The 288,358-nt window shown below is 38.9% G+C and overlaps 3 protein-coding genes across 3 annotated transcripts; 1 reads left to right on the forward strand and 2 right to left on the reverse strand.

The window, feature by feature from the left end:
* Nucleotides 1-1,210: 1,210 nt before the first annotated feature.
* On the forward strand, nucleotides 1,211-73,300 carry LOC108712315 (pro-interleukin-16-like). Its single transcript, XM_041588272.1, has 20 exons — nucleotides 1,211-1,528; nucleotides 15,967-16,046; nucleotides 18,101-18,488; nucleotides 25,265-25,361; nucleotides 27,811-27,953; nucleotides 29,999-30,106; nucleotides 32,949-33,063; nucleotides 34,360-34,433; nucleotides 35,013-35,229; nucleotides 36,895-37,012; nucleotides 41,152-41,284; nucleotides 42,565-42,652; nucleotides 43,875-44,332; nucleotides 52,971-53,097; nucleotides 55,603-56,626; nucleotides 58,652-58,835; nucleotides 62,407-62,508; nucleotides 64,431-64,677; nucleotides 72,056-72,187; nucleotides 72,849-73,300. The coding sequence occupies exons 3-20, from the start codon at nucleotides 18,147-18,149 to the stop codon at nucleotides 73,022-73,024; spliced, it is 3,885 nt and encodes a 1,294-aa protein (XP_041444206.1). The 5' UTR covers nucleotides 1,211-1,528; nucleotides 15,967-16,046; nucleotides 18,101-18,146; the 3' UTR covers nucleotides 73,025-73,300.
* A 2,822-nt stretch (nucleotides 73,301-76,122) lies between these two features.
* Nucleotides 76,123-83,921, reverse strand: stard5.S (StAR related lipid transfer domain containing 5 S homeolog; the record flags this gene model as incomplete). The annotated part of the gene is given in 6 exon segments (NM_001096296.1): nucleotides 76,123-76,492; nucleotides 77,580-77,673; nucleotides 78,475-78,592; nucleotides 79,973-80,105; nucleotides 81,668-81,717; nucleotides 83,765-83,921. Coding segments are annotated over 6 exon segments (633 nt in total). The 5' UTR covers nucleotides 83,855-83,921.
* Nucleotides 83,922-97,220: 13,299 nt separating this feature from the next.
* tmc3.S (transmembrane channel like 3 S homeolog) lies at nucleotides 97,221-141,312 on the reverse strand. Its single transcript, XM_041587757.1, has 22 exons — nucleotides 141,039-141,312; nucleotides 139,807-139,953; nucleotides 138,750-138,825; nucleotides 134,509-134,590; nucleotides 133,649-133,755; nucleotides 131,091-131,189; nucleotides 128,548-128,690; nucleotides 127,914-128,061; nucleotides 126,848-126,891; nucleotides 125,538-125,685; nucleotides 124,128-124,237; nucleotides 123,044-123,116; nucleotides 121,721-121,945; nucleotides 115,854-116,033; nucleotides 114,941-115,008; nucleotides 113,527-113,655; nucleotides 111,670-111,780; nucleotides 103,322-103,447; nucleotides 101,912-101,990; nucleotides 101,785-101,827; nucleotides 100,483-100,834; nucleotides 97,221-98,349 (listed from the first exon to the last, which is right to left on the reverse strand). The coding sequence occupies exons 1-22, from the start codon at nucleotides 141,140-141,142 to the stop codon at nucleotides 97,506-97,508; spliced, it is 3,438 nt and encodes a 1,145-aa protein (XP_041443691.1). The 5' UTR covers nucleotides 141,143-141,312; the 3' UTR covers nucleotides 97,221-97,505.
* Nucleotides 141,313-288,358: the final 147,046 nt, after the last annotated feature.

Here is a 288,358-nt window from a genome sequence, read left to right on the forward strand (position 1 = left end):
GGATCTCTTTTCTGCAAACTCATTATCCAGAAAGCTCTGAATTGCGGCAAGGCCATCTCCCATAGGGGGGAAATTTAATGATTGGCAAATGTTCGGCTCAGAAGTGTCTGCCACACTTCACGCAACTTAGTCAAATGTTTATTCACAGCGTATAGCTTAGTCATCAATGCAAAGTTACGTTACTGTCTCTGACAGTTTCACCAGCGAAAATTCATCAGTGTGAGCATTTCTAAGCGAACTTTCACTAATGCTACTCTTTTCCTTGCAAAACGCCAACAAACAGTTAGCTCAATTTAATACCACTTTAAAATATGAAAAAACACCAGCGTTTTGTCTTTTTTGAGGACTTTTTGGCATACAGGATATGATGTCATTGACATAAGATTGTGGAGGATGTAACTTCATCTTATCAGTTCGCCAGGTATAACTCTGGCGAAAAGGGTAACCTAGTGGAAAATTCACAATTTGATGAATTTGCGGAGTAATGATTATACACCTGGGCGAAAAGGGGTAAAATTTCATCAACACTGAGCACTTTTGCTATGGAATTGTCCTCTATGCTTGAGGACAGATGTCCCTGTGGATTGTCTTTTTGGCAAATTTTTGCTAGTGACAGCCGCTTCGCTCTTTAGTAAATCTGCCCCATTGAGTTCATTTTAAGCAAATAACTATTTTTATAAAAATAATAACTCTTTTTTTCTGTAATAATAAAGAAGTACCTTGTACTGCATCTATTGAATCTATATTGGTGGCAAAACAATCCTATTGGGTTAACCTGATTAACCTGATTAATGTTTAAGATGTGGAGATCCAGATTACAGAAAAAACTTATCCAGAAAACCCCAGGTCCTAAATAATAGATCCCATGTACTGACACAATCTTAACCTTACCATACTCACTATCACACAGTTACAGCCTTTCCCCCCAATAAACATATAACTGTGGGGTGCTAACATTTTTACTTCCATACAATGACTGCTCTGTGGGGCCCAGCAGGGGGGCTCACTCCTGTCTGCAACTCCCTAAAAAGCAGAACTTCCCATACAGGTTATAGCAAGTCAAGGCAATGGTCACTTGAAGGGTTAAAGTCACATTTTCCTATCCAAGAAGACTGCAGCAGCTTTCTGTTCTTTGTGACACCCAGTCGGGGAAAAAGTCAAGAGGAAAGTCTGACGTTTTCCATTTCTTCTCTGTGCTACAGGAGAAAAGGTTAGGACCAGAGCAGTTCCATTCAGAGCAATAACATCTCTTTTATGCACATCTGTCTAACTGGGCGGTATTTAAAAATGCAGAGACTTTGGTAATTATGATTTACTGGCAGACAGCTCAGTCATTGCAGTGCACAAGGAGAGAAAAGAGCCTCCCCAGAAAGCATTGATGTCAAGTTCTTCCCAGCAGCGGAGGGGAATACACATAGGATTTTCATGGCAGGCTGCAAGGAACATGGACGGCCACTCCAGATTTAATCGGGGAAATAACACTGGGCGAATAAATCTGTAGAAAAGATATTCAATGTGCTTGGCAATGGTGAGTATGTTTTTCTTCCCTCTTCTCTGTCATTGCTCAAGAAAAAGTTTGGTGACTTATAAAGCAGAATGCCTTCCAGATGTTTTTCATTTCCAGTAGCTCTCGTTTGTCCTGGGTTATTTTTAATTAAGGGCAAGCAAAGAAAGAACGTATTATTTTGTGTGCTCCAAATGTTTAGGGGCCAGGAAAATAATGTTCTGCGGTCCTTTTCTTCTCCAAAGCAGAATAGTAGAAACATAAAACTGGCCGAAAGCATTTTACAAATCAATTCCATTTCACAGGCTGGCCTTTTTTTTTCAATAGTTTGGAAAGGCAAGGGCTGTCTGCTGCTCCTGAGAGTTGTAGTTCGACAACATCTGGGAAAACAGTGCTTGGGCATCACTTGTTCCTGGCTATTATGTTTGTGAATAATGAAAAACTGAGAGACCCAGTATTCTATTACTTGCTAGATATGGCACTGATTAAGACAATATATTCTATGTAATACTACATCCCCTGGGATATACAGTAAGACCTGTGGCCCACCAGCTGCTGTGAATCTGTCAACAGTTAAGTTAGTAATTTAATGCGGATCAATCTCTTGATATTTTTGTTGGGAATTATTAAGATGCCAACTGATCAATACTGAAATAATGAAATGAATAGGTTTGTATGAATATTCGGCACAATTCGTAACTGTTCTGGACTGAACAGATACATTGGCTTATCTTTTTTGCTTGTGAATAGTGATGGGCGAATTTATTCGGCAGGCGCGAATTCGTGGCAAATTTGCGCGTTTCGCCGCCAGCGAATAAATTCGCGAAACGCCCGCGAAAATTTGCGTCAAAAATTCGCCAGCGTCAAAAATTATTTTTTTCAAAAAAACGGACGCCGGCGTCGAAAAAACGGCGTCCGTTTGGTTTCTTCCTGGCACGCTGGTGTCCCCCCCATATCACATGGTTTGGCTGATGACACTGACCCTATATAGGGAACATAGACTGAATGTTGCACTGGGGCAGGGACTGATGTGAACAATCTCTATAAAGTACAGTGTAGCGTGTCAGTACTATATAAATAAAGTGTCATAATAATTACATCTGAAGGGCATCTGAAAGGTATAAATATTGCACATTATTGGTAAGCACAGATGAGTGCCCTTAAATCAATGCATAGTGCACAGTGTTCATAGACTTATAAAATCATAATAAATATTTTTTACTATTTCTCAGAGTAGTCAGATCCTTTTACTGGGACTCCCTCTCTGTAAAGATGTTCATAACTCTACTTATAAGGATTTTGCCTTGTCCTAGAGCCTTGTCCTTGCCAATTGTATATTTCTCTGACCCAAAATGCCCTTATACTCCTCCGTAAACCATCCTAGCAACACTGCATTATATTTTTATTACTTTAAAACTCTTTAATTTTTTGACGTTACTGTTCCTTTAAGGGGCAGAAAACATGTGCCCAGGACCTATTGCCATTTAAAGCACAGATTAGTGGGGCTCACTCCCATATTGTGCAGCCTATGAATCACTGTGAACATGAAAGTGTTGGAAATATTGTCCCAGTCATCAGTATCTAGCCTGGGTATGTCCTGTACCCATTTACTATGGCATATTGCATAAAGGTTTCCCCTTTGACAATAGTGCAGTCAGGGCATGTTGGACCTGGAGGTACTGGTAAAACTGTGTGTTGGGGTAGTTGGAATTCTTCTAATAGCTCAGCAGATTAATAGATTGGGCATTGTAGGCGTTGCCTATACTTGTAGATCTGGGATTTTCTGCAAGTGAGCCATAGAATAGTGTTGAGTTAAATGTTCTTGGTAGCAGATCTGCCCAGAGACAGAACTTTTTTCCAGGCCAGGATACCAACTTGGAAGGTAGAGAGTGGCCACTTGTTCTGGGTTCTATGCCTTAAAGGGAGAAGGTCAAGGATTCAAAAGAACCAGCCAGCAGTGCAGTTATGCTTGCGGCCACCCCACTACATGTGTGATTGGGGAGATTTGGAAATATACATTATTTAAGCTATTTAGGCTATTGGGCTGAGGTTTTATTTCAGCCAGGGCACTATCTGAAAGCCTGTATGTAAATATAAAGATAACATTTCCCCCAGTGCATAGTGGTCTGGGGTACCCATGGCCCACCATTCAGCCACTGAAGGCCTAACAGCCACCACCGATCTCTTGTACTTACTTAAAGATGGATGTGTGTTTCAATGGAATGCATGGCAGCAGGGTGGGGAGTGGTGGTGGCTGCTGGCTTGCGGCTGTTTTACCGATCTCGTTATCAGAACCTAGCACAGTGATGGGTACACTCGGTTGCACAGGTTAACCCTACGGTCTCCGGGGTTCACCAACGCCCTTTTGGGGCCCCCGGCTTTCTGCTACGGAAAACCAACAAGGAAGTGCGGAGTTTAGAAATAAGTCAGTGAACGAGGTACCGGCAAGGATTTAGAAAAGACGTTGTCCAACAGGTGAAGAATCAAGGGCTGCTGGCAGGATTCATAAACGAGAGTCAGGCAGGAGTCAAAAACCAGATAATAAGAATAGAAAATATGCTTGAGCTGGAACAGTAACCTGAAGCCTAGCTTAGGTACTAACAAAATGGTAAAACAAGCTTTGGACGAATTGGCGCCAAAAGTTTCAAACAGGCGCTGAGTGATGATGTCACAACACTCAGCATCACAACGCCAGCGTCAAACACCAGCATCCGTACCCTAACCCGGAAGTGCGCACGGAAGCAGGCAAGGAGGTGCGACAGGAGGTAATTGAAGATCTCCCGGCACGTCTTACAGCGGCCAAGTGGAAGAACCCAACAGGTTCGGGGCCCACCAGAATGGGCCAGTCCAACCCTGCCCTAATGTGTGTTAATGTTATAGGTACCTTAACCTGGAAGCTCCTTTGGGGCAGGGACTGATGTGGATGATGTATATTCTCTATAAAGTGCTTTGGAATATGTTGGCACAATATAAAGAGTAATAGTAATGATAATGGCAGAAGAGGAAGCATATCACATACCGCATTGTGATTAGCTTTAGGATAATTGTCCTCTCTACTTATGACAGAAGAACATATGTTAAAGGGTAAATAAAACCTACTTGTTCATATCTCCTCTGAGTTAGGACTAGATTGTACTGCACTAAATGTACATATTTCATGTTATCTCCAGATTTTTCCATAGAGTAATGTAATGTCACATATGGTACTTTCACCACTGTGAGTTTCCCACTGATATCATCCAATTCCAAACAATGGAAATCACTGTATGGAATGCATTACATAAAAGAAGACAAGAATCACACACACTGCAATTTATACAACGTTAAGGTTAGGGCCAGGCGCGCCAAAATCAGCTTGCTGAAATCTGCAGTCGCATTGCAGATGGATGGAACGCGAGACTTTACATTTCACGTGGAAATACGCCAAACGCGTTTGTGCTGGAGCTGACGCAAGGCTTCTCGACACGAAACAAGGAGATGATATTGCTTGTGACGAGAGGCTGAAATTGGCCTACAGACTTCAGCAGGCTGATTTCGACCCTGTCTGACCCTAGCCTTAGCCCATCTATTTCTAATTAGGGATCCGAAACAAAGTAGACTTTGATCCCCCATATGTTTTGAACTTAAAGGATAATGTCACAAAATAATGTCATGGAAATAATATACATCTAAATGTAATCAGTTAACATTTTTGTTGAAATTCTGAAATAATCAAATTACACTTCACCCTCCCCCCTCTCAGCAAACATTCTCTCCTCATGCAGCTTAGTGTCAGAGTCAGTTGTTGTGAAAGACAGTTAGCCCTAATACATAATCTAGCCAAAGTGGGCACACACCAATGTATTTGACCCAACGGTCAATGAAAATCTGACACCAACTTCCGCATGTAGACTGACAGATGCTGAGAGGGTGGGATAATGAAGAGTAAAGATTATTTCTGACACAGTACAGAATATTTTTAATTGATTATATTTAAAATGTTTAATATTTACATGAGACGAAGCTTATGTTAAATCCTTATAAATGGAAATGTGTGTGCGTATTCTGGGCATCCACATGCTGTTAGCAAACTTGCCAGGACATCAGTGGAACATTGGCATGATATTGTATATACAGAAAACCCTTTCTGTTCTGCTATGACAGCATGTGGATATTAGTATTGCAAACATTGGTTTAAAATGTTCATATTGTACTGTATACTGTCTTGTTAGTTGTGAAACTTATATGCGCACCCCACTTATTATTAAAAGAAGCCTGGATTTGTCTTACAGGAGACTCTTGGGGGCACATTTGTTAACATTGATGCTAAACTGTACAAATGCAGTTGCTAATATCAACCAGGCAGGAAATCTGTCCACTATGTTTAAAATGAAAAATCTGATTGGCTGCTATAAGCAATTCCTCTAGTACAATTTAGCGGCTATGTTAGTAAACAAGCCCCATTGTCCCAGACTCCGGTTGATCTTACTAAAAAGCAACTAATGTGTAAAGCAAGGGGCCTATTTATTAAACTTTAAATTATTCAAGTTGTAAAAGGGAAAAAGTCACATTTTTAGAGGGGAAAAAAAACGCTCCAATTTTTTTAATATTATTATGCTCTGAAGCTGCTAAAAATCGAAATCTTAAAATACTCCAGCTAAAACCTGTCGAAATCATGTAGAAGGCAATTGCATAAGGTGCCGTCAGGATTCGCATTAGATTTGATAAATTTGAGTTGTCGGGGCATCAATTTGAAGAAGTTGCCCAGAATTGACGTCTCAGACTTTATCTTGCACAGATTTTTTCAAGACATTTTAATAATAAATTAAGGGGATTCGGTTTTGGGAGTTTGGTCAAATTTTTTTTTTGTAGATTATAGTGAGAAAAAGTCAAGTTTTAGTAAATACCCCCATAGTGTATCTACTACATTTCCTGCTAAGCCCCTGCCCTTTCTAGTGATCTTCTAGCAGGCACAGACTGACCTCCGTGGTACAATATAATGGTGCTCTGTACAGAATGAAGCTGTAATGGACTTGAGTTAGGCATACTTTGCTAGCATGATGAGCACCCCAACTCTGGATTCCAGAAGAAATTACTATAATGGTTATTAGAAAGTCATGATTAGGAAACCTCTGCCATTTCCCAAAGTAAGTGATGTAGTTTCTAATTACACAGTTCCCTAGTAAACAAAACCACATAAACTGTCCCTGTATGACCACAGTGCAGAAATTGGTTGGGTAGACTTGTTTACATCCTACTTTAGCTGCAATGTGAGTCATACTGGCATTCCCTAAACCATACAGTAAATCCATGCTTAGGTTGTTATGTTACAAAGGAGTGCTTGAGCATATATATATCAAAAGACTTGTAGGACTAAAAAAAAATAAAAAAAAGAATCATGCATTTGAATTAAGATCCTTATTATTTCTATTATTTCTGTCCAACTCATTTTATTGTGACACATGCTTATCTGCTCTAAAGTTTAGCAACAACGTTAATCTGTTGTATGCCCTAACTTTACCTTTTTGTCTCATGTGCATGGTTTTTAATGTTAAACCATAAATATGCATTACTTGAAAGCCCTATAAATGAAGCAGGCTACTTTTCAGGTTATCTGAATTACTGGACAAAAAGCCTCAAGCCACAAGCTGCACTTACATATTGTGAGTGTGTAAGTAGATGGTAAACTTACATTGGAAAATGCCTTATTGAGTGGGGGGAGTCTGTGGGTGGTCCAACCTCTTGGCACTTCTGGGCTACTTATTGTCCCCTATGTTGTCGGACTTTGGTATTAACAGACGAGATTTTCTGTCTGAATGACCCAATGTGTTGATGTGAAAACTGCTCAACAGTCTATGGGGCAGATTCACTAAAGGGCGAAGTGGCTAACACTAGCAACTTTTCACCAGCGTTGCCAACCGCAGGGACATAGCCAATTCAGGAGTCAATTCGCTAGCGAAAGAGACGGTCGCTAGCATTCATTCGCACTCGATCGCCAGGTGACTTTTCGCTCTGGTGAACGATTGTTACTCTGCAAATTCACTAAAGTGCGGATTTTACTGAACGTTACCGCCACAGACCAGGCAAAGTGCTAAAAAGAAGCTAGATCTTCCTGAATCTATCCTGTGTGCCGAAAATGCATTAAAGTTCCAAAAACGGTGGCGACTTTCCTTTTCTGAAATGGAATTGCCTGCGAAGCTGATGCTGGCGAAACTTAGCCCGTGAATCTGCCCCTATGAGTGTATAATGGGCAGGCATCTCAGCCCAAACCATCCATTAACATTTGGTGTTACAAGTCTGTAACAGATCCTATTGCATATAATGTTGTATCTTATATAGGAAGGGTAGCTGACAACAAATTTCTTTCTTGAACCATTTCAAAAAATGGGAAATGGCATGTGTGGAATATTTCCCTTTAAGAGCTGCAAGTAGTGCCGGATGAGAATCTGTATACAACCTCTGTTCCTGTTTATTCTTAGACATCAGACGTAGTGAAATTGTTAATTTAAACGAAATAAACAATGTACAAAAGAGAACGTTTATGTGACAGTTATGAAGTGCCGTATTGACCAGACCTGCCCTTCCCACTGCACTTCACCACTCTTAAAGCTGACATTCAGCTTCCTACAGTTTGTGGTCTAAAACTCGTACTTTGGATGCCTACGCCCTTTAATAAAGATCTCTCTTTGTTTATCATGGGATTGTGTGGTGTGCTACCATATGACAGCTAGCAGGGCTTATTGAAAGAGCATAATATTGCTAGACATGTTTTATTGGGGGTTTTCTCTGTCTGGAGTCTGTTCAGAAATACGTTTAACATCTCAGATTTATTAGGAATATGAATATGAAGAATGCAAAGTGTTGCATAAATGAGTTCTAAAGCTAACTGCCGCCTCTGCATCTGTGAAAGTGCAAAATATAGTCTGTCTGTATCTAGTTCTTTATATAATGGGGAGACTGATATAGGGCTGAGACTGTATCTGGCACAATGGTATGGATCACTAGTTTGCCGACTGTTATGCTTTAGGTAGACTTCATTGTATGTTCTATTTGTTCTCATTGTACGTTCCTTAAAGGGTCACTATTCACCAAAAAAAAATCTGCTGCTTTGTGCATAATAATGTAGAGCAATACCTTTGCCTACAATAAGATTGCCAACAACCTTATAAAATCTTGGTGTTAAGACTGGAAATTAATTTAGGGGTGTCTCCTGTTGTCTACCCTAGTGACATCACACGGCATCACACTAGGCACTAGGCCACGCCTTCTTCGGCCAGTTTTCTGTAACACAATGGAGTTCATTTACAAAGAGCAAGGCTGGGTGCAAAGTATAAAAATGGGCGCTATCCACTAGGTTATTTTGCCCTGCACTTAGAAGGAGCCATAGGGCTCTGAGCTCCACAACAGAGACTTGTGTTTACCCCAGGAATAAAGCACTGGCTGCATTTGTCAGGACTATATTCATGGGGGGGGGGGGTGACACATTACCCTTGGGTGTCATTCAAAATGTATCATTGCATAATAGTGCTAGTCCAGCAGACTTCTGCACTGGAATCCATTTTTCAAAAGAGCAAACATTTTTTTAATATTGCATTTTGAAATCTGACATGGGGTTAGACATGTCAGTTTCCCAGATGCCCTCAGGCATGTGACTTGTGCTCTGATAAGCTTCAGTCACTCTTCACTGCTGCACCACAAGTTGGAGTGATATCACAGCACTCAATAGTAAAAATCAATGTCACACTCCTTCAGTTACATTGAGTAGCAGAAATAATAGCCTGTCAGGAAGCAGTTCCAGTATTCCCAGGTAGACAGCACCACACATCCAGTCAGGTTCCTTAAAAAGCCTTTATTAGAAAAATGGCTTTAGCAAGACAGAAATACAGCGACGTTTCAGGCCGACATCAGCCTTTCCTCAAGCTACAAAATGCATGAAGTGAACACATTTATATACCATCTCTATGCAGTGCCCTCTACTGGCTACTTAGTTGCTACAAAAACAGCTGAACTTCCTCAAGCTAATGAACACATACAATGTTGCAAAAAATACATCAGGGTTAAGATACTTCTTGAGCAAATCTTCCTGCTCCATCCGTGCAAATATTGAGAGTCTCACAGTAATCTCCGTGACACCACCCTGTAGATTAAAACCAATAAAAAACAATTTGCTATAAAAACATTATTGAAAAATTTTTTGCAGTTCATACTCCCTATTCAATCCCCCAGGTGTAAGAGTGCCCAATAATCGTATCCACATTGCCTCTTTTTTAAGTAGTTATTTTATGTCTATCACCCCGGCGATGTAATTTGGGGACCCCATCTACTACTTGGTATTTCAATTGATGAATACCATGCCCCTCTCCTACAAAGTGACAGGCTACTGCTTGTTCCATTTTTTTCGTTCTGATAGCAGACTTGTGCTCACATATGCGTTCCCTGACCATGCGAGTGGTCTGCCCTACATACTGTAATCCGCATGGGCACTTTATCACGTATATTACAAATGAAGAAGAACAAGTAAAGAAACCTTTAATTTTAATTGGGGAACCTTTATGGGTGTGATAAATAAATTCCCCTTTTTGACAGTTGTTGTGTTTCTTTTGGGGTCCCTATGTCTGATCTCACTAAGGCGGACCCAACAGTTTTTGTTTTTTTGTAGGCCATCATGGGTAAGGACTGAAATTCTCGTATAGTAGGTATGCCATCTCTAAGCAACCCCCAGTGTTTGCGGATAATTTTTGTTATGTGCGAACTCAATGGATTGTATTTAGAAACAAATGTTAACCGTCCCCCCTCTCTAGACCGCCCTGATACCTGGGTCTGTTCGATATTTTGCCTCTCCACTAGGGAACATTGTTCCCTCAATAGTGACAAAGGGTACCCTCTATCCTTAAATTTAGTAGTCATTTCCTCCATTCTTCCTTGAAGGGCATCTTGGTCAGATACGATACGTTTAACACGGGTATATTGAGATTTAGGTAAAGATCGCTTCACATGGGGTGGATGGAAAGATCCATAATGTAGTAAAGTATTTTTGTCCGTGGGTTTCACGTAAAGATCTGACCATAGTGTCCCCTCCCTTAGATGTATCATGGTGTCTAGAAAAGGAATGCACTCTGGGCTAGCATTCATGGTGAATTTAATATGGGGTCATGCACAATTGATCTCTCCATAAAATTTGTCAAGGGTCTCATGTGGCCCCGTCCATAAAGCGAAAATATCGTCTATAAAGCGTACCCATTTCCAACAGAATTTTTTGAATAATTCATTAGGGTAAACAACATGTTCTTCAAAATTGTTCATGTAAATATTCGCATAGGACGGGGCCACATTCGACCCCATGGCGGTCCCCCTTATTTGTAAAAATAAATCATCCTGAAACAGGAAATAATTGTTCCGGAGAACCATTTGTAAACAATGGAGTATGAAGTTTTTTTGTGCTCCATCTAGGGACTGGTCTCTGGTCAATTCGATGCGGACAGCCTCAACCCCCCCATCATGTGGGATGGAGGTGTAGAGGCTCTCCACATCAAAAGTAACCAGCCAAGTACCATCCGGTACTGTGCCCAAACATGCAAGTTTGCTCAAAAAGTCTCCTGTATCTTTCAAATAGGATTTGTGTTGCCCCACATAAACATTAATCAACCGGTCTACAAATCTAGACAAAGGTGATAGTACTGAATCAGTGCAGGACACGATGGGCCGACCTGGGGGAGACTCCAATCTCTTGTGTATCTTGGGTAACACATAAAAGATGGGAGTCACAGGATTTTTGTTCTGTAAGAATGCAGCTAACTGTACATCAATAGTTTTTAATTCAAGTGCATCATGTACCAAATCCTGAATCTTATGTTGAATATTAAACAGCGGATCACTATCCAACCGTTGATAGGTGTTAGTGTCGGTTACTTGACGCATAATTTCTGCGATATAAGTAGATTTGTCCATTAACACAATGGCTCCCCCCTTATCCGCTGGTTTAATAATTAAGCTATCATTTTGTTTCAATTCCTGCAAAGCTTTGTATTCAACAGAGTTCAAATTATAAGGAGTAAGATGGAAATCCCCCTGCCTGTATTTAGTTTCCAAAGTTGCAACATCGCGGGTCACATTAGATATAAAAGTATCAATAAAAACATTATCAACCACAGGGATATATTGGCTACTCAGTTTTAACCCCAAGTCCTTGCTCGTGAATGTGTTAATAGCGCCACAACCCGAATCCCCAACAGTATCCGAGAACTGAACTCTCAGTTTAATGTTCCTGAACAGTCTGTATAGCTCCAAGTCTAATTCAAAAAAATCTGGGCGGGTAACTAAGCCAAAAGATAAACCTTTAGTCAATACCTTCTCTTGGTCGTCCGTCAATGCGATACTGGAAATGTTTACCACCGTTTGGGCCTGCGGCGTGGACGATGTACCTGCTTCTGTTTGCCTGCGGTGCTTCCTTCCAGCGCGCCGCCGTTTTCTAGAGTTGCGCCCATTAGGGATGTCGCGGACTGTTCGCCCGCGAACTATTTCGCGTGAACATCGGGTGTTCGCGTCCACCGAATGTTCGCGAACGTCGCGCGACGTTCGCCAATTTGAGTTCGCCTTAGCTGGCGCTTATTTTTGCCCTCTCATCCCAGACCAGCAGATACATGGCAGCCAATCAGGAAGCTCTCCCTCCTGGACCACCCCCACACCCCCTGGACCACTCCCCTTCCATATATAAACTGAAGCCCTGCAGCGTTTTTTCATTCTGCCTGTGTGTGCTTGGAAGAGCTAGTGTAGGGAGAGAGCTGTTAGTGATTTGAGGGACAGTTGATAGTAACTTTGCTGGCTAGTAATCTACTTGATACTGCTCTGTATTGTAGGGACAGAACTCTGCAGGGATTTGAGGGACATTTTAGGTTAGGTAGCTTTGCTGGCTAGTAATCTACCTTCTACTGCAGTGCTCTGTATGTAGCTGCTGTGGGCACTGCTGCTGATCTCTCATCTGCTGACTGCTGCCTGTAACCCAATAGTCCTTGTAAGGACTGCTTTTATTTTCTTTTTTGTTTTTTTACTTTGCTACTATAAGAGCCCAGTGCTATTAGTCTAGCTGTGTTGGGGAGTGGGACTGGTGTGCTGCTCCTAGTAGTTCAGCACCAACCAGAGTAATTTTTTTTTTTTAATATACATATACATATTTTTTTATTTTACTTATCTTACTATTCTTTAACATGTCCAGTGCTGTTTGCTGTTCTTCATAGTAGTGCACCAATAGTAGTGCACTTGCAGGCATTATTTGCCCAGTGTGTTCTTCAAACAACTGCCAGCTAGCTGTGTGAGCTTGTTCACATTCTGTCTAAATATCAATAATAATACCGTCTCCAGAAACACCACCTGAGTGACGTTTTTCAAGCAGCAATAATATATTCCGTATCCACTGCTGTAGTGTATACGTTGATCTTGCAGGCATTGTTTCAATTTGTTTGCCCAGTGTGTTCTTCATTTTCAAACAACTGCCAGCTAGCTGTGTGAGCTTGTTCACATTCTGTCTAAATATCAATAATAATACCGTCTCCAGAAACACCACCTGAGTGACGTTTTTCAAGCAGCAATAATATATTCCGTATCCACTACTGTATACGTTGCCCTTGCAGGCATTGTTTGCCCAGTCTTTAACCAAGTGCCACCTAGCTGTGTGAGGTTTTTCACATTCCGTGTCCAGAAACATCACCTGAGTGACGTAGTGTGATTTCTGCCCTTTACAGCACAAAACGCAGCGCTGTGTCAACAATGTATTTTTCAGAAACATTTTTGCCCTTGATCCCCCTCTGGCATGCCACTGTCCAGGTCGTTGCACCCTTTAAACAACTTTAAAATCATTTTTCTGGCCAGAAATGTCTTTTCTAGCTTTTAAAATTCGCCTTCCCATTGAAGTCTATGGGGTTCGCGACGTTCGCGAACCGTTCGCATTTTTGTCCGGAAGTTCGCGAACATGTTCACGAACATTTTTTCCGACATTCGCTACATCCCTAGCGCCCATCACTTGCGACCCACCTAAAAAAGAGGAAGAGGTGGTGGAAGCAGATGTAGACCTGGATCGGTCATGTCGATCCTCCCTGTCGAAGCGTGTCATGCGGGATAATCTTTTAGAGGGAGACAGCACCTCCGTGTTGTTTGCCCATCGGTAAACTCTCCCACTCGCATAATCAGCGGCATCCCGCTGAAACTTGCTGCGCTTGCGAGCCTCAACTTCGATACGGAACTTGTCCAGATGGTCCGTCAATTTGCTAGTTCCCTCTGCAACAGCCTCTGCAGGAAAAGAGTTCCGGATCAATTCTGTCTCAGTCTCAACCGCACGCTCCATCTCGGGTAGCTCTTTCTGAATCTGCTCCATGGTGGCAAGTATTAAGTCATTAGAGCACTTGTTTACAATCGCCTCCCATTTTTGACAAAATTCTTTGTCTTGTGCAAACAGGGTGGGATATAAACGAACCCTCAATCCCCGTGGGATACGCTGCATTTTTATATACTCAGCAAGGGTTCTCAAATGTAAATCATATGACACTTACGTTACGAGTCTTACGTTTCAGGCGTTCAAGTTCTCTGAACTGTTGTTTACAATCTTTAGTGTTGAGGAAATCACTTTGTCCACTTACGGCATCAGTAATACGTATTCTGTCTGTCTCAGTATAAGCAAAAGACATCTCAAATCCAACTGGTGCCCGACTCACGTGGAAAACTTGTACAAGATAGCAGAAGTCAGCACTCAGCAATGGAAACTTTTGTAGTTGGGGTGCACGTCTCAGGTAGCCACTTCCACCTTAATATTCAGTATTCCCAGGTAGACAGCACCACACATCCAGTCAGGTTCCTTAAAAAGCCTTTATTAGAAAAATGGCTTTAGCAAGACAGAAATACAGCGACGTTTCAGGCCGACATCAGCCTTTCCTCAAGCTACAAAATGCATGAAGTGAACACATTTATATACCATCTCTATGCAGTGCCCTCTACTGGCTACTTAGTTGCTACAAAAACAGCTGAACTTCCTCAAGCTAATGAACACATACAATGTTGCAAAAAATACATCAGGGTTGCAGGGAAGCAGTTCCATCCTAAAGTTCTGGCTCTTTCTGAAAGCACATGACCAGGCCAAATGACCTGAGATGGCTGCCTACACACCAATATTACAACTAAAAAAATACATTTTTGGTTCAGGGATTAAATTTTACATAATAGAGTGAATTATCTGCAGCGTAAACAGTATAATTTAGAAATAAAAACTACACCTTTGAATTCATGACAAAATCCTTTTAAGAAATATAGACTGTGTGCTACTAATGAATGAATGTTTCTTTCTTATGTTATAGAGACGAATTTCACCAACACCAATACTTTGTTGCTTTCATCAGTATCTTTATACATTATACCATCTGAGACGTTTCCAAATCTCTCTGCTTCCGCCTAAGGAAAGCTTATTGCAATAAGTCTTTAATCACTCATTCTTTGCCCTGGTGTTGATTTAACCAATATTGTATTCATTTCATAAATGTCCTGAAAAATGTGACAAGGTAACAGTATACTCCAAGGGAGACCAGATGCACACAATATATGGTGAAGCAAAGTCTGTGACCAATTAGTGTCATAATTTATTGAGAGAGATGGAACAGTATCCCGGCAGAAATACAAAACATGAATGGACATTTGTTTGTATGATGTCAGAATGTGAATTAAATGCAATTACAGAGCAAAGAGGGCCCTGATACATTTATACCAGCCATTGAAGTTCTAAAAGCATTTATAAACAAGTAAGATGTTCTGCTCTGCTGCAGAGTCTGGGACATTAAAGACCAAGGGGCAGATTTACTAAAGGGCAACGTGACTAACGTTAGCGAAAATTAACCAGCGTGACGTCATTTCGTTACTTCGCCGATTTACTAACGGCCACTGGCGTAACTTCGCTAGCGAAGGAGATAGACTCTAGCGGTAATACTCCTAGAAAATAAATATAATAATATGTAACTCACAGCGAATTTGTTTAAAAATAACAGTAATTTACCAAAAAGTGGAACATAGTTCAGGTGCATAAAACCAAGGCTGGCATAAATCAAGATTGTCAAAAATCGGGACTGTCAAAATAGGGACTGTCCCACAGAAAACGTGACAGTTGGGAGATGTGTACTGTATCTATTACAACAAATAAGTGTTCATTTAAAATGGTAGCCTAACTTATCTTCAGACTGGTGTATTTTGCAGAGCAAATTCTCTTTAGCCTTTAGCCAATGCTTTGAAGCCCCCCTGGGGCCCCAGTGATGCATTGCTTTAAGGTTGTAACACACCATATAACACCATTCATGTTCATTGCCAAAATAAAAGTACACGACCAGATTTGATTGTGTTTTTAAGGCCGAATAACCGATCACCATGTTAAGATCATTAATTGCATTAATGTGCTGTGCAGTCAATGAATGGCCACAGAAATGACATTATGTTTATAATTTCCTTGTGGATAGGGTATGAAGCTGAGATGGACAAAATGCAGCCAGAGCTTTGACACCAATACCTGTGCAGCAGCACAACACTACCCCAAAAGGTGAGTGCACCAAGCAGGGGGAAAATACTATATATACACAATAAGCATGTTACTGCATGTGGGGCACATTTTATATCAGGGTCATACAGTGGGGAGGAAAATACTTTAGAACAGGACAGATGTTTTTGATTGTGTTTATTGTTGATACTTTTATGCCTGATGCTTACAATGACCAGATAATTAGCAGTGACTAAAAAGACATGTAATTAACCAGTGTAAAGTTACAGAATAGAAATGTGCCTTTAGGAGCCTGTTTTACTCTGCTTATCCACATGCTAATGCTACTCGCCTTGTAAAACAGTTAATAGTTTCCAGCATTCCAGCAGAAAAAAATCCTGATTCATCAAATATCAGAGTCTGCCATTATTAGTAATGGAAATGCAGATTGGGAAGAATAAATTATACATTTGGGTTGTTTACTATAGAAAGGAATTTTGTTTTTGTAAAATGAGAGTAAATAAGCTTAGAGACAATAGTAGGGCAAGCTTTAAAGTATATATGACTGTTTGTCTCCAAGGACTGTACTGTGGCATCACTTGCGCCCGCAGTGATGTCACAGTAGTTGCTGTAAGCCCTGCCAGTGCTAAAAATAACCAAATCATGAAGATGGACAGCACTCTGGATAAAAACACAGGTTTATTGCTACAAACTGCTGATGGTTACCCCTGATGTGTTTTGGGAATCACTCCCTTATTCATAGGCTTCTGCAGTGCTTAGAATTAGCAGACATCTGGGTTATAGAGTTCTTTACAAAGCACCGACTCAATGCATTTTGCTGGCTCAGTTTGTATGCATTTTGCTGGCTTGCCAATATTCTACAGGAATCCAAATGGTCCCTAAACATTCACCAACCAGAGCTTGTCTCCACCAAATAGCTACTCCATCACAATATCCTATATGGTGCCTTTCTATGGGAATCCCAAAGGTCCTTAAAACAAAATGTTTTGTGCAGAGTTAAATCCTATTTATAAATAGTGTTAGAAAAGCATATTGCAATTTATTTACCAATTCCAATATGCCAATTTATTATATGGGCGCACTCAAGTGAGCAATTATACAGGTACTTTTTTTTAGAAATGACTTGTGTTTTAAATGTTTTTTTAATAAATCTGCTGCCTAGTGATAGAAAATGCTATAAAATCTATAAATCTATAATGCTATAAAATCTATAGATCAAACTTTGTAAAATTCAGGTAGCAACCCACCATTGAATGCTTTTTCTTGAAATGCAATTACTTTGCAATCAGTGCAGCCCAGTAACTTGAATTTATTAGAAGTGTCCCAAATTTTCTCACTGTACCATAGATGAAAAAGATAGAAATTGTGACCCCTGCTGGTCAAGCTGTCCAAAACGTGGGCACTTTATTGATTTGAGCATGTAATAACCTTTCATACAGGGGTTTCTGTATCACTAAGCAAGGCAAAATAATTGATAGGAAAACTATACCCCCAGAATGAGTACTTAAAGGGGAACTATCATGAAAATTTAAGGACTACCAAATGGCACATACTACATTTACAGGGTTTTACATATGAACTGTTTTATGCAGTATATAGTATATAGACCTAAATTGTTTGAGGGAATAGATTTCCTTTAAATAAAAAATACAAAGTGTGTTCTCGGAAAGACTTTTAAAAGTGAAATTTATCTGTAAGATTGTTATGAGCCAAAGCAATGAGGGGTCAGAGGTATAAAAGTCTCTGCTATAAGGTGTTTCTATGTGTGCATGTGCTGTTTGAGCTAAATGAGCACATGAAATCTACCACAATGAATAACAAAATTCTGTTTTTCTTTGGTTTAAATGTGCTGTACAGCTGTCATTGAACAGACAGTGGGCATGAAACCGGAAAACAACCATTTTGGAAAACTTGGGGAATTAGTGCTGCTCTGTCTCAGGGCTCTGGTTGCAATTAGGTAAACGGAAACTCTGTAGGCCTCGTCTGGGCTTTAGTCATGAGATAACATGTGCTCTCCCAGGCTATGACACTCAGGCATGCTGAAAGCAGCAGGCACAACAAGCGACTCATTCTAACCCTCTTTATTACACTTCCAGCAACTGTACTACCCAGCTGAAAACATAAGAGCAAAAAAAATCAGACATGCTGAACAAGTATGACTATGAGAGAGGAAGCATTTTTATCTCATCGCTGAAGATGCACAGGCAGAACAGCACAGGCAAAAAAAACAAGAAAATCAAAAACTTTCGCTCCCTGTCAAAATCTCTGATTCTCTGCAATGCCAAAAATAGTGATGATGGGTCAAGCCTGGAAGAAAAATACACAGAGATCACAGACACGCCGCATTCCATTGTACGGGATTCTGACTCACTGACAACTGATACGTTCCAAATTGCCAGCATGATCCCTGACCCCATGATCAGAAAAATCATTGTATCTAAAGCCACATCAGCTGATCCAACGCCAAGCAAACCCTCTCTGATGGTAGGTAACACTTTTACATTGGCGCTTGCTTTGGCAGGGCACACAAATACGCTACTTGGAGAAATAGAATAAACATTGTCAGATATAACACAAGAAGGAGATTTTTAGAATGCCTTTTATTTCCTTGTAAAGATCTGTTGGAAATGACAAAGTGATGGCTTCCATGAGAGTCAAGACTAGACAATTTCAGTTATTGTTATGGCCCTTTTGTGTCCTGTCTCGTCGTGTGCACCAGTGATTCTGTCCCCTAAAAAGTTGTACACAAACACCAGTGTTATCAGGGCTTGCCATAGCTGTAAAAATGTGTACAGGGAGTCCTCGAGTTACAAACACCCGACTTACATACAACTCACACTTACATACCGAGGCTATTAAAGTAACATACTGTGGTTTGCATTAATAAACCCCAATCACCTCTGTGAGTGTGTGTCTACTGCGGGGTAGAGAAAGGTAAAAATACATATACACAGAAAGGTAATAATAAATACTATGTTTCTATGTTACGACATACATCTGTCTAAGTTGCATTTAATAAGTAAATGTTTATGTTTCAGCTTACATAAAAATCTAACTTATAGACACTATCCCGTACGAAACCCGGAGACTGCCTGTACTGCAAAGCAGGCAGCTGCTGGGGATAAAAACCAAACATAGAGTTAGGTATCCTGACTGATGCACAGTTTCTGATTCTGTACAGGTATATACATTCAAAACATATTATCCTCCAGATGGTTTTGGATTGCAAACGGTTTTGCTGTGGTATCTTGTAGTTGCAATGCAGGAGCAAGGATTGATTTAAGCCAGTTAGGAACCTTGACAAAACAAGTTCCCACACATTATCTTTATTGACAATAACATTATATGCCCTCAAATTCAATAATGTTACAGTTTTTGACATATAGACAAAAAGTTTCAATCTCATGACATTATATGGTGTCTTATATATAATATAATTATTGTAAGAGCTTTTGTATATATTTAGCTCTACATAGAATGATATGGTCCAGCAATTGTGTCCATATGTGCCTCTCTAAGGTGTTTGGACAGACCATGTTGCTGTCCCATTGGATAACAGTCAACCTTTCTGGTTTTGACAAAATGAGTAGGCAAAGAATGGTTACACCGTCCTACCACTTCTCTTTAGAACCTCACATCACCTTTGGAGTAGTTTAGCCATCCTTATGTGATTGCAGCCAGCACATACTTTCCTCATTTGGTGTATATTCTAAGGGAATTGGCCTGCCCTCAGAGAAAGGTTTGCTACCACTGAACCTGTTGAAAGGCAGAACGGTCTTCATTTACTGTATATTTAAAGTGATACTGACACAGTCCTATGAAAATTAATAGAAATGAGTCATGATTACTAGCAATGAATGGCAACAAGTTTCTTATTCTACAAAAGTGCCACCAAGGGACCCCCAGCCCAAGGGAATTTACAGTCAAATTTCAGATAGAGATTGAGATTAGTGATGTGCAGGGCAGGTGAGCGTGCAGAGTTGCCAGGTTGGCTGGTTTCCTGCCAAATCGGGCTACTAATTTAAAGTCCAGGATTTAGCACGTTTGCTACTTGTGTGTGCCATCCTATTTTTTCAGTGTATCTGACTTGTGTAGAAGTTGGAAGTTATCAGATTTGGGGCTCTGTATTCTTGCATTTTCTGTTGACTTTCCTCGATTTCAGACAATTTTGGGGCAAAAATCTGCTGGCCACCAAAATGTCTAGAGGTTAAATTGTTTTACCAATATTTATTGAAATTGTATATGTATTCAGGCCTCATGGGACCCCTATACCTCCTGAGCCCCCCTCTGGAGTTATGTCCCTGGTGAAGGGGGCTAATCTTTTTTTCCCATTTTTCTTCACCGAAAAATGTACAAATCAGTGAAAATTGCAAAAGGAGTATTTTCATATATATATATTTATTTTTTCACTGCACATGTTGTGCTATTTTGGGCTACTTTTGAATTGCCTCTTGGCTCATTTTGGGCTGGTTTTGTAGCTGACTTTGGCTGGTCTTGAAAATTAGACCTGCAACACCGGCTGCGACCCACAAATGGTGTTTTGAGGTCAGCCTGAACCTGCCCAACCCTTACTCAACAGCAGTTGTCAACCCCCCACACCACTTGGCAGGTTTAAATTGTGGTCCCAGGGCTGAAACCTGTTAAGCTTGATGGTATCCAGCTGCAGCACTCCGCCCAAGCCTTCCCCTGTCTTACTGAACCAACTTTTGTGTTTATTTTTGCTGCACGTGTGTTACACTTGACAGTACAATGAGAGGGGCACTTTGCTTTGGGAGCGGGGGATTGCTGCTCAATATCAATATGATAAAATAGACAATAACACCAATGAAAAATCATAGAAAAAATGAATGAAATTTAAATAAAACATAGTGCCTATATTACCCTAACCCTATATAAAGCTTTACATTCTTTATTTATTGGTTATCTCCATATACACTGTCCATGTGAAAGTAAAGTACTGTAGACAGTAAAAGTGCTTTATCAATATAATATTTGGAAAGTTATATGGGGACCATTGGTGGGATGCTGGATGCAGAGAGTAAAGAGCAGATGTAGATAGTATGAGCACATTGCTAGTTTTGCTGAATTAAGCACAGGAAGTGCCACGCTGGACTTCTTTTCAAAGGCTAACATATGCCGGTATATTTATTTGCATTGGAAGTGATCGTTGCATGACTATTTATTATGAACCTTGTGCTGAAGCTTTGCCCATGAACTTGTGGAACCATATGCAGCCGACACCTGTGTGCTGACGCAGTGGATGCAGAGCTTGGAAAGAACTAAAAATCATTTCTGAACTGCCTGCCCCAAGGCCTCATTGTTTTGCTCTATTTAGAGAAATTCAGATAAGCAAACTTTCTGCTTAGTTATGTTCAATTAGATCAGGTTTGTTTATTCAGCATAAAATAGAACAGTTTGCATCCCTGGAAGTTATTCATCATAAAGAGTGACTATAATCCCAATGCCTTTTTTTTCCGTTTTCTGCACTGGGCTATCATGGTCATTTTGTTATTTAGTAGTGGGAATTGCCCCCAATGTCAATAGCAATTCCCTAGATCCGTCCCATACAGATGACTTGCACTCATGGCTCAGACCACTGTGGCTCATCAATGTTACATTATCAATCATCTGCCCAATGAGTGGACTGAGCGGGTCTCTGCATTTGACATTTACTTGAATAAGAAGCAGTACCAGGGGTTTTGTTTCCCCCAGTGGAGCTACTAAACAATTGTGTTGGCAATCCATTTGCTGCCAGGTTTCTACACTGGTTCACTGGCAGGTTTATTGAGAGTTACTTATTAAAGCTTATTAAAACGGTTAAAAATGATAACCGTTGCTATTACCCAGAGTCCCACACACCCCCTGGGCCCCGCCACAGCCGCAAAGTCCCCTCTTCCTCTTTGAACCCCAGCCCCCCGGCTAAGTTTCTGTTCTTGCAGTCACGTCGGGTGCCAGTAGGGAGGTTGGAATCAGTGGTGGCATGCAGTGAGTAGGTCTGACCCTGCTATTACCCGACTCACTTTTTTATCAAGCAATGATTTATTCAGCATTATGTATGGTTCACTATTCCTCTTAATGCTATATTTATGTTTCATTTACCTAGATGTCTGAGACAGACAAATGTAGATTGTCTCTAGCAGACAGAGAGGTGATATCACATTTCCTCCGGTGCTTTCATTCTACAGACTGTCTGCTTCATATTTGTGCTTTATTACTCTTACCTTTCATGGAAGGGCTATTTCAAGTTAGTCGCCCAGATTTTCACTAGTTTTACTGCCTTTGGGAACAGGGTCTTGCAGGTATGGAAGATTAAGATGAAAGTTTGTTCCTATCTGCTAAGTAATGCCAAATTTTTCAAAAAGTTTGCCCAAAAGTATCAGTTTAAAAACATATATCGCCTTAACAGACATCACCAAAAAAGTTTGGATTTCTTGATGCTTTATTCAGTTGATGTACTTGTAATAATCCCCCTTATCTTCAGTCTATTAATCCTCAGGCAATACATCTATATGCTATTGTGGGACAAGAGCCCATAAGGGTGCTGTAGTGCAGGTAGTGCAGGTAGTGCAGGTGCAGCACAGCACCCTCTATATTACTCCAGTGGTAAAGTCACAGACAAATACACTACAGGTGCCACTACCCCAGTGGCATAACTAGATATTACTGGGCCCCACAGCAAATTATTTTTCAGGCCCCCAAAATGTTTAGAGGTTGACTTGTTTCTCCAATATTTATTGAAATTGTATATGAATTAGGGCCTCGTGGGGCCCCTATACCTCCAGGGCCCCCCTGCAGCCGCAGGGTCTGCTTCCTCTATAGTTACGCCCCTGCACTACCCTAAGAGCATGATGCCATGGAGGATCTGATGGCTGTATATGTATTAATATAGAGATAGATGGATAGACAGTGTGACACTTAGACCTCACTGTCCTCAGGCCACCTTTCCACAGCCTTTTAGGTTAAACAAAGCAGTCACAGAAGTTGTTCTCTTAAAGGCAAACATCTGCTGTTTATTCTGTTACACACAATCACATAGAAAACAAAGAAATTAAAAACAAGGGAAAAAACCCTTGCAGCAGAGCACTGGCTAAATATAGTTGGCAGACTAACTACAGTTGGGTGGCTTTGCCAATTGTAACTTGACAACAAAAAACAAAGTTATTACAATCACTAATAATCAGTACCTTCCCTGTTGTACTGCAGTGCAGCTCCTCTCTATTTCTCTCTCTGAAGTGAGACAGCCCCTCCTAAAAGCTGGCAGGTACTTCAGTTACAGCAATTACCTTCCATCACTAATACGTAATAAAGTGCTGGACCTGTAATTAATAATTCCATGTTTCTGGCTGTTATATTATATAACACTCTGTGAGCAATATATTGCTTATCTACAACTAACTCAGATGCTTTGTTGCAATAGATAGATGCTAGATATATAGATAGATAGATAGATAGATAGATAGATAGATACTAGATAGATAGATAGATAGATAGATAGATAGATAGATAGATGATAGATAGATAGATAGATAGTTAGATAGATACTAGATATATAGATAGATAGATAGATAGATAGATAGATAGATACTAGATAGATAGATAGATAGATAGATAGATAGATAGATAGATACTAGATAGATAGATAGATAGATAGATAGATAGATAGATAGATAGATAGATACTAGATAGATGATATATATTTAGTTGTAGATAGATAGATAGATAGATAGATAGATAGATAGATAGATAGATAGATAGATAGATAGATAGATAGATAGATAGACAGTGATAGATAGATAGATAGATAGATAGATAGATAGATAGATAGATAGATAGATTGATAGATAGACAGTGAAAGATAGATAGATGATAGATAGATATAACCCAATAGTGTATTAGGTTCTGAATTCTGACTCTGGAACATGCAGAGAGTGACACTGCAGTAATAATTAAAGATATAAATGAATACAGCCTGCAGCATTCTTATCTCTGCTTTCTCTGCTGGTGGGAAAACCACCACTTGTAACATAAGCCTTAAAGGAGAACTATATTCTAAAATTAAATATGGCTATAAATGCCATATTTTATATATGAACTTATTGCACCAGCCTAAATATTCAGCATCTCTATAGGAATGATGATTCAAGCCTTCAAAGCTGTTTTTCATCTTGGATTTAGTTAGGAGTGTCAGTGACATGCTCAGTGGGCTCTGAGCAGCTGTTGAGAAGCTAAGCTTAAGGGTCGTCACAAATTATCAAGCAGAAGATAAGTTTTGCCTGTCATATAAACTGATGCCACAAGGCTTACTATTCAATTCTGATGTTAATTGTGCTGGTTTCTGTGCTGCCATGTACCAATAAATTATTTACTAATCAGCCTTATATTATGACATTTATATTGATATATATTCTGTATATTTTGAGTCTGTCCCTAAGCTCAGTAAGTGACAGCAGCACAGAGAATGTGCAGTGAATCAGCAGAAAAAAAGATGGGGAGCTACTGGGGCATTTTTGGAGAGACTGCTAAAGGGCTGTGGTTGCCTTGGGCTGGTACAGAAGCCTCAAACATAATGTACAACATTTCTAGCTACTTCTTTAATTAAGCTTTAGTTCTCCTTAAGGGCAGTTATCGACAGGGAGATTTGATGGCGACGATAAAAATGCACGACTTCGGGCAACAAATCTTCTGAAAATGCCTCTCTTTTGGAAATAAATAAAAAGGTCTTAATGTGACATAATGGGAGTCTGAGGCAGGAGACTGGAGTTATTTCACTTTAAACCCTAGCCCCGCTACCTTTAAATATGCTTTAAAAATTCAGCAGACCTATATAAAATGTACCAGAAAATGTGTGCAGTAAATGAAGACAGCATTTATTATTTGTTAGTTATCCAGATTCATTATTTCTTCGCTATTAATTTCTCAAACCAAACCCCCCCCCCCCATGATTACAGTATATCAGTAATGCTTTGGAGTTAAAGCCACGCAGAATAAATGTTTTGCAGCGCTCAAATGCGGTTCTTAGAGCCTGCCAAGTCTTCACCACATTTGGCACACAGCACCTCTTGCAAAAATCTCTTTGGGATTTTTTTAATAAAAATGATCTAGACTGATTAACTTCAAAATACAGTATAAAGGTACAATCTTAGCCCTTGCACCTCCGCTTACACAAAGTAAATTTTTTAGGCTGTTATTGACATTCAATGGCTTAAATCAGATATGAAACTGAACAAAAATGCAAAAGTTTATTGTCGTTTGTTTTACAGGAGCCAAATTATTTTCTCGAATTTAAAACAGAACTTGATAACCCTTGTCCTCTGAAAATGAAGGCTAGATGTACCAGGACAAGAAGCAATTCGACAAGTATGTACACCTTCTGTGTGAGGAGCTCAGATAGTTTTTAAAATGTTTGGAAATGTCAGACAGCAAGTAATCACTTAATTGTTTGGTACTGTGCAGGAGAGAAGGAAGAGAGAAGGGTGCATACGTACTGTACCTACTCTTGGTGCAACATCTATTGTATTGTGTTTCCTGTAGAATGTTCTTGGATGAGGCACTTTGGGCATCTGAGCTGCATAATGCCTAAAAACTCCAGAACATGAGACTTTGGGGCACATTTACTTAGGGTCAAAGTGAATTCTAAGTGAATTTTCGAATTCAAAACCTTTGAATTCCGAAGTAATTTTTGGGTACTTTGACCATCGAATAGGCCAAAATTCGATTTGAATTGAAAAAACTTTGAATATTTGACCATTTGAAAATCGAAGTACTGTCTCTTTAAAAAACTTCGACTTTGACCTTAAACCGGCTGAATTGCTATGTTAGCCTATGGGGACCTCCTAGGACCTATAACCAGTATTTGGCTAAGTTTTTAGAAGTCGAAGTATTTTTTAGAAAATAGTTGGATCGATCGGTTAAATAGTTCGATTTTGAACGATTTGAATTTCGATCGAAAACAGCTAAATTCACTCAAAAAAAACCTTAGACTATCGAATTTCTGCAATTCAATGGTCGAATTGCAAAGTTTTACCACTTCGAAATTCAAACCTTAGTAAATGTGCCCCTTATAGTTTTGCTGTTTAAATGAGCCGTTAATCTCATCTTTGACATCTTCTCCCTTTATTTGCTCCTGAAGGCGTGAACCTGAGATAGTATTGTTAATATTAGGAACATTATGAGTTGCCATTGACCAGACTGTCTACAACCTTTACTGATATGCAGACAAAAACAAAAAGTGTATGATCTAGGACACAATATGCTGTTATGCTGTATGGATTTTAATATGGACAATTAGAGGTGAATTTTTATGCAAATCATTTTTTGTTCTCTTATGTTTGCATGTTTATACTGGCCTGTGGGGAGTCAGGCATACACATGTAGCAAAGGAACAAGTTGGTCAGTATTGTACTTACTTCCTCTATTGTATTTGGCCTTTTTAAAAACAAAAATGTTGCAGTGCAGTCTAAATCTGACAAAACATTGGGAACTGCCTTGACCACTCTTGGCTGGAAGCTGTATAGGCCTGAGCAATATCTGATTACGGCTCAGTGATATCATCATCATCATTTATTTATATAGCGCCGACAAGATTGAGAAAACTTTATAATCCTGTTAGGTATGGATCACAACAGACCCTGCACCTGGTTCTTTCCTGCTTTATTAATATGGGTATCCATTGTGATTGGTCAGTGGGTCAAATATTCATAGATGACCCATCTCAGTTTTTGAGACTGGCATTGATACAGACTATGTTTCGTCTCTGGAATGGAGCTAGACTTGTCTCGAATGGTATGAATTAGAATATGTAGAAGCTGAGGCCTTAAAGGGATACTGTCATTGTAAAAAAAAAATTATCAAAATGAATCAGTTAATAGTGCTGCTCCAGCAGAATTCTGCACTGAAATCCATTTCTCAAAAGAGCAAACAGATTTTTTTATATTCAATTTTGAAATCTGACATGGGGCTAGACATATTGTCAATTTCCCAGCTGCCCAAGTCATGTGACTTGTGCTCTGATAAACTTCAATCACTCTTTACTGCTGTACTGCAAGTTGGAGTGATATGAGCCCCTTCCTCCCTCCCCCAGCAGCCAAACAACAGAACAATGGGAAGGTAACCAGATAGCAGCTCCCTAAAACAAGATAACAGCTGCCTGGTAGATCTAAGAATAACACTCAATAGTAAAAACCCATGTCCCACTGAGACACATTCAGTTACATTGAGAAGGGAAAAACAGCAGCCTGCCAGAAAGCATTTCTCTCCTAAAGTGCAGGCACAAGTCACATGACCAGGGGCAGCTGGGAAATTGACAAAATGTCTAGCCCCATGTCAGATTTCAAAATTGAATATAAAAAAATCTGTTTGCTCTTTTGAGAAATGGATTTCAGTGCAGAATTCTGCTGGATCAGCACTATTAACTGATGTGTTTTGAAAAAAACATGTTTTCCAATGACAGGATCTCTTTAAATACTAACTCTTACACTAGGAGGTACTGGAAATTAAAGACTTAAGGGGTAATGGTTTTACTCAGTTACTTAGTTTTACCTAGTTAGAAACCAATAGAGAACAATTAGAAGGTAGAATTATTGGTCACAACATCTGATTGGTTGCTATGGGTTACTAGATGTGGGCAAACATAACACTTTTTATGACATTATCCCCCTTTTTTTAACAATAATCATGACTATTTTTGAACTTCTTGATTATTGCCTATAATAATGCCTATGTCATGTTCTTATAAATCAAAATAATTCCATTACTTGTTTTCCATTCTTAACGTTACACACAATTTCTAATGAATTACTTGTTCTAGGTGTCAATCCTTACTGGATTGGTGAAATTGATCCTCCGCTTACCAAGAGACCAACAAACTGCCGAGAGATACAATCAGCAAACCTCTACAGTAACCGGAAATCAATGTCTCAACAGCTAGACTGTTTATCAGGTGGAGTGCAGGTATGATTTAAACCCATATTCACTAATGTATAAACAGACAGGGTGTAGAATTGATCATGTTTACCTTCATTAAAGGTTGAAGCCCTTATTTATAAAAATCCGAGTGAAAATCCGTATTGTATCAATTTTCTCTGTTTTTTTCCTGAATCAATTGATTTTTTTTTAGCTTTTTCCCGAAAATCCCAAATTTTTGGATTTTTGCCCCAAAATAGTCTGATTTTCTAGCTAATTTCAGCGCAGACTACAGAAACTTCCAAATAGGATAGGGACCTCAACGATTGAATTAAATACAACCTCGGTAGATCTAAGATGCCAGATTTTCAGATTCTGACTTTTTCCATCCTCAGGTTTTTTTTCCATTAAGAATTCGGATTTTATAGAAAAAAAAAGCTCGAGTTTTTAGCATTTGGACTTTAATAATAACTAAGAGTCAGCATAGTGTATTCAGATAAGGGAGTGGGTTAATGTAAAGTGAAATGTAAAAGTGTACTTAGTTTGAACTAAAACACAAATTAGAGAAGAGAGTAGTGGGGATCCCCAACATACTGCACTCTAGCTATTCAAATACTGCATTATTACCAAGCATTGCTATTAAAGGGGAACTATCACAAAAATGAATATTTAATATAAGTTTCAGCATAATGAAGTAAGAAACATTCTAAATACAATCAATTAGAAATTCTGTACCGTTTCTGAAAAACATTCTTAACTATCTCGCAGCATCTGTTTCTCTTCATTCTCGCTTCATGCAGGAGTTGGGTGTCAGATAGACATTTAGATCTGATATATCTTAACTTATTAGAGCTGACGCAATTAAAATCACCAGAAATCCTGTCTCTCTACATGTAGGATTTGTGCAAAAGGCAGTTATTTTGTTAGATTTTGTTTGTACTGGAATCAGTTATTTGAATGAGCTCTAAGGAACCCCACCTAAATATCCTATTTATTGGATCTGACTGTCAATGATTATCCACCCAACTGCTTGTTGCATGAAGACAGAATGAAGAGAGACAGATGCTGAGAGAGGAATAGTGAAGATAAACTTGACTATTTCAGAAACAATGCAGAATATTTAATTGATTGTATTTTGTTACTTAGTTTCTTATTTCAGTATAATGAAGCTTATATTAAATTTTCATTTTCGCGATAGTTCCCCTTCAGTTTTTCAATGCCAGTTGTAAGCACAGCCAAATGACATGCAGCTTGAAGATCTGACAATAAAGTGATCGTGAAGTAATATTAGTTGAGTTAAAGAGATACTGACAGCAGAGAATAAACTTTTTTTATATCTATCATAACATTGTCTTTGAATGCTATTTAGAATTTTGCCATAAAAGTAATTGTGTGATGCTTTTACATTACCTTTCTTACCCCAATGTTCCTCTATGAGGGGGGCTACCATATTTGTGCAGCAGTAGTCTGTTAGCATTAGTAACTCTAACTGACAAGTTGAGATAGGACAGTCACGTTGACAAAACAGTCAGATTTAAGGTGGCCATAGACGCAAATATCCTATCGTACGAATCAAGGATTCGTACCATTTTCGGACCGTGTGTGGAGAGTCCCGACATTTTTCGTCCAGCGGAGATCGGTCGTTTGGTTGATCGGAAAGCTTTGATTTTGTCCCGACCGATCCCGCCGGAGCCCATTGCGCTCTCATTGTAATCTGATCATTCGGCCATAGGGCCGAACGTTCAGATTACCCCCGATATAGCCATGCCCGTTAGTGGCAAATCGGGGAAAGATCGGCTCGTTTGGCGATGTCGCTAAACGAGTGGATCTTTTCGTCTATGGCCACCTTTAGGAACTTCAAGGGACAATTACTTATAAAAGCAGAACTATCAGTGAAAAACGATCAACATGACCTATAGGTAACTTTTCATGTAGATTAATATTTTGAAAATACAATTTTTAGTGTTAATATCACTTTAAGTATGTGATTATAGCTTTTATTGTAACAATGTCCACATTTATTGCCATTATAACTATAGTACATAATGCCTTTGTGACCTGATGCATTCAGCCATGCCAATGTTATCTTGTAGAGCGTTTCCCAACCATCACGATCTCTGAGTACAGCACAACTAATAAACACAAGAAGCCTTCAAGCATCTATGATTTCCAACATTATCTTAATGAAAGGACAGGGAAAGGTAAATCTATTTTAACATTACACTTTATCATTTATGAAATGACCAGCATTGTCAACAGCATCATTATTGAGTTTGTTTTGAACAGTCAGTGACTAATTATTACTAAAAAAAGGGCAAACAAAGGCTGCTTCTTACTTCAGCATTTGTAAGTGTAAAGGGAATTCTAGCATCTGGGGCTGAGGGACATCTCTAATGATGTTAAAGAAGGTTTTTGTAATGTGCTGCGTGCAGAAGAAGGGAACATCTAATCACTCATTCAGAAAATGTGGCTTCTACACGGAAAAAACTGCAAAGCTCTCACTAGTGAAATGTGATCATGTGCCTTTTGGCTCAGAGGCAATTTTTTAACCCTTCAGTCAATTTTACTTGACATATAACTGAGTTGTAATGTTGGTAGTTGTTAAACTATACAAGACAAATGTAGAAATTCACCCCCATACCTGGCCTGAGAGCTGAGCTACAGAGAAACGAAATCATCTCTGGAACCTACTGAAAGCAGCAGGCTATTTTGGACCATGTCCATATTAAATAAGCTTTGGTCGTGTTTAGATAATCCAGAGTTCCTGGCATCCAGCATGTTTTGTCTTTTATACCGCTGCACATTAACACTGTTTAAACAATGTACCTCTCTTAAGGCGGAAACCTGATAAACGCTTGCCCGATCTTAATAGAGCACTTCTCATGGGCAGCTAAGTGAAGCTTCAGACAAGTGGCATTAATAAAGTGGAGCTAGTAATAGAAAGTGCAGTACAGCAGTCAAAGCAGCCATATTTTGACTTGTCCAAATTTACAATGAGTGCACACAGGGGTGTGTATTTAATGATAAGCATGATAACCTTTGCTTCTGTCATTTGTTCAATTGAGAAAATCAAGTAATTCAAGCGATCTCCAGAAACTGTAAATGTTTCCCTACTATAATGTGTTCCCCTTATTACAGAGGAAATTTACATGAGTAACTATTTGGTAAAAATATGATCAATTGCTTTGTTCGTATAATTAACTCATTTCTACCCTACCTTAGCTGCAGCTTGTAGGCTGCCTGACTGGTACTCTTCCAAGCAAGCATGTGCCATCGGTCAACTAGTGCCCTTACTGTTTCATATACTGACAACATTTTTCTGTTTCACACCTGGAGATTCCATGGGTATATTCACACTTGCTCAAGTAGCTATGATTGGCCACTGCAACAAATTGTGAAGAATTGTCATGGAGCATTGTCGTGATTACTTCCTATAATAAATAATGATTTATTATTAGGATCAATCACGATAAAGCTCAGCAACAAGGCTGTTAGCACAACAGAGTGGTTATAATGTGGATGGAATATCACCAATAAAAACGATCCTATTGCAAATTCGAAAATAGAGTTACTTGTGTACTTCAGTAAAAGGTGTCAGAGACAAAGCAGGAAAGGTGTCTTATGTAGCTAAATTCAAACTGAAAATTTAGGTTGGAATAAGACCAACCAAACAGTCAGTGCCTTTCTACTAGTGTTTAACATTTGTACACATAGGGGCAGATTTACTAAGCGCAAGTGAAGGATTCGAATGAAAAAGATTTCAAATTTCGAAGTATTTTTTGGGGTACTTTGACCATCAAATGGGTCAAATTCGATCGAATCGAATGATTCGAAAGATTCGAAGTAAAAATCGTTTGACTATTCGACCATTCGATAGTCGAAGTACTGTCTCTTTAAAAAATACTTCACCACTTTAAACCTACAGAGGTTCAATGTTAGCCTATGGGGACCTTCCACAGCCCTTTTCTAAGTTTTTTTGATCGAATAATAATAATTCGATCGATCAATTAAAATAGTTTGAATCGTTAAATTCAAAGAACGATTTTTATTAGATCGTTCGAAGGATTATTCTTTGAGGATCGAATTCGAGGGTTTATTAACCCTCGAAATTCGACCCTTGATAAATCTGCCCCATAGATTTGAAACTTCAGCCTTCAGAACATTTTTTACTTAATGACCACAACATTTCACTTGCCAAACAGAATTTATTTAATGAACAACAGCATACTATTATACCCAATTCATGATTATTGAACCATTTCATGTACTATATTTAGTACTGGCCAATTCATAACAAAGCCTCTAGAAACATTCAATCTGCAAATTCATATATTTATACTATATTGCAACCGTCATAGATTTAAAAAGTGATTTTTTTTAATTAGTCTGTTTAAAGGGAACTTATTTCTCATGATTAGTTATCATCAAATGTGTCTCTATATTGTTGTTCCTGACACATGTTATTCCAGTTGAACAGGAACTTTTACAGTCAGGGATCCACTAAAGTCCCTTCATTTGAATCTATTTTATCACTCCAAAGAGTTCAACATTTAAATGGCCAGAATCTGAGCTCCTAAAGGACAGGGAAGCTGTATAATGTATTGTAGAGATTATGTCAGCAGGTCATGGTACAGATATTATTTCTGTATTCCATGTTTCACATAAGAAACCTTTAATACAACACCAAGCATTTGTGCTCTCTTCTCTCTTTCCTGCTTCCATTTTGTTATATTTTTTGGCTTTATTATTTAGGCTTGAGGGGAAATCTGCTGACTGGGAAGTTGGCTTGTCAGAATCATTTTGAATGAATGTGGGTGCTTTGATTTGTCCAGTCATAACAGGAGGAAGTGATTTAGGGAGACAAAATAATTAAAGTGAGCAAATGAAGTCACAACAGAAGTCACACAATCAATGCAAGTTACAGACTAATTACTAGCTGCTAAGAAACAAAAGATTTTACAAATTAACTGCAAACAGTGTAGCTATGTTTTTAAACATTATAATTTGGTTGTGGTAAAAATGTTGTCATTGCTCTCTTCTTAGGGTTTGGGATTCAGTATTGTTGGAGGAAAGGACAGTATTTATGGGCCAGTTGGCATCTATGTGAAGACAATTTTTCCAGAAGGAACAGCGGCTGCTGATGGGAGATTACAAGAAGGTAATTGTTTCTCAAGAGCATATTTCTACTGGTGCGAACTGGATCATCTTCTCCAAAGTCTGGGGCCCGGGGGCCTGCTGTGGGCGTCTATAACTTGTATTTCTGTCAATATATGTAACTTCAGCCAAACTGCTTATTATGGCTCTATATAAGCAGTCACTGATATGGCTTAAGGTAAGCTAATTTTCAACAGAGAATCTGTGCAATGGAACGACGGCCAGAATGCATTTATTGCACAGTGTTGTAGAATATGCTGGTGCTTTATACATATGTGCTGTTAATAATATTCATAATAATATTATGAATGCAACAGAGCAAGGTTAAGCAGACATGTTCCATTGTTTTGAACACTGCTAAATGGACCTTTTTGTCTCCAACACCTCAGCACTTTTGTTATAAGGGTTCAGCCACAGAATAACAGTGAGAGCACTATCCTCCCAGGCACTACTAAAGACATTATGAAGTATAAATGCTTAATGTCTTGTTGTAGGTGAAACACATAGTTTTGTTTTTGGACTTGGTGCATAACAAGTTAAGGGGGTTATTTATTAAAGTCTGAATGCTAAAAACTTGAAAAATTCTGAATTTTTTTTTTCAAGATTTATTATACCCCAAATTATCAGAATCTGAAAATTCTCTATCTCAGACCTGCTGAGGTTGTATATAAGTCAATGGGAGAGGTCCCTATCCTATTTGGAAGTTTCTGTGGTCTGCGCTGGAATTAGCCTAAAAATCAGACAATTTTGAGCAAAAAAACATAAAATTCTGGCTTTTTGGGGAAAAAAAATCAGAAAAAATTGTACAATATTACTTAAGTTTTTCCCTGATCCGATAAATTTTAGCTTTTTTAATAATATGTAAGGTCAAATCGTGGATTCTAGTTTGGTCGGACCTTTTTAAAATAAAATATCAGAAATATTTTGACTGGTTCTAGTTAACTAGCTGGAGTCCAGTGGCTAAACTGACTGGTTATTAGCCAATACAAACACAATAAGAAGAAAATTGACACAGCCTGAATGGATTTTCCAATAAACCAGAATCTCCAGAATTTTGTGCATATTGTGTTCATAGGTATTTCAGTGCAAAATAGTAATCTTATAAAAATCTTCTGACACAAATATAGTTCGTTGCTATGCCATGAATGTGTGCAATGGAAGCCTCAGTGTATCAATGAGCTGCTGGGAGATAACCTATTTGCTTGTAGTGCAGCATTGAACTCTAAATGATGGTTTGGTTTAACATAATGATTCTGCTAATGAGTTTAATAATATTTAATTTGTAAATGTTTTATTACAGGGGATGAAATTCTGGAACTCAATGGCGAGTCTATGTATGGGCTAACACATAACGATGCTCTGCAAAAGTTTAAGGTATGTGGTGTGGCTGTATTTGTGCCATCAGCCATTTATTTTTCTGGGAAAAATCTCTAAGATGCTTAGCAGTTATAATATAACATTTTGAGAGTACTGGGCAACACTCATGTGGCATCTGACATCACTGACACTTTCTATTTGCTCATTTGCACATAAACAGCAGGACCACTGTAAATTGTGCAGCCATTCTTTGAATGAATACTAAGGAGAACACATTTGCCCTACTTTGTGCTCTTGCACTTCTGCCCAGAGTCTTTGCAAATTACCTCTTTAGTTTTGTTCAGTTTTACAGTGATCCCAGTGGATTAAAATGTAAAGTCTGCCACTAAAGGGAAATGCTTCAGTCAAAAATGATAGCAGACAAAAGGTCTGATGATGGCTTCAGTTTTGGTGGGCCCTGGGCAAATGCCCTTTTGTCCATTTAATAAAATGGCTCTAATGGCAGCATTAAGTGGGAAGCATGTGCATTCCAGCATGTCATTTCAGCACAACTGCACTTCTGGCTTCTTGCTTTACCTTGGTGCTGAAAATATACTTTATAACTGTATCAATATCTACTATTCCTCTTTTTGTCAGCAAGTGAAGAAAGGGGTGCTCACTCTGACAGTTCGCACAGGACTTGGTGCGCTAGAAGAAAAGGCTGGCTACTTTGCCTCCCAGATGTTTCGTTCCAAAAGCTCCAGTTGCTGTGTAGCCAGAGAGCACAGCCCACTACAGTCGGAAAGCCACGCATTCTTATTAAGCTCCCACAACCCCAATGACAGAGTGCTGATGGAAGTGGCAATGCATAAAGGTACTGGCTATAATTTAGGGTTGTGTCTGTGTTCCTTTCAACACCAAAGTGTTACCTGTTGCAAGAGAATATACAAATTTTTTATACTGGCTTTTATGCTGAAGCTCAGCACTGCACTGCACAAATACAATTAGCACTACAAAACTGCATTGAAAACATGAACATTTTCCATTCCTACTAATATGGGGATCCTAGAGATTATAGCTGAGCTGCAGAACTTAATGATACCTTTTTATGTTGCCTCCAAAGAATAAATTGTCATCTCTAATACAATATATGATGTTAGAAACATAAAACATATCATTCTGCTACACAATAATGGACCAGGGGCCATTGACAAGAGGCAATTGGCCCTTCAAAATGGAAGACAATGCTAAACTCAAAGTCTGAAAAACATTAAATGCTAATATTTAATCTTGTTGAATATTCTTCCGGGGTCAAGTGAAGTAGTCACAGATCCCCTTACCCTACATTTACTTCATTCGGCGAAGGCTCTGATCCCATTAAAATGGAAATCTACTATTCTGCCAAAGAGTCGTTAAACAAAGTAGAAGAAATTAGAAGTCTATAAACGTTAACTAATATTATACATATTAGAAGTATCAACTATTGGAATATTTGGCATCCCTGGAAAGAATATTTAGACAATACCTTGACTATACGGAATATGAATAATAACATGGGTTTTTCTTTTCTTTCTTATATTTAAAAGTAATACATTTACGTATATCTATTACCATCAACTTATAGTATAGAGTCAATGTACAGTAAGCTTGCGATTGTGATTTAGTTGTTACAATCTGTAATTGTCCTTGACGATAATCTGTATGGAACACTTGGAAAATGTTTGTGTCTTCTTCTTCCCCTCCCTCCCTCCCTCCCCCTATCCTTTTTCTTTTGTACCCCAATCCCTATTTGTATTAAAAACTTAAACAAAGATATTACAAAAAAACAAAACATTATATGCTAATAATATCAATGAGTTGATGCTGTCATTCAGGTCTGCGGGTCATGTGTGCAGACATCTGAGGCCCATTCTATCCTAGCTGAATGACTAAAATAGGGTCATAGTGCACAAGGTTGGCAAGACACAAACAATCAGCCTCTGATTAACCTAGTGCGAGATAGACAAATACAATATGTTGTGCACTTTTTGTACCTATGCCAGTTAGCCTAATTGTACAATTCAATGGAAGATATGGAATACTCCAAGTCTTAACCAAAGTTGTCTTTTTAGACACACACTTAAACACTTGACACCAATTGGATTCCCTCTGCTAATGTTTTCCTCTCTCTGTTACTTTTCCTCTTTACACATAACTGAACTTCTGTTCCCACTTCCTCCTCCTTTTTCCCAATCTGTAACAACTTTATTCACAAATATTTTTACTAACATTAACAGTAATCCTCAACAGGCCCTTATGTCATTATCTTTGTGGCCCCAAATTATGTTTAGAATGGAAAGAGAGCAGTGCTAGTATGGTTACCTATGTAATAAGCACATACAGTATGTACATTCATGAATGCATCGATTTTACAAGCTTTTTATGACTGATCAATAACAACCAGGTGTGCCACTATATACATCAAATAGTCCTAATGGTTACAACAAACTGGTGTCCTTGTGACTTCCTTCCTTCCTAAACATCTAGCCTTTTCTTTTAGAGTCGGGCGTTGGCTTGGGGATAGGACTGTGCAGTATTCCAAACTGTGGGGGAATTTCCACCATATTCATTCATTCACTCTCTCCTGGCTCTGTGGCGCATATGGATGGAAGACTCAGGTATTACTTGCATGTGTGGAACTATATGTAGATCTGTGGAGAAGATCATCATCATCATCATTTATTTATATAGCGCTGTCAAGATACGCAGTGCTTTACTGCAGTTATAGCAAACAGGGAATAAATGGTGGATAACAAACAAGGATTACAGAGTACAATAGGGTTAGAAGGACCTAGAGATTAGAGTTTACAAACTAAAAGGTTAGGGTACAATTGAGACATTAGGATTATATAAACACTTTGTCATTTTTGATACAGCAATGATTAATTAAGGTACATCGAATAAGCCTCTTTAAACAGATGGGTCTTTAAGGAGCGCTTGAAAGTTTGGAAAGAAGGAGAAAGTCTGGCAGCTTGTGGCAGAGAGTTCCAGAGAAAAGCAGAAGCCCGAGAGAAGTCTTGTAGACGAGAATGGGCAGAAGTGATCAGAGGAGAAGTGAGGCGAAGATCAGAAGCAGAGCGTAGGTTTTGTGAAGGAGTGTATTTGGAGATATGGGGAGGGGTTTCATTATTAAGGGCCTTGAATGTGAGTGTAAGTAATTTGAATTTGATTCTAGAAGAGATTGGGAGCCAGTGAAGGGACATGCATATGGGAGCAGCTGATGTTGAGCGGCGAGATAGATGAATGAGTCTAGCGGCCGCGTTTAGAACAGATTGGAGTTGTGAAAGGTGACTTGTTGGAATACCTGTGAGGAGTAAGTTGCAGTAATCAAGGCGGGAGATGATGAGAGACTAAATCAGTGTTTTAGTTGATTCTGAAGTGAGATAGGGTCGTATTTGAGCAATGTTGCGCAGTTGAATACGGCAAGATTTTGCAAGTGTTTGAATGTGTGGTGAAAAAGACAGATGAGAGTCTAAGATAACTCCTAGGCAACGTGCCTGTGTGGTGGAATGAAAGGTGGTGTTGTTTACGGTGAGTGATATCTGAGGGACAGGGGAAGATCTTGGAGGAATATAATGAGTTCTGTTTTAGAAAGGTTCAGTTTCAGGTGGCGTCCAGGAGGAGACAGCAGAGAGACAGTCTGTGACTTGGGAAAGGACAGAATTAGAAAGATCAGGAGTAGACAAGTAGAGTTGGGTGTCATCAGCATAAAGGTGATACTGAAGTCCAAATGACTGAATACGTTTTCCTAGTGAAGTTGTATAGAGCGAGAACAGCAGGGGGCCAAGAACAGAGCCTTGAGGAACTCCAACAGAGAGTGGGAAAGTAGTAGAAGTAGAGTTAGAGAAGGAAACTTTAAAGGAACGGTCAGACAGATAAGATGTAAACCATGAAAGAGCAGTGTCCCGAATGCCAGCTGAGTGTAGAATGTCAAGGAGGAGTGTGTGGTCAACTGTGTCAAAGGCTGCAGAGAGATCTAGAAGGATTAGAATGGAATAATGACCTTTAGACTTTGCCAATAGAAGATCATTGGTTACTTTGGTGAGTGCAGTTTCAGTCGAGTGTGATGGGCTGAAGCCAGATTGCAAGGGGTCGAGGAGGGAGTTGTGAGTGAGATGCTGGATCAGGCGTTTGTAAACAAGCCTTTCTAGTAATTTGGAGGCGAATGGAAGAAGGGAGACCTGTCGATAGTTAGTGGGAGAGCTGGGATCAAGGGAAGGTTTTTTGAGGATAGGAGTGATTAGTGCTTGTTTGTATAATGATGGAAAGGTACCAGTAGAGAGTGAAAGATTAAATAGGTGGGTAAGTGCAGGAGAGAGTATATCAGAGATTGGGTGGAGAAGGCGAGAGGGTATGGGGTCAAGGGAGCAGGTGGTGGGTTTTGAGCAGGCTAGAAGTTTGCTAACTTCATCTAGAGTTGCAGGGGTGAAGGAGTGCAAAGTAGATGTGAGTGGACTGCACGTTGGTCTGAGATTGTTGTCGGACGGTATGCTCAGCCTAATGAGATCGATTTTTTCATTAAAGAAATGAGCAAGGTCTTGGGCGGTAACATTAATAGGAGGAGGGGGTGGAGGGGGGCATAGGTGTGAGTTAAATGTGGCAAACAGCTGCTGTGGTTTGGAGGACATAGTAGATATTAAATAAGAGAAGTATTGTTCTTTGGCTAATGATAGAGCTCGGTTATAGCAGGAGAGCATGAATTTGAAGTGGATGAAGTCAGTTTGTGACTTTCTCCACCGTCGCTCAGCTGATCTACTACATCTTCTGAGGTACCGAGTTACACTAGTGTGCCAAGGTTGGGGTTTAGCTGGCCGGCTGTGACGGGTGGTAGAAGGTGCAAGGGAGTCAAGTGCTGTTGAAAGGGCATCGTTGTAGAGTGAAGCTGCCACATTGGGACAGGAGAGAGTATTAATATGAGATATGGATTGTGCTGATACTGTTGATAATTGTTGTGGTTCAAAGGCATTAAGGTTTCTGTATGTGTGGGTAGAGAGAGATGGTTGTGAAGGTGCAGATGAAAGCAGTATCTGAAAGGAGAGTAGATGATGGTCAGACAGAGGGTAGGGAGAGTTAATTAAGTTGGATGGGCAGAATGAGTGGCAGAATATAAGGTCAAGAGCATGACCCTCGATGTGGGTAGGTGAGTCGGTCCACTGAGAGAGACCAAATGAAGCTGTTAGAGAGAGAAGTTTAGAGGTGGCAGCAGAAGCAGAGTTGTCAATGGGGATGTTGAAGTCCCCTTAAATGAGAGCAGGTGTCTCACTGGAGAGAAAGTATGGAAGCCAGGCAGCAAAGTGATCCAAGAAGGTGGAGTAGGGACCAGGGGGGCGATATATGACAGCAACACGCAGAGAGATTGGAGAAAACAAACGTATGCTGTGGAAAAATACAGAATAATGTAATTTTTACTTTCTGTTTGTGAGTTTGCAACGTTGATAAATATAGGAATGTAGCAGAGTATCCGAGATGGAGAAGAAAGTCATTAAATATGATCATACCATTAAACGAGGGTGAATTAAATGATATTCAATTCGTACATTGCATTGAATTGGTGTCTGGGTTTGGTGGAATGGAGGTGGGGGGGCATGTAGTCGCACCCTCTCCCACTCCTTAATTTGGGATTACACTCAAGGTAGGGAGTGCTGGTGGGCACAGGATACAATGGAGCCCTGTATCAACTGATCAACTGATCAAATAAGGTAAATTTCCACTTAATATAGACGAATAACTGATTTCAATGAACCAGTGAAATAAGAAGATACTCCTAAAAACCTCGTACTGCAAACAAACATCTTTGTTTTCCTCACTTATTTTAGGTTCCTATTTTGCCTGATATTATTTCAGGACTGGTTTTCGCTTTGACTCAATGTTTTCCTTCCTGAATTTCCTTGCCTAATAAGCAAATAGAATTTGTTGATTTTTTACAACAATACAGAACTTGCTGGGTAAACTAGCAAAGGATGATGGTCTGCCCAAGACTTGTGTAAGAAATAGGCTTTTCCTGAGACACAGTGGAAATACTTGCAATTGCATTCTCGATCCCTCGATATTCGACTGCCGAATGTAAATCCTTCGACTTCGAATATCAAAGTCGAAGGATTTACCGCAAATAGTTTGATCGAACGATTGAACAAAAAATCGAAGATTAAATACTCCGAATCGTTCTATTCGAAGGATTTTAATCCATCGATCGAACAATTTTTCTTCGACCAAAAATACATTAGAAAGCCTATGGGGACCTTCCCCATAGGCTAACATTGCACTTTGGTAGGTTTTAGTTGGCGAAGTAGGGGGTCAAAGTTTTTTTTAAAGAGACAGTACTTCGACTATCGAATGGTCGAATAGTCAAATGATTACGAAGTCGAAGTCGTAGTCGAAGGTCGAATAAGCCAATTCGATGGTCGAATTAGCCAAAAAAAACATTCGAAATTCGAAGTTTTTTTAATTCTATTCCTTCAACTTTCTGAACCTGATGTTAATAGCAGCAAAATAGGGTTGATAACTCCCAAAATATTTACACCAACTCTAACTTGCTATAAGTTACACTCAAAATTTCAATAGGGAATTTTGTTACTCCAAATTCACAAAGTAGCATCCTGGAATGACAGCTTAACTCCAAAGTTTACAAAACTGCAATATCACAAAGTAGAGTGAATCTGAGTTCTTTTAAGTGCAGTTTAATTCCAATAATATTTCTTACTCCAACTTCTGAGCCAAGCTTATCTCCAGTTATTAACTCTTATCTTTCCTTCCCTAGGGCTGGTGATGAGATTGTGGAGATAAATGAGAGTGTTGTCAGTAATAAATCTCTAAATGAGGTGTACGCACTTTTAAGCCACTGCCCATCTGGTCCTGTCACTATCCTTATTAGCCGACATCCAGATCCACAGGTAACTTTGCCATTGTGTCATATTAGATAGGCAGAAGTTTATTATGCAGCGAAATATTCGACATAGTTTCTGAAATAATCAAGTTTATGTTCACTATCCCTCTCTTTCTTCATGCAGCAGTTAGGTGTCAGATTGACAGTTAGATCCAATATATCTTATAGGGGGACTCCTTTTGCCTAGAAGATGTATTAGAGCTCACTCAACTAACTGATTCCAATACAAACAAAATCTAATAAAATAACTGCCATTTGCACAAATCTTGCATGCAGAGAGACATGGGGCAGATTCACTAAAGGGTGAAGTGGCTAATGCTAGTGACTTTTCACCAGCGTTGCCACCCGTAGGGACATCGCCAATTCATAAACACCAATTGTGGTTAGCGTTCATTCACACTCTATCGCTCTAGTGAACGATCGTTACACCACAAATTCACTAAAGTGAGGATTTTACTGAACCATACCTCTTTCACGAGAGTTGACTATGCCACCTCAGACCAGGTGAAGTGCTTATAAGAAGCTAGATCTTCCTCAATCTTCTGTCACTTACATCTGTCACTTACATCATATCCTGAGTGCCAAAAATGCATTAAAGTTCAAAAAACACTGGAGACTGTTCCTTTTTTTAAGCAGGATTGGCTGCAAAAGTCCTAACTTACTTTTTTGGGTAACTGGTTTTCTCCAGACATTTCATAACATATGGAAAATTCATTTTACAGTGGGCTCATGTGTAGGGCCTTATATTAACTCTTTTTTCTTTATTAAGTTTCCCTGCAAATGTGAAATAAAAAGTGGTAACTTCAAGCAAGCATGTTCTAGGCAAAAGGGGCCCAACTCCTGCATGAAGACAGAATGAAGAGAAACAAACAGATGCTGAGAGAGGAATAGTGAAGATAAACTTGATGATGCACAAATCGATGCAGAATATTTAATTAATTGTATTTAGAAAGTTTCTTATTTCACTATGCTGAAGCTTATATCACATTTTCATTTTCACAAAAGTAACCCTTTAAGAGAAGGGAACAGTGAGATGTTAGTAAGACTAAAGGTAGGACAAGATATGAGTGTTCTGATCTTCTTAATTAAGCTTAATTAAGTCAGAACCCCCCTTGATTCCCCATACCAATGTAGTTCAAGGTTTTCTTTGCTCTGTTTGAAACCAAATTTCTTTTTTCATGTTTTATAATTGTGGATTCACAACCTAATAATGAATTGGCTGAGTTTGTTCTATAGAAACTTTATCTTCTCAGATTAATGTTTTATATTTTCTTGCACATGTTCCAGATCTCTGAAAAACAGTTGAAGAATGCTATTTCACAGGCTGTGGAAAATAGCAGATGTGAAAAAGATCCCCACTCGTGGAGCTATGAAGGTATGAAGATAAAAACATCCATAGCTATGTTAGCTCTCAGCATTTAAGAAACAGTAGTAAGATATTGGGCACAACTGCGGTAAGCAAGTAGCAAGGTTGCCCAGATCTTGCCTTGCACCCAGAGAATGCTTGAACACTGCCTAACTGATGCTACCCAGCAACTTGGTAGGGAAAGCACCAAATTATACATATCACTTGAGATTAATAAGGGACACACAAAAGGCTTCAGTGTCAACCACTAGAAACCCATTTGCTTTCTGCAGCACCCGAAGCTCCAATTCCTGAGCATGATGGTAACCCCATTGTTCCATGAAACATTTTATCATTTTACATAACGTTCTGGCGTAATAAATAGTTAAAAAGGCAAAATCCTGTAAAGGAACTTTTTTCTTCATCTGGATACTGGGCCAAACACAGACAATGACCCCACTGATTCATCCAAAAACCATGCAGTTGTTTTGATCAGTCCAAGCTTCACTGTAAAATGATCAAGGCTCAGCTCCACTGAACACTAATTAATATACGCCCCCTGATAGGCCTAATTCTTAGCTTTATTTGGTAGGGTCTTGAGCTCAAGTGAACTTTATGTTGCCTTCAGAGTTCGACTGGGGGCCCAGTGCCCACCGGGGCTGCTGTCTCAGGGCCCACCACAACTCCCCTTGGACCCCCACCCCAACTGCAAAGCTCCCTCTGCCCCCCCATGCTACCTTCTTCTTTTCACGGATTTGCCAAGTGGCAGGAAGGGAGGTCGGAAACTATGCTGCCGCGGCAACAACTTTATGAAGGAGAAGGTTTGGGCCGGGGCATACCAGTTTTTTTTCCAGTATCCCGTCTACCCAGTCTAACCTTCGTTGCCTTGAACTTTTAGAAAGGTACAACAGAAAGCCTCACCCCAATAGCTGGTCTGCTGGAGTTTTTTTGCAAAAAGCTAAACTCAATGATCATATTTATTTAGCCTCATTTAAAGTTTAACTATGTACAGTATCCAGAGGCTACAATTCATAGTGATAACCCCCTGATGTTTTTTTTTTTTAACTAAAATGCAAAGGAACAGGGATCATTAGAATGCAGGAAACACCTACACTCATCTGGGCTTGGGTGGGAATAAAAGTGAATGTCCCGGACAAATACATTTTAAGAAAATGTATATTTAGTCATACTGAACCACATTGTTCATTCCAGAGGTTGGCAAATAATGGTCTTAATTATATTTTCATTGCAGGTGAGAGAAGGTTCTTTTCTTGCTTCCATGGCAAATACCAATGTGAAAGCTGCATAGGGAGACATGCTTCTTATCTGTATAACAGTCGTAGAGGGCAGAAGAAAATGGTCCGCTCCAGCAGTGAAGGAAGCTATAGCCCTGTGTCCCTAGGACCCAACATGAACTCCTACCAGTCACACACTGTGGCAAGTAGGGTGCATAGCGTTAATGTCCCTCTTGGAACAGAGCCGGCTGTACTGCATTATTCTACTCCAGTTTCCAGGGTGGAAAACCATTCTCCTGATCACCCCGAAGGACTAAGCGGGTCTCAGTCATCCTACAAAAAATCCAATGGTCATTCTGGAGAGATCCTTGTGAAAAAATTAACAACAAAACCAATTCCACCACCTAGAAAGTATTATAAAGAAGACCTAAAGGAGGATATAAATCACTGTGAAGAGAAAGGACAATCTGTGGATGTAAGGATTGTGTTATTCTATATACAGCAGCTAATAGTTTCCATTACACTATCAATAAGGGCACAGGAAGTGATGTCATTAGAGGAGGACATGGAAGACTGCCATAACTGAGCAACATCAAGGCTGTGAACAGAAATCATGATACAGCTGACAATAACTTCACTCTAAACTGTAAAATAGATGTAGTCAACAACTCAATCTAATCTTTGCCTTTTTGCGGTCCTTTTGCCCCTGCTAAAGTAGCAAGTTGGCAGTTCCCATCATGAAGTTCTGCAAAGTGCTGACAGACATAGGGAAGTTGTTTCACTTCTGCTGCCAAATATCTAGCTGTGCCCTCCATATGTTAGTTCTGTAACAGTATTTCCTAACTAACACACACACTGCATCATTTTAATTCCAGGTGAGGTCTAGTTGTAAGCAGCATATGTTCAAGGAACATGAAGTATCAACAGTATAGTGTATACATATTTGCAATTAATACAGCCAGAAGAGTAGGGCATACAACTTCAGTTATTAAATGTCATTCTTATGAATTGCCATTTTTAAGAACATGGGCATTTTTAATATAGATCAGGGGTAGGCTTCGGGCAAATGATATGTAATGATATGTAATATTGATGATAATTAATATGACCATGCTAGAATGGCCATACCAAGCACATGTACTGAAGAAAGATGCCATAATGCCTAGCATTCCTGAAAATCAATTTGGTCGCCCACCGACAAATCTCCTCTTCTTCGGACGACTAATCTCCCCGAAAAGCCTTCCCGCTGGCTAGAATGTAAATCGCCAGCAGGATGGCACTCGGAGCACTTTGTTTTCCGAAGTCGCTGGAAATTGCCTCACAAGGAAACTTTGGGTCACTTTGGAAAACGAACCGCTCAGAGTGTGGGAAGGATTTTCAAGGAGATTATGTAACGATCGCCGCCCGGAGCAGGCCCAGGAGCTCCGGGCGGCGCGTCCATCTTCGCCGGCGTCGCTCCCAAAATGGCGGCGCCCATGGCCGCCACGTGGGTAGCGGCGCCGGGCGATGACGTCAGCGCGCCGACGTCGGCGCAAGTGCGTCAATGACGTCAGAATGGCGCCAAATTTGAAAATAAAAACTCCAACTAGACGCCAGAATGGCGCCCAAGAATAGGATTACTTTCCTGAAGCATATCCTGGGTTTCCTGTGTGCCTTATTGCCTAATATTGTTCCTGCCTTGTATCCTGACCCTTTGCCTGGACTTTGGACTTTGATTGTATTCTGCCTGCCTGTGAACTCTTGCCTGATCCTGACTATTCTCCGTTTAACCCTTTGGATACCGCGACCTTGTTCCCTCAAGAGGGCTTCCTCCTTGATCCAGACAACCTCCCTGGAGGGAGCTCCCGGCTCCCTGACATTATTCTTGGGCCCTGGATCCTTCTGAGGAAGCCACACCTCATGTCGGACGAGCGCTCCGCGGACTGGCATCCCGCATGGAGGACTACGAAAACCAGCAGGTTCGCATTGGGCAAGCACTCGATGTCCTGCTGGCTCAAGTGCCTTCTGCGTCCTCCACTGCTCCACCTACTGGGGATCCCCCCATGGCGGCAGCCCCCACGAACACAAGCTACCCGACAGGTGAGCCTCGCATTCCACCTCCCCCTCGTTTCAGTGGGGACCCACAAGCCTGCAGGGGATTTGCCACGCAATGCCAAATTCAATTTGAGTTCCAACCCACACAGTTTCCAAGCGAGCGTTCCAAGGTGGGGTATGTGATGTCTCGATTGGAAGGCAAGCCACTGGAGTGGGCAACGTCTCTTTGGGAGAAGAATTCCCCGCTGACTTTTGATGTTAAAGACTTTCTCCAAGCTTTTCGTATAGTCTTTGATGCTCCAGGTCGGGTTACGAACGCCCCTGCCCGTCTCTTGCAGCTCCGGCAAGGAAGCCGCAGTGTCAATGAGTATGCTATAGACTTCCGAACACTGATGGCGGAGACTTCCTGGTGTGATGACGCTTACAAGGCTGTATACTACCAAGGCCTATCCATTCGCATCAAAGATGATCTCGTCTCCAGAGAGACTCCTGACACCCTGGAAGGGTTGATTGCTCTATCCATTAAGGTGGACACTCGTCTCAGAGAGCACCAGGTGGAGAGAGAGCGCAGTAGACGATTTTCTCCCATGTTGGCCCCTCGCTTTCAAAGGCCGATTCTGCAAACACCCGCTGTTCCTGTGACCCATGTGTCGATGTCTCCCTTGGAGGAACCCATGCAAGTAGGAAAGACTCGCCTCTCCGAGCAGGAAAGACTCCGAAGACGTATGGCAGGTCTCTGTTTATACTGTGGTGGGCATTCCCATTTTGCCAACGCCTGTCCTGCCAAAGCCAAGAGTTTTGTACCCCGAGGTATGTCTCAGGTTTCTTATGTAGGGGGCATCACTCGAGGTTCTCTGGAGAAGTATCAAGAAAATTCACGCAGGCTTCTCCTTCCTTTGCAGATTCACCTGGCAAGTAAGTCTATCTTCGAAAGGGCCTTCCTCGACTCCGGAGCGGATGGCAATTTCATGGATGCCTTTTTTGCCGAACGCATGAAGATTCCTCTGCTTCCATTGTCTTCTCCCCTGCGAATTACTGCCATAGATGACAAACCCCTGGAGTTTGAATTCGTCACAAAGTTCACGGCGGAACTATCTGTACAAGTTGGGGCGCTGCATCAAGAAAAACTTTCATTCTTCATCATCCCCTGTCCTTCTACTCCAGTGATATTGGGTCTTCCATGGTTACGTCTGCATAACCCCACCATAGACTGGTCCACTGGGCAGATCTCTCGTTGGAGTTTATTTTGCCTGCAACATTGCCTTCCGCCAAAACCCCTCGAGAAGGTGAATGTCTCCTCTGCGGAATTAAAGACTTTGCCCTCCACTTACAAGGGATTTTCCGATGTGTTTTGTAAAAAGTCTGCAGAGTTCCTTCCCCCACATCGCTCCTACGACTGTCCGGTTGAACTCCTGCCTGGAGCTATGCCCCCCAGAGGGCGCACCTACCCTCTCTCTCCTGCAGAGACTACCGCTATGAAGGAGTACATCCAAGAAAATCTCCAGCGGGGGTTTATCCGCCCTTCTACCTCTCCTGCAGGGGCTGGGTTCTTCTTCGTGGAGAAGAAGGACGGAGGCCTTCGGCCTTGTATAGACTATCGGGGTCTGAATAAGATCACCGTGAAAAACAGATACCCTCTGCCCCTGATTGCCGAGCTCTTTGACCAGCTGAAAGGGGCCAAGATTTTCTCCAAGTTGGATCTCCGGGGGGCCTACAACCTCATTCGCATCCGGGAGGGTGACGAATGGAAGACGGCATTCAACACTCGGGATGGGCACTATGAATATCTCGTTATGCCCTTCGGCCTATGCAATGCCCCTGCCGTCTTCCAGGAGTTTGTGAATGATGTGTTCCGAGATCTCCTAGGAAGGTTCGTAGTCGTATACTTGGACGACATCCTGATCTTTTCCAAGGACCTTGAAAGTCATCGCTCCCAGGTGAAGGAGGTACTCTCTCGTCTGAGGAAGAACTCTCTCTTCGCCAAGTTGGAGAAGTGTGTTTTCGAGGTATCCAAGATCCCCTTCCTAGGATACATTATCTCTCCAGAGGGATTTGAGATGGACCCCGTGAAAGTGTCGGCCATCCAGGAGTGGCCTCTCCCACTGAGTACCAAAGCAATCCAGAGATTCATCGGATTTGCTAATTATTATCGACAGTTCATCCGGGGGTTCTCTTCCCGCATTGCACCTATCCTGGCCCTCATCCGAAAAGGGGGTAAACCCAGCCTGTGGCCTCCATCTGCTATAGAAGCCTTTCAGTCCTTGAAAGAGGCCTTCACGTCCGCTCCTGTTCTTCGACATCCCAATCCTGCACTACCCTTCTGCATCGAAGTTGATGCTTCTGAAGTCGGAGCCGGAGCTATCCTGTCTCAGAGACATTCCTCTGATGGAAAATTGCACCCCTGTGCGTTTTTCTCCAAGAAGTTCTCATCCGCAGAGCAGAACTATGACGTCGGGAATCGAGAACTCTTGGCAGTCAAGCTTGCCCTTGAAGAATGGCGTCACCTCCTGGAGGGTTCTGAAATTCCTGTCCAGATTTTCACTGATCACAAGAATCTGGAGTTCATACAGTCCCTCAAGAGGCTAAATCCCAGACAAGCCAGGTGGGCCCTTTTCTTTTCCCGATTTAACTTTGTTTTGACTTATCGCCCAGGTTCCAAAAATCTGAAGGCCGACGCCTTGTCTCGTAGCTTCACTCCAGTGGACCGTGACCCTGAGAGACAGGAACCAATCATTCCACCAGTCAAGATCATTGCCTCTCTGTATCCCCAATTTGCCGACCAGATTCTGGCTGGGCAGTCCTCGGCTCCTCAAGATACTCCGATTGGCATGGCCTTCGTCCCTCCAGAACTTCGCCTGGCCATCCTGCAACAAACCCACTGCTCCAGGCAAGCTGGACATCCTGGTTCGGCTAAGACCCTTGAACTCTTGAGGCGTCTAGTCTGGTGGCCTGATATCCGCAAGGATGTAAAGGACTTTGTGGCTGCTTGTAATGTCTGCGCCACTTCTAAGCCTAGCCATTCCCGCCCCAGTGGGTTGTTACAGCCTTTGCCGGTACCCTCTCGTCCATGGACGCACCTCTCTATGGACTTTATTGTCGAACTTCCTCCCTCCGGTGGGAATACTGTGATCTGGGTTGTTATTGATCGCTTCTCCAAAATGGCCCATTTCATCCCTCTGAAGAAGTTGCCCTCTGCGGTGGAGTTGTCCCAGCTTTTTATCCAGTACATCTTCCGCCTGCATGGTTTCCCGGTGGAGATCGTCTCCGATAGAGGCACCCAGTTTACTGCCAAGTTCTGGCGTTCCTTATGCAAAGACCTGGGAATTGTTCTTCAGTTTTCATCTGCATACCACCCGCAAACGAATGGGGCAGCTGAACGTGTCAACCAAGCCCTGGAGCAGTTCCTGAGGAACCACGTATCCCTCTGCCAGGATGACTGGTCTGATCTCCTCCCATGGGCGGAATTCGCTCATAATAATGCTTGTCATTCCTCTACAGGAAGGTCTCCGTTCATGTCGGTGTATGGTCAGCATCCTCAAGCTTTTCCCCAAGACTTTGTGCTATCTGACGTCCCGGCTGCTGACGACTCCGCAGCCCATATGTCTGCTATTTGGGCTGCGACCAAGTTGAACCTAGAGAAGAGTGCTCTTGTTCATAAGACTTTCGCGGATCGTCGTCGAAGATCCTCTCCTCTCTACAAGGTGGGTGATAATGTCTGGCTCTCTTCCAGGAATATCCGGTTGAAGATACCATCTCCCAAGTTGGGTCCAAAATTCGTGGGACCATTTCCCATCTTGGAGATAATCAACCCTGTGGCTGTCAGACTCCAGCTTCCACCAGAGATGAGAATCCCCAACGTGTTCCACGTGTCTCTGGTGAAACCCGCCATCACCAACCGGTTCTCTGGCGGTCAGTCTCCTCCTCCTGCCATCTCAGTGGAGGGTCAACTCGAGTACGAGGTGGAGAAAATCCTAGACTCCAGAATCTCCAGAGGGTCCCTTCAGTACCTCATTCAGTGGAAGGGCTTTGGCCCTGAAGAATGCTCCTGGGAAGGACACCGTGATGTTCACGCTCCTCGTCTGGTGAGGGAGTTCCATTCCAAGTTTCCCCAGAAGCCAAGTCCTGGTGGTCCAGAGGCCCCCCGTGAGGGGGGGGGTACTGTAACGATCGCCGCCCGGAGCAGGCCCAGGAGCTCCGGGCGGCGCGTCCATCTTCGCCGGCGTCGCTCCCAAAATGGCGGCGCCCATGGCCGCCACGTGGGTAGCGGCGCCGGGCGATGACGTCAGCGCGCCGACGTCGGCGCAAGTGCGTCAATGACGTCAGAATGGCGCCAAATTTGAAAATAAAAACTCCAACTAGACGCCAGAATGGCGCCCAAGAATAGGATTACTTTCCTGAAGCATATCCTGGGTTTCCTGTGTGCCTTATTGCCTAATATTGTTCCTGCCTTGTATCCTGACCCTTTGCCTGGACTTTGGACTTTGATTGTATTCTGCCTGCCTGTGAACTCTTGCCTGATCCTGACTATTCTCCGTTTAACCCTTTGGATACCGCGACCTTGTTCCCTCAAGAGGGCTTCCTCCTTGATCCAGACAACCTCCCTGGAGGGAGCTCCCGGCTCCCTGACAGATTAGTTGCCCGAAGAAGAGAAGATTTGTCGCTGGGCGACTAATCTCCCCGGAATCATAGCGTGTCACCACCCTTATACACAGATGGTTCCAAATTTTTTCCCTTTCTCTGGATCAACTTACAACGCAAATATAAAAACCACAAACAGAATTCTATAGTTTATACCATAGGCCACACTGGGTGAGAAATAATGCCCCATTGTTTTAAATGACAAAGATATTACAAATAATTTGTTTCTTAATTGTATTAAGTCATAAAGCCATAGGTGACGGAACTCTATCCGGCTTCTTATATCTTAAATTTTGAAATTGGAAGTACATTATATTGTATAATATACAATCTTCAGTCATGTGACTATTTATTTTACAAGCTTTTTCATGGCTCTTGCATATTATACATAAATCAATTACTAACACAACAATGTTTTTCCCAATGGTAGTGGTTGTCCAAGCCCCATACCTTTACCTTCCAGGCCCTGGCCTATCCCTTCAGGCAAAATATTTGTGCACCCAATGAACATGTTATGTTGCACAGAAGACCCTAGAGAGTAAACTATTCATGCATTGGGGGAGATCATACTTTTTTCCCCTGAACCGATTTTAAAATTGAGCTTTGGCATTATAGAGGTCTCACAAGTAATCTGCAGAAAGGCATTAGGGTCATTTACTTGCCTGTCCAAATGTAACCATGTCTGTTGCATGCTTACTTTATGGCTTACATAATTTTCACTAAAAGGAATATTTCATGTCTTTGCCTGCAGATTTGTAATAATTTTAATAATTTATACCAAATCATTTATTATAAAAATGTTAACATCACATGGGAACACATAAATAAAGCAAAGAAAAATACCAGAACCCTACTATATTTATATTGCTCATTCTGTAAGCGAATACAGATGATGAAATTTACAAAAAAAAAAATTGAATCATTGTTTTCCTAGCTGAACGGCTATAAAACTCATGCTCTAAAATGAGAAAGCTATAGAGCAAGCAGGGAATTATGCAGCAGTTTGAAACAATGTGCTGTTTGGCTGAACTCTATATTAACCAGAGCTGTCAGAATGGGGGCTAAGCAAGAAAGCAGCACATTAGTCTTCTTTAATCACAATGATTTCTTTTAGAAAAAAACATATTTGTAGAAACTGAAGAAATTCAGGATGTGGTTAAATAGAGGAAGTATGAGTTTGCCTTCATATCATCAGTATAAAAAAAAACCACACCATCCACTTTGTTATAACATGACAACCTAAACGTTTATTAACTATTTACAACCTGTGTCCCTCCAGCTGCTGGCAGCTACAGTACATATTACAGTAGTGACAGGACAGAGTTGAACCTTCATGGTTTAGACAAAGTATCTTCTTATTTGTCACATTAATAAACTTCAAGTTCTAAGCAAGTAAACAGTTCATCCATGAATATCCTGCCGCTGGGTAGACTAAAGGAATTCATATACAATACTTATATGATAAAATACATAGAATTTTATTCTAAAAGTTAACACACACAAATATAATTGTGTATTGTAGTATTTACTGGTCACTTGTTTCAAATCAAACATCTGTATGGCTGCTCGGGTTACTAGACTTGGTTCAAGTGAAAAGGGGGTCGGTGAGACCAAGTGCAATCTTTCTGAGATATGTGGCATAGGTTTCAGGTTTTCTTACTTAACACCGCTCTTCATCTAAAGCGCACAAGTTCCCATTTGATAGCTTGACCATTTGCAGCCACCGTGCTTAGTAGCCTATGGATGGGGCTTGTTGCCTGATATCTGGTGAATGATCGGCCAGATATCAGAAAGGTTTAAAAATTCCCTTGGATGAAAACTACAACTTGCCTTATAAATCTGCATGGCCCTCTATTTTAACTGACCATTGAATGATGGGAAGATTCACATTCATCCAGGTCATGGTATATTTATAGAAATAAGTAAAATCAACTGGACTTGATGTGTTTTTTTTTTCCTTGAAGACGTTTCACCAGTCATCCAACTGACTTTCTCAATTCAGAAAAACTTGTAAATCTTCCTTCGAGAATATATATCCTTTTGGAATGTTGCTATAATCAGCATAATCTGTTTATCATAATCCTGAATTGAGAAAGCCAGTTGGATGACTGGTGAAACGTCTTCAAGGAAAAAAACACAGCAAGTCCAGTTGATTTGACTTGTTTCTATAGATATAATGATGGGCTAAATTATCAGATAAGCCCAATTTGACCCAATAACCAAAGCTAGGCAGAGATCAGTTTGGTGAATTCTACAAACAAGTGGATTTTTTTCATGTACACCCAGCTTTATTGGTGCCTTCAGCTTGGAATCTATTGATAATTTGAATTTGAAAAGGATACAGTATAGTGTGAGAATGCTTGGGCAAACATTACAGTATCCTCAGAGTTTTGTGGGTTTTATAATGTTGCAGTCTTTGACATATATGCATTGTTTCACAGGAAACAGGAAACTTACAGCTAAAGGGAAACCAGCAAATGACAAGCAAGAGCATATTAGACACATCCTCATCAACCAGCGGGTGCTCATACACAAGTGCTGCTGAGCCAGATAAGCACCCCGACACAGGTATGTATTTGAGAGTCCCTTGTGCAAGTTGTCCAGACCTGACCACTGGTTTTAGGATAGAAAAGAGGGGGAAATGATCTCCCCAATTGATCCCCAAAATTGGAGGAAAATGAAGAAGTAAAAAGAAATAATGAAATGTTATATTGTTTCATTATTTGTTATTTGCTAAATCATGGATGTGCAACCTGCACATTTCCAGCTTTTGTTGAACCTGCAAAGGCTGGGAGCTGCCATAATGTATGTTCTGTTAAACCATTGTGCTCTAGAGAGCTCTACAGAGGTTGCAGGGTTTTAAACAAATTGCACAGGTTACATTCAACTGATTGTACACTAACTCTACACTCCTGGCAGGACTGGAGAAGATGGTCTCCCCCTACTAAGGTGTGAGAAAATGCTATAAAACAGGGATACATGCATTATGACACCTCCCACATAAAACATATAAAGAGAAGGAAGGTTCTGCTTTGCAAACACGAGTCATATGCATATTATTTGCTACCTATTTAATGGAGATCAAATGTATGAATACATTTTACATGTCAACTGCTTGTAGATGTTTTTGTGCCAAATGGATTCATGTAGTAATTTAATAGAAAAATGTAAAAGCCTCAATTAGTATTGTAACTGTACCAGTTCATGCTTTTCAGAAGTGATGATTTTCTTTTTCAACTTTGCATTTCTTCCCAAAACTTTTTATATATAAAAAAAAAAACTCAGACAATTATTATGGGGGTTCGCAAGGTGTGTAGGAAAGATTTCCTTTCTGCTTTCAATGGCATTGCTACAGAGATATACTAGGCCACTATTCCCATGACCACATATAATTCAAAGGGCAAGGAACAGTATAAGGGGCACAATTTCCCCATATATATATCCCATATGCAGGTTCTGGGGGATATGGGTACACAGGGCAGGGTGAGATTGAAAACTTGTAAGGATTAGAAATATGAGTTTTTGATGGTCTGAAGGAGGGCATGCCCGTGGGCATTTGATACTATGCGATAATAAAATTACCAAGTTTTTAAAGGGAGTGCTGGTCTGAAAATAATTGATACATACACAATTACCGTGCACCCCGCTATTAACAGCAGCCTTGGAGTGCGGATACTCATTGGGATATATATATATATATATATATATATATATATATATATATACACAAACTACTGGATAGGTGCACTAAGAAAACAATGGAAATGCCTAGGTGCTGGAACATAAATCAAAATCAATAGAGCAAAGAAATCAGCACTCATAGGTCTTTTGTGAAGAAAAAAATGGGTTTATTCAACGTTTCGGCTCTTAGACTCAAGCCCTTCCTGATGACGGCTCGAGTCTAAGAGCCGAAACATTGAAAAAACCCATTTTTTTCTTCACAAAAGACCTATGAGTGCAGATTTCTTTGCTCTATCTATATATATATATATATATATATATATATATATATATATATATATATATATATATAGATGAATGAAGAAGCTCGCACTCTCAGGACTTATCACATCAAAAAAAGTGTTTATTCAAAAACAAAACGACTAACGTTTCGGCTCGCACTCAAGCCTTTGATGTGATAAGTCCTGAGAGTGCGAGCTTCTTCATATATATATATATATATATATATATATATATATATATATATATATATATATATATATATGAGTCCATGTGGGCAGCACTCTGCTCTTTGTGTTTCAACTCGGGTGCAAGGTAAGGAAATCAGATATGAAGACAAATGACCAGCAACACCGAGGTATTTCATGAATACCTCGGTGTTGCTGTTCATTTGTCTTCCTATATATATATATATATATATATATATATATATATATATATATATATATACAGTATTTTCCTTTATTAAGGTTTCCTGGGCTTGTGTAGTGTAATGTATTTGCTGCAACATATACGTCCATTCAACTTTAACTTCCCGCCGTATGCAAATTAGGCAACGCTAGCGCAACTTCAGTTGGCTTGGCGCAGTAACGCTACCGCAACTTCACCAGCGTTCGTCACCCTGGACGCAACTTCTTATTTTAGTGAATTAGCTTTGTTCTGGTGAATCTACGCCTGGCGAATTTTCGGAGATTAGTAAATTTGCCTCAAAGTGGGAAGGAGGTTCCTGCCCCATAGATCTTACAGTCTGAGTGGATGGGAGGCTAACATACAGGCGATGAAAAAGTGCACAAGGTAAGGCACAGTCAGCAGGCACAGGATTAGGCTAATGTTCTAGTGCTCCAAAAGGCAGACTCTTCGTTTTTCTTGAAGAGATTGAGATAAGGTTCCTTACGGAGGAATTCAGGGATGGAAATCACAACAGGGGACTGCCTATAAAGTGCTTAAAATATGGCATTGATGTTTGGAGGAGATTACAGAGCTTATTACAGCAGAATATTTTTATCTAAGCACAGCTATTGATTCAAAAGTTAATAGCCGTATCCAGATCCCCAGGTAGATTAGGTAGACAGATGTAATTAAAATAAATTTATTGTTCTTTGTTTTCCCTAGGAAATCCTGTATCAAACCGCCGACCGCTACTTAGGAGGCAGGCACCTGTTGACTACAGCTTTGACACAACAAGTGAAGATCCGTGGGTCAGAATCTCTGATTGCATCAAAAATTTGTTTAGTCCCCTCATAAACGAAGGCCAGAACTTAATGGATCTAGAAAGTAGCATTAGTACGGCGGGTGGCAATACAGAGAAACTCAGAAGAGATTCTGCATGTGAGGACTCTCAAATGTGCAGTCCTCAAGAAATGAGTAACTACAAAAAGGGTCCACCAGTTGCTCCCAAGCCAACCTGGTTCCGGCAAAGTCTGAAGGGGTATAAGAATGTAGATAAACAGCCAACTGATAGCACATCTATGGATAAATACAAAGAGATTCATAACAATGTTAAACCACAAACTTCAAGTCGAACATCATCAATTAAGCAAAAGATAAATTCCTTTGAGACATTCAGCACACCTCCACCAGTTGGAAAAATAAGTGACAGGGGGAATGTTACATCTTCAGCACCGAATGACAAGCCCTTTAACAAACAAGAAGTAGAAAGTGTGACAGTCTGTTTGAACAATGTGACCGTGAGCCCAGCTGAAATTCCTGAAGCTATACAGCCCCATTTGGCTATTCCAAAGTCTCCTGAAAAAAAAGAACCAGAGCTGTCTCAGTCACCACCAAAATCCTGTTTCCAGGGCATGCGAAGGAGCAGCAGTACTAGTAATGAACCTCAGTTTCTGTCTTCTGAGTTCAGTGAACTCATACCATGCAAGACTCTGAGCCAGAGATCTAGGAGCTTCCCGTTGGGTGCCACTACACCTTCTGATGTTCTGAAGACAAATGAAAACAATAGTAAGATCTATTCCATCAGCAACCAGGTCTCCTCTGCTTTAATGAAGTCATTGCTGTGCTTCCCTCAGTCTCCACAGCTACAAGTCACAAATCCCTGGCAGAGTGAATCTTACCTTGTAGATGAGGTCCCATCCAGCCCTAAGACTGAAAGCCACCATTTAGACACTGGATTTTCTGTAAAGTAAGTAATTGTGTAACCTATTCTGGAATGCAAATAATCAAATACATAAGCACTTTCCATATTTTGAAGAGCATTATAACAAAAAAAGGCACACGTGCATTCCACTGAACTACATACAGTCTTTATCAAAGAGAAGACAGATCCAGGAAGTCATGTCACACCTGAAATGCACACACACTAAAATAACTAACACTCTTTATATAATCCCTAACAAATAGCTTAACTGGCTTCAGCGTGCTGCACATGCACTGCCATCCTCTGCAGTGATGTCTTGTCCATATTAGATTCATAGAACGGAGCAACGAGGAGGCCAGTTGTTAAAAATCTTTACCATACAAGACTCCGAGCTTCTGATGAAATGGCAGGGAGCCACGAAACGCATCAAGCGGGAAGCCTAAGTGTGTGTTTTGCTGCTGTAATTATGGAGATATTAAATTAATTTTTGAATAAATCTTGACTTTTTAAAGATTTTTAACAACTGGCCTCCTCAGTGCTTCGTTCTTTGACTCTTTATATAATGACATAAGTTCTTTGTACTTAAAGGACATGTAAAGGCAACATTTTCCTACCATGTATATAAGTTGGGCATATCTTCACCACCCACGCCACATCATTTGTACTGCATATACCCCCCTCTATTTGCCAGGCCATCACATTTTTCTAAAACAAATAGAAGCTTTTACCCGGTGGCCATTTTCCCTATGACACATCATCAGTCACATTGAGACATGATGCTGTAAAGTTCATGCGATGCAGAATGCAAGTTACACAGGCACATACTTTGCTAAAAAGTTCTGATTGGGTTGAGCACTGTGATGAATAAGCTGAGCTCAGGAGAGGTGGTTAGGAGAAAAAAATAGGATCAAACAGCTAGAGCAGAGTTTCTATGGGAACCAGCAATGCTATCTGTTCATTGGCTGTTAGATTAGAGGGTGTGTTAAGTAATCTGAGCTGAGAAGAACTGAGCATGCTCATAAGTCAACAGCCAAAACAAATTCCTGAGGGAGGGGGGCGAGTAGGTTAGAGGAGTAGAAGGAATTCTAAGTGATTAAGGGGATTCTGCAGCCTAACTGTTAAACTTTTAACAACCAGAGTTATCTAAAGATTTCAAAGACTGGAGGGGGTTTACATGTCCTTTAATGTTACATATGATGCTGATGCTGGTGGGCACATTTCTTCACTGCTACGCCCTAAAATCAGACCAATGCTTTCCTATATATTGTTGTGCATGTATAACCAAGGTGCTTTGGTCCCAAATAGCTGAGCACCTGAACTTAGCAATATTGTTCTGGTACACTGGGAACCCTGCACTTAAACCCTGCTCTAAGGAAAGGAAAGAGTAGTTAAATAGATAATATATTATGGTTGTGCACTGTACCTTATCTGCATATTTAGTAGGAGAAGGTGATGCATACTTATTTGCTTATATTGGTTCATGTGTGTAGTTTACATAGCCCATTCTGTATGTCTGGACAGTATAGTCATGTTAATTATAAAGTTAAGCTAAATACTCAAGCTCCTATATTAAAATATACAAGATGAACTAATACTTATTATTATCTTATCTTATTGTGTAATATGATCAGTGATCTTTATTTACTTATTTCACGTGTGATTTTTTATGGACACTTTGCCTTTTAATAATGAGTAGTATGTACTTGTGACACTATTTAAACACTGAGACATGTGATATTTAATTAACTCTGAGGAAGTGCCGAGTATCAAGGCACGTAATGCGTAAGTTTTGAACACCCATTGCCGTGCCGGTTGTTATCTCTATGTGTGTTTTAATAAAGCCTTGTTGATATTAAATTGAGTGCTCTCCATGGATGATTTGGCCAGTGCTTTTTTCTTTTATTCGTTATCAAAGAAATAAAGTTCATGGCTATATCTACATGTTGGTTTCTCTTTACAAGGTTTGGTCACTAATCAAAGCTTTCAAGCAGAAAACAACAGCAACTTCTAAATGCTAAAAAGTTAAAACCTCTAAAAAGTTTTAATCTAAAACTTTCTCGGTTTTTATAGCTTGTCTGAATTAAGAGAGTACGGAGCAGGACAACCAGAAAAGGAGAAGGAGGAGGATGTCCGAGAACAGTCACTTGCATTGCATTCAGTGCCTGCTGGCCAGTCTGTCATATCTCTGCTCCCAAGAGAAGAATTAACTGCACTGATAGAGGAAGTCAAAGGGCTAGATGAAGAAACACTGAAGGTCTGTAGTTCTTTTTTTTTTTTTAATTCCTATTTAACAACAGAATGATTGCATTTGTGAGAAGAATATACATATTTTGTTGCTTCAGTTAATACTAAGGACAATGGATATGCATCTTTTGGAATGCAATGTTTTATAGTCTACACTAAAAAGCAGGTAAAGCTTCATACGTTTCTTTATTACGGTATGTACTAACTAGTCTGCTGCCATACATATTTAATTCATTGTTTGGGACTGTTAATTTATAAAGCAGTTATCAGGCCCTTCAGAGTTCATAAAAGAGGACTTTACCCAAAATATTGCTTTTTCCATCATGAAAGAAGATTTAACTCTCAGCAACGTTCCTTTATATATTTTTATTAAAGGAATACAGTTATGGGAAAACATGTTTTTTTTTTTTTCAAAAAAATAGTTCAATAGTTCTGCTCCAGCAGAATTCTGCACTGAAATCCATTTCTCAAAAGACCAAACACATTTTGTTATATTCAGTTTTGAAATCTGACATGGGACTAGACATATTGTCACTTTCCCAGCTGCCCCCGGTCATGTGACTTGTGCTCTGATACTGCTGTACTGCAAGTTGGAGTGATATCACCACCCCCCCCCCAGCAGCCTAACAACAGAAAAATGGGAAGGTAACAAGATAACAGCTGCCTGGTAGATCTAAGAACAGCACTCAATAGTAAAAGCCAAGTCCCACTGAGACTGATTCAGTTACATTAAGTAAAAGAAATTACAGCCTGTCAGAAAGTAGTTCAATCCTAAAGTCACATGACTGGGGCAGCTGGGAAACTGGAAATATGTCAGATGTCAAATTTCAACATGCAATATAAAAAAATCTGTTTGCTCTTTTGAGAAATGGATTTCAGTGCAGAATTCTGCTGGAGCAGCACTATTAACTGATGTGTTTTGGAAAAAACATGTTTTCCCATGATAGTATCACTAACACATTCTGTTATCTGGATTTGACTCAATGTAGCAGATGTCAGTATCAGGGCCTCATGGCTAAATTTGCGGAGAAGTCTAGGTCAAGGAGGAAGCACTAGGTATAAAGTCCATTTGTGGTAAACAAGGGGTCAAGAAGGATCTTAGTCATGTTTCAGGCAAAAGGTTCAAATGCAGCCGGCAATCGGTCATGGTCATGAACAAAACAGAGGGTCAAAAGTCCAATAAACTATAATAAAGAATTAAGTAAAAACCAGGAATGCCAAGAAGTGCAACCTATTTTCAGATATTAAACCCGTGTCTTGGTGATCCTTTTATTTTTAATTTTCTCAAGTTTTTGGTGCGATGACATCACTCCCACGGTGCGGCGTGATGACATCAGTGCATGGCCATCTAGATACAGCCTGGAATGCTGACATATTGCTTTTAAAAACAGTTATTTTTACAGTACTTTTGAACATTTTTATTAAAACTATGTTGGAAAGTTGCTTAGAATGACATTCTTCACTATACACAATAGTCTTTGGTTGGAGATATTAAAGGGTTTTTATTGTTGTTTTATGAATAATTTGATATAAATCAGATGTATTTTTTATATATTTTGTGTAACTGTTGTCAAATACAAGAATCTGCTTGTTACAGGTCCCCATACTTTCTTCCAGCAAGTCTGAAGTAGCCCCTTGTACTTTATCTCAATACTTTTGTTTTCAGTTATTACATCTGTACAACAGTAATAAACACACTATACAAATGCACTTTCAGACCCTCCTCAGGGAAATCTTCAGTCTGCACCTGGCAGTTCAAAGGCATGAGTAACACAAAGCAAGTTGTGTGTAATATGGTGTGCACCTACACAAAACACATTTTCCTTATGAGAAAGTGAATTTACTGTTCCAATCTTCCCATTTCATCATGGGTTCCAAATGGGTGGTCTAATTCATACACAGGGCTGCTTAGTGAGCACAACCACCTTTTCCTGCCAGAGATGGATTTACACCTCTATACACCATATTTGTTTTTATGCAAGCTTTCATACCCACCTATGCATTTCCTCAGGAACACCAATGTAGTACTATCAAAAATAATTCCAGGCTTTTTATTAGGGAGAAAGAAGTAGAGATCTGCGAGAGAGAGAGAGAGAGAGAGAGAGAGAGAGAGAGAGAGAGAGAGAGAGAGAGGCTCACTAGCGAAACACAGAGGATTGGATTCATAGTCATATTCTGCAACTGGAAAGCATTTATACTTAGGTAGAAAGATATTTAGAAGCTGATGATTTTCATTTTCTTTAATTGTTGTAAGTATTTAAAACAATATATCCCCTTTGAAATAAAAGACACCCAGTTTGCCCAGGTGCAGTAACCAACCAATAAGAAATATTTTTATTTTTAAATAGATGACCAGTAAATACTACCTGCTGATTGGTTGCCACTGGTGATTAGTCCTGTAACAAATTCTGCACATTTTATTACATAACATATCAGACAGTTTCAGGTACCACCTATGAATAATAAAATCACTCTAATTCAGCAGTAGGATTTATGGGATAATGCACCGCTGACATCAATTATTCCTGGGATTCCTGGGATGGTTCCCTATGACATTGTGCCAGAACAGTTCTAATGCAAAGTGATTACTCGGGGTTTCTGAATAGAGAATGTTTATCCCTATGGGGTTTTTCAGAATGTTCTTGATACATATCCTCTGACCCCCAACCAGTGGCTCTCAAGCAATATGTTGCTCACCAACCCTTTGGCTGTTGCTCCCAGTAGCAGGAGCTTATTTTTGAATTCCTGGCATGGAGGCAAGTTTTGGTTGCATAAAAACCAAGTGTACTGCAAAACAGAGTCTCCTGTAGGCCGCTAGTCCACATGGGGCTACCAAATAGCCAATAACAGCCCTTATTGCCCCCTTTTTTATGCTTGTGTTGCTCCCCAACCATTTTTTACATTGAATGTCGCTCATGGGTTATAAAGGTTGGGCGTCCCTGCTCTAATCCCTGCACAGTAACTATGAAATTCTGATGTCAGATATACAAAGAGATGAGCCCAGTGTTGGACTTGGACACCAGAGGCCCACCAAAAAACTTTAGACCAGGGGCCCACTCTCAGTATTATTTTCTTCCTCTCCTCACTCAACCTTCTAGAATTTTTTCTTTACATATTATAATCTATTATTCCATCTATTTAGTCTCTTTGTTCTCATAGAAATAAGGAATGTCCATGAAATAGGCCAAATGTTTAGCAACATGAGGAACCACTGACACCTGGGCCCACCGGGAGTTTTCCTGGTATCCCGGTGGGCCAGTCCAACACTGGATGAGCCTAAATCCATGAACTGAACTAGACTACAGTGTTCCCTCCCCATTCAGAAATTTCCTATTTCTCCTGGGAGGTTATTGTGAGCATGCATCATCCATTCCATCATACTGCATCCTGAATTTGCCCCTTATCCTTCCACCTTATAAACAGGATATGACCTCTTGCTTTAGTCTTCCCCTTTAGCAAAGCATGCATTAATTCAATTTGGGTCTCCCACTACCTGTTTGCATTTCCCATCGGGAAGGATATAACTTTACTGTATGTCCTTTGCTGTTGGTTTTCTAATTATGTACTTTTCCTTTGTCCAGCAATTTGATGACATCCATGTTGTAGTTTTGCATAAGGAAGAGGATACTGGCCTTGGATTCAGTCTTGCAGGAGGACTTGATTTGGAGAACAAAACTATAACTGTATGTTTCATTATATAGTTGTTGGATATGTCCAAATATTGATTATTTACTGCTTGTCCTACTGTTAAACCTGGGATAAAATAATGATTGAACACATTTCATCTCCTCACTATCGTATTTTGTTACTTCAGTTCAGTTGGGACCTGTTACCCAGAATGCTAAGGACATGGGGTTTTCCAGATAACAGATCTTTCCATAATTTGGATCTCCATACCTGAAGTCTACTAAAACATAATTTAAACATTAATTGAACCCAATACATTTGTTTTTCACACAAGAAGGATTAATTATATCTTAGTTAGGATCAAGTACAAGGTTCTTTTTTATTACAACAGTGAAAAAACAATATTTTTAAAAAAATGTGAATTAATTGATTAAAATGGGAGATGGCCTTCACATAATTAAGAGTTTTCTGGATAACGGTTTCCAGATAGTGGAACTAATACCTGTACAATATTTTGGTGGCTGTTTCACAAATATATGCCATCCCATATCAACAGTATACATAGTACACATTCATGCCTGTCACAGAGGAGAGTAGGCAGTGTCATGTGAGCATTCTTAGAATTATTTATGGATTACATTGTATTGTACCTGAATAAATTATAATTTAAAGTTGATTTGTAGAGAAATAAGTAAAATTTTATTTTTTCAAGGGTTTAAAAAAGGTGAACAGATTCTTACTGCCAACTGGGGCTTACAGCTAGCACCTTTATCTCATAGATGCGGTACCTGCGGGTTTAATTTGCAGGTGAAGCCTTAAATGAGATGCCACTTTGCATGTTGCTCACTCCCTGAGAATTTTAGACTTGTACTGAGATTTAGGGGAAAGGAGACATTTCTCTCCAGCCATCTATATGTTTCTGTGTATGTAATTATTAGGGTCTAGCAAGGACTCACTTACTTACTTCAGATTGTTTGAAAAGCATAATACAGTAAAATCCCCAGCATAAAGTGTAAAAATAGTTTAAAAAAAGTATAGTGTTATGTTTTATTAAAGGGAAACTCCGGGTTTCAAACCAAAATTTGATAAAGAGGCCCACATAACCCAAAAACCCCTAATATACTCATCACAGTTACCTGTTTCTTTAAAAAGTATAAATAAATGCCATTTTCTATGCTGCAATCCAGCTGTTTAACAGTTCCTCTCTTTCTGCATCATTTGAAATCCTGGCAGCGAAGGAGGGACTAAACACCAATGTTACAAAAAAAAACTTCTCCACAGCTTACAGACAGCATGCAGGAACTACATAACCCACAATGCATTGCAGGGGGTTTGGAGGATACAGGCTAAGGACAACTGGCTGCTGATACAAAGTAACAGTAGTCAGCCAGCTCAGCAAAGTAGTCAGACAGATCTGCAGGAGACCACAGGGCTAGGCTTAGGGAATTGTTCCAAACCATTAAAAATCATCAAAAATCGACATACTTAATTGATGTATATTGCAAAGTTGCTTGAAATTATGTTTACTTTTCAAAAAGCTTAAGTTGTGTTTTTGTGGAGTTCCCCTTTAATCATTGATATAAGTAGAGCAGCCAGCAGGGACCTTGGTTTGCTGGACCTGCTCAATTTAATACACTTGGGGACATGCTTAAGGGCTCCACATTTCTATCATCCACATTTTGTTATACTCTGGCCTATGAACATGTGGTGTGTTGAACCACTAAATCACGAAAGATGGCCAGCAATATTATAAGGGTTAAGTGAAAGTCTACAAAAAATGGTTTCGTTTAGCTGATGTAACTTCATGTCTGATATACACAGACATTAGAAGATACAGCAATTGAGTGATGGCCCTGAATATTTGGGATATGCGTGACCCTCATACAGGCTATTCAATTTGATGCCAACCTGGCAATTATGAATATATTTTTGACTGTCTGTATATGCACTGACTGACCATATCTAATTCTTGCCATAGGTGCACAGAGTTTTCCCCACTGGGCTGACTGCTCAAGAAGGAACAATCCAGAAAGGAGATAAAGTTCTATCCATCAATGGAAAGTCATTGAAGGAAGTTACACACAATGATGCTCTTGCCATTTTGCGCCAGGCACGCGACAATAGACAAGCTGTTATTGTCATAAAGAAAGGGAACGATGGAGAGCAACCAGCAGAATCACTAGACTCAGCATTCTCTGCTCTAACTGATGACTCAACAGCAACAAGTAGGCAATTTGACTATACAGTATCAGACTTTCCTTGAATAAGGAGCAGATTTATCAAGGGTCGAATTTCGAAGTGAAAAACTTCGAAATTCGATCATCGAATAGGTGTAATACGATAGTCAACGTCAAAGGTTTTTCCCACTAAATTGAAATCAATGAAATCCTTTGAATCGTTCATATAGGTTATAGGAGGTTCCCCCATAGGCTAAACAGCAATTCGGCAGGTTTAAGGTTGCGAAATGTCGAAGTTTTTTAAAGATACAGTACTTCGATTTTCGAATGGTCGAATTTGTGAAGTATTTTCAATTCGAATCGAAGTCGAATTTGACCTATGGTCGAAGTACCCAAAAATAACTTCAAAATTCGAAATTTTTGGAATTCGAAAACTCACTTCATCCCTTAGTAAATGGGCCCCTAGTCATACAAAACACTACTTTTGCACTAATATTGATAATCATTGATAGCTTGATTTTATAGCTAAAAGCTGAATACTGTATAGTAGCTAAACTAACACTTGAGGGAGCCATTGTCATAAATTACATGTTGCTAAACGATGTACACACCATAGATTGTTTGCAGTACTACATCGTTTAGCCAGTAAAAGTAAACAAAGTAAGCAGATGTATTGGTTTTCAGATTTTTGAGGTTCAGCTCTGTGATGGGGTGAATTTATTTTTTTTTGTTTGTTAATGCTAATTTGTTTTGCTGGCCAGTAATCTGTGTAAATAGCTATGTGTATAATGTATGTAAATACTTTGGGTGTTATTTAGCTTTGGTTAACAAACTGAGGCCTACTTTGTTTGAAGCATGTGACTCAGCTGTGTTCAGAGTATATGTAAATGGTGCTAAAACAAATGTATATTGAAAGCTGTTTTTGCTGTATGTTAAGACACAAGTGTGCATGGAAAGGTTTACTTTTATATATAATAGTGACATTTATTGTACAAAGCACTTACCTACAGCTCTCAGAGAAGCCACTTCCTAAAGGGGTGGGCAGCCTCTCCTAATGAATATTTATAGGGTAGATGCTGATCACATGGTGTCAGCATAGAGCAGTCTGGAAGCTATAAAAGCTGCAGACTGAAATCATTGGGGGTGTTAAGCCTTTGTGAGAGATTGTTCTGGAGCTCAGGTGTGTGTGTGTGGTGTGTGTGTGTGTGTGTGTGTGGTGGTGTGTGTGTGTGTGTGTGTGTGTGTGTGTGTGTGTGTGTGTGTGTGTGTGTGTGTGTGTGTGTGTGTGTGTGTGTGTGTGTGTGTGTGTGTGTGTGTGTGTGTGTGTGTGTGTGTGTGTGTGTTTTTTTTTTTTTTTTTTTTTGCAGGGTTATTGCTGACCTCCTGCTGGTGAAAAGAGCATACTGCAGCTTTGCACATTATTTTCTTCATTTGCATGAAAAATAAAGCACAAACTTTCCACTGAAGAGCTGCCTGGCTACTGTACTTACATGCACCCAGTGACATATGGTGTCAGAAGTGGGATAATATTAAAGTGCCACATAAGGCAATGCCAGGGTACAGATGTGGAAAAGACAAGCCTGGAGAGAATCCCCAAAAATTACCCAGAAGTCACAGCAGGGTGCAAAAGTGAGCACAAGATCACAGCAAGGAGTAAAACTAATAGGCGAGTGGAAGAAACCTGCAAGGAAAGCGAGAATGTCCAAGCGGGACGATGATGCTTCTTCCAGAGGCCCTTCACATGATTCTCCTGAAGGAAAAGAGGAAATTCCAAGTGAAGCAGAACTCCTTTCTGGTGCCATGGGAATTGCTACTGCTGAGCTTACAGTGAAACCAAAGGCACATATCTTAAAGGCTTCTACAGAAAAGGAAGAGCAGCCTACAATGCCAGAGACTATTGCATCTTTACCACCTTCAGGTTTAGATGAACTTCTGAAATGGATGGTTCTGAAACAAATAGAATCAGATCAGAAGCACAAGGTGGAGGAGCGAAGATGGAGGCAAGATGAGGCTAAAAGGCGAGAAGAGGAGCAAAGGAGATTTCAACAAGAGGCACGGGAGCACCGTGAGGAAATGCTGATGCTACAACAGATGCAGCACAAGCAGCTTGCTGAAATACTGCAATCCTGGAAAGAGTCCTAATCCTACAAGTCTTAAAGATCTCCGCCTGACTAAATTGACTGCAGATGATGATATTGAATCCTATATCACCATGTTTGAAAGAGTTGCTCAAACGTGCGTTTGGCCCAAAGAACAGTGGGTGATACGTCTTGCTCCGTATTTAACTGGCAAAGCACAGAAAGCATACAGCAGTTTAAATGCCAGAGATGCACAGAATTATGACTGTGTGAAAGATGCCATATTTCGTCGATATGAGCTAAATGCTGAAACTTTCAGACAAAGATTCAGGACATACAAGTACAACAACTCTGAAGGTCCTCGTGAGGCATATGCCCAGCTTTATGAACTGTTGTTAAAATGGATTCAACCAGAAAAAAAAACTGGTGAGCAAATCCTTGAAATTATTGCACTGGAGCAATTGGTTGAAATTCTGCCTGAGAAAGCAAAGTTATGGGTACAGGAGCATCGTTCTGAAACAAGCTCAAAGGCAATTGCTCTAGCGGAGGACTTTTTGCTAGCAAGAAGGGAAGCAGAGCAAAGAAATACTGTACGATACAAACCCTTTCCGCAAAAAGAACCACAGCCCAGAGTAAATCCTCAAGACCGTGGAAATGTAAAATGCCACAGCTGTGGAAAACTTGGACATATTGCCAGATTTTGTCATAAAGTACAAAACAAAAGTAACCCTACTAATGTTGTTGGAGACAATGGTGGTTTCTTGGTTGAAGCACATGTAAATGGCCAGAAAGTGCAAGCCCTATTGGATAGTGGAAGTCCCCAGACACTGCTTAAAGCTGGTCTATTAAGAAATCTTAATATTTTAGGAAACACCACGATAACCTGTGTCCATGGTGACAAGAAAAAACATGCTTTGGCCAAAATACAAGTTAAAGTTGGATCAACTGTCCACAGACTGATTATTGGACTAGTCACCAAGTTGCCTTACCATTTGATTATTGGAAGAGACTTTCCTAGTTTTCTAAGTTTGTTGCCACAACAGAGGACAGAGTCTCCTATGGTAGCAGTAACTACGAGGGCACAAGCAAAGCAAGCTGTTGCCAGTGAGGAAACCTGGAATAAACTTTTCCCCTTTTCTTCAGATTTGTTTGAAGGACAAGGTAAGCCTGGTAAGACCAAAAGGGAAAAGAGACTTTTAAAGGCTCAGTGGAAAGCAGAACACAATGAGCCCAAAAGAGACTTTCTTGCTACAGTCAATTGGGACATTGATATTGAAAAGGCTCAGAGAAAAGACAGCAGTTTGTTGCCATTATTTAAAAAGGTTGTAAGTAATTCTGAAATACCTGATGAACAGCCTTGCTATGTTTTGCAAAATTGTATCCTTATAAGGGTAAGACAAAACAAAAAATTGGGGGTAATACAAGAACAAGTAGTGGTTCCTAAAATGTTTAGGGAGGAAATAATTCGTTTGGCCCATGAAACACCATGGTCTGGTCATATGGGTAGAGAGAAAACCCTGAATAGGATCTTATACAGATTTTTTTGGCCAGGTATTCATCAGCAAGTAGCTGAATACTGCAGTTCTTGTCCTGTATGCCAGAACACTGCACCTGTTAAGCCAAGTGACAAAGCTCCCTTGATCCCAATACCAGTTGTGGGGAAAGTATTTGAAAGGGTAGCAATGGATATAGTTGGCCCTTTAGAAAAAAGTAGTAAGGGTAATCAGTACATACTTGTTGTTTGTGATTATGCAACAAGATACCCCGAGGCCATACCACTAAGAAACATTACAGCAAAATCTGTGGCAGATGCCCTAATTAAAATATTCAGCTCTCTTGGTATTCCCGAGAAATCTTAACTGATCAGGGAACAAATTTTACCTCAAGTCTTTTAAAAGAGCTGTATGTACTACTTGGAGTAAAAGCACTGAGAACTGCTCCTTATCATCCCCAAACTGATGGTTTAGTAGAGCGGATGAACCAAACCTTAAAGTGTATGCTTAAAAAGTTTGTGGGGGATGATCCAAAACACTGGGATAGATGGTTACCCTATCTTCTTTTTGCCTATAGAGAGGTACCGCAAGCCTCTACTGGTTATTCACCTTTTGAATTACTTTATGGAAGATAACCTAGGGGTATCCTTGATGTAATTCATGAAAACTGGGTAAGTGATGAACATAGTCCTCAAAGTGTCATTGACTACATTGATTGTATGAGACAGAAATTGTGCAAAATGTCAGAAATGGCACAACAAAATTTAGCTGATGCTCAGTCCAATCAAAATACCTGGTATAACAAACGTTCAAGGGAACAAACATTTAAATCTGGTGAAAAAGTCCTACTTTTACTTCCCAGTCAGCAGAATAAACTAATGGCTCGTTGGCAGGGTCCCTTTCAGATTTTGAGACAAGTGGGTCCTGTAGATTATGAAATTCAGATTCCAGGTAGAAGGAACAAAAAGATTTATCATGTAAATCTCCTAAGAAAGTGGAAGGAGAGGAAAGAAAATACTTCTTTGATGGTGTTGCAGGAATGTTCACCTGATATGGCTGAAGAAGCATATCAGAGACTGGACAGAGAAAGTTCTGAAGCCTGTAAGATTAATATATCTTCTGTGCTAACTTTAGATCAACAAACAGAACTGGGCAAGTTATTAGACAAGTACAATTGTATTTTTGTGACAACACCAGGTAGAACTAATCTTATTGAGCATGTCATTGATACAGGTGATGCAAAACCTATTCGTCAGCAACCCTATAGGATGCCTGAAAAATACAAACAAATTATAAAGCAAGAAGTAATGCAGATGTTAGAGTTTGGTGTAATTGAACCTTCTGTAAGTAATTGGTGTTCACCAATAGTACTGGTTCCAAAAAAAGACAGTTCTATTCGTTTTTGTGTTGATTTCAGGAAAATCAATCTCATATCTAAATTTGACTCATACCCAATGCCACGCATTGATGAGTTAATTGACCAGCTGGGTGGAGCTAAATTTATCTCTACCATTGACCTGTCAAAGGGTTATTGGCAAATACCCTTAGATCCAGAGTCTCGAGAGAAAACAGCATTTGCAACTAGCCAGGGACTCTTTCAGTTTGTAACCATGCCATTTGGTCTCCATGGGGCGCCTGCTACTTTTCAGCGCCTTATGGACCGCATCCTAAGAGGGCATGATTCATACTGTTCGGCTTATTTAGATGATGTGGTGATATTTAGCCCAGATTGGCAAAGTCATCTCCGACATCTAGATACTGTTGTGTCTCTTATAAAATCGGCTGGTCTTACAATTAACCCGAAAAAGTGTGCTCTAGGTTTTACAGAAACCAGATATTTAGGTTATATTCTAGGAAATGGCAAGGTAAAAGCTGACAAAACCAAAATTAAAGCCGTTGCTGAGATTCTTCCACCAAAAACAAAGAAAGAGGTACGTTCTTTCCTAGGTTTGGTTGGATATTATCGGAGATTCCTGCCAAATTTCTCTGAAATTGCTGCTCCATTGACTGATCTCACTAAAAAGACCAAGTTATATGGAATCCACAATGTGAAGTAGCTTTTCAGAAGCTTAAAGACATGTTATGTACTGAACCAGTTCTTAAAAGTCCTAATTTTGATTACAGATTTATAGTACAAACTGATGCATCTGAGAAAGGTTTAGGTGCTGTACTGAGTCAAGAAATTGATGGAGAGGAGCACCCTGTGCTCTACATAAGCCAAAAACTATTCCCTAGAGAAACTAGGTATAGTGTCATTGAAAAAGAGTGTTTAGCAATAAAGTGGGCACTAGAGTCATTAAGATGTTACCTACTGGGTCAAGAGTTTTCCTTAGTGACTGATCACCACCCACTTATATGGATTAACAGAATGAAAGATAAAAATGCAAGAGTTACAAGATGGTACCTTGCAATCCAACCATTTAGATTTACAGTTCACCACCAGCCGGGTAGTCAACATCACAATGCTGACTATTTATCTAGATATGGTGCAGGAACTGAAAAGGAAGAATAATTCTGTCTTTGAGGAAACTCATGTTCATGTGAGTACTGATAAGGTTTTTTTGAGTATTTCTGAAGAAGGTACCCTTCTTCTTAAGGAGGGGGATATGTGATGGGGTGAATTTAGTTTTTTTTGTTTGTTAATGCTAATTTGTTTTGCTGGCCAGTAATCTGTGTAAATAGCTATGTGTATAATGTATGTAAATACTTTGGGTGTTATTTAGCTTTGGTTAACAAACTGAGGCCTACTTTGTTTGAAGCATGTGACTCAGCTGTGTTCAGAGTATATGTAAATGGTGCTAAAATAATTGTATATTGAAAGCTGTTTTTGCTGTATGTTAAGACACAAGTGTGCATGGAAAGGTTTACTTTTATATATAATAGTGACATTTATTGTACCTACAGCTCTCAGAGAAGCCACTTCCTAAAGGGGTGGGCAGCCTCTCCTAATGAATATTTATAGGGTAGATGCTGATCACATGGTGTCAGCATAGAGCAGTCTGGAAGCTATAAAAGCTGCAGACTGAAATCATTGGGGGTGTTAAGCCTTTGTGAGAGATTGTTCTGGAGCTCAGGTGTGTGTGTGTGTGTGTGTGTTTGTTTGCAGGGTTATTGCTGACCTCCTGCTGGTGAAAAGTGCATACTGCAGCTTTGCACATTATTTTCTTCATTTGCATGAAAAATAAAGCACAAAACTTTCCACTGAAGAGCTGCCTGGCTCCTGTACTTACATGCGCCCAGTGACATATGGTGTCAGAAGTGGGATAATATTAAAGTGCCGCATAAGGCAATGCCAGGGTACAGATGTGGAAAAGACAAGCCTGGAGAGAATCCCCAAAAATTACCCAGAAGTCACAGCAGGGTGCAAAAGTGAGCACAAGATCACAGCAAGGAGTAAAACTAATAGGCGAGTGGAAGAAACCTGCAAGGAAAGCGAGAATGTCCAAGCGGGACGATGATGCTTCTTCCAGAGGCCCTTCACATGATTCTCCTGAAGGAAAAGAGGAAATTCTGAAGAGCTGCCTGGCTACTGTACTTACATGCGCCCAGTGACAAGCTCCTTTGTTATATATATAGATAATCAAAACTGGCCTTTAGTCTGAGAAGATGCTTTATAACTATATCATGATAACAATGATAATGATCTGACAGTCATCTGTAGACAGAAATACTCTCTACTATTTTACACTAATATTGCTGCATACTTGTTTCGTACATACAAGTAAAGTCGATATCTCTCTATTATTATCTATTATACAATTCATATTTAAAGGTTGCTTCTTCTTAATGTTAAGTTTAATTTATTAGCCTTCTTATTCTTTTCCAAGAGTTAATGTAGCGCTCTCTTCTCAACAGATTCTGATGACACAGGGGACATCGTTGTCGTTACTCTTGAAAAATCCTTGGCTGGACTCGGATTCAGCTTGGATGGTGGGAAAGGCTCTGTACAAGGAGACAGACCTGTCATTATTAACAGGATTTTTAAAGGTGTGTTGCTTTACAGCTCAATTATTTGCAAATCTGGCATCGGGAAAGCTGTAAAATAGGAAGGCAATCTCCCATACAGCCCAGTTTAAGCAAATAAATTGAATTTTTTAAAAAAGTTGACCATTACACATGTGAAAGTGATACAGAACTTAGATTGTAAGCTCCATTGGGGGCATGGACTGATGTGCATTTATATTCTAAGCAAGGTTCTTGTATTTGATTCTAAACAGTGCTCCATGATCTGTTATTGATATACCTTAACCGATTCCACCTTGTTGGAACCTATGGATTGATTATATTGTGACCTTGAATTAGGCAGTAGCTATATCATGGTGTTGGTAATGTGAAACTTGAGCATCTGAGATGTAACTGGTGAAGTATTTTAACTTGATTGGTCTTAAGTAAAAGAGGTGTGTGGTTTGGTGCCTATATATGCTGTTATCTGATAGCCCTCTCTAGAGCTTATGATTAAGTGCTAAGTAAGCATGAATCACAGTCTATCTGTAGGATTTTTTTTTCCGAATACATTAAAAGCCATCATGAAGCCATATATTTCTAAAAAAAAAATATTTTATTTTAGCTTTAGGTTGTACATGAGTACATATTGAGTATTGCAATTCCAACTGTATTACAAAAATGATATCTATATTTGTTTCTGCAGGTGTTTCAGAAAAGAATAATGCAGTGCAGTCTGGAGATGAACTACTGCAGCTGGGAAACATCAGTTTGCAAGGTCTCACGCGTTTTGAAGCATGGAATGCCATTAAGACTTTACCAAGTGGGCTTGTCCAAGCTGTCATTAGGAGAAAAAGCCCTTACTCCACTGTGAACCAATAGAGCATTAGGATAACGTTTGATACTTTACTCTCATAACTAGCATTCAGACATAACAGAGCTTTAACACATGTGGGCACATTTACTTAGCTCGAGTGAAGGAATAGAATAAAAAATACTTCGAATTTCGAAGTATTTTTTTGGCTACTTCGACCATCGAATTGGCTACTTCGACCTTTGACTACGACTTTGAATCGAACGTTTCGAACTAAAAATCATTCGACTATTCGATAGTCGAAGTAATGTCTCTTTAAAAAAAACTTCGACCACCTACTTCGCCGCCTAAAACCTACCGAGCACCAATGTTAGCCTATGGGGAAGGTCCCAATAGGCTTTCCTACCAATTTGGGATTGAAGGAAAATCGTTCGATCAATGGATTAAAATCCTGCGAATCGTTCGATTCGAAGGATTTAATCGTTCGATCAAACGATTTTCCTTCGATCGTTTGATCGTACTAAATGCGGTAAATCCTTCGTCTTCGATATTCGAAGTCGAAGGATTTTACTTCGACGGTCAAATATCGAGGGTTAATTAACCCTCGAAATTCGATCAATAGTAAATGTGCCCCATCTTGTTCTAGATGGGAGCAGATTGCATTATAAGATATGAAATGCCATTCTTTCTACTGATTCATGTCACAGATCTACTCTAACATGATGTGACTTTGCCATTTCTCCATCTGGCTATTTCTAAGCAAGGCTCCACATTAGACCACTCAGTGGCAAACCACCTTCTTGGTATCACTAAGGGAATATTTGTATTGTGCAGATGTAATGGAGGTTAGAAGTTCCTGAATGTGCAAAGTGGTCAGCATGCTTTTGGGCAAGACTGGTACTCTGGCACAGTTTGTTGGGCTGTTTTGCTGTGGATACCAAATACACACAGAAATAGACACACACATGTGAATAATTTCAAACTGGCAAATGCAATACATTAACATAAAGCAATTGTACTTATTTCTCTGCATTTACATGCTTCTGTCACCGCTGGTACTTTTAGACCACACAAATGCTATGTAAAAATGACAGGATCAATCAAATATAACCTTATGGGAACCACTTATTAATATTTATGACCATTTACATACGTCCAAAACATCTGGTTATTATGAATAATCATTACATTGTTAATAATCAATATTAACACATTGCACACTAGTCTTTAGTGGTCTAACCTGACAATTGATTAGAAATAATGTGCTGATGGGCAACTAGTAATCCTACTTGAAATACAACTCCACCAGCTGCTGGTGGGATGAATACAGTTAGTTTTGAGAAGAGGAGAGTTAGTATGACATCTAAAGGGTTTAATGTTGGACATCACTGCTAACCAGGCTTTCCATAATAGTAGCCTAGAGGGCTTTACAAATTATTGCAATTTTCTTGTAATCCAAACTTACTGCCTTTTTCACCCCAGTGATCTTGATGGAGTTTCAAGGAAAATGCACGGAAATGGATTTGCAAATCCAATGCAATTTTAGCAGTTTGCAGTTTATATTAACTCATTAATACGGTATGCATATAGAAACACTGTTATTCACATCAAACTCAGTCTATTTTCTCATTGTCGGAACTGAGATTAGGGATTGCCCAACCATGGTTTTCATTGTTGGTGAGCCAACTCCTCTAATGCCTGCAGAATAGGCAGATGATGTTAATGGAAGGAGTTCTCACCTACTCACCTTCAGGATGCATTTAGGAGATTAAAAATGGAAGTTTAAAAAGGCCATGGCAATAATGGGTCATGACCTACCCGGTATTTTTTCTAATGTAATTACACTCTGGCAGAGCACTATTGAAACATTCTAATTAAGTCAACAAGCCTTCATTGCACTAGGCTGGCCCAGTCAAAATCAACAGTAGGAACACTTGCCACCACTGTTTTCAGCTGGCTGTGAAGCCCCCGAGCCCATCATGCAGTCTGTTATTTGATTTAATGGAAACCACCTGGCTGAGGTGCTTCTAAGCCTGCTGAAAAGTGTCAGAACATACTACATGTGCTATGTGGCCAATGAAACTGCTTGATTCCCTTATATGAACACCATCCTAAATTATGCAATATTTGTTTTCTTGGCATTTTTGTATATACCTTAATTTTTGCTTGTGTGCGATCAGTGTAAATAGCTATTTTTCTAAATGCTAATAAAATAACTTTTGTGCAGATTCAGTAAGCAGAGCTACTTGTATTCATAAATCATCTAATTTGTCATTTATTTTGTTTTACTTTCCAAAGCAACTAAAGTGCAAGTAGATTGTGATATAATAAGAAAGAGAGGAAGCATAAGTCTAATTACTTATAGCAACCAATCAGCAAATAGCTATGAATACTCTACTATGCTAGAAATAACAGCAAATATCTGATATGGTGGATATGGGCAAAGGCACTAATGCGATTTAATACCTATATTAATAAATAAGCCTAGTATGTGCAGGGTTTTTCAGGGCAATGGAGTATTAGGTCCAGTATGGCACTTTCTGCTTCTAACAGAAGCAGCTAAAGCTTACAGTGTGATATTGTATGCTCTAGGACTATGAAGACAGGGTTTACAAATCATCTGACACCATTATTCTTATTTATACCTGTTGAACATGATAGGAATACCAAGGGAGGGTGACAAAGAGCTGACAAATTGTTCCTCCCGTGTAAAGCTAGTAGCAATAAGACAGAATAGCCAATGTAGTACATAGATCCATTGAGCTGGATGATATCTATTTCTCAACTAGTGTAGGACAATAAATTAAGAGATGGGAACATCAAGAGAATGGGTATGTAAAAAAGTTTTGTTGTCATGTCCATTGAAATAACAATATAAAATAGCAGGACTACAATAACTCTCCAATGAGTTCCTTCTTTCATTCACCTAAGGCTTTTGCAAACCTGTAAAACTTTTGACATTTGAGACACAATATTCTCTAAGTTCTACATATACCATGAAAAAGGTCAATGTGAAAGTCACACGCTAAATTAGGAGAGATGATTATTGCGTATGGATTGGTGCACAGGGGTCAGAGTCTAGATGTACTGTATTTATCTGACTGTAATTAACACAAGCAGTCTTATCCCATGTCACCAATTAAGCCACCTGTACCTTGACAACTCTCTTTAAGGCCTAATGTTTAAAACCATATGGCCAGCTGCTCTTGAGCCACAAGTCACAGAAACTCTTTAGGGATTCTGGGAGTTGCAGCAGAAGAATAGTAATGGACATTTATGGATAAGTCACTCCATTGTGGATAGTGATGTGATTTCTTACAGTCTTAATTGACCTTTTCTATTGGAATGCCAAACGATGGAAGATGTTTTGCGGAGATATTGAAGTATGTCATACAGTCGCTGCCTTCACAGCTTTTGTAAAATTGCTGTAAAAATTAACCATGCTATATGGAAAAAATGATTCCACAACAGATTTAGGAAGATATCCACTAAGATCTGTCTGAAAGAAGCTTAATACTCGGGTTTTCTTCGGTTCTCTGTAGAAGGAAAAAGAAAAAATAAATTCCAATAAAGAGAGGTACAAAAAAACAAAAATGTTGTGCATCAAAATCAAAAGTCACATCATGGTATGTTTAAAATAATTACAGCCAACTATTGTAACTAAGCTACAGCTCTCATATGACTACCATAACTCTACATGATAAAACTTCTCCATTACCAGTCGTATTATGACTACTCCTATCCTGCTCTTAAATCTTGCATCACAGACAAGCAGCAATAAAATAGCAGGCAGTAAATACAAAGTGACACATAATCCATAGAATGTATTATTCTAATATGCTTTGGCGTTGTTTTTAAAAGCTGAATATATTAGTTATATTCGCCCATTGATTACTTGCATGGATTAACTTAAAAATCAGAGGGGTTTTTATTGACTAAATACTATGAATGATTTGTGTTCCTAAGAAATGCACTGCAGACCACCAGCGGTTCATCCTTGCAGATTCCAGATATTCCAACTAATTTGTAAATGGCCTTTTTGAGCCAGGTGAATGGAAATTGAGGACCTTATGAGAGACCGGCTCTGTTAGTCCCTATGACTTGTACATGCTGCAAGGCTGTCGAAAATGGAGGCCCACAGACCAGATGCGGCCCATCATCATTTTACTGTATTATGGCCCTCAAACATGCTGGATGAGAAATACCCACTACATGCAATTAGACGTGAAGGGTGGAGGAGACAACATATGATTGACAGCTGAGATTTACAGATACTTAATATCAGGTATAGATGTTTTAATAAAACAACAATTTGGGTTACATGTGTAATTTGAAAAGGATTCTCAGCATTCTGTGGCTGGGTGACAGGTTCCCTTTACTATTTCTAGGCCATGTGCTAAGAATGTGTTTGGTGTAAATAATGATTTTGGATAACATCTATATGTAAACATTTGTGTGATCAGGGTATGGCCTCAGTGGAACAAACTATGTGATCGCATACTGGTTTATGTTATGTTATATATTTATTCACAGCTTTACTTTTGAGTCACACAATATACAATTATTTGAAAAATGTTTAATGTTAAAATGTCCCTTGAACAGTATTTCTATGTGAATTCTTACCCTGGAACAGGTATACAGAAGCAGCCACACGGATGGTTAAATCCTCTGACAAAGCCTTTCTGAGGTGGGCAACCAGGGTGATCCACATTTGTTGCTAAAATAAAGTCACACAATGTAAACAAAATACAGTACCGTGCACCTGGGCATACGTTGGAACGGTGTGCCATCCTCTGGTTTTGTATATATATATATATATATATATTCAAAGGCCGCACTCTAATCCAGTTTTTCTGTATTCTTGTGGGTGCAGGTTCAAAACCTTTATTGCATAATTTATCACATAGAACCGCACTATATATGGGAATCTGAGCCTGAGACTAAAGCGTCTAAATGTTGGATTTTCATTCTGCAGTTCTAAATCTTTGGTTGAACTACATGTGCCAGAATTTGATTGTAGTTTTTACTGACATATTTGAATCAATACCAAAAGCCTAAAAGTCAAGGCCCCAAGCCTTAAGGTGGCCATAGACACACCAATATTCAGTGTGTTTATGGTGGGAGATGAGCTGACCGATATCGACAGAAGGCTTGGATAATGGTCAGCTCGTCGATCCGGCTGGCTGGAAAATGTTGATTGGGCAACTTTAAAGGCACCTCGAACATCGCCCACTGTTAGTGCTTAATCGTCAGATAATCTATTGTTTCTTCTTGTATATCTGACAATTCCCCAACAGTTAGTATTGGAAGTTGTCCTGTAAAAAGATCGTAATTGTAACATCTATGGCCACCTTAAGAGAGATAGATAGCATAAAGGCCATATTATGCACTCAAGCAAAAGAAACCAGTTTAGCCAGTTACCTGCCGCTGTACTGACCTAGTTGGACATCACTTTTAAATGACTGATTTAAAGAGCAAAAAAAGCATATAACTGTCTCCTATGTCTGACCATACTCACCATTAGAAGATATGGAGCCATCCTCATACTGCTTGATTAATACCACATCTACAAAGTCTCTTGGGGCAATAATACCCATGGCAGCAGATGGTGTTACTGTTTGACATACTGTGATATCCTACATAAAACAAATCAAAAATAATGCGAGTGAGACTGTGAAGCTTCCATAGTCTTTTTAAAAATGATATAGACAATTGCGGTGTATCTGCATAGCAGAACACACGTCTTGCTGACAACCAGAATTTTGCAAAGCAATAAATCAACCAATCAGTATGAAGCAGCCATGCTTTGTGTACTGTTACTGTACCGCTGAGTGATAATTTGTTTCATATTTTCTTTCATGTGAATGGGAGCTGTATTATCCCCAGATAATACATTCTCTATAGCATGTATGAGCCTTGTGAGACCTCATATATGTTGTTCAATATGGTTAATGATCACTGCTTTATGGGGATTTGTAAAACATAAAAATCTGTGTATATCCACTAAAGAAAATATGGGTCATTTACATTTGCAAGGGCAGTGAGAGAAAAGTTGAACTTTAACTAAAAGTCGTCTCTTTCGTTCCACTGCGCATGCGTCTGCCCCGGGAAATTTGAAGAGCAAAGGAGCATTGAAGAGGATTGATCCATGGTGCTCGCTGGCACAACCCCAGGTCGGGTTCAGTTTTCTGCTGATAGGAGCAATGGCTCAGAGTGTCAGGTAAGTAAATACAATCACTTGGGGGTGCCTAACTTTTGGCACCCTCAAGTATAAAATGACTTCCCTTCTCTTTTAAACACAACTGTGCGGCATCTGTTGATGCAGTGTAACATCCCGCTTGGAGTCAAATCAGTGACCTGGTGTATCCATGCTGTCTGCATTACCTCTACCCTATATTTGACCTGGCCTGTTCCCTGACTACGGTCCCTGGTCCTCTGTCCTTCCTGTACATGTTATGGTTCCAGAACTCTCCCCTTAGTCCTCTCACTTTAAGACCTGGCTGCATCCAAGTAGCAGAGGGCTCCTCCCGAAGCAAGAGGCAGTTATTATATGCAGAAGCCTGAGCCGAGACCGGGACGATGGTGTATGTTTTGCGTTTTGAGATTCCATAAGTAATGTGCAGGGTGCAAAAGAGCTCAGTTTGACGCAAATATCTTTAAAGAATGGGGGTCAACATACAACTGACTGCAGGGAAAATTGTGGGTGCGATTTCTGCAGATGCTTGCCCTACTCTTATAGTTGCAAATGTTTTGCACACCATGTTTAAAAAACACATACAGATAAGCCTATGCTAATTATTCTTTTATTAAAATCCATGTTATTATAGCCATTGATGCACTAATATATTTACATACAGTAAAAGAAACATAAATTATGATTTATATGGATGAAAGATATCCAGCTAATACATAATGGAAATTATGACAACATTTGTAAAACTATATTGTATTGGAACAAACAGATCAGTATAGAATCTTGACCTGTTGCCCCTTAAATCCTCTCATGTTATACTCACATCAGCAATAGCATCAATAAGGTGGAATTTATCTACATTATTATCCCATTTCACTCTTAGGCCACCAGGCTCTGGCTTTAAACACTCCCAAACATCTTCTAGTTTCGCTGATACTATTCCCTCCCCTTTGTACCTGAAATATAAATACAATTGACATCATTAGCAGTGCATAGAAGAGGGTTCCTTTTTATAGCCAAAACTAGTATTTTCATTCTTCTTCACAAATCTGTTTATCAAAATATGTTGAAACGAAATCTTTTAAAAGATGACTCATTGTCCAAACCTAATTATGGCTGTACCCGCTAATGATTGGTGCTAAAGTCAAAATGGCCATAATGACACAGGTGTGGGCCTACAATTGGAGCACCAACAGCTCAAACAACACACAATGACACTTTTCAATAGAAAAATGAGTGATATTTTAAATGATACGGTAGGATCATGAGCCATATTATACAAGTTTGCTCCAAATATAGTTGGTTCATTCTGAAAGGCTTGAACACTTGCACTGTTTCAAACAAAAAGGCCTTTCACAGTAAAAGGGGAGGTTTAACTTTGAGTTAAGTTGCAGCATATAGAATGCTTAATTAGAAGCAACTATTCAATTGGCCTTCATTTTTGATTTATTTTAATTTCTATTCAGGCCCTCTCCTATTCATATCTCATTTATTCATATCAATGGATTGCTAGAGTAAGTTGGATCTTAGCAACAAGTTTGCTAAAATTGCAAACTGGAGAGCTGCTGAATACAAAGCTAAAGAAACCTTAAACAATAAATAATGAAAACCAATTGCAAATTGTCTCTGAATATAACCCTCTCCATCATACTAACTTTAAACTGAATAGCACAGTTAAGCTTCTGCCCATATAAAGGTAGATCTGCTTGTTTGGTGTGGTTGCAAAAGAAGGAAATCTGAGCCTGATTTAGCCACAAACAAACTAGGCCAAATAACGATCATTAATCAGACTGACATTCTGCACAATAATGCAGGGACAATGCAAATTAATCCTGCTGCTTGCCTGAATACCGGCTCATGTACAGTATGTAATATATAAAAACATTCTCCTTTTTTAATATTTTTTTTATTTCCCTTTCGTCTTAATCAAATATTGTTCTGGTGATCAAACCATTCCCATATTTACTAGTTGTGTATATAGTAGTAAGGCAGTTATGGTTAAGTAGAAAGATGGAGCTTAATATTATTAATTTACTTAACAAATTATAATGTAATATCATAACCTCAGTTTAAAAAACATACATACAACCAGCAGATTTTAAACCAAACATGCCACTTTCGTGGTTGAATATCCACACTACAAAAGGTCAATATTTAACCAGCATAAAAGGCAGCATTTAAAAGGGTACATACACATGAGCACTCACAGTAGCTTTTACCATGCATTAAAGTTGTGCTCATTCAAGGCCACCTGAAACCTATGCCCAAAGGCAGAGCTGTTCTTTATGAGGAGGAGGAGCTGGGCACATAGTAAAAAATGTCTGACGTGTGAACACAAAACCCTCATAAAAAAATTATTATGGGGTGGGGCGCAAGTTGAGATGACTGAACGTATTGTAAAATTCGCTTTGTATGAATCTGTGTGTGGTTTACACACAGTAATATCAGGGTTAAACTCTTGGCTGGGGAAAATCCAACACACACAAACAAACACACTATACACAGTTAGATTACATACAGGTTTCCTGTAAACTCTGCTGATGGTCTCCAGTACACAGCAACTTCTCTCTGTTGAACAAAATAAAAAGTTATTCCACATTTAACTTGTCAGTTATTGGCATCTTGATGCATCATACATATATAGTCACCTAGTAGCTGAGATAAGACACAAGGCCTTAAAGATCAGGCATTCATCAGATTTTCCATACAGTCATATCATGCTCATTTTGCTGCAGAATGCACCACAACACTGCAGTATTAATGTTTTCACCCTAATAAAAATACACAGTTGGGCTTATTTACGTACATGTGTGCTAAATTACACCAGTGCTGGCAGCCATAGCAATCAATAACAAGCAGCACTTAGATTTCATGAGCCTATCATACTACAGAAAATTAAAACAAAGGTCTGATTGGTTACTGTGGCTTGCTGCACTGGAGAAATCTAAAAATAACCAAAACTCCACTCCACTGCAGCCCCCATAAGGAATCACTCAGGAGTAAGAGGGTGCCAGGTCACATCTGATGTCACTTCTGTCTGCAACTAAACCTTGTGCCCAGTCCCCTCCCTTCCCCCCCAGCCTGAGTGTTACACCGGGTAAATGCCCCAAACGTTTTACTTACCCCTTAGGGCAGATTCAGGCATTGGAGTTCATGAACGCCATTGTCAGCTGCTTCGGTAATCTTCCGGATGAGACTAGCGCTTCGACAATATCCGTGAGTTTAGGTGCTTGCCAAGAGAAGAAGATGGCACCCATAACTCTGATGCCTGAATCTGCAGTGAGGGGGCATTTGTCTAGAGTAACACTTAGGCTAAGGGGAGGAGGGAGTGGTGTCTATGTAGGGTAGGGTCGTAGGGGTTTTTTAACATTAGGGTTCAATTCTCCTTTAAGGTGGCCATACATGGGACATATCAGTCCTTTAGACCGATTTGGCATCTTATCTATCAGTGTATGGGGCCTCCAACTGGTCTCCCTGATTGATATCGGGCCAACAATTGGCCAGATATGGATCGGAGAGGTGCATTCCCTTGTTTGTAATCTGATCGTTCCGTATCGGGTTAAGATCCGCTTGTTTGGCGACCTTATTGTGTATGGCTACCTTTAGATGACTGTCCAGTTAGATGAAAATGGCTCAATTCATGTTTTTAACAATTAGATGCATCTGCTCCTAAGAAGTGTTCAGATTCCTAAGGACACAGACTTGCCCTTGCTCTGCCTTATTCTGTGGCAAGCCCCAGCACTTTTGCAGGGTGCAAATCCAAACCATGTGGAGGTATGCCCCTGTCCTCACTCTTACCATGATCACTCCTCTGCCTGCCATCTGATATTTTGCCTTCCCTGCCCACACTAGGAATAACACACAAAGCAAAGAGCATCCAGCACAGCACACTGTAATGCCTACTTGCACCTGTGTAGTAGAGCCCCAGAAAGGTGTATGCAGGGCTGGAACTAGGGGTAGGCATATAGAGGCACGTGTCTAGGGCGCAAAGCTTGGGGGGCGCCAGGCAAGTACCTCACATGCAGCCTACCCCTAGTCCGGCAATTGTGAAAAGTGGGTGCGCTTTCTGAAGTCAAAGTGCTTTGCGCACGTGCGTACTCGGTTGCGCGCGGTTACCGCACGCGCGTACTTAGTTGCGCACTGCTGCGGTAGCCTTCAGCGCCCGGCACTGGGTGTATGTTGTACAGTCCCTTATTTTAATTTTGTGGATCTGGATGTCCCTGGAAACCTAATGTCAGCAGATGTGGCCATGCCCTTCCACAAACATTCTTTTCAAGCAGCGAGTGGGCCTGTGAATGATTAGGGGTCAGTACATGAACATGGATAATACAAAGACTACACCTAATACAAATTCCAATGATCCTTTAAAAGCAGTTCTGGCTACTGAACTACAGCGCTACAATATGTATCACAAACAGAATAGAGTGTCATATTCTAGATAATATCTCATCCCCTGCCCAGCAAAACTCTTCTGCTCCATTCACTGCAGTGTGACTCACAGGCACAAACACTAGTGTACAGCACCCAGGGCCTTACTTGTCAGTACAGTGCAGGTACATGTGATAATACGGCTGCAAAGCCAGGGCCATAGATTTGTATCCATTCATTTACTCACGGTTCTTTTGCAGAGTTTCCAGCCGCTCTCGTCTGTAGTGTAGGACAGCAGTTTGTCGGCGGCCGATCTCGCCAGCTCTGCGTGTTCCATCTCTGCAGTGAGCAGAAACCTTCTCAATTTAGGGGGATCCGGAGTTCTGCGGGGAGAGATGACAACCGATCAGCTGTAGAGAGGAGGAACAGACTCCTAGCCCCGCCCCTCACCGGCTCCTTCTCACGCCACGCCCACCAGCCGCCCACTCAGATCACCTCTGCTATAAGTGACTCACACAATTTACCTCACTCTCTTTTCCTGCTTCTCATACTGTATTGTTTACCGTCTCTGCCCAGGTGTAGTCAGCACCGATGGTATCGCCATGGCAGGAAAATCTATTCTAGGTCCATTCTGTTTTGCTTTTAATATGCAAATTAGGGCTGTATCTATGGGCCAGGTGAAAGGCAAAGGCAAAAGTCATCTCCTCACTTAATCCAGTGGATTTCCAGACGCTCTACCACATAGCTATGATGCACAACATTTAGGGGCCTATTTATTATGCGGCATAAAACAATATTCTCCCAGAAAAGGTGTAAAAAGCTGTGTATTATAAAAGGCTTGTTTATCAAGGTGTCTTTCATTTTACACCAGGCACCCCGCAGATTTGTCGCTATTATTATACACTGTTCATGTTGGACTGGGGGCCCTGCGCCCACTGGGACTGCTACCTCAGGGGCCCCCACACAGTGTCGGACTGGGCATTTCGCACTCTGTGCTAGCAATGCGCCCCTCACTGGATATCCCATTGGAGATCTTGAGGTAAGCCTGGGGGCGGCATTGCGAATGCCGCCTCAGGCGGCGTTGATGCCTGAAATGCGCCTGGGACACCAGAGCACACCCAAAAACTTTAGACCATGGGCCCACTCTCAGTACTATTCTTCTTCTTTACATGCTATAATCCATTAATCCATCTATTTAGCTTCTTTGTTCTCATAGAAATTGATAATGACCATGAAATAGGCCAAATGTTTAGAAGCAGGAGGGCCCACTGACACCTGGGACCCACCGGGAGTTGTCCTGGTACCCTAGTGGGCCTGTCCGACACTGACTGACTGTTTCAGACCTATGTAAATTCCAGTGGAAGTTGCTCAAAGAAAAAACGATTGAAACAAATTACATCATTTTACTCCATTTATTACACAGCCATGTGTGCCAAATTATTCGGATGTTTTTTCCATCACATAATAAATCTGCCCCTTAGTCACCCTCCTAACACGCATATTATTACACTTCTTACCTTCTTTCCTGTATTTGCTTTTAATGGGTTTGTAGGTGCTGAGTGACAAGAGTATATGAATAGTTTTACCTTTAACTATTTCATAATTTCATATTATCCCCTACTCTTCCCCTCACCTTTGGTATGTTTGCATTCTTCCTCTTTTTTATCCCAGCTTTTCCCTTCTGCATGTCATTTTGTTTTTCTTCACCTTTCCAATTATGCCCTCTCCTTTCTTTTTATACTTTCCTCTTCTACACTTCTAGTCCATTTATTTGCTGTACATTTTTATCCACTTTACTACATGCCTCCCCTTCTCCTCTGGTCTCTGCTGCTTCCGTCTCTGCAACCCTTTCCCATTCAACCACCCTCTTTATTTCTCTACATTTCCTCTCCTTTTACATTTCTTTTTAGTATATTCCTTCTGTCCAACCCCTCTCCAATGTCTCTCCTTCACATGCCTTCTCTCCAGATTTTATGTATATTCTCTATGTCACCTTAACTTAATTCTCTTTCCTTTCCTCTAGTATTCTGCTGCCCTATCTTATGAATGCACACAGCAGCATCCCTAGTGATAGCAGACATTCCTTCTACCAAAACCAGTTGTGGTAAGTGCACTAATTGGTAGCTATTCTGTTATCCAGAAATTCCAGGTCCTAAACATTAAGGATAACAGGACCCATACCTGTATATAGTTATTTATTATGTGCGTTATACAGAGTGTGGCATATACAATGTTTCTAGAGGCTTCCACCTCCCTTCCTCAGGAGAACCTGAGGAACTGCACCTAAGGAACATTGTGCATGCCACGCTGTATAATGTTCAAAAGAAGATTTTAAAGGAGGAAATGTTATCCCCTATTGGAATGTCAGAATGTTGTTGTGTCTATTTTATTGCATCTGGACTGCTGCACAGTATTGTGCTGTGAGCGACTAATAGCAGCCTACAACTACTTCTGCACTTACAAGTAGGTGTAGTTTACTCTGACTGAATGCAGGGATTCGTTCAACCCACCAGCAGTGGGGAAAGTGGTGACAGCAGGTATAGTCAGCATCTATGCTTGTTATAAATGTTTATTTTGAACACAATTTATGTTTATGTTATTTTTAGGTTGTTAAAGAATTTCACAATTCTCATTGCTGTGGGAGTCACACAACCTTCTTCCGGCTGGATTCTTTTGTAGCCAATACTTTGGCGACTGCTGTACATATACCTGTGCAATCACTAGTTATAGGACTCTGAGCAGTTCCACCAAATATGAAACAGGGATTACACACAAAATACACAAGAGCAACAAATATATTTTTAGACTGCTTCACAAGGAAATAGTGGTGACTTGAGTTCTAATTTTCATATTGCGACCTTAAGGGAAAAGGGTGTGTGTTAATCTCTGAAGTTTTTCACAGTAAGGGTCTCCTAAGGTCATAACTAGAAAGTAAGTAAAGTTGACCTTAAACTTAATTCTTAGTAGCCAGTGATATTCTAAGATAATTAAAAAAAATAAACATTAAAATGGAAAAAAAATTAACTGCCACTCCAAAGTTTTGGAAGCAGCTTTTCTGTTTAGTAGCCACTAGCCAGACAGTGATTTGAATGACAGACTGGAAATTGCAAAGCAGAGGTTTTGAACAGTAGGCAAACGATCTAATGTAATAATAATTAATAATTGCAGCCTCACAAAGCAGAGTTCTGCACGGGTCCTATTGGAAAGACCTGTACCTGATCCAAGACCTGCTGACCCCTTACCCGACCTGCACCCACCACATCCCCATACCCAAAGCCGATACCTAACCCGGACCCTATACGTTAAATTTACCTTCTAACCTGGAAAATCAGAAGTGACATCATCACAGACTGGAAGTGATGTCATCCCGTTTCCAATTCTTCCAAAAAGGTACCTAAAAATTGCCTACAGCACTTTGGAGGGTGGGTGGGACCAGTCCTGTACATTCGCCAGATACCCATGAGGGTTACTCGTGGACTACCCGCATGGTCAGGGAATCAGGGATTTTGTATCCATAACCTAACCACTTTGTTGGTATTCCGCCGGTACCTGACCCCGTGCAGGAATCTATCACAAAGCAGTTTTTTGGTTGTCAAAGTCATTAACCCTCAACACAGCATTTTAATTTGTAAGTTAGAAAGGGGCAGGCAAATCATTTAAATACTAAAACATAAAGGCCATTTGAAAATTTTCTAGGAACAGGGTAATCTATAACATTCGTAATGTTAAAAGGGTGGTTCACTTTACATTACAATATGTAATATGCTTGTTTTTCTTCTGTTTCTATTCAATTTGATAGGTACTGAACTGAAAGCTTAATACAATAGAACCCCCCATTTTTTAATTTTTTCAGGAGGAGAGGAGACAAAATCAGGTAAATGTGTTAAAGCTACTTATTGTTTAAGTACTCAAAGCATATAAGCATATACTTTGAAATACAATATTTATTGTGTTAATAATAATGATTAAGCATTGCAGTATTGATGTTACATTATGGGGGGCATATTCAAGCCCCTCTGACGATCACAATCACATGCACAACCTAAAACCTTCACACAAACAAAAAATATTCTAAATTAGTTTGTAAATCTATTTGCCCTTTAGTCATGTTCCCAAAATGAATGACATTATATTAAAAAAATATTATAGGATAATGCTGTGCTTTAAAAATAAAAATAGACTTGCTTTCCTCTAAACAATATACTTATGAAGGATTGTAAACAAGCCTTTTTCGGCTAATATCAGGCATGGTGTTTTTCTGCCGGTGGAGAGCACACTAAACCACTCCAATCTTCCCTGTGTTTAGAAAGCAGGCATGGCACCTGCATTTTATTGCTCAGGCGGGATTGTTTACAGCCAAAATGTCATGCTAAAGCACAGTTATACAACTATTTAAAGGGAACAGTAACACCAAAAAAGTGTTTTAAAGAACGACAGTTTAATGTAGTGTTGCCCTGCACTGATAAAACTGATGTGGTTGCTTCAGAAAGACTACTATAGTTTATATAAACAAGCTGCGGTGTAGCCATGGGGGCAGACATTCAAGCACAGGATACATAGTAGATAACGGATAAGTTCTGAAAAATCCCATTGTATACTACAGAGCTTATCTGTTATCTGCTGGGTATCCTGTGCCTTTTCTCCTTTTTCAGCTTTAAATGGCTGCCCCCATGGCTAAACAGCAAACACGCCAGTTTTACCAGTGCAGCACAAAGCTACATTATATTTACATTACTTTGATTTTTTTGGTGCTATTGTTCCTTTAATGAATTTAGGTATATTTACAGCCAAGTGTAAAATTCTAAAGGAAAGAGAGGTGTTAGCTTGGAATAATAAACCTGTCACTTTTTACACCACCGCATTTGCTACCTAGATTTCTCTCACTGATTTTAATTATACCCAATCTCAGGTATATAAAATAATTGCATTATTTAGGTGTGCGTCTGGCATACAAAAATACATACCTTTATAAACAGGGCTTTGTAATAAATTATTTTTACAATCACAATGCATGGTGATAAATTACAAGGATTCTTGTGGTTCCTTTATTTTACCTGGCTAATTAACCACAGGCTTTTGGTTCCATTCCACAAGTACGATAATGCCAAGAGCACCATTTAATTAAAAATTTGAAAATGGTGCAATTTAAGCTTTTCTATCCAAAAAGCCATGGATAGATTATCTAGTTCTTCTTCAAGTATCTCAGGCAATATCCTTTCCTGCCAGACGTCAAAAACAAAAGGCATAGGGGCAAATTCACTAAGATTCGTAGTTTCGCCAGGCATAACTTCGCCGCACTTCGCCACACTTCGGCAGGCGTAGTTTCGCTAGCGCTCTGCAAATTCACTAAAATCCGAAGTTGCGCTCAGGGGTAGCGTAAAATTGCGAAGTTGCACTAGTGTTGATTCGCTAAGCGAAGCTATGCTAGCGATGATTCATTTGCATACAGCCCCAAATTCAAATTTCAATGGAGGAATATGTAGCAGCACTACAAATGCCTGGGAAACCTTCAAAACATCAAATAAAATGTTTATTTTGCCCTACACATGTGCCCACTGTATAGTTAAGTTGCCATGAGTTAGGAAATGTAGGGGGGAAGAAGGGGAGCCCCAAAAAATTTTCCGATCTTTTTCAGCCTATCACCCATATTATAGAAAAACGCCAGCATTTTTTGGGACTTAGAAAAAATGTGAACTTTTTTTGAAGCAATCCCTATCTACTCTATTGCGCTTCGCCTGGTCTGAGGTGGCGAAGGAAGTCTAGCGTAAAAGGTAGCGTTCAGTACACTGCGCGCATTAGTGAATTTGCGTAGTTACGTCCGTTGCTCAAATTCGCAAGGCGTAAGGGGGTGTAGTACCACTAGCGAATGTACGCCAGCGTTCGTTAGTGAATTTGCGAAGTAACGAAAATGACCAACGCTAGCGAATTGACGCTAGCGTTAGGCTCTTCGGCGCTTAGTGAATTTGCCCCATAGTCTTTTCCCAGGAAATTGGTTGGTGAAAGCCATCTCCCCCATAACTTTTATAATACCAATCAAAATTAACACTGAGGAAGAAAATCAACAAGGACTAAGGAACTTCAATCACTCTTAACTGCTGTACTGCAAGTTGGACTGATATCACCCCCTCCCTTTCCCACCCAGCAGCCTAACAACGAAACAATGGGAAGGTAACCAGATAACAGCTCCATACCACAAGATAACAGCTCCCTGGTAGATCTTAGAACAGCACTCAATAGTAAAATCCAGGTCCTACTGAGACACATTCAGGTACATTGAGTAAGAGAAACAACAGCCTGCCAGAAAGCAGTTCCATCCTAAAGTGCTGGCTCTTTCTGAAAGCACATGACCAGGCAAAATGACCTGAGATGGCTGCCTACACACCAATATTACAACGAAAAAAAAATATACGTGCTGGTTCAGGAATGAAATTTTATTTTGTAAAATGAATAATTTGCAGTGTAATTAGTGTAATTTAGAAATAAAAACTACACCATAAAAATCATGACAGAATCCCTATAAGTTGCTTCATTTGCTAAAAAATGTCTCAAGAATGCACTGAGCCTGAATTAGAGCATAAACCAGGGTAGATTCTATGGTTGGTAAACTTGGCCTTGTAAGATCCGTCTGCAAAAAAAAATTTTCGCGATGAAGTCTCAGTGACAGTTTTCTAAAGCTGGCCATAGGCGCATATGAAACAACAATTTTTGAATGTTGTTTAGTCAACCAGCCATGTTAAAAAATTCTGTTGCTCAAAACAGCCATCCAGGATGTGAGACGGATGGAGTATTTGGCAGCTCTACATCGATCCCAGTTGATGCTCTTTGATAAAGTATGGTCACAATGGGACTTGATACACACTATCTCTACCTGACTTCCATCCCACCTGCAGATGTCCACTCCTTCAGGGACACTATCATTCTTGAGAATATATACCCCCTCTTCCTTTTATGTATGTATATGGTCCTCTCTTCTGATTCCCCCGGGCTCAAATGGTTTATGGTTTAATTATTTTTTATTTTTCTTGTTTTCTATTATTTTTGAATACTGCTCTAGTCTACGGTGCTCGGCTCATATCCATCCCTAATGCCTATGTTTACATGCTGCAAGGTATGCACCCACGGGCGTTACTCCATGGAATTTTCTTACACGACTGTGTATGCCTTGTTGTTAGGTCACTTAATCTGATGTGAAAAGATGAGTCTGCAATGTGTTGATATGCAATGCTTTGTTAAAACTTCAAATAAGTAAAGAGTTATAAAAAAAAAAATTCTGTTGGGTAATGGTATTATACGTGTTACCTACCTCAAGATATCCATGGGTCATTACTATTTCCAGGACATAACTTTGTTAGTTTTCCCTCCTTTAATCCGACATTACATTTGGATGAATCCAAAACCAAATCCAAAATTTGGTACATCCCTATCAGATATCATCAAATATCCATAGTTTTAGTAAAAGAGGTCTTCAAAGATCACACTCCATTTTTCTCTATTCATAGTAATCCAAGCCCTTATCCTCTCCCACTTAGACTAATTCAACCTGCTAAGGCTAAGGTCACATGGGGCCAGGCCTTTTGTATGCAGGTGTAGAAAAGCAGATCTTCACTCATGAGCTTCCCTGTGCATCTGCACTGACAGGCATTATGTTGGCTAGTGGGCAGATACACAGACTGGATCGTCAACAGGTAAAGCTGAAGTATGCAGTTTTGCACTGTATGGACAGTCTATTCATACACACAAGCAGGGTGACAACGTGCATGCCCTATGTGACATCAACCTAACGGTCCTCTCAGACTCCCACCCTCTACAGTCTGTGTTTAACATATACAGCTAGAATGCTACTTTTCTCACCTAAGAAAGAACCGCTCCTCTGCTTTTAAAATCTGTATTCCTGCTGCGTCTAAATGAAACTGAAATTCTACCTCTAGTGAGAACTATAACTGATTGGCACTTATGGATGCATTTACCAACCTCTGTAACTGGCTGCACTTAATTCTCTATTTGACTTTCTAAATAAGGGAACAGTAAATATGAATCTTTTTCCCAAGACTATAATAGAGGTATATGACAATATTGTCAACTCTCACATGGACAATTACCTGCATACCATAATAACCACAACCTCAATAGGCCAACATAATGGCAAACTTCCTCTTTGGAATCTGTATGTTGCTCTTACTATTCACTAAAACTTCAATAGATCCACATTTGGTACTGTGGAGTCTAGCTCCTCATGTTGCATTTCTTCATAAGAGCCATGCTCTGAAGAGTTAAAAGAATATTTATTATTGCGTCATACCTAATACATATATCAAATTGTAAGCTGCAGAAGTCATCTCTGGGTTATTGTTGTGGTCAGTTAGCAATGTCTTTAATTGTCAGAGATACGGTAAGTATTGCCAACGGGAAATACACAAGGGTAAGTTTACCCCAATGCCACCCAACACCTTGAAGGGCAAAGGAAAGAGTCAGCTGCAGAGAAAGTATGGGATTTGTGGTGCTCTACATATTTAAAAATAAATAGAATTTTGGATTCATCTTATTTAAATAAGATTTAAATTTATTATTAGATTGCATCTTATGAATTCATTCCTGCACTCATTTTAACAGTATTGGTACCACTTGGAGAAATGTAGAATTGTTCTGCCCACACAGAGACCTTGCAATTTGTGGAGCATCTGGTATGACATATCAGCATTCTCTTTGAATATTCTCACAAAGTAAGCCACAGGCACCACATCTCAACTAAACTCTAATGCAAAGTAGCTACAGTACCATCAGTTTCAAGCAGTTTTGGTTTTCCCTACAACAAGAGGCAATTTCTCTACCTGACTATAAGCGTAGACAGAGAACCTGGCCCGGAGTTTCAAACCACTCTGCCATGTCTGAATACACAAACAATACACTGGCCTGGGTGCAGACATAGAGTGGATTTTGGCAGGAAAATACATAGTCACACATTTCTGTGCTGTTTTCCACTCTATGGGGCCTATTTATCAAGCCTCAAACTTTTCTGGTTTCGTTTTAACGGGCAAAAAATCCACTCTGTAGGGTCTATTTATCAAGCCTCTCCAGGTGCTGCTCTGTTTGTCAAAAGGGTGCATGAAATTCTCCTGTAAGCCAAAATGTTTTTAAATACAGAGAAGCCTAAATTTTACATTCCCTGATTTTTAAGTTTTCCCATAATTTATAACATTTTTTGTTGTCCCAACAATATATATAATACATTATGCATTTCCCTGATTTTATATTTTCCTGGATTTAAAGTGGACCTGTCACCCAGACACAAAAAGCTGTATAATAAAAGTCCTTTTCAAATTAAACATGAAATCCAATCTCTATTTTTTATTAAAGCGTTCATAGCTGTTTTAAGCTTATTTAAAAATCTCAGCTGTCAATCAAATATTGTCTGCCCCTTCTCTATACCTTAGGCATAGAGGCAGGGCAGACAATTACTTTCACTTTCCATTCAGCACTTCCTAGATGTCACTGCTCTCCCCACATTCCCCCTGTCTCTTCACCGTTTAATTGTGTAGTCAGTGCATGGGGTTGGACATCAGGTCCCCCATTCTGGTGCACCAACAAGATTCTGAGATGATGCAAGGCTTGTCTTAATAACAGTGTCCACAAAATGGCTCCTGTCTGCTTGCTATAATTATGAATTCCCAGACTGAAGGAAGCAAAATTTAAATAATTTATATAGTTTAATTAAAGTTCATTTTGCTTGACTAATGTGATAAAATAGGATTTTGAATAATTTTTTTGGTTGACGGGTCCCCTTTAACACAAATTTTTCTGGTGTCCTGAAAAACATTAAATGGGGATTATACTGAATAGTGAACATGCTTCAGAAAATTGTTTAAAGAATTTTGCAAGATTCCTTTAGACAGATAGGACACTCCAGAATTCTTTAATTGAGAATTGTGAAAGAAAGACACCATTTGAAACACACATTAATACGCCCATATTTTTTAAAAGGCATCTAAGTAGACTGCAAATCAGAATGAAAATATTTTTAAATGTTAGGCCTTGGGTGTAGTTTTGTGTTTTAGCTTGTGGTAAAGGCCAAAGACTCTAAAGGTGGCCATACACTATAAGATCCACTCATTTGGCAATGTCGCCAAACGAGCGGATCTTAACCCGATATGCCCACTAACTTCTGGGCGATATTGGATGAATCCGAACGTTTGGCCCTGGGACTGAACGATGGGATTACAATACAACGAATGGGCTCTGACGGGTCGCAGGACCGCATAAACTAGCCAATGCGGTCCTGGATCTTACAAAAAATCTAACTTGACTGATCGATATCTGCCCGGTTTTTGGCCTGATATAGATCTTGAGGACCCGTCGGGAGCCCCCACACATGGGCAGATAAGCTGCCGAATCGGTCTAAAGGACCGATATCGGCAGCTGTAATCTGCCCTTGTATGGCCACCTTAAGGCAGCAGTGCTAACCAATTCCCTTTTATAAAGGGTGTTATGTTGAAAACCACGGTACTACATTAGTAGAATTGGAGAAGTGGTGAGTGACAGTAAAGCTATCTCCCATAATGTCCATTTTAAGCAAATAATTTTTCTTTTTGTAATAATAAAACAGCACCTTGTTCTTAATCCTATCTAAAGGTGGCCATAGACACACAGATAATATCGTACAAAACAAATTTTCATACGATATTCGTGCGTGTATGGTGGAAAAAGAGCGACCGATATCAGCAGAAGATTTGGATATCGGTCAGCTCGTCGATTGGGCTAGGCGGAACATTTTGATCAGGTACCTTTGACGGCACCTAAACATCAGCCAATGTTAGTGCAGAATCGTCAGATACAGGTAGAATTCTATTGTTTCTACCTGTATATCTGACAATTCAGCTCTAAACGTGTGTATTGAACAAGAATGATCGTAATTGTTACGTCTATGGCCACCTTTAGCTGCATGGATCCATATTGGTGGCAAAACAATCTTATTTGGTTTATTTAATATTTAAATGATTTTTAGCAAATGGAAGGTGTTGTGATCCAAATTACAGAAAGATCCCTTATGTGTAAAACCCCTGGTTCCCAAGAATTCTGGATAATAGATCCTGCACCTGTACAAGTAACTGCTGAAAGATAAACAGATATCTTGAGAAAACAGTATAGAGGGTAGACACTGCTCATTTAAATGTCTAACAAGTACAAAAGGGGCCATGGCACACAAGGTGGTAGCACAATTTTACTGTGGTCAACCAATCTCCCTGTGTACCATCAGCCTAATATAGGAAATAGTCTTCCCTGGCCATCCCTGATCAGCATTAACACTCGGTAGCCCCGCCCACATCTCCATGCAGACGCTTCCCCTAGCAATCATTCAATTGCCCTCCTCTCCTACCCACCGTGTCTTTTTTTTTTATCTCCGAGAGAGTGTTCCCCTGTTTGGCAAGGGAAGATTTTTCTTTGTGGCTCACCCAGTCCTTGTGAAGTAACTGAGGCCCTGAATATAAAGAAATGTTTGAAGAGCTATCTAGAGGTTACAGAGTCTATTCATAAGTCAGAGCATGAGCAAGGAATGCTGAGGAGGGGGATTGTAACAATCATCAAGAAAGCTTACTTATTTAGAGGAGAAGATACAACAAGAGGTGTGGCGGTGTCTTGGGCGGCAGAAGCGGGTGTTTCAGCAGATGACATCTGTAGAGCAGCCACTTGGGCCAGTTGAAATACTTTCGTTAAACATTATTGAGTCAATGTTAGAGCCAGAAATAAGGCTTCTTTTGGTCGGAAGGTCATTCAGAGTGCGACCAAAAATTAAATAAATTCTTAAGCATTCGTTTCCCTCCCTAACGATTTTTCTTCGACCTAAAAAAGATAGCAAAGCCTATGGGGACCTTCCCCATAGGCTAACATTGACTTCGGTAGGTTTTAGGTAGATTCGAAGTAGAAGTCGTAGTCGAAGGTCGAAGTAGCCCATTCGATGGTCGATGGTCGAAGGAGCCAAAAAAAACATTTGAAATTCAAAGTATTTTTTCAATCGAACTAAGTAAATGGGCCCCTTAGTATGTTATAGAATGGCTTATTCCTATCAGTTCTGCAACTGGTTTTCATAATTAATTTTTTATAGTTTTTTATAATTATTTGCCTTCCTCTTCTGACTCTTCCAGCTCTCAAATTTGGGTCTGGCCCCAACAATCAAAAACGATTGCACTTTCTATGTATTTTCCCATTATTAGTTACAACCGCTGCCTGCTTGCTAGGGTAAATAAGCAACCAGATAGTTGCTGAAATACCAATCTGGAGAGCTGCTAAACAAAAAGCTAAATAACTAAAAAAGCCATAGCAAATAAAAATGAAGATAAAATGAAAAATGTGTTAGAATATCAATTTATACGCTGATTTATTAAACTGACTTATTTTCAATACTGGTGACAAGGTCATATTCATTATTCCACTGCATTTTATGTAGATTTTTGTCACTGAAATGCATAGATGGGTAATGTAAGCTCTTACTAAGCAAACTTCTTATATCTACCTTGGTTCTGTAAAATTACTTGGATAATATCTATCTTGGTTCTGTAAAATTACTTGGATAATTATTCATCTTGTATTCATTAGTTAAATCACTTTATTTATTATATTAAAATGTTCACTATTTTAGAGAGTACTCTTTTGACTTGTGATTATTTAAACAATTAATCTGTAGCAATTGCAAGAGTGGAGAAAATAGATATTCTCATCTTTCCCAGTGAAATACTGCTAGTATATCACAACTTTATATTTGTGTAATGTTGTGTGTGGGTTGACATCCCTATAACATTTTTGTTGCTTACAACAAAATACTGTGTAATCCATGATTACATTTACATGTTTTAGGGATATGATACTTGAGTGTCTGTTAATAATTTCTTTGTATTCTGTAGAAAGGGGTTTTTAAGCAATTTAAGGAAGATTTTATTTGTTTGTAGCTTTGGTTTTTTACCTGCACGAAGATCTAAGCTCCTTCTGTTTATATTAATACAAAATAGTAAGTAGAAAAGAATAAAAAGAACATTTTTGATAATATACAATAAAATGTACAATATAAAAGCATATTTTATTTTGTGCAATCATACTAATAGCTGCCTTGTTATTTGCACTATATATGCTATGATGTTTTAGCATTCTTAAATTCATAAATCTCAGCATAAATAGCACTTTTAAAGCTGAGGCAAGCAATGCAATAAATCACATTGTGATATATGTGGTATAAAATCAAAATGTGCAGGAATGTCATGTTATACACTGAAAATGCATTGTCTAAAGAGAAACTGAAAGCAACATAATGGGATATATTGATTATATGGTGAAAATGATGTTCTCCAAAAAAGTTTCATATTCTATACTAGTAAAAAAGGTTTTGGAGTATTTTCATATCCATTGGCTGCCAAACAAGGTCACCAAATAATTGGATGTGAGACTGATTTTGCCATCCACGTGCTCAGCCAAATCAGGTTGATCAGATCACAGGCCCAAAGGCCAACTGTTGGATCATACTGAGGGTCCTTTGGAGACTCATTGAACAAGGACTGAATGAACACACTGATGCACTCACCCAACAGTATTTTCATACCTACCCGATTTAAATCCAGCAAATTTTCAGCTAGATATCAGTCTGGCAGACCTGCTTGTGTTATCAAGCTTGGTCTAGAGGTACACAGTTGGCAGCTATTATTGGCGTTTGTATGGTCATCTTTAGAGTCCATATAAAACAACTGCTCTGACTTTTCAATCATTTTAAACATAAATGTGCTTTTAGTATTGTCATTGTTAAAAGAAAGTTGGTTGTGATGGGCTACAGTACCTGATTATTCTGAACCAACATAATTTAACTAAAAGTAAATACATTTAAAATAAACAAAATTAAAATAAAATGACAAAGTTAAAATAACCACAAAAGAAACAACGGATGAATATTACAGCAATGAATCATTGCACAGTTTGATGCAAAGTTAAATTTAACATTGACCTTAACTGACTTAGACATTTGAACAAATCAGATCATTCAGTTGGGAAACATTTAAGTCCACAGTAGTTTTTACCTTCTTTCGAGTTAGCTTTCCACTGTTTTTGATATATTTGTCTTTATTATGGATAACCTGTATGTATTGATCTGTGCTGCTGTTTTGTTGATCACTGCTGGATGCATTGGAGACAGAATCTGACTCAGTTAAGCATGGTTCAAGCTTGTGTTTTGATTTTACTTTGCGGTGGCGTTCCACATAGTGCTCAGCAAGGTCTATGTTTTTATGATTTATCTTTTTGCGATTATGTGGTTTTTCCCCTTCATGGCGGAAGCCGCCTTCCCGTGATTTATATTGCATTTTAGCTGCATCTCTGTTAGATGATATCTGATTGTCTGTACGATCCCCAATATAGAATCGAGGTGGATGTCGGAGATCTGACATTGAATGAGGCCTGTTAGACTTACGCATTAGAACTCTATGCAAGTCATCTTCTTCATCCTCACTTAAATAAGGTGAGTAGGACCGATGCGGGTGTTGAGCAACATATCTTCTGATATTTCTTGGGTATAGCTCCACAATATCTCCAGACTCTTCCATTCTGAAATGTCTTGGTAGCTTTGAAGTTGAACAAAGCTTCATGTGAGAATCTTGTTCATTGACAATAAAATATCTTGTGGGAGGCCTTTTGGCCACAAAACTTGGTGCTCCAGCTCCATGATTTGGGCTGCTTTGCTTTATTCCTTTTCTGAATAGAGGCTCAGAGAAAGCATTGTGGTCTTGCTTTTTATGTGATATTGGATTGTAGTTTTTTGTGCGATCAACATCATGGTCTCCTCTCTGTTTGATACTTGCGGGCCTGCAGACAAAAATCATAATAAACTAAATGCAACAATGTTACAAAGAAGAATGGTAGATTAATGCATTGCACCATCAGCTTCTATGGATCATATATTGAAGAGACTTTTAATATATACATAACTGCAGGTAGATGTTGTGAGAGCCCTTTACTCAATAGATCTTCACTTTATTATTTTAGTGATTTTAGAGGTTTTTGAAACCACGAATAAACTCAACAACTTTAAAAACAAGATTGTCCTTGAATTTATTGAAAGATCTGAATACAAAAATTGGCAAATGAAAAAAAGCACCCAATGATTTGTGAAATATAAAAATACTCCGAAAACTTTTGACAGTTTTATGGACAATTCCTAGCAGAAAAAAAATCCGAAAACCTCTAAAAGTAAAAAAACAATTGGATTTAAATCAGTCCAATAAGATCAGCCCAGTTCCCATTGACTTCTATAGCACTGTGACAACTTTAACAAGTTTGGTATTTAAGGTTTTCATAGTTTTTTCAATCAAATTAATTTCAATTAATTTTTAGAGTTTTTTAGAAGTATAGGAAAACCACACATTTTTAAAAATTTGTGGAAGAAATAGAAATCAGATTATTAGTAAATGGGCCCTTTAGACTTATATATAGAATTGTGCATAGTTGGAAATTGACTTAGTACCTCCTGGGCCAGACTCTGTTTAACATTGTGTGCCACAGAAGGTACAAGTATCTAGAATGGTTTATCAGAATTTTTATTTCCAGCTGATTGATCATATCTCTGTATTTACTGTACAGGTATGGGATCCGTTATCCGGAAACCCGTTATCCAGAAAGTTCCGAATTACGGAATGAACATCTCCCATAGACTCCATTATAATCAAATAATCCAAATTTTTAAAAATGATTGTCTTTTTCTCTGTAATAATAAAACAGTACCTTGTACTTGATCCAAAACAAGATGTAATGAATCCTTATTGGAAGCAAAACCAGCCTATTGAGTTTATTTGATGTTTACATGATTTTCTAGTAGACTTAAGGTATGAAGATCCAAATTAAGGAAAGATCCATTATCTGGAAAACCCCAGGTCCCAAGCATTCTGGATAACAGGTCCCATACCTGTATATATTTATTTATATAGCTGTACTTGGGTATGCAGCACTGTACAGTAGTACAATACATTAATAGAACAGAGGTGAATAGAATAATAAAATGATTATAAATACAGAATTCAGTTACATTTCAAGTTTTAAAAAGAGAGCTTACAGTGTATGTAAGTTGGTAATTGACAGAAATGGGAGTATAAGTAATGTAGTTTACAATGTTTGTCACATACTGTACATGCCAGAACTTTCATGTTCAGTATTAACTTGAATTTGCCCAAGGAGTAGGCTTTAGTTAATAGTGTAATGTCATGGACCGTACGTGATAATATATTGTATATTTGATGTTGCTCAAGCTCCTTTTTTCTGTTTTGTCCTAGTGTTCACGAAGAAATTAATAATAAAACCACTTGGCTACAAAAGTGTGTGTTTGTCTTTTTATGCAAGTGGATCTATGATCTGGAAGCCTCTTATTATGGGGCTCTAAATTAAAGGAAAACGATACCCCCCGAACAATGTAGGTCTCTATAAAAATATATTGCATAAAACAGCTTGTATGTAAAACCCTGCTTCATGCAATAAAACAATTTTCATAATAATAATATACTTTTTTAGTAGTATGTGCCATTGGGTAATCATAAATATAAAATTGCCATTTTAAAAAATAAGGCCACCCATGGGATCCTAGGATTCATGGTGCACACAAACAACCCATACATGTTAGGTCACATGAGCCAATTAACTGACAGAGTTCTGTCTTTTGCTTCTGCACTTCTTCCTTTAAAAATAGATACAGTATTTCTGGTCAGGTGATCACTGAAGTAGCACAGAGACCATCACAAAATGGTGGTTCGAGGCAAGAGACAGGGAAATATTTACTTAAATAGTTATACCAGTTTGGTAAGGTTCTTCATTTGATATAATGTTGCTTAAGAACTAATTTTGGGTATAGTTTTCTTTTAAGAAGAACCTCTTATTTATAAAAGCATAGGTTGGAGCATTTAGGTTATTGGCTTTTCTGTACAATATATGATTTTTTGACATTGCACATACCTGTTTGGAACATGCTCTGTCCTTTGTTTTTGCATGCCAGATATAGAAGGACTCTGAGTTAGACTTGCTGCTTGAGGAACATCCACACGTGAGGCTGACTGTGAGATTGTGTGTATCCTATTGCCTTTGCTCACAGGAGATTCAAAATTCACCACACTGCCATTTTTTCTTGGAGTTGATGAACGTGCAGATGATTCCTGACTGATTATATCACTGTCTGGTTCTGCTTTATTTTCAGGTCCATCTTTATTCTGCAGCCGGGCTAGGTTACAAAGAAATTGTATTGTAATCAACTTAGGTTGAAAAAAGAAAAGAATGACATTTAGGAAAATAAACCCCGAACAATGTAGGTCTCTACAAAAATATGTTGCAACAGCTCATATGTAAAACCCTGCTTTGTGTAAATAAATCATTTTTATAATAATATACTTTTTAGTAGTATGTGCCATTGGGTAATCCTAAATAGAAAATTGCCATTTTAGGAATTAAAGGCCACCCCTTGGGATCCTACTATTCACTGTACACACAAACAAACCATGCATGTTAGGTTACATGAGCCAATTAACAGACAGAGTTCTGTCTTTAGCTCCCATACTTCTTCCTGTTAGCTGCAGTATTTCTGGTCAGGTGATCTCTGAGGCAGCACACAGAATATCATATAATGGGGGCTCAAGGGAAAAGGTGTAAAAGGGCAATATTTACTTACATAAATATTCTAGTTTGGTAAGATTATTTAATATACCATTAAGATGGTGTAAACTATTGGTTGCTTAATTACTGATTTTGTTATAGTTTTCTTTAAGTAGGACAGACAATTAAGTAGGCATCAAAGTCAGGTAAATTGTAGAAATTTCGCATTGCATCCTCTACATATCCAAAATTTATAAAATATGTCACTTTCCACTTTGACTGTGAATTCAAATGACTTTGCCCCCCACAGGCCTGGCAATTGGAAAAAGTAGGGAAAAAGTAGAACTCCTAGTAGATGGCCTAGTACTTTCCATAGTAACTTCAACAGTTACCATTATTACTAAGCTACTAGAATGCACAGATTCACTGGCGTCATATATCAACACTGGGCAAATTTGGTTGCTATGGGTTACTGCCCATGGGCACATTGGCCCAGTGTTGATAAATGAGCCTTGAAGTGAAGTTTACTCATCAGAACAGTCTGTTTCCATACATAGAAATTAAGTGAATCTGTGGTCAAAATATCTAACTGGCAGAATATTTTATCTTATTATAGAAATAAAGTTAACTTCTCTGATAAATAAGGTAGATAATGCTTTAGATAAAACCCACCTATAGCCATTTGGAAAACTTTTTTCTTGTCTTCAATTCTTTCCTTTAAAAAAAAAAAGAGAAGAGGGGCAATGATGTATTTCTGTTGCTGTACTTTGAGCAGAAAGGCCTTTAGCCCTTTACTTACAGTGTGTAGCTGTGTTCTTAGCTGATTGTTAGTGAATTTCAGAGATCTTGCAATACTCTGAAGGTAGTAAATTAACATACTGAAAAAAGAATACATTATGCATTTATTAGAATATTGAAAGCTAAAAAATATAATGCACACATATACATGTTAGAGCTGGCTTATTGTATAAGGAATGACAATATAATGTACTGTTGCCCTGCACTGGTAAAACTGGTGTTCAGAAACACTAAAAATGTTTATACAAACAAGCTATTGTGTAGCCATGGGTGCAGCCATTTAAGTACAGGATACACAGTAGATTACAGATAAATTCTGTTGGATTACATTGTATACTACAGAGTTTATCTGTTATTTGCTGTGTATACTGTGCTTTCTCCTTTTTCAGGTTTGAATGGCTGCCTACATGGCTACACAACTGCTTGTTATATAAACTATAGGTAGCCTTTCTGAAGCAGTTTTACTAGTGCAGCACAACAGTGAATTATATTTTCATTTCTTTAAAATGCTTTCATTTTTTGGTGTTACTGTTTCATTAATTGTTACAAAAAATCTATCTAATGTTATACATGGGAGACGGCCTTTCCATAACAGTGTTACTGTTCCTTTAACTCCATCATTTATACAGGAAAGCTTATTTTATGAAAAAAAAACTTTGGGTGGCTGCTCCAATCCCCATACAGGGTCTGCAGTTAGTTTGGAGAGCCAACAAGGCACCTGTGACTTTTCCTTTTAGTTTTAAGTGCAGCAGTTGAGATTTCATTGTGGCTAACCAGGTACTGAATAGATTGTTAATAGCAAAAAGATGATACAACATACTCAGTTACTAGTATTAGAGGGAAAAACAGTTCATATTAGGTCACTAAGCATATGGGGGATGCCTACATGCCACCCCCTCCAGACATTCACAGCATTTGAAAGCAGCATGTCTCTGCTCTGGAGTTCAAGATCTGCAACAATTTGCAGACTGCAGAACACACAACTGTGCCCTTGTTGCACTCTGAGTTCTTTGACATAAATTACCCCAGGCTCTACAGCATATAGAAATGGACCAAGTGATGGTTAATAAAAAAAGATTTGGCTACAACTAGTCTTACATGGGCAAGGGATACTGAATTAAATAACTTTTTCGTGATTATAGATATGCCCAAATCCTGAATATTCAACTGATACTTTTCTACAATATTTTAAACACTGGCCAGCTGAAAGGGACATTTTTTGTATAAAAATGAATTTATTTTTCAAACCTATATTTTGTGGCGGATTTGGCATAGGGAAATTCCCCACTTTTGAATTTGCTACTTTCTTAAAAAAATCAGTGTAGAGAGTTTGCCTTGTAAGTACAGCACATATTCATATGAAAGGGTAAAGGGAAATAGAATATGGTGTAGCTGGAGCAGTAACACTTACAAAAGAAGCAGTAATGCAGGAAGGGCCACAACTGGGCTGCTGACATAACTCATAACTTTGTTAAACCAAGCTGGAAAATCTTTCTCTATGGTCTCTGAAATAACATCATAAATCTTCTCTTGTCCACTGCAGAGAGATTAAAGGAAGAAATTAAATAGCTTTTCGAACACCTTATGTGATGAATGGAATTACCCATTCAGGCAGAGAGTTTGTTGGGGAATTTTATAACACTTTATTACAGTACAAACAGGACTTAGAATTCTTAGTAAATGAACAGCTACTATCAACATTATTTTTTATCCATTGGAAATACCTTCCGGTTTTACAGTTTTGTTAATAGAACCCACTGTCGTGTACTGTTTGATGGCTGTTTGAGGATAGTGGGTGAAATTAAGTAGGTTAATTCTAAGATACAAATATACTGAATGTGGTTGCATAGGTGAATGAAGTGGTAAAATGTATCAATATTCCATTGATTGTAAGTAGAGATGTCGCGAACTGTTCGCCGGCGAACTTGTTCGCGCGAACATCGGGTGTTCGCGCTCGCCGGAAGTTCGCGAACGTCGCGCGACGTTCGCCATTTTGGGTTCGCCATTGTTGGCGCTTTTTTTTGCCCTCTCACCCCAGACCAGCAGGTACATGGCAGCCAATCAGGAAGCTCTCCCCTGGACCACTCCCCTTCCCTATAAAAACCGAAGCCCTGCAGCGTTTTTTCACTCTGCCTGTGTGTGCTGAAGAGATAGTGTAGGGAGAGAGCTGCTGCCTGTTGGTGATTTCAGGGACAGTTGAAAGTTTGCTGGCTAGTAATCGTTTTGATACTGCTCTGTTATTGGAGGGACAGAAGTCTGCAGGGGTTTGAGGGACATTTTAGCTTAGGTAGCTTTGCTGGCTAGTAATCTACCTTCTACTGCAGTGCTCTGTATGTAGCTGCAGTGGGCAGCTGTCCTGCTTCTGATCTCATCTGCTGACTGCTGCAATAACAGTAGTCCTTGTAAGGACTGCTTTTATTTATTTTTTGTTGTTTTACTACTACTACTACTACTACTATAAGAGCCCAGTGCTATTAGTCTAGCAGTGTTGGGGAGTGGGACTGGTGTGCTAATCTGCTGCTCCTAGTAGTTCAGCAGCACCAACTTTAATTTTTTTTTTTAATATTCATTTTTTTTTATTTTACTTTTTTTTATTTTACTACCGCTGTAGTAGTGTATAAGTTGACCTTTTAGGCATTATTTGCCCTGTAGGCATTATTTGCACAGTGTTTTCTTCAACCCGCCATCTAGCTGTGTGACCTTGTTCACATTCTGTCTAAATATCCATAATATTACCGTCTCCAGAAAAAACACCGGAGTGACTTTTTTCAAGCAGCCATAATATATTTTACGTAATCCGTATCCACCGCTGTAGTAGTGTATACGTTGACCTTGTAGGCATTATTTGCACACTGTTTTCTTCAACCCGCCATCTAGCTGTGTGACCTTGTTCACATTCTGTCTAAATATCCATAATATTACCGTCTCCAGAAAAAACACCGGAGTGACTTTTTTCAAGCAGCCATAATATATTTTACGTAATCCGTATCCACCGCTGTAGTAGTGTATACGTTGACCTTGTAGGCATTATTTGCACAGTGTTTTCTTCAACCCGCCATCTAGCTGTGTGACCTTGTTCACATTCTGTCTAAATATCCATAATATTACCGTCTCCAGAAAAAACACCGGAGTGACTTTTTTCAAGCAGCCATAATATATTTTACGTAATCCGTATCCACCGCTGTAGTAGTGTATACGTTGACCTTGTAGGCATTATTTGCACAGTGTTTTCTTCAACCCGCCATCTAGCTGTGTGACCTTGTTCACATTCTGTCTAAATATCCATAATATTACCGTCTCCAGAAAAAACACCGGAGTGACTTTTTTCAAGCAGCCATAATATATTTTACGTAATCCGTATCCACCGCTGTAGTAGTGTATACGTTGACCTTGTAGGCATTATTTGCACACTGTTTTCTTCAACCCGCCATCTAGCTGTGTGACCTTGTTCACATTCTGTCTAAATATCCATAATATTACCGTCTCCAGAAAAAACACCGGAGTGACTTTTTTCAAGCAGCCATAATATATTTTACGTAATCCGTATCCACCGCTGTAGTAGTGTATACGTTGACCTTGTAGGCATTATTTGCACAGTGTTTTCTTCAACCCGCCATCTAGCTGTGTGACCTTGTTCACATTCTGTCTAAATATCCATAATATTACCGTCTCCAGAAAAAACACCGGAGTGACTTTTTTCAAGCAGCCATAATATATTTTACGTAATCCGTATCCACCGCTGTAGTAGTGTATACGTTGACCTTGTAGGCATTATTTGCACAGTGTTTTCTTCAACCCGCCATCTAGCTGTGTGACCTTGTTCACATTCTGTCTAAATATCCATAATATTACCGTCTCCAGAAAAAACACCGGAGTGACTTTTTTCAAGCAGCCATAATATATTTTACGTAATCCGTATCCACCGCTGTAGTAGTGTATACGTTGACCTTGTAGGCATTATTTGCACAGTGTTTTCTTCAACCGCCATCTAGCTGTGTGACCTTGTTCACATTCTGTCTAAATATCCATAATATTACCGTCTCCAGAAAAACACCGGAGTGACTTTTTTCAAGCAGCCATAATATATTTTACGTAATCCGTATCCACCGCTGTAGTAGTGTATACGTTGACCTTGTAGGCATTATTTGCACACTGTTTTCTTCAACCGCCATCTAGCTGTGTGACCTTGTTCACATTCTGTCTAAATATCCATAATATTACCGTCTCCAGAAAAACACCGGAGTGACTTTTTTCAAGCAGCCATAATATATTTTACGTAATCCGTATCCACCGCTGTAGTAGTGTATACGTTGACCTTGTAGGCATTATTTGCACACTGTTTTCTTCAACCCGCCATCTAGCTGTGTGTATTATCGTTTCCAGAAAAACCAACTGAGTTTTTGTTGTTGTTGTTGTTTTTTAAAAAATAATGCCAGGCAAAGGCAGGCCGCCACGCAGAGGCCGTGCTAGGGGCCGTGCTGCTATGCAATCCTGTGGCCCTAGCAAATTGCCCAGTTTTAAAAAGCCAATGACCCTGAACTCCCAAAATGCTGAAGAGGTAGTTGACTGGCTTACACAGCACACCCCATCCTCTACCGTTTCTAACTTACCACAACATCCTCCTCATCCTCCACTGCTATGGCCACCCCACGTAACACTTCCTCCACCACCGGTGCCCCTTCTTCACTGGGGTCAGAGGAGTTATTTTCCCATGAGTTTCTTGAACTGAGTAATGCGCAACCATTATTGCCAGAAGAAGATGAAGGAGATGAGGACCTTACACCAGATTTAATTCTGGCAGAGAACACGACAGAGATGGACATAATGAGTGATGAGGAGGAGGTCCCGCTGCTGCTTCCTTCTGTGATGTGTCAGAAGAAATTGATGCATCTGAGGAGAATGATGATGAGAGATTGATGTTTGTGGGTGCCTAGTAGAAGAGAGCAAGAGGAGGGTAGTTCAGATGGAGAGACGGAGAGTCAGAGAGGCAGTAGGAGAATAAGACTTAGAAGAAGCAGGGAGGACAGCCCGCAGGGATCAGTAGGGCAACAACATGTATCGGCACCTGTGTTCAGCCGGCCAACGCACCCGCCATTGCCGCCAATGCCGCCAACTTCTACTGTTACCGCCAGATCGCACACTTCCAAAAAGTCAGCAGTGTGGGATTTTTTTAATGTGTGTGCCTCTGACAAAAGCATTGTAATTTGCAATGAGTGCAGTCAGAAACTGAGCCTTGGTAAGCCCAACAGCCACATAGGTACAACTTCTATGCGAAGGCACATGAGCGGCAAGCACAAAGCACTTTGGGAGCAACACCTCAAAGGCAACAGGCAAACTAAAAGCCACACTCCTTCTGGTCCAGCATCTTACTGCTCTACCTCTGCTCTCCTTGACCCGTCTGAACCACCCTCCACTCCGCTTCCACCTTGACCACCTGTTCCCATTCCCAGTCATTCTGCCACCAGCCAAGTTTCTGTGAAGTCATGTTTGAGCGTAAGAAGCCAATGTCTGACTGTCACCCCCTTGCCCGGCGTCTGACAGCTGGCTTGTCTGCACTCTTAGCCCGCAGCTTTTACCATACCAGCTGGTGGACTCTGAGGCCTTCCGCAAATTTGTAGCAATTGGGACACCGCAGTGGAAGGTACCCAGCCGCAATTTTTTTTTCTAAAAAGGGAATACCAACACCTGTACCAACATGTGCAGAGCCAAGTTACCGCATCTCTGTCACTTAGTGTTGGGCCAAAGGTCCATATGACTACTGACGCATGGTCCTCCAAGCATGGTCAGGGCAGGTATGTCACCTACACTGCCACTGGGTGAACTTGGTAATGGCTGGGAAGCAGGAATGGGTAGCTCAACAACAACAGTGGAGTTTGGTGTCACCGCCACGGATTGCACGCGGTTCTGCCACCACCTTCTACTCCTCCATCGCTCTCTACCTCGTCTTCTTCTTCTTCTTACTCTGCTGCTGGGTCCTCCTTCTCCTCCTCCACACCTGTGCACCCCAGCTCCCCTAGGCTATTCGACGTGCCAGGTACGCCGTTGTCACGCTGTCTTGGGGATTGACGTGCCTGGAAAGCAAAAACCATACCGGATCTGTACTCCTGTCATCTCTGCAGTCACAGGCCGATCGGTGGCTGACCCACACCAACTGCAGATCGGAAAAGTGGTGTGTGACAATGGAAGCAATCTGTTGGCAGCGTTGAGACTAGGCAATTTAACACATGTGCCCTGCATGGCACATGTGTTAAATTTAATAGTCCAACGTTTTGTCTCCAAGTACCCAGGATTCCAGGACGTTCTCACCCAGTCCAGAAAGGTGTCGGCCCATTTCAGACGTTCCTACACAGCCATGGCACGCCTTGCTGACATTCAGCAGCGCTACAACATGCCAGTCAGGCGTTTGATTTCTGACAGCCAGACTCGCTGGAATTCAACGCTCCTTATGTTGGAACGTCTGCTGCAACAACAAAGGGCCGTCAACGAGTACCTTTTTGAACTGGGTGGTAGGACTGGATCTGCACAGCTGGGGATTTTTTTCCCCCGTTACTGGGTGCTTATGCGCGATGCCTGCAGGCTCATGCGACCTTTTGAAGAGGTGACAAATATGGTCAGTCGCACCGAAGGCACCATCAGCGACCTAATACCCTTCGCTTTCTTCCTGGAGCGTGCCGTGCGACGAGTGACAGATGAGGCTGTAGACCAGCGTGACGAGGAGCTGGAAGCGCACGATTTCTGGTCGGAATCACCAGAACGAACCCAGGCACCTGCTGCAACGCAGGGAGAGGTGCCAGAAGTGGAGTCAGAGGAGGAAGGTGGCTTTGTGGAGGAGGAGGAGGAGGACCAACAGGAGCAGGCTTCCCAGGGGGCTAGTGGTGACCTTTTGGGGACCCCTGGTCTTGTACGTGGCTGGGGGGAGGAGACCGTGGATGATGCAGTCCTTGATAATGAGGAAGCGGAGATGGATAGCTCTGCATCCAACCTTGTGAGAATGGGGTTCTTTCATGCTGTCATGCCTGTTGAAGGACCCCCGTATCAAGAGGCTTAAGGAGAAGGACCTGTACTGGGTCGCAACGCTACTAGACCCTCGGTACAAGCATAAAGTGTCAGAAATGTTACCAACATACCACAAGTCCGAAAAGATGCGGCATTTACAAACCAGCCTGCAAAACATGTTGTACAATGCTTTTAAGGGTGATGTCACTTCAGGAACTCATCAACATTCCAGGGGCAGAGGTGCCAGTAATCCTGCCACGAGCACACCTGCAAGGACAAAGCCCTTTGGCCAGTCTGTAACGTCAGACATGCAAATGTTTTTCTGTCCAAGGCAGCGCCACAACCCTTCTGGATCCACCCTCAAAGAACGCCTCGACCGGCAGGTAGCGGACTACCTGGCATTAACTGCAGATATCGACACTCTGAGGAGCGATGAACCCCTGGACTACTGGGTGCGCAGGCTTGATCTGTGGCCAGAGCTGTCACAATTTGCCATGAACCTCTTGTCTTGCCCAGCCTCAAGTGTGCTCTCAGAAAGGACCTTCAGTGCAGCAGGAGGGATTGTAACTGAGAAGAGAACTCGCCTAGGTCACAAAAGTGTCGATTACCTGACCTTTATTAAAATGAATGAGGGGTGGATCTCGGAGGGTTACTGCACGCCGGAAGACTTGTTCTGACTTCTATGCAGCTGTCCTTCTCTTCAAGCCTCATGACTCCACACACAGCTGTCCTTTAGCGTCCTCCTCCTCCCTCCGCCACCGTTACAAACTAGGGTGCAAACCCTACTGGTTTAATTTTTCTGGCCTCTGTGCTTCAGTGGCTGCAACCAAAAAAACTGGGCAAACAATGTCTACAAGGTCAACGTATGGCAAAAAATGACTATTTTCAGCATTTATATGGCATATTTTTTCTGGCAACTGTGCTTCAGTGGCTGCGTCCAAAAAAATGCATATTTTCCTGCATTTATATGGCATAATTTTTCTGGCCTCTGTGCTTCAGTGGCTGCAACCAAAAAAAATGCATATTTTCAGCATTTATATGGCATAATTTTTCTGGCCTCTGTGCTTCAGTGGCTGCAACCAAAAAAATTTATATTTTCAGCATTTATATGGCATAATTTTTCTGGCCTCTGTGCTTCAGTGGCTGCAACCAAAAAAATGCATATTTTCAGCATTTATATGGCATAATTTTTCTGGCAACTGTGCTTCAGTGGCTGCGACCAAAAAAATGACTATTTTCAGCATTTATATGGCATATTTTTTCTGCACTGAAGCACAGAGGCCAGAAAAAATATGCCATATAAATGCTGAAAATAGTCATTTTTTGCCATACGTTGACTCAACGTATATGGCAAAAAATGACTATTTTCAGCATTTATATGGCATATTTTTCTGGCAACTGTGCTTCAGTGGCTGCGACCAAAAAAACTGGGCAAACAATGCCTACAAGGTCAACGTATGGCAAAAAATGACTATTTTCAGCATTTATATGGCATATTTTTTCTGGCAACTGTGCTTCAGTGGCTGCAACCAAAAAACTGGGCAAACAATGTCTACAAGGTCAACGTATGGCGAAAAATGACTATTTTCAGCATTTATATGGCATATTTTTTCTGGCAACTGTGCTTCAGTGGCTGCGTCCAAAAAAACTGGGCAAACAATGCCTACAAGGTCAACGTATGGCAAGTTGTTTAAAGAGAACAGTAGATTACTAGCCAGCAAAGCTACCTAAGCTAAAATGTCCCTCAAATCCCTGCAGACTTCTGTCCCTCCAATACAGAGCAGTATCAATCAGATTACTAGCCAGCAAACTTACTATCATCTGTCCCTGAAATCACTAACAGCTCTCCCCCTACACTATCTCTTCCAAGCACACACAGGCAGATTTTTCAGATACATTTTTGCCCTTGATCCCCCTCTGGCATGCCACTGTCCAGGTCGTTGCACCCTTTAAACAACTTTAAAATCATTTTTCTGGCCAGAAATTTTTTTTTTAGATGTTAAAGTTCGCCTTCCCATTGAAGTCTATGGGGTTCGCGAACCGTTCGCGAACCGCTCGCGTTTTTGCGCAAGTTCGCGAATATGTTCGCGAACTTTTTTTCCGACGTTCGCTACATCCCTAATTGTAAGATGAGTAAGTCCTTTGATTATAAAGTTAACAACACAACAAAATAGTTTCACCCATAGACCCCAATTTATTTGGTGAATTTTCAGCAAAGAGAAACAGGTAGATTTGCCCATTACTAGTCATAACTGATGTCTTCTATTGCCATTGCAGCTGCATCATGTGAATGATTTGCAAATGAATACTACTATTTGTGATATGAAGGTCTGTCATACATGGAGTGTTTTTTAGGTTCTTACCACTTTCCCTGCAAAAATGCTATAATTCTTGAAATCACTCCTTCCACTTCACAATACCGTGTGCTAAAATCCTCAGAATCATTGGTGTGCCAGTGATAGAAATTAATATATTGTTGAATTTTAAAGCCTGATGGAAATGTACACAATATTGGAAATTTTCAGATTTAAATGTTGGCTCTTACAGGCATGGTCCTCTTTATCTCTTGTATTGGTTACTGGTGATTTTATGTTTTCCTGTATGTTTAATATATATACCCAGTTACTGTATAATGCTGTGGATTATGTTGGCATTTTTTTTAAAATATGTGTTATTATTACTACAACAACAACAATAATTTTAATACATTTATGTTTACACTATCAATTTCTGTGTGTTGTGAAACAAAGAATCATAACTTACCTAAATGGTCCACAGTTTATAGATGGCTTATATCTTACTATAGAAAATACTGTTGGCAGCATACACAGGAACAGCATGAACAACAACATAGCCAAATAAAAGTTATTAGATCTACGGAGGAAAAAAAAGAAAGAATAACTCTTGCATGCAAAATCAACTTTAGGGTGACTACCCACCTTGAGTGTATAATGGCTGCTCAGCCTTAGTAATTTACAAGGACTTTTGTAGTTCTTCATGTAAAAGCCTGTAAATCTTTACTTGACTTCACCCTCGTGAATACAAACACATAGCACAAAAGTACTATTGACCATGCCCCAGAATTTAAAGGGATACTGTCATGGGAAATTTTTTTTTTTTCAAAATGAATCAGTTAATAGTGCTGCTCCAGCAGAATTCTGCACTGAAATCCATTTCTCAAAAGAGCAAACAGATTTTTTTTATATTCAATTTTGAAATCTGACATGGGACTAGACATTTTGTCAATTTCCCAGCTGCCCCTGGTCATGTGACTGGTGCCTGCACTTTAGGAGAGAAATGCTTTCTGGCAGGCTGCTGTTTTTCCTTCTCAATGTAACTGAATGTGTCTCAGTGGGACATGGGTTTTTACTATTAAGTGCTGTTCTTAGATCACCCAGGCAGCTGTTATCTTGTGTTAGGGAGCTGTTATCTGGTTACCTTCCCATTGTTCTTTTATTTGCCTGCTGGGGAGGGAAAGGGCGGGGGTGATATCACTCCAACTTGCAGTACAGCAGTAAAGAGTGATTGAAGTTTATCAGAGCACAAGTCATATGACTTGGGGCAACTGGGAAATTGACAATATGTCTAGCCCCATGTCAGATTTCAAAATTGAATATAAAAAAATCAGTTTGCTCTTTTGAAAAATGGATTTCAGTGCAGAATTCTTTTCCCATGACAGTATCCCTTTAAGATAGCAGTCACACAGGTTTTAGTAGGAGACGATGTTTAATTTGATGGATTTTTTTAACCACACCTACTATGATACAAACTCAGGGGTTTAACCATAGAGGAAATAGACCCTGCTTGTTACAGAATAGCTAATTACTATTATTACTATTATAACTGATTTTCATTCTATGTTTTTTTTGTTATAGTTTTTGAATTATTTGCCTTCTTCTTACTCCTTCCAGTTTTAAAATGGGGGTCACTGACCCCATCTAAAAAACAAATCTTTGTAAGGCTATACTTCTATAGTTATTATAAATAATTATTATTATTATTATATCACTCATATTTCTATTCAGGCACTCTCCTTTTTATATTCCAGTTTCTTATTCAAAACAGTGCATGGTTGCTAGGGTAATTTGGGTCATAAGAATCAGATTGCTGAAACTGCAAACTGGAGAGCTGCTGAGTAAACCGCTAAATTATTAAAAACTCACAAATAATAAAAAATGAAAACCCATTGCAAATTGTCTCAGTATATCACTGTCTACACCATAGTAAAAGTTAATGTAAAGGTGAACAAACTCCTTAACTGTTTAATTGTGTGCTCATTATTGCATTATCTGCAGACGGCCAGTCCTTGTATGTGATTCAATTTCTTTTTATGAGGGATGCATATTATCATAAATTCTGGGGTAGAGTCCTCCCTACCTAATGTCCCATCTTGAAATGTATTATTGTTAATATTCAGTGCAACTGTGCCATGACTGCATTACTAAAAAGTCATACAACTGCATCCATACCAGCTGATAAGCACAGATGTTGTGAGGATGGTACATCCTTTAATAAGTTATGTAACTTGTCAAATGACTATTAATTAGCTCAGTATAATGGCACATGGTTATTGCTGAACTGTGTTTTTACACTAAAGTTCATCTCACACAGCTTACTGACCTTGAAGCTCTGAAGACTTGCTGATGCGGAACATTGCACGTCAGCACTGCCCAGCTTCTCAAATACATCAACCCTATTAATTTGAAAACGTTGAACGCTGGAAGACACGGGGAAAAAAAAGCACCCATCCTGAAAGGTGAAAGAATATTAGTTTTTCCTTTTATCTTATCTTACGCACTGCTAACAATTTCATTAAGAATGATATTAATGAGCTGGAGAGTACAGAAATGTAGGAATGGAACAAATAAACTATGAGGGTAGACTGTCAAGTTTAGGGTAGTATTCTCTGGAGAAAAAATGCTTGAGAAGGGACTTGATTGCACTTTGCAATTACATTAGAGGACATTATAGACAGATATTTTTTATCAAAGAAAATAACAATGCACCAGGGGCCACCACTTTAGACTTGTGAAGCAGCGTAAAGGTTTTTCATAGTGAGCACACTGAGGTTGTAATGGCAGATTCTATTAATGAGTGGTTTGGATGATTTCTTGAACAAGTATAATATCCAAGGCTATTGTTACCTTAAAGGTGAAGAAAACCCTTGCTACTAAAATCCCCTACTCCCCTACCCTACGTAGACCCTCCTCCTTGCTCCCCCCAGCCAAGGTGGAACCCTTGGTAAATGCCCCTAACTCTTTACTTACCCCTCGGTGCAGATTCAGGGCATCGGAGTTCACGGCAGCCATCTTCTTCTCTTCAATAATCTTTGGGAAGTAAGCAGGCCTGGACAGGGAGTCAAATTAGGCCCTGTCATTCCAAGTACACAAAGGCCCAAACAGCCCCCTACCAGCCCACTATATGGTAACTTTCTATGGAGCCGTATAGCAGCCCCTCTGGCATTTGCCAGAACCCGCAGATTGCCAGTCAGGGCCTGGAAGTAAGTGCCATATCGGTGCATGCACAATTGGAGCAATTTTGCAACAACTGCACATGCACCAAAAGTCACAGAAATTGCCGAAGCAGACCTGAAGATTAACAAAGCAGCTGAAGATGGTGCCTGTGAACTCCGCTGGACAGAGGGGTAAGTAAAGAGGTAGGGCCATTTAGCAAAGGTACCACCTAGTCTGGGGGGAACAGGAAGGGGGGTCTACTGTATGTAGGGTAGGGTAGGGAATTTTAGTAGCAAAGGTTTGTTTCTTCTTTAAGATCCACAGTTACATAGTATAGGTATTTGTAGATATTGTTTATATATGTTAGTGATAGGTCTGTATACAGTAAGTATGTGTATATATGTGCACTACTGTTCATTTGTAGGGCATGAGCTTGATTGACTTTGGTCTTTTTAAGCCCAAATTATATAACTATGTAATTATAAAACAATTACACATTTGGCTGGTGCTGCCACTGTGAGGGGAAGTTTACTTTAAACATTTTTTTCATTGTTTCCTATGTTTGTAAAACAGACACATACCAAATCATTCCTTGATTGTAGACTAGATGCAGGACATTTTCTGCAATTTTGAATTCTCCATATTCTGGCTGAATGTAGTGAAATAGGTAAAAACCTGTTTTAGTTGAAGCACTAAGGATTTTAAAAGATGAGAAGACATACTTTGGAAATGACTAAATCAGAAATACATATATAATTTATATGAAAGATCCACTAGTAACATTAACAAACAAACATTATGAAAATTATATACCATACATAAACATATCCATGAGACACCTTGCTTTAAAGGCTCACACAGACAAGTGTTTACTGGAAACAGGCACTTTGTTGCATAACTGTGTGTTACTGATCTAACCCATCAAGTAGCTCCAAATCTTAATGACTAAGGGGCCGATTCACTAACTTCGAGTGAAGGATTCGAAGGTAAAAAACTTCGAATTTCGAAGTTTTTTTTGGGCTACTTCGACCATCGAATGGGCTACTTCGACCTTCGACTACGAATTCGAATCGAACTAATCGAAGTAAAAATCGTTCGACTATTCGACCATTCGATAGTCGAAGTACTGTCTCTTTAAAAAAAACTTCGACCCCCTAGTTCGCCATCTAAAAGCTACCGAAGTCAATGTTAGCCTATGGGGAAGGTCCCCATAGGCTTGGCTAACTTTTTTTGATCGAAGGATATTCCTTCGATCGTTGGATTAAAATCCTTCGAATCGTTCGATTCGAAGGAATTATCCTTCGATCGTTCGATCGAACTATCTGCGCTAAATCCTTCGACTTCGATATTCGAAGTCGAAGGATTTTAATTCCTAGTCGAATATCGAGGGTTAATTAACCCTTGATATTCGACCCATAGTGAATCGGCCCCCAAATAAAGAGAAAAGATTAAGTTCAAAATTTTAAATACTGTTAAGTAAAATCTAGTACTCACAAATTTGCTCTCCAGATCCCAGCAACAGCAATTACTCAAATATCTCACAAACAGTCCACGAAAGAAATCAATAAGCAGTATACTCGCTACTGTGAAAATCATGTCGATAATCGATAACTTCAGCATTTCCTGGAGTAAATATAGATTGAAGTTAAATAATTGCACAGCCTGAGCTGCTTTCTAGCTAAGTCTAAAATCATAGCAACTGTGGGCCCATAACATCTACCCCCATATGTGATAAAAGGCACTAATTGCTCAGGAGCAGTAACCCATAGCAGCCAATAAGATGTTTGATTTTAAACAGGTGACCAGTATTCCTTTTATTTTGTTCTGAATAAATCTATTTGGATTGTTAACTGATTGTGATTGAACCTAAATGTATTTATCCAATTAACAGAAAAATATTATTTTAATCGTTGTCACTATTTTGGCTGGTCTAAAATAAAAATTCTTACAAGTTCAAAACAATATTAAATACTGATTTTTATAATTTGAACATTAGGATCGATGTCTTGGAGTCTTGTAGGTATCAGACATTGATAATCAGCCTAGTATTTGCAAATAAGCCATGTTTTGGGCCTGAAAATGAAACTCTAGATAACAATGCTGACCTTTCATCCTGAATATAATAAAAGAATGTTGTATATTAAATAAGTATGAAAGTAGGACCCTTTTGCTCCATCGTGTCTCTGTGATATTGTGTGCCATACATAAATACTACACAAAAGCCATGAATATCTTGTAAATTATTTCCTTATAAACAGTGAGTTCTGATGTCATCAGTTATAAACGGTGAGTTCTGATGTCATTTCAGTCACATGACTCACTGAAACCTGTGTATTATAATAAATAAAGTTGCAAAATATGAGGATATTAGAAGTCACCTTGGAGTTCAGCCTTGTGTTTTTATATGGTCATGAAACTCCTTGGTAACTTATAATATCCTTATATTTTACAAGAGGGGGTACTTTATTCAGTATATACTATACACAAAATATTTTTATGATTGCAGGCCAATCAGTCATTGAAATTTACTGTGGATTTAACAGTGCAGTTGAATTTTAATGGTGAATCATCAAATGTTAAATTAAAACAGATATCTAGTGCCTGGTCTGCAGAAATGTAAAGAGCTTATTGAGTGAATTATATTTATTTCTTAGTTCCTAAATGAGATAACTTGTTTATTTTACAGACATATTATGCCCTCAATGTTATTGATTTTATTAGCCTTGTCGAATTTTATCTGGATTTTGTTATTTCCTCTCATTTCTTAATTATGTGTCATGCTTTTTATTTTGTATTGTAACCAGTGGATTATGTCATTTTGGTTTCTGTTAAGGATCCTCCTGCTTGCTGTGAGCATATAGTGATTTTTTTTTATGCTATTTCATATTTTGTAGCTTAAAGGACTTAAAAATCTCAAATATGTTATAAAATGTTATAAAAACCATGTGGAAAAATAATAATAATAATGATACTCAGTTATCAATATTGAGCCTGTGGGAGTCAAAATACAATTCCTAAAAAACAAGTGGATTACATCACTTTCCTTCTCTGACTATTCTGAATGTACTAGGACTTGGGCACAGTCGCAGTGTGCAGTATGCTTTAGAATCTGTAAAAACTCTTAAAGCGGTGGTTCACCTTTAAGGTAACTTTTAGTATGTTATAGAATGGTCAATTCTAAGCAACTTTTCAATTGTTCTTCATTATCTATTTTTTTTATAGTTTTATTGTTATTAGCCTTTGTCTTCTGACTCTTTGCAGCTTTCAAATGGGCGTCGCTGACCCATCTAAACAACAAATGCTCAGTTCATGGTTGCTAGGGTAATTTGATCCCTAGCTACCAGAATGCTTAAAATGCAAATTGAAGAGCTGCTGAATAAAAAGCTAAATAACTTAAAAACTTAAATAATAAAAAACAAAAACCAATGACAAATTGTCTCAGAATATCTCTCTCTGCATCATACTAAAAGTTATCTCAAAGGTGAACAACTCCTTTAAGGGGTTATTTATCAAGGTCCGAATATCTGAACCTAGAATAATTCGTAGTTTTCAGAGCAAAAAAAAAACAAAAACTATTTTTTCGAGACTTATTAAAGTCCGATGGTCTAAAAACTCAGAATCCAAAACCCCGGCATCTAAAAGCTTTCGAGGTCCTCTATTGGTCAATGGGGAAGGTCCCAGTGTCTGCGCTGATGTCGTACCAATATCCGATGATTTCGGGGGTTTCTGCGGAAAAAACTCTGAAAACTCAGAAAAAAAAAAAGAAAGTTTTTGCAGAAAACTCAGAATAATTATTGAATGTGAGTATTTGACACCCCATTGTGTTTAATTATGCACATTAATTAATAAATGGGAGGCAATGATAAAATTATACAGTGTATGGTAAAGAAAAGCGAGGGAAAGTTTATAATAGGAAATCTGGAAACCAAATCACCTGGGTAAATTTACCTGTGTTGTGTATAGGGTACTTACAGTAAATAGGTCCTTTAGCTAGTATCCTATAATATTGGGCTGATTTATCAGTGTTGATATCTTTTTATTTTTCTACAAATTCAACTATTGTGTGCAATAAATTGAGCATTAACACAATTGTTTGATACTTTTAAAAAAGCAAGAAAAAAATCTATAATATAATATGTATACTATAAAATATTCCAATCTTTATCTAATTTGAGGTTTTAGAGTTTTTCACTTTTATTTAAGCTCTTGTAAACGCATGGAAAAAAAAGTTGAGCAAATGACGAATTGGAGGTATTTCTATTCTTTTATTTATTTGGATATACAGTATTAATAAATAAGGCAACAATTGTGCATTTTTTAAATTGTGTTAGAAAAACAATTAGAATTTTGAGAACTAAGACCTTATTTATTTACACATTAAGCATAACAGTGCTCTATCAATAATTAATTTAGAGGGTATGGCCAACACAAAACTGGGAGTGATTAATTCAGTAGAATGAGTTTCTAAATTTAACACTGAGCATTATTGTAGTATTGAAAAAATGAAGAAAAAGTACCCCACTAGCTTCAAACTCGCTCAGCAGTCTCTAGTGGTTTAAACCTACCTAATTAAAATAGTCACTGATGTGTGCAAATTTGCTAATAACTTAATGTAGATACCAAAGTGCTTGTGCTAAGATTAAATCAATTGAAATTCATTGATTATAATTTAATTAAATATTAGTAATACATTTCATTCGGTTCTATATAAAAGTTTCAGAAAAACATTGGTACATATACCCTTAATTGTGACCAATTCTATTTTGCAACAGTGTATCTCTTTTTTGAGGGTTAATAATCTCCCCCTTCCCAATCACTTAAAGTTAAAGTGCAAGTGCTTAACAGTTAATGGATAATAATGATTTCATCCAGATTAACCAAAATTCATAATATTGAAAGTGCTCATTAGTGCTTAGAATCGATTAAAGTTAAAAAATTAATTGATTAGAGACCGCAATAAATAGGATAATTATTAAAAAACACACAATTGCTCAGGTTCAGAAATAAGTTGGAAAATGGAAAAAGAAGGAGGTGGAGTTGTCCCAAATCTACTACCTAATTTGTTTCTATCCCTGGGACACCACAAAGTCAAAGAAGGCAGAGTACCCGGGACTGTGGTCTCAAATTTACTCTAGTCCTAGACTCAAAGAAAACTATATAGGCCTAAAAAACCACAAATCCACGGGCTCTTGTGAGCTTTAGTATCAGATAGATAAGCAGAGAACCGAGCACTGGTTGAGGTTTGGAACCTCCCCTCCACTACTTTGAAAACCCAATCGACTGAGGTATAAAAGGTTTTGAGTTAAAAAGGACTCGGAACGCCGACGCGCGTTTCGCAATAATGGGTTTGTCAAGGCGTAATGAGAAAGCTTCCCTGCCGCAGAGTTTAAAACACTTCCGTATGGTGCGTCACTTAGAGGAGTTATCGCGAGACCTCCCGCCTACACGTTCAACGTGCGTCCCAGCTTGTGCGTGTCGTCCTAGCAACCGGATAGCTTTACACTATTATCCGACACAGGGAGTCTGTGGAAATGTAATTACCCTCTGACACTTCTCCATACATCTAAACAATACGGTTACAATTCTTTAAACGGTTGGGGGCTTTCTACACGAAGTAGATCAATTAATTCAACCATAAACAATCTTTACTGTGTATATATATCAAATTATTATTAAAAACGTATTTATTAGTAATTTAAAATATTTTTTGTTTTTTATTTTGTTTAAAAGTTGATTAAATGAATAAATCAAGTTTCTTTTCTAAATTTCGATACTAAGGCAAATAAACTGATAAGATTTTAAATAAAGGATGTAAATAAATTGTTCTCATTTATTCCCTTAGGGGACACTGTATTCATTCTAAAGATCCAATAACTCTCACGTTTCAACAGGGCTTGTTCCAGGTTTCCTCTACGTATTCCTAATTCCACTTTTTCCAATGCCCAAAATTTCATTGTAGAAGGATCTTTATTATGTGATTTTTTAAAATGTTGAGCTACCGTCGAAATTGTTTTGTCATTCTTACTCTCATTCCCTGCTGTTCTAATCGTACTGCAATGCTGCTGCATTCTTATTTTTAACATTTGTGTGGTCATCCTATATACCTCTTATTACAGGGACATTCATACAATATATTACACCTTGAGTTCGGCAATTTATGTAGTTGTTCACTTTGTGATTGTTGCCAAAACGATCCTCAAAGTTAGTAATTTTTCTCATCTTAGTGCACATATTGCAGTCACCACAGGGAAAACACCCACAATTTTTATGCTTGCTATTACGTGAAATTTGGAAATGACTCCTAGTGATTAGGTCCCTCAAGTTCGGACTCCTCTTATAGCATATTGATGCTCTTTTCTGTAATATGGTTCCAAGGGTATCATCCTCCAATAATATGGGCCAATGTTTATCCAGAATGGTTTGTATCTGTGAGCTATCAGCGTTATAAGTGGTTATAAATCTAACCACATTATTCGGTTCCTGTATTTTTTCTTTAGTTGTTAAGAGCTGGCTTCTATCAGTGACTAGCGCTCTATGATACGCTTTCTTCACTATCTTGCCTGAGTAGCCTCTCTGTTTAAGTCTGGTTTTAAGTTCTAGAGCCTGTTCTTTAAAATATTCGATAGAAGAACAGTTACGTTTGAGTCTTAAAAATTCACCAGTAGGGACCGATTATTGTAGTATTGCCATTTGCTCACACATTTGGGAATCAGCAGAAGATTAAACGCTTGCCTTATTTCCCAACTGGGATCCAGTAAAAGAACCTTAAAATGTTAACAAAGGTACAAAAACCAACAATGTTGATAGGTCATTCTTGCAAAGATAAAATGATATACAAATATATATTTAGTTGTTAAGAAGTTGTGCAAATAAGTCACCCTGTATTTCTCAAGATTAGAATAAGTACAATAATGCTGAGAAAATTATATTCATATTTTTACCAAATAGGTGAGGTGGGGGCAGCATGGGCGAGGAGCAGGGCCATCGGGCCAAGAAGTGCAATTTATACAGTAAATCTCGTGTAAAGTTTTCAGTGAGGAAAAAAGTTTACAATTATCCAACTTGTTTAATATATATTTATAGCCACAGACTATTTTTAAAGCAACTTTAACAGAAAAGCCAGAATGGTAACAGAAGTGGTAACAGAAGTGATTTATCACTCCTAATAGACCTCTGATCTGGGACACTTTTATACTGTTCATACTTGCTTGGTGGAAAATTGTAATTGATTATTATAGGTAAATGATTTGTATATTAGGAGCAGCCAATAATATGTACACTTTACATTTCTATTTTTGAATATAGGAATTCAGCATATATCTATACAAAAAAAAGTTTATGTTTGAATTTCAGCATCCTACCTGTCCAACATAGGTTTCCCAGCACTCATTTTTTGCACCTGGGATGTCTGAAGCAACAGGGGATAATGTCCAGTTGGTTGGTAGCATGGGTTTTGTCCTGTTCAGATCTATATCCAGTGCAAGGGTTGAGGTTCTGTTCAGGTCCCAGCCAGGAGAAGCAGTAGATAACATGGTGAATGCTGTTGTAGCATACATTGGGGCCAAGGAGGTATTATTGCTACTGTGCTGAAAGAAAACATTATATATTGAATCACATACTAGAATATGAAACATATACTAATACCTGATCAATATATTAGCATAGAGGGGAATTTACATGTCAAAATAGCAAACAGTGCAACAACAATATCAATAACATTTTGATTTTCATACATGTGTGTACAAAGTGTATTGTCTAAAATGAGATGGAGGCTTACAAGATCTTGTTTTTCATACTCTGATAGATTCACTAATTTATGGATTTGCATAATATGCTGTAAACCAAATCAATTTTAAGTAACCTTTTTACAGGGGAACCATTACAGGGAAAATCCGCAACCTGTACTAGATGTTAAATGGTTTTTTGAAAATAACTTTCCATTATTTTTTTTCCTGAAGTGTTTTATATGACTTATATGTTTAACAATTTATTTGCGAGTCCCCCCCAATATAGTTTTTTTCCCAGCTGCAACCCTCACGCTGTGAGTCACTGACTGTTTTCACCTAAATTAGTGATGGACGAATAAATTCGGCAGGTGTAAATTCATGGCATTTTGCGACTGGCGAAAAAATTTGCGAAACTGCAGCGAAAATTCGGCGGCGTCCAAAATTTCGCTACCTTCAAAACCGTATATATATATGTATATATATATATATATATATATATATATATATATATATATATATATATATATATATATATATCGTAGTAAATGGACCCGCACTCCTTATTTATAGTGAAGAAAATTGATGTGCTTTATTCACAAATGCATTTCCAACGTTTCGGTCCTCTCTGGAACCTTTTTTTCCTTGAAAGGTCCCAGAGAGGACCAAAACGTTGGAAATGTATTTGTGAATAGAGCACATCAATTTTCTTCACTATAAATAAGGAGTGCGGGTCCATTTACTACGATGTATTACAAGATTTGACCAACGCACCAATCTCTATATCTTAAATCCGGAAAGAGTGCGCTCACTATATGGACATTATATATATATATATATATATATATATATATATATATATATATATATATATATATATATATATACATTTTATGCAAATAGAGTTTTTCTGTCCAGGTTTTTACCCACCATCCTATACTTGGTCAGTGTATTACTTACACTCATGCTATTCACTTTGTCCAGCAGGGCAATTATTAAGCTGTAGAGATTACCAAGATATAACACAAGCACCCTGAAAATAAAATGAAAATGAAAAATGGCATTACATATAGTTATACAATAGTTTGTGTTCATTGTTAAATTGAGCCCTGCATCAGCACAGGTACTTTAAAGAAATAAAAATGTACACTGTAGATTTTAGCTGCACCAAATTAGTTTGTGACTCTTGGGCCAAATGTTGTTTGGGAGAAAAGGACCTTTGTGATTAACCAGAAGGGCCATCATATCAGCCAGAAGGTATATGTGTCTCTTCCAGCCAAGAGAAACACCTGCTTTGTGACCATTAAAATATATAGCCTTATTATTGTTATTATTTTTTTTAAACAATGTCAGAATTTAAAAGGTTAGGGCTCTTATACACCTGCATTTTTTAAAGTGTTTACAACTGCATGCTGAGTAAATAAAAACGCATATATTGGGTTTATATGTATTTTTGTAAATGCAGGAAAATGCATTTTTGTCAGTTCCAAATGCAACCCTCTATACTATTGATTTCTGATTGTGTGCAAGAAAATGCTGCATCTTAAAAATACTCTGAATGCTCCTGAGTACAACCAGGCAGAATTGAATGGAATCAATTAGCTAATGTCTTTAGGCATGCTGAAACCTGCATCTCAAACGAGTGTCAAACGCATATTAAAAAAAAAGCTCTTGTGTAATTGCCCTTATATTCAGTTTTTCTGATTGGATTAAGTGCATTTCATTTGACTCATGCAGCATCATTTCTATATCAGTTTTGGTATGTTTAAAGACAATTTTCAGTGGTTTATTAATGCCCACTGTTTTAACTGGAACAGACAGTCAAACACCCTTGCGTCATTTACAAACTGGGAGGCATGGTGCAGAGTGCAAACAACAGGTGCAATCCTATCTGCACCTCTCAGCTTGCCCCAGTTCCAGGGCTCTGTTTTGGATACCTGTAGCCATAAGTTTTGAAATGTAAAATGTTATTTAGTTCTTTTGTTTTTTTCCAGTTTATTAGTTGGGATAATTCATTTACCTATTTCCTTTTCCATTCCCTTACCTTGCAAGCTGAAATCTCAAAGTAGTCCTTGGGTGATACATCTCCAAAGCAGCTACAAGCTCAAAGGCAGAAGGGGCAATCATAGTGATTAGAGAGACAACAACACTAACCTGTAAAGAAATATATACAGTTAAGTGTCTGACTCTCACACCAACACTAAAATTGGAGTTTCTTGGAGTTACAGTATATGTGGGACCCTGGCAGGTGGACCAGCAGCTTGTACCCGACGCTACTACAAGCGTTGAGTTATAGTGGAGCATTGCCCGCATTTGACTGTCTACATCTTTTTATTTCACAGAGATCAATAATTAAATATATTCTGTCAGGTATAGAACACAACTTGCTTAATGCAGCAAAACTATTGATCCCATCAATAGGGAAATCATATTCTGTCACAATTATTAACTAAATTACACTATGTACATGGCAAGTAATTCATTCTAATATTTAAATGCTGTTATTGTTATTTATAAGTGTACTTTTTTAGCTGTAATATTGAAGTGTAAGCAACCATCTCAGGTCATTGTGCTTTCAGCCAGACCTTCACAATGGAATTGCTTTCAGATAAGTTTTTCGGTGCAACTGGAGGAGCCACAGCGAGACTTGGATTTTTACTATTGAGTGCAATTCTCATAACTATCAGGGAGCTGTTATAGCTTGGTACATTCCCATTGTTCTGTTGATAGACTGCTGAAAGGGAAAGGGAAATGATATCACTCAAACGTGCAGTGCAGCAGTATTGTGTGATTGAACATTATCCAAACAACATGTCTAGCCCCATATTATATTTCAAAATTAAACATAAGAAAAATTTGTTTGTGTTTTTGAAAAAACTATTTCAGTGTAGAATTCTGCTGGAGGAGTGCATTTTGTAACATGTTTTCTTCTGACAGAATGCCTTTAAATGAATTATGCAAATCGGAGGACATTTCTAGGTGGACTCCTGAGAAACATACTAAATACTTGACAACATGGCTCATGATTCGTCTAGGTCTTAGATTCTTCTAAGACCTGGTTGCTCTGCCCCACCTTTCTAATTCATTGAATAGGTATGAATATGTCTATTGAAATGACATTTGCACATTTTGTAGCAGATGAAGGCCTTTTTTGGATTGGCGGGATTGACAAATTAAGATATAAATTGTATGTCATAATGAGGCTCGTTTCCCAGGATCCTTTGCTTGACTCATTGAATATATATTAGAAAATCAAATTCCCTTTCTGAGATTCAGAGTTGTTATTTTCACTATAAAGATATGCAGATAGTATGGTCAGCAATAATATCAACAATAAATGAATTAGCATTATAGATCTGTGTTTCTTTGGTAGTGGATCCAGCCTCGCTGACACTTTTTTTTATTCCAAAATTGAAATTCCATCTAAATTTTAAACCTTGATTTATTCTTTTACCTCATTTTTTTCCCATAGACTCAATTCTATTTTTGTTCTTTCCAACTTTTGGGATCTGTCCACCACAAAATAAATAATGTAAATACTTCCAGCCAGTGAAAGGAGAACTAGGATGTTTGCGAGAATCCTGAGGCTTATTGTAACCGCTCTAGGAAAGAAGAAAGAGAAAAACTGCTTTAATGAAATAGAGTTTGGCTGGTTTCATCGCTGGGATGTGCCTGTGTGTATGGGATTTATTGCCTCTTCATAGCAGTCAACTCCGATAATTAACAACCATGGGATTTATTAAAGGAAATCTATAGTTAAAACCCCAGATTCTGTTTAATGATAGAGCAAATTGTAGCATTTAAAATCATTCTGGAAATGGTTCCACTTCTAGACATAATTCAATCTTTCTAAATTGCCTCTTAGCAGGTGCAGATGACATTTTAAAATTCTCTTTCTGAGCAGGAGGCTGCTCAGATAATGATTTAGCGGAGATTACTGAGGAATTATGGGAACCTATGCCAGCACAAGGCAGCAAACAGAATGCATTTATACAGGAATACATGCATTGCTTCAGTGTACACAATTTCTTTTCTGTAAACTATAAGACATATTCTTTACTTATTTACACTACTTAAAGACATTAAGATATACAGGTAGGGATCGGTTATCTGGAAACCCATTTTCCAGAATTATGGATAATTATGGAAAGGCCATCTCCCATGTATAGTATTTTCTATTTTTCTAACGATTAAAGGAAACAGTAACACCAAAAAATTAAAGTGTCTTAAAGATATGAAAATATAATGTACTGTTATGCTGCACTGGTAAAACTGGTGTGTTTGCTTCAGAAACACTACTATAGTTTATATAAACAAGCTGCTGTGTAGCCATGGGGGCAGCCATTTAAAGCTGAAAAGACTAAAGGACACACAGCAGATAACAGATAAGCTCTGCAGTGTACAATGGGATTTTGCCTGGTCAAAATTAGGCTGATATGATCATTTTGCCTTTTGGCCAACATTCAGCTCATACTGCAAACTTACAGAGACCCAACTGGGGAGGACAGAATCAATGCACTGGTCAAATAGGTTTTTCTAAGCTGCCTCCCAACAGAGTTGCCAGATTTTTTTAAAGATATTTTATGGCTACTTTACTCATTCAAAGATTTTGCCATGATAATGGAGTGGGGATCCCATCACTCTGCTGGATATATTGTTCTGTTATTATATTGTATATTGTATAACATTGTCTGAAAACATGGTTTTAATATTGGCAGTGCTTGTAAATGTGCCAATTTATGGCAAAGAAATTGACATACTTACAGATTTTTGCTTTTATGTTTCTCTTGTTCTTCTAAAACTGCTTCCTGAAAGAAATGATAAGAAATAAAAACTGAGGTTTAACACTAACTTGGTGGCATTTTGCAAATGGGGGGGGGGAGAAATTATAATATCATAATAAATCATATGTATACAACTGCATAACCTTTACAGAGATAAACCATAATATATATCTGTTTACCTACCCCTCTATGATAAGCACAGTTCAGTTAACTGTCCCTTTAATCGACTTGTCAAAAAGAACTGACAGAGGAAACATTGCCAGGAAACAAACCCAGTCAAAGCCTGGCGATTTAATCACTAAGACATTTCTCCTTCCTTGTCTTTGTAGTGCCTCTGTAGATTATCACTAATGGAATAGGCAATTTTAGACAGAAACAAGGAAAGACACAGCGATGTGATCGAAAACTGAAATAGCATAGGTCTGTCTCTATAAATGTTTGGAAATTAATTTAATACAGCACAAAACAGTTATTTAGAATATTTATAAATCTACAAATCTATTATAGGTGTACAAATGTAAATACGCTAAATAACAGTGGTTTGAAGGGTCACCAATAAAATTTAAATTTTCTGCTCAGCCATACCCAGGACTGATATACCATGAATACATTCATATTTTTTTGAAAAAGGTCTACATCCTCCCTAACTTCTTTTCCACTGTGAAGCTCTGGAAACCAAGTTGCTGCCTATTTTTTTATTTGGCTAAAAATCTGGGTAGCTGCATCCCTAAATAATTGCAGATTGGAAATAAAGTGCCATGCCCAGGATACTGTATCCAAATTCAGAAATCCAGTTTGTGATTTTATTATTACAAGTTCTCTATTTCAATTAGCTGTGTACTTTCCCATAGTACAGTAAACAAGATGGAACAATACAATCAAACAATGAATTATAATGAAAAATTATGCCAGGAGTGTGGCCTTGAGTGTACAGTTCACCAGTGATTTAATGGAACTAAACAAGATGAAGTGCTGTGTTATATCTGTAAATAATAATAAAAACAGAAGTAACATATTGTATGCTATGGTGTATGATATGCACTCACTCGAATGCCGTTGACTATTGCAGCTGTTTTACTCTCAGATGCCTCTGGATTGCCAATTAGATAATCCCACGCACAGAAGATTTTCCAGCAGAAGGTATAGTTTTCATCTGAGGCACTTGCCATACTCAGTCTAGAGTTCTTTGCCATTCTGTAAATGTGCATCATACAATGTCAAGTTAGGTACCAATGTTACCTTTTAGTTATAGAGAAGGAAGAAATGGATGTCTGGGGAAGGTTTGCTTGCTGAGCAAATTATTGGGTATGAATGGACATAGAGGCTGAGATTTGGGGATTTATGTATTTAGGAGTCAAGATCATGGGCCTATTTATAGGTCACTAAAAAGAACTGAAATATCCTTGGAATGGATAACAACTATTTGTTATTTGCAATGCTAATCCCCTTAACAAAAGGCACTAAGTTTTCCCAAGAGCATTAACACACAATAACCAATAACACGTTTGCTTTTAAACAAGTGACCAGTTAATGTTACCTGCTGGGTATGGGTTACTGTACCTGGGAAAATATTGTGCCTCTTATGAAATACCCCCAAGTATCTGTATTTGCAATTGTTGCATATATATATATGATGAATATTACATTGTTGTTCTGTAAGTAAAATATAGCATATATTACTTTCTTAAAAGTGTGATGAAACTGTAGGCGAAGACAGCCATTCCAACAAGAAAATACGCCAATGGAAGGCGGTACCCGGCTCGCCCTATTTTTCTTTCTCGACCGTAATAGCCATAAAATAACACAGAGTATTGCAGGTAACCCTGTAAGGAAATAGAACTAAATCAAAAATTAGTCATCAAAACTTTTAATAAACTGCATAAAATAATTGACAAAGCATCTGCTGAAGGGAGATTATACCACAACTTCACAGCTTTCCATCTTGAATGTTAACACCTTTTTTGATTGTGTGATTAGAGCTTGTGAAACAAAGTGCAAAAATATGGCACGCTTTTCAAGTATAGTGCTCAGTTGCCGGCACTCCCTAACATTATTTCTGTTAGAGGGCTGTAGGCTACATGTATGAAATCCCCTGTCCACCCTACTAGATACCAGTTATTAAAGTTGTTTACCTTTGAACTTGGTTTTGGTTGGTTTTCATTATTTATTATTTGTGGTTTGTGAGTTATTAAGCTCTATGTTCAGCAACTCTCCAGTTTGTAATTTCAGCAATCTGGTTGCTAGGGTTCAAATTACCTTAGCAGCCATGCACTAATTTGAAAAAGAGACTGCAATATGAACAGGAAAGGGCCTGAATAGAAGATGAGTAATGAAAAGTAGCAATAAATTTGTAGTCTTACAGAGCATTTGTTTTTAGATGGGGTCAATGACCTCAATTTGAAAGCTGGAAAGAGTCAGAAGAAGGCAAATAATTCAAAAACAATAACAAATAAATAATAAAGACCAGTTTAAAAGTTGCATAGAATTGGCCATTCTTTAACATGCTAAAAGTTAACTAAAAGATGAACCACCCCTTTAAAGTCCCAGATGCAAGTGCATGAGCAGTAAGAGGCACAAAATCACATATTCCTTATTGCTGAAATACCAATTTTGACTGAATAATGCCTAAGTTGGGTGAGTGAGAAGGAATGCCTACAGTATGTATGGCCCATCGCCCACCCATAAATTTGCAATGCTGGTCAGTACTGTGAGCACTACTCTGCTGCTCCTGTCACTCCGTTCACTTTTGAATGACATCCAAATTAAGAGGATGCAGACTACATTTACCAGTCCAGCACCACTGGGCAACTTCCTAGGGCTAGGAAGAGTCAGAAACTTTACACTCAGTTTGGTCAATGCCGAGTTGTGGTTTGGACACAAGATAGCAATAACCTAAGTGCAAAAAATCGAGATACAAAAGTAAAAGCAGGATGTCTGTGAGGCTCATTTATCAACACTGGCCATTTTTTGCTTTTATTGTTCTACCTTAAGTTTGCTAAAACATCCTAACCACTTATTGGTCAGTATGGGTTAATGTCTGGGTGCAAAATCTTCTGGTGTTGTTAAAGGGGAACTCCAGCTTCCAAACCAAAATTTGATAAAGACCCACATAACACAGAAACCCCTAATTTACCCATCACCCATCACGTGTTTTTTCAAAAAGTATGAATAAATGCAATTTTCGATGCTGAAATTCAACCGTTCTTCTCTTGCTACGTCATTTGAAATTCTGGCTGGGAAGGAGGGACTAAAACACTGATGTTACAAATTGTAACAACTTCTCCACAGCTTCCAGACAGCATGCAGGAACTACATAACCCACAATGCATTGCACTGTGATGTTCTGTTCCTTATTGAAATCACATATGCAGGAAATTGTGGGGTTTGGAGGATGCAGGCTGAGGACAGCTGGCTGCAGATACAAAGTAACAGTAGTCAGCCTGCTCAGCAAAGTAGTCAAACAGATCAGCAGGAGAGCAGGGGCTACACTTAGGGAACTGTTCCAAACCATTAAAAATCATGATGATAATTGATGTATATTGCAAAGTTGCTTGAAATTATGTTTACTTTTCAAAAAGCTTAAGTTATGTTTGTGTGGAGGTCCCCATTTAAATAAGTTCTGGTGTCTTAGGGGCCAATGCATCAAGGGTCGAATATCGAGGGTTAATTAACCCTTGATATTCGACTGGGGAATGAAAATCCTTCGACTTCGAATATCGAAGTCGAAGGATTTTGCGCAAAAAGTTAGATCGAACGATCGAAGGAATAATCCATCGATCGAACGATTAAATCCTTTCGAATCGAACGATTCGAAGGATTTTAATCCAACGATCGAAGGATTATCCTTCGACCAAAAAAACGTAGCCAAGCCTATGGGGACCTTCCCCATAGGCTAACATTGGGTTTGGTAGCCTTTAGGTGGCGAACTAGGGGGTCGAAGTTTTTTCTTAAAGAGACAGTACTTCGACTATCGAATGGTCGAATAGTCGAACGATTTTTAGTTCGAATCCTTCGATTCGAAGTCGTAGTCGAAGGTCGAAGTAGCCCATTCGATGGTCGAAGTAGCCCAAAAAACACTTCGAAATTCGACGTTTTTTTACTTCGGATCCTTCACTTGAGCTTGGTGAATTGGCCCCTTAATGTATACAGTCAAAGTTTATTCCTAATATTAACATGGTAAACAACCAAATTGAATTCAATATTAATTAAGTTCTGCAACTTGCCCCCAATGACCAGATGGTGTTGAGGTCCTGGGCTGATGAAAGTTCTTTATCTGGAATTTTCTTGTTGACAGTGCTTCCAAACGGGGCACCAGCAAGGATCTAAAAAGAATAAATGCAAAATGAATATATGAAATTGAAAAGCTAGATGTTCCTAGCAGGAAGAATGGATAGTACTGAAGATCTGCATACACCATGGCACAGTTCTTGAGGTTAGGTACATTATGTTTTTGTTTTTCTAATATTTTCAGAACCAAAAAAACTAATTAGTGATGCGGGGGAGTTTAATTGATTAAAAGGCAATTGAAATGAATGTTGTTTGTATGTTCATATGTGAATATGTGTGGGGTGCGCTTCAGGGTTATGCTGAAACCTGGGAATCTTCAAGCAATAAAAATAAGGTAGAAACTGCTAGAACCCATTCTTCATACCTTTTATATATAGCTAAAGAATACTATTATGATAATAAGTGACTGCATCGTATTCATCAATGTAACATTAATTTCAAATAATAACTTAATGGAGAATGCCATGTCTGATTCATCTTGGAGAGTGCAAAATGGTGTTGTGTAGAACAGGAAATACACAACTCTGTTGTGTCAAGTCTCATGACTACAAGGACACAATGAACTGTAACTTGGGAGCTCTACCCTCACAAGGGAAATGCATTGTTTTACTGTCATATATGTCATGGTCCTTAGTTTATATATAGTAATGGCGATAAATGATACATGTTTTTTATGGAGGTTAGAAGTAGTGGACAGAAAAGCTTGCAATAAATAAGCTTTTGATGTTACTCAGGTAAAATCTCTGTAAATCATCTGTTAACAGTTCTGCCTAGGCATAAATGAACTATAAATCCTCCTTACAAATATTGCTTCTGGCTGCATGCAGAACAATGTGTACTGCTTTTCTGTATCTTGGGTGCTTCATTGTAAGCAAGACAAAAATTATACTGATAAAAAAACATAAATTATAATATTAAAATAGAATCCCTCAATACATATTGTATATACACAAAAGATGTTATGTACCTACATATGTATAAGTAAACATGTTATTTGTTATAGCAACAAATAACCTCAAACTCTGCTGTTGTGAAGTATCCCCTTTCGACAGGGCAAGCAATATGGTTAGCACCGATATGAAAAGATTGTTAAAATTTGGATATGTGAGTGTATATGGGCTTCACTGGTAATGTAAAAGTGGGTTTTATTGTGTATGTTAATATGGTTTACATCTTTCATGGCTATTTCAGCCTAAAATTAGGTTTGCTCTGATACCTTAGGATTTAAATGGGTAGAGACTTTTAATGGAATAATGGAAAAAGCATGGAGCTGGACCTTGCACCCACCAACAGACTGCTCCTTTTACTGGTATTTGCTTATTTAACCTTTTGAAGAAGAGGAGGAAATTCAGCAAGACGAACAGCAGGAGCGGTCTAATGGTGAGATCATGAAGATCTACCGACTGACCCAAGATGCTTGGAATTTTATACCATGGACAGCCTGCAGTTGGCACCAATGACTTCTTTAAAGTGATGTAAAGGCAAAAAAAATAATTCATCTACTGCATTTTCACCTAAACAGAAGCATCTTTTAAATATAATTCAGTTAGCAAATCAGTGCCCCTGTAAAATAATGGATCTCCTGCAGCTTATTTACTGTTCTCTCCCTCTGGAAGCTGATCTGAGATCCTTTCACAGCCGACTGACCAGAGTAGTGAGAAAGGATCAACGATGTTCTGCATTCCAAAGGGCAAGAGAGCAGACGTTTCTCATCAAGATTAGCCTCAGTCATAAATAAACACATACATAATAGCCCCTGTACTTTTGAATGCAGAGCAACTCTGGTCAGCTGGCCAGTCTACTGTCAAAGGTTCTCAGCACCCAGCTTCCAGAAGCAGAGGAAAGTTGAATGAGCTGCAGAAGATTGATTGTTTTACAGAAAGGGTACTGATTTGCTAACTGGACTAAATTGAAAATATGCTTCTTTAAGGTGAAAAAGCAGTAGATTGAATATGTTTTTGCATTTAAATCATTTTTAAAATGGTTCCTTTTGTCTCCGTAATAATAAAATAGTACCTTGTACTTGATCCCAATTTAGATATAATTAATCCTTATTAAAACAATCCTATTGGATTTATTAAATGTTTAAATGATATTTTAGTAGCCTTAGGTATGGAGATTCAAATTAAAAAAAAGATCCCTTATTTAATAAGCCCCCTGTCCCGAGCATTGTGGGTAATATGTCCCATAGCCACACTTTCTTTTGTAAAATAATACATATTATATATAATATAAGATCAAATTATTATGATCCAACTCTGTCTCAACACACAGATGACCTTCCTCAGTGAAGAAGTATAGGGGTATATGTCTTCATAAAATGTCTTTTAATATAAAATAGAGACTTTATATTTTGGAAGTAGCAATAATAACTTAATTATAGAGTTAGAAAAGAGAAAAGGGTAGGTTACCTGTGGTCTCACTGCCAAACCACTCAAACCTGTTCTGCTCCTTTAACTTTTGAAGACTTTTGAAGGAGAAAAAACAATCTTACCTCAGGAATAACAACAAATGCCCCAGTCATGATTGTAAGGACAATGTTTATCCCAAACAGCCATCTCAAAAATATAAAGTAGGAGGCAACCCCAGATCCAAAGTGACCTGAAATATCAAGGGAAATACGTTATGTTTGGAACTCTTTTAGACAAATAAATAAATGGCGCCAGAGGCACCAGCCAACTCCTTGAACATATTTAACAGGCAAACGTTACATTTAAAGGCAAGGGAGAGTGTGAGCTTTGGAGCATTTAAATATGGAACCTACTGGACAAGTACAATAGGCAGCCTTAGGGGGAAGAGGTCCAGAGATGTTGTGCTCATATATATATTGTATTAGTGATGGTCGAATTTGGGGTGTTTCGCTTCGCCAAAAAATTTGTGAAACGGCACCAGCGTCTCGTTTTTGACGCCGGCATCCGTTTTTGGCGAAATTGTGCTGGCGTACATTTTTTGACACCAGCGAATTTATTCGCCAGCGGCGAATCGAGGGAATTCACACCTGCCAAATAAATTCGCCCATCACTATATACTATATACTATATAGTATGTGTGTGTGTGTGTGTGTGTGTAAATGGATAAAAATGCCATTTTGTGTGAAATAAATCACAAACATCATGACTAACAGAGAGTGTGGGTCCTGCTTTTTCATATATATATATATATATATATATATATATATATATATATATATATATATATATATATATATATATATATATATATATATATATATATATATATATATATATTTATAAATATGCTGGATAAATAGACAGATAGATTGATAGTGCTATCAGGATATAAAACACTTTTACACTTTGCGATGCCTATCATGCGTTATGTTTTCATACTTACTCTCTATCTTCTTTATCCTCATTTCCCAAGGAATAAATAGGACAACAAAGTTATAGGAAACCCTAAGAAATTTTTTCCAAAGCTGAAAGAAAAACATCAAGACAGCTTAATATGAATCACACCGGAGTTAAAGGGATATTTTTCGATGAAAGAAAATGTAATTTTCTGTACATTATATTGTGTAAGCTTTTTCAGTGATTTTAATGTTATTTGTATATAGAAATGTATCTGTCTGCCTCTTGCTATTCTCTACCCTGGTGCTACTGACTTTTGTAACAATTTAGCAGAAGCCATCTGAGTAACAGACCTGTCATAGCTGGAATAGAACAGACTTCTGCTACACTGATTAAATAATTAGACCCAGGAGAGCAGAAAGGGACTGACTGATACTGCTTGAAAAATAAAGAACATTTATAAGATCTATTATCTTGAAAACCTCAGGTCCCAAGCATTGTAGATATTAGATTTTATTATAGTGTAAGGTTGGTTAGTATTAAATTTTCTTACATTCACCAAAATCTTATATCGGTGTTTACAAATTCTATTTTTGCATGGCATTGGACATTGTATTCTTGTATGTTCAGTGGCATGTAAAATCATTTGGAAACTCTGCAGCAGTGAAACAGAACATGTATTTAAGAGGAGAAAGCTTTTGATGAATCGTTCCCCTTGTTGCCAAAAGGCAAAATGAAGTCAATCAATACCTTATTAGCATTGGATGTTGCATTTAACTTGTCTGTAATACATAGGCCTAACAAGAAAGCAAGTCAGGAGGTTGATAATGTCAATATGTCACAGAACAGATAAGTGATGTGTCGCTCTTGATTCTGGAGAACTTTGCTGAGCACATTTTGGTAGAGTAGTTATGGCTATTCTTATGTCTCTTATTCAAAATACAGTCGATTCTGTGACAATAGTGAACCTTTACTGTCTCATTCATGTGTTTATTTCAGAGAAAGGAATCCACAAATTATTATTACACTGTAATGTAAAGAGATATTGCCTGCCTGTCAGAACTAAATAATGCCTACAGTCAGTACACAAGGCATTCACCCCAGATACAATGGTCATATTATGGGGACTTAAAAGTCTGTTGTAAGCTAAAAAAAATATTGTTTTTTTTTAACCTAAACTCCCTTCACAGCGTTGTTGTTAAGTCAGAAATCAAACGATGCCCTTGGATTGGAATCACCAGTGTTGCTTTAAAGAGAATTAGCAGAATATTGACTTTACTACAAACAATATGCATGTCAGTATAGGGAGGCTGTTTGTGTTAGAGTGGAGAAACATATTTATATACACAGCTACATCATAGTACCTTATAATGCTGTTTCTTGACAAAGCATATATTACACCAGCCGTGTGATTTAAAATAAATGTTAAGAAAATGATTGTATTTTATTATAGAAACTGAAGCTTAAACCAACTTAGGCTGCAAACGCTTATCAGGGACATAAATCAATATTGGGAGGCTAATTAATTTTTACAGTGCTGTTGCAGATTTTATTGCTTGACTGAAGTTTTATAATTAAGTAGAGACTTCAGTGAGGATGTTAAGTACAGCAGAATCCGCTCTAGCTCTTGTTTATTTGTAGTAAGGAAACAAGTCACCATGTTAAACTGATGCCAAATAAATTATACCTTGGTGTTACTGAGAAGAGCCTGGACCTGCTCTGATAAAACCCCCACACTTCTAATGGTGTCACCGACAAAAGAAAAGCTGTGACTACCTCAAGTGTTTTATTGCTTCTATTTAATGGTGCAAACTGATTAAAGCAATCAATTTCAAGCTTTGGTTCTTGAAGCGGATTCTGATTTTAAAGGGGCAGCAGTAGGTATTACGTATCCATTGTGGTGGATAATTTAATTCAACCTGAAAAATAAATGTTTGCGTTAAGTTGCAACAGTATGGACATAGCAGCAGATGAGATATACAGTAGCTGCTTTATGTATGAAAGAGCAATTTTCCAAACCATGCCTGCTCTCCATTTGGAGAAGAGGTTGTAATAGTAGGGGAACCACTCACTGTAGTTAGCATCACCAAGGCATCATATAACTCACCACCAAGGAACATAAAAAAATATTTTACAGTAACAGACTGGCAGTTCAGGTAGGGGCCTCAAAATTTTACAGGTTACGTGATTGAGGTGGCAGGCTTCCCTTTCCCTTTATCACTTTAACAACACAGTAAAACTAAATATAGTCACTGCTCTAACACATAGCAGTAAAAAGTAAACAAGTACTGTGGAAACAGGCTAAATAGATATTGTCAACTAGGTTAAGTCTGGCTCTTCAATGAGCTATGCCAGGTATAGCAACCCGTGCAGATCTCCCCCTCGCCAGCTCCTGCTACTGTATGTTTGTTACTTTGAAAACTTTTCTTTAGGTGTACTGGGAAAATAGGGCTTTGGGTCAGGATGCATGGAGCTCTTCAGGTTTGTAAGAACAAGTGGGTTTAAATGTGAGTTGCAAGCCTGGAAATGGTTCCATAGAATCAGTACTCTATAACATAGGCACAATCTTGACAGTGCAGAAGAAGAACATCCAGGTTATTAACAGGGATATACTACTTCAGTCTAAATACAGGTGTGGAGGCATGCAAGATCACAATCACTTTTTTTTTTACTAATAAAATATTATAAGCTGCATGTTCCACTAGCTTTTTATGCCCAACAGCTGCACATCTCCAAAAACATTATTGGGTGTGTGTGATATATATATTTTAGCTAGTTTTAGGTACTCCTGCTTCCACATGCCAAAATTATACAGGCAGGTTGCCTCCTGAAACAATAGACCAATTGTGGTAGGCTCCTTAGTTTGCAGCTTGCATTTAGGCATGGACTAACGTAATCATGTATAATCTCTGTAAAGAGCTGCATAATATGTTGCCACTCTCTACATACAGATTAATGAAAAAAAATCCAAGGATTAACTAAGGGGCAGATTTATCAAGGGTCAAATTTAGAGTTCATGGGAGTTTGTAAAAACTCCCATAAACTCCCATGAATTCAAAATTCCAAAAAAAAAAAAGCCAACCAATTGAAAATTTTTTAAAAAAATCTAATTTTTCAAACTCGGATGAATTGAATTCTAATTGAATTCGATTAGAGTTTTTTCTCCGAAAAAAAATTAACCAATAAAATTGAATTTTTTTTTTAAAAAATCTAATTTTTCAAACTCGGATGAATTGAATTCTAATTGAATTCGATTAGAGTTTTTTCTCCGAAAAAAAAATTAACCAATAAAATTGAATTTTTTTTTTAAAAAAATCTAATTTTTCAAACTCGGATGAATCGAATTCTAATCGAATTCGCTTACAGTTTATTCTCCAGAAAAAACTTGATTTTCAGGAAGGCTGCAAACAACTCCCAATTGATCCCATGACGTCCCCATAGGCTTAAACAGTCATTTGGCAGGTTTAAGGTGGGGAATAGTTGAATTTGAATTCTAAAAGAGACAGTACATTTCAAAATTCAAATAAATTTTTTTTTAAAAACGCGAATCAAATTTTAACTATTCCTTAGTCGAATTTCACTAAATTCGAAATCCAAAATTCGACTTTTCACTTCGACCCTTGATAAATCTGCCCCTAAATGTTTGTGCTAATGCACAATAAAAAGTATTTGGTGAGTATAATCCTTGTCATTCTTACTGCCAGTATAAGGGTGCAAGACTGCTGATGTTTGGGGTAGCCTCTGAGTGATGCCATTGTACTGATATTTTTATCTCACAATGTATGGATTCATATAGCTTTGATACATAAAAAAAAGTATGAGAAATGGCAATTTGCAAGCCTTTTTTGAGAGCCGAATAGGGGTTTTTAACAGAGAACTGTTAATTAGAACATGTCTAAATAGCTAATGAATTAATTAGCTCTCAATGATATGTCATGGACCTTTCATTCTATAATGAAGAGAAGCCTTGTGTTTGGTTACATATTAACTGAAGGCAGCATGATGACCTTAAGTCTTATGTCAATACTCCATCAATGAAGATGGGCTGGCTTCCCCACACGTTTCTCAGCTACTACTAAATAAACAAAATGTATTTAGTAGTTTTCATCATACAACACAAGTTATGACTTCTGTCACACTGAATAACTACAAACTGTGTCATGTCTACAAATTTAGATTTGTGCCCACACACTTACAAACACACCCCAATCCAACATAATGACACTTGGCAGAACACTTTTTAGAAGGTTGTTATTACTGTTATAAGAAGGCAGTTAAATGTAATACCTCTGCTCCAGCTGCTTGGTACCCCCGTGTTCTTGTTAATCTCCCTTCATACTTTAAGACAATTTCTTTAGCTTGTCTGTGAAACAAAACCAAAGCTGTTAATGAGACTGCTATACAAGTAGAGCATTTTACAAGCCATTACATATATGAGTACCATTGATTCTTCCATTCATTGTCTGTCATTATCACTCCAGTTTTTGGACATCCGTCACAACCCTTGGAAATTAACCAATAAATCATTCACCCTCACATACACACAAATGGATAGCTATATATGGACCATCATATGCCAGATTTGAATTTCATGTTTTTTTTTATGGCCAAAACTGTCAAATGAGACTAGGGAATTGTTAAAATTCAATTCGAGTTTTTAAACAAATTCAAATTCAGATTTTGAGATTTATAATACACTGGCCTTTTAAGAATTCGAATTTGACTTTTCGCCACCTAAAACCTGTCGAATTTAGCCTATGGAAGATGTCCTGGGATCAATTTGGAGTTGGTTGCAGCTTTCCTGACATTCAAGTTTTTTGCGCAGAAAAAACTAGAATTGAGTTTGAAAAACTCACATGAATTTTGTTTCTATTTGAGTTTTTGGGTCCATAGTATTCACCAGACTTTGAAAAATTAATATTTTTTAATAAATTTTGATTGGTCGAATATAGAGTTCATGGAAGTTTATGGGAGTTTTCAAAAACTCCCATGAACTCGAAATTCGACCCTTGATAAATCTGCCTCTAAGTGTATAGCAGCAAAACCAAGCAAGGCATATAAACTGGCTTAATCTACACAATTTTAAATAACTAGATTTACTATACTTGCACAGATTTTCTCACAAATTGTTAAACATAGTTTCACAGACGTATCTTATGTTTAAGTTGATAATAGGTTGTGTAAAAAGTGGTAAGGAAAACTGTTTTCCTGCACTGGTCTTTTAATTATGTTCCCAAGTCTTCACTTTGCTTTTCACAGAATTCTACTTTATTTTACTGAAATAAAATTGCATTAACTTAGAAGAATACTCAGTTATAAATGTATAATACCAAACACAACACACCTGAGCGAGCGCAGCTTTTGTCTCATTGGCCAGGGTCTGCATCTGATATTTGCCATAATCTCTTTCTGCATCTGTATATTCTGGAAGATAGTTTCAGGGTCATTATTTTCTTCCTTGCCATCATCATCATCATCTTCATCCGAGTTGCTATCACACCAGAACAAGAGTGTTATTGGCAAATATGTTGTAATGGAGTCACTTGTGGGCTATATATCCCAACTGTATGAATTTAATGGGACATACCCATCATACTCATTAGAGCAATCATTACTTATCTACTTATCAGCACTACCCTCTTCTAATTGGGTGCCTGTCCCTCAGTGGCCACTACTATTGGATCAAAGCAGGAGCCGGTTTGGACAGCTCTCCAACAACTAGTTTGTGTTATTGGGAACATTACCTTCTATTTCTAATATGCCTATAAATAATGCACTCTGTGTAAATTTTTTAGATGATATTGCATCATTTACCTTTACTTATTCTCTGTATGAACCTCTAACATTGTATGCTAAATATCATATACATACACAAGATGTGTTTTAAATAATTTTGGTTCACTAAACAAAGTTTCCTTGGGGAAATCACCAATAGTTTAATAATCAGACATACATACATACATATAAATATTACCATCATTTATTTATATAGTGCCCACATGTTTTACAAAGATTATACATTATTCATAGCTTACAATCTAAGACCCCTATGACATACCACTGTGGTTAATTTTATAAGTAGCTACTTAACCTCTCTGTATGTTTTGGAGTGCAGAAGGAAACTGGAGCATGCAGAAAAAAACATCCAACCACAAGGAAAACATACAAACTGTTTGCACCACTGTGCTGCCCATGTGACAAAAAAAAACATACAGTATATAGATGACAGAATAACCAAATAAAAATATAGATATAGAAAAATAATTGAATGATGGGCAGACAGAGAAGCAACACTAAATTTCTGTAGCAGAACCAGATGTCCCAGGATGGAGCCCTTTATTTAGCATATTAGCTGCTGTCCAGGGTGCTGAAATATTAGCAACCGACCAATTGTCTCTGGTCATATTTTCATTCTGCCCCCAATCGATTTGACATATTAAAATTAGCAATTTTTATATTGAAGGTTTAAACACATTTTCAAAATGAAAGTTTTATTGAGCTTTATGTTTGTAATTTATAAAAAGACAGCATTAGACTGTGCAATGATGCAGTTAAAGCAATTGAGAAAAATCTCACCTGTCAGGTGGAATTCTGTAGATGCTGGCTTTCCTCCTAACACTTTTATACCTTTTCATAGACTTGGAAGACTTCAGCGCAGCAGATACACTCACTGTTGCCATTGTGCTGTGCTTCCTCCCCTGCCAGAAGAAACTGAGGTCTGTTTGTAATGAAGCCTTCTCCTCCTGCTTTAGAGACTTTAATCCAACCCCCCCTTGTGTTCTAGCTGAAAGCTACAAACCTATTATGTCAGGGCCAAGACATTCCATCCCCCTTTTACAGATGAGGTCAATAAAACAAAAAGGTATGATTATATCTATATGTATGTGCGTGTATGTGTTTATGTAAGTGAGTACGTACATATGTATGTATATGTATATGTATATATATATATATATATATATATAGACTTCAAATAAGTAAAAAGGATATATATAGCAATATTATAGCAATATTATAGGTTGTGCAAAAAGTAGAACAAATACATTGCAACTGCTCGGATATGTAGTAAAATGTGTGCTGCTTCTATGGCACAAAGATATATGTCTTTATAGCACACATTAACTAGAAGGAAGCTTCTTCTTCTTAATTAGTTACAGGGAGTTCTGTAAGGGCAGTTATTTCTTCCCTATTTGTAAACCAACAAATATGGTTACCTGAAGAGTAATTAATTTACCAGAAAACAAAATAAATAAGTTACATATTGATAGGATTACAGAATGAAAGAGCATTTGTATAGCAAATGAATTTATATAGCAAATTAAATGTAGACAATGCATGAGAAATGAAAGTGTTCTTATTAAAATAAGGAAAACCTACAGTGACATAACTAAATAGGAGAGAATAGGATAATTAAAGAAAGACTTGAGATTTGCAACAATTGTTAATATTGTTTGCAATAATTATACTGGTAGCTTGTTCCTGGAGGAGAATAAAAAGGTTTGGTGTACAGTAGCCTTACAATGGGAAATTAGAAACATGTTCCTTTCACATCTACAACAAACTTTATTATATAGTGATTTATATATAATAGTAAGGCATGAGGGTGGGGGATAAGTGCTTTCATGGATCTCAATGCTGAATGTAACAGATTCATGCTGTATGCAGTCCTCCAGCTGTTGCTTAAATATGAAATCTGCTGCAGTATAGTTAGATTTGTATTGAACAACACATGTAAGGCTGCTGTCTGTCTATCTCTGGATCAGTGTCAAAGATTTCTTGCAATTGGTCTGGGGTCAATTCCAGAAACACTCTATTGCCAATGTAATTTAGAAATTGTCTTTGGGATTAAAGGCAAGAGATTATGGAAGAAAGTACTCTGTACAGAGGTGTAATAGAATATTATACTGGAACATATTGGTTGCGTTTGCACTAATGATTTATAATTAAACATTTGTGAAGTATAGAATGTTGGGGCATGTTGTAAACAGAAGACCAATTATATAGTTTGCAGGAAAAGCATGATTCACAGGAAGGACAGAAGGGCTTTCTGCCTGGCCCACTTCACTGTGTCTGGATAGCACGGTCAAAGGTTAATGACACTTTGTGCTAATCAAGCATTTGGAGAGAACATTTAATTAGCAGCAACCTTCATAAGCAGTCAATAGATTAAACCTCATGAGACAGTAATGCCCATTGCTTGGGTGCTAAGGAATTTTGTGATTTTAAAAAATAATTATTTTATTACAATCTCAAACTTTCAGGGCAAGTTTATTTAGCGAAGGTGCTGGGAGTTGTACTTCCACAATATCTGGATTGCACTCCGGCTTGGAAAAGAAAGGTTGGTGGCCCAATCAAAGGCAAGGATAGAATACATCATTAAAATTATTTATATTATAATGTATTATTTAATTAAATGTATTATGTTATAGAACATTTTTAAAATGTAGCTATTTTATCACTGCAATCCCTCTTGTTATCTGATATCTTCATTAGCATTTATTGCTTTCTGAATTTCAGAAGAGGAAAATACCCAGTTGGCGAATTATTTGATGCAATTAAGAGCAAAGTAAACTTCAGCTATAGGTTTCCTTTTATGGTGCAGATTTTCTACAGAATTAAAAGATTGTCACACAGAAACATAGTCACTTGTGGATTGGTAGAAGTAGTCAGTGGAACAGTCTGAGCCATAATTCTACAGCTTCAATCTTCTTGTATTAGAAACATTATTACTGTATTATTAAATACTTTAAGCATGACTTACAAGTCAATAAATGATTTTGCAATACCAATTATGTGGAAGGGATTGGCCAGGTCAAGCTCCATTTATAGTTCCTTTGGGAATAGTTTTTATTGTTCTCAAGACACAGCATTTATGTACTGCTTATTTATATTCTTGTAGTTGATAGTTTTGCTATCTATTTCTATGTTCTGTGAAGCCCTGCACTACGGAATGTGTTATGCTGAAGGGAAGGCTTGTGCTGTCGTACATAGTTTTCTTAAAGCATGCTTAGAAACATATATCTATAGATTAAACAACTGCGATCACCTGAAATTGGGGTACCCCAAGACAATGGGGTGGCCTCCTCAAAAGGAATATGGGGCAGTGGGTGGGATGCCAATTAATGTGAGATTTAGGAAGAAGGCATATTTGTTATTATTCATTGGCACTCCCAGCACTTTAGCCAACTATTTGGGGTGAGACTCCCAAATGTTTGGCTGCATTCACACATTGAAATGTTAACAAAGGGAGGCCCAGCACAAACCATAATTCAAATGCTGTGGCTAGTGATGGGCAAATTTACGCCGTGAAATTCGCGAAACGGCGAAAAATTCACAAAACGTCGCCGGCGTCTCGTTTTTGAATTTTTTCCGCGAATTTTCGCGGGCGTTTCGTGAATTTATTTGCTGGCGGCGAATTCGCGCCTGGTGAATAAATTCGCCCATCACTAGCTGTGGCAGCATTTATTGATATACCAGAAAAATATGTACAACATATGGGGGTATCCATATCAAAGCACCTGACATGTATCCCCTAAAACAGTGATCTCCAACCAGTGGCTAGTGAGCAACATGTTGCTCTCTGAGCTCTTGGATGTTGCTCCCAGTGACCTCAAAGCAGGTTCTTATTTTTGAATTCCTGACTTGAAGGCAAGCTTTAGTGGCATAAAAACCAAGTGTACTGTCAAACAGAACCTCATGCAGTCTGTCAGTTCACATAGGTGCTACCAATTGCCAATAACATTTCATATTTTGCACCTGTAGGAACTTCTTCCATGATTATGTTGCTCTCTAACTTATTTTACATTTAAATGTGGCTCACGGGTTGGGGACCCCTGCTTCTAAAACATGGTGCATTTTTTCTGGTCTGTCACAATAAACACTGACACACTATTAGAATTTTGGTGTGTGTTGGGCCCCCTTTTACACAGCTTCTGTTTGCTATCAAAGACACTTCTAGTAGTCCAGCTTGAAGGTGAATTCATGTGATATTTTGGCTGAAGGCTTATATCATGAGCCAGGGAAACCTGGAAGAGGGTTTGAACCAACTATGAAATTTTCAGACCTCTGTTCTAAAATAAAAGCATTCTGTGTTATTTTCTAGGTTTCTTATAGCTGTATTTTTTGAAGCAGTGTTATGTTCTTTTACTAGATTTAGAAAGTCCTTACTAAGAAAATCCAGTTTATACGAAAGTGAGGATCAATAAAATGGATTCACTGTATACAAGATTTAGAATTCATAAGAACATTCATTCAGGGGATAAATACTGTGTAATTCACATGCCCTTAAAGTCACACAGCACACATTTGATTAAGTAATGTGGTTCTGCACCATTGAAGATACAGAGGAAGCTAAAAGCTTCCAAATGGAGGCCACATAGACAAATTACTGAATGTTAGCATGAAAAATCACCGTATTTACCATAGCTGAGCCTTATAAAATACACTCATCTGTATGCTGTTAGCAGAGTATCATATGTTTGTGTTACTTTTCAGTTTTCTCTAATATAACAAAAATGACTAATTAGAAGCTTATACTGAAAAAGATAAAGTGTATTTCTTTTCTGGAAGTCTTACCATGTTCTGGGTCATAGACATTGCATGATACGTACTGTACATATTTAGGAGTTGGTGTATTTCTTTTTTTACATCTAATGTAAAACGTTTTATAACTGTTGCATAGTAATAGTACTAAAGCAAAGCACGCTTTTACTATACTTATAAGGCAAAATATTTTTAGATAGTATTGAAGTTTTCATCCCCCTTTTTGTTTCATCCACCCCCTTTTTCTGTTTGTTTCCTTTTACCTATTACATTGTAAGCTCTTCAAGGCAGGGACCTCATCCCAACTGTATATAGAAATTACCTAAGCGATTATGCATAGGTTATTTATTTTTACTGTTTACTTTATAACTAGCCCCTGTTTGTGTTTACATCTTGTAAACTACAGGTATGGAATCCATTATCCTGGAACCCGTTATCCAGAAAGCTCCAAATTATGGAAAGACCATCTCCCATACGCTCCATTTTATCTAATTGAAAATTGTTCAATAATATTTCCATGTACTTGATCCAACCTTAGATATGATTAATGTTTATTGGAAGCAAAACAAGCCTATTGGGTTTATTTTTTTTCATTTTTCAGTAGACTTAGGTTATGAAAGTCCAAATTATGGAAAAATCTGTTATCCGGATTTGCAAAAGGTAGGTACAGTAGAATTTACATGTCACCATCTGAAAGCAACATCTGACCAAGGCAAACTTTGCTTTTCTTACATTACTCCATTCAGGTTTTAGGAAGGAGAATACTAGCACAGCACCTGCTGCTATCTATTTTGCATTGTTATCATTCAGAATAAGAAAAATAGTTCTTGTTGCACAATTCCTACCATGTTGTGCAGGCAAAGCTAGCAGTTAGTTTAAGGGGCAGATTTGCTAAGCTCGAGTCAATAATTCGAATGAAAAAATATTAGAATTTTGAAGTAATTTTTTGGGTACTTCGACCATCGAATTGGTCATATTTGATCGAATTCGATCGAATCAAATGATTCGAAAGATTCAAAGTAAAAATCATTAGACCATTCGATAATCGAAGTACTGTCTCTTTAAAAAATCCTTCGACTCAATACTTCGCCAAATTAAAGCTACCGAATTGAATGTTAGCCTATGGGGACATTGTAGATAGTTTTTGGGCACTTTTTATGATCGAATAAAAATCATTCGATCAATCGCTTAAAACCGTTCGATCGAACCTTTTGCACTAATTCCTTCGAATTCAATATTCAAATTCGATGGATTTTACTTCGAGGGTCAAAGTCGAGGGTTTTTAACCCTCGAAATTCGACACTTGATAAATCTGCCCCATAATATTGATGTGATTTATTACAAATAATATTGAACCCCTCCACTTTGTTTCTCTTTCCACTCTCTTATTTCTGCCATTTTTATTTCTTTGAGGCATTCCATTAGGCACCCTGACCCTGCACAATGAACATATGAATTGAATAAACAATATACAGTAGAACCCCCATTTTACGTTTTTCAGGGGACCAGAAAAAAATGGTGTAAAATCCAGGAAAATGTAAAATTAGGGAAAAGTATTCTGCATAATATATAAGTGGGACCACAAAACAATAAACTTAAACTTAAAATCAGGGGATGTAAAATTGAGGTTTCACTGTAAAGATTTTTTTTAAAGAAACACTGTTTTTAAAATGCATCTTTTCTCCACTCGATTGCTTTAAGTGTTCCTATGGCACCAACAGATCAGTGTTCATGGCCAAAGTGCGCACAACCTCATTTTTGTGCAGCCCCAGAAATGGTACTACAGTATATAGCCTTTACTTGACAACAAGGCATTCTGGATTTAAAATGATTCCAAAAACAGCCATCTATTTTTGGTTATAAGCCCGGAAACTTAGTTCCTTTACTTCTGTTTTTATCTTTATTTTGTGTTTGACCGTGGCCTGATCCTGACTGTATTGACTGCTGTTTGGCTATTGAACTGACTTTGCATTTTGAAAACTCTTCTAGAAAATTTTAAGTGTGAAGCAGTATATAATTTAAAATGTTGCTATGCATCACTTCTGTAAATGCAATGCCCTTAGCCTAATCTACATGTCTGACTTCATCGTTTCAGGATAAGGTTTCATTTGCCTTTGGTAAATTAGTACTCAGAAAAAGTGAAATTTCCTATTGATGGCTGTGTGGAGCCACAGCTTGGCCAGCATTGCTACACTAGTCATAATAAACCATATAATTCAATGATATAGCGTAATGGTTTCAGCAGTGCTTTAGAAAATCAGTTTAAAAGGTCAAATAGATCAAGCAGATTTCTTGCCAGGAATAGATTTGTAGACAAATGTTCACAAAAGCTTGTATTAGCTGGAATGGGGATTTATATTTACCTCAAATCAAATGCTGAGTAAGTACAATAGAAGCCCAATTTCGTTGTATTCAGGGGACCATTTTTCTGGTCGGACTTTGTAAGGGGAAAAAATAACATTATTTTAGTAGAAAAAAAACCCTAACATTTTTCGTGATTTATGAAACCCTGATGGTGCTAAAAGTCCGAATAAAAAAGTACTCCATCTCAGACCTGTTCATGTAGAAGTCAATGGCAGATGTTCCATTGATATCCTGATCTGTGCTGTGTTACGTTCAATAATCCGAAGATTTTGTATTTTTTCAGGCGTCATCTCCGAAAAAGTTGAAGGTTTTGGGTGTCACATTTGAAAAATAATTTTTGGACTTTTTGAATTTTGATAAATAAACCCCTTAAAGTGGCACAACCATTGGCATCAAATAACAAAAATATTAAGGATCTGATAAAAATAGTGCTATTGTAGATACAGCAGCCCATAAGCATACATGTGACAATATCCCTCCGGCTAGTAAGGACGTTAGCTCAGTATTGTGTCAGAACTGCACCATTAAAACGAATGGGTCAAAAGCCCTCTATGTACATGCCAAACAGTGTTGTATGATTGCAGATTGTTTCTGAGTTATACGAAAGGTGTATAGATATCCATCCTAGTTCCATGCACAGATACACTTTCCAAACTATTATTCCTCCTCTCCTCACTCAACCTCTTTCATTCTCCTAGTCTTTTATATTGACTCACTATATTCTTCCATTATTAAGCATTTTTTTCCCATAAAGAAATAGGGAATGACCATAAAATATGCTAAATGATTAGAAGCAAGAGGCCCACTCACACCTGGGCCCATCTGGAGTTTTCCTGGTATCCCGGTGGGCCAGTACGACGCTGCGTCCATGTGTATCAATACTTTAACTTTCTCACATGGAGCTATATCATGGCTTTCTACTCCAGTCCTGTGGATAAGTCAAACAATCCTTACCCAGAGACACCACCTGCCTCAATTTTAAAAGCGGATCTCTTAATTTTTATATTTCAACATGCACAATTGGACTTATGTTCTTCCTCTGCTGCCTTGAGTTCTTCAGTTGTCTGTTTTGTCAGCCTCGTTATTATATTCTTGGGATATTCCCATTCCTTATGTTATATCCTTATATTTGAATACCTAGAAAAATGTCAAAGATATTTATATACATCAGCCAGAGAAAGAGAGGAAGCTCCCTAGACCAAGCTTTTTAACTGCTTTCCCAGTTCTTTCTATTGTGCCAGGAGACCAGCACACGTTTCTACCTGTAAATGTGCCGGCTCCCAGGCTTTCTCTGCTCTGACGCGTGCATATGCAGTATCACGCAGCGTGTCCAGTTTGACGTTGCGATGAGTCAGGCCACCAACGGATGCGCCAACGTCCCTATTTGGCACCAAATTCAAAAAATAAAAGGCATTTCTGTATTCTAGGCTATGCCCAAGCTGGTTTTCAGAATCCTGATCCTGCCTAAGCCTATAATTATTACTCCTGCCTGGTTGCTATTATGTTTGTTTTTGCACTTATTCTGTGAAATGAAAGCATTTTGTTATCAGCAGACATTCAGAAATTGTGTCAGTTATTGTACTCATTTTCCAAATTATATCATGTATTTAATAAGGGAATGCAACTAAAACTGCCAGTATGTCATTTCTCAGAAACATAGCATTACAATGACAGAGACAGACCCCCATCAACAATGTTTAAAAGCATTTAAATCAAATTTATTTCAACTAAACACGAGGATGAGTAATAAATGCATTCTTGGATATCTAGAAAAGCATTGTTTTACATCTGTTCAGCAGTACGATGGTCAATTTAATTTATTTACAGGTTATATTGAAATATAATTGAGCTATAAAACCAAATCACCCTTTTTAAAAACAGCTTTACTCCAATGACGTGCTTCCAGGTTAAACTTTTCATGTAAAAAGCCAAAAAGGATCAGTTCTCTGTGAAAGGGCAATGGCTCTTTTGCACCATGAATTTTATTATATTAGAGGGCAGCACAAAATGTTTATCGTTATACTGTGTAAATATTGAAAATATCAGATATAGAATTGAACGTTTACGATAAAAAAAAGTTGAAATTTTACTTACCGTAATTTCTCTTTCTTTTTCAGTCCAATTGTCAGCACACTAATGGGTAATTGGATCCCCTCCCAATTGGTAGGACAGTAGGAACAAAAAAAGTTATACCCCATAAAGGCCCCACCTCTTCCTCCTCCCCTCATGTTCTTTTCAATTAATAACCACAGAAGACATAATGCATAGAAGTTTAATAGGGAAGGGTTCGATAAATTGTGCTGACAATTGGACTGAAAAAGAAAGAGAAATTACGGTAAGTAAAATTTCAACTTTCTTTAATGTCCAATTGCAGCACACTAATGGGATATAGCAAGAAACGGTGGGATTCAACTCTTCATCACCGACTGCAGAATGGTTCTACCAAATACTGCCTCCTGGGAAGCCTGTATGTCTAGTCTGTAATGTTTGGAGAAAGTTTGAAGATTCGACCATGAAGCTGCTCTGCATATCTGATCCATCGGAACTAGAAATTTCTCTGCCCAAGATGTAGCCATAGCCCAAGTTGAATGTGCTCTCACGAATATTGGAGGTGAACGATCATCTGCAATAAAACATGTTTGAATGGTATCTTTGATCCATCTGGCTAGGCCTTTCCTTTGTTCTTCCCAAAAAAGGAGATGAACAGGCTTTCAAATTTCCTAAAATCCTGAGTTCTCCCTATCTATTCTTTGAGAATTCTTCCTACATCCAGAGAATGCAAACAAAGTTCCTCGGGAGTAGAAGGTCCTGGTTGAAATATAGGTAGACATATCTCTTGATTAATATTGACTGAGGATGCTACCTTCGGTCTGAAGTGGGGTGTTGTTCTTAGTAAGACGTAGTCTTAAAAAATCTTATGTAAGGTTCCTTCATTGACAAAGCTTGTAATTCGCTGATTCTCTTGGCGGATGTGATTGCCGTAAGAAACAGTGCCTTGAAAGATAAATGCTTTATGTCTGCTTTGTCCACAGGTTCAAATGGAAAATCACACAATCTTTCCAAGACAACATTTAAATCCCATTGAGGGATGGGTTGTAGTACTGTTGGTCTAAGTTTCCCATCAGCTTTAATAAATCTTCTGATAAGAGAATCTTCAGAAAGTCTGATTCCCAAAAATGCCGATAATGCGGATACCTGAACCTTGAGAGTATTTGGCTTAAGATTCTTCTCCAGTCCTTTCTGTAGAAATTCCAAAACATGGTTAGTATTAGTCTCGGACCAACAAAATTTCTGAGAACTACACCACCTCTTATAGGCTTTTACAATTGTAGCATAAACCTTCGATGTTGAAGGTTTTCTTGACTGAAGTAATGTCTTAACCACCTCCTCTGAGAGGCCCAATTTAGTTAATAAGAGCCTGTCAACTTCCAAGCTGTCAGTCTCCACCTCTGTAGGTCTAGGTGACTCTGATGGCCTTGCATCAGAAGATCCTTTTTCAGTGGTAGAATCCAATATTGCCCCTGCCACATTTCCATCAGGCAAGAAAACCAACTCCTCTTCAGCCAAAAAGGAATTATTGCTATCATCGAAGACTGTTCTTGTCTGATCTTCTTTAGAGGGGGATAGGGGGGAAGATAAATGCCAGTCTGAACTCCCACTGAATGGAAAACGCATCTAGAACCCAAGGATTGTCCTCCCTGTATAGGGAGCAAAACCTGCTGATCTTTGCAGTGTGGCGTGTTGCCATTAGGAATGTCGCGGACTGTTCGCCCGCGAACTAGTTCGCGCGAACATCGGGTGTTCGCGTCCGCTGAATGTTCTCGAACGTCGCGCGACGTTCGCCAATTTGGGTTCGCCTTAGCTGGCGCTTATTTTTGACCTCTCACCCCAGACCAGCAGATACATGGCAGCCAATCAGGAAGCTCTCCCTCCTGGACCACCCCCACACCCCCTGGACCACTCCTCTTCCATATATAAACTGAAGCCCTGCAGCGTTTTTTCATTCTGCCTGTGTGTGCTTGGAAGAGCTAGTGTAGGGAGAGAGCTGTTAGTGATTTGAGGGACAGTTGATAGTAACTTTGCTGGCTAGTAATCTACTTGATACTGCTCTGTATTGTAGGGACAGAACTCTGCAGGGATTTGAGGGACATTTTAGGTTAGGTAGCTTTGCTGGCTAGTAATCTACCTTCTACTGCAGTGCTCTGTATGTAGCTGCTGTGGGCACTGCTGCTGATCTCTCATCTGCTGACTGCTGCCTGTAACCCAATAGTCCTTGTAAGGACTGCTTTTATTTTCTTTTTTGTTTTTTTACTTTGCTACTATAAGAGCCCAGTGCTATTAGTCTAGCTGTGTTGGGGAGTGGGACTGGTGTGCTGCTCCTAGTAGTTCTGCACCAACCAGAGTAATTTTTTTTTTTTAATATATATATATATTTTTTTATTTTACTTATCTCACTGTTCTTTAACGTGTCCAGTGCTGTTTGCTGTTCTTCATAGTAGTGCACAATAGTAGTGCACTTGCAGGCATTATTTGCCCAGTGTGTTCTTCAAACAACTGCCACCTAGCTGTGTGAGCTTGTTCACATTCTGTCTAAATATCAATAATAATACCGTCTCCAGAAACACCACCTGAGTGACGTTTTTCAAGCAGCAATAATATATTCCGTATCCACTGCTGTAGTGTATACGTTGACTTTGCAGGCATTGTTTCAATTTGTTTGCCCAGTGTGTTCTTCATTTTCAAACAACGGCCACCTAGCTGTGTGAGCTTGTTCACATTGTCTAAATATCAATAATAATACCGTCTCCAGAAACACCACCTGAGTGACGTTTTTCAAGCAGCAATAATATATTCCGTATCCACTGCTGTAGTGTATACGTTGACCTTGCAGGCATTGTTTCAATTTGTTTGCCCAGTGTGTTCTTCATTTTCAAACAACGGCCACCTAGCTGTGTGAGCTTTTTCACATTCTGTCTAAATAATAACAATAATAATTCCGTGTCCGTAAACAACACCTGAGTGATGTTTTTACAGCAGCAATAATATATTCCGTATCCACTACTGTATACGTTGCCTTTGCAGGCATTGTTTGCCCAGTCTTTAACCAAGTGCCACCTAGCTGTGTGAGCTTTTTCACATTCCGTGTCCAGAAACATCACCTGAGTGACGTAGTGTGATTTCTGCCCTTTACAGCACAAAACGCAGCGCTGTGTCAACAATGTATTTTTCAGAAACATTTTTGCCCTTGATCCCCCTCTGGCATGCCACTGTCCAGGTCGTTGCACCCTTTAAACAACTTTAAAATCATTTTTCTGGCCAGAAATGTCTTTTCTAGCTTTTAAAATTCGCCTTCCCATTGAAGTCTATGGGGTTCGCGACGTTCGCGAACCGTTCGCATTTTTGTCCGGAAGTTCGCGAACATGTTCGCGAACATTTTTTCCGACGTTCGCTACATCCCTAGTTGCCATCAAATCCACTATTGGCATTCCCCATCTGAGGACAATCTTCTGAAACACATCCTGGTTCAATGACCATTCTCCTGGACAAACTTTGCCCCTGCTTAGACTGTCTGCTAAGCAGTTGTCCTTCCCTCTGATGTGAATCGCTTTGATGTCCTGTAGATTGTTCTCTGCCCAACTGAGAATCTTTAAGGACTCCGTGAGGAGGATTCTGGACCTTGTACCTCCCTGTCTGTTCAAGTAGGCTACCACTGAACTGTTGTCTGACTGAATCATGACTGAATAACCCCTGATTCGTGACTGGAACGCCTTCAGGGCAAGGAACACTGCTCCTAACTCTCTGAAATTCGAAGATAGAGAGCTCTCTACATAATCCCAGGTCCCCTGAACTGTGAGAGACCCCATGTGAGCCATGAGCCAACTGTGTTCTCTTATCGACTTCCCTCTCTTCAGTCTGTTCTTCTGGAGCCACCACTCCATAGCTTGAACCACTGCTTCCGGAATGACTATCACTGAGTCCGATACCATTTGGACAGTATTTCTTGCTGAAGAAGCCTCATATGAAGCCGAGCCCAATGAACAGCATCTATGGATGCTGTCATAAGTCCCAACACTCTCATCAACTGACGAAGAGACATCTGGGAACACAACTGCAATGCTCTGATCTGATCTTGAAGAGCTAACATCCTCTGCTCTGACAATCTTATTGACATTTGTTCTGTGTCTATTACAAAACAGAGAAATTGTTTTTGTTTTGGGGGATGAAGGGACGATTTCTCGAAATTCACTATCCATCCCAGATCCTCTAGAACTGTGAGTGTTCTTTGAATATGACTTGTCAACAGTGAAGCTGTTATGGCTTTTATAAGCCAATCGTCCAAATAAGGGACAATATGGATCCCTTCTTCTCTGAGACTGGCTACTACAGCTACCGCCACCTTTGTGAAGACTCTGGGGGCAGAGGAGATCCCGAAAGGAAGAGCCCGAAACTGGAAATGAAGTAGCTGATTGTTGACAAACACTGCTACTCTTAAAAAACTTCTGTGTTTTGGAAAAATTGGAAGATGCAAATACGCGTCTCTTAAATCCAGAGTGGCCAAAAAATCTCCTTCCTCTTTAATCTGGATTACAGATCTTATTGACTCCATTCGAAAATGTTTTCTTCTTATGACTCTGTTTAACCTTCGTAGGTCGATTATCATCCGAAAGGTGCCATTTGACTTTGGAACTAAAAATATTCTGGAATAAGTTCCTAGACCTTCTTCCCAACATGGAACTTTCTCTAACACTCCCATCCATAGAAAATTTAGTACAGATTCTTCCAGAGCTTGTTGCTTTAGAGGTGAATGGGACCTTTGGGTAATGCAAAATAGTTGAGAAGGTCTTCTTACAAGGTCTATCTTGTAACCCACTTCTACCAGATTTAGAACCCAAGGATCGGCTATCACCACCGGTGAAAGAAAAAAGCTAGCCTGCCTCCCACCTCTAATCTTCTGGCGTCATGAGGTGAAACACTGACCAACTGAACCGCCTATAGGTCTTCCTCTTGTATATCTTGCAATTCCTTGACCTCTAAATGATTGAGGTCTATCTTTCTCCTTTTCCCTGTCTGGAAATCTTGACTGTCGAGCTCTGGGTGGAGATCTTCTTTGTTTCCAAAAAAGGAAACTCCTGCCTCTTCTAGCTCTATCCTGAGGAAGAGATTTTCCTTTGTCATCAGAGAGCTTCTCCATTAGAGAATCTAACTTTGATCCGAACAAATGACCTGCTTCAAAATCCATGTTACATAGGTTTAACTTCGAGGTAGAATCGGCACTTCAGGGTTTGAGCCATATGGCCCTTCTAGCAGCAGTAGCTAACACCATATTTCTAGATGCAAGTTTCAAAGCTTCAATAGAAGAATCACATAAGAATTCAGAAGCCACCTTGATCATCTTAACTTCTTTTAATAACTGTTCTCTAGGAATTCTCTTCTGCAGCTCATCTTCTAACTGGACAACCCAGTTTTTGAGAGCCCTTGACACCTCTGATGCTGCAATAAGAGGCTTGCATTGATTGGATGCTGTGGAATAAATGCGTCTAAGAGAACATTCCACCTTGCGGTCCATAGCGTCCTTCAGACCAGAACCATCTTCCACTGGAATGGTGGTTCTTTTGGATAGACGTACTACCGCCACATCCACCTTAGGGGGTACTTCCCAAACCTTAACTTCTTCACTGATCGGAAACAATGTTTTAAATCTCTTACTAATTACTGGAGCCTTATCAGGATTCTTCCACTCAAATTCAATGAGATCCTTGATTACAGAATGAACTGGAAAAACTTTCTGTTTCTTCCAAGACCATCCTTTTTCTGTATCTACAGGTAAGGATTTCCCCTCTTGATCCTCTTTAGCCATTCTGACAGCCTTAATTAATTTCAACACTGCGTCTGCTTGGAATACTTCCATCTCTGTTTCTTCCTCTTCTGAAGAAGAAAATACTTCATCAATAACTGTATTTTCTCCTTCTAAAGATTCCGGAGACCTCTCCACATCTCCTGTCTCTCTCTGTATACTAAACTGTTTCATCTCAGAAAATGATTGCTGCAGAAAATCTTTAAGCCAGACCATAGAACTTTCAGTCTGTTGAGGTGCGCTATCCGCTTTAGCTAAACAGTCTTCACAGCGTCCTCTTTCATAATTATCAAGTAAGGGAACCTCACATTCACGGCAAACCAGATGTCTGGACTTGGATTTCGTCTTCCCAGAAGGAGTTTCCTGACTAGACATCTGAAACAAAACCATATGCAGAGAACACTGTGGCATCAGTAAAAAGAGTTTTACCTTAGGCTTTCCAGGTAACCAGCCTTTAGAACCAGCACAGCTCCTTTGGTGACCGCAGGCAGGCAAAAATGTACTGAATTGTACACTCTTTTAAAATTTCACGCTGAAACTTGCACGCTGGCGTTATTGCACGCTGGCGTTATTGCACGCTGGCGTTATTGCACACTGGCATTATTACGCCAGCGCTCCAGCGCCAACAAGTGTGCTGACGTCAGACGCAGCGTCACACGGCTGCTGGAACGCGGAAGTGCCGGACCAGACGGCAAAGAATGCAAACTCACTAAGGGGCCTCGCAACTCCATGTTACTTCCCCTGCCAGGACCACCAGACGAGCTGGCTCCCAGCATGTCCCCAGCTCACTAAGAGCTGCAATGAAAAAAAGGAAAAGAAAAAAAACATAGCTCCTACTACCCTACCAAGGTAGGACAGAAAAAACATGGGGGGAGGAGGAAGGGGTGGTGCCTTTATGGGGTGTAACTTTTTTTGTTCCTACTGTCCTGCCAATAGGGAGGGGATCCAATTACCCATTAGTGTGCTGCAATTGGACGTTAAAGAAATAATTATTATTTCCCATTTATGCAATACATTGCAATACATTGCACTGGGATTGTATAATGACATATTCAGTAATGCTGGATTTGGACTTTCATACCATAGGTCAATATTTAGGGAATACAGTATTAGTATGGCTTACCTTTTGTTGAGATGCCATAGAAGTCAATTGAAGTCAATTGAAAATGTGTAGGTTAAGAATGTATACTGTTGTTGAAGCTGTTTGCAGCTAATTTGATCCATAATATATCCTGCATTCTTTCCCCATGACCCCATGTGATTGCGATGAACCCATTTGTAATTTTCCATAAAAAATTATGGAAAAGGTTGGTGACCACACAATCAGTTTTTCATGTCCTTTTTTTATTGATAAACGTGCCTCCTAGATGTTACTTGACACATCATTTGCCTGTTGTAGTACACACATGTTTTCGTTTGTTGTATAATTTGTTTTTGGCTAGTCTTTGGTTTATCATTTTTTATTTTGGAGGATTTGTACAACATCCAAGTGCACTGTTCCTTTTTCCATTAGATAATTTGATGACTACTATAATTAAAAGTGATGTGATAGAACCTAATTAATATGCTGGTCCACTCGTCCGTAGAGTAAAATCAGAGAATTGCTGAAACCATATTGTAGGTCTGTGTAAATCTTAGCTGATCAATAAGCGAGGAAGTGTTAGTGTGAAGTGATGAAGGAGAGCGACAGGAATCATATAAAGCAAGGGCATATCTGGAGTTCCTTCCTGCGGCTGTATTCTTACCAATTTGCTTGTTTTGCCATTGTTGGAAGCTTTATAGTTCTGCTAGATGTTGTTACAGAATGAATATATTATATATCAATATATCCCCTTCAAACATTTTAGATTTAAAGCGCCACAATAATTGTACAAATGTGTATATTGGATTATAGTATTATTTAATTGGCTCCTAATAATGAAGTCGGCTGTAATGTGTGTTGTGTAAGCGTGATGGTGCACAGGAAGATTTGTCACTCATGTAATCGTGTGACCATTGGTCTTCCAGCAATTTAGAGAGCAAACTGTTTTACCAGTGGGAATAAATGTAGACAACAATACAAAGGTGTATTCAGGAGATCGGTCGCCCATGGGTAGGGCAGGTTTTTCCTGGGTGACAAATCTGCCCTTGTGTCATCGCCCATAGCAATCCTATATTGTAAGCTCCACTGGAGCAGGAGCTGAACTTGGAAAGCACTGTGGAATATATCAGCGCTATATAAAGAAAGGATAATAAAAAATATATAAATGGTGTATTAAATCAGCTTCTATTTACTTCTAGTAAAGCAATTTTTAAATGACTATGGTTATTTAACAAAGGTGTCAACTGAGGGGTCAGAAATGGCTTTTCCGTCTGTGCTTATCTTCTGTATTCATTGTTACAGTATTTGAAATTGAGTTGCATTTTAGCTTATTTTGACAAATATTTTCAAAAATAACCATAACACTCTCCTTTTTTTCCTTTGATTATTGCGGATGACACCAAAAAAAATTCAGATCATAACTTTATGTTTTTCATTGATCCAGTTCCCAATATGAGATGCCTCAGGGGCAGATACTGTACATCTTTCTCTTTCAATAATGACAGTTGGATCGTTTACCCTATTTACTCCTTTCTCTGGTTTCACATGCCCGGATTTGTTGAAAGGCCACCAAGGCCGGGCCTAGGGCAGCAGAATTTTAGGGGGGTGGCCTGCTGCCCAACCACACCCACAATTGTTCAGAAACACTGGGCACACACAGGAGATACAATAGTTTCCCACAGGGGTGTAAGCATTGAGGAAGCACACCCTGCTTGAGGCCCTACTCAATATACAATTTCAATAAATATTGGCAAAACAGGTCAACGTCTAGACATTTTGGGGGCCCCAAAAATAATTTGCTGTGGGCGAAATAATATCTAGTTACACCACTGGTTTCCTGTGCACCAAGCCCCATTGCTCTGGTCCCGATGATGAAAATTTGTGCAAATAAAAATTAGGGGATGGGGGCGACTAACGGCAGCTGGCCAAGGGGAACCCAATATATAAGTCCGGCCCTGCAGTTTTTTAGTCATGTCTTTGTGAATAGAATGTTGATTTATTGTTATTAAAGGCATTGCATTTTTAGATATTTTAGAAATATCTTAGGAATATAGGAGGACACGTTGCAGGTCACATAGGGATCCGCCTAGTTGGTTGAATTATTCTGCACTGATAACTCTCTCTAATCCTCCTTGGTTGGCCAAACTCTTAAGTAATTTATTGCTTGGATATTATGGTTTTATTGTAAGTTCCCAATCTGTTAAGGACACCTGATCTGATACATCACTTTCATACATTTTTCTCCCCTCAGCAGAAAAGTTACAACTTGGATACATTTTTCGTTGGCTGGCTGACCTTGAAAATTCAGCTTGAAATGACATTCTCATTCTGCCACCTGGAATAGATTTACTAATTTTTACTCAGTGACATTTTCTCTTGTGCAGTCTTGTCATAGAGAGGTGTTGCAACTACAGTATGATCTATAGCAAATGAGAGCTAACAGAATAACAGTTTCAGTTATCTTAATGATAAAGAAAGTCATATAAAGGAAAGCCCTGGAGCTATAAATGCAGGGGCTGAATGACAAGTGACCAGCAGCCAGATTACACTGGTTCATATTAAAAGATTGGCAGAATCAGATGTAGCTGTGATTGGGTGAGAAAACATGAGTTGAGACAGGGAAAAACCAGGCTGGGGGCAGAGAGACAGGGGAAGAAGCAGTTCACTTCCTTATCTTATAAGCAGGTAGAAACATGAGGCAGAGTTCTCTCTGTAATACTGTATAATGTTATTAGCTGCAATATATACACACTAACTCCTCACTATACTGCTGGATTTGGGGGTAGAACTATTTGGCGAATTACTTGTTGGTATCTTTGCTTTTTATTTGCTGTTTTACAGCAGATAATCTCACTGTAGTCATTTAGGCAGCATGGAAGTCAGCCTGGACCCAAAAAGGCAACCTCTGTATTATATAGGAATCCAGGCTGTGACACTGCTGCTACCACAACTCATTGGATTAACAAGTATGTTTGTTGCTAGATTTGTGCCTTAACACCACATACTTCATGTACAAGAACCTTTTTTATAGACAGAAACATGGCTGTGCAATGGGTTCTCCAGTCTCTCCTATTGTAGCAAACCTGTACATGGAGGAAGTGGAAAGGAGGGTCTTACTTACTTTCCAGGGAACTACACCAAGTCACTGGTTCAGGTATGTGGATGACACTTGGGTTAAAATCAGATCCAATGAAGTGGCAGCCTTTACAGAACACATTAACTCAGTGGACAATAACATCAAGTTCACAAGGGAAGATGTCCAAGAGAACAAACTTGCCTTTTTGGACTGTTTGATATGCATCCAAGAGGGGGGTAACTTGAAGACGGAAGTATACAGGAAACCCACTCATACGGATCAATATCTGTTGCTGACTCCCACCATCCGCTGGAACACAAACTGGGTGTCATTAGAACTCTGCACCACAGGGCGGAATGTGTGGCAACTGATACAGAGTCCAAAGACAAAGAGCAAAAACATCTCAGAGGCGCTTTGAAAGTGTGTGGCTACCCAGACTGGGCCTTTGTCAAAACAGCAGTAACCAAGCCCAACAGGAACACCAATAGAAATAACCGCCCAGAGACACATAGTAGGCAAAACATAGTCATCCCATATGTAGCTGGAGTGTCGGAGAAACTCAGGAGGATTATTAACAAAAACCACGTCCCTGTGTTTTTCAAACCTAGCAACACACTGAGACAAAAACTGGTACACCCAAAGGATCCAACCCCTAAAGAAAAACAAAGCAATGTGGTATACAGAGTCAAATTCTGACCTCTATTTTAGTGGACTTTATTGAGTAACTGATTTCAGCTCATGCTCTTGTGGCTTACAACTAGAACCATGTCGGAATTCTTGCCTTGGGGGGGCTATGGTCAGGGTTGATAGGGCTGAGTAGCCAACTGGTAGCGAGACAGGATCTTGATAGGCAGTGGTCCTGCAGGAGTGGTGACAATTGGCTGCCTGGTTACACTTGCCCACTCGACCCCTAGCGGTTGGGTGGACGGCATGTCGGGAAGCCTAGGAAGGCATATGGGGTTTGATTATTGGCAAGCGTTCTCGCTGGGAAAAGGGGTAGTTTTACTCCATGCAAGTTCGTATAAAATCCACAGCACTTGAAGAAATATTGTACGTGTCACTTGCAGTTTCATGCTACTCTACTCAGCTTGCATAAAAATTGTGGATATATGCAATTTCACTATATCTGGGCAATATATAGAATTAACAGCCCCCAATATTATATCATATGGGCCCGCTTATTATAGCTTCCCTTTGTGAGCCGGAGATAGAGGTAGGTTTACTATATTTATATATTTAAGCTGATCACCTAGCTCACTGGAACAATGCTAGACAGAGCCTAGTTTTGATTTTCTGGGCAGAAATCAGTTCCCCGTTGTCAACATAACATTTGGCGGTCACATGGGGGGATGATCAATGAGTAAGGGTAAGGGCTATCAGTTATTTATTTCTATGGCTAGTAGTCACTACAGTGACCATAATATCAAAGCTTAAGCAAAAGTGGATGGTTGACCTTTTCCTCTGAGTCAGACAGGTACGGCTGGAAGCAGATCTCCACAGTGTGGATAGGCAGATACAGAACCAGCATGGCAAAGTGGTCGATTGACCTTACACACAGGCAAAATACAGTGCTAAGGAAAGGGATTCACTGCAAAACCGTGCAGTTAATACAAATAAAAAATACTGCTTCCGCTGTGGTTCAACACAACACACTGCAAATTATGCTACATGTCCTGCAAAAGCTTTACAGTGCAACAAATGCAAAAAAGTAGGACATTTTGCTAAGATTTGCCGTAGTTCTGCTAAAGATGTTCATGAAGTCACTACTACAAATGTTATAGTATTAAGGGGTCCGTTTACTAAAGTGCGGTAAAAATATTCGCACAAAATATAGACAAATAGACAAATTTGTCGGCAAATATGTTTTCGCCAGTTTACTAACCTGCGGTAAATATAAATTTGCAAATTTTCTTGCGCAAAAATATGTTTTCGCCAGTTATCGCATTTGCTGAAAATAACGCTACGTACACATTAACGCCTGGTTTACTAAACAGCGAAATGTGCAAAAGACAAAATTTATGCAAGAATATTCGCAACATTTTACCGCCACCTATGTAGTGGCGTAAAAGTATTTTTTCGCCAGAAAATTCTCAAGGGGCAGGAAATATCCCATAGTACTTTTTTTTTTTACCCATCATTCTTTGCTGACAGGAGACAGATCTGCAGCTATTGCTGACAGGATGTTTTGGATTCGTTGGCCTCTACGCTTTTTTGGTTTCATTGTGATTGGCTACATTAAACTGTGCATTTCTATAAAGCAAAGAGATTGACTAATATGATTTCTTGTTCATATGCTTCTATAAGTGTTTATATGATGCAGACATGTTTGATTGGTGTTACTCTGGTAATGTTGTTGGATGGTATAATCATCAGTCAATAAAGTTTATGAGTTTTGAAGATGCATTTCTGGCCATAAATGTCACAGTAAAAATTGCCATAATAACCGCCATAAAACAAGACTATTTTATAGCATAAATATTCGCAAAAACTTAATTTGTCGCCAGAAAATTCGCAACTCGCTAAAATTACCGCTAACGTAAGCTGGTTCATTAACGTAGTTACCGCAAGTGATCGCAATGACTTCTGAGCGCATCGCTGTTTAGTAAACTTAGTCGCTGCGAATATTCTGGCGTAAAAATATTCTCAGCGATAACATGCGGAAACTTAGGGGCCGATTCACTAAGCTCGAGTGAAGGATTCGAATGAAAAATACTTCGAATTTCGAAGTATTTTTGGGGTACTTCGACCATCGAATGGGCTACTTCGACCTTCGACTTCGATTCGAACGATTCGAAGTAAAAATCGTTCGACTATTCGACCATTCGATAGTCGAAGTACTTTCCCTTTAAAAAAAACTTCGACCCCCTACTTCGGCAGCTAAAAGCTACCGAAGTCAATGTTAGCCTATGGGGAAGGTCCCCATAGGCTTGGCTAACTTTTTTTGATCGAAGGATTTTCCTTCGATCGTTGGATTAAAATCCTTCGAATCGTTCGATTCGAAGGATTTAATCGTTCGATTGAACGAAAAATCCTTCGATCGTTCGATCGCAGGATTTGCGCTAAATCCTTCGACTTCGATATTCGAAGTCGAAGGATTTCAATTCGAGGGTCGAATTTCGAAGTATTTTTTACTTCGAAATTCGACCCTTAGTGAATCTGCCCCTTAAAGTCAGATTTACCGCACTTTAGTAAACGGACCCCTTAGTGTGGATAAAGCTGGTACATTTATTCCAGACAAGTTTATATGCACTATCAGTGTCAGTTCTGCTTCTGCTGACAAGGAACACTCCATTAACCTGATGCTTGATACAGGTTCAGCTGTTTCTATACTACCAAAGGATATTTTCTTGAAATACTTTGCAAAAGATCCGCTTGTTGCACCTGCCCTGAAACTGGTCAGTTACTTAAAGGATCCAATCCCTGTGCTTGGTTGCTTGCCAGTGACTGTATAATTTGAATCAAATACTGCAAAATGTGACTTTTACATTGTGAATAAGGGTACTGCTATACTTGGACGGGATCTCTTTGCTGCATTAAACTTACAAATAGTTGATGGTCTCATTACTACAGCACCAGTGCCTGCCATACAGCCAGTGTCTAAAATTTCACCACAAAGCAACACTTCACTGGATTGTGCAAAGAACTTTGTACACAAAGTTAAGATGAGACCATATGTAAAACCAGTACCATTCCCTGATTCAGCATGGGAAAAAGCTCCATTTGATTTAGGACATTTTCCTACTCCTGATGCCAACTGCAATGGGCCTGAAGAAAGTGAACCTATAAGGTAAGAGAATCAGAAAACTACCTGCATGGACCCAGGACTATGTGATGTGAATAATGTATATTATTGCTTTAAGATGCATTGTTGTTGTTTATTACATTTAGGGGCACATTTACTAAGGGTCGAATATCGAGGGTTAATTAACCCTCGATATTCGACCAGGAACTAAAATCGTTCGACTTCGAATATCGAAGTCGAATGATTTAGCGCTAATACTTCGATCGAACGATCGAACGATTATTCGTTCGATCGGACGATTAAATCCTTCGAATCGAACGATTCGAAGGATTTTAATTCATCGATCGAACGAATATCCTTCGATCAAAAAAACATAGGCAAGCCTATGGGGACCTTCCCCATAGGCTAACATTGAGTTCGGTAGCTTTTAGCTGCCGAACTAGGGGGTCGAAGTTTTTCTTAAAGAGACAGTACTTCGATTATCGAACGATCGAATAGTCGAACGATTTTTAGTTCGAATCGTTCGATTCGAAGTCGTAGTCGTAGTCGAAGGTCGAACTAGCCCATTCGATGGTCGAAGTAGCCAAAAAAACACTTCGAAATTCGAAGTTTTTTTTATTCGAATCCTTCACTCGAGCTTTGTAAATGTGCCCCTAAATATGTGGTGTTTATACAAATGGCCTGTAGATGTCACTGTGCCCAGACTTATACTGTGCATACTTCCTGACAGCTTAAAAGTGAAACTGAAAGATACTGTTGTGTAATGGCTGCATGAGTCTCTGCTAATAAAACACTGTTATACTCTACTCATCCTCGGCTACCCAACACATAACAATTTGCCTTCTTCAGACTTTTTCCAACATTCAAATGGGGCGTCACTGAACCCATCTAAAAAAAACAAATGCTCTGTCAGGCTACAAACATATTGTTACTGCTACTTTTTATTACGAATGTTTCTATTCAGGCCTCTCCTATTCAGATTCCAGTTTCTTATTCATATCAATTCATGGTTGCTAGGGTAACTGGAGAGCTGCTGAATAAAAAATTCAAAAACCACAAAAAAGTGAAAACCAATTACAAATTGTCTCAGATTAGCACTCTCTACATGATAAAAGTTAACTCCGAGGTGAACAAATTCTTTAATGGGATCTACTTGTATTTAACAAGCCTCTATCTAGTTCCTGAACTATGGAGAGCTATCACTTTATTTTCTGAAAAATATTGTTATTTCATAATACAATCAATCTATAAAGCAATCTATTTGATTTCTTCTTTTTACATTAATATTCTAGATCAATAAAATATTTCTAGTTTTTCACTTGGATCGGTAAATTGTGACAGAACAGTGACATCTGCTGTCTAAAACATAAAAAGACACATTGATGAAAGTATTGCAAATCTTTTGCTTTTTAATATTCTCCGATAGACCCGTCAGAAAGTGAGAACTTTATACACTGCCTAAGATATATTTATTTTATATTTATATTTCCTTGCTTCAATCTGCAACCAATTTCTAAATTTGAATGTCAAGATGATAGTACTTAGTAATTTTAGAAAATCATATTTGAGCTGAATGCCAGGAGCAAAAAAAATTCATAGATATAAAGCACTGATACTTTATAAATAGTTACATAGTTACATAGTTAAATCGGGTTGAAAAAAGACAAAGTCCATCAAGTTCAACCCCTCCAAATGAAAACCCAGCATCCATACACACACCCCTCCCTACTTTTAATTAAATTCTATATACCCATACCTATACTAACTATAGAGTTTAGTATCACAATAGCCTTTGATATTATGTCTGTCCAAAAAATCATCCAAGCCATTCTTAAAGGCATTAACTGAATCAGCCATCACATCATCACCCGGCAGTGCATTCCACAACCTCACTGTCCTGACTGTGAAGAACCCCTACGTTGCTTCAAATGAAAGTTCTTTTCTTCTAGACTGAAGGGGTGGCCTCTGGTACGGTGATCCACTTTATGGGTAAAAAGGTCCCCTGCTATTTGTCTATAATGTCCTCTAATGTACTTGTAAAGTGTAATCGTGTCCCCTCGCAGGCGCCTTTTTTCCAGAGAAAACAACCCCAACTGTGACAGTCTACCCTCATAATTTAAATGTAATAATAAGGACCACAAAATATTCTTTTTTAATGTTGTTTCATCCACCTCATCAGCTCTGTATAAGTCCTTTTGTTAGCAACCATCAAGGGACCTGGCTACAAGATCGGCCATTAGTGGTGCCATGTAGTGAATTTTCCCAGGGAAAGTCACTGAAACAAAATGCTGAATTTCCAAAATCGAAAGATCAAAGCCTAGACCCCCTTAGCGTCAGACTGGGCGTTCTGGGTGCATTAGGTTGCCACATCAGGGCCCCGCCCACCCCACAGGCTCCCTTCGCTCCCCCCCACCTCAGCTGCAAATCCCCCTCTGCCCCCTTCCCCCCACCAGCGCATACCTACATCATTTTTTCATGTGTTTGGGCAGAGGGTGTAGGTCAGGAGCGCAGGAAAGAACAAGGCTGACGGCTGTGTGAAGTGGGTCTGGGCCCGGCGAGGCACACAAGGGCTGCGGCCCACTGGCCCAGTCTAACCCTGCTCCATAAAAACACATCCAACCATAAGTAATCCCCTGTACTCAACACAATTTAGCAATTTAAAAGCTCAGAAGGTTTAGTGCCCCTCTCATGGCAAGTGATCATTTGCTGCAGAGGGGAAAGAATGAGTGGACATCTCTCTGAGCTGTAATGTACTTATTGCACAGTATTTGCAAAAAATGTAAGTAAAATGTTTTTCATGGAGACCCTCAAAAAAAAATCAAGATTTTTTTTATGGTAGGTAAAACATGTTCTAGTAAGTAGTTACAAAAAATGGAAAAAATTAAAATAGATCACAAACAGTCAGGGTGCTAATTTATTAGGCAACACAAGGGTTGCCATGGCGGAAAGACCATAGAAGGGCAGCAGCTACATTGGGAAAATGGACAAACAAAAGCAGAGGTAGGCCAAGATAGAGTCCTGTACGCGTGGGTTACCCGCAAAAACCTGCGGTACCCTGCAGGTTGCAGGTAGAAGTTTCGGGAGTGGGTATAGACGCGGGTCGGCAGTTCTCCGGGTTTGTAGGTCACGGGTCAGATCGCAGGTCTTCTCAATAGCGGGTTTTATTCCTTTTTTTCTGATCATGCCAACTTCTAATGATGTCAATTCTGGTTTTCAATGACATCAATTCCTGTTTTACTACTTTTTTTTCTGACCACGCCTAATTCTAATGATGTCACTTCGGGTTTACAATGACAGCACTTCCTCTTTCTTGATGGTCAGTGGGTTGCGGATAAGTTACTTGCGGGCCAACAAGTTCAGATAGACAACAAGTCTAGACAAATAGCTGGTTTAAGAAACAGCAGTTCGAATAATGTGTCACTGTGCATTTTTTTCGAATTCACAAGTGAGTCTGCTTTCGAACACTTGGCAGTTATATTGCCTCCCTGCAGTCCTTGAATCATCCTAAAACATACAAACATGGGATATGGTAAAGATTAATTTTCACTTAATATCACCACAAAAATGTTATTAGCAGGCAAAAACGTGTCCTGTTTAGTTAAATATTACTGGGAAACAAATTATATACTTCATGCAGGGAATATAATTACAAACTGTGGCACCCTGTATCCTTACTGGACTGTCCAATAAGGGTTTTTCCCAGAATTTCCAAGAATTAATTGTGGTGTGCTCAAATATATTACTAGCATAGCTCTGATCAATTGAGTGGAAGAGCAATAGTTTTACAGATATATATAATATAATAAATAATGTAATTACCCACCATCCTTTGTCCTCTCTGCATCTTTATTCCCATTATTCTTAGTGACAAGGAAAAGGAAAACACTCTTTAACCTTTTAACCCAGGTTTAGAAGCATTACAAATATTAAGATGACAGATAAAGCTCTCTTCAAAATATAAGTCACATGTTTACCTAGGGGTGTAGTGTTTGCTGCTAGTCTAGTAACCCATTGCAAATAATCACCAGGTCATATTTATAGTCAACTGATAATAGAAAATACATCAAAAATGAAATACACAATTCAATAACCTATTTGTCTTTTTTGCAGCCAGTTTTTTTCTTTGTAAAATCAAAAAAATTCTGTCTGAGAAAATTAGTTTGGAAGTATCTCCCATGCATTGGAGAAGAAATGCTGCCAGATTACATGTGTAGTGTCTGCATGGGAAACATATGAAGGATATGGAGGTTTGACCTCAGCAATGTCTGCTCACAGACCTTACAAAAAAAGTGTTTATTATAGTTTAAAATATTAAATAATTTGACTTGGAGGCAGTAAATAGTTTTTGCCATAAAAAAAGGGAAAACAGCTTGCTGAATAATTTTGCATTGTTTCATATTGTAATTGTTTTTCTATGCATATAAACTATATACAGGGAATTAGGCTAACTGTAATGAATATGCAAAACCAACAATTTCTACTTTGTAAAGGGCTATGCTAACTAGGCAGGTTAGTCTCTTGTGTAGACCTGTATATGCTCAGAGGCTTGCTAAATGTACTAAAAACTCTGAAGCAAGGGTAATTTCAAATTCAGAATGAGGTATACTGACCCACTTTGGATTTACACTTGTCTAGCTTATAGTGAGAGCAGGAGTTGCACTTGTATTTCCACTGTCAACAGACCTCAGATCAATTCTCTTCATATACGGCAATTAAACAGAAAGTCAGAAAGCGTAAGTATTTCTTTAATATTTATGAGAAAAAAATAAGAATTTGAAAACAACATATTTAGTCAATGCCATCCTTAGAAATCCAGACATATTAAAGAACAGTTCATACACTCTGAAATGTAGCTCCAAAAAGTTGATATTCAGATGTTTGCCTTTGATCGTTATCATAGTTGAACATACTATGAATTGGAAGAAGGCTACAATAGAAAAAATGTTATATAATATATAAAAAAAAGCTATAAATGTAGTATATGAGGGGACTTATTTAACGAAATCTGAATTTTTCTGACTATTTAAAGGAGAAGGAAAGGCAAAAATCCTTACCTTTCATCCTGTAATGTACTCCCTAAGACATCCTAAATCGCTATAGTTGCAACTCACATATGACAATCCAATTGCGTTGAATCCCTGTCCCTGTTCGGCTCGCATTTCCTGGCATGCAGGCGCCATGTTGGTAAGGCAGAGAACGCTTCCTTTTCCTCTATCCGCTTATTGCACATGCACAAAATAAAAAAAACTTGACCCCAGGAGCGCTGCGCACCGCACTGCAACTATTTGCTGTCCCCACTGTAATTAAACAAAAATACCAGTGCGTCTCCTTAGCCCCCAGAGGCGTAATCTGATTGGATGGGACATAAGGGTCAATGATGATTGGGAGAAAGGCAACTCCCTAAGACATGTGCATTAAACAGAAAGTCTGCCTAATGTGCCTCAAGGCTGCCTCGGGCAGCAGGGAGGAAGATGACTGCAAAAAGCATGACGTCACCCTAGTCACACGCTGCAGTTTTCCGAGATCGTAGTTGCTTCTGCATAAGACCAGGAAGAAAACTTTAAAAACGGTCAGTATGTTATATGTCCACCAGACTTCGGGTACAAGGCTATTTATGTTTTGTCTTTCCTTCTCCTTTAAATAAAAAAAGTCTGACCAAACTAGAATCCACAATTGGACCTTATTTATTATTACAAAAGCACTATTTATTCGGATCGGGGACAAACCTGAACCAAGCCTTTATCGAATTGCCTCACAGTCCTTCCAACTTATCTTGGGCATTTTCATTTCACCAGACTGAACTGGGACTGTTCCTGATGTCTACAGCTAATCTGCAACACTTCCAAATCACCAAAATTCAAACTGTATATGTTTTTAGGGTAGATATTTAAAGTCTTTCTCTCTTACAATGAAAATCAGAGTTGTACAGGCCTACTGGCAGAACAGTTAGATTAATTAGATGTAACTTCAGTGGGGGATGTTCAGTAGCAGATGGGCAAAACTATAGCCATTTCTTTACCAGAGAAGTTCTTCACAAATGGTGGGTAATGCAGCAACTCACCACAAACCACCTAAGATTGTCTAGATATCACTTGAAACAACAGTTACAGGTTTGGAAACTATTGGTATATATTAGTGATGGGCGAATCTGCGCCGTTTCGCTTCGCCGAAAAATTTGCAAATTTCGTGCGTTTTTGACGCCGGCTTCCGTTTTTTCGAAAAAATTTTTTTAGACGTCTGCGAATTTTTGCCGCGAATTTTCGCGGGCGTTTCGCGAATTTATTCGCTGGCGGCGAATCACGCTAATTCGCGCCTGGCAAATAAATTTGCCCATCACTAGTATATATATATATATATATATATATCTATATATCTATCTCTCTCTCTATATATATATATATATATATATATATATATATATATATATATATATATATATATATACACACACATACAATGAGGCATCAATATTGTCAACTTCTTAAAACACACACATTGCCTTTCTTTTAATCAAAATTCTGTAGGAGGGTAGTGTCACCCCCACACCTGCTCAGAACCAGCCCTCCCTGGGCTGCTAAGGGATGTGTATTGTTGGGATTATGGAAAAAAATATGCAAGTCTATTGTTTTCTTGCTATTTACATTTTTGGACGATAAGAATAGAAAATGTAGAGAGGTGGTTGCTATTAATTTGCTTCCTGAAACCAAGTTTTTGTACCATTGATCTGTAATAAACTAAATGTTAAATTTCAATTAAAAAATCTAAAGCACCAAGTTGATAAAATAAGCCATGCTCTTCTTATATTTTCTGAAGCCTTTTGGTCTGTTCAATTTGTATCTGCCAAATTATTTTCATAACAAGATGATTTTCTCAAAATTCCTTACTTACTTGGGATGGCTCATAATTGCTTTTTAAAGGCCAGTAACACCAAGGAATAACATGCCCTTAATACATCTATGCAAAAAGTTTCCTTTGAAAATTGTTAACCATGAAATCATTACAAGAAAGCACTTTTAATACATAAAAATAACTGCAGTACTTATTGCACAATCAGGTCAATATGTGTTATTGATGCCTGTACAATAAACCAGGATGGGTTTTGTTTAGAAAACATATAAACATGGCAAACTAATAACCAAACACATCACTATAATAAAACCACAGGTTCTTCTTTAAAGAAAATTGCTTTAAATGTACCGTCTATAACAGACCTGAATGTAAATTTGAATAAATATTTTTAATTTTGTTTTTGTAGTTAATGGCTCTTTAAATATGGGTGGCAGAAATGCATTTTATTATGTGGAAATATGTGGAAATGTTCATGATGTGTCCTACCTATTATAGCTGACATCATGCTTTTTATCCTTGTAAGAAAGAGTCTAGCAGAGTAAATAGCAAGGACATTTCAGAAATGAAGATAATACTGTCAGACCTGTGTGCATCATATAATAACTTTGTACCCCTCCCTACTGATAAGTGCACCAAGCCCTGACTGGGACTAAAAGCCTGCTGCTTTTATGAAAGGATTTAGCTAGTGGCTCCTGACAGAATTTAGGAAAGAAGTAGAAAATGTGCCGGTTGAAGATCATTATTTCTAATAAATGGCAGTTGTCTGAATGGTGTTTAACAGGAATGGTTGCACAGACTTCATTGGTTTTAGGTTAACGTGAATGACAGTTTGGCTGCTGTTACACATTGCTGTAATAACAATGGGGATATTTAAGGACAATAAATGACCTTAATAACTTTTTTCTGGTCGGGAGACTTCTGCTTATGGTCTGTGTTTTCTATGGCACCTCATCAAGATAATATTATACTTGGTTTCCTGGTTTGGGCTGTCCATTTGATCTTACTGTGATTTAATCCATAAATAAACTGAGAAATAAAATATTATGTTTTCTCAAGTAAAAATGTAAGGCAAACCATTGGGCTTTGTAACAACATTCTGTTACGCCAAAAGGCTTTTGATTAAACAGTTTGCAGGCAACTTTTAAAAGCCGTAATAGATGATGAGCTTAGTTTCAAAACCTTTTACTGAATGTGATCCATGGGGTATCGGAATGAATATGACTCTGTATTATCTAATCCATCAGAAAAGATGTGTTGTAATTTCCCCATATACCTAATCATCTCTATAGAGGGATTCATTTACTAATGGTCTGCAGCCACTTTAAGCCTATAATTCTATTGCTTTGAGCTACAGCTACTTTGGTGCAATGGGTTTACCAGGTACACAAAGTTACTGTAGCGAGTTCACTGGAGTATAGAGGAATTAGACACCCAGGTTTGAGTGGGCTTGGGAAACGGGGATTGGACTTTGGGTCCCAACTAGTGATGGGCGAATTTATTCGCCAGGCGTGAATTCGCGGAGAATTTGCGCGATTCGCCGCTAGCGAATAAATCTGCGAAACGCCCGTGAAAATTCACGTAAAAAACGGGCGCCGGCATCAAAAACGAGACGCCGGCGCCGTTTCGCGAATTTTTTGCCGTTTCGCGACAAATTCGCCCATCACTAGTTCCAACTGCTGCATCAAGACAGAATGAAGAGAAGCAGCTGCTGAGAGAGGAATAGTGAATATAAACTTGATTATTTCAGAAATGATTCAGAATATTTAATTGATTGTATTTAGAAAGTTTCTTATTTCCATATGAGGGAGCTTATATTAAATTTTCATTTTCGTGATAGTTCCCTTTTAACTCAGGGCCTTACAAACGGTAGCACCCCGTGTAGCACCCCATGCACACGACATTCTTTCCAGGGCAAAGAACACATTGGGTCTTCTGCACATGAAACATCAGATTTCACTTCAAAGCAGAGGCTTTGTAAGTAACAGTATTTTTCATATTCTTTGACCAGACAACAAAGAATAATAAGACATGGCTATGCAGAATATTTGTAGTACATTTTTCACTTGGTTAATCATTGAAGGGACAGAGGGAAACCTGCTTAAAAGCAGTCTGTTGATAGCTCTAGTCAATGCAGAGTCGCCCATGCCTGTGATCACAATCCCACAGGACTTCTGGACCCTGGTGTTAAGGGAATCTTTTGGCTCAAACTGTCCAAAGTAAATTCCCAGTAAATTCAAATGAACACTTCTCATTGTAACCTTTAATGGCCCTTTTGCTGCCACCCAACCTGCTTATTTTGCATGTGGTTGTGGGATACAATGGGTGTATTCAGAAAGGCTCCAATAGAACTGCACAGTTTCCTTTTTCCACTAAGAAATATGTTTCCTTTGTTTGTTCCTTTTTTTAGTTATAGATTTGTGCCATTGCATTGTGAGGGTAGAAAGGGAGCTGTTGGTGAGATCATTCTGTAGCAATATACAGTTTGTTATAGTTGGCAAATGTCTGCATGAAAAATGTAAACATCGCTCAGCTTGCATCTTTCTGACACTTGGTACAGTTCGGCCAAATCTGCTTTTAGACTAACCAAGTGAAGAATATGCTGCTCCCCGGTCTAGACATCTGAGGAGGTTAATGGAGTTCGTTCTGTACTATATGCTTTGGGCTAAGAACCATTGTTTATTATGAAGCAGATATGTCAACCTTTTGGAGCTATAATCCTGCCACAGCTGGAGGGCTGAATTCGGCTGGGTCATTGTAAATCATGCATTTTGGTATCAGAGCCAGGGAACACAGCTCTTAACCGGTAAGAGTAGCCCTCAAGTGACCCACTAAAAGCCCTGACTATGACTTCTCATTCCAGTACTCCGTGCAAAGTCTCTTTATGTTCTGTGCTAATCTCAGCAGGAGTTTCAGGACCCAGCAGTCACTGAATTGAGGCCAAATGTGTTTGTAGTGATTAGCAGATAAATTAGCAATGTAGACAGCCTATTACAGGCACTACTCTTTGAATGGTAATTAGGTTAGTGTACAAATTCATCTGTTTAACACTGATTAAAACAATAGCGTGGTGTAATTCGCTTCTCCTATCAAACTATCTCACAGTAATAAAAGTAACACAAAGAACCATTAATCAAACGTCAGAGAATAAGTAAACTGTCTACACTAATCCTCTGTTGCAGCTCCACGCTGCTGCAAACACTACCCCCCAATGTCATTTTCCATTAGAAACAAATCTAATGGCTAATTACAGTGTAAAACATGCCATTATTAATCAAGCCGACCCACTACACTTACACAAATGGAATATATCTTCCCCTCCATAAGTAGATGAAGTTTTATTCCTTATTTCCCAGTATCCGCATACCAGGTACCAAACATTTGTGCGGTGGCCTGAAGATGGCTGATGATATCCATATGATGTTCTGCTGCTAGTTACTGAGGAATGTAAACCAAGTTAAACAAATAGGATTGTGCTGCGTTATGATACCAAATGTTACAATATTCTCCTCCATGGCCTGCCAACAGCAACACTACTGCAAGCATCTCACTGTCCTTCCTCCACAAATTTGTTCTCAGATATATGCTGCCAAACCAACTTTATTCCTTAGAATCCTCATCTGTTTTGACTGCACAAAAGTGATTATCGTGTGAGCAGCCTGACATGATACTTCATACTGTAAGGTAGAACATGTGTGATCGGCCAAAGCCAGAGCAATTATTTCCTATGCTGATCATACAACACCTATAAATATGTAAGACTAGTACAAAATAAAGTCCTATTTCCAAAGATCCATCTATTTTTTTTTTTTATATTTGAAATTTTTATTATTGTTTCTTTTTCCAAATTACAAATAAAACAGAAGAAAATCCACTATACACAACAAACACAGAGAAAAAAGAGAAAAAAAAAAAAAAAAAAAGGGTGCTGACAATGTCTTAGGGGGCCAGTGCCCGTGTTTTATAGGGGGCAAGTACCAGTGTACCATCTATTTTTTAGGAATTATTTCAGGTTATATATATAACTTGATGGAATCATTCTGTTTTAAGGTCATTTTATACCAGTTTATTATACAGTTCAGGCATTTGGGAAACTTGTTTAACTCTTTAAGCAAAATAAATAAATAATAATAATTGAATTTAAATAATAATCCTGTTCAAACGCTCCTTGTTTTTACAATGGGCTTTTACAGAGCCACATGGGTCCTAAAACATCTCCTGTAAGGTCATTTTGGTTGCAGTTCACGTCACAACACTTAAACACTAACAAAATCAATACAGTGCTGACCTCCATATATTCATATATCTCTATGTAGCTCATTGGGTACAAGCAGATGGGTCCTCACATGCCACCCACAGGTATAGTTTCCTGTCGGGGTGCCAGGGTGAATGTGAATCCTTGAGAATGCCAGTTCAATTGGTTAATACAGACCGTGGTAAGATTAGGGAAAGCTGAATATAAATATTATCTTTCTCTATATTGACCTTTACCCATTTTCACTACTGCCTATATTAAGTATACAAACATTTCCATCTTTTGTAGCCCTACATCTAATCTGCCAACCAGGTCAGTCTTGGCCAGTTGCTATGTAAAAATATCTATGTTTTTATTGATATTAGTGTTTGGTTTTAAACCTGTCTCATTAAGGATGCACCAATGCTGCCTGCAGAAATAGAGAAGTTTCATTGGGGTAATATGACATCTATTTATTGGGTGGCACAGTGTTGGGGGTCATCCCTGCTGCCACAAACACTTTGCTGTAGAGCACTTCCACATAAACTGTGTCATAATTTCCCAATTTTGTTCATGTATTCTTTCCTGTACTGCAGAAACTGTGCAATTATTTTGCTAAAGATTGCGTTCTTTCCATATCATTTTATTCTCATTCATTTGCACAAAGATGGCAGCAGTCGCCATAATGGGCATTAGTGGAAATCAAATTGTTTTTGCAATTTTGAATCCTTTCATTAAATAGTTATTTTGGGGAATATCGCAACAGTAGAATCTAAAGTTTCTTGAGCATTTTTGCTGATTTTATATAGATATTTGCTTTATATATAGAGAGATTTGCTTATAAAGAGCTAATTTCACGATTGGGGAATTTTGCATATTTATAATATGTAAAATTCTTTTGAAAGCTAAGAAGTTTTATCCTGAGAGTTTGAAAGAGGCGTGAGTTTGAAGAAGGAGGACTTGCTTATATTGTGGAACTGATTCAGTACTTCCCCTTGGTCAGTAGGTGGCATCACTGCTTTAATTTTCCCATTTCATTGCAGTTGGTGATTTATGCACGTGCAGTTTGTGGTCAATATTTGTCTGGTTAGTATCACTGTAAATCCTTCCTAAAACATTCTTTTAGGGGACAACCCAATTGTGTTATTTATCAATCAATCTAACCAACATTTAAATGTTATCACTCAAATAGTTCAAATTGTGCAAATGTTTTTAGGGATATGTGTGTGTATTTAACACACACTTACAAAGGGATGATTTTAGTGCTCTGTGCAGAAATCCCATCACCATTTTATAAGAGAATTAGTAAAAGTACACTTTCTGGTTTCCAGCTTTAGATTGGCAGCATGTACATAATAAGTCTGCAGTTATATACCCACAGACAGTTTTGCAGTGACCCACTGCATAGATAATCATACAACCCCCCCAGAATATAACTGCATAATACACACAGCACTATAGTATAGTGAACCACCCCAACATAACTGTACAATGACCCCCCCAGCTTGTAACAGAATAGTGCCCCAAATATATATTTGTGCCTTGACTCCCATCATAGAATGATAAAATACCCCTCCATCTTGCAGCGTTGCAGTGATGGGCACTACAGCCTTTAATATATCAATAAGAGGTTTGGAAGAAGAAATAACCTTCACTAGGGGGATCCCTAGAAACTCGGGGGGGCTGATTAACTGGTAAGTATGACTCCCCGAAACACCAGGGTGATTTATCCCCAAATTCTTTCCAAACTATTTTACTCAACGTTGGACTGGATTGTTGGACCTTCTCTGCTTTTCTGAAACACATACAGTAAGTGGCTGTATGTGTCTTTGAATCAATGTAAGTGTCTCATTTTGAATTCAAGGCTCCTTGTTTCAGAGATACAGTTGCCTTTGTGAATAAACTCTTATTATTAACATATCCTAAATAGTGTGAGTTTAATAGAGGAGGATTGCTAGATTTTTATAGCCTATAATTTCTCTATTATGATGAGAGATTAAGAAAAAGAAACATGGCCCCTTCCTGCAGCAGCTGCATTGTGGTTGGGCAAAGTACAAACTCTCACCATGCCGGGCAAAGAGCAATACACCCTTGAAATAAAGAAGTCTTTATTCAAGGCCATGTCATTCTCCTAAAGTATATTTAACAGACAGATTAGCATCTGTGTAACTTGGCAGCACAATGCAGACCCACTTGGACCAAGTTTACAGCCCGTGATTTTTTAATATCTTTGGGAGAATAAAAGCTCACTTAGAAATGTATGGCTATAAAGGAACCACTATTATTTTATATCGTCAGTTTAAATGTTTTTATTGTTTTTCATATTAAGAAGCAGGGGGTTTGGGTCGCTCCTTCGGATCGAGTCCTGGAGAATCCAGATGTAGTAGTGCAAATTTTGGGCTTAATTTAATATGGAGCATAAATTTGAGACTCAAAAACGTCTCTCCAAGGTTATCCATACCCTGTAAATTTTATATTGTCCTCCTCATCAAAGCAACCCCTGGCTAGAATCTGGAGTGACCGCAGTACAGCAATGGAAAAAGGAGCTTGGAAATCATTACTCTTTACCGTACAAACGGAAAAGCTGTAAATATGAGGATAACAAGCAGTGTTGTGCAAATTAATGTTACAGATTTTTCTCTGTGTTTGGAACTATGGCCCAGTGGATCTTTCTTGGTGGCAGGCAGCCAGAGACACAAGGTTTCTTTTGGAAAATTACATTTACATTTTGTATTTGAACAATAATGATATACTGGGACAATAAAAAAAACAATGAACAGATTTATCAAGGGTTGAATTTCGAGGATATCAGCGCAAAAGGTTTGATCGAACAATAAAAATCGAATACAAATCCTTCGATCGAACAATAAAAATCCTTCGAATCTTACAATTGGAACGATTTTAAGCGATCGATCGAATGATTTTTATTCGATCAAAAGAAACTTAGAAAAGTGCTCTGGTAGGTCCCCATAGGCTAAAATTGCACTTTGGTAGCTTTAATGTGGCGAAGTATGAAGTCGAAGTTTTTTTTAAAGAGACAGTACTTAGATTATCGAATGGTCGAATAGTGGAATGATTTTTACTTTGAATCGTTCAAATCATTCAAATCATTCGTTTTGACCAATTCGATGGTCGAAGTACCCAAAAAAATACTTTGAAATTCGAATATTTTTGCATTCAAACTATTCACTCGAGCTTAGTAAATCCTTTTTTTAATACAGGATATGATGTCACTGACGTAGTAATGTTGAAGATGTAGCTTCATCTTAAGAATTCGCCAGGTAGAACCAGGTGAACTAGACTTTGGCTAAAGGGTAATGTATTGGAAAGTTTAAATTTGCTCATTGGCAATCGTACGCCTGAGTGAAAATTTGCTTGGTGAAATTCCGCAAAAGTTTTCACTAGTGAATTGTCTTATTCGCCTTTTAGTAAATTGGCGAATGTAATTCCAACACTTACCATAGCAAGAAGACAGCAGTTCTGAAATCAGAATGGGAGACTCCATAAATGATAAAGGGTTGAAAAGAAAGATCGATAAATAAATAAATAAATAAAAGAAAAATGACAATCTTTATTGTCCTTTATCCTTTGTTTCTGGGGTCAGTGACCCCATAATCCAGGCTGGAAATAAGCAGAATAGGAAAGCTAGCAAAATGAATACTAAAAAGTGATTTAAAGTTGCATAGAACTTCATAAAAAACTCAAAGTCTATTTAAAGATTAAAAGTGCACTTGTATGAGGAACAGAAGACTCACACCCACCTGTGGACTTGTGGAGCTTACCCCCTTCCTTCAGTAAAGCGACCAATGCATATTATTAAGACATACCAGCTCCATGCAGAGAAACACATGCAAATAAATGATCCTATGATGCTCTTTCAGGCTCAAAATCGAAATGCAACCAGAAAAAGAATTTGGGGATTTCTAAGTGAGTTTAAATACAAATAGAGGGCTATTGATCTTTTCAAAAAGGAGAAAATCTGCACATTTGTTTGTCAACTTTCATAGATTAAAGGGGAACTTAACAAATTTGATAACACATTATGATCATAATGTAATGTATTTAATACAAGGCCCTGGTTCTACCTGTGGTAGCATTTTCTGGGTAAGCTCTCTTTCTGATTGCTGACCCCAATCCCATTTAACCCTTGAGTATTAAAGGGATGCCACTGGCAGAAGATATGCCTATAATAAAGGTTAATACAAGGGTAATATGGATATGTTGCTATTTTTAGACATATCATCACTCCTGTATTGTTATATTAGCCTCAGGCATGCTCCCAAAATTCTTTTTCTAAAAAGCCTGAAGATGGTGCTAGAGTGCTAGTCCCTGAACAGAATAAATGATCTATATTTCTGTGTAAATATTACCTCAGCCAACGCCGATGAAAAGCACAGTAGTCTCTAGTCTCTATCTGTCCATCACTCTTTCAGCATTTTGCCATCTAAAATTAACAACAAGGAATAATGATATTTGTTCAGTGGGAAGTGCACTTTCATAACTTTGGGTCCTTGAGGGAAATGACTGTGCGGGTTATTAGAAAGTGGTCACTGCAGAGCAATAAGCCTACAGGAAAAGCTGTTCTGATCATGCAGCATTAATTATTGGCCAGATTTCTCAGAGATTTTTAGTACATTTATGAATCGCTTATTTTTGTGCCACTGCATTCAGAAAAGGGCACCTGCTTCAGCCTCTTCACTCCATATAAAAGCAGGGGGGAAGTGCGCGAAAGGGAATTCTCATAGCTCTTCTATAGGAATTTAACTTTTCAACCTGTAGATAGGTTAAATATAAACTATAACCACAAACAATGTAGGTGTCCATAAAAATATATTGCACAGAACAGCTCAAATGCATCATCTTAATAAAGCATTTTAATAATAATGTACTTTTATAGAATTATATGCCATTGGGTATCCTAGATAGAGAACTACCATATTAAGAATTAAGGGCCGCCCCCTGGGATCCTACAGTTCACACAAACAAACCATACATGTTAGGTCACATGAGCCAAAAAACGGACAAAGGCGCATGTTTACCAACAATGGAGATAAATATCTCCGGGATCTCTGGAAATGTTGCCCATGGCAAATCGAAAGCAAAGATATTTATCTCCAATGTTAGTAAACATGAAGTTCTGTCATTTGCTTCCACACTTCTTCCTGTTACAGTTAGAGCTGCAGCATTTCTGGTCAGGTGATCTCTGAGGCAGCACACAGACCATCACAAAATGGTGGTTCAGGGCAAGAGATGTAAAAGGGCAATATTTACTTAAATATATATTCCAGTTTGGTAAGATTCTTTAATATGCCACTTAATTTGCTAAAAACTATCTGTTGCTTAAGTATTCAATTTGGGGCAAGGTTTTCATTTAAATATATAATGGGTTATATAATAATAATAATAATAATAATAATAATAATAATAATAATAATAATAATAATATTTGCTAAGTTTGCCTAGGAGCAGTAACTAACAACAACCAATCAGCCTGCAGCATTTACTGGTCACCAATTTTAAAACAAGCATCTCATTGATTGCTATGGGTTACAGCTCCAGGCAAACGTAGTACCTTTTATTACAAATAATGGTAAGTCTATTTTAAGTCACAGAGGAGATCCATGGCCATATAAAAGTACAACTGGGTTATAATTTTCCTTTATATATTACATTTATTACTTTATATTTTTTTTTCTAATGCATGAGGTTGAGAGCACATAACTATGTTTCAGAGCTCAGAGAGGACACACTGTGCTATGTGTAACTGACCGTTCCCCTTTCCACTGTGTTTTGGTTGTTAATATCATGTAAGGTGCTACAGGTTACTGGTATAATGGGAACAGAAATGGAACTTTAAGGTGGCCCAGAAGGTAGAAGCTGAAATAATGCATAGGATCAGGCGCTGCTACTGTGTCCAAACATATAAATGTCAAGAACAGTGAAATAGAAAAATTGCCATACTCTATATCATCCTGGATGCAGAAGGGCAGATCGTGCAAAGTGGTAGAATACTTTGGGTGTATGTATATATATATGCATTGTACATTTTTAATTATATAATGCTACTTGTGCATGCAACCCTGGGCATGTTGATGGTCTGGGGTATGTGCACCTGGATTCCCTGTCTACTTTAGGGAGCTACTGATTATATACAGCACAACATTTGCCTTTTAGGTTCTTCTCATATTAGAACATTATTCCACAATTGCAATCACGTGCAGAATGAGGCTCTCTACTCGCACTGCCTACACAATCAAGGCCACAATAGCAATTATAAGTTGGACCCCAAAGGCAACACCGTGGTGTTTCTGCATTCACCAATATCTGCTTTAATTTCCAAAGTTTTTAGTAGAACCTTGTGACACAAGAGCTTTAATGTCAACACCGGAGAACTTTCCATCCAATATCCAGCATCTGTGAAACACGGAACCACAATACTCAGTGTTGTAAATTATTTATTGCGACAACATGATTGAAACAATACAAACCTTCCATGTGTACTCTGATTAAAAGGGGACTGGGATCAGCCCATTGTGTTGACCTCACAGTTATAGCTGTGGAAAACACATTAGCCTCGCAGTAAAATGACACTATTTTCGTGACTTATTGTTCAGAAACAGAGACATTATTCACGCTTAAAGCCTGATTGCCCATGAATCCATCTTATGATCCATGTTTTTACAGGGAAATAAAACAATGTATAGTTTTAGAAACAATATAATGAGTGTCAGGTCTCATTTTAATGAGTGTGAATAATACTGAGCACGGGATTATTCTGGCACTGCAGAAGACAAGCCTAGTTCTGTGTGGCCAACACATATCTATGTAATTCGGTTCCCATGAAATCCACGGATATTACAGTTCTCCTAAGCAAATCCCGTTGCCTGAACTACAGTATGGGAGCATGATTACATAAAGCAGATGTAGAAACGTGTTACATTACATGAATCATAAAAGATAACTTGCAGGTGGAAGGGGAAAAGCAACAGAACAATGAATCAGCCATCGAAATATGGTCTTATTGGCTGAGAAAGAGCAATAAATAGAATGGGTTCAGTGGGACAGCACTTTCTAGTTTACCACAGGCCAGGCCTCCTTTGAAGAAAAATAGCAGGCAATATTTTCTATTGAAATTACATCCAGGAACAATTTTTCAAATAACAGACTATACGGGGAGGAATCATGGAAGGGGGGTGGCAATGGAGCTCAGTGCAGGGGGCTTTTCGCTTTATGAGGGTTTAGTTCTCCTTTAAAAACACAGGAACCAAGCATTCTGCATATTAAATCCCATACATGTACGAATATAACTTCCCTTTCCACTCATCTCAAAATGGTCTGTCCTAACCAATATGTAACCCAATGCTTTTATCCATATGCAGGTCACTGGGCAATGGAAAGGCTTGCGAAGAAAAAAAGGACGTGGAGCCAGAGCCCAGAGGGACAATTTCAGAGTCACAAGCATCTATAACTAAGCTAACCTATTGTTAATTATTATTATATATTATGTGAATGCATCCTTTTACTTTTTTTCTAAATTATTTATACCAAGCAGAATGAACCACATGTTCACCTAGCACTTGGTCTCTCCAATGATTATATTTTATTAGCTGGCATCAGGGTATTATTTATTACAATTACTCCATCCGTTTACTAAGACACACAGAGTGCATATAGTGTTCCTTAGAGCTCGCATTTTCATATTCCGTGCCACAGAAGACAGTGTCTTGCTTCTTTGAGCTATTTGTCCTGTGAAGAAAAAGAAGAATGCTAACAGTTAATGCAGCATAATTCATATGCTTAATTAAGCCTTACTCTGCAGCACTCTTCCTGTTAGAAAGAAAATTTGCTTGAAATGTGAATATAATTGAATAAATTAAACGTTATAAAGCTGTGAAAGACAACTGCAAGTACAGAATGCAGCTTGATTTCTCAGTGCTGAGTATACAGAGTCGATGTAGGGATTATGTGCCATTTCCCGCACATGCCTCAAACATACAAACCTTTATTCTAAATGTTTTTGCTGTTGGCACATGAAAACTCCCTTTTCATCCGCATTGTTTTGTAATAAAAAGGTGCTACGGGTGTAGTCACTTACAGCAACTAATCTGAATTAGGGATGTAGCGAACGTCGGAAAAAAAGTTCGCGAACATATTCGCGAACTTGCGCAAAAATGCGAGCGGTTCGCGAACGGTTCGCGAACCCCATAGACTTCAATGGGAAGGCGAACTTTAACATCTAGAAAAGACATTTCTGGCCAGAAAAATGATTTTAAAGTTGTTTAAAGGGTGCAACGACCTGGACAGTGGCATGCCAGAGGGGGATCAAGGGCAAAAATGTATCTGAAAAATCTGCCTGTGTGTGCTTGGAAGAGATAGTGTAGGGGGAGAGCTGTTAGTGATTTCAGGGACAGATGATAGTAAGTTTGCTGGCTAGAAATCTGCTTGATACTGCTCTGTATTGGAGGGACAGAAGTCTGCAGGGATTTGAGGGACATTTTAGCTTAGGTAGCTTTGCTGGCTAGTAATCTACTGTTCTCTTTAAACAACTGCCATACGTTGACCTTGTAGGCATTGTTTGCCCAGTTTTTTTGGTCGCAGCCACTGAAGCACAGTTGCCAGAAAAAATATGCCATATAAATGCTGAAAATAGTAATTTTTTGCCATATACGTTGAGTCAACGTATGGCAAAAAATGACTATTTTCAGCATTTATATGGCATATTTTTTCTGGCCTCTGTGCTTCAGTGGCTGCGGCCAAAAAAACTGGGCAAATAATGCCTACAAGGTCAACGTATACACTACTACAGCGGTGGATACGGATTACGTAAAATATATGAATGCTGCTTGAAAAAAAGTAACTCAAGTGGTTTTTCTAGAGACGATAATATTATCAATATTTAGACAAAATGTGAACAAGCTCACACAGCTAGATGGCGGGTTGAAGAAAACACTGTGCAAATAATGCCTACAAGGTCAACGTATACACTACTACAGCGGTGGATACGGATTACGTAAAATATATTATGGCTGCTTGAAAAAAGTCACTCCGGTGTTTTTTCTGGAGACGGTAATATTATGGATATTTAGACAGAATGTGAACAAGGTCACACAGCTAGATGGCGGGTTGAAGAAAACAGTGTGCAAATAATGCCTACAGGGCAAATAATGCCTAAAAGGTCAACTTATACACTACTACAGCGGTAGTAAAATAAAAAAAGTAAAATAAAAAAAAAATGAATATTAAAAAAAAAAATTAAAGTTGGTGCTGCTGAACTACTAGGAGCAGCAGATTAGCACACCAGTCCCACTCCCCAACACTGCTAGACTAATAGCACTGGGCTCTTATAGTAGTAGTAGTAGTAGTAGTAAAACAACAAAAAAATAAATAAAAGCAGTCCTTACAAGGACTACTGTTATTGCAGCAGTCAGCAGATGAGATCAGAAGCAGGACAGCTGCCCACTGCAGCTACATACAGAGCACTGCAGTAGAAGGTAGATGACTAGCCAGCAAAGCTACCTAAGCTTAAATGTCCCTCAAACCCCTGCAGACTTCTGTCCCTCCAATAACAGAGCAGTATCAAAACGATTACTAGCCAGCAAACTTTCAACTGTCCCTGAAATCACTAACAGGCAGCAGCTCTCTCCCTACACTATCTCTTCAGCACACACAGGCAGAGTGAAAAAACGCTGCAGGGCTTCGGTTTTTATAGGGAAGGGGAGTGGTCCAGGGGAGAGCTTCCTGATTGGCTGCCATGTACCTGCTGGTCTGGGGTGAGAGGGCAAAAAAAAAGCGCCAACAATGGCGAACCCAAAATGGCGAACGTCGCGCGACGTTCGCGAACTTCCGGCGAGCGCGAACACCCGATGTTCGCGCGAACAAGTTCGCCGGCGAACAGTTCGCGACATCTCTAATCTGAATATAGCATTTACTTGTCACCTATGTAAAAGAAAAAAAGTTGATTGATTATTACACTTGGGCAAACTTTGCACCTTTGTTATATTATAAAGTAGCTAGGATTTTAGAAAGATTGACCAACTGTACTGCTGTTAATGCTGTTAATCACCAGCTGTGATTCATATAAATACCCATCTGTAGGCAGTTCTAGAGCCGATAACATTTCTGCACTGGAGAGCAAGTTTACGAAAACAAGTTTCTAAGTGCTTGGGGTCATCATCCTCATCAGTGATGGGTGAATTTGTTCCGAAAAATTAGTGAAACGCGAAATTTGCCACCCGCATTAGTCAATGGGCATTCCAATAATGTTGACGTGTGACAGTTTTGCCGCAAGCGACTATTCTGACGCGCGTCCACTTTTGATGCCGACAAATTTTTGCCTCAGTTTCGCAAATTTATTCGCTGACGGCAAAACGCGGAAATTGGCGCAGATTCGCATTTGCCAAATGTATTCGTCTATCACTATAAACCACTGATAGATTGAAAGAATGCTGGGAGCCAGAGTTGAGTTGCAGCTGGGGAGCCACAGGTTGCTACCTACATTTCAGTTGCCTTTGATCCCTAAATATGACAGTTTGTTCAGTAGTCACAAGGGATTTTATCTTTTTGGAAAATCTTTTTATTTTGCTACAACAATGATTGTGTGGAGACAATGCCATATAGTAAATTTGCCATCATGTTCATAATTTAATTAGAATTGCCTCAGGTTTTTATTTTACCTTTAAATGTGTTTACATGACTGAGGGACAAAACAGAAGTTTCATTTAGTTCATATGCTCATTATAGCAATTACTGGTACCTCATATCCCCAGGCTGCTTGAGCCTTTATGTTAATATGTGACTACTACAATCACTGTCCTAGCAATTACATTGGCCTTGGTGCTTTTATATACCGTATATTAAACTAAATACACTCTCTATATGCCCAAGGCCAGATACGATAAGTAGCACTAAGCCTTGAGCAACCTGAAGCTGCAAACAAACATTTGACAGGATGACAGAATAACAAAAAGAATAGCAGCAAATGTACTGTATGTAAGGAAAGGTCATTTTATTATGTGCTTAGGTATGTCTGTGTATGGTTTTTTAATCTTTTAGGATCAATCCTCTACTGAATCTGCTAACTTGCTAAATATTGTGGTGAGATGTAGAGTCCAAGCATAGGTCCCGTTGTGCCCAACCCGCACCCTCCACCAAATACATCCCCCTAGCCAGAACCTCTACCCAACCTGGACTGATAGAATTAAATTACCTTCCAAACCAGGATCTGTGAAACCTGTGATGTAATTGTAGAAGTGACATCATTCCGATGCCAATTCTGCAGGACAAGGAAAAAAGATTTCCAAAACTACAGGGGAGGGACCAATCCCTCACCTTAGCTGAGTACACAAGCGGGTTATTTGTTACTGTCTGCACAGTCAGGGAATCAGGTTCAAAACCCAACCAATTTGTGGTTATTCAATTGGTACCCACATGGGTTCCTAAAAAAGATGCAGGACTCTACTGAGGTGTAAAGTAGGAACTATATAACATTATATATAAACTGTGCAAGAGTGGTATGGTAAGCAAAAACAAACTTGGGATTACTTATGCACATTTTGCGCATCCAAGTGTATGACTGTGCTGTATGACTGTGCTGTACTTCTTTTAAGTTTGTATCCACTGCACATGAGTAGTTGCTAAAACTATTCTATTTGTCTAGATGTTGAGTGTCTGCAACAAGGTTTTGCCAGCCGTATCAGTTATATTTCATTTAAGCCATCCAGGTGTGCCTTTTTGCTCCAATTTAGACTGAGCACGAAAAAGAAATGTGCCATTTTTAACTTAATGGCGATCTCTACTAGAAATGTCTCTCCTTGCACACTGCCTGTCACTTGTCTAAAAAAGCTTAAAAATACGAAATTATCATTTTGTAAAAAAAACACAGGAAATCATACCTCTGTCACATTTGTACCAGCCAATTTTCTGCAGCAAAGAGAGAAAGCTGTTAATTAACCTATATACATTTAACTGTAGATATAATGAATAATTAACCCCTGTTAAAATGTATAAAGATATTAAAGGGGACCTGTCATCCTAAGAAATAATTCCAAATTCTTTGTTATCATGTTAGCTGAGCAAAATAAAGTTTACTTACACTAAGGGGCAGATTTATAAAGGGTCGAAGTGAATTCAAGGGAATTTTCGAAGTAAAAAATGTAAATGTCAATGTAATTTTTTGGATACTTCGACCATCGAATAGGATACTACGACTTCTGCTTCGATTCGAAGTAAAATCTTTCGAATATTCGACCATTCGATAATCGAAGTACTGTCTCTTTAAAAAAACTTCAACTTCAATACTTCACCAAATTAAACCCGCCGAAGTGCTATGTTAGCCTATGGGGACCTTCTAGAGCAGTTTTCTACGTTTTTTTAAGTCGAAGAAAAATCGTTCGATTGATGGATGATATCCTTCGAATCGTTCGATTCGAAGGATTTCATTGTTCGATCGAACGATTTTACTTTGACCGGAAAACGGTCAAATTCGGCGAAAAAACTTCGCCTTTAATATTCGAAATCGAAGTAAAGCCATTTAATGGTCGATTTCCGAAGTATTTATCACTTCGAAATTCGACCCTTAATAAATCTGCCCCTATATGTATTATTTCAATTTTGGTTCCTTCAGTTTTGGAATTACACTATCACAGCAAGCAGGCAGGAGCCATTTTGTGGACACTGTTATTAAGATTAATTTTGTATCACCCCAAAATCTTGTCTATGCACCAGAATGAGAAACATAATGCCCATGCACAGTGCCCTACATAATTACAGAGCTTGAGAATGGAAGAGGCAATGGTCCAAATTTACTAAAGGGCAAAGTGACTACGCTTGCGAAAATTCGCCAGCGTGGCGTCATTTCGGGACTTTGACGATTTACTAATGGGTGCTGGCATAAATTCGCTGGCAAAGGAGATAGACTATAGCGCTACTTCGCACTCTAACAGCAGCCAAATTTTTGCTCAGGCGAATGGACGTAACTACGCAAATTCACTAAGATGCAGATTTTACTGAACGTTACCTCTTGCGCCAGACTTGCCTTCGCCAGCTCAGACCAGGCGATGTGCAATAGAGTAGTTTTCTACTAGAAACCCATTAAATAATGGAAAAGCTAGCTAAGAGCGCAAATAAAAAATATTTTTTTGAGGAACTGAATTTAAAATACCCAATTTCCTGTCAAGTAGTAAATCCTTGTATATTTCAAGAGGTTAAATACAGCTTCTCTACAGCCTGCCCCCTTTCATATCAACCCTCAAATAATTGACCTTAGCTACGTATTGCTTGAAGAAATTCCATTGCTTAAGATTAAGTCAGCGGGCACCTAACTGACAGTTCTGCCTAATTAGAATGCAGTGAAACACTACAGGTTCATTCAATCTTTGCGGAATACTTAGCCAAATGTGACAGTATATCAAGAACAATATGAGCTTCCACTTCACACTTAGCATTAAATCTACTCATGCTGGTTGCCAATAAACATGAATTAATGGAAACTTACCTATATATGGAAATATATATATATATATTTCTTTATTGTTTAAGCATTGTTGAAGTCACATGCAATCTCCCTTAATCAAGACATGTATTCTTTTGCCTAATGATACTATTCTAATCGTATGAGCAATTTCTTTCTTTGGTTTCTTGAAAAACAAACAAAGAACACTTGTAGGATTTATTATAACATGGGAGTGCAATCTATAAGTACACATGTAAATTATATGTTGTATTGGAATTTTAAGAAAAAATATCTTGGGTGCCTCCCCCATTAAGACTGTGGGTTACCACCAGACCAAAACTGATCCAGTTTAAATTAGGGCTAAATCACATCTATCGTGTTTTGAGTCAACTGAATACCATATTCTTTACAGAAGATTCCACTGAATAAAAAAAACATTTCCGGACCCTAATTTGAATATACAGCTTTGAGCAAAAATGAATAACAAATGTTTATTCTGATAAATGCAGAGTTATAGGACAGCAAGGGTTTGCATTCCATCTGGCTGAAGAGAAAACCAACACAGGTTTCTCAAGCTGTCTATTCGCCTAGGAATCACGGCAGCCACTGGTTCATCTTAACTATTGCTTGTTTGCCAATGTCCTGCCCAAATGCACTTTGACATGTAGAAGAAGTAGTAAAGGGCATACATTATGTCAGCCAGGTTGTTGTAACTGCTGTCAAATTCTATTCTACCCACCCTGAAGAAGGCCTGCGAGATTTCTCTGCTCAAATAGGGGCAAAATGCAATTTGTGCTGATGTCAAAACTGTCACAATCCCATTTTCTGCCTGTATTTCAAAACTGTTTCCTATAGAAGAGAAAAAAAATAACATTGTGTATCGTGAAAGTAGTCATTTAAACTCTATTCCCTGGTTTTGCGAATAAGACACGTTCTGTGAAATATAGGAGTGTTTCATTGTTTCTAAAATCTAAAAATGTAAGGCTGAGAAAAACCATACATAAAACCTTTGTATTTTAAGTGAAAACCTATATTGTTGTTGAACTAGGACTAGTTTCATTGCTTATGCCTGAACCTTTGAAATAAATCCTAATGTGGGAATGTAAAAAATGTTCGCAAAGACCATTGCAAATGTTAGCAACCATGTTTGTGTCCTTTTTTGACCGATTACAGACCTCAACGACCTCCTTGCAAAGTTTGCGACCAAATGGCTTTTGCGAACATGTGCAGGGATGTAATAAAAATTTGCAATCGCAAAGCGTTTTTTTTCGAAAAAATATTTGACCAAACTCCAGAGCAGGTGTTAACCCTAACCTTTGCTTAACAATGTATTCACTAGCTAATGATTTCACATTGGGAGCAGCAAAAAAACACTATTTTAAACATCGTTTGTGATTTTTAATTACATTCCCCTTTATGAGTTCATAATAACGATGAAAGAATTTTTTTTATTTAATAAAACCAATATGACAATTTTTTTACTGTTACTCGCATTTTATGCTAGAAAAAGAAACTGCTCTTTAGAAGAAGAAAAAAAAAATGTCAGTGGAAAAAGATATATTGAAAATATTTTTGGAGAGCAGCAAAACCACTAGCCGAGGCTCCTTTAGGTATACATTTACTCAGTAGAATTTATTACATCTGTGTACAAGTCTGTAAAAAATCCTCCCCACAGGTAATTTAGAAAAAAGAGGTTTAGAGGAGCCTAGACACAGGTTCTGTAGCTGATACACAGGTTCATTCCTGCCAGGAAGAGCATTGTTCTCTCCAAAGCCCCAAGAATCCCCAGTAATATTTAAGATTTTCATTGTTTTATCATTGTTTTATGTATAATTTATGATGCTATTTGATTCAGCCAGTATGCAGTTTTTAAGGCTTCCTATTCAATATAAGCGAATACATTATTATAGAGAATGTGTTCCATTAGAAGAATATGAAATGTAACTCTAACAGGGCTATGTAATAAAAGGTGCAAACTTTGCTACATTGAGACATTGTTGAATAAATACATTTAATTGCAGATCTGCTGTTTGGCTCTGTCTTCACTTCCTAACCTTGTGCAGAGTTGCTACATATCTAGTCATCTACAGCAACAAATTATTGGGTAGCATTTACTGGTCACTTCAGCCTAGCCCTTGGGGCTGAACAGATAAGATATTGTATAAGTGAATGTATAAAATAGAAGGGATGTCTCACTCCAATATCTTGGTAGAGAAAGTTACATAATGAAAAATAACCCAACAAGTTTAAACCATTAAAGGTCTCTACAATAAATGTTTTCCAAAATATTAGAGTGTGTAATCATATATATATATATATATATATATATATATAAATATATATATCCATTGCAAAAAACCGCACTGCCAGGTCTTTGTCCAAGTGAAAAAAAATTTATTAAATGTACGACGTTTCGGCCCTGTTACTCGAGCCTTCTTCAGGTGGGATGGATGTCTAGTATTTTTAACCTGCACCCAGGCAGTTGCAATTTGCATCAGGAGTGCTCCAGTTTACTTCAAGCATATATATATATATATATATATATATATATATATATATATATATTTAAATGTTGTCACTAAATGGGCTGTCTCCTGTGGATTAGCAGCTCGTCTATTTAATTTAGGGTGCTGTGCTGCCTATCCTCCATAAGTGTAGATAGTGTAGATACTGTTTGAGTGGCCACCTATTTTCATTCGGACTGTTGCGCTTATGACATTTTTAAATATTACAGATCACATTTGATCCTATGGGATCACGGGATGATCTAATGAAGTGGCCTTCAACCTGGCACAACTGCCCAAATAGTTGGGCTTATGGTGAAAATCTTCCAAACTACACAACCAACTCTATATGGCCAACTTTAAGCTTTGCAAACTAAGAATTCTCTTGTAAGTCCCTTTAGTTTTCATTTAGCACCATCTGGCCTTTAAAAAATGTCTTTTTGAAGGGCATGGGGTTTCTCCGACTCTTTAACTGTTCTAAATTGATACATTTAGTTGATGTTGCGCGCAGGCCCTACCCCGCACCGGAAAGGAGGCGTGGCCTAATACGGAGACATAATGGGAGATCGGTGTACACAGACAACAGGAGTGTGCCTTGCTGGGTTCGTAGTTGCGATATGGGGTGTCCGGCTGAAATGTGGATTACACCTCCTTCCAGTAAGGCGATACAGAGCGAACTCCTTCTGCTACTCACGTTCTCTGGGGTAAGTGATGATCAGTACATAGCGCACACGGGTCACACAGAGGGATACTTTGGCACATTGAATAGCATGCTCTTTAAGCATTTTGAAACAAATGTTTTTAAGCCACTAAGTGAGCTTTTTTGGAAGATGGACACTGAAAGCACGTCCTTAGAGGAAGTAGCGCTGTTTTATTATTCTATGTTTATACACCTTCACATAGTGACACCCACATGATGCTATGACGTCACATGTTGTGTTTTGGCGCCATTTTTGTGTTTAAATATCGATTGTCATTTGCACTGTGCACACCACCTGAGGAAGGCTCCAGTACAGAAGCCGAAACGTCGAAATAAACAGATTTTCTTTTTTGTACCTTTAAGAAGCCCTGTGAGTGCGGTTTTTGTACAGTATTTGGTATATATATATATATATATATATATATATATATATATATATAAAAATTTTGTCACTAAATGGGCTGTCTGTGGATTTAATTTAGGGTGCTGTCCTGCCTATCCTCCATAAGTGTAGATACTGTTTGAGTGGCCACCTTCCCATTGTTATTTTCATTCGGACTGTTGCGCTTATGACATTTTTAAATATGACAGATCACCTTTGATCCTATGGGATCACGGGATGATCTAATGAAGTGGCCTTCAACCTGCCACAACTGCCCAAATAGTTGGGCTTATGGTGAAAATCTTCCAAACTACACAACCAACTCTGTATGGCCAGCTTTGAGCTTTGCAAACCAGGTGTAACGTTCACAGCGGGAAACCGCTGCAATGGGAGTTAAATTCACACTTGGTAGTGCGTGTGGTGGAAGCCCAGGGGAAAAGCCACAAATACTTGAAGCAGGCATGGTGAAATATACAGGATTTAATGGAACTGAAGCAAAACAGGAACAGGTCAAAAATAAAGTCTTTACCGGGCAGGCAATGAAAAGCTGGAACAAAAACGCAGGAACAAGATTCAGGAACTTGGAACAGATTCATGAACAAAACCAAACACATTCAATGACTCAGCCCTGAGCATGGCTCAGGGCATGGTTTATAAAGGGCAATTGATTAGGGAATAGGAGACGGAAGGGTAAACGAGGTGGGTGGAAAATATACTGGAACAGGCAGATAAACAGAAACAAAACAGAAGAGCCCCCAGTGGCTCACGAGGTAAATGAACAGAAAGTCCAGCAACCCCAGTCCCAAGAGTTCAAGTCCCAGATGGTCCTTACAAAAGGAATTCTCTTGTAAGTCCCTTTAGTTTTCATTTAGCACCATCTGGCCTTTAAAAAATGTCTTTTTGAAGGGCATAGGGTTTCTCTTTTAAAGGGGTTGTTCACCTTCAAACTCTGGGAAGTGGGGGGTCTCCAACTCTTTAACTGTTCTAAATTGATACATTTAGTTGATACATTTGTTATCTTTGTCCCTGCTGAGCAGAATCCCTGAGTTTCATTAAAGGCAGCTGTAATGAATAGCAAATGTAGCAAATTGTAACAGTTCCGCTTAACATTATTTAAAAAGTAACCACCAAGATTTAGGCAAATGCTGCTTTCAATAGCAATTACATTTACAAATAACTTTTAAAGCAACAATTTTTAATAAATTCATATTGGAAAGTTGCTTATAATTGTGTTTTCTTTTATTATGTAAACATTTTTTTTGGGGGGTTGACATGTCCTTTAAATGCTTTCTGCTGTACAGCTTACAGGTCTTGCACAATGTCACAACCTAAGGCCTACATTAGGCAAATAATCAGATCTGATTAGATAAACGGGATGGAAGAAATATATACATCAGTTGTTAAATATATAAGCGGAAATGTAAACTGACAGATATAAATGAAACACCTTTCTTTGTTGGCACAAGTGCAATAACTGGTTGGGTCCAGCAATTTAAAACTTTCTGCTGAGTTTGGCACGGAGCTTGTTTGAAACACCTGTTTTAATGTTATGTGGCAATTTAATCAAAATAGGCTGTGCACCCAAAATACGTTCTCTTCATTATTATATACTGTAAACTAAGAATGCTTAGTGCTTCAATAATAAATAAGCAAATAAATGTATGGATTATTTATTTGCTATAGTTTTTTACCCTCTTTGCAACATATGACTATACATTCCAGTGTTATTGTTTGCACAGAAAAAATGGCACCCCAGCTACTTACACCTGGTATGTTGATCCTTGTTCACAAGTTGTGCCAATTTAATAAACTAGGTGCAAGTAGCATTAAATGTGCGGTGCCACTAATGCCTTTTGCATGTGATTGAAATGCAGAAAGTCAAAGCACAACATGGAAAGTGGGTAAAGGCAGTTCTAAACTACAAGGCTGCCTTGTGTCAGAGCATGCTACACACGCACCTTGCACCAAATACAACCAGAACCCTTTAAACAAGTGTAAGATGAGGTTTCTTATAGGTAATGTACATATGTATGCTTGTGTTACTGAATAGGACCTGTTCTCAGAATTATATGAACGCCATCTCTCATAGATCGAATTTTTAATAAGTAATTCTATTTTTTTTTTAAATTATTTCCTTTTTCCTCTGTAATAATACAACAGTGTCTTGTATTCCATTCTAAGTAAGATATAATTAATCCTTATTGGAGGGGCACAACAATGTTATTGGGTTTATTAGGTTATTGGGTTTAAATGATATTTTAGTAGACATGAAGTTTGGAGAGCCACATTATGGAAAGATGCCTTACTCAGGAAACTCCAGGTCCCGAGCATTCTGGATAACAGGTCCCATACCTGTAGTACTATATGAGGAGATATATTGAAAGCATAACACTGGGCATAGTGGGACTCTGTGGTTAGCACTGTTGAGGTATTAAGTAGTTTGTATGCACTTATGACATTTGTCTGGATTTACAGTTTCCTTTTCAATAGTATTATATAGGGTTATTGTGCCCTTTTCCATACTCCGCCATGCTTTTTGTTAATTTATTGCTCAGAAGAAGAGAGAGACCCATGTGGGAATGGTAAATGGGATAGAAGATTAGACTGTAACTAGGGAGGCACAAGGATACTAACTGTGGGTCATGGCATAGGCTTATACACACCACCACTTAAAGGACAATTCAACCCTAAAGTTAAAAAAACCCTACCCCCCTACCCTACATAGTTCCCCAGCCTAAGTGTTACCCCGGGCAAATGTCCCTAATGTTTTACTTACCCCTTGGTGCAGATTCAGGCATCTAACTTCATGGGCGCCATCTTTAACCGCCACTGTAATCTTTGTAAGGAGACCATCGATTCAGCAATTACCGTGAGTTTCGGCGCATGCGCAGTTGTTGCGAGCCTGAAAATTGCTCCAACTGCGCATACGCCGCCACACCTGTCGTGAAAACTTTCGAATTTCACAATTTTTTCATGAAAACGTTCGAATTTCACGATTTTTAGTGGATTTTTCTGGAGAATTCACGGGAGGAATTCACCCATCACTAGTGTCTCTAGATTTTAAGCTCCATTGAAGCAAATACTGATGTATGATCTCTGTAAGAGCTCTGAAATGTATCTGTGCATCATAGATAGGCAGTGTCGGACTGGGGGGGCCGGGGGCCCACCGGGACTGCTGTCCAGGGCCCCCCCTACTCCCCTACTGTGGCGCTCCAAGTGGCTCCTTCATGCTCCTTTAAATAGCTCCACGCGCATGCGCAAACGGTGGCATTTGGCGCACATGCACTGCGTAGAAATTTTTTTTTCCAACCCGAATATCGGGAGAGGAGGTCTAGCCCGGCGGGGGCCCATGAGGGTTGGGGCCCAGCGTGTTTTTTCCCGTTGTCCCGCTGGGCCAATCCGACACTGATCATAGGGGTATTTTTTTTTTTATAAGATGATATAGACATACTGTTGGAAAGAGTGATTGTGAAACATGATACTGAAAATGATTAGATGATATTGTTCAATCGCCGGTGTAGCCATCCAATTCACTTACACTTAGGTCCTTGTTTGTCGAACTTCGGATTTGTAGAATTTTTAGAGGATTTTTTTCTACTTCGAATAAACTCAAATAAAATCATTGAAAAAAACTTGGAATAATCATCATTTTTAGTGCATTTTCAAGCTTAGAAAAAATATTCAAAAACCTTAAACAGTATAAATTTTGGCTAGGACAGCTCCCACTCACTTCTACATAGGCTCATAAAACCACTAAAATTAGAATGTTGATATATGGGCCTCCCCAATGCTGAACTTTTTACATTTGAGTGTTTAATGCTTTTTTTGCTTATTAATTACTGAACATTTGTGTTTTTTTTTAAACCATCAATCTTGTTCATGATTTTTGAATTGTGAAAAAAAAGAATGTATGAAGGAAAATGTATGCAGTATTAAAACAGCAGCATGCATGCATATACTTCCATATGGGTTTGATGCAGATGCAGATTTTACTTGACCTATATGCTCTATATGCTCTTTGTTTTCTTACAAATCAAAATTAAGGTAAGTATTTTGAACCTCAATAATTCCTCAATTTATCTTGTTGAATATCTATGTTATTTATTTCTTAAAACTAGCACCCATCTTAGCATAAATGTATGCTATTTATAAAGGAGAATTCAACCCTAAAGTTAAAAAAAACCCTACCCCCTACCCTACATAGACCCCCCTCCTCTTTCCCCCAGCCTAAGTGTTACCCTGGGCAAATGCCCCTAACATTTTACTTACCCCTTGGTGCAGATTTAGGCATCGGAATTCACGGGCGTCATCTTTTTCTCTTCGGAAATTTGCACGAATAAAGGGGAGGGGACAGGGGCTGCAAATGGCAGTGGGCCTAGGGGCGCCCATTATGTAAATCCGGCCCTGCTAACCAACACAATTCCAAAAGCAAAGGCTCACTTTCTGCAATCATAGACTCATTGGAACAAATTCCCTAAGTGGCGCAAATTCGCTAGCGACTGCTTCACCCACTTCGCAACACCTCGCCAGGCATAAATTCGACAGGACAACGCTAATTCCTTAAGATTTTAAGTTTCGTCCAGAGCGCCGAACAATGGAGAGCAAAAGCGAGAAAAAAGGAAAAGACGCCAGCGTTTTTTGGGACTACAAAAAAATTGAGGCACTCCTATCCACTCCATTGCACCTCGCCTGGTCTGAGGTGGCGAAGGCATGTCTGGTGCAAGTCTGGTAACGTTCAGTAAAATCCGCATCTTAGTGAATTTGCGGAGTTACGTCCGTTTGCCAGAGTGAAAATTCACCTGGCGTTACAGTGCGAATCAAAGCTAGCGTCTATCTCCTTCGTTGGCGAAATGACTACTGTGCCCGTTAGGGAATCTGCATGGTTACGAAATGCTGGCAAATTTTCGCTAACGTTAGTCACTTCACCCTTTATGGAACCTGCCCCATTGTTTTGTGCACTGATGGGAGTCTCAAATGGAAATGGGTGAGACAGATTTATGTTACACAGAGTAGAGATAAGTGAAACTGGAAAATGTATTCATGGTCAAAGTTTCCTTCCCAACTAAAGTTTGCTGTTGGATGTCAGGAGAAGTCTGCTTCACTATTGTTTTGCAACTCAAACCTCTGATAGATTGGTGTCCACCATTACGCTCTTTCTATATTTCAAGCCCCCAGGAAATGTTGCAGTTTTTACTTACCAATGTTTCTATGTTATAAACAAAGTGGTTGGCAATTGTTCCACAAAAAAAAATGGAGTTTTGGACTTGATTGCAACCAATATGTTCTTCCCGTATTTGTGTGGACTTATTGCATTGTGGCTTCCTTCCCCACTGCAGATAACTAGTAGTAGTTTAAATGGCCCCTGACTTTTATGTCTCTATCACGGGCACTGGCTGGGGATCAAAATGGGCCTTATATACCTTCAAAGTTTGCGCAAAAATGTGCGCCAATGAGCGCTGGCGCAATCACGCCTGCGCGCCTGTACCTTTAAGAGGCGCGCAGGCACGCCCCCTAACAATCAAAATGGCGCCTAGGAGACACGCGGCATGGTAATAGCCATGTGGTTATTTGTGTCTCAGTCTTATTTTTACAAATGTTACCTAATTGCCCAAGTTGTCAATAGATGCAATGCAGTATATGTGTAATGTCCATAAAGGCTTAGCTGTGTGAAATCTGCAAAAATGATGCTTTCAATAGTCAGTCGCTGATGACTGAAATACCACAGATCATTTCTTTCCAAGCTCCTGGTTGTGTTAGAAGTCACAGAACAGCAATAGAACAGTCCCCTTTTGAAAAGTTAAAAGGGCTTTAATGTGCCAAAGGTTTTAATTTATAACATTACAGAAACTCCACTTGGCTTCTTTTTATATTCACTTCCTACTGAGTGGCCTGAAGGGACAGGCTATATAGAAGGCAGAAACGTGGGAGGCACAGACATGGCAGCAGCAGACAACTCACCACTTCACTGGATAGTGCCATGAGCTTTCATATGTGCACTTCTGGAAAAAAATAGAGATCTGAGATTTTGCAGGATAAAACCCAACAAAGAAAAAAAAAGTTTCTGTTTTTTTATGCTTATGCTTAAAGGTAATTTATTCTTATATCTTTTATCTGGCACATATTTAGCATCCTTCATTTATAGAACATCAATACATGTATGCACCACTTTACAGAAATAGTTCATCATTCATATCAGTCCCTGCCCAAGGGGATCTTGCAAATGGTCGCAGTCATCAAAGTCCTTTATGAAGGGGATTCTGATAAAGAATTCTCTCTTGGAGAAGTTGTGGCTCAGGCTCGGGGCCCAGGTCAACTATCTTCTCTGATCCTGCATGCAACAGGTGAAATTTAATTTGTTTGGAATGCTTGGTGGAGTCCTATAGCAGATACTGTATCGCTATTGAAATCCCAAGCTATGGACTACAATATGTTAAGCTTAGCAAGGCCAATAATGGGCAATTTATATAAAAGCAGGACCCCATTCTTTTATTATTTTGTTAAATATGAAGTGTGAATGAAACATTTCAAGTGATAAATAATAAGAATAGTGTTTTAATGATCTGTCTCCATTTGATAGATTTACAGTAGCAAAAAAATGTATTCCACATGTCTGTTCAGAGAATGTCTACCATTTAACTGATGGTTAATCTTTATTCTACTATAAGTATATAATGGGAACTCCTACTCTTTTTTCTGTAGGTGGTTTTCCCTGTTTTATCAAAATAAATAATTGTATTATTGGATTGTTTTGTATCTTAGTTCCATCGAATGAATTTGGTTTTATATTACTACAGGTATCCGGGATGTTTGGGACTTGGGATTTTATGGATAATGGATTTTTCTGTAATTTGAAAATATTCAATATGTAAATACAAGACAGTTACTGTCTCTGAAATAATGAGTTTAACTCCTGAAGCCAGCTTATAATGAAAAAAATGTAATCAATTGTCATCAATTTGTCTGTAGGTAAATGAGATTCCTGATCCGACAGCCCCTGTCATGTCTGTAATTAGATTCTTTCACTGAAATTTAGAAGAAAGGGCTGGTCTCATAAACAATAGCAGGAAGTTGTTGGTTTAGAATTCCCACTGTGAGCCAGCTGTTGTAAAAGCCTTGAAGACCACCTTTGGTATGGCCAAAATTACATTTACAAGTCCTGTATTAGTCAATGGGGAAGGTCCCAGTGTCTGTGCTGCTGTCAGTACCGATATCCAATGATTTAGTGGATTTTGGGCCAAAAAGTCAGAAAAGTCCAAAAAAATTTGTGTTTTTTGTGGAAAAGTACGAACACTTCAGACTTTTCGGGCAAAGGTCCAAAGTTTGCAAGAATGATAAATAAGGTCCATTCAGGAATTCGGAGTTGCTCGGATTTTTATCTTAGAAATATGAGATAAATTCGGAGCTTGATAATTAACCCCCTTACTGAAATAATACAGTGCATTCCAATAGCTTTTCTATGCAGAATGTGCAGATCAAATCCAAAGGGAACATATATCGTAGCCATATAATATTGTAATCTTAATCTCTAAAAAAATTGAATATACTTCAGACTACAGAATCTTTAAACGACATTTTAAATAGGCAATAACAAACTGTATATGCCCTACTAGATAAAAAACCAATGAGGGAGGGCTGACAGGGAATGTACTAGAATTACAATTGTGCTACTGATTATGTGTTTGCTGGTATAACACATACAATATTGTTATTTCAAAGTTCTATAAAAAACTCCATATAGCTCCCTGACACATTTACATAAATAAATATAGAGTACATATAGGGGCAGATTTATCAAAATGTGAGATTAGCACTCACCACAGAAAAACTCACTCACTTTCTATTTATTCCTGTGGGATTTTTAAAAGCATGGTGAACGCCATTGATAAATACGATTCTAAAAATCCCATAGGAATGAATAGAAAGTAAGCTTACCATTCATCCCCGTTTAACGGGGACAGGCCCCATTTCAGGACTTCGGTCCCATAAGAAATTGCCCTGTGAAGTGTCCCCGTCTGCAGAAAAATCTTTAAAAAATCCCTGTGAATCCGCTGTTCAGACCCACACTATATAAATCTACAGGCAGGGGGCGCAGGACAGAGCAAGCAGGCAGCGGGCAGCAGGCTGATGACATCACTAGGAGACTGAAGAGGAAAGGTGCGCCTATTCAAACCTCCATGGACTTGGCAGACTGATCAGGGTGGCAGGATCCTGTTCCAACATGCTCCAAATTCCCCGTCTCCCCCTTCCTCCCAGATGACCAGTGGAAAGTAGAGAATGCTAGTAAGTATCTGTTTATTTTCTCTATCTGTTCACTGAGTTTAACTCCCCCACTATTCCCTTATCAATGCTCTTTCATTGCAAAGTTTTAGCCACTTCACCTAGTTTCTCCCATTGTGCCACCATTAACCCTTTCCTTACCTTTAATTAGCAATATTGCCTTTATGCCATCCTACTATGAATTTTGGGGGTATTGTACATGGAAATTTCCTTTGTGCCATCCTGTAGTGAGTTCTGGAGGTATTTATACACAGAATCGCCACTACGTTCATTAATATATTCACCAAGAGTGAATTTGTAAAATGGAGACTGGTTAGTGGTGGTGTGTCCTACAAAGTGCGCCGCTATATTCTACCCTGTCCCCGGATTTCTTTCCAAAAATCTGGTCACCTTAATAGAAAGTGAGTTTTTCTGTGGTGAGCCCTAATTTAACATTTTGATAAATCTGCCCCATAATGTATGTGTCTTTGCGTTACCGGCTTATGATTTGCCAGATCTTTAACAGGAAGGCAACTGCATGTCCACAGGGAGACCACATCTTAAAAGAAGAGATAAGTGAATTTACTGGAAAGTGATTGCCACTTAGATTCTGACTTATAATTTGAATTGATTTGGTTCAAGGTGCAAATCAATGGAAAAGGCTTTGAATCATCTGAAAAGGAGTAAGACCTAGATCTATGGTTTCTCGTCATTACAGTGAAGAGATTAATTTTTGGTCTAGATATAGGGGCCAAATTTACTCGAGGGCGAAAATTCGCCAGCAACCGCTTAGCACCCATCGTTACACTTCGCCAGGCAAAAATTCGCTCAGACAATGCTAATTCACTGGAATGAGGAGTTTTGTTGTGGGCACTGAACGCGCGTGACGTTTCGCTAGCGCATCTTCGCTTTCATTTGCTTGCATTGCCGAAGTAACGTTCATTTCTGCCTAGCGCAAATTCTCTAGAGGTCTTGCGTTCAGAGGTCATACTGCGGAAAATTTTAAATTGAATGGACAGTCCGGGATTTGCGGCAAGACCGCATAGGCCTGGACCTAGGGTGGCGTCAATTAAGGGGCGACATGCCGCCCAGGCGCGTAAGCAATTCTCTTGCCGGAGCACTAGTGCCGAATGGCTAGTGCTCCAGCATGAAGCCGACAGGATGTGCATGCACGTTATCTTTCAAGAGGAAGGGGGCTTCAGAGGACTTTTGCAGGCTATCACGAGGAAAAGAAGCCAGCATTTTTTGGACTTAGATTGAGAAAGATCTATGCACTCCAGTGCACTTCACCAGGTGTGAGCTGGCGAAAGAGGTAACGTTCAGTAAAATCCGCATTTCTTTGAATTTGCAGAGTTCCGTCCATTCTCCTGAGCGAATTGTCATCTGGCTATAGAGTATGAATGACTGCTAGCGTCTATTTGTTTCGCTAGCGAATCAACACTAGCGTTAGCCACTTCACCCTCGAGTAAATCTGTCCCATACTGTTAGCAGGGTCGGATTGGGCTGGTGGGATACCGGGAAAATACTCGGTGGCCCCCGGCTCTTGGCGACCCGCTCCGGCACTCCCTCTCTGGTTGTGCTGCCATGCCGGTAAAACTTGCAAACTGCTGCCGCACCATTAAAACTTGGAACTCTTCTCTAGTTTATGTTCTCCAATAGCTTGGACTATCAGTCTCTTCTCCCTCTAAGTTAATGTTTCTATTTGTGAAATAGCTAATTGTTCTACAGTTACTCAATACATGCACTCTACCATATATTCCTATTGAGGTACCTACATGTCAGGCACAGGCTAGATCAGTGGTTGTCAAACATTTTCACTTCAAGCTCCACTTGAATGCCATATTTTTAACCATTTGAATGTCCACCCTATGGAATACAGATTTAGGAAGAGTATCTAGGATAGCAAATACTGTACATATTAACCTCGGATTTTACCCTCATTGACCTTCAAACCGGCCTTTAGCCAGTGCCACTTCACCACACTCACCTGAGATGGGAGGTAGTGTCAAAGCTTAGAAACCACTGTGCTAAAGAGAAACATGTTGCATCCCCAAGAGGAAATTGTTATATGTGTATGTCTTACAGTGCTTGTAGGCTGCAAATTACACTGAACTTTTGGGAATTTAGAATGTGATATCCCGCTGACCTTTCCAGTGAAAGTCACTTTATACAGGATGTATATATACTTTATATGCTAGATGTTGTGACCTAATCCATAGAGATATATCTGTTAGGGTAAAAGCAACAATAGTTTTCCTGGATTACTTATACCTTATTTTCTTCTATACTTTATGGTCTTCACCCCAAAAGAACAATGCTATGCTCCACGTGTGCTCTTTGCTATTAGTAGGCTGAAAGTCATATGAGCTGACAAGCTATAGAGGATGCCATCTAATTAGCTATAATATTCATCTAGTACACTACCTATACATGCTGTTATGGCTGTTACACTTGGCCTGGCCACGGTCAGTTCAGACAGTGATGCTCATTTATAAACTTTGGGCAGTGCAGTCTGGTTCGCACAGTGAATATATTTGCCTTGCACATGGTTACTTTTATAAAGCTATATAAGAGGTTGCAAACAGAATTGCGAATTTTTTGTTCACACTGTGAATGTATATGAGGTATATGGCAAAAATTTCAAATTGCGAATATTGTGTGCACATTCTGTGTTTGAATTACGCTACAGCTTTGGTGGGAGAGAAAATATTTGCAAAAAAGCTTTAAGTTACCGTCAACGCTATTTATGTGCACAACAACCTCGCACAATGGGCGCACTCACGCAAACACATTTTCTCATTTGCAAGCCATTTGCGGACGTTTTGCAAAAACCTGAAAGATGGGCACAGCTGTGCAATATTTTAGCATTCAGGAAAAAACATGTGCAATTGCATTTGTGCATTTGCAAACTTTATAAATGACCCCCAGTGAGGTCAACAGAAGGTAGAAGCTGCAAATGGTAGACAAACATATACCAGGAAACGGGCATCATCACAATGAAGGAATGTCTGGCTTCTTAGGAAAACAGCCAAGAAAACAATGGGTTGCAATATCTGGAGTTGGTCTATAGCTCTCTGACCACAATTACATACATTTCTTTGTGCATCAGTACATCAATGTAAGTATGCTCCTCTACTGACATATGAGCACTCCAATGTATCCGATCCATTTTGTGATCACAAAGGATACAATGCATGGAACATGATTTATTCCTGCCTTCTTCTTGTTCACAGTAAGCTCAGTGATATTAACACTCTGTTATAAATTAAATCTGGGAGCGCTGTCATAAAACATGGCTGAAACATTGCTAGATCAGTTTTACTATCGCTCCATTTTTTCTAAAAAAGATGTTAGTGACACATTCAGATGATGAATGTGATGATCAATGAATGTTTCAAAAATTGTACAGGTATGGGATATGTTATCTGGAAACCCATTATCCAGAAAACTCTGAATTATGGGAAGGCTGTCTCTCATATACTTCATTTTAATCAAATAATCCACATTTTTAAAAATGGATTTCCCTTTTCTCTGTAGTAATAAAACAGTACCTTGTACTTGAGCCCAACTAACATGCAATTCATCCTTATTGGAGGCAAAATAACCCTGTTGGGTTTATTTAATGTATAAATGTTTTTTTTAACAGATTTCAGATGTGTGATCCAAATTATGGAAAGATCCAAACCCCAGGTCCTGAGCATTAGTTTCCTTCAACGTTTTGTATTGTGTGCCCTGACATATAAGAGAAAATGGACAGAAAAATCTGTTGCATATTATATACTATACCTAAAGTGCTGCTTTCACTGTAATTACATCAACAGTTCCCCTCCTTAATGTACAGTGATATAATGGGGCCTGCTAACCACAATGCTGGGACAGAAGGGAATATGATAGGCAGTACAGCATCCAACTTTCCATATTAACTAGCAGCAATTTGTAGACTGGCCGTATTTACTCTGCAATTCCCACTTGTTATATCACAACAAAGAATATGGCTGGGAAAATACAGTTTGGAGTATTTGTCATGGGGAAATATGGAAACAATTCATTTTATAGTAAAGAAACCATCTGGAAAAGACGAGCAAAGAATTGTGCTATTAATGATGTCTCTCTTACAATGAATTTATGTCAGATCCATAAATCCTCTGAAAATTCTTGGGCTATAGCAAAATCTAGAAAACATATTGATGATAAACATCTTGTTCCAACAGTAAACTCTCCATGCTTCATGGGATTCTTGTAATAAATCTTCTAACAGTCTTTTCAGAAAGAGCACCCTAAACGTGTGTGCTTAAGGTGACCTTGGACAATTCATGTGCATCAAACATCAGACATCAAACTCTCTGCAGCAATTCTGCTTCTTCCAGAAGGCTCATATAAAGCTTTTACTATATTTATCATATAGTGAATGGAATAGTAATCTGTAAAGACTCAGTGTTCCCTCTAATTCCTTCTTGGCTATGTGGGCAAAAAACATTATTTTGTGCGGACATTTTAAACTTGTGTGTGCAGTTTTTAAAACCTGTGTGCTCAGGTCAGAATTAATACAACATTTTGTTGTATGCACTGGCCTCAAAACTGGCTCAAAAGCCCACACCTTAAAGGGAACATTGGTTTTCAACAATGCCTAGTGTGTCAGTGATGCCAAATAAGCCAGAAACTGGAGAAACCACAAGAAACCTAATTTATATGTAGTTTATCCACCACAACCTGAGCATCAATGCGGAAGCAGTGGCCATTTTGGTAAGTTGCAACACATATTTTTATTGCTCCATTGGAAAGCTATGACTTCCAGCATTCAGCATTAATAGTTTGCATCCAGGTCCTGATAGTAATTCCAGGGTGCCCCTTAGTCAATGCATGTAATTCATCAGAACCTGCTTAAGGAGCCCATTGATTCTTGCTGCAGCTTGTAAATGAGCATGTATGGATGGCTGGAAGAACCTTTCTGAAAAGTATCACTGTACCTTTAAGTTTTTGTCCACTCTAGTACTCAGCTTCTACTTTGCACTCAACGTCAGCTTTAGGTAGTAGATGTTGGCAGGATGAACCCCCAAATTTATTTGTAAACACGGAGTAAAGTAAAGAAACGTCTTTGGCTTCCTACAGTATAGTCTAAGCACTTGATTACTTAAATGGGTGGTTCATCTTAATACACGTATGGGACCTGTTATCCAGAATACTTGGGATTTAGGGTTTTCCGCATAAGGAGTCTTTCAGTAATTTGGATCTCCAAGCTTTAAGACTACTAAAAAGTAATTTAAACATTACATTTACCCAATAGGATTGTTTTGTTTCCAGTGAGGATTATTTATATTTTAGGATTAAGTACAAGGTACTGTTTTATTATTGCAGAGAAAGACGCAAATAATGAAAAATAAAATGTAATTATTTAATTAAAATGGAGTCTATGGGAGATGGCCTTCTTGTAATTCAGATCTTTCTGGATAATGGATTTATAGATAAGTTGTGCTGATCCTATTGGACTGTTTTAAATCAATTGGACTTTTAGAGGTTTTTGGAATTTTTCTAAGCTCAAAATTGTCCAGAAAATTTGATTTTTCAAGCTTTTTTTTCGTTTGTTGGATCTTTCAACCAATTCAATGACAGACATAGTTTCAGCGTTTGTGAGTTTAGTCATGGTTTTAAAAACTCTAAAACCACTAAAATCTTACCATTAAGTAAATAAGCCTCTTAGTAATGACGAATACTGAGTTTCTGAGACAATTTTATAGTACATAGCTGGAATTTATTTGGAGTTAATTTGTGTATTGCCCATAATATCCACTCTAGAGTTCTTTTTTGATACAATTTGCATTTAAAGGTAAACTATACCCCCAGAATAAATATTTAAGCAACAGATAGTTTATATTATATTAAGTGGTATAAAGAATCTTATGAAACTGAAATATATATTTCAGTACATATTGCCTTTTTACATCTTTTCCCTTGAGCCATCATTTTATGAAATTCTCTGTACCACAGCTTTAACTTGTGGCAGAAGCCCAAACTTTATAAGCGAAAGAAAAAAAGAACCCCAATTGCCTCCCACTCGTACCGCAGTTCCTCAGATATTACACTACTTATAAAGTATTTTGTGATTGCGTGAGGGCAATCACTGAACGTTAAAAAATACTAATGTGCTTGGTTTGCACAAATTACAATTATATTAAAGTGCCAGTGCTATAAGAATTAATTCAGTTAAATGTACTTAGACTTAAAGGTTGATAGATACTCAATACAATTAATACTTTACACAAATAAATAATTAACCTTTTAATCCAGTGTATTATCCAATACCTTATATTTTCACCCACAATCAATCCAACCAGGAATTAATGAGAATAAAATACTAAAGTGCTTTAAGTGCTAATAGGTTTATTGTAAGGTCGCAATTACTAAAATTTCATAATTGCTTACAAATTAATTAGTTGTAAAGTGCTAAAAAGTGCCAAGTAATTAATGATCAATAATAAATAGTGTAGTTGATATAAAGAGGACCGCAGTTAATGGGATAAATAATTTAAAAACACACAAATTGCTCAGGTTAAAAGGTTTCAAGTAGGAAATAGAAAATTGGAGAGGGTGGAGCTGTCCCAAAGGCTGCTACCTAAATTGTTTTCTATCCCTGGGACACCACAAAGATAAGGAGGCAGAATACCCGGGACTTGTGGTCTTGTGTTATTAACTAAATCCTGTTCTGTAAGAGAGCTAAATAAGCCTAAAAAAAACACGAATCCACGGGCTCTTGTGAGCTTTAGCAACAGAGAAAGGAGATACCCGAGCACTAATTACAAATAGATTTCTTTTCCCACCCCTTCTATTCCGTTTCCCAAAGACTGAAATTATTCTAAAAGTTATAAGTTAAAAGGATTCCAAACGCCCAAACTTTGTCCGTTCATTGGCTCATGTGACCAAACATGTATGGTTTGTTTGTGTGCACAATGAATTGTAGGATCCCAGGGGGTGGCCCTTAATTCTTAAAGTGGCAATTTTCTATTTAGGATTACCCAATGGCACATACTACGAAAAAAGTATATTATTATGAAAATGGTTTATTTACATGAAGCAGGATTTTACAAATGAGCTGTTTTATGCAATATCTCTTTATAGGGACCTACATTGTTCAGGGGTATCATTTTTCTTTAAAGGAGAAGTAAAATCCCACCTTAAAGACTACCCTCCATAGCTCCCCCTGCTTCCAAGTCTCCCTTTTAGGAAGTAGGAGCCAATCATGCATTCAGGTCTCTCTACACTTTTATTTTCCCAAAAAGGGATTTATATGTGAGCAATAAATCATTTTCTTCAAGCTCAGCAATCCCTCTTCATACTTCTTTACTCAAAGGTATTCCAGCTGGTTTGAGTTTGTCCCTGGTAAAAAAAAGTCCATCTGGTTTGCTCATCTATATGAAAGTATTGGACTGAAAGTTTTTGTGGTGGTGAATTCATAATTTTCTATTTGTCCTGTAACTATTTCTCCTGATGCCTTTCAGCAAAGTAGAATTGGCAAAGCCAAGTGGACACATTGAAGGTACACGCAGAAATAAAACTCTGTGAGCATCAAAAATATGTAAATAAACTGAAATCCCATATGGCAGAAAAATTTAACTAGCTGGCAAAGACTCTGGAGCAAGGAAATCTGATTTGATTCTTGATTTAGCTCTGTGTAACCTTGCACAATTCACTTTAAAAGGAATTCTGTCACAGAAAAACATGTTCAAAATGCATTGGTTAATAGTGCCATTGTAGCAGAATTCTGCACCGAAATCTATTTTTTAAAATAGCTAACAGATTGTTTTATATTTAATTCTCAAATTTGACGTGGGGCAAGACATGTTCTTACAATGGGAAGGTAACAAGATAACAGCTCCCTGACACCACTGCTGGAGGATTTACTGCCTGAACTGTTAAGAATTCCATAGGCTAATCGCACAGCTGGGACTGCCCTGAAAAGCTCATAAGTTAAAAGTGCTGCTGCAGCAGAATTCTGCACTGAAATCTGTTTTTTTTAAAGAGAAGATTTTTTTTAAAAAATACATTTGGAAATTTGACATGGGGCAAGACATGTTCTTAGTTTCCCAGGTGCCATCAGCCATGATACTTGTGCTCTGATAAACATAAGTCACTCTTTACTGCTGCACTGCAAGTTGGAGTGATATAACCCCCTTCCCCTTTCCCCCAGCAGCGGAACAGTGGGAAGGTAACAAGACAACAGCTCCCTGACACCACTACTGGAGGATTTATTGCTTGACCTGTTAGGAGCTCCTAAACTTTAATGAGTGGGTAAACAGGCAAAATTGTCCATACTGCCTCCCAGTAATTTAGGTTACCTTCTGCAATTTCCCTGCCAGCTAAAGTATACTGTGTAACAACTACCCCATGTGCAGTTAATCTAGTCTAGATCCTAAATACATCATAAAGTGTGGGGCATAAATAGTGGCACACAAAAAATATTAAATACAGTGCGCCACAAACACATACAATACAAGGAGAGGCAATGATTTCTGACACCCCAGACCCCCCACCCTTCTAAAAAATGTGGATTTCCATGAAGCTGAAGAAAGTTTCAAAATTGCAGAGATGAAAACAAATTCAGAAATCATTTCCATTGCTAAAAGTGCTCCCTTGTCTCACATAGTGGTAGAGAGGAGAATTGCACCCACTGACCAGGAGAAACCCTTTTTCCCTTGACAAACTCCATAGTCAGTACTTCCCGGGATAGCCCCCCACCTGCTTCCATAAGAAGGACCTTCTCAAAAAAAAAAGACCGACCACACACAGCTTCCGTTGTCTTTTTGTCCTTCTGCTCCTGTTGGAAGCAATTTTTTCTTTTTAACCTTGGGAAAGCATTAGGCCTTCCCATAAGGCAGCTTTTTGTTCCACAGCACATTGTCTCATATTTTGGAGTCATCTGTGTTTCACTTTAATGTTGCCATATGAGGGTTTCTTGATTTCTCTGCTGAGAGTGTTAAGTGATAATGTTTATTGAACTCACTTTCCAAGGTGTCTCCTTTGATATTATGTACCGTATATACTCGAGTATAAGCCGAGTTTTTCAGCCCCCAAAATATGCTGAAAAACTCTACCTCGGCTTATACTCGGGTCAAGCGCAAAAACGGTCGCCGGCGTCTAAGAATAGTCGCCGGAGCCTAAGAATAGTCGCTGGCGTCCAAGAATAGTCGCCGGCGTCCAAGAATAGTCGCCGGCGTCCAAGAATAGTCTCCAAGAATATTCACGGGCATCCAAGAATGGTCGCCAGCATCCAAAAACTAGACGCCGGCACCTCCAATGGGAGCAGAAACCCTCAATTTTTTGATTGAAACTTACCAGAAGCTGCTGCATTTCTCACCCTCGGCTTATACTCGAGTCAATAAGCTTTCCCAATTTTTGGAGGTAAAATTAGGTACCTTGGCTTATACTCGGGACGGCTTATACTCGAGTATATATGGTAGTTTTACATTTTCCTCTTTCTGGTGGGTTGCTAGCTCCTCTCTCATTCTATAGAGTCTGTACATGGGATTATTCTTATCCTTGTAGACTTTTCTAGGGCTTTCGTCTGGAGCCCCTGTCTTCTTCTACTTTATATTTTGACATTCCTTATAACAGGTTCCTTTTAGAGCATGTTACCCTCCCATTGGGGAAAAAGTAGCTTGCTACGTCCTGCTAAGTACTAACATTGAGTTCAACAAGGGAATAGGGAAGATTGCGTCATACTTACCATGATCTTCCTTCCCTAGATGAACTCCATGTCCGTACTACCCACCCCTTTTCTGGTAGTATTAGAAGCTTGTTACAAAGACGCTGATAGGTGGGTTTGGTTGGGCTTTTGAAAGTTTTTGAGAAGGTCCTTCTGACCTTCCTGGTAAATACTGACATGGAGTTTGTCTTGGAAGGGAATATCAAGTGCGACACAATCTTCCCTATTTTCTTTTATACAACTTGGATCTCATTGAGTAGGAAAACCAATTGCTTTTCTGGAAGCAGTTCCAATGTGAATTGCTATTTTTCTGAAAGCACAGGAGCAGGCACAAAGCACTGAGATGGCTGTCTACACAATTTTACAACTAAAAAATAAATTTGTTGGTTCAATAATAACATTTAAATGGTAGAGTGAATTATTTGCAAAGAAGACTGTGCAATTTGGAAATAAACTGTACACCATAAAAACCATGGCAGGATCCCTTTAAGTTGTGCCTCAGAGTTTAGTTATTTAGCATTTTTGTCCAGCTAATCTCCAGTTTGGAAATTCAGCAGCTAACGAGGCAGTGATGTGAATAAGAAACTCTAATATGAAAAGAAGAGGGACTTAAAAATTGTGGCATTACAGAGCAATTGTTTTTTTGGCTGCTGGTGTCAGTGCCCCTTTCAAAAGTTGGAAAGATGTAGAAGAGGAAGGCAAATAATTTAAAAACTATAAAAAATAATGCCAATTATTTCTCCAAAAGACCAATTGCAAAATTGCTTGGAATAGGGCATTCTATAACATGCTAAAAGTTAACTTAAAGGTGAACCACCCCCTTTGTTAGAGAATGAAGGAAATGTTCTGTGTACAAATGCATATACAGGTATAGAATCTATTTTTTGAATACTGGGGACCAGGTGATATCTTAAAGGATCTTTCTTTAATTTGATTCACCATGCCATTAATCTTGTACCCAAAAATAACCAATATTTTATTTCAAACAGTTGATTAGCTGGTATGGATTAATAGAAGTGGCACTAGCCTTTTCTAATAAAAAGCTGGTGTCTCCCTCCTTTCATATCCACTCAGCTGTGGCAATAGTAAACGGAGCTCCCGCACACCAGTACTTCTAGATAAATTCAAAGCTGCTTGGTGCCCAGTGATAGAGGTAACCGGCAACCTCCATTATTCATGAGACGAAAGCATGCTTGTGCAATCACAGACTTGTGTGCCACTGTGCTTTCTTCTCACTCAGCTGTGGCACCATTTCACCTCCGGTGCAGTATTGATACATCTCAAGTAGATTAAACCCTGAGCTCAATGGCCGTCCTTTATACAAGTGTATATATTAAAAATAAACACCTTCTTTTTAAACAGAATATTCACAACAAACTACTGAAGTACAGTTAGACATAATGGCTTTTCCAATGCAGAATGAAGAGTGTAGAATGTGTTTTAAAGTGACTGAAACAAATAAATAATTTAATAGTAGATTTGCTGAAAATCCCATGTGTTCTATTTTTCATAACAGGTTACCCGCAAGTGTACAGCTTTTAAGTGCATTATCTATCTCTTCTCCTGAAGCTTTTGATTGGCCGCATTCCTCTTAAGTTCAGATTCAGGAGAATACTGGGAATAGTGATATATTTTGTTTGCCAGAACTATTCATTCAGAAAAGTTAATAGGCTGGAGCTTGGTTTCAGGAACTTAGGTTAAGTACTGCTTTCTATACTACAACATACTTCATATAGGCTGTTGGCAGTTATTTAAATAAAACTCATGGTCACAGACCATAAACATTAAGTTGTGCTAGTAAAACACATGCTTAAATATTCTGTGCAATTTTCAATACATAGTTTTGGTTAATGTTTTGCAACGATAGTTCCATTTCTAAAGCAAACACAACTGTTTTACCAGTGTGGGGCAACGGTACATTATATTGTCATTCCTTTAAAATACTTTAATTTTTGGTGTAACTGTTCCTTTAAAACAGTGCTGAGCCAATAAATAAACTGCCATCCTAAACTTTCCAAGTTCTGGAACTCATGTTTGTCTTATTTAAAGAAATGGAGCATATGGTATGAATAGTATTAAAAAGGTATGTATTTAATTTCTTGGGATCCATCCTATTGACCATTGCTTTAATCCTAGATGGAGGTGTAACATGAACACCTACTGCCAAAGGCTTTTGCTCTGCACCTGTGGAGTTCAGCAAATGTTCTGGCATAAGGAGATTCCATTACTTCTTCAGTTACATAACTCATTGTTGTGAAATAACTACACTTACATGCAAATGACCTTTTTTTTCTTTTTAAAGCAATGAATTTAATAAATATTGCCACTACCACCCTCCTCTCTTTGAGTAACAGCAGAGTTTAATGCAACGAGTGAATGATGCTATTGTATATGCTCAATTGATAACAAACTGTATTTTATTTGCAGTTTTAGACTAATCTAATTCTTATTAACTGGTATTCATTTTATAAACGTTTGTTGCTTTCTATGTCTTCCTTTGGAACTTACAGTTAAATTCATACTGTTGAACACACTACTATTTGACACTTTTTAAAAAAACTTCCTTTGAACCCAGCGTTTGCCAAATTACATAATATTACTAAAGTGAAGGCATGTACAACGCTTATTCTAAATATTTCATAGGGTTCTGACTAATTATGAGGAATAAGAAGGTCATTTTAATTCCTGAGTAGTCACTGGAAGATGCTTGTAACTTAAAGGAACGTTAACAACTAAATGTTATGTACTGTGTGTTTTAAAGCAATCAAAATATAATGTACTGTTGTGCTACACTGGTAAACCTGGTGTGTTTGCTTCAGAAAGACTACTAAAGTTTATATAAACAAGCTTCTGTGTAGCCATGGGGGCAACCATTCAAGCACAGGATACACAGCAGATAATAGTTCTAATGAATCCCATTGTATACTACAGACCTTATCTGTAATCTGCAGTGTATCCTTTGAATTTTCTCCCTTTGAATGGCTGTGCCCATACTAAACAGCAGCTTTTTGAACTTAAGTAGTGTTTCTGAAGCAAACACACCAGTTGTACCAGTGCATCACAACTGTACATTATATTTTGATTGCTTTAAAACGCTTTCATTTTTTGGTGTTACTGTTCCTTTAAAAATAAAACAACATTGTAATGAAAGCCTTAACAGAAAATGATGCACAATGCAAAAAATGATTTATGCAATTCTACATTGCTTTTTTTGAACCCAGAAATGATTTAGTGTAGTGGGGAGCAAGTTAGTGAATTCTATAAATTGCACCTGTACATGTGTATGTAATAAAACTTTGTTATTCCACTGCACTAAATTTCTGGGCTGAGAAAAGCACTAAAACACACCCCCTTTAAAGGATTTAGTCACGATTTAATAGTGTAGTTTTTATTTGTAAATGACATTATTTTAATTACAAATAATTCACTCTAGCGTGTAAATTTTTATTCCTGAATCAATTTATTTTAGCTGTAATATTGGCGTATAGGCAGCCCTCTCAGGTCATTGTGCCTGATCCTGTGGTTTCATAGAAGAGTGAAGAGCCAGTACTTAACAATAGAACTGCTTTCAGATAAGCTATTGTTTCTCCTACTCAATATAAATTGAGTTACTTTTGTGCGATCAATACTTTTTTGTTTATCAATATCTCAGTGCCGCCTGTGAGCTGACTGTAGAATGATTAAGTCCACTGTCAAAGCATCTCAACTCCCTTCTTTTCCAAAACAAAATAAAATAGTTGCCAAAAGCCAGTTTAGGCACTACCAAAAGTAAATAAGGTTACAGTGAAGAAAAGCAATTATCGAGGGAAGGGGGATGCTCACAGTTAACCCTAGTCCATAGGTGCAAATACATTAGAAAAGCAAAAATAGTTGTGAGTCCCTCCAAAAATCAGTCGATATAGTAAAAAATACACAAGTTTATTAAGACATGGTAGATAGCCGGCCTAACGCATGTCATGCCTGTTGGGTCACTTACTCATAGTAAGTGCCCCAACAGGCACGAAGCACGTTAGGCCGCTTTCTACCATAACTATTTTTGGTTCCCTTCTTTTCTTCCTTTGTAGCCACTATTTGCAATTATGTAACTCCTGTCATTTATTTATGCCTGGCAGCTCCTATTTGGAATTGCTTGCCCAAAATGAACAATGCAAAAAAAGCATTACATTTTTATGTAATATGTTTAATTCTGACTGCCCTTTTTAATCAATTATCTCTGTGGTTTAAAAAACTATGATTTCCCAAATATCATTATATCCATTATAACAAAATAACAATGGCTTCCAGGTAAATCCTAGCCAATTGAGACTGAGTATTAGGTTCACTTCACATGGAAGAAACATCAGTATCATTTAAATAGTTGGAGCTATAAGGAAAACTGAAACATTTGTCCCCATTTAGAATAACTGGTTCAGACCATACAAAAAACAAGTTTAGTTAAAAAAAAACAGCTATGCTAAAACGTGAACAAAAGAAGGTTTATATATTTTTATAGCTCGCAAACCTTATGGCATTTTCACACACAAAACAGGAAAGCTAGGATTTAGCTAAAACATTTTTTTGCTATAAATTAAGGCACTATTCTCTTTTATATGTCACATGAGTTTAATTTTACCATATAGAATAATCCTTTGGGATGGTGCAAGAGCCAAGAAATCCTATTCCTAGTATTTCCTAGCAAATATCAAATGCTAGTGAGAGGGAGAAGAGCTGGGGGAGCCAAAAGAAAATACGTGGATCCAGCAAAGTAAGTTACACCAGTCTAAACAAGGGTTTTTTTCCTGGCCTGAACAAGGAGAAATGGCTGTTTTTAACAGGCAGAAACATCTGTTTTTGATTATGAATTCATGTATTCTGTGGACTGTGGTGAACTCACTGGGTGCCAGAGAGGACTGTCATCCTCAAGTATTAAATTCCTATGAAACAAATTAATCTCTTTCTCTTGGGGGAGAGGACTCTGCTTTCCACTAACTAAAGGGCATTGCAGGAAATAAGCCAAGAAAAATAGAGCTTTGAGCGCCCAGCTGGATGCAAAAAAATCAGATTGTAATTATGGACAAAGAGACCTAGTCACACCTCCTCTATATTACAGATTTAAGATAGTGTGAAAGCCTAAGGCCTTGTCCTTGAGGTGTGAATGAAAAATACAAAATATACATATATTTTATGTTTTTCATTCACACCTTATGCCCAGCATTTATATATTTTTTTAATTGTTTTGACACAGGAAAAAGTACAAACAATCTTTGCAAAACATATATGCATTTAAGGGTTTTTAAATCAGCATTGCCTGGATCTTCTTGTAGGCGGTGTGCAAAATGCGGTACTGTGAAATCTTTAAGGCTCTCAAATGATGTGGGTCTTAATTTATGATTTCCACTAATTGGGAGGCTAACCTGTTAACTTGCAATTATCTAAGACAGAGCACAGGAAAGGAATGGAGAAGGAATAAAAAATAACTTATTACTGTAAGAGATGTAAAGTCTTAGGAGGTTATTTATCAAATCTGAAAACTACTCCGACCAAATCCTCATTGACTTTTTTCCCCCATTTACCAATACATTTTCACAAATTTGAAAATTTTTGAAAAAGTCACAATAAAATTGTTAAAAATCTGATTGATATGATTTATTTATTTATTTATTTTTTTTGATTTAGTGTTCGAAACCTAAGATTTTTTCGTAAAATCGACTGAAAGCTAACATTTTTCTTGGAAACCCAGCACAACTCAGAAAATCTTCCAGTTGTTAACAGGACAGCTGACATTTTCTTTTACATGTTCTCGGAAGGTCTGAGTTGGAGTACTGTTTTCATCGGAATTTAATAAACCCCGGAAAAATCGAGTTGTATTTTTCCCTTTGAAAGTTCGACCAGAAAAATTTGGAGCTTAATAAATAACCCCCTAAATGTCCCCTACTAGAGCAGTGGGATTCCAACCTTTTTTTTAGTCCAAACCCCTCATGTGGTTGAACATGTGGACCCCTTGGCTCATAACTAGGGTAAAGGTGGCCATAGATGTAACAATTATGATTAGGGATGGGCGAATAAATTCGCCATGGTTAAATTCGCGGCGAATTTCTGCGTTTCGCCGCGGGCGAATTTTTCGCGAAATTGCGGCAAAAATTCGCCTCGCGACTCGTTTCGCCGCGCGTCGAAATTTTCGTCGCGCGACGAGCCGCGACACCGCTAATGCGCGTCAAAACAAAAAGACGCGCGACAAACTAAACATCACCCACAGCAGCCAATAAGATGTGAGCCATCCCTGAGCCAACCCACTGGCTATATAAGGAGCTGCAGAGGCGGCCATTACTCGTGGCGTTTCTGGTAGAGGTAGAGAGAGCAGGATAGTGAGAGATTTGTGTGTGATTTAGCTAGTGGAGTTTGTGTAGAGAGCTTTTTTTTTTTCTGAGTCAGTGCAAGTGGAGGTTGTGGATTTCAGTTTACTGTTTTCCCTCTTCTGCTTGCCTGCTCACCACCCAATAGCCCTTTTTAGGGCTAACTGTCTTTGTCTTTGTCTGTGCTGGTGTGTGTACTCCTTGTGGGTGCACACTTCTGCTGAGGGGATTTAGTTGAGGGTTTTATTTTTTTCTCCTTTCCTTCCCCGAAATATCCAAACCCCCCCCTTATATATATATTTTTTTTTAAGTTTAGTTGCCCAATATGACGGGCCGTGGGAGAGGGGGGATGGGTGGTGGTGGTGGTGGTGGGAAGAAGGGTGGGTTAGGGATGGGTGGTGGTGGTGGTGGGAAGAAGGGTGGGATAGGGAGGGGTGGCCGAGGAAGAGGCCGTGGTGCTGGCCGTGGGCATCCAACCCCACAACAGCCATGTGCCATGCCCAGTCTGGGCACTGTAAATCAGTCGCAGCACAAGCTGCCATCAAAGCAGCTGCCATCACAGCAGCAGCTGCAACAACAACAGCAGCAGCTGCAACAACAACAGCAGCAGCTGCAACAACAACAGCAGCAGCAGCTGCAACAACAGCAGCCGCAACAACAGCAGCAGCAAATGCCACAGCAGCAGGTGGCTGTGGGTCGCAGCAGCGGGGCAACTGGTCCACGTAGGACTGTGCCCGATTTTTTTGCCACTGCTTCGCGACCCATACGGTCGCAGCAGGCAGAGGCAGTGGTAGACTGGCTGACCCAGGCTACCTCATCTGCAGCAGGCACCAGTGAGCGGCAGGAGGTGGCATCACCTGCTAGCTCAGTGTGGGATGACACCCCATCCCTCTTATTTGATCCTGAGGTGGACTTGGGCCCAGACACCCTGGATCTTTTTGATGATCAGGCAGGAATGGGGGGGGCATTCATGTCTGATGAAGAGGAGGAGGTGGTCATGTCACAGCCCACATCAATAGGGGATATTGGGCAGGGTCCCCTTATGGCAGGGCAGCAAGTTGCTGGTGTGGGGTCAGACACCAGCATGCTGGATGTGGGTATTGATGCCATGTATGAGGCAGGGTCTGGTCTGGGGGAGGACGATGACAGGGACAGACCCTGGGAGCCGGCTCCAGAGGATAACAGCAGCAGTTCAGGGGGGGAACTGTTTGTTGTTGATGAGGATGAAGAGCCGGCTCCACCGACCACTGCTAGGGGGGGCAGGCAACAGGGCAGCACTGCGCCTAGGTCCAAAGCCTATGTGCGTACGGGTGGGGACCATCCTCAACCCTCCACAGCAGGCAAGGCAGTGGCCCGCACTTCAGCAGTGTGGGCTTTTTTCACGTGCCAGGCAGAGGACCAGGCAATAGCAGTGTGCCAGCTCTGCCGGCAGAAGGTTCGAAGGGGGCAGGCAGGGTCACATATGGGAACATCAGCTTTAAGTTCCCATATGAAACGTCATCACAGGATGACGTGGGAGCAGCACCAAAGTGGCAGGGCACCGGGTGGCAGTGGTGCTTCCTGTCCACCTCCTCCCATTCCTCAGGGAAGAGGTGCTAGCTCCCCAGACCCTGCAGCAGGTGAAGAGGATTCTGGGGCACACAGTCGGAGGCAGCCACTGTGTAGCTCAGCCTCTTCTGCAGCCTCCTCCTCCTCAATGCGGCCCCTGTCCCGCCAGGTTTCCCTCCCCCAGTTCCTCAGTCGCAAGACGCCTCTCTCCCCCAGCCACCCCCAAGTGCAGAGGCTTAATGGCTGCCTGGCAAAGCTTCTGGCAGTGCAGCTGCTGCCCTATCAGCTAGTCGAAGCAGCCCCCTTCCGACAGCTGATGGCTTGCGCTGCCCCTAACTGGCGGATCCCCAGCCGCCATTATTTTGCCAGGAAGGCCGTCCCTGCCATCCACCAGCATGTGGTTGAGAATGTGTCCCTGTCGCTGGATCATGCTGTTGGCGGCAGGGTGCACTGCACCACTGACACGTGGACCAGCAGGCATGGGCAGGGGAGGTACATAACCTACACTGCGCACTGGGTCACCCTCATGAGTGCTGGGGAGGGTGCAAGCCGGGGCGCTCCCCTCAGGCTACAGGTGCCTCCCCGTGGGGTACAGGGCAAACCCCACATGTCCACTTCCTCCTCCTCCTCCTCCACTATGGATGAGCCACCCCTGAAGCGTCCCCGCAGCTACGCTTCAGTACAGCACAGGCGATGTCAGGCTGTGCTGCAACTCCTCTCCCTGGGCGAGAGGAGTCATACTGCACCTGAGCTCATGGCTGCCTTCCAGACTCAGGTGCAGCGGTGGTTCACTCCCCGCCAGCTCCAAGCAGGTAATATTGTTTGCGACAACGGTCGCAACCTGCTGGCCGCCATCCGCCTAGGGCACCTGACCCACATGCCTTGCTTTGCACATGTCCTCAACCTTGTGGTGCAGCGCTTCCTCAAGAGCTACCAAGGGTTGGGTGACATGCTGGAGAAGGTACGTAGGGTATGTGCCCATTTTCGCAGGTCCCCCACCGCCAGCGCGTCTTTGGCACGGATGCAGCGGCAGCATAGTCTGCCACCCCACCGGCTCATCTGTGACCTGCCGACGCGCTGGAATTCCACCCTGCACATGGTGGAGCGCCTCGTAGAGCAGCGCTGGGCGGTCAGCAATTACCTGCTGGAGCACAGTGCCAGGGGTACTCAGGGGGCAGATTTGGGGTACTTTAGTGCAGAGCAGTGGCAGCAAATGAGGCAGCTCTGCCAAGTACTTGCCCCCTTTGAGCAGGCGACACGCTTTGTTAGCAGGGACAATGCGTGTCTTAGCGATGTCATACCCCTGGTGTTCCTCCTCAAGCGCACGTTGGATGGGCTGCTAGAGGAGGGTGACGTGCCTGAGGAGGAGGAGGAGGAGAGTAGGCCCCGTAGGCAGGCAGAGGGGGCTGAGGAGGAGATGGTGCCCGATGAGGAGGATGAGGGAGAGGAGGACTGGGTGCCTGCGCAGCATGGGGAGCAGGGCACATGCCACCCAACCACCCCAGCTATTGTCCGCGGCTGGGAGGGTACAGAGCAGGGGCAGGTCGAGCCAGATGACCTGCTGCATCTGGAGGGCAGTCAAGAAGAGGTTGGTCGGGGGCACCTCTTTTACATGGCTGCCCATATGCAGACTTGCCTCCGAAGCGATCCCCGGGTCTGTTCTATCAAAGACCGGGAGGATTATTGGGTGGCTACTTTGCTTGACCCACGGTACAAGGGAAAGGTGGGGGAGTTCCTTGTACCCAGCCAGAGAGAGAGGAGGATGGGTCAATTGAGGAAGGCTCTGTGCTCAAAATTAGTGGAGGCCTTCCCCCAGTCTGACACTTCTCAGGCCTCCACTACTCCACACACCCAGCAGAGACGGGGGCCTAGCAGCAGCAGCAGCAGCAGCAAGGGCGGAGATCTCATGGGTGTGTGGAAGAGCTTTTTCGAGCCTCAACGGCCAGCAGCAGGCCCAGTCAGCACCCAAAGCCACCACCAGCAGCGGGTGGAGCATATGGTGGCTGACTACATGGGGTCAGTCAGCGTGCAGGATGCCATTCGCCCTGACGATGACCCCATGCATTATTGGGTCTCGAGGCTCGACCAGTGGCCAGAACTGGCACAGTACGCTCTGGAGGTGCTGGCTTGCCCCCCTGCCAGTGTCCTGTCAGAGCGTGTCTTCAGTGCCGCAGGTGGGGTGGTCACTGAGAAGAGGACACGGCTATCCACTGGCAGCGTGGATAAGCTGACATTCATTAAAATGAATGAGGCATGGATAAGCGGGGATATCCAAGTGCTCATTGCAGACAGCAGAGACTAGCCTCCTCTCCTCCTTCTCCTCCATAGATTTATCCTCCTCTCTCCATTGCTGCCCATACTCTCCTCCTCAGTGGTATTGCCCATTCCCCATCTGTCTGCACCTGCTGCCCTTGCTGCTGCTGCTGCTGCTGCTGTAGCCTGCTACTAGCCCTAGTAGTACTGCTGCTGTGCTGCATTGTCTGCAATTTTTTTATGGTGGGGGCCTATCAAAGCTCCTACTGCTATCGTAGATACTACTGCTGCATTGTCGGCAAATTTTTTTAGTAGTTGAGGCCTAACATGGCCTCTAAATATGTTTCTTCGAATACTGCCACATTGTTGGCTAATTTCTTCTGGTTGAGGCCTAACATGGCTTCTAAAAATGTTTCTTCGAATACTGCCACATTGTTGGCTAATTTCTTCTGGTTGAGGCCTAACATGGCTTCTAAATATGTTGCTTATAATTTTGCCGCTAAGTTGGCTAATTTCTTCTGGTTGAGGCCTAACATGGCTTCTAAATATGTTGCTTATAATTTTGCCGCTAAGTTGGCTAATTTCTTCTGGTTGAGGCCTAACATGGCTTCTAAATATTTTTCTTACAATTTTGCGGCTAATGTCTTCTGTTTGGGGCCTGCCTCATTTAATTCTTCTGGCTCTAATATTGAGTTGATTAAAAGTTACAAGTTACAAAATGACTGTTGCTGCCACTGCTGTTGCTATTAATGCCTCGTTATTTGGCAAAAGTCTTCTCTGTTTGGGGCCTGCCTCATTTAATTCTTCTGGCTCTAATATAGAGTTTATTGAAATTTACAACATGACTGTTGTTGCCGCTGCTGTTGCTACTAATGCCTCATTATTTGGCAAACGTCTTCTGTTTGGGGCCTGCCTCATTTAATTCTTCTGGCTCTAATATAGAGTTTATTAAAAGTTACAACATGACTGTTGTTGCCGCTGCTGTTGCTACTAATGCCTCATTATTTGGCAAACGTCTTCTGTTTGGGGCCTGCCTCATTTAATTCTTCTGGCTCTAATATAGAGTTTATTAAAAGTTACAACATGACTGTTGTTGCCGCTGCTGTTGCTACTAATGCCTCATTATTTGGCAAAACTCTGGTGGGTGTCTATCAAGGCTCCTACTGCTGTTGCTGACACTACTGCTGCATTGTCGGCAATTTTTTTTTGTAGTTGAGGCCTATCATGGCTTCTAAAACTGTTTCTTCGAATACTGCCACATTGTTGGTTAATTTCTTCTGGTGGTTGAGGCCTAACATGGCTTCTAAAAATGTTTTTTCGAATACTGCCATATTGTTGGCTAATTTCTTCTGGGGGTTGAGGTCTATCATGGCTTCTAAAAATGTTTCTTCAAATACTGCCACATTGTTGGCTAAATTTTTTCTGAGGGTTGAGGCCTATCATGGCTTCTAAAAATGTTTCTTCGAATACTGCCACATTGTTGGCTAATTTATTCTGGTGGTTGAGGCCTATCATGGCTTCTAAAAATGTTTCTTCGAATACTGCCATATTGTTGGCTAAATTTTTTCTGAGGGTTGAGGCCTATCATGGCTTCTAAAACTGTTTCTTCGAATACTGCCACATTGTTGGTTAATGTCTTCTGGTGGTTGAGGCCTAACATGGCTTCTAAAAATGTTTTTTCGAATACTGCCATATTGTTGGCTAATTTCTTCTGGGGGTTGAGGCCTATCATGGCTTCTAAAACTGTTTCTTCGAATACTGCCACATTGTTGGTTAATTTCTTCTGGTGGTTGAGGCCTAACATGGCTTCTAAAAATGTTTTTTCGAATACTGCCATATTGTTGGCTAATTTCTTCTGGGTGTTGAGGCCTATCATGGCTTCTAAAAATGTTTCTTCGAATACTGCCACATTGTTTGGCTAATTTCTTCTGGGGGTTGATGCCTAACATGGTTTCTAAATAGGTTGCTTGTAATTTTGCCGCTAAGTTGGCTAATGTCTTCTGGTGGTTGAGGCCTATCATGGCTTCTAAAAATGTTTCTTCGAATACTGCCACATTGTTGGCTAATTTCTTCTGGTGGTTGAGGCCTAACATGGCTTCTAAAAATGTTTTTTCGAATACTGCCATATTGTTGGCTAATTTCTTCTGGGGGTTGAGACCTATCATGGCTTCTAAAAATGTTTCTTCGAATACTGCCACATTGTTTGGCTAATTTCTTCTGGGGGTTGAGGCCTAACATGATTTCTAAATAGGTTGCTTTTAATTTTGCCGCTAAGTTGGCTAATGTCTTCTGGTGGTTGAGGCCTATCATGGCTTCTAAAAATGTTTCTTCGAATACTGCCACATTGTTGGCTAATTTCTTCTGGTGGTTGAGGCCTAACATGGCTTCTAAAACTGTTTCTTTGAATACTGCCATATTGTTGGCTAATTTTTTCTGGGGGTTGAGGCCTATCATGGCTTCTAAATAGGTTGCTTGTAATTTTGCCGCTAAGTTGGCTAATGTCTTCTGGTGGTTGAGGCCTATCATGGCTTCTAAAAATGTTTCTTCGAATACAGCCCCATTGTTTGGCTAATTTCTTCTGGGGGTTGAGGCCTGCCTCATTTAATTCTTCTGGCTCTAATAAAATTGATTACAACAATGCTTGCTGCTTGGTTGTCAAATGTATTCACACTATTATTACCCCTGAAACGACTGCGGCCAAAAGTCCTTTGCCTCTGTCATTATTCTTTCTTTTGAAATGATAGGAGTGCTCTAAAAAATGTATACAGGGAGGGCATGTGTGTATAGCAGTAACTGAGTGGAACATAGGTGCGAATTGCTCTTCCCATTGATTCCAAAGCAAAACATGGCATATATACATTCATCACTGTGTACAAAAGTAAGGGAAATGTTTTAATGGTAGTCCCAAAGCCATGTCTGGTCTGGGAATCAAAATAGGCCCTTGCATTCAAATTACACAGAGGCCCAAACAGGCCCCAAACATCAGCCCAGTAAATTTGACTGGAAACCAACCAACCTGGCAACCCTGGCTGACACAAACATAGCCATAAACTCTACTTAAATTCATGCTGTAAGTAATAATTTAGATTGAATTTGTCCTCTATGAATGCTTTTGTCCTTGAGTTAAATAAACGAGACAACACAGTTTGCTTAATGGAAAGAGGAATTTCATTCCTAGATGATGTCCATCTTACATCCCACTTTCAGCTGCATCTGCTATTTTGCGACTTTCAACTTCACAAGCAGTCTTGTCCCAGTTTGCTGTCCATAACCTTCAAAGAGAACACACGCCATCCTTTGTTTCCAAACACTTTACACAACGTATTCATAGATCCAGTGCAAAGCCCTTAAAGGGGTGGTTCACCTTTAAGGAAACTTTTAGTATGCAATAGTATGGCAAATTCTAAGCAACTTTTAATTTGGTTTTATTATTTGCCTTTTTCTTCTAAGTTCTGACTCTTTGCAGCTTTTAAATGTGGGTCAATGAGTTGACCCCAACTAAAAAGCAAATAATATGTCAGGCTACAAATGTATTGTTAGTCATTGCTACTTTTTTACATTTAGGCCTCTCCTATTCATATTCCAGTCTCTTATTTAAATCAATGTATGATTGCTAGGGGAATAATGTTACTTCTAATAGTGCCTAATTGCCAAATATAGTGTGACTTAATATCATAATTTATTTTAAAAAATCAATGTATTTGAGTGTTACAGTAGTCAATTTATCAATTTCGTCGCCGTCGCGACGAGGTTCGTCGCCGCGCGACGAGATTCGTCGGCGCGCGACGAAGTTCGTCGCCGCGCGACGAGATTCGGCGCGCGCCATATCAAAACTGTGTTTGCGCATGCGCGCGCGTGCGTCATGTGACGCGCGTCGTGTGCGTGCACGCGTCATGTGACGCGCGTCAAGCGACGCGCGTCAAGCGCGCGTCAAAAATGGGCGTCGCCACTATAAATAGCCCCGCCCGTGCTTACATTTTTAGGAGTGCAGTTTGAAAATGGCAGGACCTGGCATGATGAACAGGGACCAGCTAAGGTACTTCGTCAGGTACCTGCACCAGGAGGGATACGACAATATCCCTCCTGGAGTGAGAGGAATCCAGGCGCTCCGAAGGAGCATAATGGAACGGCTGAGGCGCAGGCTGCGGAGGGAGTACCGCCTGCGACTCAGTTTGCGGGAGCTCCAGAGGATCTGGAGCGATCTCAAAAGACGCCACAGCGCATTTGTAGATGAGCTGCGCGTGGAGGTGGAAGGTAGAGTTATTTAAAAAGAAAACATCTTATAATGATTTGCTATTTTACAGCAAAAATGTATTTAAGTGAATACTGTAATTAGGATTGGAACAGTTGACTTTGACTGACTGACATAATTGCAGACAAGTTAGATAACAAGTAAATGAGCTGTCAAATGGAGATTATTTAAACAGATTATAATAGATTTATTTAAATGCAATACATGAGTTTCCCTTCTTAACTACAATAAAGCCACTTGATTCCTATTTATTTTGGTATTTTGGAGCAAATGTGTATTTGTTTAGGCCTGTGACAAGGCTAATAAGAATTTTACTTCACATAAAGGTAGATTTATTTAAACATAATAAATAGGTTTCCCTTCTTAACTACAATAAAGCCACTTGATCAGGCTCGGATCTGTGGAAAGGTCACCAAGGCCCGGGCCTAGGGCTGTAAGATTTTAGGGGGCGGCATGCTGCCCAACCACACCCATATTGGTTCAGAAACACTGGGGATGCACAGGAGATACAATAGTTTCCCATGCAGCAATCCCCATTGCTCCTGTCCAGATGATAAAAATTTGCCCGAATAAAGGGGAGGGGACAGGGGCGACGAATGGCAGTGGGCCTAGGGGTGCCTACTATGTAAATCTTGCCCTGCACTTGATTCCTATTTATTTTGGTATTTTGGAGCAAATGTGTGTTTGTTTAGGCCTGTGACAAGGCTAATAAGAATTTTACTTCACATAAAGGTAGATTTATTTAAACGGAAAAAATAGGTTTCCCTTCTTAACTACAATAAAGTTAATTTTCCTGTAGTTACAACATGACACCTTATCCTGTATAATTTATACTGTACAAATGCAATTGCTGCGTTACTCAAACTGAAATTTATTCATTGCCAGCTGAATGGATCCAAGATGATCCTGATGATGGGGAAGTACCACCACCACCACCACCACCACCTGACCAGGCAGCACCGCCTGCACCTGATGAGGCAGCACCGCCTCCACCACCTGTCCAGGCGGCACCACCACCTCACCAGGCGGCACCACCACCACCTCACCAGGCGGCACCACCACCTCACCAGGCGGCACCACCAGCGGACGACCAGGGGCTCAGTGTAGGCACTCAGACAGAGCATGCCTACTACGACCAGACTGAGCTCCTGGTCACCCTAGTTCATCAAGTAAATGCCATGCGGCAGGAGCTGGGAGAGGTTAGGGACATTGTTGACAACCTGCAGAGGGTTGTTGCTCCTCCTCCTCCTCCTCCACTTTAATTTATTTATTGTTTGTTACAGCACCAGTTGTGCTATATGTTGTGAATTAAAATTTTTTTTTATATCTCTATATTTTGAGTTCATTTTTCATTTGACTAAACTAATACTCACATGGTACTTGGAATTGTTTGGATTCTAATAACACAACGATGACTATTCTTAATCGGAGTCATTAAAATTACATTACATAGTATTTCAGAATCATTACAATTACATGATGTAAATATAAGGTTCATTCACATAAACATATGGTTTATTCATTTTTATCTGAGATACAAAGCATCCAGATACTATCTGTTCAGATTTATTAGTTGTACTTGTGTTAGTAATCTACTATTAGATATATGAAGTACAGATGGTACTTTTTGGTTAAACAGAGATATAGAGTAGTAGTAGATACCATTACCAGTTGACCAGAGGTAATGTGAAAAAATCCACAAACGTTAAAAGTTTAAGAAACTTGCAAAATGGGAGCCATTTTTTCAAGATAGGAGTCCTCTAACAATGCAGGGCATGTGTGTAGCAGTATACTAAGTGAAACACGCATGTGTATTGGTCTTCCCATGGAGTCCAATCCAATTCAGCACATTCAGACACAAAGCAAAAGATACCATGTTCATTTATCATCACAGACTACAAAGCTTGAAACTAAGGGGAAAATTTTTATTTGTAGGCCCAAAGATGAAAAAAGGTTATACAAACAAAACACCCATAGAAGATGGGCTTCATCAAATTGCACTGCGCGTCAAAAATAACGTCGCGCGTTAAAACACATACTGGCGTCCGCGACAAAATATTTTGACGCGCGACAAAATCGGGCCGCGCGACTCGTTTCGCGAATTTTTCGCCGTTTCGAATTATTCGGCGAAGCGAAACGCGACAGATTCGCCCATCACTAATTATGATCTTTCGTGCACATTTAGAGCTGAATCATCAAATATAAAGGTAGAAACAATAGAACTCTTCCTCTGTCTGACGATTCAGCAGTAAACTGTGGCCAATAGTCTGTCTTGTTCTGTTCAAAATTTTTCATCTTGGCCGATTGACAAGACAACCGATATTTTGCTGATATTGGTCTCCTTGTCTACCGCCATACACACACACCTAATATTGTACAAAACTTTGAGCGTGTATGCAAACCTTATTTAAAGATAAAAACATTGTTGTTAAAGTCATTACCCAGATCTCACCCCAATGAACATTCTAGCTTGGCTTACATGATTTTATAGAATTGTACAAAGGTATATTTCCTGTTATTTGGCCCTCAGACTTAAACCCCAGCCACTGCTCTGGGCCCCCAGAGGAATGTCAAATGTGCCTTGTAGAAGCCAAGTGCCCAAAGATATTTTGGTTATTCCCTAGTCTATAAGGGAAGGGATTCCATAGTTCCTACCCCTAGCTCCACTATCCAAAGGTAGAAAGGGACATGTGAATAAGGGCTTTAGTAAGTGACAGGATAGCTATTATCATACCACACTCCAGGAAGGTGAGAGTTAGTTAGAAGTTATCTAGCTGTGCTTCTAATGAGGAATCCTAGAGCAAGAACTCCAGTAGGTAAAGGCCCAAGGAAGTATAAAATCCATTGGAGGCAATCTGAGAGATCTAGCTGGGGGATGTATACATGTGGGGTAATACTCAAAAGAAACTTTGGTGATTTTGTAAACCTGTGATCTGCCAAACTATCTAGTGTACTAAGTGGAGAACCTTTTCCTTTAGTTTCATTCTTCATAAATTTGATGTTCCTGTTTAAGAGCCACTGGCACCCAAGAGATCTTCTGAAAGTGTGTGTTAGAGATATAGTTCAGTTTGAAGACTTTACCTATGGAGAGGGCCAACCTGAGAAAGAGAGAGAGTTGCATGTACAGTGCAGGAATACACCCCAATTGACTTCCTCTGGATCAACTGGCAGTTAGGCAGGTGAAAAAAGTTAAAAGGTTGAACTTGATGGACGTGTTTCTTTTTTCAACCTAACTTACTATCTTATTATGTTGCATATACTCCATAGTGCTATATTACATTTTTACACATTTTCTTGTTGACTTTAATAAATAGATGTTTCAATTCAGACTAGGATTTATAGTATGGGGAGTGCAGATAAGAAATTTACAGTTACATTCACAACGTAAGCTTAATTACATAAGTCATTTATGTGGGAGATCGCAAAAGCCGGTGTTCAATGTCATCATTCATTCAGCTCATTGCGGCTGTCACCATTCTACATGACTCTCATTCATTAAACCAAACCCTGTCACTCTCTCTATATCCAGAAATGCACTTCTGCTCACAAGAGAGTGTGTTAGAATTCTGGAAACCTAAAGAAACTTAATCTATTCTACACACATTTCCAAAGGATATTTTCAACAAGAGGTAAAATGATATTTTAAAAGGAGATTGCTTTTTTAAATGTGACTGTAATATTTATATTATAGGGGTGTATTTTTTAAAGAGCTTCTATATATTTTCTATTGTTATCACTCAGTTAGAACTAATACACTTGTAAGCTTATAATAAAATGAGCAGCATTATTGCTCCAACTTGTAGCCTTACTCCAATATGTGCCCTGGATGAGACCTCGCAACGGTGTGGAGGCCGAATTCAGCTCAAAACGTTGCTGTAAAATGTGCACATATATGGTGATATATACACTTTTTACACTATAATTTAACTATTTTGCATATAGCTGTGAGTGCTGTCCGTTCTTTTGCACTAAATATTGAGGGATAACCGGAAACCTCACTGGGACTTGCCCCATACATAGAGAAGATTCATTTGGGGGGTCCCAAGGGAGGACTGAGGCGTTAATTGAATGGGGATTAACTTTGAAAAAAGAATTCCCTGTGTGCACCAGCATCTACGCATTTATATAAATAAATAACTCAAATAGAGGTGTGTGCACCTTTATATATATATATATATATATATATATATATATATATATATATATATATATATATATATATATATATATAAAAATACAAAAATTTAACCCCAGGACTCCAACATATAGCCCCCTGGGAAAACCTATTTTGCACAACTGAACTGTAACTCTAATAAAAGAGACACTTTTAGTTACAAAGTTATATATATATATATATATATATATATATATATATATATATATATATATATATATATATATATATATATATATATATAGTATGATCAACACATATAATACAGATCACTCGAGTCTTCCCTTTAATAGTGTTTCAGAGGGGAATATCTGTCGACCCAAGCTATTGCCCTGTTTCTGGTTCCCTAATTTAGTCCCTTCTATCACTCCTCAATGGAGCTCAACGCTGCTCAATATGGGTAGCCATAATCTGGCTTTCTCTCAGACTCAGGCATTATATATTTTAGCACCCTGCCATGTAGTGGTCAAACCTTGGGTAGCCAATCGCCACATCATAGCCCCACCCCTGATGCCTGCCCCCTCCACATACAGGCCCTGCCCCTATGCATCACAGCAGCCCCCTCTATGTCACAGCCCCACCCCCTGTCCAGTCTCCACCAAGCTAAAAGGTTGCAACCCTATCCCCTACACATCCTTAAATAATAATCTTTTTTTAAAAATCCAATTTTTGCAGGAATATACAGTATGTTACTGGAACATCTTTAATCAACCTCAACTTTCCAGCTCTTGCTGGACCACAGCTCCCATTATCCTTCACAAGCTTCTCTGGAGAAAGGAATGCTGCCTATTTCTATTATTGCAGACTGGGCTATACTATTCTTCAACTAACAATCCGCTTAATTTGCTAATTGTATGGGTCATGTCCAGAGCTGCCCTATATGTTTCTGATTTGCATATGTTAACTTTAATTGTCGTCTTTACAAGTGTGCACAATTTAAGTGCTATGCAAAGGTGCAAGCTTCGACATAGGCTGCAAAAAAAAATTTTTCATCACAATCTGCCCAACAGTATGAACACTACTGAAGCTATATTTACATGTTCATTTGGAAATGAATTGTATTTTGCCTTTAGTGTCACTTTAAAGTATCTGAGGTAGAGCATCAAGATGCAATAGCTGTTGAGAATCAAAGCATGTTTCACGGTGCATCTTGAGACTAAAGTCGGCTCAGAGTAAATCTTCCATGAATTCCCAGAATGTTTTTTCTTCCTCATATTAAGCCTTTGAAATATATATGTTTTCTTTTAGCAGCTTCAGAACTGCCTGATACAATCTGTCATCTATTAAATACTCCGTATTTAAGCAAATTCTAAGTAATCTCCACATGACCTTTCTTTGGCTCAGTAAAACTGGACTCTCCCCTCTTCTGCTCCAGTTTGCCAAATATTAAAGCATCTGCCTTTTTTATCCACTTTATGACATTCCATTAAATCCCTTGCTGGTTTAATCTATTCGAGATGATACTCCATATTTTATGCATTTTATGTAAGTATTTTCTATTGTGCCCCATGGCCATTCTATTTGCATGTGAGGAACAGTGTGAGATCATTGATATGTAGAATTTAAATTAAATTTCAATTTCAAAGCTGTAGGATATTTAAACCAGTGAACTAATTGCAGACAAGCGGTTCCCTTGTTCCCTGTCTGGAGGATAGATTTGTCTATATGTGCATACAGGAGCAAAAATCAGGGAATCAATAAAGTGGAATGTCCTTTCAAGAGGACATGGGCCATGCTAATTATTTCTTTTGGCTTGTCCTCAATTCCACAAGTACAAGTTTAAATTATTGATAAGGCATTTTGTATTTAATAAAAGATAAATGAAAGGTGACATTTCCCATTACAACCCTTTTGTAATAACAAAAATGTTAATTTTCAAAGACCAATAGTCATTTCTGTTGTCTCTTGGTTCCCACTATTCTTGGTTGCACTGCACAAATATGATTTAGTGGGTGGCCATATTGTGAAAATGCCTAACTTTACCCTGTGAAGTTTTTTACACCTGGTAAACAATGAATATATGTATATATAATATGGCAATTTCATATGGCAGAACCACTGAATAAAGAAACTAACTGCGGATATTGTGGTGCACATGCACAAGAAGGGATCCACTCCTTCATTCATTCCACACATCATGTGATTGTATCAAGTGGTTGTAACATGTGACTGAAAACCAGTGTTTCTGAACCAATGTGGGTATGGTTGGGCCTTGGTGGCCTCTCCACAAATCCGGGCCTGGATGGATGAATCTGTGGATGAATCTGTCTTGTTTCACTTTGCAGAAAAATTCGCGAAACTCTGAAAACAATTGAGAAACTGCAAAAATTTGTGAAATGCATTGAAGTCAATAGGTGTCATAATTAGTGATGGGCGAATTTGCGCCGTTTCGCCGAAAAATTAGCGAATTTCGCACGAAATGGCAAAAAATTCACGAAACGGCGCCGGCGTCTCGTTTTTGACGCCGCGCCCGTTTTTTATGCCGGCGGAATTTTTTCCGAGAATTTTCGCGGGCGTTTAACCGAATGCGCGCCTGCCGAATAAATTCGCCCATCACTAGTCATAATAATTCAGACACGCAACCATTTTTACACGCAAAACGTTTTGGTTGCAGCAAATTTTTTCGCCTGCGAATTTTTGCAGCAGTTTTGGCAGGTGGCAAAATGTGGAAATTTGCTACAAATCCATGCCTGACGATTCAATTAAGAACCTTATTTAGAACTTAATGAAGGGGGATATATATCTGACATCCAGGATATATCCTCTCCAACTTGTACAACATGATATCGAATCACATAATTATCATACATTCAGTGGAGCTCATTTATCAACACTGGGTAAATTTGCCCATGGGCTGTTACCTATAGCAACCAATCAGTGATTAGCTTTTTAAAGCCAGTTGCAAGAAGAACAATGAATGCACCAATCTGATTGGTTGCTATAGGAAACAGCCCATGGGCAAATTTGCCCAGTGTTTATAAATAAACCCCAGGGTGTCTTGTCTGACTATGGCTAATAGTAGAGCCCCCATCACCAACCACATTATCACGATAAGTCTAAAGTGCTTCCATTTGATCAAGACCTTCTTTTACTACCACAGGATCACTGGTGTTACATAAATAAATGGAAAACTGGCTAATAGATGATCATTTCATTGACTGATGAAGTGTATTCATTTTTTTTCAGTTCAGTTGTTTTCAGCACAAAAAAGACTTTTTCAATTGCGGCTCATCTTTGATTTTTTACCAAAATTTAAGTTTAAAGAGATACTGTCATGGGAAAACATGTTTTTTTTTTCAAAATGCATCACTTAATAGTACTCTGCACTGAAACAGATTTTTTTATATTTAATTTTGGGGCATGGGGCATGGGGCTAGACATATTTCAGTTTTCCTGGTGCCCACAGTCATGTGACTTGTGCTCTGATAAACTTCAGTCACTCTTTACTGCTGTACTGCAAGTTGGAGTGATATCACCCTTCCCTTCTCCCCCCCCCCGCCCCAGCAGCCCATCATCAGAACAATGGGAAGGTAACCAGATAACAGTTTCCTGGTAGATATAAGAACAACAATCACTTGTACAAATCCATGTCCCACTGCGACTCTTTCATTTACATTGAGTAGGAGAAACAATAGCCTGCCTGAAAGCAGTTCCATCCTGATGTTCTGGCTGTTTCTGAAAGCACATGACCAGACAAAATGACCTGAGATGGCGCCTATACACCAATATTACAACTAAAAAATACACTTGTTGGGTTAGAAATGAAATTTTACATGGTAGAGTGATTTAGAAATAGTAATTTAGAAATAAAAACACCATCATGAGAGAATCCCTATAACGTTCAATGTTCGTGTCGCTAGTGTTTCAATCTGGCAGCTCTGTCATCCAGGAGCATCTGAACTGTTACAATTTGCTACATTTAGTTGATACAATTACTTAATACATTTCTCAGCAGCATCTGTGTAATATTAGCAACTATTGTACCAATTCTAACAGCTGCTTTTAATGACTAAGGGATTATCTCACCAGAGACCTTTGTCAAAACATTTGTATCAATTAAATGTATCAATTTAGAACAGTTAAACAGTTGGCGACCCCCCCCCTCCCAGAGCTTCTTTAAAAGGTGAAAAATGAAGATTTACACTTCAATATTAGAAAAACGGTCACAAATAGAAAATAGAAAATAATTGGAAACTATTTCCACTGAACTAGAAAAGTGTTTGAAGGTGAACAACCCTTTAACTACCAAATTAGTAGTGTTTCATACCATTCAGACACTCACGTAATCCATCATTCAAATATGTACCCTTCTCTTATGAATGCAAATCACAATGTAGTATTATGAATCCATTCTACACGAGTTAGCAAAGCTTGCCACAAGTAATGCCATCAATTTGTACCATATATTTAAAGTTATCTAAACAGACTGCCGTGCCCTTGTTATATGAACTAATAGACTATTGGGGGAATGTAATAAAAGTCGGAAAGAGCAAAACAATTAGCACAAATTTCACAATGTAATACTCTTCCTTAAACTGTTATTACTTTGCGAATTTTACATTGACACTTTTAAGAAGTGCTTGAAGTTGTTGTAATCTTTTTCAGTAAGACGTTTTATTACATTCACTGCGCACTCGCGCTAACTATAAAATTCACAAACCTTCTTCCACTGTTGGAAGTGGTCGCTAAACAGTTTCTGGGTTCGCAAAAAGCTATATTAAATTCGCACAAAGGCAAATTTGTTCACACGGAGGCATAACTTTTATATTTTCCTGTTACTGACTTTTATTACATTCCCCTATATGAATTTTGTCACAAACCTCAGCAGATTCACTTGCCAAGGATGCTGACACCTGTCACAAGTGGCCTACCAGACTAGTTTCCTATGGATTTTAGATATAACATAATGTATACGAATAGGACTGTTGGTTCGACATCATATACTTGGCCATAGATTGAGTAATACAGGTTATGGGACATGTTATTGAGCATACTTGGGACCTGGGGCTTTCCGGAGTTATTTGATTAAATGGAGTCTATTGATATGGTCTTCTTGTGATTTGGGTTTCTAGACAAAGGATCCCATACTTTTAGTAACTTTTGTCACAGACTCCATCAGCAATTAATCCAATGCCTTCTTGTACCAAGCAGTAGGGTTGCACTTCATTTGGAAATAAACCTCTGTTTGTGCTAGATGCCTCCTAGTTTCTGCAACATATTTCCCTGTGTCAAAAACTGTTGTCATATTGTTTGATAATATATTGGACATATTATAATGATCATTAAATATTAGTTACTGTATAATGACTCCTGTAAGGTAAAGTAAGTGTCTGAATATCAGGGGAAGTAGTAGGAGGTACATACCTACATTTGCTTTTGTGACCTAGCTTCTGAATAGCCAAGTCCATTTTTCCTGGCTCAAGACTAGGTTGATGATTAAAATGTTCTTTCAACCTCAAAATGCAGAACAAGCAGGTCCAACTGAAGAATGTTATAGAAGGAGATTCAGTCTGAAACAGCTGAGGTGTTTCACAAAATAGCATAAAAATAACAACTTTTTCAAATCAAAACATTCCTAAATATTCTCTGTTACCGGCACCCTACATACTCCAATCATGCGTTGCGTAAATATGTATATTATATGTATTCATGTATGTATATTAAATATAAAATGCGCCATTTAATTTGGTTATTTCATGGTCTCTTCTAGGGGGTATAATAAGAAAGTACATTGGGAGAATTGGTTGTTGTGAGAACCTTTAACTTGTAGTTGTGCCACTGGACTCTCTAGAGCTTATTTTACTTATTTGTTAAGATGTTTATTGTCTCTAATAAATCCTGAGTACTAAGTGAAGGGTTAAGAACATCATCTGAAATGGTTTGAGAAAGCAGAAATTCGCCATCTAATACTGTGACAGGTTTCCACATTTTACAGCAAAAAAGTAAATATTAGCACAAGGGATTAAGGAGATTACATGTCTGAGGCCACATCCTTGAAATATTATCTCAGGTGCCTCATTAATATTATGTGCTGTCTCTGTGTTTATGTTGCAATATCTCACCAATCACCCGCGTGCATTTGGCACCTATAATTTTAGGGGGTTATTTTCTAAGCTCCGAATCCCTGAAATTTGTGAATTTTTGTGTTATAATATGCTTTTAAAAAAATCACAAATTTTCGGAGTTTATTAAAGCCTGAGGGCTAAAAAGCCCGAATATAAAAATACGGCATCTCAAACCTGTCGAGGTTGCATAAAAGTCAATGGGAACAGTCCCATTGATTTTTGGTTGTGTCGTGGGTTTCGGCCAATTTCACGATGTTTTCGGACCATTCTGGCAAAAACTCTGAGAAATTCAGAGTTTTTTGGGAAAATTCACGAAAAAATAGCGAAAATCTGAGCTTTTCCCATAAAAGGTCATTTTCGGGAAAATGTAATAAAAATTAAGCGTTAAAAACCCAAGCAGCTGAGATTGAGATAAATTCGGACCTTGATAAATAACCCCCTTAGTGTTTTGATGCTAGGAGGCTGTATTAACATCCTTAATGTTGGATACTGATTGATCGTGATTTGAAAACCTTTTTCAATAAAAAAAAGTTTGGATGAAGCAGTGGATTTTAAATGAGGGGGTTATTTATTAAGACACAATTTATTGCGGCATCTGTTTTGACACCAAAAACCTAAAAAAAGGCAATTTTTCCCGAGCTGTTCCAAAGTCCAAATCTGAAAACACTCCATCTAAAACCTGCTGAAGTCGTGTAAAAGTCAATGGCAGATTTCCCCTTAACCATTTGAAGATGTTTTAACGCTGTTAAGTGGTTTCTGGGAGTCAAACACGAAAGATGATGGTTTTTCATGCAACAATCCGAAAAAGTAGAAGTTGAATTAATGATCCTATTTTTTCGTATTTTTTATTGATAAAAAAGGGCAAACCATGGATTCTAGTTTGGTTGGACTTTTTTTAACTGAGAAATTTGGATTTTGATAACCACCATGAGTGTTTAAAGGCACTTTCCTGGAAGGATATTTTACAAGATGGTTGAAGTTTGTGATCTGAACTCACAATGTCATCTCATCATGTTTCTACAATATACTAATATTTTTTATGAACTGTTGCATATGACTGTTTTACAACATACTCTTTGATATAGTGACACCTAGTATTTCTATTGTTCTGTGGTCCTGATGACTTACTGTAGATTCATTAATAATGATATCATGTCCCATCATTCTCAAACCTGGCTTACAGAAAAGTTATCTTCTCCTTTCCATAACCTTTGATTCATAAAAGTCACTATTTATTGTATATACTCCTCTGCCACATTTCATACACAAGAATTGCCAACAGAAATGAGCTCTCCATCTTCTAGTGCACCGTCGGTATTATTAATGTTGTTTGGCAGACTCTGATTTTTTTACAGTCCATTGATTCAATGCAGAGCTTTTGCTACTTGAATCTTGCATATGTCTGCAATTAGCATTTGGAATACACTTCACATTGCAGCCTAGTTGAGCTATTGCTGTTTTCCATGGCTGAACTCCTCGACCAGATGCCAATGGTATTCCTCTCTCTTGGAATCTGCAGAAGATCCCCAGCCTGCACAGCAGCAATCCTCATCTCTCATCTGCATTTAATGAAGAAATAAAGTGCATGCTGTTTTTGATAGCCCTTACTTGCACCACTGAACTGGATGAACTCTTTACTTTGGAGTGGACTGGCTATAGTTGCAACTATATACACTCATTTCAGTTCATTGATAGGCTGGTTTTCATGACAAGAGCCACAGATCAACGTACTGTAAATATCAAGTCTGTCGACCTATTGGCAGTGGCGTAACAAGATGTTACTGTGCCCCACAGCAAATTCATTTAGGGCCCCCAATCTATTCAGAGGTTGTCCTGGTTTACTAATAGATGTTAAAATTGAACATGATTTGGGCCCCTATATCTCCTGGGGCCCCCTGCAGCAGCAGGATCTGCTTCCTCTGCAGTTACGCCCATGCCTATTGGAATGGTGGCAGCCATATGAAATATTTTGGAGTGCTGGACTCCATACAGAAGTTTGCTTTGATGACCAAACCTTGACTATTAAACATTCAGCATCTATAAATGTTATTAAACCTGACATCTATATTTTATGGGAACAAGAACTATTTTTATTACTATGGGGAAAGTGCCACAGAGGTATTTAAAGGGGTCTTTCTCTGTCAACGCCAATATTATTAAATGCTGCTATCCTCCATGAATGGCTGCTTTGTCTTTCGTATAGATCAAGATTTCTAAACAATAGGTGAAGGCACAAATACAAAACAAATTTCTAAACATAGTAACCAGTATAATAAGAAGAGTAGAAAAGCTAGTGCTGAAGATAAATCCATAACTGGAAACAAAAACTGTTGTACTTTAATTATACAGACAGACATGGTGAAATTAAAAGAACAGCAGAGGGAACAATCCCAACTTACCTTTACTATTCATACAATATCTATAAAACAGCACTTTTAAATATGAAGAATGTCTCCATCTGTAGTGATGGGCGAATTTATTTGGCAGGCATGAATTCGCAGCGAATTTGCGTGAATGCCCGCGAAAATTCGCCGGCGTCAAAAACTAGACTCCGGCGCCGTTTCGAAAAATTTTCGCCGCTTCGAGAATTTTGCGCGAAATTCACAAATTTTTCTGCGAAGCAAAACGATGCAAATTCGCCCATCACTATCCATCTGCCTTATAATCCTAAGGGTCCAATCCTAGACCATCCAAATTGACCCCTCCTGGAAGATTTGTTCAGAATTAAATATCTTTTTTTTGTAAGCAGCATTTCATACACATTTGAATGGAAATATATAGCATTTATTAAACTTCCGTACGGAATTAAAAAAAGGATATGAATTACAATGAAACCTTATTAACATATATGTGGTGTCTAACTTGGTAAAAAAACACAGCCGGGGGCAGTGTCAATAATGGGTCTGAGTCTGCAGGGCCCACAAGGGTCCCGCCGGCCCAGTCCAATCTAAATTCACTGATGTAAATACGTCTGAGTAGGTCAGTAAGAAATGTCTACATGTTAGCTATGAGTGAAATTTGCTGCCGTGTATGGATTTAAGGTGAAATTCTAATTTTCCTCCACTGGCAAATATTTTGGTATCTCTGACCAAACCCCCAATTGCCAAGTCCATGTCTGATTCAGCCCAAAGTTGCAGCAAAAAAAAAAAAAAATAATCAGTTGGTCTAACATAGTGCTTACAGAAGAGTCTAACCCATTCAGCCAAATAATATCAACAAATACACCCCGCTTGAGCCAATTTGTTACTATTCACAGTCCAAGTATAGCTATAATTTTCAAGGATGGTTGTAGCCCAGTGTAAATAGAAAGACCCATTTACTCACTTGTTAGGGGCACCATTGCAAAGAGGGCACTTGAATTGCTGATCACAGAAGGGGCACAGCTTACACAAGAAGGAGCTTGTTTGGTTTAGATAAATTTGTCCAATATACCTTCTTTGATTACTTTTTTCTTACAGAGGGAGTTCCATTCTACTTAGTTAGCAGGGTCCAATCCTAGGGGCCCCCATACTACTTTAATTGCCAGGGCACCACAGAGGGCCCAGCTTCTTAGACCTCTGCACAGCTGGGTCCTCTCTGGTGCCCTGCCAACTAAGTAGCATAATTGATTTCTCATGGCAGCTCTGAGTGCAGAGAAGGACAGACACCGCTTTCAGTAGCAATCACTGAAAATGTGTATTTAAAGTGTAAATTGGAATTTAAAGTGTAAGTGGAATGTTGATTAAAATTACATTTTATTTCTTTTATTTCCTTTACTGTTAGGTGGATTGCCCTTTTAAGTTGGCAGTCAGTGTCACAGAAACAGTGTAACAGAAACAGTATCTGGTGTCTCTTGATCTGAAGATCAGTAGGCATCACATACAAAGTTCTACTGTACTTGCAGCAAGAGACAGAGGGCTACTTGCAGCCGGCATTATTGATGAATGATGTCTATCTTTATCCTGCTCCTTACCCACATGCAAATGGAAACGAGAGCTTTGTAAGCTCATAGACTCCTTTATAAAATATGTATAATCAAATGAAGACAGTTCTTCTTTTCATCTCCCAAAGACACTTGTCTGCATGTATGTTATGCTTTACTGGGAACGTTTTGAAACAACCAACCAGTTGTATTTGTTTTTACAAAAGGGCAATGTCTGTCACAACTGCGGGTAGGCACAATTTAGAGAAAACATGAAAATCTCAAAAGAAATGGATGTTTCTTTTTCTTGGTGTTATGCATAGCAGCATATACACAATAATAAGAAGAAAGATTGCAAGCGGACGGTTTGCCTTTAAAAGAAATTATTACGAAAAATTATGAGTACCACACTTTGGCCAAAATACTGTATATAAGCTCATGTGCCACGCCAAGGGCGCTCATTTCGAGTCCTACACTGCCTGCTAACATTTGTGATCTATGGTGCATTTAAAATCAAGTTCCCCAGCGAACAATGTGGCTGAATAGTAAGACCCTGTTGCACTTACCCTCAACTCAGGATCTCTAGTGAGCGAGCAATGAGCTTTTAAGATCCAGCTATTACCATACACCTGTGAGTAATTCCCTATTCAAAAGGCTGAACGTCATTTGACGTAAATGAGTCTTCATATGTTTTAACAAAGCTTTATGGATGTTTATAAGAAGAAAATAAAAAGAATGTTATGGACAATGATTAATGAACATGAACTGCACACTTAGCAGAATTCTTTATCTGTGCAAGTGCTGTGAACTCCAGTACAGTCACTATGAACATTGGTTAGTTGGAAAGTGCAGATTGGGTTTTATTTATTTTTTTAGCAGCACAGTTGTGTGGGACCCCAGTAGGAAGGAACTAATGTGTCCTGAAACCTTTGATCGTTGTTAACTGTCATGAGCACCTTATAATACATTTGGGATAACCCTATTTTCTGCATAACACTCCGTTATTGGCTCTTACATTTGGATGTTCTCACCGGTGAGTGGTAAGGCCAGTAATGACCAGGTCTGGACTGGGAGTTAAAATAAGCCCTGGCATTCCAAGTACAATGAGGCACAAACAGAACCCAACCAGCCCAATAAATAGTGACTGTCTGTGGCATCTTACAGCAAATCATCTGGCATTTGCCAGAACCCACAGATTGCCAGTCTCGGCTTGCTTGTAACCCCAGTTTATTATTTTTTGTATTATGACTGTAGGAGCCTTCTACATTACTCCACTCAATAGAGACCCATTCTCCCAAACTGTCTCTTGTCACCTGATGTCTCTGCAAGTTACTCCCTCTTAACTCAGTCTAGGTGCCTACTATTTCTTCATTCAACAACAGCCTCAAAAAATACCTATTACAGGATTGATTTCAGTTGTTTATTCATCATATAAATCTCACTCTGGTTCATGCATATTATTTCCTTATGTCTGTGCAAATTCTCCTTACTTTCAATTAGATGGTAAGCCGTCTGTAACTAAGGAAGAGAGACATATGCATGCAGTAATGAAGAAGCTCTTGTATCTCGTCTGACCACACAACAGATGTAGAGAACCTAGGCTTCAATCTAGGCACCTCTTCTAAGTTACAGTTGTATATTGTGCCTGAAATGACTTTAAGAAAGATGGCAACTAGATTAAGAGAGTCTGAGAGTATTCTTGGATGATACAAACATCTGCAATGAAAGAAAAAAGCACATTATGCTTTATAATGAACAGGTACGGATAATAGCAAAAAAGGTAAAGAGCAGCAATGAAAGGAATAAAGTGAATTTGGTTCTTAACAAAAATAAATATATCAATAAAATCACAAAATGGTATAAGAATATGATTGGAATAAAATGTATGGAATTTAAATTCAGCTTCTTCATTGTGTCACCTTGTTTCCATGACAACCCACAACACCCTGATGCAAATGGGGACTGCTTGCTGATTTAGCGGTATGATATAATTGCTAATGCAAGTGCTGACTGGCTTGTTTGCCAAGGGGTTAATAGCAATGTTGGGACTCGTGGTAGATTTTATACAAAAAGAAAGTGCATTTTTATTTTGTTCAGTAAACAGGGGACACGTTGAAGGTAAACACAATTTCAAATAACAGAATCTATAACAGCAGGGATGGAAGTAAAGTGGTAAAGACATTCCTTAAATATACAGTTTATTGGAAAACCACACCTTTACCTTCAGATACAGAAGTGTTTGATGGCTTTGATGGTTTACAACCAAACCTTTTTGTCCCCCTTTTGTATCGCACATAGTAATTAGTTTGGAACCCACTGGCAAATAATTTACAACACACAAATGGTACTAATTGTTTTCCACTTCTTTAACTCAATCAAATATCTTTGATCTCTTCTAGGAATGCTGCAGCTGCCTAGACAATACTACTGTATGTTTTTCTGCATTGCTGCAAAAACTGGACAAGCTACTATAATGGTGCAAGTAAAGGCTTAGGCTTTATTATCTGGTATTCTTGATACCTGGGGTTTACCAGATAACGGATTGTTCTGTAATTTTGATCACTATACCTTAAGTCTGCTAAAATCAATTAAACATTGAGCAAACAAGTAGGATTGTTTTGCCACCAATATGGATTCATGCAACTCAGTTATCATCAAGTACAAGGTACTGTTTTATTATTACAGGGAAAAAGGAAAACATTTAAAAAATTAGAAATTAGACACTCTGGGGCAAATTTAGTAAGCAGCGAACAGCTTTGCAGGCAGCGCAACACTTCGCCAAGCAAACATTCGCTCAGACATCGCTTATTCACTAACATGCAAAGTTGCGTCCAGGGCGCTGAACTCTGGCGATGTTGCCCTAGCATTAATTCGGCAAGCAGAGTGAAGTTGCGCTAGCGTTGGTTAATTTGCATACGACGGGAAGTTAAAGTCACAAGCCCAGGGAAGCTTAATAAAAGAAAATAGAGTTGTTATACTGCTCTACACATGAGCCCAGTGTATAGTTTATGTGCCATATTTAGGAAATGTAGGGGGGAAGCCGGTTACCCCAAAAAAATGTTACGCTCTTTTGCACCCTATCACCCTGATAAAAGGAAAAGATGCCAGTGTTTTTAGGAAGTCCTATCTACTCTATTGCACTTCACCTGGTCTAACAGGTGAAGGCAAGTCTGGCGCAAGAGGTAACGTTCAGTAAAATCCGCATCTTAGTGAATTTGCGCAGTCAGGTCCCTTTGCCAGAGCGCAACTTCGCCTGCCAATTGAGTGCAAATGAACGCCAGCGTCAGTCTCTTTCGCTAGCGAATTTACACCGGCGCCCGTAAGTGAATCAGTGAAATACCGAAATGAAGTCACGCTGTCGAATTTTCATCAGCGTTAGTTACTTCACCCCCTTTAGTAAATTTGCTCTGTGTGAAATGTCCTTCCCTTAATTATCTGTCCAACCTGCCTTCCTGATGATGCTTCATTGCCGCATTGCTGTACTTCTACTCTTCAACTTGTTACGGGACCTGCTTGACCTTGGCCTCATCTTTAATTCTGCACTATTTCCATTCATCGCTTTCTGCTCTATTAACCTGTATTTATGCATCCTGACACCTGCACAGACATACAGTATAGTTGGCACTGTGAGACAGCACAGGCCATATGTCTGGAAAAAATACAGGTATCAAACCATGCCTAGTTTTACAAAGCTTCATTTTAGCAAAAATAAAATTTTGATCATTTGAGGTTAATACTGCAGGTGGAAAGAGGGCAAGTCCAGTCATTTAAAACTAACCTCTATTAGATACTAACGGAGAAAAGAATTCAGCCACTTTGGGGACAGAGATAGACAAAATATTAGAACATCAGAATTAGCCTATGAGTAAGTGCCCCAATAGGCACGAAACGCGTTAGGTCTTCATGTCCTAATACATTTTTCTACTTTTTACATTTGTTTCTTTATTTTTGGAGATCCTCACATCCTTTTGGATACAGTGTTTTTAACCTCTATTAGATACTAACTGAGAAAAGAATTCAGCAACTTTGGGGACAGAGATAGACAAAATATTAGAACAGATTTACAATATAGACAAGATAGTAGGGGTGGTGTAATGAGACAAACATACCCTGGGCAAAATCCCAGTTTTATGCCCCTCCTCTATTACAGTTAAACCTGAGATGGTTCTTGTCCAATATGTGACTTTTGCTGCTTAGCACTTAATCCAAGTCTTCTGGTTGTCATATACAGAAGACTCTGTTGACTGCCTTTACTTTCTATAATGTTATGACAGCTGCAAAATCATTCTAAAACAATGTCAACTTTCTGTACAGTAAAATAAACTGTTAGAAGAGAGTTACATTACCTTGCAGAATGTTTCAATAAACTGAAATTGACGACATGGAAATCAAAAATATAATTCTTCACTATCTATAGTTAAATTATATTAGACTGATCATGCTTCAACTGGGCTGAGTTATTTTTATAATACAAGTTTAGGGTTTTCATTTCAAGTCAAAATGTTTTCCCTGGCCATCTCCATGTCAGCTACGCGTGGGTAAGCTCCTCCCTTGAGCCCAGACAGAAGAAACTCCCCTCTCGAAGACTTTAAAGCCTCACCACTCCCCTACACAGGTCTTTTCTTTCTTCTACCTTGGACCTCAGGCAGTAAATATCTTGTTCTCTGTGGGATCCATCTTAGGGCCTGGCCGAGAAGGCGGGCATTAGGGGGAGTCAGGTTTAAAGGTTTTCCTGACAAGGCTACTGAGTGGTACAGGCAAGATACTGTACCAGATAACAGATATGCTTGCTGGGAAAGCAGTATGTGTATGCCCTGGAACATAGAAGCAAGGGAGCAGCTGCTACTTCATCATATCTATTCCGTTAATCTAATTCAGATAGAGTTTATGCAGTTTATAAGGCATGGGGTGTTGCTACATTTAACCATTATTTTGGTAATGCATATCAGTAGTTTCTCAATACCAGCATTACTGCATCTAACCATGATGCCTTAGGGCTATTTGGAATATTATGCAGTCGTATTCTGAATTTTGGAAGGGACTGTTCCATCTCAACCTGTCAGTTAGAGTTTCTAGTGCTAACGGTCTCCTGCTGCACAAATATGGCAGCCCCTTCATACAGGAACATGGGGCATCAGACAGGTAATGTATAGTGATGGGCGAATTTCCCGAGAAACGGCAAAAAATTTGCGAAATGAGAAGCGTGCCACGATTTCATCGCGCTTCAAAATAATTTGTTGCGAGCGTGTATCTGTGTATTGCCGCGCTCGCAACAAATTATTTGGACACGGGATAGAATCGCGGCACGCTTCTCGTTTCGCTTTTTTTTTTTTTTGCTGTTTCGCGAATTTCGTTGGAAATTCGCAAATTATTCTATTTTTTGACGGGCAATGCAATTTGATGAAACACATCTTCTATGGGTGTTTTGTTTGTATCACCTTTTTTCACCTTTGGGGCTACGAATAAAACATTTTCCCTTAATTTCAAACTTTGTAGTCTTTGATGATAAATGAATATGGTATATTTTGCTTTGTGTCTGAATGTGCTGAATTACACTGGACTCAATTTGAAGACCAATTCACATGTGTGTTTCCCTTAGTATACTGCTACACACATGCCCTGCATTGTTAGAGTTTCTTAAACTTTTAACGTTTCTGATTTTTTTACATTACCTCTGGTCAGCTGTTAATGGTATCTACTACTACTCTATATTGCTGTTACCATCTGCACTTTATATATCTAATAGTAGATTACTAACACAATTACAACTAATAAATCTGAACAGATAGTATCTGGATGAAAATGAATAAACCATATATTTATGTGAATGAACCTTATATTTACATCATGTAATTGTAATGATTCTGAAATACTATGTAATGTTAATGACTCTGATTAAGAATAGTCATTGTTGTGTTATAAGAATACAAACAATTTCAAGTGCCATCTGAGTATTAGTTTAGTTAAATGAAAAATGAACTCCAAATATAGAGGTATAAAAACGTTTTTAATGAACAAAATAGCACAACGGTGCCTCTGCAGAGACTGGACCATGTCTCTGACCTCCAGAAGCTCCTGCCTGATGGCATTCACCTGGTGAACCAGGGTGATCAGGAGCTCAGTGTCAGGAGCTCACAAAAGGCATTACCAGTCTGAGTGCCTACACAGAGCCCCTGGTTAGGTGGTGGTGCTGCCCGGTCAGGTAGTGGTGCTGCCTGGTCAGGATTGTCATCAGGATTGTCGTCCTGGATCCACTCAGCTGGCAATGAATGAATTTCAGTTTGAGTGACACAGCAATTGCATTTGTACAGTATGAATTATACAGGATAAGGTGTCATGTTGTAACTTCAGGAAAATTAACTTTATTGTAGTTAAGAAGGGAAACCTATTTATTCTGTTTAAATAAATCTACCTTTATGTGAAGTAAAATTATTATTAGCCTTGCCACAGGCCTAAACAAACACACATTTGCTCCAAAATACCAAAATAAATAGGAATCAAGTGCAGGGCCGGATTTACATAGTGGGCACCCCTAGGCCCACTGTCATTCATCGCCCCTGTCCCCTCCCCTTTATTCGGGCAAATTTTCATCATCTGGACAGGAGCAATGGGGATTGCTGCATGGGAAATTGTTTCTGAACCAGAGCGGGTGTGGTTGGACAGCATGCCGCCACCCTAAAATCCTGCTGCGCTAGAATGGGACTTGGTGGCCTCTCCACAAATCCGGGTCTGATCAAGTGGCTTTATTGTAGTTAAGAAGGGAAACTTATTTATTCTGTTTAAATAAATCTACCTTTATGTGAAGTAAAATTCTTATTAGCCTTGCCAAAGGCCTAAACAAACACATATTTGCTCCAAAATACCAAAATAAATAGGAATCAAGTGGCCTTATTGTAGTTAAGAAGGGAAAACCATGTATTCCGTTTAAATAAATCTATTATAATCTGTTTAAATAATCTCCATTTGACAGCTCATTTACTTGTTATCTAACTTGTCTGCAATTATGACAGTCAGTCAAATTCAACTGTTCCAATCTTAATTAAAGTATTCCCATTTTTTCATAAATTTGTGCTGTAAAATAGCAAATCATAAGAAGTTTTCTTTTTAAATAACTCTACCTTCCACCTCCATGCGCAATTCTTCCACCAACTCTGTGTGGCACCTCTTCAAATCGCTCCAGATTCTCTGGAGAACTCGCAGAGTTAAGCGCACCCCAAACTGCCTGCGTAGCCTGCGCCTCAGCCTCTCCATGATACTCCGGCAGAGTGCCTGGATGCCTACTGTCCTAGGAGGGATATTGTCGTATCCCTCCCGGTGCAGGTACCTGATGAGGTACCTCAACTGCTCCTCGTTCATCATGTATTTTGTGGTCACAGCCTCATTGCACCCCCGCCTAATGGTTTTAAAAACTAGTGGTGAGCACAACTTTCCCTTGTTTGTTATAGTTATACAGGAGCAGTGACCAGCTCCATGTTGTAGCTCCCACCCTTCCCAGCTATAGTCAGGTGATCCCACTGGTGTCTAATAAAAGGGCAGCCAAGTTTGGGAGTTTTACTTTGAAAGCAGCTAGTAAGTTGCAGGTAAAACGTAGTCCCTTTGTAAAATGTATAATGAAGCAATAGAATTCTTAATGAATCAATTAAGCGTAGGACTGGCCAGATATGGGATGACTTTGACGTAGTTGGCCAGCTTAAATATATTGCAATATATGGACAAACAATCCCTGTGTTGTTTAAAGGGTAAGGCATTTTTCAGTAGCAGTATGCACAAAATGTCTCTGTCTTAAATATATTGATAATGGGTTGAGTGCAGAGGACTCTTGTATTTGACTATATGTATTTTGTGGTCACAGCCTCATTGCACCCCCGCCTAATGGTTTTAAAAAATAGTGGTGAGCACAACTTTCCCTTGTATGTTTTGCAAGTATTGCACTCCTACAAGTCTAAGTGCAGGGCTATTTATATTGGTGACGCCCATTTTTGACACGCGTACGGCGCGCACGTCGCGTGACGTGGCGCACGCACGCACGTCGAGTTGATGCGCGGCCCCGAATTTCTAAGCAAAGGCACCGAAATTGATGAATTGACTACTGTAACACTCAAATACATTGATTTTTTAAAATAAATTTTAATATTAAGTCACACTATATTTGCTAACTAGGCACTATTAGAAGTAACATTATTAGAATTAAAATTAGACTTTGAAGAAGAGGTAGACCCCCAACCATAAATAATTAACCTGAAAATGCGGCATTATTACAAGCCACATCATTTTTAGGAGCCTTGGCAGACCCAATCCAGAAGAAATTAGACAAGCATGTGGCAAATAATTTGATGAATCTGCTATTGAATTGAGTGTCCCTTAAATCCATTATATTTTTTTAGTTGCACGTTTCACGTAATGCAAACCTTCACTACAGCAAGACTTTTGGCCGCAGTCATTTCAGGGGTAATAATAGTGTGACTACATTTGCCAACCAAGCAGCAGCATTGGAATCAACTGTATTAGAGCCAGAAGAATTAAATGAGGCAGGCCTCAAACAAAAGACATTTGCCAAATACTGAGGCAATAGTAGCAACAGCAGCAGCAGCAGTAGTATTGGAATCAACTGTATTAGAACCAGAAGAATTAAATAAGGTAGACCTCAACCAGAAGAAATTAGCCAACTAAGCGGCAAAATTAGAAGCAACATATTTAGAAGCCATGTTAGGCCTCAACCAGAAGAAATTAGCCAACAACGCGGCAGTATTCAAAGAAACATTTTTAGAAGCCATGTTAGGCCTCAAACAGAAGACATTTGCCAAATAATCAGGCAATAGTAGCAACAGCAGCAGCAGCAGTAGTATTTGAATCAACTGTATTAGAGCCAGAAGAATTAAATGAGGTAGACCTCAACCAGAAGAAATTAGCCGACTAAGCGGCAAAATTAGAAGCAACATATTTAGAAGCCATGTTAGGCCTCAACCAGAAGAAATTATCCAACAATGCAGCAGTATTCGAAAAAAAAATTTTAGAAGCCATGTTAGGCCTCAAACAGAAGAAATTAGCCAACTAAGCAGCAAAATTAGAAGCAATTTATTTAGAAGCCATGTTAGGCCTCAACCAGATGAAATTAGCAAACAATGCGGCATTTTCAAACATGGGTTTACATTTGCAATATGTATACTGGGAAAAAAAGAACCATGGGCACCTTGAAATGTATGTATCATTTTACATGGACATTTGGAAAATGGAAAGGGGAAAGACCACAAATGGAGAGTGGAAATCACTCACTTTGCCATATTAGCATGTAGCACAATACTTCCTTTTGTCTTATTACTAAAGTGCAGTATACCCTCATATTCAACACTGAAGGTCACTGAATTTAGCTTGTGCTGAACATACCTTTTGCCTATTATTTAAATTATGATAAATATTTTTTAGTTAGTTCTTGAACTAAACAGGGTAAATGGAAATTGAAGATACTCCATGTTTGGTTCTTGCAATGTAGATAATTTTATTCCCAGTATATAGATAAACAGAAGCCAATTATGCACAGGATTATTTATGACCTGGTAATCTAATTACCTACCTGCCAAGGATCAAACATGGAGTAGCTTCAATTTCCATGTTTAGTGCAAAAGACTTTTTTTGTGATTATAACATAAGGCAAAATATAAATTGAAGCTGAATTTTTAGGAATATTGCCCCTTTTTCGGGCTATGTAAATCACCCACAAATTCAGAGATTATAAGAGAATACACACGCCCATTCTGCATGACGCCCATACTGAGGCAGTCATTAGGGATGTAGCGAACCGCCGATAATGTGTTCGCGAACGCAGTTCGCGAACTTCGAACATCCGAAAATCGTTCGATTCGAACGATCGAAGGATTTTAATCGTTCGATCGAACGATTTTCGTTCGAAACGAACGAAAATCGTTCGATTTTAGCGATCGCATGGTCGAATGGTCGAACGATTTTGACGCGAACGCCTATTGGCGAACGTCGCGCGACGTTCGCGAACTTGCGGCGGACGCGAACAGCCGATGTTCGCGCGAACAAGTTCGCCGGCGAACAGTCCGCGACATCCCTAGCAGTCGTACAAGATTTAAAAGTGGGTGAAAGTATTGTACATACACTATCACTTTCCTTGTGCCTTCAATGGGGCCAAAAACTGTGCCGACTTGTGGCAGCCCAATGCCACTGAAATTCTGGGTATAACATTGCATTGTTTGGAAAAACATGGTGGATTAATAAATTAGGCCCTCTATCTTTAACAACCATTAATTTATTTGTTAAATATATACGTCCATTATGCAGTGCAAGTGAATTTCTACATTCATTTCTCTTGTACTCCGCTTTAATCTATTGAGAATAGGAAAGACATTAATGTTGCTGTATTCCTTTTCATTTTCCAGCTATTTAAATTGGAACCGTTCCTGTGTTTTGATACAGCGTTTAAGAAGAAAATCTGCTTCCATTTATTTGAGAAGAGGAACGTCCAGGAAAGATTTGCAGTTGTCCTTTACAACCCAGCCTTTATTTGCCTGCTTTTATTCAATTTTCTGCTGATCGTGTTAGCCAGGATTTTTAATGAAAAACAAATTCTGCTGATCTATTAAGTGAAACAAATTCCCATCAGCCAAAAAGTGGAATTTTACAACATTTTCCCCCTATCTATAAATCAGGTCTTAACAGAAAAAGTTTAAAAGACATGGGTGAAAGGACAGCTTAGAATTGGAGTGAATCCATTTTCTGTGGATTCTCATCAGGAGCGCTTGTCTGGATAAAAATATCAGAATGATGGATGGTTTTACAGACGCCATTTCACATCATTACTCTCGATCACAGAACTAGGTGAGAAGTTATTATTTTTCATAGTCTCGATGTGTGAAAAACAGTAAATAAATCCAATATGCTAAACAGATAGTTTTATGACTTTAGAGAGGGAAAAGCACTCACACATTCTCCCTGATTGGATGCTTTCCAGTCTCGTCTAATTGACAGTTTTTCTTGCTTTAGAAGACAGTGCTAAATGTCATTCTAGTCTATGCTACTATTCTTTGCTACAAAAACATGAAGAAGCTATTAAAGGGGAATACATACAGTATAGTCTGAACATGTAGAACGTTATAGAATGAACATGTAATCCCTATACTGTATGTTCTGTTGTCCAATATATGATAGTAAGGAGATTGTTTGGAGAGGAACTGAAAGCAAGCTAGATGAGCATGAACATGTGTGAATCCAGTTATCCAGTTATACAGCAGATCTTCCCAAATTAAACTATTTACCTTGGTGCAAACCAGAGTCACTTTAATAAAGATCATGATCAGTCAACTGCAGTATCTTTTAGATAAAGCATCACTCAGAAACGGCTGAAGCATTCTACAGCTGTTTCAGTAGCACTGCAATGGATTTCAACTTGCCTAATGTCCCTCATTTCTAGGAAGAATTCCTTGCAAATTTTACAAACATATGTAAATGATCCTACGATCTAAAATCAGTTCCCATTCTTTGTTCTCACTCAGGTGCCTGAAGTTTTTGAATGTGAGTTAAAACAAGTTGCATAGTTATAACCATGAACGCTAAGGGGTAAATTTATCAAAGAGTGAAGTTCCGCCACTTGAGTGAAATTCCGCAGCTCTCAATTCATTTCTATGGGATTTTGAAAGGCGTATTTATCAATGGGTGAAAGTGAAAGTTCACCCTTTGATAAATACGCCTATAAAAATCCCATAGAAATGAATGGAGAGTGGCGGAATTTCACTCTAGTGGCGGAACTTTACTATTAACTTCACTCTTTGATAAATATACCCCTAAGCACTATATAAGCATGATATAACTAGTAGCTGAGGCACATTTTATAAGTCATTGGCAGAATTCCCTTATTGGCAGATACCAAGCAAGAAAGTGTTTTTGGAAATTATTTTAAGATGTAGATGGATGTTTCTCCAGCCAGGCTTCCTCATGGGGTATTGGTCATGTCTGGACGGACCTTCACTGTACCAATTAGTTTCAAAGGGTCTTCATGGCTGGTTCCCTCCCTTAGCTCTGGCTCCTCTGCCTATTTTGCTCTCCCTCAAAACATCTGATTTGCTTTAAATTTGAAAAAGTTATAGCCACAGTTTAGTAGGTTTTTTTTTTTGTATGTGTAGATCAGTTTTCTTTCTTCCATTCAATGCTCAGCCTTGCCTAAAATGAATCAGGAGTCTAAAATTCCTTTCTCTTTAGTTTTCTTCTCCCAGCAGCCTAATAATATATTTATTTAAGGGATAAGGATCTTCTTTACTCACGATTTATTGGATAGGGTGAAATTGGAATGTGATGCTCAATTTCATGCAAACAACTGATGTTTTTCTGCTCCATACATTGAACTACTTGAAAATACTCTGGCATATATAAGCCCCATAAATTTTGTTTCACAACACCACACATTTAAAGAAAATTGATCTTTAACTGCACCAGAAAACACTTAAGTGAGACCTTTGCTTACATTTTCTTGTAGCATACTGATCAATAGAAATTCCTGATTGCTTGCTATGGGTAAGTTTACCCCTATGTTTGTAAGTAGCTCCCAGTGTAATCGTTTTAGGTCATAAAACCAGTCAGCAGCAAATCATTCAGAAGCTTCAGGCATGCCATAGTTGTTTCAATGCAACGCTCAGCAACCACAGACCACATACAGACGAACACTTGCATTCCAATATTCCAATATTCTATTTCTATACTCAGACACATTCTTATGATAATCTTGCTAAAATATGCATATTTTAAAGCTTCTAAACTGCTAGTTAGTGGTGGCAAGCAACCGTGTGTAGAATATTAAGTAACGTGATTGGCTGTTGATCCTATTCCAAATAATTCCATTGAGACTGATTTTTTAGGCTATAGAAATCTCAGCATTTGGTTTAGTTACATTTGGTAGTTTGGTTGGATGTTATTTAACACAGTTTACTGCCTACTAAATGCTGTCACCAGGGTGTTTATACCATGAGGCATGCTGAGAATCCAGAACAGCTACTACATGTCTACTGTCTCCCATTGACTAGGTGGGAGAGATGTATATCTTGGCAAACTGGGGTGGTGTCATAAAGAATATAGAACCTAATTTATTATTAGTGGGCACAACACTAAATGCAAAAACATAATAGCACAAGGAAACCCAGTTAGGTCCAGACCCACTTTAAGTACTGCATGAGCTTGTGTTATTTTTTTTTCTTTTTGCACAAATCAAGTCTGTTTAAAAGGAGGCCCCTGCCTCACCTGCATATTACCCATAATGACATGTGTACAAATTTCATTACAAAGTTTGTTGGTGCCAGTGGTTTATCATAACATACACAAAATGCACCTGAAATGTTGCAGTCCCTTGCAATTGGGCAATTATTGTGAAATTGTGTTTTTTTAATTTTGCTCTTGAAATAAGTAATATAACTTATTAAGTCAGTGGTGGGTGGCAGTTTGTTGGCAACATTAGTGGGAATTTTCCCTAGAAAAATAGGTTAGTGTTCTGGTTAAAAAAAAAAGCTAGTTGCTTACCCCTCCAGGGTAGGGATATTCTACCTAGGCTATACATCTTTGCTATTATTTTATTAAATTAAACCATGGAGTAACTATGGTATGTAATAATGACAGAATAGTTAAATGTGTGTTTAGACATATACTGGTAGCTAATGTTTTAAGAGCCTTATTCTGTTGTTGTCCATTCTTCTCCTGAGTAAATATGCCAACATTATCTCACATATGGCCCCAAACCATCCCGTCCTCAACTGATATCTGACTTTCACCATGGAGCTCTGCTCTGCAGATTGTTTTGATTGTTAAATAAGAGATTCCCAAATCAGCAACTATCATACTACTGGGGCAGCGAATTTTCAAGTTTTTTTTATGGCCAAAATGGTGAAATTCGACTAGGAAATTGTTACAATTCGATTCGAGTTTTTTTAAAAAAAATTCTAAATCGATTTTCGAGATTTATCATACACTGGCCCTTTAAGAACTCAAATTCGACTATTTGCCACCTTAAACCTGCCGAATTGCTGTTTCAGCCTATGGGAGATGTCCTGGGATCAATTTTAGAGCTGCAGCCTTCTTGACATTCGGGTTTTTTTCATTTCAAATTGAATTCATTTCAATTTGATTAAAATTTTCGGGTTGATCCTATTCACCCAAGTTTGCAAAATGTATTTTTTTTAATATATTGCAATTGGTCAAATTTCGAGTTTATGGGAGTTTTAAATACCTCCCATGAACTCGAAATTCGACCCTCGATAGATCTACCTCCTAATGTTACAGAGGTAGCTGGTACCTCTAAGTTTCCTTTTCATCCTACTGCCACCATCTTGCTCTAGTATACTTACCATCCTCAATCCTATCCTCAATCCTACCTACAACTGCTATGTATATACCTTACATCTTTTAGATTTATATAATTTCTGTTCCAAATAGTCTCTGACTTCAGTGATGTTTCCACTATAAAGTACATTTTTTTCCTACTTGAAAAAATACCGTGGGGCAAAATTGACTGCCTTTTAAAGGTGCATGAAGCCTGAATGTTAGAAGTAAACCTCAGTACCTATATTAAACATGTCAGTGGCATGCAGCCTACAAAAACAGTGCCTGAAAGTATTCACACATTTACATTGGACACATGTATATGACAGTGTGGAAGTTGCATGCTAGTTTTTCATTTCAATATCCTCGGCAAAGCATGTGTTGGAATAACCGGTTGAAACTGGAATGGTACAATGTTTTATTGCCTTTCTAGAAATGGCCCTATTGAATAAAATTAAAGGTGTTTAAATAAGTGAGCTGCTAAGAAATCCTTCTTTGGAAATACACCATTTGTGCAATGGAGCAACGCATATGTTTTTGAAATAAATGTGTCTTTTACAACCCGCTGGGGACTGGACTTGGCTGATTGCCACATTTATTGGGATTATGTTCCTAAGGAAGAGTAAGAATCCTTCAATTGAGTGTTTAACCATCTGTGATTGCCGATTTTTAATAACTCCATATACCAGTATCTTAAAGGAGAACTAACAGCTAACAAGAATATGGCTAGAAATGCTGTATTTTACATACTGAGCTTACTGTATCAGAACAGAGCACTGAAGGTAAACAAAAGTCCAGAATCTGATTTTGTTCACCTTGCAGTGCCAAAGGAGCTTAGTGTGTTGGTTACCAGACCATTAAATGTGTTTTATTGTTGTCTGGTATTGATTAATTGCTCATCTTGCACCTTATTATTTCCCAGCCAGGTGACTAGAAGCCTGTTAAAATGGAAATACATGGGCCAATTCTATATAGGGTATGCAACCATGCAACCAGCCACCTTTCTATTGTCCCGTTCATTCATAGCTTGAATAATCAGAACTGCAAGAAGTAGGCACTAGTAGAAAGAGGGAGAGAAGACGCGCTCTTTTTTTCAAATAGTAAAGATAGCAGCACCTCAATAAATGGATCCACCAATAATGGAAATGGTCACAACATTGTGACCATTTCCTGTGAGAGAATGAACAGACACTCCCACACCTCATTTCAGCTTAGACTCTGAGCAGTAAGGATCTCTCTGCAGCTCTGCTATAGTGACAGTTTTAGCAGGTACTACAACGACCAGACCGACTAGACGAACCCTCACCGCCTAACGGATCCGGGAAAAAAAGTCAGGAGGAAGGCGCTACAGGACCGCTTCCAACACAGGTTCAGAGTGTTATTAAACATCCACGTCCGGTAAGCATATACCAACCGCTTTCCCGCATTCAACCGGTCGACTCTTCTGCGCTATGTTAGTTTCTTTCCTGATAGGTTACCACGCCGATCAAATCAACTGAAGCCTGTAGCAGTTATTTCTCAACGATCCCCGGTGAATCTATCAAGAATCTATCAGTCAAGCACAGGACTCTCTTTATACATAATTTAAGTACTAACTGAACGTAAAAAAGGTTTTTGTAATCCCTGATTAGTAAGCGCACTGAAAACCCTCTTTTGCTTTTTAAAGAAGTAGGCACTGCCTAATTATGGCTAATTGATGAACTGACTGACATAGATATTGGTCAGGATTGGCTAGCCAGCATACACCTACCATCATGTAAAACCTACCTTTTTCTTTATAATATCAGTTATTGTATGACCAGTTTATGTTTGACATCTGAAGTAGAAAAGCTTTTGGATGGGATATTATATGCAGGATATAGATATAGGACAAGTTTCATATTTTTGCATTCACTTCAGCAGCCTTACATCATTTCTCTATGACCTCACGAGCCCCTTCACTTGATGCTTAATTGCACTTCGGATTTTATTATGACCCTGCCATAAATTTACAAAGGCCATAAAATATAAATGTAATAAAAATAAATGTCACCTTAAAACTCTGTGTCTGCGAAAGAGACCTACAAAGGATGAGGTCAGGGCAAATTCATTTAATTTCTTTGATGCTAATATAATTCTGTACCTAACCTGTCCAAGAAAGAACAAAAAAAACTTTATAAGAGACATGGGCTTATTTGATGCATACAAGCAGCTGCTAGACTTCTCTCATTAATCCTGATTTATGTACATGAACTTTTAATTATTCTCTTGTAAGGCTTATAACAGAGTGATTCTGACTGACAGTGGTCACAGTCTGCTGGCTCCTGCTCACATTGATTATTTGGTTTTCTTTACCATAGTAATTGTAGAAAGCTCTTTTTTTCTGTTAATTGGCAAAGGAACCCTCTCTCAGCACAGTAATTAAATGTAATATTCACTGCCAAGACAGGAATACAATTGTTTTCAAGAAAAATGTTCTTACAAGCCAATCACTAGATCCATCCATTGTTTTATAGTTTTGAACAGGTTATAAAGTTACTAAGATATAAAGGTTCAATTAGATCCTGCAGCATTTTCTATAAGGTGTAATAAGGTGAAAAGCAATGTCTGTTTCTTATAGAAAGTATATACCATACTGGACAGATATGTGATAACAAATAGTATGCAGAATAAGAAGATTCTATAGATTTTTGATTACAATATTTTAGCAGAAGTGTCCCCCCCCCAATCTTGTAGGCAACAAATTAATATTATCTTTAAAAACATGCCCTTTGTTGGAGCCCCCTATATATCTTCTACAGTTGCTGTCAGAGGTTCAGATGAGGGGTGGGCATGTTCTTGTGGTCCCAGTTAGAAACACAATAGGAAGGGGATAGCAAATGACAGCTTTGCAGTCACATGAACAAACACAGGCTTCTGTCCCCTATCCGATTGGTTCCTATCCTACAATGCAGTGTGCTGAGTGCTACCAGCAACCCCTGTGCAGCCTGGGAAAGGAGGTGACAGGAAGTGGAGCAGGTGTGTGGGACTATAAGGGTTTTAGAAGAAATGTTCAATAAATCAACCTGAAACACTACTTTTTCCTCGGATTACTGCTAAATTGAAAAGAATATAATGCACTGGCACATTCTTGTTTGTCACATAACGGGCTAGATTCAATTTGAGATGCAATTCAATTCAGAATAACTTATCTCACAATTTCCCATAGACTTCGATAGAGTTTTCATGTGATAAACCTTTTTCTTACAGAATTGAATCTAGCCCAGTATGTCTATTTGTATTATTGTGTGATTTACAGCATCAGGAATATGCAATGAATACAAACATGAAGGAAAATGAATGCTGTTGGTAATGTTGCACCCGGAGAGGCATATTTATTTATTTTTTTAAATTCTTAATTAGGGAGGAGAGGATTGTTTTTCCTGTTGCAGATTTGCATCAAGATTTGAGTGACAATGCAAATCTGCTCTAAAATTTTAGCATACATTTTGTTTCTCCAGAAAAAAAAAATTATTTGCAGAAGAGAAATTTTTTTTTTTGGTTTTCCAAATCAAGTTTTTTTAATCATTATGCTGCCAGTTGGACAAACTTGTGTTTAGTCAAGAAAACTGCCTGCAAAAACCACAATAAATTTTTGAGTCAAATGTTTGAAATACACGTCCCAATGAGGCTTATTTACAGTATAAACTTTGTGTTGTACAGAATGATTCACACAGTGAACATATTTGCTCTGTTTCAAGCTTACAGGAAAGAAGGCATTTATTATACACAGGATTGAACTAGGAGGGTATTTTGGCTAATAGATCTCCTCATCCCACAAATAATCTGAACAATGAACACTAGATTTGCCTCCGTTATTTTACACAGACCTTTGAAATCTGCCCTAAGTGTAATTATTCATATTTTTCGCACACTCAAAAAAAACACAATTTGGAGAATATGAGTGGTTCAAAAAGAATTGGTTTTACTTTTATGCAGAAATTTTTTTTTACATGAACAACGCCATAAAACACATGGCATAATTTATACAATATTACAAACAGTATACAATATCAACCACCCATTGATTATACATGGCAAGCAAGACCTCAACAAAGAGCGGATACACCTACCAGCAAAATGAGAATGGCCCCAACGTTTCGGCACCAAGGCCTTTGTCAAGGGGATGAATCAAACAATATTCTCCAAATTGTGTTTGTTTTGAGTGTGCGAACATATGGACAAATTACATTGTTATAGGTTACCTTAAGTAGGGGTAACATTTGTTTTTGCACCTCTGATTACTTTTTGAAAGATTTGGTGTGCCCTCCATTCACTATTAACTCTAATTGTCTAATTCTCAGGTATTTATCACTTGATTTATCACTTGATACACTTTCTATAATATGAAAATGGCCTATGTGTTGCACTGCAAGAGATTATTCATGGTAAATAATCCTTGGCAACTCTTTATTCTCAAACAAGTGGAATGGTTTCAGATCAAATTATCTTTTGCCCATAGGCTTGAATGGATCTCCTGAATTTCTTTATTCTAACTGCCAGTACAGAATCAACATGGAAAATCATTTTGTATGTGAAAGAAAAGAATAACAATTTTTCCATTGAGAAAATCCCCTAACTCAGCATTTGCTAAATTGACTTTTTTTATTACCGTATATACTCGAGTATAAGCTGTCCCGAGTATAAGCCGAGGTACCTAATTTTACCTCCAAAAACTGGGAAAGCTTATTGACTCGAGTATAAGCCGAGTATAAGCCTAGGGTGAGAAATGCAGCAGCTTCTGGTAAATTTCAATCAAAAAATTAAGGGTTTCTGCTCCCATTGGAGGTGCCGGCGTCTAGTTTTTGGACGCCGACGACCATTCTTGGATGCCGGCGACTATACTTGGAGACTATTCTTGGACGCCGTCGACTATTCTTTGACGCCAGCGACTATTCTTAGACCCCGGCGACTATTCTTAGATGCCAGCTACCGTTTATGCACTTGAGTATAAGCCGAGGTAGAGTTTTTCAGCAGATTTTGGGAGCTGAAAAACTCAGCTTATACTCGAGTATATACGGCATGTCTTTTTGCGTAAAGACTAGACTAATCTTTCTATTTACATTCCATTGTATTTTAAAAAGACACAATTGTGCTGAATCTGTTCTGCACACAACAGACTTGTACAAGAATAAACTGTAGACATACCGATAAAATTATACAAAATAAATTTTAATATAATTTACAGTATGTGTATGATGAATGGACAAGTCCAACTTATAACTATGTGCCATGGATATCAGATGTTTTGTTGATTAAACACATTAGACAATGTAATCTTCTGATTCAGAATAGCTGCTAGTGTATTGTAATGTACTTCCTGCTGTTATGAACAGAACAATAGGAAGGTAACCACGCAGTCTATGGCTCCTCGTACAGTATCTGCCCATCTGGTACATGTTTCACCATCTTAAATTGCTATTGTGACCTTCAAACTAGCTTACAAATTCTGCATGGCAGAGATATCAATGATACACATCACAATTCTACTACTGAGCTTGGACAATGAAATACCAATTGTATGTAAAATGTCATGCTTTGCTTATCTTAGTCCAAATGCTAATGCGATCTGATGAATTAGTATGGAGTATATGTGGTTATGAAATAACGATAAGCATGATAATTAATTATCCTAAACACAATGCTGTTTATTTATTTACATTTATAGGCATGATGAATTTGGTGCAAGAATGATGTAAGAAAGATTGAAACCAAGGCAGAAATGACAGCACATCACAATGAATTTAAACAAGTATTGGAAAGCTGCATTTATAGAATATTTGCTATAAAATAATAATGGTGGTCTCTGTCGCAAGAATACAGGAAGGAACTTGGATAAGTTAACATGCTGTTGGTAACACTTGAGTGCAGTCTTTAAGAAAAATTAATAGATTTATTAATAGACGTGGTTATGTTTTTTGTAAACTCAGGGAAGTTGGGTGAAAAGTTAGCTCGTCAATGGAGAAAGCTTGTCAATGGAAAAACGCCCAATGGGAAAAGGTTATTTGAATTTGATCATAGAAGGCATGAAAGAAGAGAACTAGACGGCATTACACAGAAATTACCGATCTCTCAGTCAGTTTACCAAGGAGCCGGAAGATGGACCCGAGGAACTTCGCTGGAAGAATCTGCACCGAGGGGTAAGTATGGAGTATGGGGCATCTCCCCGGGGGGTTGTTAGCCTCGGGGGAGGAGGGAGGGCTACCTCGGGTGGGGGGGGTAGGGTTTTTTCCCCACAGGTTGATTTCTCCTTTGATTTACCATTAATTATTCTTGATAAAATTGGTGTGAGAATATTTGCCACAAAATTGAGTCAGTTTAAATCATGCAACTTTTTTGAATTGTCTCCCACAAATATCGAATTTATCAGATCATAGAATGAAAACCAGTGCAAACAGACCAAAACTCGATAATCCTGAAGGTAAAAAAACCATATCAATTGTTAAAAGGACCATCTGCCATTAACTTCTACATAATTTCAACAGGTTTTAGCTGGAGTATTTTCAGATTCAGATTTTTAGCAGCTTCAGGGCATAATAAATCTCAGAAAAATTTTAGTTTTTTTCCTCTAAAAAATCAGATTTTTTTTGCCCTTTAAAACTCGACCAGAACAATTCTATGCTTGATAAAGAGGCCCCATCTTGTCCAAAAAACTTTAATTTTAATTTAATTTAATACAAACCTTTCCAAATATCACCAGTTGAGGTCCTATAGAAGTCCATGGGAGCTGCACTGATTCCATTGGTCTTTTTTTTAAACCTTTCAGACTTTTAGAGGGTTCAGATATTTTTTCGCTTGTAATTGTCTGAAAAACTCAAATTTTTAGAGGTTTTAGAGGTATTCAATTTTTTAGCGCATTGATCAGTGTTTTTTTCCGTCCGCAATTTTTTTTTGGTCTAATAACCAATACCAAGGAATCAGTAACATTTGCTGGTTAAATGGAAATAGAATGAAAATGCTTGCTCTGTACATGATTTGGCTTATTTTGTATTGGCCGTATGCAATTTGGTGATCAGGATAATCCCCAAATCAATGAATACATATAGTTGCTATCTAGCCCCATACTCAATAAGGGTTATTGGTGAAATAGCTGTCATGCTCTGATTCATCCTGGGAAAGGGAGTGCAATCCTGGCACGTGTCCTCTGCATCTCAAATATTAGAAAAACCTTTAGAAAGCTACATGTATTGATTAAATGGAAAAAAGGACAGTGTACCTCTCTATTCCCTTAATGAGAATGTGAATGAGAAGGATACATGTTTTTATTTTGACCGTTCGCTTCACCTTCTGCTTTCAGGAACATTATCAGTTTATTTCGGTGTCCAGAATTCTTCATAGTAAATTAAGCTCTGTATTAATGATCAAAATATTTTATGGCTTTATGTTAAGTACATGTTTAATAAATGCAAGCAAAGTATTTCCTTTTGGTTATGAGCTTACGTGGAGAGAAATGGTGAAATGAGTCACTTCTAAGAGGAAATGTCTAGTGGTCGGTTTGAAAAATGTTCCTTCATTTATAGGAATACTATTTGCTAAGATTAAGGCTAAAATTTATGTGAAACTGATGGAACTACATGAAGGACTCTAAAACACTTAAGGATAAAAAAAAAACACTTACCCCCCAATTACCATTCCAAGTATTTGCCATCCTTTCAATATAAAACAGAAAGAAAATTGTTATTAAGGCATTTAGTAGAAACCAAGCTTTGGTTTGGTAGCACATCTGCTATTAATGGCAAGGGAAGTCTGTGTAAGCTCAGGAAACAATCTCCGAGTCAGCAGGTGGCTTTCTATAGCAATATGAAAACAGCCCAGACACTTCTCACTAAAAGCTCTTTGAGGAAAACTTTCCTATTCTTCTCTAAGCAGAACAAAGAACGTATGCGGCTCTGCCACCACTACAGCAGATGTTTGCCATTTACAAAGACCCCTAACATTCCCTCTGTTTTTTTACTTTTTATATAAACAGCAATCGATAAACAGATTTTGTTGTGAAATCGTTGCCTTGCCATAAAATAAATTGTTCTGCAGCCATAGTCCTCATTTAAAAGAGAAAATCTGGTTCATAAAGTACTGTAAGTGAAAATCTGCTGCCACTGCTGCAACAAACGCACTAAAATGTACCATTCACCATATGCAGAGCTCTATAAACTCACCATATTATTACATTGTGATCCATGCATTAATCAAAGACCCATAAGCATTTGCTATTGTTGATTAAATGTATAATAACAAATAATGGGACTATTTTCTACTCTGGTATTGATTTCTTAAAATCAATAATTTATACATTTTTACAATAGCAGTTTTGTGTAGTTTTTATACATTTTTGTCTTAGGAGTTTATCAAATGTAACTACTATCAGAATTCAAGCATTCCATTAAAATAGTATGACATTTAGGAATACACAGGAAAGAGGGAGGCTAAATTATCTAAATTAAAATTTCTTGATTTTAAGTTTTTTTTTTAAAACATTAGCAAACTCAACTATGTGCGAAACTCAAATATAACTCAAATATAAAAAACTTGAGTGAATTAAGATGTGAAAAAACCTCAAATACAGTGGATTTGTATTCTCATCATCATTTTCAGTGGGTCTACCAACTTAAATGTGAACATGGATAAATCAGCCCATTAGTCTCCAATGTCATAATAACATTAAAATAGACTGCTAGAAGGGCTTTAAACAACTTATAATAGGAGGACGTTTGCCAAGGATCCAATTTCTTATAGTATATAGATTACTGCTGCTTCTTGCCAGGAGGTATTCTAATTCTGGTTAATTTTGTTTATTAACTCTGTTTTCAAGGGAATTGTAGTTTACATTTCTGGGCTATTAATAACCTAGTGAAAACAATATCTATACCATCAGGGAGCTCCAATGTTTCTCCAAACTTGGAATATTGATATTAAGCAATGCAATCAGCGCATTCAAATAGATATTTGGGTTTGCAAGTTGTTGAATCATTTGAAATGTGGCCATCCAAAAGGGCTCCTAGAGAATGCCCCACCTCATTACCTCCCTGTGCACTGGTCCCCAGGTCTATTTGTGCATGATTGTACATTGGCATGTGGATTGACATCTGGATGCTGTTGTGTTTTATAGATATATCCAAGTATCCATATAATCTATGAGATGTATGAGAGTCCGCAATTTACCACAGCCAGGTAAAATTATGCAACCAAGGTTCCCAGAGATGAAACAATTTATTCAGATTATCCAGCCCAGAGAATGCAAATTATACAGAGGTCTTTTCAAAATGTGCCCACAGGTTATACTACTCTCTCTCTCTCTCTCTCTCTCTCTCTCTTTCTCTCTCTTTTTCTCTTTCTCTCCTTCTTCCCAATCCTTCTCTTCCTCTGCTTCCCTTCCTAATCAGCCAAAATCCAGCTCTGAGAACTGTTTCTATACCATTGACCAAAATGGGGAATGGTTCTGATTGGTTGATGACAAGTTAAACAGGAAAACCAGCTAATTTCTTTAGCTGTCCTTTTTACCAATAACAACTGTACAAACAAAACAAAGCACCCTATCTTATTTTTTTGCATTTTATTACAAGACAGGATTACTCTTTAACATCAATTTGCTGCCAAATTTGAATTTAAAAGGCCCTTTCTGCATGTACAGTGAAGGTCAGTCCCAGTAGGGGATACTTTGCAGATACTTTGGTTGAATCCATCTAAAAAGTCAGAACGGGAGATGATGTAACCTAAAAAATGGAATCTTGTGAAATTCACACTTTTCCACTCTGGCATGAAGGTTGTTATATCTCAGCCCCTTTTTCCTGTACAAGGCCTTTTAGGATGTCTTTGAAATGAAGAATTGTTGAGATCATGCTCCTCATAGGCCTTATGAATGTCCTATTGATCTTGTTCCTGGAACTGTGCCTCCCAGAGGTAGAACCTATCCTTTGTCTGTTCTACAGACTCAAGCTATGAGTCTGTAGAGTCATTCAAGTAATTGAAGAAAATTTTCCTAATGTTTTATTAGAAAATCCCCTTCTGGAGCTGGTTATTTCTTTGTCCAAAAGAAGGATGATGGCCTTCAACCATGCATTTATTATTTATTGTGGTCTGAATAAAATTACTGCCAAAAGCTATTATGCTCTTCCTCTAATTTCTGAATTGTGTAATAGTCTGAAGCCAGATATTTTTCCTACAATCTAATTTGTATTTGCCAAGAAGATGAGTGGAAAACTGCTTTTAATGCCAGGGATGGTCATAATGAATACTGTGTCATGCAATTTGGCATATGTAACACCCCAGAGTTTTTCCATCGATGACAGTTTTCATGACCTACTTATCCTGTGTTGTGGTCTACCTAGATGACATCCTGGTTTTCCTCCTCTCTGCCTGAACATGTTGCTCAAGTCAAACTTGTTCTAACCTTTATGCCAAATTGGAAAAGTATGAATTTCACGAATATAAGATTCTATTTTTAAATTATATCATCTCCTCTTCTGACTTTGAGATGGATTCTGACAAAGTATATTCTGTTATGGACTGCTTCAAGCTAACTATCATGATCTGTGGAGCATGCTTGGGAGATTGCACTCTTTAATAGATCAGTCTTCTCCAAACTAGATTACATCTTTTGTACCAATACTAAGTTAGTGCCCTGTATCGACCAGTTCTCCTGCTTCAGTTTTAAAAGCAGTATCAATTCACAAAAAAATTTAAAAATACATGATTCAAACTTTCTTAAAGGAGAACTAAATCCAAACTAAAGAAGTAGGCTAGAAACATTGTACATTATGTTTTAGGCTTCGGTACCAGCCCAAGGAAACCACAACCCTTTATCATGGAAGTTCTTTGCCTCCAAAGATGCCCCAAAGATGGGCAGAAGCTCCCCATTTCCTTTTCTCCTGATTCACTGCACATGCTCTGTGCTGCTGGCATTTACTGAGCATAGGGACCAACCCACAATACACTGTATATCCAGAATAAAAATGTCACAATATAAGGCACAATTAATACAGATAATTACTACATGTTGGCTCAGAAACCCGTGTAATTAGTATCAGAATTTAATAATTAGCCTTGTAGCACCAGCTTATATTACAGCCCAACCTCATTTTCTACTTGTAAATTTGCGAGAACTCTTAAAGGAAAACTATACCCCCCAAACAATGTAGGTCTCTATTAAAAGATACTGAGTAAAACAGCTCATGTGTAAAACCCTGCTTCATGTAAATCAACCATTATCATAATAATATACTTTTTTAGTAGTATGTGCCATTGGGTAATCATAAATAGAAAATTGCCATTTTAAAAAACAAGGGCCGCCCCCTGAGATCGTAAGATTCACTGTGCACACATACAAACCACATGTAAGGTCACATGAGCCAATTAACAGACAGAGTTGTGTCTTTTGCTTCCTCACTTCTTCCTGTTACAGTAAGTGTTGTAGTATTTCTGGTCAGGTGATCTCTGAGGCAGCACAGATAGAGTCACGAAATGGTGGTTCAAGGCAAGAGATGTAAAAGGGCAATATTTATGTAAATATATATTCCAGTTTGGTAAGATTCTTTAATATGTCATTCAATTTGATAAAAACTATCTGTTGCTTAAGTATTCATTTTGGGGGTATAGTTTTCCTTTAAGCTTAGCTTCTCAACAGCTGCTCAGAGCCCACTGAGCATGTAAATGTTGCAGACACTTTCCAAGATGGTGACCCCCTGTGATAAGTTTGAAGTCCTGTATCATTGCTGCTATTGAGATGCTAAAACTTTAGCATGGCCGGATTTACCCTCCTTGCCCCCCTAGGCCCAGCTACTGTGCCGCCCCCCCCCCGCACGCATTTTCTGGATGTGAATCTTTTTCCAATCAGGACATTTATGCAAAAGTGGATCAGATGGATCAACTAGCAGTTAGGCTTGTTTGAGATATATCTATATATATTCTCTATATATAGACACCTTTTTATACATAGATGCAGAGAGAGATGTGTCCCTTGTTTTGATAAGTCAATTGTCAATTGTACTACAGTGGGCAGCCGCAGCATCAGTTAAATATTTATTATAAAATAAAAAAGTCAAATCTTGGCAGCATCATAATCTTTGTAGTTCCTATTTCTCAGCAGACATTATCCCTTATAATGAGTGATACTCCGAGTTCCCTGTGTAACTCAGCCTGCAGCCTTTTGCCTTTATATGGTCACAGAACAACCCCTCAGTGACTTCTAATATCCTTATCATTTACAGTAGGGGGTACATTGTCCCTTATAATACATGAGTAATACTCAGAGTTCCCTGTATAACTCAGCCTGCAGCCTTGTGCCTTTATATGGTCACAGAACCCCTCAGTGACTCCTAATATCCTTATCATTTACAGTAGGGGGTACATTGTCCCTTATAATACATGAGTGATACTCCGAGTTCCCTGTATAACTTAGCCTGCAGCCTTGTGCCTTTATATGGTTACTGGACCCCTCAGTGACTTCTAATATCCTTATCATTTACAGTAGGGGGTACATTATACCTTATAATACATGATGATACTCCGACTTCCCTGTATAACTCAGCCTGCAGCCTTGTGCCTTTATATGGTCACAGAACAACCTCGTCAGTAACTTCTAATATCCTTATCATTTACAGTAGGGGGTACATTATCCATTATAATACATAAGTGATACTCAGAGTTCCCTGTATAACTCAGCCTGCAGCCTTGTGCCTTTATATGGCCATAGAACCCCTCAGTGACTTCTAATATCCTTATCATTTACAGTAGGGGGTACATTATCCCTTATAATACAAGAACTGAAATGGTTTTCATTTTGTAGGAAGCAGGAAAGGGACATAAAAAAATCTGTAACAGGTTTAGAAGTTAGAACACTTGTGATTCTGCACCTCCAGCAAATCTGCAAGTTGACTATGATATATTTCTCTACATGGCCGTGGCCGATATACAGCAGATCTGCAGGGGAAATATTAAATGTACATACCAGGAACAGATCACCTTGCTGGGACACACGCAGCACAGCAGAGGCAGCAGCAGCACGAGCACAGAGAGGAGTGGGAGGGGGCGGAGCCACAGGGGGAGATAGGCTGGAGGAGCGGTCCTAAAGCCAGCCGGATCTATCAGGAGCAGCCGACTTACACAAGATGTTAGGGGGCGCCTTCTTGCCGCCCCTAACATCTTGCCGCCCTAGGCCCGGGCCTAGGGGGCCTTTCCCTAAATCGGGCCTGAACTTTAGGCTGATACAATAAGCTCCGTATGTAAAGTATGATATTTCTAACCATATTCATTACAAGGGTTTAGTTCTCTTTTAAGATCAATCCTGCAATGCATGCGCAACCAGCATATTTCCACATGGAACAAGAAAAGACAGCCCAAGCAGCATAAGTACTAGAGTTCCAATTGGTGAAATTCTACACGTATTTTTTCCCGTGAAACTTGTGTCTTGTAAGTGTGAATGAGTGTGTAAGTGTGAATAAGCCTTGTAGTACTTATTTACCCACAAAACTCTGCTTATCCTGTATAGAATTCTAGAATAGAATCCAATACAATTATTCTTAAATGTATATACTGTATTTATATTTGTATAATAATATTTTGCCCTTCAATCAGGCACTTCATTTCTTACCAACACACGCAATCAGTAACACAATACAGAGCCCATCAGGCTACCAGCTGTCTGTAATGTTTTCGTTACTACACAGAGAAATCCCAAATATATTATGAATTTATTTCTAGACCTTGTCATCCCAAGCTAGACATCCATAATCAAGGGGAGACTCTTGCTAGGGCAAAGCAAAAATAACGCTGTGCCAACTCTGGTCAGAGTTATATGTGTTATATCACATAGGATGCTTTGTTTACTTTGAAATACTGCACTCTTAGGAGGCCTATTTAAGAAGTCTCAAATTGTTCTGGTCTAGTTTTAAAGAGGAAAAAAATCTGAATTTTTTTGAATAAAAAAACTCCAAAAAAATCCAAATCCAAAAATACTCCAGCTAAAACCTGTCGAAATCATGTAGAAGTCAATGGCAGATGATCCTTTTAATTGGAACATGTTTTTCACCTTCAGCTTTCTCAATGGTTTCGGGCTGTTTGTGCTGGTTTTCTTTTCGATAATTCAAATTATTAGTTTTTTTCTGGCGACAACTCGAAAAAGTCTCAATTCAAAAAAGTTGCATGATTTAAATTAACGCTTATTTTTGTTACAATATTTTTTTGCACCATTTTGTTCAAGAAAAACTATTGGTAAATTAAGGGTATTCGGGTTTGGGATTTTGGTCTGATTTTTTTTTGTTTAAAACAGAATAAGAAAAAGTCAAGTTTTAGTATATAACCCCCTTAGTATTCTTCTGCTAATTTAAATGGGGAGTGATTTAACCCCTGTTATGAATTGTCTGATTCTTGCCTGATATTGGAGTTCCGCTGTTCAACAGTTTGGGGTCCCCTTTGTTATATTTTTCCTTAATGTGCTAAATGTTTTCAATGGGTCAAAGGTTTGGACAGCAGGCAGTGGGCAGTTTAGCACCCAGACACTTTTAATACAGAGCCATACTGTTGTAATACGTGCAGAATTCGGCATAGTCTTTGCAGAAATAAGCATGGTTCTCCCTGAAAAAGACATTTTCTGGATGGCAAATGTGTTGCCCAAACCTGTATATATCAGTCAACATTAATGGTGCCTTCCCAGATGTGCATGCCCCCCCCGTGCCATGTGCACTGAAGCACCCCAATATCATCATGGATGCTGGCTTTTCAACTGTGCTCTGATTACAAACCAAATGGTCCTTCTTTCCCTTTTCGATTCTCAGACAAATTAACTAATTTCCTGCAAAATTTGAGCAATTTGCAAACTGCAAAAAATTAGTGAAAAAATCGTGAAATTGGAAAGTTTCCCGAAAAAATATGTAAATCGGACATTTTCATGAAAAAATCGAAAAAATCGGAAATTGCCGCCCGCGTCCAAGCTGACACTGGCGTTACAGTCAATGTGCGTCTGAATAGTGTTGACGTGTGCTGATTTTTACTGGAGCGACTTTTCAGACGTGCGTCCAAAAATGTATGACGCCGGTGAAATTTTGCCAGCAAATTTTTGCGGGAGATTCGCAAATGTATTCGCTGACGGCAAAACGCCGAAGTTCGCAGCAAATTCGTGCCAGGCAATTAATTCGCCCCTCACTAACCATGATTTCCAAAATTATGTGACCCTTTCCTTAACACACTTCTTGTAGAATCGGATCACATTCTCTTAAACAGAAATTAACCGTTTGCAATCCAGGGTCCTGAGTTCTCTTTGTGTATGAATGATGCTGGGAACTGGGATTTACATTGCAATGCCTCCACCTATTGACCACAGAGGATCACACCTCAGGGGAACTGCACTAGGAAAATAAAACACACAGTTTGCTGTGTAGCGTATGCTTAGGTGCAGAATTGGATTTGCTAGAGAGTGGTAGCTTACATTCAACAGCTTCAACGTTCTTAGGACTACAAATAACTAACCGCTTTTAGTATTTACCTCATAGAGGCTACTGTCACAGGTTGTGTTTTCTCCACCAGTGCCCAAATGTCAGTGGAGAAAACACCATTACCATCCGTGACTGCCATTGTCTCTAATAGTATCCATCTCTCAGTTTACACAGGGTTAGTTTCTCAAAATCAGCTCAGGTCCACCTGGATCTGGAATCAGCTGATTGGAACTGCTGATTGGTTGCCTTGGGTAACTAGATTTTGCACTTTGCATTAAACTATTCTAGTGAGAGCGCCCTAAACAGTACCGTGTGTTATTAACCTTAGGCTAATACTGTACATAATCACAATCACATTAATATCATTCACTGTATTGTGTAACAATAGCAACTCTCAGTTATTCAATCACCCCTGTAAGGATCCCTGTTAGATTCAATTTTATATATATATGTTTTGTCTCCACTTTATTGATAAATCTCTTTGGAATTCATGTGCCTAAGCCCCAATTGTGAATGAGTTTCGGTGCAGCAATTATTTTTAGGTTTTCATGGTGAAAGTTGATCAAGAACAGATTGAGCTTGTTTCCTATATTTCCCTGTGACTTAATGCTTAATGGAAAAAGGTCGTGATTGTGAAGTGTTTATTTAGGATGTCATGTTGCTTTTGTTTGCCAGCTCTGTGCGAGTCTGTGAGGAAACTAGCCAGACAATCCCGAAGCCTCTGCTCCCTGACCTCAGCACCCTCACAACTTTTTCTTTCTTCCATCTCACAGGAAAATCTCTCTCTTTGGGATTTTTGGCAGGAGGGCATTTCCTACATATGGAAAAGTGTTTAGTACCAGTTTAATGTAGCGTCTAGCCTTTGTATACCCTGACAACACAGACCCCAATGGTAAGAGTATACATGAAAAAGATGAAATAATAAGCTAAAAAATAGCTCTTTCTATGAGCTGGCTTGTGCTTTAAACTCATTCCATCCTTCATGTATAAATCCTTAGAGATTGGTATACTTCACTGATGCATATCATTTGCTCAGCACTGTCTTTAGGGGACCCAGCATTTTAAGGGAGGCATTTTCAGCAACACAATGATACCTCTTGAATCGGTATTCATATATACAGGTATGGGACCTGTTATCGAGAATGCTCAGGACCTGGGGTTTTCTGGATAATGGATCTTTCCGTAATTTGGGTCTCCATGCCTTAGGTCTACTAGAAATTCATGTAAACATTAAATAAACCCAATAGGCTGCTTTTGCTTCCAATAAGGATTAATTATATCTTAGTTGGGATCAAGTACAAGTTACTGTTTTATTATTACAGAGAAAAAGGAAATCATTTTTTATAATTTTGATTATTTGGATAAAATGGAGTCTATGGGAGACAGCCATTCCGTAATTCAGAACTTTCTGGATATTGTGTTTCTGGATAAGTGATCCTATATCTGTATAAGTTTATATATATATATATATATATATATATATATATATATATATATATATACTATATATATACTATATATATACTATATATAGAATAGTCCCACAGTGCTCAATAATGTAGTGATTTATTCCACACAAAATGGCATGGATGGGAGAGAGTGCTGATCCTATATATATATATACTGTATGTTGTATTCATATATGTTTATAACAATAACTAAAAGGATGGGGGGAGCCCTAAAATCATTTATCAGTATGATAACGTCTAGTTCTGCAGTGCATTTACCTTCTGGCTGCAGTGCATTTACCATTGAATTTGGTGGTGAGCAGATTTGATTTAACCTTGATTGATGCCCAAAAAATCAGCAACAATGTAGGTGGAAATTGTAAGGTGACCTCTTTCTGATTCTCTCAGTGTTTCATTCATTCTTGGAAAGCATCTTCCATTTTAGCCATGGCTTTTATTGAAGTGAGTCTGTATTTTCTGTAATGCCTACACTTTTGGATCAATTAGACCTTCAAACATCTCAGAATTATACTGCTTATAATGGGAGTGCAGGATTTGTTAACCTTATTATCTTGTAAATAGCATAAACTTGCTGGTTGACTGGTACCTTAACCATGCAAAAACTGTCCATTGTTCCTGAAGAATAGGCTTTAGCAGAGAGAATTGAGTCCAGCTGTCTGCCTGTGTCATGTTTCCTCTCCAGAAAATAGCCCCATATGCTGCCAAAATGCATTCAGAGTCAAATGTGGCTCTTGTCTGCTTCCACTTGGCATGAAGGTTTCCCAAATATGGCAATCCCTAGGAAAATGATCAATGTCGACAGTAAATGGGGATTTACAAACTTAAACATCTACATGTATTTAATGCAGAAAAAATGGCTTCCCCTCCACCAGGAACAAACCCACTTGTGTTTCTAACGGCAGATAAAAAAATGAACTCCTAACTACCTCAAGATGTTGATTCTGTGCTCAAATGAAACTGAGAAAATGGTTATTCAGTAGTTCTATATACAATACATCTGGTTCCCACAGCAAAATAGATTTCCTATTTGCAAATGAAAATGATCAAATGGATAGACAGTATCATTTTCAGCAGTGGGTTCAGTTTTTCGTGCAGGTCACACTGTAGGATTCATAGCACTAAGTCATAAGAGAACTACAAATACACTGTACCATCTCATATGATGTTGAGAGTTTAGCAACAACTTAATGACATGTTAGACATCACTGATATATATTGTAAGCCACATTTACAGATCCCAGGGTATCAGATGCAAAAACCTTTAGGAGTGTGAAACTAAAACTGCCCTAACCCGACTAGCTAATGACCTTTTAACAGCTAAAGCCAACAACTACCATATATATATATATATATATATATATATATATATATATATATATATAAGCAAAAAGAAGACCAGCAACACAGAGATCTCTTGTGATACAGTCAAATCTGTATTGTGAAATCACATGCAATATATATAAATATATATATATATATATATATATATATATATATATATATATATATATATATATATACAGGTATATATTTATATTTCTAGCAGTTTTCACCATGGTATCATTATTAATTAAAATACAGTAACATGCTTCATTAGAGCATTTAGTGGTGTTTGCTAATTAATCCATACACATATGTATACTTTCCCTTACTTGCAACCCACAGATCTGCTTATTGTTGTTTCCATGTGGATGCAATTTGCATTTACAGCCAGTAGAGAGTGCTTAGATAGCATTACACTGCTCTCCTTGGTTGAAAAGCCCCACAGTGGTCAATACAAAGCCCTGTACATATTGTTGACTAATCGTTGATTCCTAATTGACTGGGGAGGAGAGTGGGAAGTGGAGAGCAACACAGCCGTGAACATAAAGTAGTCACCCATACTATAACATTTGGGTTCTTCATTTTTTTTGCGAGCTGACTGATGATGTTCTCCATCACCATCCCTTTTATTAATTATATCCAGCAACTCTATGGTTGCATGTGTATAAACATTCCAAAATCACTGGCAGATGGGGGTGTGCCTCAAATATTTGAGCAATAGCACTGATAGGCATCACCCAGAGTAGGCAACAGCAGCGCTGCACCTCCTTTAAAGACACCATGCCAGCTTATAAGGCAAATCCAAGAATTTTAGTTTTTTTTGCCAGTAAAACTGTATTTGATATGTTTTGTATTCTCGGAAATGCATTAGGTATGCTTTTCTGATGGAACAGACATTTCTAAATGATAAATGGTTCTGTCTGCGATAAAAAATAATGAGGACCTTTATTTAGGTTCCCGGTGCCCTAATTCCCTGAACCCATATAAATTATTCACATGGCCTTTCTGCCGATAGAAGGGTTATCAGAAGGATTTTATATGTACTGTAGGCAGGGACTGTTTAACAAGCTGGAGATGGCGGATTTGCAGCTATTGTTATTATTTATATTTTTCCTAGTGGTCTAGAGTGATGGGGACATCCAGAATCTGAATCGGGATCACTGGCTTTTTGATAGAACTAGACGCAGGCTTGCCACTAGGGCTATAAACTAAGAAATAATACTAGCCTGTATAACTTGATGTAACCAATGGCTGCATACTATTAAAGCTATTGAAACTGAAATGCCTGGATCTTTCAAACCGATATTATTTATACAAAGACATTCCCACAATTTGCACAAGATCCCATCACCTTCCCAGTAAGCCCACCTCTTTATCTGACTCACCTAAAACAGGGAAATTGGGATGGGGGTGCTTGTAAGCTTGTAGTAATTAATGAGACCTGGACCACAGAGCAACTGAACTATGGCTATTTGCTCTGGGTTTTCCAGCTAAGCAGCCCCAGTGGAGCACAGAATTGTGCAATATGTTAGAAGAATGTATGAATCCATTTATTTTGAAAGCATATTTTCTCCTGGCCCTAACCCAGCCCATGCAACACTATTACCCACCACTGTTCTAGAAACAATGATTTTAAGAACCACTGTATTGGAGATAAAGGGGCAATTAAGACCTGTGCTCAACATTTTATTACCATTATTATTATTATTATGATTAATGTCCTTTATTTATACAGCACTGATGCATTATTCAGGGTTTGGCACATGACTGTGTCAAGGGCTTAATAGATGAGATTTGATTGTGTAAGTGACTGGGCCAGGTGGTGATTACTGGGATGGCTCCATTTACAGGGAGTTTCAGTGGTGGTAAAACAGATATGTTTTATATGATTACCAGTATTTTATTAGTTAGGCTGGTGAAGTGCTTGGTATATGGCAATTCGACCCTATTGTGTTCTATTGGATAATGATCTCTGTATAAACAAGTCCCTCCCTTTCTCCACCTGAATCTTGTGTCTCAGGCTTTAACATGAGAAGGACTTCATTACACAAAGGTTTTCATTGTGAAATGAACTGCCTTCCTCTCCCACATTGCTCTGCAGAACCAGAATTCTGCAAATGTGCTGGTTAGATATACTTCCATGATTTCACTAGTATTGTTGTAGAACTGTTAAAAGCTAAGGTTGTCTTAGCAACTGTTAATTCCCTAGATTTGTATATTTCGCTTAGAAACCAAATATTGACTCTTTTTGGTTTTGAATGTATGTTTTGTGACACTCAATGTTTTTCAATACAGTGATTGTTACTTACATCCACCTGTAACTTTGTCTTCTGATACCATTAACAGGAAAATAATGAAAAGGACTGAGAACATAGTTGTTTGCTTTCAGTAAAGTATCAGCCTCAAACAGGCAGGATAAACCACTGCGTCGGCATCTTCTTTGATGCAGGCCTGGACTGGCCATCTGTGGGTTCTGGCAAATGCCAGAGGGGCTGCTATAAGATGCCGTAGACACTCAGTATTTAGTGGGCTGGTGGGGGCTGTTTGGGCCTCTGTGTAATTGAAATGCCAGGGCCTATTTTGATTCTCAGTCCAGACCTGCTTTGATGCCATAATGCCATGTTGCCATGCAGTACCCCAGAGTCCAAGCAACAGCTGTAAGGCACAGCACGGCAGTGCAAGGGCAAGTAATCCTTACAACTGTTTCACTCTATAATGTTCCCTGTGCTGCAAGCAGACTTTCTTCAATCTTGTTTCAAAGCAAATCAGAGAGCATCCCCCTCCCAAACTTTCCCAGAAGCAGAAACAATATTTTTATTAACTATATTTATATACAGTTTCCCCTGATGGCTTGATACACCAGTAATTAGGGCCACATTAATAAGGATTTTCATTTCCATTCAATTGTTCAATACTGTTTGAAATACTGTTCTCCGTAGCACAGAGAAGCAGCTATGGGCTGCCAGGTAAAATAAACTACTCAAATTTGCCTTGACTTCTGTGTTTGCTTCTAGATTAAATGGAAGAATGATTAGAATAAATTAGTATTAAATGACTAATTTGAATTAAATTAGTATTAACCTTGCCTGCTCCCGTATAATCGTCTGTATCGGTTAATGAAGGAAATCTGGACTTGCTGGGAAAATGTGTTTGTCTGTTACACTTCATCTTTTCGGAAGCATAAATCAGATTCTGAAAGGTAAATGTAGGGCTCCCTTTCTCCACAGATTTCCTGAGGACATCCCAATTTTTACAGTCCTGGTGTCCAGAGATATCTTGACCAGGAGTGGACTTTATTGTCCGAGATTGGTCAGCATTCATGGCACAATGGTACAAATAAGGAGGGTTTGAGCAGCAAATTAGTGATCAAAAGTCATATATGTTGAAGTTATACAATAAAGTATGCTTTACAACAGGGATCCCCAACCTTTTGAACCCATGAGCAACATTCAGAAGAAAAAGGAGTTGGGGAGCAACACATGCATGAAATATGTTCTTGGGGTGCCAAATAAGAGCTGTGATTGGCCATTTAGTAGCCCCTATGTGGATTGTCAACCTACATTGAAGCTTTGTTTGGCAGTGCACCTGGTTTTTATACAACCAAAACATGCCTCCAAACCTGGAATTCAAAAATAAGCTCCCGCTTTGAGGCCACTGGGAGCAACAATCAAGGGGTTGGAGAGCAACATGTTGCTCACGAGCTACTGATTGGGGATCACTGCTTTACAACATCCACTTTGCCGCTCAACAAATCACACTATTAAAGGGCCCACAGTGTAACAGAAATCTGAACATCCCTGTGCTGTGCTCTGTTTTGTGTTTTCACAATGCAGTTACGAGATATCACATGAGCAGCAAATTATACTAGGAAAGAAGCACCATGCACCATCAGTGATACCAACAAGTCTAAGAGATTTCACTGCAACTGTCCTACCACAATAATAAAAAGTATCTACTGTATGTGGGCCAGTGCTCTGGTCAATGTGCCATTTAATGCTGTGGGTAAAGCTGTCCATATGCATTAACATTCTTTCCTTTGTTGACGTTGAACCAAAATGAACATGATTGAGACATCAAAGTTGAACATGGAGACTAACTGGAGATTTCAATGGCTTCTATAAAGATAAACAGTATATCAGCAGTAGTGATGTGCCGACACCTCTTGGGTGGGTTCAGGCCAACTTCCACAAAACTTTTGTGAACCGCAGGTGGGTGTGGGCTGAACTTTTCCACGTGTCCATCCTTCCTGCAACCATACTGTACCCCACTCCACCTCCATTCTTTCCTTTTTATAGATTTGCGCCTGGGTGGCCCACCCCTTAAGTGAAGTCACAGCAGGGCAGGGTGGGCACGAGCCTATAAATATGGAGGCCTGGTGGGGTCAGTATGTATCTGAGTTTTAACGCTAAATAAAATAAAAATATATTTTTTACTGAAAAAAGCCTCGGGACAGTTATCTTTGGATAAAGGAATTTTCTATCTATAAATATGTTAGGTGTCATTTATGGCCTGCAAGCATAGTTGCAGTTGTCCAAAAGAGAGATGTTGCATGAAAAAATGTCATTCATTAAATGAACATGCCAAAGCCACTCCGTGCACTTCTACTTAGTTTCACCGATCAACCATTTGTTTGTTCAAAAAAAAAAAAAATCATGCCCTATTGGTACAGGCAATTCAATGCTGGTGTTAGTTCCAGGGTTCCAACTTACATTACTAGACTGTAAGCTCTACAGGGCAGGAACCTCTTTCCTAAAGTTTCATACCACATTGCACTTAATCTCTGTGTATTTATACTTTTGCGGGAGTTACGCAAAATTATTGAATGTGGAAATTCACCGCAAATTCACGCCTGGCGAATTTATTCGCCCATCACTAGCCACAACAAGTAGATGCTACTAGTAGCAGCAGCTACTTGTTGTGGCAACAAAATGCTAAAATAAATACCCTGCAATAGACAGTACTGAGAATTGCCTTTGCTAAAAGATAACGTAGTGTTGTAGCCATGCCTGGGCCTGGGCCTGGTCTTAACAAAGCCAAATATCACTATTGTCTATTTTGTAGCCGTAACAAGTACTGTAGCTGATGCTGTGTGTCTAAGGGTGGTGATTTACATTCTAGCAGGCTTTTTGGGCAGATTAGTCACACGAAGAAGAGGAGATTTGTCGCTGGGCGACTAATCTCCCCCCGGAATCCTAGCGAGTGTCACCACCCTTAAGGGCAAGTGTGTAAGTATGCGCATACTTCTCTATACAATACTACTTGTAAACACTATTAATTGACAATATTTATTTCACCTTTTTATTAGAAACGAATGTACTCCAGATTAATCTGAAATTCTCCAGCAAGCTTCCCGCTCAGATAAGCACAAGGGCTTAAGGAAAGTTTATAGGAGGAAATGAGACTGAGCCGGGGGTTATGCTGTTTCCCTACAGATTGTCTTGATTCTTCTTATCAGAACAAGGTGAAGAAAGGTGTGATCCTAGCTAGCACCCCATCAGCTCTGTGCATAAGCAAAATGTTCTTCATTAGAGCCCTAATTAAGGAACCTTTTTATAGTATCCTGTAAATAAATGGCTTTTATTTCTGAAGACCTTCATTATTCCAGTCTTTTGAAGTTGCTGATCTTTGTTGCCGCCTGCTTCTTGTAATTGTTTCATGGATCCCTAATTAGAGGTGCTGGCTGCTATTCTTTAATCTGCACTATGCTGGACAGTGAAAACACAGTGAAAACTTTTTATGGTGTGTATGAATATTCTGTAATTTAAGGCACTATATATAAATAAATAGAATAGCTGAATTCACTCATGTCCAGTACAAAGACTCCATTCAATTCTCTGAATGAAAATGTCATATAGGCAAGAATTGCAAGAGTATGTTGTGTGATCATAACCAGAATTATGAATGAAAAAAATGCAGAGCAGAGAGGGCAAGTTCTGTGTAAAGAGAAACTGCTCAGCACAGAACTCCAGCCTTTTGATAAATAAATCTGTAGAGCAAATAGCGAGGGTCATCTTACACCAAAGAGACATCAGGATTTCAGTGGCTAATTGAACCCAGCTAGGCTTTGAGACTGCTAAGTAGGGATGTAGCGAACTGTTCGCCCGCGAACTAGTTCGCGCGAACTTCGACCGTTCGCGTCCGCCGAATGTTCGCAAACATTTGGGAACGTTCGCAGTTTGAGTTCGCGTTCGATCGTTCGACCATTCGACCATTCGAATTCCTTCGACCGCTAAAAATCAAACGATTTCCATTCGTTCGAACGATTGTAAGCATTCGATCCAATGAAAAGCATTCGATCGAATGGCTTCGATCGTTCGATTCGAATGAAAATCCTTCGATCGAACGATTAAAATCCTTCGATTGTTCGAATCGAACGATTTTAGCGGTGTTCGAAGTTCGCAAACTGTTCGCGAACGTTCGCATTTTTTGCCGGTGTTCGCGAACGGCGTTCGCGAACACCAAATCGGCAATTCGCTACATCCCTACTGCTAAGATTCCTCATCAGTGTCAGACCTGGGGTGGGGTCTGCCACATCAGGGGCTCGCACAAACCGCCCCAACCCCCCCTCCGCAAACTCAAGGGTCCCCTGCACCAGACGCAACCCTCCTCCATCGGCCGACCATGACTAGCACATACCTGCAATCCTTTTTCAGGGAGAGAGGTAAGAGTGCAGAATGTCAGGCAGGGGGAAGCAAGCTTTTCCCGGTGTCCTGCTGGCCCAGTCCAACCCTGTACCTCATCAGGGCCAAGGCTGTTACAATACATAAAGTAGAAATTTTGTTTACACATTTCACACATCACAATATATAGTATATTATAAGCTGAGTTGTCCCATTTGCGGTGTACTCCTAGTTGTGCCAACCTGCTGATGAGACACTATACACAAGGGGTCATTTATCATTTCCCTGGATGCAAGTTCTAAAGCACTTAGGGGCACATAAGCAAGACATTAGTGTTCATAGCACTTTAACCCAGGGATTTTACTGCAGCCTATGTTCTACAACATTTTCTGAATCATGCACTAGAAGCAGCACTGTAGTCAGGTTATAAACTGGACCATATTCATAAGAGAATGAATAGGGTAAATGGGAATAAATAGGGTCTATGGGATTATAGGGGCACATTTACTAACAGTAGCTCGAGTGAAGGAATAGAATAAAAAATACTTAGAATTTCGAAGTATTTTTTTGGCTACTTCAACCATCGAATTGGCTACTTCGACTACAACTTCGACTCAGGCCGGATTTGTGGCAAGGCCACATAGGCCCGGGCCTAGGGCGGCAAAAAATAGGGGCGGCATGCCGCCCAGCCGCATTATGGGGACGTGTGCGTCCCCATTCAATTACACCAGCTGCGCCGGTGTTTTTTCGCCGGCGCGCTAGGAAGGGGAAGTGTAGGCGGGCGCTAGGACCTAGGTCCTAGCTGTTCTATTTATTGGCTTTTCTTCTGCCTGAAATGGTTTAAGGATAACAAAGACTTGGACACGAACATAGTCTCACAATAAAATATGTTTATTCGCCACAACATTCCTTGCATAGATGCCAAATGTGTATTTCAGTAAATACTGTAAAGAAAACTCAAATGGTTTCTTAAAGACTAAATGGCTTCCGCTACTCTGCTGACAGATACCTGGACCCAGTTTGCTCTATTTCTGGAGTTTAAAGTTAATTTGTTTTCCAAACTTAGGCTTAGCAAGTAGTAAAACGAGGCAGAGTGTGCTTCTGAGCACAATACATTACATAGAAATAAAAGAGCGGCAGCAGGAAAGCCCATAACACTGTAGGAGACAACGCTTGTAACTTTGTCTTTCTCTTTCCTGACACAACTTTACCGTCTAGAGACTGTAAACTCCAGTGTAATTAGGGGGGGGAGCGCACATCTGGAATTATAAAGTATCCGATTGACACTTTTATAATACAAGATGGGAGCGTTTTCATCGTAATGTGCCAGTTAATGGTTATATATTAAGTGACAAACCTGTATATAACATTTCCTTGGACAATATACCTGCACTCTGAGGGCATGACGGAGACATTGTAGAGTCACTATTCCATACCAATAGAAAGAAAGCATTGATAACTATAAAAGTTGTTTCATTTATACCCAGGAAACACTCTTTAATCGTTTTAGGCTTTATAGAAAATGTACAGGTGCATTAATATGGGGTACCATTTGTCCCAAATACATTCTGTATACAAAAATATCCCTAGTACACAGAATGAATCTCTCTCATGGCACATAAGTATTTGTAACCATATACACTGATAAAAAAAATACAAAAGACCTATTTATATTAAGATTATACGGTAAATTACAATATATAAAATAAACTATCTGGTCTGATATAGAAGGCATCCTCTTATGTCTCCTGTGCTGTATAGCAATAAATATGAACAAAGGGCAATTATTTCATAAAAAAGGCTGCTGTTAAAGGGGTGGTTCCTATAGAATGGCCAGATAATATACAGATAGTATCCTATGCATTAGGGTTGATGCAGTCATGTGGAGCGGAGCTGGCAACGATTCATCTTGTTTGTTATAGGGCAATAAGCTTTTTTTATTGGTTTAGTAATGTGACTGACAGTATTGTTTCACAGAATAGATATTTTATCAGTTTTGTGACACTGAGTTTTCATTTTGTTGATAGATTGCTAAAAAATCTTGCTTTCTGTCAAAAGCATCTATTTTGTCCTATAACATACAAAATATAACACAAAAATGGACCAGTAACTCTGTGGTTGTTACAAAAAAAGATGTATATACAGTATGGCAAGAACAGTAGTGATAGGCGAATAAACACGCATATGCGGTGAATTTACATGTTTCGATGCAAGTGAATTAATTTGCGACAGTTCGGCTGTGAAAAATCCTCTTTCTCTAATTAATAGCTGCCCGAAAAGAAAAGGGGAGCACATCTCTGAAAAAACATTTTTACATACGCACAGGGTGATATTCCCTTAAATTGAACGTATTACGCTATGGGGCAGATTCACTAAGGGTCGAATTTCGAAGTAAAAAATACTTCGAAATTCCACCCTCGAATTGAAATCCTTCGACTTCGAATATCGAAGTCGAAGGATTTAGCGCTAAACGTTCGATCGATCGAAGGATTTTTCGTTCGATCGAACGATTAAATCCTTCGAATCGAACGATTCGAAGGATTTTAATCCAACGATCGAAGGAAAATCCTTCGATCAAAAAAAGTTTAGCAAGCCTATGGGGACCTTCCCCATAGGCTAACATTGACTTCGGTAGGTTTTATCTGCCGAAGTAGGGGGTCGAAGTTTTTTTTAAAGGGAAAGTACTTCGACTATCGAATGGTCGAATAGTCGAACGATTTTTCGTTCGAATCGTTCGAATCGAAGTCGAAGGTCGTAGTCGAAGGTCGAAGTAGCCCATTCGATGGTCGAAGTACCCAAAAAATACTTCGAAATTCGAAGTATTTTTCATTCGAATCCTTCACTCGAGCTTAGTGAATCGGCCCCTATGTGTTTCTAATTTCTGTTGCCACAGGCGCTGATCCCCTTATATATATTCCATAGGGAATACATATACATTTGTGAAAAATCCGCTGCATAAAAAAAATTGACATGCGTCAAAATTGTCCTGTGGATAAAAAATTTCATGCGTCAAAATTATTCAGCTGCCCATTGAATCAAATGCATTTGAACCAAATAGTTGCGCACATAAAAATTGACGATCACGTCAAAATTATTTTGACGCCCATTGACTTCAAGGCATTTCGCAAATTGTTCCATTTTGCGAATTTCATGGTAAATTCCCACATTTTTCAGCGAAACTGCACAGATTCACCCAACACTAATGAACAGACAACATGGAGGTTTGGGAACTTTACAGCCCACAGCTTTCTTGATGTACTCGACTCCATACTAAAACCTGACTTTTCCTAGAGAGGAGGTTACCAGTAAAATGAATAAATGTTGTGTAGATATGGGCTAAGTCAGTGGATCATACAGAGGTGTTAAGTAGTAAAGTATCTAAACAAAGAGCAAGGAATATTACAAAGGAAGATGTGTTGTACTAAACTACAATGTGTGATCCTCATGTCTCATTTATTCAGAAATCTATTGTGAAGACAGACACGGTATTGACTACTATTAACTGTAAGAAGATTTAGTTTGGGCATAAAAGGAATAACACCCTTAAGGAATTCTTACTTTCCACAGGAGATATCCCCACACACACTTTGTCAAAAATATTTATAATTAAAATATGAAAATGTAAATATTTAAATGTTATATGTGAAAAGCATAATCGATTAGAAACAGACTTACCTGTGTTCTATACAATGTGATATTGATCATTAAATGCCCTTGTGGCCTCATTTATTGTGGAAAGTGCCCCCACTTTGGACATAGTGATAGTTCCAGTGCTCCAATAGCAGCTTGAATCGATAGGTGCACTTTGTCCAATGTGCTTGGTAACTAAATGCCCCTTTACTTATTAATGTTAACCAGTCCACTAGCACCTGGAGTCTATCTTACAAAGCGTAATAAAAATCAGCTGAACTCAAGAACTCAATGAAAATAATATCATAAAATGTAGAATTCAGATTTTTATTGAATTTGCAATGTATTTTTTACACCCAACCCTCAAACGGTACCTTGAAGTTTCTTGGAACCATTTTTTTTACATGTTTTAATAAAAGCTTCAAGGGAAGCCTAAAAATAATTGCTTATTTGTTCAGATATTTCTTTAACTATAGTGGTAATGGTGTAAATACAACTTTACCTTCCAAAATAAATGTAGCCAGTGAAATGTTCCCTCTATCAATCATAACAAATGTGCTTTATTGGCAGGCTCTCCTGAGATAGTTTTACTTGGCTGTTTTGCCTCGAAGAAATTGCTTCAGACCTTAAAGGAAAATTTGAATTTTATTTTACCATTAATCAAATGAGTCCTATGCATTATAGAGCAGGATACAAAAGCGTTATGTCTGATTCTAAAGAGTTACCTATTAAGTCCACTCGGTTGCAACAATTATCTCTTCACTGTATCATATCCCCTGCTGGAAAACTCATTTTCTCCTGTAAACTTAGATGCTTGAAATCTAATTTAGATTTTTTGATTAATTCCAATGCCCTTTCCTTTCTAAAACATAATTATGTTAATATTAAAAATGTGGAATCAGTTCTTGTTGGCACCTCTGGTGAAAGGCACAGATAGATCACATTGCTCGAGCCCTATACCTGTCTTGAACCTATGGGAACTCCTGATTGCATCTGCAAAATAGTGTGCTGGTAAAAAGTAACCAAGGGGACAGCCACACCCTACCTACTGTATATGCTACAATGATTTGCACATGACAGTGGTGGGTGTAAAAGACCAGTTTCAAGGTACAGTACATTGCTCTCAGATTGTAAATTAGTCCTCATCTAAAAATATGGCCCTAGTTATGGTCTACTTTTTTTTGCCAAAAGTGATGCAAAGCAAAGTTGTGCATATTTAATAAAAATTAAAATGATTTTATAGTATTTTAGTGATTTTGACAAAAGAACATAGTTTTTACATTTCACAGAAACAATTCAAGTCCTCATATCCAATAAACAACATTTAGGGGCCGATTCACAAAGGGTCGAATATCGAGGGTTAATTAACCCTCGATATTCGACTAGGAATTAAAATCCTTCAACTTCGAATATCGAAGTCGAAGGATTTTAGTGCAAATAGTGCGATCGAACAATCGAAGGATTATTCCTTCGATCGAACGATTCGAAGGATTTTAATCCAACGATCGAAGGAATATCCTTCGATCAAAAAAACTTAGGAAAGCCTATGGGGACCTTCCCCATAGGCTAACATTGATTTCGGTAGCTTTTAGATGGCGAACTAGGGGGTCGAAGTTTTTTCTTAAAGAGACAGTACTTCGACTATCGAATTGTCGAACGATTTTTAGTTCGAATAGTTCGATTCGAAGTCGTAGTCGTAGTCGACGGTCGTAGTAGCCCATTCGATGGTCATAGTAGCCCAAAAAACACTTCGAAATTCAAAGTTTTTTTACTTCGAAAGTTAGTGAATCGGCCCCTATGTCATTTTTCACCTATGGGATAACTCCAAAATTAAAATTAATTCTCTCATCATATAATTTATTGACTACTGTAACACTCTGCTAATTATCCTTCTTCTCTAAAGACTGTCACCTCTCCAGTTCATATTAAATGCTGCTGCCAGGATCATGTACCTTAGCAACCATTCCTCTGTGACATTCTGCCAGTCCCTGCACTGCCTTGTGATACCTTTTAGGATAAAATTCTAACTTCTTTGATCCCGACCCCCACCCTAAAGCTCTGAATGTTTCACCAGATAGTCACTAAACTGTTTGTTATGCTCTCCCACTTCTGATTCATCAACCCTTCATTCATTACCTCTTCAGACTTTGCTAGAGATACACCCCTAGAATTACCCTAGAATTCTCTCCCATGTTCCACTTTCTCCCAGTCTCTTTCTTTTAACAATATCTCAGACTACATTTATTTAGAGAAGCTTTCCTTTACTAGCTTGGCATTCTTTTCTCATACACTGTATGCAACTGTCACCTGCAAAACTTAGGGGCGCATTTACTAAGGGTCCAATTTCAAAGTTAAAAAACTTCGAAACTCTGCCATCGAATTTGATACTTTTTTTTCGATCGAAAACAGGTGTTTCTTATCAAAGTAAAAATCGTTCAATTAATTCGTTCGAATTGAACGATTTGAACGATTTTACAAAAAAATACTTCGACTTCTCAAAACTTAGCCAAACACTCAGAAAGGTTATAAGAGGTCCCCCATAGGCTAAACAGCAATTCGGCAGGTTTAAGGTGACGAAGTGTCGAAGTTTTTTAAAGAGACAGTACTTCAATTTTCGAAGTCGTCGTTTTTTCAATTCAAAACTAATTTTGGCCTATTGGATGGTCGAAGTACCCAAAAATTACTTCGAAATTCGAAAATTCACTTTGACCCCTAGTAAATGGGCCCCTTAGTGTCACCTTATGATTTACAAGCATAGGTGCTACATTGCACCAATGCTAATAGCAACCAATAAGCAATCAGCTTTGAACAGGCGACTAGTTAAAAAATTATGACTTCATTTTCTAGTTGATAATTGCACTGATACTGGTTATAATGAGTTTCATGGTCTGTTTTCCTTTTAGATCTATTAAAGCAAATGGACGGTTTTGACATTGGCGACTATTTTGATGCGCACCCAAAACTTTTTGATGCTGGAGAATTTTCGCTGCAGTTTTGCAAATCTATTAGCCGGCAGCAAAACACAGAAATTTTCAGTGAATTCACGACAGGCGCATTTATTTGCCATCACTAGACATGAGAAAAAAATTGCTCCATTTTGCGTAGCTGAATAATCCACAAAACTGCTACATTTTGGCAAAATGCCATAAAACACATGGGAGTTTTTTTTTGCTGTGCTTTTTTCTTGCACCAAATGCATTGGAATGGGTATTTTTTTCTTTTGCCAAATGCATTAAAGGGGATCTATGGTCAAAAAAATAAAAAAAAACAGTAGGCGTTCTCCAGCGCGATCTCCTTGCACTTGCTCTCTGGAATACTCTGGAATTCTATTGCAGATTTGTTATTTTTTTGCCATTTACAAAACCTGCAAATGTCCTTGTGAATCTGTATTAGGCGAGAAAATGTGATCATGTCTTGAGAATACTAATTTATATTTACATGCTGCTCCAGGATACAGAGATTCATGTGACTGAGGAAAGAAATTAATTTAATGCCGGTCGATTTTGGATGTGATTTCTGAAAATGGTGGTTTACGCCAATTTAGAAATAAAAGAAACATTTTATGAGAGAGAAATAAAATAGATCTAAAAGCTTTTCTGTAGGCCTATTGGTTGTACAGTACTAAATGACAAAGTATGTTACAGGTTCATACACTAGCTATAAATTGTCATATAACAATAACTTGCATTAAAAAGTCAGCTCAGAAGTCAAATCCATATCTTAATCACATTGGATTCTTTTTCGCTGCAAAAATTTTTGCTCATCATTACTTCTGTTTGATACTTGAAATATCTCTAATGGCATCCATGTGCTTTGTACAAACACTCCAGTATTGGGGTGACCCTGTACATGTACAGTATATAACTAAATATCACAGTCAGTAGATTTTTTTTACATTTTCTTCCAAATGTATAAAATATCAATTACCAGAGAACAGGCAAGAAACAGACAATCTACTTCCAACGGCAATTACATTTACAAATAAGTTAAAAACCCTTTGTAATCTGTATATCTGAAAGCTGCTTTCATTTTACAAAATATATATATTTTTTCATTCCTGGCCTGGACAGTCTTGTTTTTGTTCATATTTTATCAATCAAAATCAGTTGCAAACTTAATAATGAATGAGTCCATAATGCCTCATTATAAGTATCTCACGTTAATTGCATGGGGTTACATATAATAGCAGATCAGAATATATGTATGGGACCTGCCGACCTGCCATCCATTACTCTGCCATGAAGATTATCAGAACATAATGGCTTGGAGCATGTTGTCATTTACAAGGATCATCGGAACTAGCACATGAAGCCAAAAGATTAAAAAGTATCTTGGAGGGGAGGAACAAATACAACCCTCCCCCATTGTGATTGCTCATAGTCTAGTCTATAGGGAGCAAAGTAGATGCCTCTGGTGTCATCCCCATCACTTATATGTATCTCATCCAACCAACAGTCAAGTGAGAACCACCAATCGTGCTTTGTTTTTCCAATGGGTTAAAATGAAGATGAAATTTAAATACATTCTGCATGCCCACAAATAATGAAATAGCTTTCAGCACAGTATATCATATTTGAATATTGTGGAACTGAATAATCAGAATGGGTCTGGATACTTTTTGCAGCAGTACAGGCTGACACAAAATTACATGAGAGTAAAAAATGTCTTCCTTTTTGCTCTGACAGTGCAGGTTTTTCTGTGGCATCATCCATCACTTTGACAGACAAAAAACTCTGTACAAATGTCTCTACAGGGCTCCATGCTGGCAGGACCGAAGGATCATATCCAGTATAAGGAAGGTTTCCATAACTGCAAAGACACATTGGACAGTTTGCTTTGTGAAGAATAGATGTTCCATTCAATCATTCAGCCAATAAAGAGCAGGTGACATGACAGCTGAGATATTTAATACTAGGGGAAAGAGGTGGTTTGGATAGCTAGAAATTCTTCACTGATAATTTCAGGTGAGAAAAGACTAAAAGCCTAATGACGTGAAAGTGCTATATCCTGCAGGAAAATAAGTCATATATTTTAATATGGACATGAAGGGAGTTATCCAGAGCTGTCTTGTCGGTTCTCCTTTAACCACATCACTCATTTTGAGATAATGGTAGTTATATGTCTGTCTGAAAACTAGAGACATGAACTGTCTGAATGCCCTAAATCTCAGTTTAACTTCATCCAAAAATTGCAGATCCTTGTGTTATTCTAGAAAAAATATTCTACATTTTCAAGTTCTTGAGCCTCATATCTCACATTCTTTAACTTGCTTTAAATATCTGTAAAAAAAATGAATGACTGTCTCATGGGTTCATCCCTTTACATACCTTTACAGACATATATGATTTGAGTGACTGGGTTATCTGTCTGTCTGATACCAACTCTTACTTACTTTTTCAACAGAAAGTTGGGTTGTGGGTTGACAACAGGTAGAGAGGGGTAAAGAATGAATTCTGCTTGGAATTATATACACCCACTGTTACGATTGTTATCCCAAACCCAGAACAAACCCCAAGGTCCCGGTCACAGCTCTGCCTTCTGCCTATAACGACCACCTTTCATTTTGGGAGAAGCCCTTCGATACTCGGGTGCCGCCAGGTCTTAGTATGAGAGGACCAGGGAGAGAGTTCTGGGCAGGCAAGGGATCTGCTCTTTGTACAAGAACTGAGAACAAGGAGCATAGTTAGGGTCACACCAGACGAGCAGAGCAGTACAATAACCGGAGACAGGAGCTTAGTCGGGGTCACAGGCCGGGGCAATATACCAAAATTACCAAGACTTAAACTGGATCCAAGAAAATGGTCAAAATACAGGCAGAGGTCAGGGCAGGCAGCAGGCAAGACTTGGTGCTGTGGAGGGGGGGACATATCAATCCAACTTGCAATGCAGCAGTAAAGAGTGACTGAAGTTTTTTAGAGCACAAATCACAAGACTGGGGCCTGGGAAACTAAGGACATGGGTAGCTCAACATCAGATTTCAAAATTAAATATAAAAAAATCTGCTTGCTCTTTTTTAAATATGGATTTTTATTTGTATTGATAGGTATTTTGTAAATAACATGTTTACCCATGAAATGATCCCTTTAAATATAAACTAACCTATGGACACACATGAACAATAGGAATACAAGATTCATTTTATAATTTCCACAGAATGCTATAAATTATGTGATATCCCGAGGAACACTTTTTACAGTTTTGGTCACTATGACCTGCATGTTTATTTGGTAATAATATTTAATAACATTATGTAAATAACATATTCATCTTTGATTTTGTCTTTTGTGTGTCTTTTGTCTTTTGTGTGTGGTGGACCTGACATTCCCAAATATTATCGAAGTATATTATTATATTTCTGTTCTTTTTTCCTTGAATGAGATAGATCATGCACTATCAATATTCAACAAACAGCATGTAGCCCCATAGCCTAGATTCCTGTGGGATAGCATGAGCAGTTACGTCTGCAGGCTGTTCCTTTGTGAAAACTGCACATTCAAGGTATAAACAAAGCGGCCAACATCAGCCCCACAGCTTCCCTTCCTATTATCCTGTAGTAATTGAATGCAGAAGAGATCCTTCCTCTACTCTGCTCTTAGGCCCCAGATGAGGACTGCCGTTTTATTGATGGACCCAAAGTCTTAATAAGACTTGAACACAAAGGTGCAGATGGTAATACTAGGTTACTAAGCAACACAAATCTAGTAAAGGCCCCATGCAAGTAAAACACCGGATTTGTGGTTGAGACAATGAAAATATATGAGGTGTTAAAGTCCTGTGATCATAAGAAACAGATATATGCAGGGTATAGGGGCAGAAAAAAAGAAGAAAGATCTCCTTGAGTACATAACAGGCCCTCAACTTATAAAAAGTTAAATGGTCACAATTTAGAAACTAGGTGCTTTCTGTTTTTAATATATAGGCAAAGCGTTTGGATACTGGGAAATTTAATATAATATAAGGGCACACCTTAAACACAGAAGGCAAGAGAAAGCTCCACATTACAGGAAGGCCATTTTTTAGTCAAATAATTTAATCTTTAAGGGAGCCATCCTACATGATGCACATGGCACCACATTCTATAAGAAAAAAGATATATCCATTTGAAGAGGTTAATGGAACTAAAAGAAAATGCCCTTTGTACGGGGAGTTCACATTGTATGTGATCTACAATAGCTTCAATAGATTCCCATACTGGCTGCAATGCATTGTTGTTTTTGGGAAATAAACTGTAGAACACACTGTCACACAAGCAGCAGCTGAGGCTTAAGAGGCAATACAACAGAAGTCTTTTTTAGTGGTGGATGACAGATTATCACCTTAGATCCCTCTGCTGTTTTCCTCCGGCTTTTTGGAAGTGAAAATAATGCAAAATCTTAATTCCTTTGGGATATTCCCGTACAAACATTAAGTAAATGAAGTGGATAAAAATGGATAAACCTTTCCCCAAAATATCTGTGTTATGTGATTACATTGCAACTTGCATTGCTTGTACCATTTTAAACTTGTTGTAAGGCGTCCTCGGTGCGTCCAAGATGGTGGCGCCCAGAAGAGGCCATGCGGCCGTCAGACGCCAGCGTAGCGTATTTACGCTGGCGTTTTTACGCAGCGTATTAACGCTGGCGCATCCTTAGATGCTGGCGCATATTCTGACGCACATCCTGTGACGTCACCTAGCGCGTTTTGGCGCGAAAATCCACCTATTTAAGGTCGCCAGAAGGTTCTCTCAGTGCCTGAGTATAGGTTCTTCTATCTAGAGTTCCTGGATGTTTTCGTATGATTGATTCTTGATTCTCGACCTTTGCCTGAAACCTCAACCTTGATTTTTCGCTGCCTGGACT

Source organism: Xenopus laevis, chromosome 3S, assembly GCF_017654675.1.
Source record: "Xenopus laevis strain J_2021 chromosome 3S, Xenopus_laevis_v10.1, whole genome shotgun sequence".
NCBI lineage: Eukaryota > Metazoa > Chordata > Amphibia > Anura > Pipidae > Xenopus > Xenopus laevis.

What these genes read in the sequence shown, in the direction of transcription:
- LOC108712315 (XM_041588272.1), top strand. Translation starts at nt 18,147, where the DNA reads ATGCTGAACAAGTATGACTATGAGAGAGGAAGCATTTTTATCTCATCG. An exon ending in GACAAGAAGCAATTCGACAA is followed by an intron (nt 25,362 to 27,810) that starts GTATGTACACCT and finishes TACTTGTTCTAG; the next exon opens with GTGTCAATCCTTACTGGATT. An exon ending in GACACTGGATTTTCTGTAAA is followed by an intron (nt 56,627 to 58,651) that starts GTAAGTAATTGT and finishes CGGTTTTTATAG; the next exon opens with CTTGTCTGAATTAAGAGAGT.
- tmc3.S (XM_041587757.1), bottom strand. Translation starts at nt 141,142, where the DNA reads ATGGCAACAGTGAGTGTATCTGCTGCGCTGAAGTCTTCCAAGTCTATG. An exon ending in ACACCATCTGGTCATTGGGG is followed by an intron (nt 128,691 to 131,090) that starts GCAAGTTGCAGA and finishes ATTTCCTTACAG; the next exon opens with GGTTACCTGCAATACTCTGT. An exon ending in CAAGTCTTCAGAGCTTCAAG is followed by an intron (nt 111,781 to 113,526) that starts GTCAGTAAGCTG and finishes TTTCCTCCGTAG; the next exon opens with ATCTAATAACTTTTATTTGG.